We start from the raw sequence: 288358 nt of genomic DNA on the forward strand, positions 1-288358 counted from the left end.
TTTAGATCAACAGTCAGGAAGACCTCTATCCAAAGTCTTCATCAGACATTTACTAGCTCTGTGGCCCTGGACAAATCACTTAATGTCTGCCTGAGTTTCCCCATCTGTAAAATGGGGATAATAATAGCACTTACCCTCCGTGGTTGTTGTGAGGACAAAATGAGATAAAATTTGTAATACATTTTGCATTAAAGTAACATATAAATGCTAACTATCATCATCATCATCATTATCATCATTGTAATCATCACCACCAAGTCCTTCTGAATGTGGGACTATATATGAATAAAATGATAAGGATTCAAGGAATGCCCCCTCCCCAAATATCTCCCTCATTGACAGGTGGAATTTCATGTTTCATTCCTCTGAATTGAGGCATCATCCTCTATCAGTATGCAAGTACCCAAGGAGTAGTTAACAACAGTCATTAATATTTTGCTGTAAATTACCTTATCAGATCTTTTCCAACAAACTGAATGCACTGAAAGAACTATTCTCTGGAAAGAGAAAGGGGGAAACTAAGTCACATGCTTGGAGAAGGCAAGCCTGGATGCAGTGTGGTAGTAGTCACAAGACAAAAGGCCCAGGTACATGGAGAAGAGGGGTAGCATTCTAAAGGGGGAAAGAGCTACTAAAACAGGAAGAGGGAATTGCTGAAGACAGACTCTATTACAGACTGTGACCGTCCAAATACTGTAAGGAAATAATAAAACGGATCAATAGTGACTTGTACTCCTTTCCACATGATTGTGAGAAAGGTGGACTTTGTAGACCATTTGCCACCACTATTCCTTCCTGTCTTAAGTTATGGCTCTTTAATGTAGTCTTAACTTTCATTTGAAGAAGGGAGAGATATTCAAAATCCTGGAGATGTTTCGAAGCCGAGGACTGATTAAGAAGTCCTGACCTTTTATGTAGAGATGAATTGAGGATATATTCCCTGGATTGGTGTCCTGGAGGAGTTGTTATGGGGCATTAAATGTATAACCTTCTTATTTATTAAACATTCCTGAAGTAATTGTTGGCACAGCAGGTTTTGTCAACTCAAAAAGACCACCTGGGTCCAAATCTGCTCTTTAAATATCCTAGCAATAAATACTAAGAGAGGCTAGATGTGAAGGCATAGATGAAGGCAAGTGTGAGGCTGCCAAGGGAACCCTGTTCTGGGAATAAAATGAAAAATGACTTCTTAAGTCTGAACCTCTTAAAGCATGTGTATTGTGAGTGAGTTAATGTTGCTGCATCTGAATTTCCTGCTTTTCTATATTTTCGTGTGTAATGTTACTCTCTACATTTTGAATGTTGAGCCCTTGGATTTATTTAGAAAAAAGAAGGGGTGCAACAAAGGGGACTACAGATGAAAATCTGCACTAAAATATGAACTTCTGAACCATAACAATGCTTCCCCATGTTCAGATTTTCATACTAGTTTCACAACTAGTTTCACAACTAGTTTTTGTTGTTGTTGTTGTTGTTGTGAAATCTCCACTCAAGTCCTCTTCCTTATTATGACATGAAGGGAACACCTAAGTTTGCCAAGGCTATGCCTGTAAAGTACAAGTTTTGTCAGATCCTCCCAACCTAAAAAGGTATCATGGGAGTATGGGCCTGGGTGAGGAACAGCCCAGCTAAGTTTAGTGAACTCTGTGATGACATTGGCCTTGCGGCAATGAAATTTTGCCATATAGCAGATCACACAAATCATCTTCTATGTCATGGAGGTGTCATCATATGAGTTGATAGGGGTAACAAAATCACTGATAAAAACCAGATTCTTGAATTCTTGAAGCTTTGAACTATCTGCTGAAATGCTAATGAATTTTAAAGACTGCTAGACTGGGAGTTAGACCTAAGATCTGGCTCTGCTACTGAATAGCTATGTGACCTTGGGTAAGTCACTTAATCAAGGTGTATTTCTTTCTCTATACACTGAGAGGTTAGATTATCAGGGGTTCTTCACCTGTAGTCTGTGAACTTGTTTGTGACATATTTTTGATAATTGTATTTTTATATATTTTATTTGCAATACTATGTGTTTTAATTTTCTGCATTATTCTGACAAGGCTTCATTGGCTTCACCAGCCTGCCAAAGTGGACTATGACCCCAATATAAAGTTAAGAACTCTTGGTTTGATGATCTGCAAAATCTCCTGTAGCTTTAATTTTCTATAGCTCTGTTGTACACTGATTCTGTAGGGAAGTAGTTTGGCACAGTAGAAAGAGTACTGACTCCAAAATCAGAGGACCTAGGTTCAAATCCTGCCTCTGCTACTATATGACCTTAGGGAAGTTGCTTATCTTGTCTGGGCCTCAGTTTCCTTATCTGCACAACAAAGGGATTGAACTAGAAGGTCTCTGAGGTCCCTTCCAGCTATTGATCTATCATCCTTTAATGTGTTTATAGATTGGCAGTGTGGTATAGAGTGCTGTACTTAGGAGTCAGAAAAACCTGGGTTCCAATTCCTCCTCAGATATCTATTGGCTGTATGACTCTGGACCAGTAACTTAACCTCTTTCAACCTCAGTTCCCCCATTTGTAGAATGTAAAAATAATAGCACCTATCTCCTAGGGTCTTTGTGAGGATCAAATGAGCAAATGCATACAAATTGCTTTATAATTCTTTATGTGTGATGTAAATGTGATCTATGATGATTATGATTACAAAATTATTTGTCATTTTTTACCCAGGAATTGGTGATCTTGAGATTGTCCAGAATTTTATCTTTCTTTCAAAATGAACCAAAGTCCAAGGCTCCAACCATATCCATCTTACGAAGTTTTGCCATTTTAGAATTATAGAGTCATAAAGAAATGCCATAAATAAGATCTAACTATGGGAAAAATATATCTTATTTTTCATACATGCCTACCTAACAAATGATTGGAACATGTATTTTCCAGCACTGAAAGAGGAAAAAGGAGGAAGAAAAGGGAAGAAGAAAAAATGAAGGAAAGAAAGAAACAAAGGAAGGAAGGAAAGGAAGGATGGAGGAATGGAGGGAGGGGAGGAAGAAAGGAAGGAAAGAAGGCAATATGGAAAGAAAGAGGAAGGAAAGAAAGAAGAGAGAAAAAGATTTACAGTTACAGGATAATTTGTTAGAAAGTTATGAGTGAGTAAAAGCAGAGACTTTTATAGGAAGTGTATATTGAACAATGTGATATACTAGGTTATAATTGCTGGTGCCTTTCTGATCAATAATACATGTTTTCAAAAAGCCTCCTGTTTGCATTTACACAATGGACAGTAACCACTGCAAAGAATCCATTAAGGTCTATTTTAAAAAGTGCATTCGTAAAAAGTTGTCTAAAACTGCATTACAAGGCAGATTATGAAACCTCCTTGGGAAATAAAAAGCATGCCATCCATGTTTGAGTTAAGACTAAATCTCCATTTGGAGCTTGCTTCATTATTTCTACATGAATTAGTACTAGACGGTACAGCAAAAAATGCTGGATTTGGAGTCAGGAGAGACCTGGGCCCAGAACCCTTCTCTGATACTCCCTGGTTGTACAACTATGGGAAACGCATTGAACCTCTTCCAGTCTCAGTGTCCTTATGTATAAATGGGCATAATAATAACTCTTCTTTTTATCTCACAAAATTGTTGTGAGGTATGTGAAATATATTAATATAATGTATGGGAAGTGCTTCACAAATCTTCAAGTGATATGCAAATGTTATTATAATGAGTGGTTTTAAGAATCTGTTAGAAAATCCTGAGGCTAGGTACAGTGGAATCCCTACTATTCTCTCTCTATTATAAAGAAGACTAAATTTTAACAGGAAAAGGATTGCTGCATAATGACTACTATAGGTAGCAGAGACTTTATTTTTAAAATGTATTTATTTTAAACATTTATTTAAAAATTTTTTGAGTTCCAAAATTTCTCCCTCCCTTCTGCCCCTTGAGAAAGCAAGCAAAATGGTATTAAATACATATATGAAGTCATGTAAAATATATTTCCATATTAGCCATGTTACAAAAAAAGCAAGTAGGAAACATAAAATGAAAAAAGTCTGCTTCAATCTGCACTCAGAGTTCATTAGTTCTCCTCCAGAGGTGGAAAGCATTTTTTATCATGAATCCTTCAGAATTGTCTTGGATCATTGTCTTGATCAAAGTAGCTAAGTCTTTTCCAATTGATCACCCTTAAAATATTGCTGTTACTGTGTACAATGTTTTCCTGATTCTGCTTACTTCCCTCTGTACCAGTTGATATATGTCTTCCCAGGTTTTTCTGAAACCATCTTGCCCGTCATTTCTTACAGCACAATAGTATTATATTACATTCATATACGCAACTTGTTCAGCCACTCCCCAATTAATGGCCATTCCCTCAGTTTCCAATTCTTTGTTACCACAAAAAGAGCTGCTATAAATATTCTTGTGCATACAGATCCTTTTCCCTTTTCTTCCATCACTCTCATTTCTCTTCCCAGTTTTTCCTCTACTTCTCTTACTTGCTTCTCAAAATCCTTTATGAGCTCTTCCATGGCCTAGGACCAATTCATATTTTTCTTAGAGGCTTTGGATTGTAGGAGCTTTGACTTTGTTGTCTTCTTCTGGTTGTATATTTTGATCTTCTTTGTCACCAGAGAAAGATTCTATGGTCTGCCTTTTTTTTTTTTTGCGAAGTTTGCTCATGATCCCAGCCAATTACTTGAGTTATAAACTCTTTGTTAAGGTAGGGGGTCTGCTTCCAGTGTGGAGAATGTATTGTCCCAAGCTTTGGGGGTTTTGTGCAGCTGTTTTCAGAGATACTTCTACGAACCTGTAAATTTTTAGTTCTTTCAAGGTGGTATAATCAGGGGTGAGGTGTTTACTCCTTTCCTGGCCTGTGGTCTGGTCTATGAGTGACCACAAGTACTCTTTTCTGCCTTGGAGCTGTGGGGAGGATTCTCTCTGCACCATCACTACAAGCTCCACCACACCAATATTCAACCTTGCCCCAGGACCACCACCCAGAACTGTGACCCAGATTCCAAGCATGGGAAAAGCAAGAGCATCCTGCCTCAGCACCAACAAAGAAATCCCTGCAATCCTCCTCTGATCAGACACTCAATTCCCCCCTAGTCTGTGGGCCGGAAGCTCTGGAAACAGCCATGGCCCCGGGGCTGCACCAGGGCAGGACTGGGACTGGGAACAAGCTTCTCTCTCACGGTGGTCACAGACTTTACCTACTCACCTTCTAAGTTCTCTTTGGCATTCGTGGGTTGAGAAGTCTGGAAACTGCCACAGCTGCCTGTGATTCAGTCCTCTGAGGCCTGCTTCAGGTTTACTGAGGCCTGTTTTGCCTGCACACCCATGCAGAACTGCGTTCCTCTCCCAGCCCAGCCTGATAGACCTTTCCAATCAACCATCCAGGTTGTCTTGGGCTGGAAATTTGTTTCAGTCTGTCTTTTTGTGGGTTTTGCTGCTTTAGAATTTGTTTAGAGACATTTTTTATAGGTATTTGGATGGGTTTGGGGGACAGCTCAAACAAGTCACTGCTTTTACTCTGTTATCTTGGCTCCACCCCCCTTTCCCCTTTTCTTTAACCTCTTTGGGATATAGACCAAGTAGTGGCATGGTAACATAGATCAAAGATCCAGGATTTCATCTACGGATACTTCCTTTAGTGATATAGATTGCAACTACTCCATACCTTAACAGAAATAGATAGGATAATAGAATCATAGGGACTTTAGAGGTTACCTAGTCTAAACTTTTTTCCTAGGTGAAGAAACCGAGGCACAGAGAGGTCAAGCAACTTGCTCAAAGTCACACAGGAAGTAAGTGGCAGAGCTAGGACTAAAATTCAATTCCCCTCTCTTTCCATTACATCATTCTGTTTCCAGTGAATTGCTATTATCTACCTCCTCCTGTTCCTCCTCCACAAAAACAAAACAAAGCAAAACAAAAACCAAAAACACCAAATGACTTCATGACCCATGTTTTGGGGATGAGCTCTAAATTTAGCTAGTCTGGCACTCATAAGATAGACATAAAGTCCATCATCAGATCATTACTAGCTTTTTAGGACTCCCTAGTGTTTATACTCCATTGGTGGTGCCTTCTGGAGACCCGGGTTAACACCATGTCATGATGAGACATCACAGTATGACATAAATGGAAGAACATATATGTTAGTTCTTATACAAGAGATATGGAAGTTAATAACTGAAACAGAAGTTTGCAACTGGCTACTGAACAAGTGTCTCATCCAATGTTTTGTGCTGTGGGTGTTTGATAGAGGTATTTGGCATTATTCTTGAGTGAATAATCAAGTCAGCAGTACCAGTGCTACCTGGAAGGATGTGACAATCTATGTAACCTACATCTCCACTTTCAAGTCCTGTGATTCAAACACACAGGCTGCCTACATTGGCACATTCTCTCACTGTTATTGCCCTAGGGCCCCTTATGCCCACCCATATCATTCCTACCCTTCCCCTGTCTATGATCACATTCTACCCTCCAGTTCTATTATGCTCCATGAAACCTCCATTTTACTGTTAACAAATGGTCCTTTGTCTCAGTCCTTTTTTTCTCAACCTCCTCCAGTCTTGCAATCACAGAAACCTGTATCTCCCCAGAGAAGTCACTGTATTCCTCGCCACCCTCTCCAGTATGGAATGTGCCTTCACTCATTCCCCCTAACACACTGACCTGGGAGGAGGAGTTGGAAGGTTTTTTTTTTATCCTCACTGCCCCTTCCTTCCAGATCCCTCTAATGGCGTTTTTAGCCTAGCTATCTCTTCTCTTTTGAGACTCACCCTTTTATAGGTTCTTAACCTGGGGGTCTGTGAACTTAAATTTTTTTTTGATAACTGCATTTCAATATAACTGGTTTCATTTATAAGCCAATACATTTTGTTTTATGCATTTAAAAACTTTATTCTGAGAATGGATCTTTAGGCTTCACTGGACCCCTGAACAGGCAGTGATAAAAATGATAAAAATATGGTTATGGTTAAGACTGGTCATGTAAAAAATAAACTTAAGATTCTTTTATCTAAATTTATCAGAAGATGTTATTTGCTTTTCTCTACAGGTACATGTTATTCTATCTCCTTTCTTTTAAAAATGATTTTCATTCATATCTTTTATTTTTCTAAATCACCAAAATTCCTCCCAAAATTCTTCCCCCACCCTTCCCAGAGAGCCATCCTATATAAAAATAATACTTTTAGAGAAAAAAAGGAAAAAACCTAGAAAACCTGATGAGTACATTGATTAAGTCTGAAAATGCATCCAGTGTAGCATACCCATAAACGTGCTTGCTACCTCTGCAAGGAGTAGGGTAAGGGTTTTTGTCACATCTCTTCTTTGGAGCCACATTTATTCGTTGTGATTTTGCAACATTGACTTTTGACTGTTTTGTGGTAGCTCTTTTTGTTTACATTGTTGTAGTCATTGTGTTTATTGTTTTCTTGGCTCTGCTTACTTCACCCTGCATCAGACTGTGTAAATCTTTCCATGCTTTTCTGCATTCAAAGCCATAATTTCTTATGGTACTCTAATGTTCCATTACGTTCAGTATCTGGATTACAACCTTTTTTTTGCTACCCTAACCTTCATTGTTGTACTAAGTGACTATAATTAGATGTCAACATCTTCTCAAATACCTTTGCTTCCCAGTTCGATTTCCTCAACTCTCATGATCTGTTCTTTCACCCTATTCTACCACACACAAGGAAGCTCATACCCTTGATCTTATTTTCATTCACAGGTTTTCTACATGTGCAATCCATAGCTGCTAAATCTTGAATGAGTGTGACTGTGAATCCTCGGTACTTAAATTCTTTCTTTCTGGTTGCTCGCAGTATTTTTTTTTTATCTGATAACTCTGGATTTTGACTATGACATTGCTGGGAGTTTTCATTTTGAGGTTTCTTTCAGGTGATCCGTGGCTTCTTTCTAGTGTCACTTTAGTCTCTCATTCTAAAAGATCAGGACAATTTTCCTTCAGGATCTCTTAAAATATGACACCTACGCTCTTCTATTTAGTAGTGCAATGATTCTAAAATCATCTTTCCTTGATCCATTTCCTTGGTCAGTTGTTTTTGATATGAGACATTTTACACTTTCTCCTACTTTTCCAATCTTTTGACTGTTTTACTATTTCTTGTTGTCTCATATAGCCATTAACTTCTATTTGATCCATTCTAATTTTCAAGGAGTTTCTAGGGTGAGGTTTTGTACCTCCTAAATTAAAGTTTAATTCTCCTTCCAAATCTTTTCCCATATGTCTAAATTCTTTTCCAATTCTTTCCTTGAGTGCTTTCATTTCATTTACAGACAATTTTAATCCTTAAAAAAAATCCTCTTGCTCAACTTATTCTGGAATTATATTTGCACTTGTGCCCAAGCTGCATTTTCCTTTGAAGCTTTGTAGGTGTTTTGGTGTCTTCTCTTCTCTAGGTTTGTGTCTTAGGCATCTTTGTCACTATAATAGCTCTTTATGATGGTATTCTCTTTTCTTATTAATTTTCCATCCTTACTTCTTGACTTTAGACTTTGTGATAGGGACAGACAGACTCCACATACTTCTGGAGAGCATGGCTGGGATATTCTTGGTCATTTTTTTTTTATCATCCTGGATTCTGCTGCTGCTTTCTTTGGGTACTGAGTACTATGTTCTTCAGGGACATCAGGGGCAGCTCAAACTGGACACTTGAAAGTTTCAGTGGGCCCAAAGTAGTTTGAACCAGGCCAAAGTCTTATTGCTGCCTCCCTGGTCTAAGTCTTCTAGCTCCTGGCCTAGGAGCTGGTTGTATTGCTTTCTTCTATTCCACCATCCTGATTGAGTTGCTTATAATCTATAACCTTGAAATTCCTCTATTAGATCCTTCCACCTTTCTCTGTACTTAGTCCTCTTCAGCCTTTTTTTTTGTCTCTTACAACAACCTCCAGTTGTCCTTTCCTGCTTTCCCAGACCATCATCATAGCTCTTCCTTCACTTTCCTTCATTTTCCTTCCTTCAATATCTTGACCTTATAGTTAAACAGTTCAATTTTACACTGTTCTCTACATTTGAGTACCTCCTTGCTCTATCATCTTTCAACCCTTCTAAAACCCTAACCCTGATTTAGTCTCACCATTATTTTCCTCCTCCCCTCTTACTCACAAGGTGATAAACATTGATGGAGATGGAAGAAATCACACAACCTTGGCGAGGTCCACTACACAGAGATGTTATCCTGTAACAGCTGAGCCCTCACTGCCATACCCTTATTCTTGTCTTCTTTCCTGATGGACTCTCTATCCCATTCCCCAGTGTCTTCTCCAAATCTAAAGAGGTTCTCCCAAATACTCCCCTCTTCCCAACTTATCTTTTTAATCTATCTACCCCACTATCTCACTCTCCCTCTTAGAAGAGGCTCACTAATATTTTATTGGAAAAAACTGAGATCTTCCAATGCGAGCTTTTTCCTTTCCCTAATTCCATACTCAAATCACCTTGGTGTTAAATCCTATTACATCTTCCTTTGCCATACTTCAGAGAAAAAGGTGACCTTTCTCCTTGCAAACAATAATCATCTCGATTGGCACTCTTGATGTCACTCCCTCATCTTCTCCAGGAGTTAGTCCTATCATCTTCTTTCTCTGTCTAATCTTCAAATCTTTCCTTATCCAATGAATCCTTCCCTATTGCTTGCAAACACTTTCTAATTTCCCCTTTCATTTTTATGAAAGTCTTTCATTTATTTGATTCTGCCATTCTCTCAAACTATCATCTTATATACCACCTCATTTTCACAAACGCCTAAAAAAAACTTACTTAGATAAGTCACTCAACCTCTTGAGTTGCGATATTTTTACCCTAAAACTAAGATGACCAATTCTTCCACCTGTATTTCCAGGTTAATGAATGGGTAGGACAAGAGAGTGTCTTCAGCTTAAAGGAAAATGGGGGGGGAGCATGGAAAAGCATTTTCTGTTTAGTGTGAAAGGAATAAATGGAATACAGTCTCTTTAAGAAGATCAGGGAGGAGATGGTAAGAACATGGAGTTGGTTCAGAAGGATGCCTCAAGTGTAAACAGCCAAAAGAAGGGAAATGTAGAGAGAAGGATGACTATGCTGATTCATCACTTTACTTCAAGTAAAAATGGCTCTTAGGAATAGTCATTATCCAATAGATAAGTGGTCAAAGGATAGGAATAAATATTCTGAAAAGAAAGAATAGTAAATTAATAACAACCACAGCAAAGATTGTGCCAAATCACTAATGAGAGAAATTAAAATTCAAAACAACTCTGAGGTTCTACCTCACATTCCATAAAATGGCAAGAGTGATACAAGACATCAATAATGAATGTTGGGAGGAGCTAAGGAAAGATAGGCACACAAATATGCTGTCAATGGAGCTGTGAACTAGTTTAGACAATATGGAAAGCAATTTGGAATAATGCTTTAAAAAGGCAACCAAACTATGTATGCCCTTTGGCCCAGAGATCCTGTTGCTAGGCATATATACATTAAGGAAATCAAAGAAAGACAGGTGATACATGTGGCGAAATATGAATAGATACACTTTTTGTGTTAACAAAGAAGTGAAACAAAGTAGGTGTTCATTGTTTGTGGACTGGCTGAATAAATTATAGTGCATAAATATAATTGAGTATTATAACACCATAAAAGATGACACATGAAGGACTCAGAGAAGTTTGGGAAGACCAATATGAACTAATGATGAGTGAAGTAAGCGGAACCAAGAAAACAATACTGTATATATAATGATTACAACAATGTAAACTGAAGGAAAATGAGATGAAATTGAATGCTGTATGATCAAAATTTTCAAACTCGTCCCTACAGAAAAACTGAGAAAATGCACCTTTCTCCCTTCATTACAGAGCTGGAGGACTATGAATATGGAATATTGTATATACAAGAACATGTACTCTTATATATACAGTATTTTACACCCATAGACATGGTTGATATGTTGGTTAGTTTTACTGAGCTGTTCTTTCCCCTATTTAAACCTTTTTTTAAAAAAATAAAGAATGGCTCACTTTTTAAGCAAAGAGAGGTTATACTAGGAGCTGAATACTACACAAACATAAAAGGTATCAACAAAAATAAAATTTAATAAAAAATGTATCTTACATTGACTTGTAGTATTGTTATTTGTATAAGTGTTATTCTCTCTCTATGACATGCAAGTGAATTGGATTTAAGTGAGGGAGTCACCAGCCTCACTTTCTCCTTTGGAATCATCTGGGTCCGGTGGCCAGATATGGATCAAGACAATTGGAGATGGTTCAGGATGGGGGACCTTGGCCTTTTCAAGTTAAGGCCTGTAACAAGTCTCAGTTTGACTGAGGCAGCACCCATTCAGTGATTAAGGCTTAAAAAATATCCAATTCAGTTGCATGTCATGGCATCACTTCCCTGATGTCGTAGTCTTCTTCAGGAATGAAGGACAAACAGCAACCTCTATGAATAGAGAAGGAGCTGGCCACTAGGGACCAAGTTTCTAGTTGGGCAACACAGCTTTCTTTCTTTTTCTTCTTTCCATCCTTCCCTCCCTCCTTCCTTCCTTCCTTCCTTCCTCCCTTCCTTCCTCCCTCCCTCCCTCCCTCCTTCCTCCCTCCCTCCCCCTCCTCCTCCTCCTCCCTTCCTCCCTCCCTCCCTCCTTCTCTCCCTCCCCCTCCCTCCCTTCCCTCCTCCCTCCCTCCTTCCTCCCTCCCTCCCTCCCTCCTTCCTCCCTCCCTCCCTCCCTCCTCCTTCCCTCCTTCCTCCCTCCTCCCTCCCTCCTTCCTTCCTTCCTCCCTTCCTCCCTCCTCCTCCCTCCTTCCTTCCTCCCTCCCCTCCCTCCTTCCTTCCTTCCTTCCTTCCTCCCTTCCTCCCTCCCTCCTCCCTCCCTTCCTTCCTCCCTTCCTTCCTTCCTTCCTTCCTTCCTTCCTTCCTTCCTTCCTTCCTTCCTTCCTTCCTTTTCTTCTCTCTCCACACATGGTATTACCTGCTGGTGCTCCAAAGGGAATGTTCATTTTAATCTCTGAAAGCTTTTTTTTTCTCTTAAAGACCAGTCTTAAACCCAAATCACTCTAGTCCTAGACCAATCCCTACATGGTCACTGTTTGGGCCCTGATTGGCTCAGAATTAATGTAAATAATAATTGTTTCTGTTTTGGCCAGAAACTCTGAAAGTCTTCCCCTCCCATATCTATTTTTTATTTTTAAAATTTTTTATTAATTTATTTTGAGTTATCAGCAATCACTTCCATATGCTTTTGAGTTTAAAATTTTTCTCCCCCTCCCTCTCCACCTGTCTCCCCAAGACAGGCATGCAATCTGATACAGGCTATACATTCCTATTGAACATATTTTCACATTAGTAATGTTGTAAGGAAGAATTAGAACCCAATAGGGGGAACCACAAGAAAGAGAAAACAAAACCAAACCAGATCTATTTTTTTAAAGAGGCCATTCTTTACCCCATTTTTAAAGCCTTAATCACTGAATGGGCACTACCTCAGTCAAACCGAGACTTAGCTTGAAAAAGCCAAGGTCCCCCACTGCATCCTGGGCCATCTCCAGTTGTCCTAATCCATATCTGGTCATTGGACTCAGATGGGTGTGGAGGAGAAAGTGAGGCTGGTGACTTTACACAGCCCTCCCTCACTTAAATCCAATTCACTTGCATGTCATGGCATCCCCTCCCTGATATCATGGTCCGCTTCGAGAACAAAGGATAAACAGTAGCGGCAGCAGCATTTCCTCTCTAGAAACAATGAATGTTAGAGCTGGAAAAAACCTTAGAGATCTCACCTAAGACATTTATTTTACAGATGAGGATACTACGGCACATGGAGATGAAATGACAAAGTCACATAACTACTAAGGAAGAAAGAGGACTAAAACTCAAGTACCTGTTTATACTATGCTTGCTCTCCAGCTGAATTGTAAACTCCTTGAGGGCAGGGTCCATATATGTCAAAATACCTAGAATAGTACTTCAAACAAGACGTCCTTGGGAAATATTTGTTGGATGAATAAATGATAGTATTTGGAACTAAACAATTTTAGATTTTTAGAATCATAGGCTCTCAGATCTGGAAGAAATTATTCCCATCCCAACTGATACAGGAGTCTCTTCTCAACATACCTAATAAGTGGTTATATGTTCCATCCCAACTGATACAGGAGTCTCTTCTCAACATACCTAATAAGTGGTTATGTACTTAAAGGTCAAATACTTAAAATAGCTATGCTATTCTTAAAGAATCTAATTTTACAGCCTAAATATTTCTGGTGCCTTCCACTTCTACCTTGTATGATATATTTTCTGGTTCTCTTTCCATTCTGAATGCCCTGCTCTGGACATGATCCAGTTTGTCAATGTCATTCCTGAAACATGGAGCACAGATTTGAATACAATACTCCAAATAAAGTCTGTTCAGGGCAGGCTAAAATGGAACTATTATTTCCCTAGTCTTGGATACTAGTATTCTATTTAAAAAAAAAATAAAAGCCTTTGGATAGCATTATCTTTTTGGGATACCTTAGCCTGCTGTTGACTCATACTGAGTTTACAATTCACTAAAACTCTCCAGATCCTTTTTCCCAAGAACTGTTATCTAGCTCATTTCTTCCACCTCTTTTGAATTTGCAAACTTGATTTTTTGAACCCAAGCAAAAGACTTTACATTTATCTCCACTGAATTTCATTTTTATTAGATTAAACTCATCATTCTTTTTTTGTTGTTGTTGTTGTTGGGGAGGGGGACAATCAGAGTTAAATGACTTGCCTAGCTAGCGTCTGAGGTTCTGATTCAAACTCAGGTCCACCTGACTCCCGGGCCAGTGCTCTATCCACTGCGCCTCCTAGCCGCCCCTAAGCCCATCATTCTAACCTATTGAGCTCTTTTTAGATTCTAGTTTTTTCAGCTACCTTGCTTGCTATCCTCACTAGCTCTGGTGTATGCTTGTATGCTTCATACAAGTCATTGATAAAAATTTAAAAGGCACATGTATAACTAAGGGCAGATTACTGGGGCATTACTCTAGAGAAATCCCTCCAGGTTGACACTGACCATTGATGCCTACTTTTTGGCTCCAGTCATTCAGCTAGTTCTTAATCTACTTAACTGTAGCATCTAGCATGCATGTCTCCATCTTGTCCACAAGGATATCATGAAAGACCCTATTAATGATTTGTGCTAGGTGGTGCAGTGGATAGAGTACTGGGCCTGGAGTCAGAAACACTTATTTTTCTGAGTTCAAATCTAGCCTCAGATATGTATTAACTGTGTGACTCTGGGTAAGTCACTTAACCCTTTGTTACTGTTTGTCTCAGTTTCCTCATCTGTAAAATTAGCTGGAGAAGGAAATGGCAAACTACTTCGGTACCTTTACCAAGAAAACCCCAAATGTGGTCAGGAAGAGTCTGACACAACTGAACAACAATGGCTGAAAGGCAGCATGATTGAGGTGGCTAGAGAGCTGACCTATGTTAAAATCCTACTTCTGACACCTGCCTTCTCAGTATCTCCAAGTAATTCTCTACATATGACTATATACTGTCAATTACAACAGCTGTTGTTGGTCTACATTGGAAGAATTTCCTCACTGGGAGTTCTCTTCACAAATGAAATCACAGATCCAGGCTCCTCTCTCCTTTTATCTCCCAAGCTAATTGTAAAAAGCTGTCTAATGAGAAAGGAAGGTCATATGGGGAGAAGTAATCAAAGCTGCTCAGGACCAAAGCATAGTTGTAGCCTTCTTGGGCACCAAGTTCCTATCTTGTTTTGGAGAGGTAGAAGGGAGATTTCAACTAAGTAGAGAAGTCTGAGATGCTTATGAGCATTGTTTTACCCTACACAGTTTAATTTCTATAATCATGGTTTTATGGAGTAGATGAATCTGTGTGGTAGGAACTGGAAAGGAGAAAGATTCAACGGTCAACATTCAACATGTTTACTGAATGTCTAGTGTCTCGTATATGACAGACATTGTACTGGACTCTAGGGATATGAAGACTAAAAAGAAACTATCCCTGCCCTCAAGGAGCTTACATTCTATTGGATGAACAGGAATTATTGTCACCTCATTTCATTTCTCCTCACCACCCTCCAGTCCTACTCCCCGAAATATACCATATCCTGCTTAGAGGAGAACAAAGCAGAAATTGAAACAAAAAAGGGGAAGGAATAAAACAGAGTGTTCCAGAGAGGTCGGTCCATGCTCAGAATGAAATGAAAGTCATCTGAAAAATGAGATCTGTTTACTCCTCCCCCTCCCTACCCCACTCCCAAGCTCTGTAGCAGATGAGTTGAATTCCAAAGGCACTCAAAAATGCTTCTGAAGTACCTGCTGGAGCAAATGTATTAACGCACAGAATGAACTGGGGCAACCACACAGTTCAGAAGTGCAAGCAATTCCCCAAAGAGGCCTTGGTTTAAGATGAGGCAACATAAAGAGGTATTCTCTAAGAGGCTCAAAGGAAGAAAGAGAAAACTGAGAAAGGAAGGAGAGAGACAGAGACAGAGAGACAGAAACTTTCCTTGTGAAGACTACTTCCATAGGCCAATTATTCAGTCAATTAGCAAGTATTTATTTCTTCAACATATTTTTATTTATTTTGCTAAATATCTGCCAATTACACATAAAAGTAACATTCAATTTTTTAAAAATTTGAGAGCCAAATTCTCTCCTTCCCTTCCACCCCTCCCCAAACCCTTGAGAAGGCAAGCAATGTGTCGACTAACATATTTCCATATTATCTATGTTGCAAAAACCACCAAGAAAAATAAGGTTTAAAAAGTATGACTGAATCTGCATTCAGAGTTCATCAGTTCTTTGGAGGTAGATAGCATTTTTCACCATGGGTCCTTTGGACCTGACTTGGATCATTGTCTTGATAAGAGTAGTTAAGTCATTCACAGTTGATCATTGTACAATATTGCTGTTACTGTGTGACAATGATCTCTTGGTTCTGCTCATTTTACTTTGTATCAGTTCATATATGTCTTCCCAGGTTTTTCTGAAACCATCTTGCTCACCATTTCTTATAGCACAATAGTATTCTGTCACAATCACATACCACACCTTGTTCAGTCATTCCCCAATTGATGGATATCCCCTCAATTTCCAACCTTTGAACCAAAAAAAGATAAGCAAACATTTATTGACTAGTTACTGCAGTCCCTAGTCTGACCCATTCCAAGTGCTCTTGGTTATACAAATAGCCTATTTTTGCCTTCTGGGTGTTGAGAATCTAGTGGAGAAAAAAATATCTATAAAACATGGAGGGGACAGGGCAGGAAGTGTGATGCACAAATGAGTCTGTAGCTGCTGCAACATGGTGAAAAAGATCAAGTACTGGCTTTGAAGTCAGAAGATCTGAGTTTGAATCTTATTCCACTAACTACTATGTATTATACAATCATTGCAATAGAGCTGCCTAAAGGACAATCAGAGGTTGGCTAGCTCCAGAGCCTGAAGGTACAGCAGAGGCCATTTAGTCTAACTGTCTCATTTTACAGATGAGGAAAGATTTTACAGATGAGACTCAATAGGATTGTAACTTGTCCAAGGTCAGACAGGTAGTAATCATCCATCCCTATTTCACAGGCGAGGAAACTAAGGCCCACTGAGGTAAAGGAACTGCCGAAGGACACATAGGTAGTAATTATCTGCCCCTTCCCCCTATTTTACAGATGAAGAAAATGAAGGCCAGTGAGTTAATCTGACGAAAGTCCTACAGACAGTCAGCAGCAGAGCCAAGACTCAAACCTAGGTCCTTTGATTCTCAGGGCAGTGTTCTTTCCACTGAGCCACATGGCCTCCCTGGCCTTCAGGTTCCTCATTTGCGAAGTGAAGAAGTCAGACTAGATAATCTCTGAGGCCCCTTTCCAGCACTCATTCCCATGGTCCTATGAGTCTAAATGTGATCTGACAGGTGACACAGCCATCCTAAGAATTCAGGAAGAACTGGGCAGAGGGGTGGGACAGAGTCACTGTCACTGGTCCTCCCTCTCTACCCAAGCTGCTTGTGACTGAAGCACCTATGCTTCACCTCTGCCCTCTGCTGGATGGAATGCCTCCTTAGGTTCTTATAGGTACACATCTATGATGTATCTCTACCTGGTCCCTAGGGTCATCGTCCTTAATGCAAAAGGAGAGCTCAGGCCTCCCTAAGCAATGACAAGCCTGCTCGCATTTGGATACACAGAGTCCTGAGTGAAGGAGAAAAGCCAGGGAGGCCATGGCCCCGAGGTGTGTCTATCAGATACACACCAGCCAGGTATCCGTGATGGCACTAAGCTGAAGGCGTTTCCCTAGGAGGTAATGATTAAGATTGTAAGAGGCTAAGTCAAGAGGGAGGTTAGGACTTGAGGAGTTGGGGAGGGGATAGAGGGTCACAAGCTTTAAAGGATGAAAGGAGAAGGGTCTTCAGCTCCCTTCCCTCTGGCCTACATATCCTCCTCCTTTCCTCCCACAGAGAAGTGTGAGATCCTGTCCTGGCAGAGAATGAGTCTATGTCAGGAAGCTTCAGAAAGTATCATGGGGAGTGTGGGGGTGAGTAGTTTACTGGTTCCCACCAAGTCTGGCTTGACTTGTGGCTGGTTTTTGTTCATGTTCCTTGTATCTGGGCTAAGTCCTGGGCAGAGATTACTGGATAAGAATCTAAAATAGGGAGATGGGTCAATAAACTGGACTGGCTAATTCTCCTATGGGGGGGGGATGGAGAGGGGAGGGAATAATACCTCAGGCCACCAGGCCACTGGACAACATCTGGGGAAGCCAGTAGTTCCTGCTCTCAGAACTCCTTGACACCTGCAAGCCAGGTAGTTCCCTAATCTAGGTCTGCTCCTGGAGCACATGCCCTTATTGCTTCGCAAATGGTCCTGCCCAGAGGCCATATAGCTGCTCTGAGAGCTGGGCCCTGCCCTACCTTTATGAACTTTCTGGACTGAGTGCTTTGCCATCATTGGTAGAACGTACTGGGGCAGAGCCAACTTGTGTATGTGCCAAAGCCTTGGAGCATTTTCTCATCCATCCTGCTGGCTGGCTCCTCTCACAGTAGAGACTGATTTCACTTTGACTTCATATCTGCAGAGTGATTTGCAATTGCTTATTTAGTTCTGACTACATCTTCGTGAGGGAGGGGTTGGGTAAGAGCAGTCCTTACTGAAGGAGAGGGAAGGAGAAAGGGAGTCACATTGAGGATCCTGGGTCCCTCGGATTTCCTCCACCCACAGCCACAGGCTTCAATCTTCCTGACACTCTGAATAACAAAGGCCCTTTCCCTCTTTGATTTGATCCATGGGACTCAGGGAAACTGGGGTTTCCAGAACCTGCCTGGTTGGGAAGAAGCAGCAGCAACTTGGGAAAGGAGTCCTTAGTACAGGGCTAAGCCTTCTGGATCCCCAGGGTAATTTTAAGAGGCAGTTCCTAGAACCTACTTTGGGGGGGGGGAAGAGCCTCTGGGGTTGGATTGTCTTCCCAGACCACTTCTGGTTCCCTTAATTTAAAAAAAATGCCTTTTTTTAATTGCCAAACAAGAGACAGTTAAAAGCACTCATTGCCATACTCCAAAGGTCCTATTTGGGCCTAGCTCCCACCTTCTACTTTTTTGGTTATGTTCAGTACTAATGTATATGTCCTTCCTAGGGTCCTCTGGTGCCTTACAGGAGATGGACCCCAGGTATTCAAAGGATTTGTCAGGGAGGGGTAAGCTTTACCAAGCTGAGCAAGCTTTGAGTACAAGAAGAGTCAAAGCTTCAGACCATAAACCTTTAGTGTGAAGACCAGTTAAATTCAGACTACCACATCTGAATATTGGCAGCCACCAGGCAATGAAGCCCCACCCCCCCATCCCCACCCCACAGAGGCTCATGAAGACTCTCTAATAAAGACTGAAGTCAAGAAGTGTTTCCATCACAGAAATCCCGGATATTTTCAATATTTTATGTCGAAGAGCCAGAGCAGAGGTTATGGTTTGTTTTGTTTTTTTTAGAGAGGTAAAAATCAGGATAATATGGGTTTGCCATTCAACATAATCCTCCCTCATTTGTCCCTGTATCAGCCTCAAAGTCTACTTATTCTATGAGAATTCATGTCCCCTTCCCTTCACCCAGTGATTGTAGGATCCATCCCACCTTAAGATCATAGGATTTGGAACTGGATGGACCGATGACTTCATCGAGTCAACTCCATCATATCACAGGTGAGGAAATTAAGGCCCAGAGAGGTGAATAACTTGTCCAAGGTTACACAGACAGGAAAGGAGCAGAATCTCAATATAGTGCTCTTTCCACCTCACTTTGCCAGGGCACGTGCTTCTCTCACCCACTAACCTCTCCATTTAATACTTTAAGAAATCCATGTTTACCATCCCCCTGTCCCTTTCTCCTTTGACCGAGGGTCCAAGAACCTCGTCAACAGCCTTCACCCCTGGCCTCAAATCTCCATTTGCAAGAAGAGTCACCCAGTTCCAGTCTGTCCCAATCCTCCACTTGTAAGGACTGCACTGCCGCGCCCAGGTGGTGATGCGCCCGAGGGCTCTACCCTTCTCGCGTCTTTCTCTTTACAGCGGCTGGTCCACGCGTCCTAGGACCTGCCATCCCCGCCTCAGCACCTTCCCTCCGCCCCCCAAGGTAGACGCGGAGCCAAGCTGAGCTGCTCGCGCCCCCGCCCCGCCCCGGGACTGTTCCTCTGTAGACCGTCCCCCCCCCCAGTACTCACGCCCTACCCTGCCCTCCTTACCCAAACCCCCAGGCAGCCCCTTCCCCGAGCGCTTCCACAGCGAGCGAGGCAGCGCAGCCTCTGGGGTACAAGGCAGAATCCCTTCCTCTGCTTGCCATCTCCCACTCCTCTCTTTCTCTCTCTCTCTTCCCTTCTGGAAAGTTGCGCAGCTAACGCCGCGCTGAACTGAGCGAGAGGGACCTCCCCCGAGCCCGGACCAAAACCCCGCGGGAGCGAGCCCTTGGGAGAAATGTAGTGAAGGGGGCGGGCTGGGCGTGTAGCGTGGGGGAATATGAGGAGCCCTCCCCACCCGGAGAAAAAGACCTGCACACCCGGGGCAGGGGCAGAGGCAGCTCTGCTAAGAGCCTCCTAGCTGCAGGTTCACACCCTTCTCTCTCCGTTGTGTGTGTGTCCGTGTGTGTGTGTCCGTGCGTGTGTCCGCCTGCATCCCCACTCCCCCCTCCCCGCCCCTCCCTCCCTCCCTTATTCTCTCCCCGCTCCCTGCCTCCCTCCCCTATTCTCTCTCCCCTCCCTCTCGATCTCGCTCTGTCCCTCTCTCCTCCTCCTGGCCATATCGCCACAGTTCCCTGAGACCAGAAGAGAGAGCGCACCTCCTAGAAGATCCGCACTCTCCTCAGACTATGGGGCAGCCGGGTTGAGGCTTCCCAGACAGACCCTGCAGCAGCAGCAACAGTCGCAGCTGCTGCAAGAGCCCGCCAGCCACCCAGCGCGGAGACCCGCAGGCGGCCAGCGGCGCCTCTCGGAGGACGGACGCCCCGAACCTCGGTCAGCCAGCGACTTGCCCGCCTGCGCCCGCGGGACGCACGCGTGCCCCGCTCCCTCGCTAGTTCGCTCTGTCCTTGCATCTACTGGCGGGGGAAAACGATGTCTCCCCCCGGGGGGCTCGTGGGGCTTCTTCTCCTTTGTGAAGGTGAGTAGTGTTCAGTTCAGTCCAGGAAGTTTTGTCTGGTTCATGAGACCCCAGATGTGGGAAGTGGGGGTGGGAGAAGGATGGGAAAGGAAAAGATAAACAAGATGCTAATAATGCTGATATTTCGCTCCACTATTTCAGCTTCGAAACTAAGTTAGAACAGATGTGTATTCGCTTGCCGTAAATTTATGGAGTGGAGCAGATGGATATTAAAGTGTGTTTCTATTTTAAGGTTGTGAAAGATGATTTTTCTCCCCCCCCATGGTTTTAATATCAGCGGAGTAAATTGAGTTTAAGCTAATAAACGAAAAAGACTGAAAGATGAAAAGTTACTGGCTTGTAACATTGACGAGGTTTTCCACAGCTGTTGGGTTTCCAATGCAAACAGAAAATCATTGTATTTCTCTTATCTCCATATGGACATGTTTTGCTAACGTGTTTTTCTGATGTTCACGCGAATAAATCAGAATTGTAGTGTTGAGTGTTTTTTTTCCCTCCTCTTTCCTTCCCCAAGGAACTTTTCATAGACCCCTTTGGAGACATCAGAGAATGGGGAATTTTTTTAAGGGGGAGGGGAGTCCCTTTCTGAAAAAACATTGTGGTGGTTGATCAGAAAGTGGGGAGAGGCGTGTGACGTAAATGAGGTGTTTAGGCTTTCTCGTTCTCTGTCCTAGCTTGTAATGTTTCATAGATGATTAGAGTCATTCCAGCTGGAAAAGGGTTAGTTATCTATTTCCTATTTTGAAAGGTGACCGATTTTTCCTTAGAAGCAGTAATACCTTAAGCTGAGAGGACCTGCCAAACTGGGGGGGGAGGGAGCCCGCAGGCGGAAAGAAGAGGGAGGAAGAGAAAATGCAGGATGTCAGGTTTTAATGTACATAATACGGAAATCCTGTCCTACTTTACAGCTCTATCAAATGTCTCATGCTTGTTTGAAAATTGTATCCTTTTCCTTGGTTGGCATTAGAAAATACGTTGTATATTTCAGGATTACTGTATTGCCTGCATATACTTTTTGTCATAGCTGAATTTTCTGTCCTTCGCATGCTACTAGGCAGTTTTTCCATGAGTTAATTTGAAAGTATATTTTGTACTTGGCCCAGGTAAGATTAAATGTGAAGATATTTGACATATTGAAAATGTTTGTGATTTATGAATCAGATTTACTCTTTTAAATCTCTATTCTCTTGAGCTGTCAATTCTTTTTTTTTCTGGGTCAGTAAACTCATTCTTCAGATAGACATTTATTTCTGATAGCAAGTCTTAGCAAAGGAGGTGGGGGGGAGGTGCTGCTGTTCATTTTAATTTGGTTTTCTTTCATTGTTTTTACTACCAGCTGAAAAAAAAATGACTAAAAGCACTTGAAAGCAAATCTTTTTGGATGTGTTTCCCAGAAAACTGCACTGAGCCAACTTGTAGGCTTTTCGGCATAGCTTTAACTTCCCATGCCAAGGAATATCTATTCCTCTTCAGCTGAAACACCATCATTTGTTTATTCTAATCTGTTAAGATCACAACTTGCTTCTCAATATCAAGGTTTCACCTGAAGAGAAAGGATCTGTTTCCTCAGCAAGGTTAAGGAAGTTGGGAATATTAAGCTGTAGAAATTCGGAAGTGATCTTAATGACTCCTGCTTGATTCAGGAGGACCCTGGAGAATTTATGAAATGGTTCTTCCTTAAGTATTAACTTTCCTATGCTAATTCTATGTAGTACTAAACTTGAACCTCAGACTTCTGCTTGCCTGAGTTTACCAATTGTAGAATCATTGGCCTTAGGGCCTATGACCTTGAGAGGTGTTCTGATTCACCAAACCCTTCCTAAATAACCTCCTTTGGGCATCCATTATGTTATCTAATAACTCCTTCCCTAAGAAGAATTTCTTTTTGCTGTCATGACCTCGGGCACAAGTGTTGCAAGCAGAATTTTATTGCTTTCTGTTTTAGTCTTAGTGGAGATAATGGGCTCACCTTCTGTAAAGGCCCTTTAACTGCTCCCCCCGCTTTTCCTTTCCGAGACCTTTTGGTTCCCCTTCCATCCTTCTCTGCTCTAAACATCCCAGTGTTTTTATTGGTGAGGGAGTGAGATGTCTATCACCTTATTTTACAGCCCTAGTTCTAGAGAAAGATACCCCTCACCCTTAACGTTGATTCAGACTGGCTTCTTAATACTAGCAAATAGCCCTGTTGGAATGAGGACTTAGGGGAGAAAGGTTCGAAGACAGATCCCCCACATCGGGTGGAGTCCTGTTCTTAGGAAGAGAAATTGCTCTTAGAGCTGATGAGAGGTAGGATCTCTGCTTGCCAAGGAGTAAGAGGGGAAAGAAATAAGCATTGTAAGATTTTCCTCTTAGCCTTTTCCCAGTGACAGCCTGTCTTCACCCTAAAATGTATGTGTATTAGAAAAGCTCAAAAAAAAAAAAAAAAGAAAAGCTCAGCTTTCTCTGGTGAGCTTGGAAACTTTATTCATTTGTAATCTTTGCTTTTCCTCTTAGATGCTCCACCCATCCCTACCCCCACTAGGTGAACAAGAAAGAGACTGAGATTTTATCTGCTTTTCTTTTTTGTTCCCTAAATGTTTCTCAATGGACCCTTGCTACAAGAGCTGAGGAAGGCAAAACCCCTTTCCAAACCCCAGGGGACTTTTGCAGGCTAACTTGGGGCTTAGGGTCAGAGCCTAACCATAGGCAAAAGAAGCAGGGATCATGCTTGCCAGGGTTTGTCCTTTGACTGACAAAGGGAGGAAAGAGAGGCTGAGAATTTTAGCAGCGGAGTAAACAGGGATGTTTTTAAAGATCTCTTTTAACCCTGGTTGGGCAACTTTGTATTCACAGAGGTTGTATGTGTATTCTCAGCAAGGGCAGCAGCAGGAGAAATTATTCTTCTGGGAAACTGATTGTTAATGGGAGGACCCAGAGGGGCTTCCTCTCTGCCCATCTAGATGTGTCACTGATGCCTGGGGTTTGAGTTCGCCAGCAGAGGACAGACTGGGTCCTGTAGGAGAGCAAACCCTGCTGGCTTCAGGCTGCTTAGCTCTGCATCCTCATCTTTTTCTTGAGCTGCCTTCTCCCAAGAAATCAGCCAGTCTTTGACTTTGATCTGTTTTGATTTTTCAAGGACACACACACACACACACACACACACACACACACACACACACACATGGCTATAAACTATCTTTACCAAACTCCATTCTCACCCACACAGACTCCTTCATTAGATAAAATACAAACATGTTTATTTGCTTCTCTCTTTTCCCCTCCCAACTTTGCTAGCTCAAGAAAGATTCCCTCGGTTTCCTGGTCAGGCAAGGTTGTAGAGATCAAACCAGAATGAATCTTGCTTCAAAACCGAGATGGGGGCAGGGGCTGTGATGTTTTACTTGGCAGTATATATGTGAGCCTCTGCCCCCATGGGGAGTCAGGGTTTTCCAGAGAGTTGTTGTTTCTCTTGTTTACATTATGATAGGACATAGTCTAGGAGGTAAAGGCAGAGGAGGTGGAGAAAGAATATGGGCCTCCTTTTTCTACTACCACTCCCATCCCAACCTGAGAGAGGTGGATTTTTCAGCTCTTTGCACCCTACTGTATTGGGGTGGGGGAGTTACAGTAAAGCCTTCCCACCCCTCAGAGTTCCTGAGAAGCTTGAGAATTGGTTGGTTTAAGAGGCCTTAGAGACCTGAGGTTAATTAGAGTAGAGTCTCTCTGAGGAATGAGTTTCCTTAAGGGAGGAATAATAGAGCCTTCAAAACTTTGGATTTTGAGGCTAAGCCACAGAGAATGGGTCATTACCACACAGACTCTCTCTGCTCGCTTTTAAGAACCTCAGGGTCTGGACTGAAAGTCCCTAGAATGGAAAATCAGCAGCTCTCCCTTTCTGGAGCTTCGAAAAAAATAGGGTGTGAGTGAGTGGGTTGCTTCTTTCCCGTCCTTGCTAGACCCAGGATCATAGCTTTAGCAATGGAAGGGATGTTAGAGGTCATCTCATCCTACCTCTTCACTCTACAAGAGAGGAAACTGAGGCCCAGAATGGAGGAGGGACTTGCCCAAGGTCATGCAGGTAACAAGTGGCAGAATCCAAGCTTAAAAGGAAAGATGACTTTAAAGCCAACATTTTCCCCACTGTGCTGAGTTGCCTCCACCCTTGTGATGAATTCCTGCAGCCTCTTGTAAACCCAAGGAAGCTCTAGAACCCACCTACAGCCAGGAGGAAATGAGAACAAAGTGTCTTCTTGGCGCTGATGTGTTTCTGGGGCCAGGGCAGGACAGAGAAGGGAGAAGTGTGATTGGGGTCGCCTAGAAAGCCGCCAAATGGATCACAAGATTTGACTGACCCTTTGTGCTCTCTGAGGATTAAAGTTTAGGGAGATTACCACTTCCCAGGCATCTCAGGGCCAAGGGATGTAAACATCTTTGGGGCAGGATATATATTTTAACAGAAGCCCAAAGCTGGTTCTGGGTACATGTTTGCTCATTGTCCCTAGCTCTCTCTGGCTCTCTGTCTCTATCTCTCCTCTCTCTGGCTCTCTCTCAGCCTACCTCTATCCCTCCCTTTCCCCTCTCACCTTCTCCTTTCCTTTTCCATCTCTCCTTCCTCTCCCTACTCTCCTCGTCTTTTTCTTCTTTTCTTCCTCCTCCTCCCCACTCTCTTTCTCCCTTCTTCTGTCTCTCTCTGTCTCCTTCCTCTTCCCTCTGTCTTTAGCTCTCTCTTTCTCCCTTCTTCTGTCTCTCTCTGTCTCCCTCTCTCTGTCTCCCTCCTCTTCCCTCTGTCTTTAGCTCTCTCTTTCTCTGTCTCTCTCCCCACTGACCCCCCCCATCCACCAGGAGGGTATTGTTTTTCCATTTGGATCCTGACCTGGGGTATCTGGTTCCACTCGATTATAATTCCGTCTCCAAGCTGGCATGGATCATTGGATGTGTCTCCCAATATCCCAGTTAGGGACTTTCCAATATATTTTTAATCCAGGGACAAAACCTCTTGCCCAAGGCAGCAACAGGCCTGAGCTGTGTTAGCCAGTCAATCCTTTCCACGCAGTCCCCAGAGTATTCCTGGCTGTTTCTGGGTGGGTCATCCCTTGAATGTTTCTGGCTAATGGCTTTTACCTGGGCCCTCCCCAGTGAAGAAGAGCTAATTTAGACATGGGGCTCGGCTTACCTGGCCCTCTCAATTAGTGTGAGCCCTCACTGGGCACAGAACTGGTGCAGATCTATTCAGAAAAGAGATATGGAAAAGTCGTGGGTCAAGGGATGAAAGCCCAAATTCACTTTTTCAGAACATTGTACTAGGTATCCCCAAAATGTTACTGAAGTTTTAAGCTATTAAAGCTCAAATAAAGCAATTTATTTAAAGATATAAACCAGCCTTTAATTTAGAGAAATCTTAATTTTTTAAAAATCTTTCACATTTGAGGCTTTAAAAAAATCTTTTTAAAGGTAGCTAATAATCTGTAAATACAATATGCAGTTATTCCTATTTGCAGATGAGGAAATGAAGGCTGAGAGAGATTAAGTTACTTGTCCACGGTCACATAGAGTTAGTGTCAGGCAGCATTTGAACCCTGATCTTTCTGTCTTTAGATCTAGGGTTCCATCTACTTCACCTACCAGCCACGTTCTGTCCTGCCTAAGAACCCTTTCTTATAAGGCTGAAATGGTATCCTGGACTGGAATGTGAAAGCCCTTTTGAAGATACTAATAATTTACATTAATGTAGTATTCTAAGGTTCAGAAAGTGTTTTCTTTACCACCTTAGATGAAATAGGTAGCATAGGAATTATTCTCATTTTATGTTTAGGGTACAGCTGTAGCATTGCACAAATAGATGCCAAGAGTCAATGAACTTCCTTTGATCTCAGTTTGTTCATCTGCAAAATGAAGGAATTGAGGGGCAGCTAGGTGACACAGTGGATAGAGCACTGGCCCTGGAGTCAGGAGGACCCGAGTTCAAATGTGGCCTCAGACACATAACACTCACTAGCTGTGTGACTCTGGGCAAGTCACTTAACCCCAATTGCCCTCACCTCCCCCCCAAAAAAAATAAACATAAAAAATAAAATGAAGGAATTGGACTAGATGGCCTTGGAGTCCCCTTCTAATGCTAGAGCTATAACCCTGTGACCCAGTAGTTTGCTTGTGGGCTATTCCTGCAACCAAATGCAGATTGCAGTTCCCTATAACTTAGATGGACTTGGAGAGGCATCTTGGGCAAAATCATTGATTGCCCAAGGCCAGGCTGGTGACTAGTTTCTCCAATTTTAGTTCGCTTGGTCCTCAGTCAAGAGGTTTTAGAGGCCCATATTCAACACCTTTGTAGCATCTGTCCCAGTTTGTATTCTGGACACAAGGTCTTGGAGAATTCAAGGGCCACCTCATGCCACAGTGAAGCATTGGAATAGGCATGGCATAGAGAAAAGAGCATTGGTTTTGGATTCAGAAGGCCTGGGTTCAATCCTCTGTCTGATGCCACCTTACTACCTGTGTTGTTCAGTCATTTTAGTTGTGTCCAACTCTTTGTGACCCCAACTGGGGTTTTCTTGGAAGAGATACTGGAGTAGTTTGCCCTTTCTTTCTCTAGCCATCTTACAGATGAGGAATTGAGGCAAATAGGGTTAAGTGACTTGCCAGGATCACACAGCTAGTAAGTGTCCGAGGCTGGATTTGAATTCACGGAGATGTGTTTTCCTGGCTTTACTCTTATCTACTGCACCCCCTAGTAGCCTTTGGACAAAGCACCAAACCTCCTTGGGCCTCAGTTTCATTAGTTATAAAGTAAGGGGGTCAGACCAGGTGGTCTCTGAGGGCTCTTTCAACTCTAGATCTAAAGTCTTTTTGTTTTTTGTTTTTTGGGGGTTTTTTTAGGCAGTTGGAGTTAAGTGACTTGTCCAGGGTCACACAGCTAGTAAGTGTCAAGTGTTTGGTCTGAGGTTGGGTTTGAACTCAGGTCCTCCTGACTTCAGGGCTAATGCTCTATCCACTGTACCACCTAGCTGCCCCTAGATCTAAAATCTTATGACTTTCGTTGCATATTATATGCGTGTACGTTACAAATGTGTATATATGCACACAAATGTGTATATATATATGTATATATATATCAGTAGGAATATGTCAAGAATAATTATCTGTGTATGCATATGTGTATATACATATACATATGCATACATATACAAATTATTTCTTCCTGTGACCTGCTCCTAGGAAGGAGAGAGGCTTAGAGATGACACTGCTGATCTATCATCAGGCTTTCTTTTAAGTGTACCTGCAGAACCTGGTGCTTTGCTGGGAGAAGGGTTTCTCGGTCCGTAGGGCACCCTAATTTCTTCCCTGGAGAAGGCCACTGCAGCAGGGCTAGCAAGCTGCCAAGTTGCTGACACATCTTGCATTTCCGGTAATATGGTGCTATAGATGCTTTATGCAGCAGGGTGTCTTCTGTATCTTTAATGAGCCTGTTACCGGGAAGGCAAGAGTGCTAGATGGGATTTTGACTTAAGTTATAGCCACTGGTTGGTCTGCCTGTTGCTGCCTGATTCAGTTTCTTTCTGGGAATGTCTCTGCATCACATAAGAGGGCCTGGTGCTCTCTGTCAGAGCACATGTGGTAATGAGAAAGGCAGGCAGAGTTACTTGAAGGGGGGCAGGCTGGCCCAGCTTTGTGTCTGACTTCCTTTTGGGGCCATCACTTAGTTCTAAGCTTTAGAGGGGAGACACAATGGTGAGGAAAACAGTGGTGATTGTGGGGGTGTCTGGAGTTAGGGGGAGAGCCTCTGGGGAGGTTGTGATTGGTTACCTTAGCCATACCTGTCCTGGCATCTTAAAAACAGCCACATTTTTTAGAAGTGCTAGAAATATTTCTTTTGGAGCAGCCAGGTGGTACATTGGATAGAACCCTGGGCCTAGAATCAGGAAGACTCATTTTCATGAGTTCAAATCTGACCTCAGACACTAGCTGTGTGACCCTGGGCATGTCACTTAATCCCTATTTGCCTCAGTTTCCTCATCTGTAAATTAGTTGGAGAAGGAAATGGCAAACTGCTCCAGTATCTTTGCCAAAAAACAAAACAAAACAAAACAAAACAAAACCCAAATGGGGTCATGAAGAGTCAGACGCGACTGAAACCTGAAATGACTGAAAATTTATTTTACCCTCCTTCTTTCCTGGCTTTGTGCCACTCACTCCCTTACTCCCTGCACCAACATACACCTTTACATACACAACGGGGTCCTTGCCTTTGTCCGCCTTATTGCAGAGGTTATGAGTTCTTAAGAAGCAAAACAGTAAGGACATATCTAGTCTTAGGAACTTACACACAGACAGAGTAGGCACCTATGGTATAGGTGTTCCTGATTCCCTGCTCCCTAAGAGAACCTTTTTTCCCTGTAGCAAATGTTAGCAGCACCATGAAACATCTGGGGAAACTCAGGGAAAACTGGAAGGCAGGGCCACTGTCACCTTGAAAACATATATGTCTCCTCAAGATGCCAAACGTAGCAAATTGTTAAAGGATTTCCTTATTTGCTGCTGTTAGAGGTGGCAGGAAATCTGACCTGAGGCCATATCCCTTTACTGGTTCCTTGAACTCTGCTGATCCAGTGGGGTGCTGACTCATGTTTTTGATCAGACCTTGCTCCCTTCTTTGGACCCCTTTGCGTGGCACCGCCTCCGGCTCTGTGCAATTGACCTAATGCTTCTGCCCTAAGCAAAGACCTTCCAGTTCCAGCCTTTTCCTGAGCCCCATTTCAAGAATGGAGAAACATCAGCACCTCAGCCCCAGGCCCGCCTTGGCCCTTAGGTGGGGAGAATGGCTTCAGGGCAACACTATAGTGGTGTTGCTTAAGTGGTGCTGGTCAAGCTATTTCCTAAAAGGGTTCCTCTACCTATATGTAGTGCAGGAAGTCCAACCATTAGTGAGTCATTTCTTTAATTATTGCTTTAGTCTAGGCTTCTCTTAAAAAAAAACCATAGAACCTTCCCTGGAAGATATAAGATATTTAGATATGGTACTAAGTCAGATAATAGATATAAAGCACTTGCTGAACTGTAATACACCATATAAATTATTATTGTAGAACATCAGAACTGAAAGTGACATCTAAGCCAAACTCCTTTGTTTCATAGTCAAAGAAATTGAGTGAACTGACTTGAGGTATTGAATTAGGGGCAAAGTGGCTTTGTAGGTAACTTTCTGGAGACACTGGGCGCCTAGTTAGGGATATCATGAAGAAGGGAAAAGATGGAAGAAACAGGCAGAGGAGAGCAGGGGTAGCTAAGAACACAGTGCCCGTCTTGCCCTGGGTTAAGTGGGGGTAGGAGACGCCAGGACAGTGATGGGAGATGAGCAAGGTGTGTCATTGCCCACCCCGCTAGGTTGGCAGCAAGGTGCATGTCTCTCCCCATAATGTTGGCAGAATCAGTCATTACTATCCTTGCTTGGGCTCTTCTTACAAAATCATAGGCAAGCTAACAGCAGTAGCATTCCGTTGCATTTAAAAGTCTGCTTGGATTTATTATTTGGCGACCAACCTTTGCCTTAAAACAATGGGACAATAATTGAAATAATGATCGCTACCATGTGCTGTCAAGTTAAAGTTCTCTCTGCTGGGAGGTCTTTGCCCTGGGGGCTTGTTACCTGAACTCAACAGTCTGAGAGCACCCACTTGCCTCACTCCCTCAGTGTGCATTCGAGTGAAGAAGCTACTTTGGACCGTTGAAGTTTTCTTGTGCAGCATAAAAAAAAATAAAGAAAATAGATGGTTGCCTAAAAACAGCTGCTCAGCTCCTGGAAGTCCAGAACATTGTGGATCATTTGGTGTCTCAGAAACCTCCTGCCAGAAAGATGCTCAGCTCCTAAGGGATAGGGATGGGTAGGGAGACAGGGACAGGAAGATCATACTGTATAGAACAGACTCTGGAGACCAAACTTTCCCCACCCAGTTGCCTGATGACCCTTAGCCCAGAGAGGCAGGCCAAGGAGGAGCTGAAAGACAGAAATCAAGTACTTCTCACAGTCCTTGCCCCGTGGTTTTCCTCATTGGCCTGTGTTCTCAGGAGGAACAAGATTCAGACCTCTAGCTATGTTATGGATGCAGTTACTCATGGCTATGGTTTCTTTCTCCTCTCTCATCCCCATGGTGAGTGTGCACCCAGGTCATCACATTACTAACAAGCTCTCTTTTCACCATTATCTTAAAATTGAAGAAGAATTGTGTGTGTGTGTGTGTGTGTGTGTGTGTGTGTGTGTGTGTGTGTATGTATGTATGTGTCTTGGTGTCCTCTGCATTAGCCTACTGACTATTGGTTGGTTATTGGTCTTTGTACTTGAATTGACATCACTGTGTCAGGGTCATGGTGCAGTGTGTCCTTTAGTCAGTGCCAGCATAGTGTCACTGGCCCCAGGAGAGGAAGGGTTAAAATGTATTGTGTAACCTTGAGCTTGTAGTAAGAGTGGAAAGAATGCTGGACTGAGGATCAGGGGACCCAAATTTTGCTCATGGCTGTGTTGCTAACCAGCTTTGAGATCATGAACTGTGTCTCTCATCCTCCCCCACTTTGTTCACCTGTCTTGTGAGGTGGTGGGCCCTGATAATCCCTGAGATTCTTTTGCTGCTGCTGAGAGTCTGATTCATACCTGCCCTCTCTCAACCTCAGAACAGGAGTGAAGAAAGGTTAATGTGGCCGGCAAGAGTTGGCAGATGGAACCAGATGAAGGCCCTCATATTCACCTTTGTGAATTTAAAGCCAAGTATAAACTATCCTCTTTGCCTACTTGGCTTTTGAGATGAGATGACATAACTGAATAAACTAAGTTTCTACTTCTGCCAAATAAAAATTTCTTGATGGGGGTGGGGAACTTTAACATCCACTTTTCTAAGTTGTGGGAATAAATGGTAAAAGTACTTTTCTAGTATCCATATTGCAGTGAACTATTATGGTCACTTGTGACTTTGGGCAAGTCACTTAACGTCTTTGGACCTCGGTTTCCTAATCTGTCACTGGAGGTTGGTGAAGCTTGCCTGTCACCTCTCAGACTGTGGTCAGCATCCAGTGAGATGTGAAAGGGCTCCCCAAACTGTTAAAAACTATACAAACAATAGCATCAATAATTCCCATTGAGTCACTACAGTCTCTCCCAGTCTCTGTGTGAATCAGGTTAGCCCAAGTCTGTTTTCTAAGTTTTGCTGCCTCCTTTAGTCCTGCCTTTCCCCATTCTTGTTTTCTTCCTCTTCTCTTTCCTGGCATGGTACAGTGGAAAGAGCACCAGGTCTGGATGCAGAGGTCCTGGATTCAAATCCTACCTTGGATGCTTGGTGCCTTTGTGACCTTGGGCAAGTGTCCTTGGGTCTGCCTGGGTCTCATTTTTTCTCATCGGAAAAATGAGGAGGTTGTTCAGGGATGGAGAAGCTTTGGCTTCAAGGCCATGTGGCCTTCTAGGTCCTTGAGTGCATCCTTTTGACTGAGTCCAAGTTTTACAGAGCAAATCCTTTTATTGAAGGGATTTGTTCTGTGAAGTTTGGATTCAGTCACAAGGCCACACCCAAGGACCTAGAGGGCCACATGTGGCCTCAAGGCCGCAGGTTCCTACCCCTGGACCAGATGATCTCTGAGGTTCCTTTCAGCTCTACAGCTCTCAACCTTACAGCCTTCTCTTAGATGTCTTACATTCTTCTCTAAGGTCTAAATGAAGTATTTACCTTCCTGAAAGAAGATTGACATTTTAACGTGGATCAAAGGGTAAAATAATGGTGGAATTTGAAATGCTGGGCAATGCCCCTGAAGTCATACTAGGTAGTCATACTGTTCATGTGTGGACTGACCCACTTTTACCTGCTCCTGCTGGGTCCTGCTTAAATCTTTCCCTTCTTCCTGGGATGGTTCCATTGACAACCTAGGCCTGTTGTTAGCATAAGTGGTTTCGCACCATTTCCCAGGAAGGAGCTCTGATTACCGGATGGATGTACTGGAAGGCAAATGGTCAGCTGGAGAAAAGCCCAAGACTGAAGCTGATAGTGGCAGGGTGGGGTGATCAGCATACCCCCTTAGCAGAAAGGAAATGTGAAAGTTTATTGAACTCATTGTGCTAAATGGTCTTTATTCTTCAGAATTACTTTAGGAATTGAACTAAGTAAATCAGTGTTTCCTTTGTAGGAAGAAAATGGGCTACATTATACCTAATGGCTAGCTAATGGCCTATTAGCTATGTGTTTAGAAAACTAATTATAAATTATATTTAGCTGTTAAAACTTTGTCCCAGATTGGTGGCATGCCATGACTTAGAGCACAGAATTGGAAGCCAGAAGCCTAGATTTTCTGGCTCCACCAGAGACTCATGTGACTTTAGGCAGATCGCTTGCTTAATTGTCCTGGGTCTAAACTTCTGTCTGTGTAAAGTGGGAATGATAACATCTCTCCTCCTTTGTTCCTGAGAGATGCTTTAAGACTACCTTACTCCAACCCTTGAGGGAGCCAAGATTTCTTTGATGAGGCCATCCCCTTCACCACTGCAAATCTCCAAGCCGTATGTGGTTTCTATAAGTTGTTATGGCTGAAGAATGCATCCTATTGTGGCCAATCTGATGATGAGCCTCTCTGATTTAGCTGGGTTGGTCCTAAGAGTTTACTTAGCTTCACTTTCCCCCTCTGAAAATTAGTCATGGATTAAGATTATAATTAAGGTCACTCCTAGTCCTGAAATCATCCAATGCCATGATTTCAGATCATCAAGCCATTTGCCTGTAGATAACAAAACTTGGGCAACACTGGTTTGTTTGTTTTAAACACTGCCTGGAAAGGGTGGCGTGAAAGCTCCAAGTATTGACTGTCAGTCTAGCAAAGTAGACAGTGGAGTATGATGTGACCCAGTCCCACTGAACAGACTTCTGTGTCCAGAGGTGATACCTTTGTTTTAACCATCTTCTGATCAATATCTAGACTTTCTAGACTCTCATCTGTGACTGGAGCCCTGCAAGCACATATGCCTGTTACTTAGCTTTCCTGTGTATTTATAAAACACTTCCTTTTCGTTTATGACTTGTTCTGCTTTCCCTCCCCTGCCCACACACCTTTTGCTTCACTCCCAGACCCTGGGTTTTGTTTGGCTAATACTTCCCCCTATGCCAATGCTAGGATGCATTAGCATTCCTCTCCTGGTACGGTGGGAGGAAGGCAAAACTCAACTCCAAGCCACACTGTCACTGCCTAGGATGGTTTTGGGGTGGATTTCTTTGGGGGTGCTAGCTATTTGAGTTGTCAGAGTTAATATGGTGATGATGGTGATGATAATGAAAAATAGCTATCATTTATCTAGCCTTAATGTTTGCAAAACTTTACAGTTATCTCATTTGAAGCCTAAAAACAACTCCAAGAAGAAGACATTATTGTTATTGTCTTCATTTTACAAATGAAGAAAGTGAGGCAGACTATGGTTAACTGATTTGCCTAGGGTCATACAACTAGGAAGTAATTGATTTGAATTTAGGTCTTCCTGATTCCAGAACCAGTGACTATCCACTGTGCCACCAAAACTGAAGCCCAAAGTAGACGAAGAGCATCCAGCTGCCCACAGTGAGTTCAAGTCATTAGGCCAAGAACTCTCCTTTCCTAATCCCTTCTGAAAGACTTGATTCCTACATTTATTGAGCTGTTATCAATGTGATCATTGAAAGATCTTTTAAGGAGACAAAGATAGGCAGGTAGACCCGGTTTTATAAAAAGGGGGGAAGATAGTAGGTATATTATGTTTAATGTCTTCTATTCTGGAAATTCTAGAAAATATTATTAAAAGGCATGGCCTGGGAACACTTAAAAATGGAAACAGTGAAAATGAAGAGTCACCAGGGCTTCATCAAGAACAGATGTGATTAACTACACTCATTTGCTTCTTTGGCAAGGGAGAGTAAGTCAGAAAAATGTTGTAGACAAAATACACCTGGAATTTAGCAAAACATTTTGAATTTGACAAAGGCATTTATTTAATTGTTGTGATCAGAATGGAGAAAGATGGGGGAGATAGACCAGTTAAGAAAATTCATAGCTGGTTGAATGATGAGATTCCATGAGCAGTCATTAAGGGAAGTCTCAGATGGAGTTCTCCAGTCACATCATCCGTCCTGAGCTCATTCACATTTTTGCTGTCTTGGAAGAAGGCATAGACGTCATATTTATCAGATTTGTAGATGACACAAAGATGAAGATAGAGTCCAGATAAAGAAGATGGGATGGGTAAAGAACATGTTCCATGAAAGAGTCAGGATCCAAAAAAATCTCAGTAGGTTATAAAAATCTGAAATAGGATTTCATGAAGACAAATATAAAATCCTGTGCTTGGGCACAAGATGGGATAGGCAGGCCAGCACCATTCCTTGTGAACAAGATTTTGTAGAATCATTGATTTTGAGTTGGAAGGGACCTTGGGAAGATGATCTAGTTCAACCTTCTCATTTTATACGTAAGGAAACAGGCTCAGAAAAAATTCAGCAACTTGCCCAAAGATACACAACTGTCAGGGTGCAGTCAGGAATTGAATTTCCTTTCAGTATGTTTACAGAGCCTTGATGTTTCTGTGTTGGTGTACTTGGGTGTAGGGGCCCATCTGCAGTCATCTTGATCTATATCTCACCATGGACTCAGATGGCTCTGGAGAAGAAGGTGAGGCTGGTGACTTTGCACAGCTCTCCCTCAGTTAAATCCAGTTTACGCTCAAGTCAAAACATCATCCTCATGATGTTGCTGTGTGGATCAGTCCACATCAGTGTGAAATTGCCTGCATCTTAGCTCTTTCTGTATTTTGTTGCTGAGTCTTTCATTTGTGTCCAACTCTTTGTGATACCATGGACCATACGGTCTGTGGGGTTTTCTTGGCAAAGATACCAGGGTGGTTTGCCATTTCCTTCTCCAGTGGCTTAAGGCAAACAGAGGTTAAGTGACTTGCTCACGGTCACCCAGCTACTAAGTGTCTGAGAACAGATTTAAACTGAGCTTTTCCTGATTTCAGCCTCAGTGCTCTATCCATTGAGCCATCTAGCTGTCTTTCCAATTATACAGACATGCAGATTGTCTCCTCTTCTGTATCCCACCATTGGCGGGGGTGGGGGGGAAGGTTATCTAAGGTAAAAAGCATTTTATTGAACTTTTTATCAAACCTGAATGTAGAGTCTCTTTACTACCTGCATTATTAACCTGTAGCATTCGGATCAGAAATACAACTCTGAATTTACACAGGTTCATGGAGGCCAGGGAGAGGAGGACTTCTAATTAAGTAGCAATATGGCTCATGTTTTCACCCAGAGTTTCCTTTGGGAGCACCAGAATTTGGCTTGCTTTGTCCCCACCCACAACTAGATCTCTCCCTACAGTAGGAAAAGAGCCTTTAGTTTCCATGGAGGCATTCAGACTAACAAGACACTGAAAAGTTTAACACAACAAAAATGAGAAGTCATTTAAGTCCATAAATAGTTGATGTGATTCCTTTCCTGTCTGATGGGTCTGCCTTCTGTAACTACCTATGGTACTGCAGTGGATTCTCCCCTTTTGGGGGATTTTCACCTGCACATATAACACACATTATCAGTGAAGTACTACATCTGGCCTAGATTTCAACCTCTGCCTTGGTTCTGGTTGCCATAGTTCCTGGCTTTGAATCTTATTTTGGTTTGGTTCAAGAACTACTTCTCTGCTTGGTACAGACCATCTCCTGTGACTTGGCCACTGCTGCTAGCTCAGGTTCCCACAGGTCCAAGATAGCCACGGGAAATATTCACTCGAGCTGCTGTTTGTTGCCTGTCCCAGAGGAGAGCTGTGTGGTGGTGCAAGCCTCCCTCCAGCATTACAAATCTATTTCTGTGTGTAAGTTCTTTCTGTGTGTCTCTTCTTTTTTCTTTCTCCATCCCTGAAATCTCTTTACAGCCCCTTTTAAAATTGTAAACCCAAGAGTATGATAACTCAGATTAGGTTTGAGGCAGGCAAATGGTATGGTGTACTGGTAAAGAGTTGGACTTGGGCTCAAAAAACCCCAAATTCAAAGCCTGCTTCAAACTGTGTGACCCTGGGCAAGTCACTTAACTCCTCTGAGCCTTGGTTACCTCATCTGTAAAATAGAGGACTTGATAGCCTCCAAAGTTCCTATCAGCTCTCAATTATGTCCCTTCGATTTTATGAACTTCACTCTCACTGTTGTGTCAGCTCCTCAACAAGAATTCAGGAGGATTTGGTCACACCTTGTCAAAGAATTGACCTTGTCCTGGGTGTTTAGCACCTTGTGCAGGAGCCATTTGAAGACAGAGTCTCTTCCAGGGGCATACCTGACCTATCTGCTATGTTGTTTTTGTTATTTGCCCTTCATTCTCAAAGAGAACTGTCTTGACTTGATCATGAATTGGATTTAAGTGAGACAGAGTTGCAGTCATCAGCCTCACTCTCTCTCCAGAGTCATTGAAGTCCAGTGGCAAGATGATGGCCTGGGTTGTGGTGGGTGACCTTGGCCTTTCTAAACTAAAGTCTTTCCCAGGCCTTACTTGAGGCAATGCCCTTTCTATGACATACTTTATTTCTTATTCCTAGACCCTGATTTAAACTTATTCCCAATTAGAGCTGCAGAATTGTAGAATTTTAGCACTAGAAGGGACTTTTTTGCCTAGTTTACTACAAAGAAATGTGGCTGAAAATCAGGATTCTAATCTCTCTTCTGCTACAGTGGTTTGGAGTGTTTGCCAGTCTGGGGTTTAAGGGCTGCGAGATAATCTAAGTCTCAGTGTCTCTGGGCCAGGTGGGTAGTGTTCATCACCTCTGTCTAGGGGTAATAGCTTCAGACTCAGAGCTGCTTGTCTCCAACAGGGAAGATAAAGCAGGATGGAAAGCTTATAGACGCTGAATAAGAATTGGAGCTCACCTTGGCATTTTCTGTTTGCTAGTGCCATTGATTCTCTCTGCCTTCTCAGTCTGTTTGCCTCAATAGCTTGGTCTCATGGACCTGCCTGACCTTTCTTGCCTCTCAAATAACTCCTTTGCACTTGACCTTCCTACTTTTCTTGATCCTTAGTGTCCACTTGAGCCTTACAGATTTTTGTATTCCTTTGGGCCACCCCATTTATAATACCCTAAGGGTCTTTCTCCTACCTGGGCAGATGCTTGTTTCTGGTCCCATTTGATCAGCTCTGTCCAGCTTTCTCCCATGCCTTCACTTGTCGGGAGATTATGGGATCTAGGCTAAGGTTCTATTGACTTTTGTACAAAGTTTTCTGACTTTTCTAAAATCCGAGTTGGAAATGAATGAATGAGTGAAAAGACTTTTAAGCCTTTCCCCAGTGCCAAACTATATGTTAAATGCTGGAAATACAGATAGATAAATGAGATCATCCCTGCTCTTAAGGAGCTCACATTGTAATGAGGGAGATCACACATCTGGAGTGTGCTGCAGCTGGAACGATAGTAAAGCCCGATGGCCCAGAGGTGAAGTAACCCAGTTTGGCTGTAGTGTAGAACTCATCTAAGTCCAGTGGCAAGACAAGTCAAGACATCACTCTCATGACATCCTTGGTTCTCTTTGATTGGTAAAACCATATCTATTTTTTATATTAAACTGTTTGACATTGTGAAGGACTTTGGTGACAAGAACTTTGCCTTTCAGTCCTTCCGTAGCTGCGATGACATAGCACCAGTGAGTATTGTCTCCATTGGGGTTGCTCCCCTGGAAGATGGTGGCAGGTCAGACTGGAGACAAGGCCAGGCGCTTGGAGGCATTTGTTACTCCCAAGGCTGTGTCCATTGGATTCTGAGAAGAGTGCTGATTGTGGTTTGCCCAACCTCCCTTATGCACCCCCAAGAAGAAGGAACATGGGGGTGGGGCAGGAAGGAAGGGAAAGGGAGAACAAAGCCTTTTATATTCTTATTAGGCTAATGGACACTTTTCATTTCACATGCTTGTCTCCTTGGGGTAGATGGCAGATGAAGGGATATTATTGCTAAAATTTTAGTAAAATGTAAGCTTATTTTAAGTAAGGGCAGTGAGTATCTCACTTTTTCTTCTCCACCTATTTTAAATTTTTTTTTTATTAATTTAATTTGATTTATCAATACTCACTCTATCATAAGCTTTTGAGTTTCAAATTTTTCTCCCCCTCCTTCACCCCCTCCCTCCTCAAGATGGCATGCAATCTTGTATAGGCTATACATGTACATTCCTATTAAACATGTTTTCACATTAGTGATATTGTAAGGAAGAATTAGAACCAATAGGAGGAACCACCAGAAAGAGGAAACAAAACAAAACAGAAGAAAAAAATAGCAAATAGTATGCTTCTTTCTTTGGATATGGATAGCATTTTCCATCATGAGACCTTTGGAGATGTCTTAGATCCTTGCATTGCTGAGAAAGGCTAAGACTAACTAGTCATCTCACAACGTGGCTGTTACTGTGTACAGTGTTCTACTGGTTCTGCTCACTTCACTCAGCACCAGTCCGTACAAGTCTTTCTAGGTTTTTCTGAAGTCCGCCTGCTCATCATTTCTTAGAGCGCAACAGTATTCCATTACATTCATATGCCACAACTTGTTCAACCATTCCCCAACCTGATGGGCATCCCCTCAATTGCCAATTCTTTGCCACCACAAAAAGAGCTGCTATAAATATTTTTGTATATGTGGGTCCTTTTCCCATTTGTATGATCTCTTTAGGATATAGCCCTAGAAGTGCTATTGCTGGGTCAGAGGGTGTGCACATTTTTATAGCCCTTTGGGCATAGTTTCAAATTGCTCTCCAAAATGGTTGGATCATTTCACAATTCCACCAACAATGCATTAGTGTTCCAATTTTCCCCACATCTTCTCCAATATTTATCATTTTCCTGTTATGTCATGTTGGCCAATCTGATAGGTGTGATGTGATTCCTCAGAGTTGTTTTGATTTGCATTTCTCTAATCAATACCGATTTAGAGCATTTTTTCATATGACTATAGATGGCTTTAATTTCTTCATCTGAGAACTGCTGTTCATATCCTTTGACCATTTATCAATTGGGGAATGGCTTGTATTCTTATAAATTTGTCTTAATTCTCTATATATTTTAGAAATGAGGCCTTTATCAGAGACTGGTTGTAAAAATTCTTTCCCAATTTTCTACCTTCCTTCTAATCTTAGTTGCATTGGCTTTGTTTGTGCAAAAACTTTTCAATTTAATGTAATCAAAATTATCCATTTTGCTTTTCATAATGTTCTCTATCTCCTGTTTGGTCATGAATTCTTCTGTTCTCCATAGATCTGATAGGTAAACTATTCCTCAGTTTGCTTATAGTATCAGCCTTTATATCTAAGTCATGAACCCATTTTGACTTTATTTTGGTATATGGTGTGAGATTTGGGTCTATGCCTAGTTTCTGCCATACTCTTTTCCAGTTTTCCCAGCAGTTTTTTTCAAAGAGTGGTTCTTATCCCAGAAGCTGGGGTCTTTGGGTTTATCAAATAATAGATTACTATAGTCATTGACTACTGTGTCTTATATTTAACCTATTCCACTGATCCACCACTCTATTTCTTAGCCAGTACCAAGCAGTTTTGATGATTGCTGCTTTATAATACAATTTAAGATCTGGAATTGCTAGGCCCTTCCCCTGCATTTCTTTTCATTAGTTCCTTGATATTCTGGACCTTTTGTTTTCCAAATGAATCTTGTTATTATTTTTTCTAACTCTATAAAATAATTTTTTGGTAGTTTGATTAGTATGGCACTGAATAAGTAAAATTAGCTTAGGTAGAATTTTCGTTTTTATTGTATTAGCTCACCCTACCCATGAGCAACTGATGTTTTTCCAATTATTTAGACTTGAGTTTATTTGTGTGAAAAGTGTTTTGTAATTGTGTTCATAGAGTTCCTTGGTTTATTTTGGTAGGTAAACGCCTAAATATTTTGTAATGTCTACAGTAACTTCCAATGGAATTTCTCTTTCTATCTCTTGCTGTTGGACTTTGTTGGTAATATATAGAAATGCTGATGATTTATGTGGGTTTATTTTATAGCCTGCAACTTTGCTAAAGTTGTTTATTATTTCAAGTAGTTTTTTACTTGATTCTCTAGGATTCTCTAAGTATATCATCATATCATCTGCAAAGAGTGATAGCTTTGTTTCTTCTTTGCCTGTTCTAATACCTTCAATTTCTTTTTTTCTCTTATTGCTAAAGCTAAAGTTTCTAGTACAATACTGAACAACAGTGGTGCTAATGGACATCCTTGTTTTCACCCTGATCTTATTGGAAATGCTTCTATCATTGTATATGATGTTTGCTGAAGGTTTTAGGTAGATGCTGCATGTTATTTTGAGGAAGACTACATTTATTCCTATGCTCTCTAGTGTTTTTAATAGGAATGGGTGTTGTATTTTTCAAAAGCTTTTTCTGCATCTATTGAGATGATCATGTGGTTTTGTGTTTTTTGTGATATGATCAATTATGCTGATAGTTTTATAATATTGAACCAACCCTGCATTCCTGGTATAAATCCTACCTGGTCATAGTGTATTATTCTTGTGATAAGTTGCTGTAATCTATTTGCTAATATTTTGTTTAAAATTTTTGCATCTATATTCATTAGAGAAATTGGTCTATAATTTTCTTTCTCTGTTTTGACTCTTCCTGGTTTAGGTATCAGCACCATATTTGTATCATAAAAAGAATTCGGTAAGACTCTTTCTTCACCTGTTTCCCCAAATAGTCTATATAGTATTGGAATTTAATTGTTCTTTAAATGTTTGATAGAATTTGCATGTAAATCCATCTGGCCCTGGAGATTTTTTCCTAGGGAGTTCATCAATGGCTTGTTCAATTTCTTTTTTGAGATGGGGTTATTTAAGTATTTTACTTCCTCTTCTGTTAATCTGGGCAATTTATATTTTTGTAAATATGTATCCATTTCACTAAGATTGTCAAATTTTGGCATAGTTGGGCAAAATAATTCCTAATTATTGTTTTAATTTCCTCTTCCTGGTGGTATTCACCTTTTCATTCTTGATGCTAGTAATTTGGTTTTCTTCTTTCTTTTTTTAATAATTAAATTAACCAAAGGTTTATCTATTTTTTGGTTTTTTCATAAAACCAGCTCTTAGTTTTATTTATTAGTTCAATAGTTTTCTTAATTTCAATTTTATTAATTTTCCTTTGGTTTTCAATATTTCTAATTTGGTGTTTAGTTGAGGATTTTTAATTTTTTTTTCTAGTTTTTTTAGTTGTATGCCCAATTCATTATCTCCTCTTTTCTATTTTATTTATGTAAGCATTTAGAGATATAAAACTTCCCCTAAGAACTGCTTTTGCAGCATAAGTTTTGGTATGTTGTGTCATTATTGTCATTCTCTTGAATGAAATTATTGATTGTTTCTATAGTTTGTTGATTGACCCAATCATTTTTTAGGATTAGATTATTTAGTTTCCAATTATTTTTTAGTCTATCTTTCCATGGCCCTTTATTACATATAATTTTTATTGCATCATGATCTGAAAAGGATGCATTTAATATTTCTGCCTTTCTGCATTGGATTGTGAGGTTTTTATGCCCTAGTACATGGTCAATTTTTGTGTATGTGCCATGTACCACTGAGAAAAAAGTATATTCCTTTCTATCCCCATTCAGTTTTCTCCAGAGGTCTATCATACCTAACTTTTCTAATGTTCTATTCACCTCCTTAACTTCTTTCTTGTTTATTTTGTGGTTAGATTTATCTAGTGCAGAGGGGGAGGTTGAGGTCCCCCACTAGTATAGTTTTGCTGTCTATTTCTTCCTGTAACTCCCTGAACTTCTCCTTAAGAATTTGGATGCTATACCATTTGGTGCATATATGTTTAGTAATGATATTACTTCATTGTCTATGCCTTTTAGGATGTAGTTTCCTTCCTTATCTCTTTTGATTAGATCTATTTTTGCTTTTGCTTTGTCTGAGATCAGGATTGCTACCCTGCTTTTTTTACTTCAGCTGAAGCATAATATATTCTGCTCCTGCCTTTTGTCTTTACCTGTATGTGTCACTCTTTTTCAAATGTGTTTCCTGTAAACAACATATTGTAGGATTATGGTTTTTAATCCATTCTGCTATCCATTTCTGTTTTATGGGAGAGTTCATCCCATTCACATTCACAGTTATGATTACTATCTGTGTCTTTTTCTCCATCCTTTTCCCCCCATTTATGCTTTTCTTTCTCCTTTCTCCTTTCCCCCTCACTAGTGTTTTGCTTTTGACCACTGCCTCCTTCAGTCCCTCCTCCCTTCTATTAGCCCCCTCCCTTTTCTTCCCCTTTATCTTTACTACTTCTTCCCTCCCTTCTATCCCCCCTCCCTTATCTTTCTCCCTTTCCCTTCTGCTGCCTATCGGGCAAGTTAGAGTCCTATACCTGATTATGTTATTCCCTCCTTGAGCCAAATCTGATGAGAGTAAAGTTTAAACAATGCTCATCTCCCTCCCTTCTTTCTCTCTGCTGTAATAGGTTTTTGTGCCTTTTCCTGTAACATAATTTACCCTTGTCTGCCTCCCAGTATATTTCTTTAGTTAGAGCATATTAATCTACTTACTTAGATCCATTTAACCCACTTGATTAGATTTTTTTTTATCCTTACAAAGTCAACTTACACCCACCTCTCTATGTATACCCCTTTAACCTGGTATAATAGCAATACAGTTTTCAAGAGTTATAAGTGTCATCTTCCCTTATAGGGATGTAAACAGTTTGACCTTATTAATCACATGTTGTTTTTTTCTGTCCCATTTACCTTTTTATATCTCTCTTGAGTCTTGTATTTGAAGATCAAACTTTCTCTTGAGCTCTGGTCTTTTTATCAGGAAAGTTTGGAAGTTCCCTATTTCATTGAATGTCCATCTCCTCCCCTGAAAGATTATGCTCATTTTCGCTGGGTAGTTGATCTTTGGTTGTAATCCAAGCTCCTTTGCCTTATGGAACATTGTCGTTCATGCCCTACAGTCTTTTCAAATAGAAGCTGCAAGGTCCTGCGTAATCCTGACTGTGGTTCCATGATATTTAAATTGTTTCTTTCTGGCTGCTTGAGGTATTTTCTCTTTGACCTGGTAGTTTTGGAATTTGGCTACTATATTCCTTAGTGTTTTCAATTTGGGATCTCTTTCTGGAAGTGATGGTGGATTCTTTCTTTGGTTATTTTACTCTCTGGTTCTAGGACCTCAGTGCAGTTTTCCTCGATGATTTCCTGAAAGATGCTGTCCAGGCTTTTTTTTTTCATCGTGATTTTCAGATAAACCAATAAGTTTTAAATTGTCTCTCCTGGATCTATTTTCCAGGTCAGTTGTTTTACTAATGAGGTAGTTTATGTGTTCATCTATTTTTTCACTCTTTTGTTTCTGTTTGACTGATTCTTACTCTCTCATAGAGTCATTAGCTTCCATTTGGCCAATTCTAATTTTTAACAAATTGTTTTCTTCTACTTGATTTTGTACCTCCTTTTCCAATTGGCCCATTTTATTTTTCAAGGAATTCTTCTCCTCAGTGAGTTTTTGTGTCTCCTTTTCTGTTTGACCAATTCTGCTTTTTATGGAATTGTTTTCTTCAGTTAATTTTTGTCCTTCCTTTTCCAAGCTGTTGTCTCTCTCTTTCATACCTCTCATTTCTTTCCCCAGTTTTTCCTTCTGCTTCTCTTATTTGACTTTTAAAGTCCTTCTTGAGCTCTTCTAATAAGGATTTTTGGGCTTCTCTTTTGAGGTTCCAGATGTGGGTTTGTTGACAGTATTGTCCTCTTGAGAATTTCTGCCTTGATCTTCACTGTTCCCATAATAAGAATCTATAGTACGTTTCTTTTTGCTCATGGTGTTTACTTATTTCCTGGCCTTTGACAAAATTGAGCTGTCCTGCTGGGGAGCAGGGGAAACTGACCTAAGCTTCTTGTGTTGGGAGCCTAGGGCCAGGTCACTAGCTTTGTGTGCTGGGGCCTCAACTTCTGGCATTTGGAGGCTATACGGTTTTGGCAGCTTACCTGGTATTGGGCTGGAATCAGCAACACTGGAACTCTAGGGGTAGGATTGGGTAGTCTGGCCCCTGGAGGTTGCCTGTCCACCTGGGCCTTTCCTTTCCCTCCTTTCACTTTCTTTGGCTCCTTTCAGATGGATATTTCACTGCTGTGGGATGTTTCTCCACCTAGGGCTTTCCCCCTTGGAGTGCTTCCCAGAGTATTGCTGAAGCCATGGGAGACTTGGCTACAGTAGAATACTGAGGCACATGGTGATTTTCCGAGCCTGTTTCCACTGGTTCCCCTGCTTGTACTGAGGCACTCGGGGATCCTCGTTTTGGTGTTTGCCTGCTCCACCAGCTGGGGTTCAGTATTTCCTCTGGTAGGCTGAGGTGGTGCTTTCTGCAAGCTTGTGGGACTGCTGCACCCTGTCTTTCTGCTGGTTCAGCTGTTCAGGGTTTTTCCTGGGGCAACATTTTCTGGGCTTTCAGAGGCAGATAAGGGATGGTAAGAGCAACTTACTTCTTACTCTGCCATCTTGGAATGCGCCTCCAATCACAAAATTAACAGTTTTTTCCCTTCTCTCATCACATTGTATGTTCTGCATGGTTTGGGCCTCAAAGTCGAAGGGTAGAAAGCCAGCCAGCCATGAGGCCAGCCTTGTGCTTCTTTCTGCGAAGCTTGAACTTCAAGGTTCAAGAACATTGATTGCTACCAGGAAAAAGAAAATAGGATGAACTTTTCTAACTGGGTGAGATCAATTAACCAGAAATCATTTGTTTAGCATAATTATGGAGGATACAAAGAAAAAAATAATGAAATTGTTTCAGCCCTAGGAGCTAAATTCTACCAGAGAGCTATCAATGTTGATAGATTAGTAAATATAGGATGCATGTGAAACAAATACTCAGGAATTAGAAGGGGTCACTAACAGCCAGAACAGTTAAGAAAAATCAGTTAATCATGGTTGTACTTGAAATGAGCCTCCCAGGGAAGTAGGAGTTTCCAAGAGTTACAGGTAAAAAGGAAACATTACATGTATGGGGTATAGCCCATTCGGAAATGTGGAGGCAAGAGATGGAATGTAGTGTACTAAAAACAAGTGGACCAATTTGGTTGGAATACAGAGATCCTGGATGGGCTGAGGCCAGTCTTATTAAAAACTTTAATTACTAAATATTTTACATAAAGGCAAATGGCTAATGGTATTGAGCAAAGGGGTGACATGAACAGACTATGCTTTAGGAAGATTAATGTGGGAACTCTGTCAGGATGAATCATAGACTGGAGAGGCTAGAGGTGAGGGAGACTGGTTGGGAGGTTGATGTAATAAAGGAAGGTAACTACTTTCCTGGCTTGATCCTTTTCTGCCTGTGTGATGTTGGACAAATCTGTGTCTTCTTTGGACCTGTGTTTCTTTATCCATGAAATGATGATGTTGCCCTAGTAATCTATACTAGCTCAAATTTTTGATTATTCTACCATTTACCATTGGTTGGGTAGGATTTTGTAGGGGGAGGGAAAAAAAGTGTTACATTAACAATCAGAAGGAGATTTATTTTGCACCATGGCCTAATGTGATATGTGAAGGTACATTTTAGGCATATCTTTTATATGTCTTCTAGCCTACCGTAAACTTCGCAGAAAGTATGGGGGTAGAGTATGTTCTTCATTATCCTAGGACAGCCCTCCTCATGCTTCCTGCCCAGTAACCTTGTTGCCTTTAGCTTCAGCTCTGGCCCTACCCAGAAAAATTATGCAGGAGACCTTGGGTTTCTCAGGGACAGAAGATGAGTACAGAGCCTGTATTTACTCTGCAGAAGGGCACATGGGGACAATCACTGGACTTGGAGGCAGAAAACTTAGGGTTGCAGTTTTGGCCTGGACGATCAATAGTTGTGTGGGCCAGTCACTCAAACTCTTTGAGCCTCAGCTTCACCTATACTCAATCAGTCAAACAACATTTATTAAGTGCCTACTGATTTCAAGGCACTGTGCTAAATGCTGGGGATACCGAAAGGGGCAAAAGACACTCCCTGCTCTCAAAACATACAGTCTAGTAAGGGATGATAATCATAGTAGTTGTACTGTTTTCCTCATGACCCTGAGACTCAGAGAGTTGGAGTCAAAGTCTTCTGAATTTTAAAGAGATGTAGAAATCATTGTGCTCCTTGCCCTTCCCTGAAGAACTAGGGGACTGGAGACAGCGAGGGATGGCTCAGAGGAGTCCCATGAAGTTTATTTTTACACTTAGTAACATTGAAATGCCTTAAGTAACTCTGATAAGTTGCAGAGCAGAGGTTGATCCACATTCTTAGAAAGAGTTCCCTTGAAAAATAAAATCAAAGAACCAGTAAAATCAAACCAAACAATACTATGTGACCCAGGTCCAGTCACTTAGCCTTTGTGTTTCTCAGATGACTCTTTGAAACTTCCCTAGGTGGTATCAGAACAGAGTCTTCAGGAAGAATCCCACAGCAGACCTTACTAACTGTGTGATACTGAGCAAGGCAGGGCATCTATTTCCTTATCTGTAAAATGTCATGGGAATAGTAGTGCCTATTTTACAAGGCTTTAGTGAAAATCAAATGAGATAATATTTGTAAAGTGTTTTGCAAACGTTGAAGTGCTTTATGAATGTCAGCTACTATCATTATAATCAATTATTTCATAGCTAGGTTGAGTTGTTTTTTTGTGTGTGAAATAAAATTATGTTTTCCAAAACAAAAAAAAAATAATGATAATGGCATTGTTTTGCATATTTTACAAATCTCTTTAATGTTTGGCTTACTAGAAGACAGCTGGATTCTCATATCTTTTGCATTCCATCTGTTGTGGTATATTGAGGCAGCTAGGTAGTACAGTGGATAGAACATTGGATTTGACATTAGGAAGACCTACATTTGAATCCTGCCTCTTACTAGCTTTGTGATTTGGGCACATCATTTAACCTCTATTTGCCTCAGTTTCCTCATCTGTAAAATAGTGATAGTAATAGCACTTATTTCACCAGTTGTTAAAAACAAATGAGACAGTATTTATAAAACATTTTACACACCTTAATCTACATCAATGCTATTATTGTTGTAGTTGAATTATTATTGTTAAATTATAATTATCATGTAGTTATAAAATAGAGTATCTCAAACATCTAAGTGCAGTTTTAAGCTATTAAAGCTACACTAAGACTTTTGGGACATAGTATATGACAAAATCCAGTCTTACACAGCTATGGAGTTGGAAAAGCAAGGGGCATTTTGAAAGGTAATGTCTTAGTATTATTATGAAAATAGTTTTGACCTTGTGGACCTCCTGAAAGGGTTTCAGGGACCCTGAGGGGTCACCACACTTTGATAACATATATCTTTGAGAATTGCCTGGGAGAACTAAGCCTTGCATGTGTCTCACCCATCCCCCAGCTCTACCACAGCTAGTATGTATTGGAGGGGGGAGATGCAGAGCTTGATCTCACGTCTCGCTGACACTGCCTGGCCCTCTAACTACTCCACCAAACTGCTTCTCCTTGGCTATAATAAGAATATAATAACACCCCGCCTACCTAAAAGCAGGTTGCTAGATTGGCGAGCTCCTAAGGTCCCTTAAATCGTTGAGATGTAGGATGTTCTGATATCTCAATGCATTGTTTTAGGCAGCCCATATGAGGGGATTCAGCTGATCCTCACAGACAATTTTTACAACATCCCCCAAAGACCTTAGTGGTTACTTTGAATCCCATCTTTTCCCAGGTTTCAGAAACCTAAGACATGGTGTGTGTGAGAGAGAAGAAGAGGGAGGTAGGGGGCCAGGTAGAGGGGAAAGAAGTGGGAACAAAATGGAATGATTTGGTTTTAATTCTTACCATGTATTTTCTCCCCACCCCCACCCCCATCCCCAATCCTTGAAATGCTTGCCTAAGCTAGGGAGAAGGGAAAGGAGACAGGTTAGGGGAGAGAAGGAGGTAGGGTGGGATCTCTGGCTCTTAAGGGTATAAAATTAGTAGCAAAAGAAAACCAGGCCAGCCTTCTCTCTACTTCAGATACCAGTGGAAACTGAGCCCTGTTTTGAATGAATAATAGGTCCCCTGCCAGTAAAGGGGCCTCATTCTGAGCTAGAGGGAAAGCAGGTGGGGGAGAGCAGGTGGACTTGCATGAGCAAACACCTTTGTTTATTTTTAGCTCAAATGGTTCTTATTAATGTGAAATAAAACAAAAGAGCCTGGCTCCTAAATCCAGCAGGCACCACCAGAGCAGTGAGGGTGTGGTGACCATTGTCCATTGACATCATCACAGCCCCTCGGGGAGAGGCAGCATCCTGGGCGCTTAGCTCCCACATCTGTTGTCTCATGGTAAGCCTGTTACTTCCGGGACCTGGGATTCAGGGTGGGTTACTGGGAGATGGAGGAGGCCTTGGTGGTGTTGTTATGGTGGTTCCATTTTCCTTTCCCATTTCAGTGGAGGGGAGTACAAGCAGAGTCCAGATCCCAGCCTGTTGGGGAAAATGCCTTATAATAGTTGTGAAATATGATAAATGGCACTTTAAAAAAAAAGCTGGACCAGTTGTGGGGGTAAGGGACTGGGACAGAGGGAGAAACAAGTTTCCTAGTCCTGTTCAAGAGAACATGACTTGCCTCTTAAATCTCTGAGGTTTTTCATCCCTTCTCTACAAAAGGAAGTGAGAAAAGAGCTTGAAATGAATGAATGAGAGAGTTATAGCCAGTCAGTTGATCTGTTTATTTGTTTATTGGTCCTATTCCCTAGAATTTTGCTGTCGGCCAAACTTGTAAGCTAGAGAGAACATGCCAGGTATCAGTCCTGTGGGAAACAGACATTTTCAGAATGCCAGATCTGAGCTCAGAGTTTCCATGTCCCAAGGCCCTCTTACACAAGTTACATGACCCCATGACTAACCGGGCTATAAGCTCAGGCTGTGCTATAGAAATGTGTAGAAGCGGTTGTTCTAGCCCTAAATTTTCACCCATTTCCATAGCCACCCAAATCCCCTAAACCCTCTTTGTAACAGATGAGTTTATCTTTAATCTCAGTAAAAATGAAGAGGCAGGAGCCTGCAGGTGAAATCATCATCATAGGAGTCAACACAGGCCTCCTTTATAAGCTGAAAGAGTCCTTGAAGGTAGATCAAAGGCAAGAAAATTCTCCAACTGAACCTCCTCCTCACTGCTCTACTCAGTGCCACTCCAAGAAGGGAGTGTTGTTATTACTGGCCAATGTAGTAAGTATTCCAGAGAAGCCCACCTTTGAAGGACTATTGGAAGGGGAGAGGAAGATTATACAGAGTCCACTCAACCTCACGATCCAGTTCACAAGCCACACCTTGTAGGGAAACAGCTGGACCTGATGGCATCTTTGCCAAATAGAGTCTTATTCTCTCTTGATAACTCTCAATAAAGTATCTAAAAATAACTAAGCAGATACACTGTAAATGGATTATAGGTAATTGCATCGGCTTAATGTAGTCACAGTTGTATCAAGCCATGATGTCATCCTTCTTAAAGCAATTTTTGCAGGGAAGTGCCCCCAAGCCCATATCATCCTGCTTCCATCCTTAATCGAGGGTTCCTTCTAGAGCACTCAGCTCCTTAACTCTCACACAAATCCATTCTGCCTCAGCCCTTTTATCTGTAACTCTTCTTCTCTTCCCTCCCCTCAACCCCCTCCAACCATACTCCCCTTCTCTAAATGGCATTGCCATCGCAGGAGGAGAGAGAGAATGCTTTGGATTGTCTATTGAGTTAGGGCTACATGAGTACAGTTGAGAGAATGTAATTACTTAAGTCAAAGGTTCCAAATCAGCTATGGGAAAAGCTATGAGAGTATCTGATCTGTCTCTTTGCCAGTGTAACCTCTTGTTTGCTATTCATCCCTCCCCACCTTATTCAGACCACACTCCACCCTCTTCATGGTTGTCACTAACCAATTCATCTTCATTTGGATTTTCCCAGGAGCTACTTTCAGTCAGTGCAGTGAAAAGAACGTTGAATTTGAAGTCAAAGGATTTGGGTTCAAACCCCACACTTCTGGGACAAAATGGAATACTTTATTACATCCTTGGCTTAGTGACCTTTGACAAGTCTCTTAACCTTGCTGAGCATCCATGTTCTAAAAGGAGGGGTTTGGACTAGGTGACCTCTAAGGACGTTTGCAGCTGAAAATCCCTAAATCCCTATAAACTAGGAAAGCTTTGGCTGTTGGTTGGGTAACAGATTGTGTGGCTCTTGTTTGAGGCTCAGCCTAGCTAAAATTTGAGGGAGGCTTATTACGGAAATGTTGGGCACTGGGTGATGAATTGTTTCTATATTTCAGCACAGCACTTATTTTATGATTATTGTGTGCAGTACCTCATTCTGGGGGAAGCGGGGAACAAAGAGAATTACTGCCCTCCAGGTGCTTACTGTCTCATGGAGGGATAGATGTACACAAATAACTACGTTATAAGGTAGGATGAGAGAAGTGGATAGGAAGGTCAGACAGAGATGACTTAGTACCTGTTTGTGGCTAAGTCACTTAACCAAACAGTGTTTCAGTGGTTTCATTTGTAAAACAAGAGGGTTGGATTTGTGGTTCTTTGTCCCCTTGTATATCAGCATTCTGTGGCTTCCAAGGATTATAGCTGGGGCAGGGGTGGGGGGTGGGGGAGAGACTTTCTTTGAATCCAGAATCTTATTAAATAACCAAGAAAGTCATACAATTCCATTGACATCACATTAGTGAAGTCGTGGATTTCCTAAAGCATTAAGGTAAGAAGTCTGTTCATCAGAGCTAAACAATTAGGTGCGAAGTGAAATATCTTTTTTGGATGTTGGGGGGACATTGTATCTCTGAAACTTCTCCTGTGGGGTGTGGGTGAAATTAATTCTCTGGCCTTTCTTGTGAAAGGCAAAACATCTTGTTTTGATAAGAGGATAGTGATGGGAATCATTTGTAGAGTTTTTCTCTTCAGATTTCTCTATAATTTGAGGGTCTTTTGATCTCTTTCTGACATTTAGAATTATCTGATCCCTAGAATTCAGCATATTAAAGTTGCTTCAGAACTACTACTGGCATCTTTCCAGACTTGGAAAGGTTAGAACATTGTTTCTTCCATTTCTTGTGATGAATCCAGATGCCTGTCTCTTGTATCTTCCTCTCCAAAGCTACTTTCTGTGAGTATCTTGTATGTACCTAATTATTTGCATGTTGCTTCGCCTATTAGAATGTAAGTTCCTTGTGGGCAAGAACTACTTTTTTGTGTGTGGGGGGGTCTTTCTTGTGTCCTCAGAGCTTACCACAGTGCCTGGCGTATAGTAGGTGCTTCATTAAGGACTGATTCATTTTTCTCCACCACCACCACCCTCCACCCCTGCCCTGGGGAACTTGACTTCCACTCAGGACTGGCCTTCAGGACCACTAACAAGTTCTTCATGGAACTTTAAGTCAGAGAACCCTGGATCGAGCTAGTGCAGAAGAATTCATCCTCTCACTGACAGCCTACAGCAGTGATTTGAGGCAGTTCCCAAGCAGGGAACAGGACTAAATGGAATGGTGAATCCCTAGCTTTGAAGGCAACATTGAATTTGAAAATTGAAGAAGTGAATGATTCAAGTGATGGCAAAGGCCTTGGGTATAGGAGAGATAGTTATCCCATAAAACTATCTACTTTGTTCTTTTGGCCCCAAGTTTTAAAGCCTTACTTGGGCTTGAAAGCGTGGCTTGAAACAGGAGCACTTTTTTCTGTTTTGACGAGTCTCTGTGACCATGGCAAGGTGCAGAACGTGATTGCACGATGGGGAAATGAAGCAGGCCACGTCAGGGGTGGCAGCGTTGAGATAAAGAAGTAAAGCCAGAGGAGAAGACAGGAATGGCCTAGATTTTGACAGAAGAATGCAGAGTGCATGAGAATTCCAATTCATCAAAATTGCCATCTTTCAACAATATACAAGCTAGAGAGACAGGGTACATTTTGAGAGGTAGAATGCAAGCTTTCCCTTCCCTTTCAAATGGTGATGGGGTGCTACAGGGAAAGGATGGGCATTCAGTTTTCTACTGTGGACAGCAATTGAGAATGGGGATATCCTCTGTCTAAAGCCCTGTGTTGTTGTATCTGAAAAGACTGCTGGGAAAGGAGCATGATATATTCTTTAATAGAGTGTATGTGGCTTGGTCTGCAGTAGTCAGTTATCTGGTCACTCTAATGCTCTTTGAGCCTCTTGAGCTTCAAGAAAAATTCAGGGTTGTAGAGGGGGAAAAAACTCCAAATGTCCCGACTGGAATCCAGGAAATGGAAGTCCCATTATATACTACTTGCTTTGTACACATGGATTAAAGGACATTTGTTCTGCTAATGGATTTTACTTCCTCTCCTTGTGCAGAATGACTGTAGTCCATGTTAGTCTCATTAAGGCCAGTTGCCCTGAGAACTAATTCTGAAAGCAGAGATGAGGGTGGGATTGAATTTGAGATTAGTGGGGGGTGGGCAAGTGTGCAGGGTTCAGAGAGAGGAAGAGGCTGAATGCACAAGAAGCAAGGGGATGGAGACATTTTTGAAGTGGAGGAAATGAATTGCACCAAAACCAGATATTGAGCAGAAAATTCATTCTGTTCACTAAACTGAGAGCCCTCTCATGTCAGTCAATTAACAAAAAATTATTAAATACATACTGTGTGCCAGGCAGTGTGCTAGATGCTGAGGGTATAAAGACAAAGTTGGTATTAGTGCCTACCCTTGGGAAATTACAGTTCTGTTGAGGGGACAACATGTGCATATACCCGTGTATTCAAAGCAAAGACAAAAGAAGTTCAAGGTTACTTAAGGGGATTAGGAAAAATTATAGGGTAAGACAGCCTTGCAGCTGAGCTTTGAAAGCAAAACTGCTGCTGTTTGTCCTTCATTCTGGAAGAGAACCGTGACATCAGGAAGATGATGCCATGACATGCAAGTGAATTGGATTTAAGTGAAGGAGGACTGTGTGGCATCACCAGCCTCACTTTCACCTTCAGAGCCATCTCGTTCCAGTGGCCATATAAAGATCAGGACAATTGGAGATGGCCCAGGATGCAATGGGGGACCTTGGCCTTTTCAAGCTAAGGTCTCTAACAGGTCTCATAAATAGGTAAATAGAAAGAGGAAGTGCATTCCAGGCACAAGGGAAAGATACAAAGATGAGAGATGGAATGTCTGATATGAATAACGTCAAGAAGGCCAATTTGGCTGGGGCATAGCATGCATGAAAGGTAGTAATGTGCTGTAAGGTTAGACCTCACAAGCTTGACTGGAAGGGAATAGTGAAGGATTAGCCCCTTTTTCCAGATTGGGAAACTGAGGCTCCAGGTTTATTAAGTGACTTACTTATTGCCTGGGGAGATAGAAAGTACTGGTAGGAAGTAATAGAAGGCATTAAGTAGGGAAGTGGGAAGGGAGTCGGGACTCTATTGAAGACTGAAGGTTTTATCCTCTCCTTCGTTTGGAGAATGTCACCAAATGGCTTTGTGCACAATAATGGAGGCCTCCAACAGTGGGTTACTGACTTTCATTTATCATTACTTGATGTCCCTATAAGAATTCTGTTTTTAAATCATTCAGTCAGTTCCCCTGCATCTCAGACTAACTACAAGTTAATTGTCCCAGATGGAGATTTCCTGCTCTTAACTATGTGACCCTGATCTTTGATGTGCATTCCCCTTTATCCACAGAGATGGCATTCTGATTTGCTCTCATCAGAGCAGTGGTTTTCATTATTTTTACTGTAGTGGAGATATATTGCATTGAAATAGTCACACCTCTTCACCTAGTATCCTTTATAACCTGGCAACTATCAAGATGTCAGCTGATGGGGGTGGGAGTATGGGGTGGGGTGGTAAGAGAGAAGTTGTGTCCTTGTAATTGAGCTTACACCTGGAGGGGCAACAGATTCACCATGGTGGCCTTATGATTCCCCCAGCTGCTGATGCTATTTCTCCCCAAACTGCCTTGTACTTCTTTTGTATCTCTTCTGTGTGCATGTTGACTCTCCCATTAGGGGGTCAGCTCTCTGAGACCAGATGGTATTTCATTTTTGTGTTTGTATCTCCACTGCTTAGTTAAGTGCCTGGCACTTAAGGAATAGGAACAGGGACTGGACCCATGATTTTAGCTGGTAACTACCAGATGAGGAATCTAACTCTGCCATCATAGGTCAACCTCTTAGCACTTCAGATGGCAGCCTAGAGCCCAAAGAGTTTAAGTGGTAACCAGGGTCAAACGGCTAGTATTTAGCAGAGGCTAGACTTGAACTCAGGTCTTCTTGGCTTTAAGGCCAACGTTCTATCCACTGTACCACACAGAAGACACTTTAAAAATGCTTATTGATTGATTAAAAGTGATACTGCCATGGATAGAGTGATGAAGTTGGAGTCAGGAATATCTAAGTTCTAAGCCTGCCTCAGATATTTACTAGTTATGTGATCCTGGACAAGTTGTTTAACCTTTCTCGGCCTCATTTTCCTCATCTGAAAAGTGTATAACTTAAGGGGTTGTTGTGAGGATCAAATAAGATTGTAAAAGTGTTTAACGTAGTGCCTGGAACATAGCGTGAGTACTAGCCATAATTATTATTATTATTACTTCAGATTAAATCAATAAGCTAATGATCTGGAGTTTCATCAGGATAAGCTATATGTTTCTCAGGGCCAGCTGATTTAATGACAGCGTTTAGGACATTTTGGTACTTGAAATGCTGATGTTTGAAGTGATTTTCTTTAAAAAAAAACACACCAAAACCTAATATATGACTGGAACCTGTATTCAGGAAGGTAGAAGTTTTAACTGGTAAAGAAAGTAAATGTTCCTAAAAACACTTGATAACTTTTCTCTCCAGGTCCATCTTGTTTGTCTTACCTCATTCCTTTCCACCTCTTTAAAAACTATTCATCATTTATGGTTCAGCTCAAATTTAATTTTCTCCATGTGATCTTCCTAACGTTAGAATGTCATGAGTTCTGCTCCAGATGTATTCTAAGGAAGAAGGTTCAGAAGGTACTGAATTATCCAAAGAACAGTTTCTGCTGACCTTGTGAAGCATCCATCACAGCCAAAACTCAGTGACATTTTCCACAACCAAAGACTTTGGCTCAGGGAAATTCATGTAGGAAAATAGAAACACTCTGACAGATACATAGGGAAGAAATACTTAGGAGTTCCTGACCCATATGTCCATACTGTCTTTTTTACAATTAGTTTTTTTCCCCCTTTGGACAATACTCTGGGACCTTAGATAAAAAAAAAATGTCAGGCAGGAAACTATCTTGTACTTAGAGGGCTACTGTGTGGTGAAGCTGTCAGAGTATCACAGACCAGAAGGCAAATCCCAGTTGCCTCCACTCTCCCTCCTCCAAGCACATTTGTTCTGTTACATAGGGTTCTGCCCGCATAACCTGATAAAGGCCAGTTTCCAGACACCAGTGGAAAGCTTGCTTACTCCTGCTGACATTTCTTTCCTGGAGATGAAGACTAGAGACACTGGTATTCTCTTCAGGACTGCTGGCCACAGCTTCTGACTTCCTTCTCCAGATCATGGTTAATGTCTTCTCTGCTGTACTTAACATCTTGACAACTCCACATTTTGCTGAGTTCCCATCTCTAAACTTCTGTTTACTGTATGAACATGCAATTTTGTACTGAATTGTACAATCTTGTTTTTTCTTCCACTTACTTCATTTGTATGTGACTTTTCCAAATCTGTAAGTAGTAATTCAGGCTTAGGGGGCAAATGTGTGCATGTGTACCTGGCAAGTGTACGGGAGAGGAGGAGGAAAACTCAGAGGGAGATGCCAGCCACAAGAAGGTGGCATAAGATCTTAGCTTTAGACACGGTCATCCAGTCCACCTTCTTCATTTCGCATATTAGGAAACAGGCCTGGAGATATCAGGTGACTTGCCCTAGGTCCCACATCGAGCAAGTGGCTGAACTAGGATTTAAACTGAGGTTCTCCAGTTCCAAATGTAATACTTTTTCTATTGAACTTCTTTTTATGGGATAGGGTCAGCCTGAGGAAGAATTCACCTGGGGTAAGGGAAGGCCTCAGGATCCCAACTGTGAGTATAGTTTTACTGAAAGTTGGGGAGTAGCTGTTTATCCTTCAGGGAATTTAGCCCTGTGTCACACCCTGGATGACCTTCAATACCAAAGCCTTCTGAGCAGGGTGCAGTTTTCTAAGAAACAAGTTGTACACAGAACAGGCAGTGATCCAAGCGATGGATCTAGCCATTTTGGGTAGTGGCCATACCAGGTTATGAAACTCCAGAATCAGGCCAATTGCTATGGATGGTGAGCCAGGGATCCAAGGATGCTAGTACTCATAGGAGATAGAAAAATCATTCCCTCAATAGATGCCCCAAGTCCATGGACCTCTTATTTTCACCACCCCATTATTCAGACCCTTTTGTAACTTATTTACTTTGGTGATCCCTCTCTTGTTGAGGTATCTTGGGAAAATTTCTAGTATCAAAGCCCTTCTGGCAATGGCTCTCCATTTGGCCTTGTATCTTGGGAGTTGGAAAGAATAGTTGTGTGCCTTGCCTAGAGCCTTCTAGGAGATGAGGCAAACAGTGCTTTATAATAATAATGCTTTTTACACTTTGGGCAGCTCTCTTTTTTATAGGGCATAAACTTTGGAGCAAAATTTTTAGGGAACATACCTGAAATATAGATGTGAATAGCTATTGTGACTTAGGTTTATGGAGTCCTTACCTTTGCTGTGTAATTTGTATGTAAATGGAAATTTTAAAAAATGATTTGCTAGAACAGGGAAATGGGGGAAATAATAGTCTGAAAGCATTGGAATGGGACTTAAATGGAAGAATCTGAACTAACCCAGGAAATTAAGTATCATTCCATGTGAATTTCATTGAATGTAGTGAACTACAATCTGTGTAGCTCATTGCCTAAATTAGCTAATGTTTAGTTATTTTACGTGGTTTTCACAGCAGAAGAAGCCCTGCCTCCATTAGACGAATGGTGTGAGAAACAGAAGGTCAATGCCCTTGGTGATCTGGCTTCTTTTCTCTGATACCAACCAGCAGCTATATTATTTGTGGGCACTCGTTAGGAGAGGAAGTAACACCTCCCAACTTTGGCATCTAGTTTATATCCCTTGCTTACCCCTCTTCCTTCCCCTCTCCTCTCTTTCCCTTTTAAGTACCAATGTTTTCTCTCAAGTGGATTATAAGCCTCTTGAGGAAAGTGAACCAAGTCTTCTTTCTCCATTTTGTGCACATAGTAGTTGTTCAGTAAAGACTTGTTGATTGAAGTGGATAGATTTCTATGAACAGAAGTATGCTAAAGCAGTCAGTGCAGGAAAGCAGCATGGGACAGTGGAAAGAATACTGGCTCTGCAAGCAAAAGTTCAAATCCCATATCTGATACTTAATGCCTGGGTTAAGCTTAAGCAGTCACTAAACCCCCTGGGCCTCAGTTTCCACACATGTAAACTGTGCAGGTTGGACTAAATGACTGAAGTCCTTTCTGTGAGCCTACAGTGTGGTAAAAAGCACTGGATTAGAACTAACACCTGTGTGACCTTGGGCAGATAAACCCTAAAGGAATATTTGTAGAATGGAAATAGTAATAGCTGCTCTGCAGGGTAGTTGTGAAGATCTAATGCATTAACTTGTATTTATTAAGTGCCTACTATGTACAAAAGACAGGCTGGTGACTCAGTGGATAGACTGCTGGGCCTGAAGTCAAGAAGACCTGAGTTCAAATCCAGCCTCAGACATTTCCTAGCTATGTGACCCTGAGGAGTCACTTAATCTCTGTTTGCCTTAATCTACTGGAGAAGGAAATGGCAAACTACTCCAATTTCTTTGCCAAGAAAAAAACATGGACAGCTTATGGTCCATGGGGTCATGAAGAGTTAGACACAACTGGACAACTGAACAACAACAATTATGTACATATGTTGGAAATACGAAAACTGAAGGAACCAGACTTTGCTTTCAAAGAGCTTATATTCTATCAGGGAAAATAACATGTACCTGTGTAAGCAAATACAAAATAGATATAAGATGATGTAGGGGGAGGTGAGGAGGATCAGGAAGGGCCTCATGCAAAAGGTGGCTCTTGAGAAGAGTCTTGAAAGAGACTTGGGATGTACTTTGCAAACTGTGGACACTGTCTATTAAAATATGTTTTTAAGTTTATTGTAACACCTTCCTATTTTTTTTGTGGAGCAGCCTGTTATGAGAACAAGACTGAACTGATTCATTGGGTAGCAAGGCCAGCTTCTTCCTTGGGGCAGAGAGATGAAGAGCTTCCAAGTTCATTTTTGTGGGAGGGTGGGGAGGGCTATTGCAAAATATCATGCAGAGGATTATACCTGGGCCTTGCTGTGATGCTATTGTTAAGAGACCAGGTTAGGGAAAGGAATTTCGTAAATGCAGTTACAACCCACACAGTCTGGGTCCTAGAACAAATGGATGGAAATTCCTGGAAGGTAGATGTTAACTCAGTCCATAAGAAATAATTTAGAATCTCTGTCTAGAATAATAGAATCTTGGCATTGGGAAGGATTTCAGAGGATATCCAAACTCCTACTCAAATTGTGAATTCGCTTTCACCATGCCTAAAGAATAGTCATTCAGTCTTTGCTTACTGATACCAAGTCCAGCTGTCATGCTACTATCCCACACTGCCTCTCTAAAATAAACTCTCCTGGTACAAGGTGGTAGGGCAGAGAAAGTTTTAGCAGATTGCAAGTTCAGCATTGGTGTGTGTCTACACAGAGAGCTACTGTGATCAGCAGCATTGGTATACCGTCCATAATTATAGGGAATATAAAGGGAATAAGAAGGGAAATAGTTCATCTCTCTGTCTTTGTTTATCTCTCCTCACTGACTACTCTCCCCTCCCCCAACCCCTATCACCTCAACCCTGGTCAGACAACATACCCAGTTCTGGGTTCCATGTTTTCAATATACTGACGGGTTTGGAATTCATCCAGAAGCAGATGACCAAGATGGTGATGCCAGTGTCGTACAACCATGGATTTGAGGAGCTCGGAATGCTTAGACCTTGGGAGAAGGAGGCACCTTACACCTGCCTTCAGATACCTGAAGGATTGTCATTTAGACTTACTGTATTTGGCCCAGAGGTCAGAACTAGGAGTGATGGATTCAGATAAGGCAGGGGGAGCACAAACGAGCCCACGTTGACTGTGGTTTAGCTAGATGAACAAATACGCGTGGGGTGTCTTATATAGGAGCTCTCCCTCAGCCAGTGACTGTCTTCAGTGGCTTTGGAGAGCCCTTCTAATGCTTACAGTGACTGATCTTTGAATTCTCTTCTCTGCATACACACAGAGACAGTCCCAGGGTATGACTGGCCAGAAATCAACATGAGTTCAGATGAGTTCAGGACAGAAAGGGTCACCGAGTGAGTTCAGACCTGGCACTTGTGTGTCAGGGAGAACGGGTGAGCATTCCTGTCTCTACAAGATACGGTCCATGCCCAGTGTTTCCATGTGGCCATCCAGGAAAATTCAAGCTGGTAAGCCCGGAAGAAATAAGGCTATGCCTGGAAAGGACTGGTGTCAGGATCAAGGGAACTTTCCTTCATGTTTGTCCAAAAATAACCAGATTTTTTTTGAAAAGTGCAATGCTTGTGTATCCCCTCCCTTAATTTTTTTTTTCAGAAATCACTTCTGTCTGTTAAGTCACTAGTATAGCCAAAGAAGATAGCAGTGACAATGTGGTCAGAATGAGGTTGGCCCTCAAAAGCAGTGACAAGTGAAGGAAACTAGTTCTTCACTGAGTATGCTCTGAACTGAATTTCAGAGCTAAAGACTTCTAAGCCCCACTCTGCTGCCACCTTGTACCTGAGAACCTCAGGGGTTATGTCTACCATCTGCAGTTCCTTCTGCTTCTCTGCCTGTCACTCAGTTACCAAAATGCATCTTGTACACTTTGAGAGGCCTCCAAGTCACCATGACTAACTATAGAACAACTTTGATTCCTTCCTTGTATTATTTTTCTCCATGTTTTCCTACCCTGGATGCTAAATCACCTCTGGGTGGCTGTATTTCTTAACCAAATTTAGCATAGTCAGGAAGCATCAGCAGACAGAAGAATCGGGTCACAAAAATATGGGTGCTGTCTGTGTGTGTCTGGAAAGACCCAGAGCTTTATAAGTCATCCATCAAGCAGACAGGAAATGGAGTAAGTACTTGGTTTTCAGAAACTCCTGTGGCAAGAAAACTTGTTTTTGTTGGCAGAAATTCTCCCAAAGCAATTCACCATGGGCCTCTTTGGTTGCTGTTTTGTATGGGACTGGTAATTCTGATATTTTCATTTAAAAATTCTACTCAGCATCAAGCCTGTGGCCTTGTGAAGACTGATGCCATTGGTCAAGTAGCTGTTAATTAGCCATCACCTCACACAATAAGTGCAGGTAATGACGCTCTGTCAGGAGAAATTGCAGGACACTTAACCTCACTGACTTTTTTAAAGAGAATGCCAAGAGCCTACTCTTATGATCAGCCTGCTAATTTTGCTCATAGTACTGTGAATCTTTGGGAAATTGCTTAGGTCCCTTTCATTATTATGAATTAGAATGACAGGTATTGTAGTATGTTGAGAGAGAATCAACTTCAGTCAATAAATCTTGAGTTGAAGGCCAGTCTTTGACAGATTCAGGGTGCATGACCTTAGGTAAGTCTCTTAAATTCTCAGTGCCATAGGCATCAAAGGAAATAAGTAGTGATCTGCTTTGAAAGAGAAGTTTTCTGATGCAAAGTTTCCTACAAAGAGCCCTGAACTTGGGGTTGTGAGACTAGGGTTTGAACCTTGGCTCTTAATGCCTTTGTGACTATGGGCAAGTCACTTAACCTTCTCCAGGCCTCAGTTTTCACATCTGCAAAATGAGGGGCATTGGAATAGATTACCATTATGATCCCTTCTAATTCTAAATTCATGATCTTATATACCATAAAATCACAGGGTTTGTTAAAAAATTATAATATAGTGATAGCCTATGAAGTTAAAATACTTTTTCCTCTAAGAATTTCAGTTGGTTAAAAGGTGATTAAGCCAAAATTGATGTATTATAAAGATCTGTGATATAATTACTGTGGTTCCGTCCTTCAGGGATGCAGCTTACAAACTCTCGAAACTTTGGTCGATAGACTTGGTGAGATTCTGTGACTGAAAAAATTCATGGTCTGATGGGCAAGCTTCTCACAATGAGCATCTCCAAATTTAGCTAGATTGATCCTTGCACAACAGAGACACAGCCCTTTATGACATACTGCCCACATTGGTGGTCTTTCCAGCTTTTTGGGACTTGGCAGAGTTTGTACTCTGCCAGAAGCATAGATTTGGAGAGGCCAGGATCACGAATATGGCATAGTGAAGTGTTGGAGGAGGAGGAAGGCCTAAGTGAAAGAGTCTGAATTTACCCAGAGAGAAGAGTGTCTTTCCATTTGAATTCAGTTTCATGTAGTAAACTAGCATCTGGGAAATGCATTGCCTGTATTATTTAACACTTAGTTAACTTGCCTGGTCTTTTCAGAGTTCTTTTGTGAACATTTTCTAAGTTTTTGGATTTAAAATGTGCATATGTCAAGGTACAGATATTTCCAGGGTATAACGATTAAAGGATTTCCTCCACTGGGGCCTCATGGGTGAGGGAATGATGGTCAGCCAGTCAGCAAGCATTTTTTAAGAGCCTGCTATGTGTAAGGCACTGTATGAGTGCTGGGGATATAGAGGAAGGCAAAAGAGAGTCCCAGCTCTTAAGGAGCTCACAGTCTGACTGGAGAGACAAGTTGAAAACAACTGTGTATGAACAACATATATAGAGGATGATGAATTGGAGATAATTGATAGAGGGAAGGCATTAGCTTTTTTTACCTTTTAAATAGTATTACTTTTTCAATTACATGTAAAGACAATTTTTACTTTTTTTAATGAAATTTTGAGTTCCAAAATTTCTCCTTCCCCCCTTCCAAAGACAGTAAGCAGTTTTCACATAGGTTATATATGTTCAATCATGTAAAACATATTTCCATATTAGTCATGTTGGGGAAGGTGCTCGTTTTAAGAGGATTCAAGAAAGACTTCTCATAGAAGCTGAAATTCTGCCTGGGACTTGAAGGAAGCTAGGGAAGCCAAGTGGTCATTGGCCAGTTGTAAGGATGAGACATTCTCTGTTCTGCAGTATAAAAAAACCTGAGGGCAGGACCCTAGAGAGGTGGGTTCTAGTTTCTCCCTTAATTATTTCTGTTACTTGTTAAATGTGATTGTGCGCTGGTGACCATTGTTTTGTGCAGTTTTATTTTCTTATGTGTGAAAAGAAAGGGTTGACTACGTATTCTTTAAGATATTCCAGAGCCAGAATTCTTGATTTTATTCAAACTCTTTTTCAATAAGGATCATCCAAAAATCAATGATGTTGAACTTGATATAATCTATTTATTCCTTTCTCATCCCAGTGACACTTTGAACCAACAGTGCTGAGGGGAGGATGCCATCTGTCCAGTAAAGTGGGACATCTAATTCTGTTAGTTTGGACTCAAAACTTTAAAGGAAGCCGAGATAATTAACTAGCCCTTTACAAATGTGATTATATTTTATTCTCACAACAACCCTGGGAGGATAGAGGGATTTAACAAAGAAATTCAATTCAGTAATTAAATGCATATTATGTCCAAGGTCTGATGTCATGTGTGGGCAATACAAAGATGAAAGAAAAGCAGCACAAGGAGCATGCTTTGAAAGGTTAAGGCATATACACAGACAAATAAATGTAAGGGAAATTGAGATGAGAGCACCGGTGTCTGGATAGTGGTAAGGATTCACATTGAAGGTACCACCTAAGCTGAGGCATAAAGATAAAGATTCTGAGAAGCCCATGTGGAAAGTGTACACTTCAAGCTTGGGAGACAATCTAGGGGAATGGATCAAGGTGGGAGGTTGGATGTTGAAGATCTGAGTAGGCAATTTTGGCTGAAACATAGAATGTATGAAGGGATTGTGGGAGGAGGGGCTGAGGAAGGAATAGTGTTAAAATAAACTTGGCAAATTGGTTGAAGTCAGATTTAGAGGGGCTTTAAGTATGAGACTGGGTTTGTATTTTATCTTAAAAGCAATAGAGAGACACGTTTGAGCAGAGGAGTGATGTGGTGAGATCCTTGCCTTAGGAAGATTATTTTGGCAGTTATGTGGAGGATATATTTTGAAGAGGAAAGAATAAAAGTGATGAGACTGGTTTGGAGGATATTGCAGTGGTCCAGGTGAAAGATGATGAGGGACAGAACCAAGGTGTGCGTGGAGAGTAGGAAGGAGAAGACAGAGGGAAAGGGATTGAAGATGAGAACTGATTGAACTTGGGGGGAGAGGGAAGAGTCAGAATATCTCCATTATTATGAACTTGCATTATGGGGAAGATGGAGGTGTTTTCAACTCAAATATGGAAGTTTAGAAGAGTGAGTTCAGAGTGAGGAAATAATGAGTGTAGGATAATTTGAGGGGTGCTAAAGAGACCTCTACTCCAAATACTTCCTCAACTAAGACCAGAAATTCTCTAATTTGAGAGTCATTCCTTTGGGTTAAACCTTAACCTGTTGCTATAATTTTCTTTTAATGTGAATATTCATTAAAGAGGTAATACATTTAGTAGCAAATATCTTGGTGAGGAAGTGTTTATCCAGTTTTTTTTTCTTGATAGGAAAGATGCTTGCAGTGTGGGGGCCCAGTGTTCCTGATTTTGTAGATGAAAAGGAGGGAGGAATGAAAGAGGCCAAGGGAAAGCTCAAAGAAGGCAGAAGGTTCAGAAGGGGAGACCAGATTTACCATTTAACAGTTTTGTACACTATTGCCTTTATTCATTGCATGTTTGTGTTCAGATGAGTCTGAGCCCTGGGTGAGAATATTCTCCAGCTACCACATGCCCTAGAGAGATGAAGAGCCAGATGAGGCTTGGAAATTAATCATTAGGCTTTTTCTGGGTGGTCATTACCTTTCCAGCCAGGCCTTGCCCTGGGAGAGAAATTAATTGTAACTCTAATTGGCAGTTTCCTTCTCAAAAAAGCCGGAAGGAACTGCCAGAAAGCCCAGTGATTATCCAGGCCAGCAGCTGGATAAATCAGATTTAGGAGGGAAAAGTTCATCATTCTCAAACGGAGACAGCACACGCCTGGTCAGTGGACACTAGGGCAAGTTTAAGTTAAGAGTTGAATCCCCATCCAGAAGTTCCATGGTCTCCTCACGACTAAGGCATGATTTGGTTCAAGTCATTTCTCTTCCTTGCCCAAGAGTGGGGACAGAGCTTTGAACTGAGAGTCAAGAGGTCTGTGCTTTAGTACCAGCCCTACTACAAAGTGGCAGTCTGATCCTAAGCAAATCACTTCATCTCACCAGGCCAAAGTTTTGTTTTTGGTTTTTGGTGAAGTGTGTTTGCTTTTCATTTTCTTAGAGCCTCGATACCATCAAGATATGGCAGTAGGTGGAGATATTGCTGACTCTAAAATTGATAGATAGATTGGGAAAGGATAAAATAACCCCTCCTATGGTAGGAGTATTTGAGATAATGTTTGTGAAGTACTTAGCACAGTGCCTGACATATAGTAGGTGCTTAATAAATGTTTGCTTTCTTTCTTCCCTCCTATCCCTGTTGAGAAACACAGACAGTTGTAGACAGTGGGACCTGCTGGTAGCCACTTGTGAGTGGCAGCCATCTTGGAGACTGCTAATTGGAACTCTGTAGACCTCCACCTACCAGTTGGGGATCATAGAATCTCTGAGATTCCTTCTAGGTCAAAAATGCTTTGATTTCCAGGGGCATTAGAAGGTGAGGCTCAGCCAAAACAAGGCAGAACTCCACGGAAACATAATCTCATGAAATGCTCAGTTAAATTTCAACAGTATGGATTGCTGAAGGTAGACAGACATCTTGAATGTTGACCTCCTAGGTCCAGGGAGGTTGACCTCTACATGCCACTAACTAGTCCCAACGGATAAGTGAAGAAAAAATAGAAATAGGCATTTTTGAAAAGAAGAAATACAAACTATCAACAGCCATATGAAAGAGCGCTTGAAATGACTAATGTCTGTATACGGGTTGCAGGAATCTGTTGAGACTAGAGAGGGAGCAAGAGGCTGAGTGAGATTTTGTAATCTCAAGTCAGAAGGTATCTTAACTGTCATAAATTCCTACCCCTGCAAATGATCATTCAGTCTTTATTAGAAGAATTTCAATGAGGGGGGAATTCTCTTCCTCCAACAGCAGTTCATTCTTCTTTTGGACAGCAGTAATTGTTAATGAGGTTTTTTCTTTATGTGTAGCCTCTGTGTAACTTTTGCTTATTGTATTCCTTTCATTGTTCTAGGAAAAAGTGCCCCCAAAGTCTTAATTGCTCTTTCATATGAAACAGATGACAGTGATCTGTCCCATCCATGGTTTCTTTTGTTCAGGACAAATCTTATGTTATGACATGGGCTCCGTTCCGCATTGCCATGACATCCTGGTTATCCACTCTTGAATATATTCTAGCTTGTCCATGTCCTTTGAAAAATTTGTACCCAGAACTGAACACAGTAATTGAGATGTAATATAACTAGGGCAGAACCATGTAGGATGAGCAGGGCAGGATTATCACCACTGTCATGTTGATGCATTCTTTGGGCATGCAGTCTGTGAAAACTCCGGGTCTATTTTATATGAACTATTAATTAGTTATACCTCCCTCACTGTTCTTGTGAAATTGCTGTTTCTTTTATAAATCTAAGTGTAGGGCTTGACAGTTATCCCTATGAAATCCCTTCATTTTTTGCTGTGGTCTCTCATTCTGGTCTGTGGAGGTCCAACAGTTATCCAAGAAATTGACTCCTAATTTGTGCCTTCTGTAAACATAATGCTCTATGCCTTCTTTTATTCCATTGATAAAAACGTTGGAACAGCACAAAGTAAGAACCCTCTGCTCTAGATATCCAGGGCATTCCATTAGAGACTTCAAGTTAACATCTACTAATCAGCTTTGGTTATTTTCATTCAACCAGTTCTGAATTTACCTTTTTCAGATTCTTTCTGAAATTAGGTTGTACTTTGGCTTGGTATCTCTCTGAGATGGGACCCTTTCAAGAATAAAATTCTGATTTTACAAACTGTTTTGAATGAATTACTTAAGCACTTATTAGGCTCTTACTATGCACAAAGCACTGTGTGTGTTGGGGATACAGATAGAAAAGCAAAACAGTCTCTGCTCTCAAGGAACTCCCATTCTGATGGGGTAGGCATACGGAAGATTTCAGCTACAAGTCAGATGGAAAGGTCTCATCAACCTGAGTGTACGAGAGCAAAGCAGATGTAAATGACTCTTCTTTAATGCTTTTTCCAGAGATAGCATCATCTTTTGGTAGTCTATATTTTTAATAATTTTTTTATTCATGCCTTCTGTTTCTTACATTATCATAGTTATCTCAAGTATCTTTTCCTTTGTCTCCTTTCTGAGAGCCATCCCATATAACATAGTGATTTTTAGAGAGGAAGAAAATCAATACAACTGATCGTTACATTGAAAAACCCCCCAAACATGTCCAGTGTATAACACTTGTGGACCTCCCACCTTCACAAAAGGGTGGGTTGGAGATATCCTCTCATATGTCTTTTCATTTGATTCCTCCTTGATCTTTATAATTTTGTTACATTCACTTTTGATTTTTTGGTATGTAATTCTTTTCATTTATGTTGTAGTTATTGGGTATGTTATCTTCTTGGCTCTGTTTGCTTCACTCTGTATTAGTTCATACAGATCTCTCTGTACTTCTCTGTTTTCATCCTACGCGTCATTTCTTATAGCATAATAATGGTCTATTACATTTGTGTACCGCAATTTGTTTAGCTATTTCCCAGTTGATGGCCGCTTACTTTGTTTCCAATTCTTTGCTATCAGAAAAAGTGTTTCTATAAATATTTTGGTGTGTATGGGGAATTTCTTCTTGTTAATAGCTTCCTTGGCATATAAGCCTGGTAACAAAGTATGGTTTGAAGAGTATGGACATTTTTGTTATTTTATTTGCATCATTCCCACTTGCTTTCCAAATTGATCTTACCATTTTACAACTCCACCAACAATGTGTCAGTGTGCCTATCATTCTGCATCCCTTCCAACATTAACTATTGCCATTTTGAGGTCATTTTTGCTAATTTGTAGAGTGTGGGGCGAAACCTTAGGGATGTTTTCATTTATGTTTTTCTTTTTATTAAATATTTGGACACTGATAAAAATCCTATCAGTGTCTGATGTGGAACCATTAGATAGTTCCAAGGACTTTTTTTCCAAGGACAATTTTCTGGAACTTTGATAGATGTGGCTATAGTATCCACAAGAGTAGTTGCTTCTCCATTATGAAAAGCAAAATGGATAATTTGGATTACATTAAATTGAAAAGTTTTTGCACAAACAAAGCCAATGCAACTAAGATTAGAAGGAAGGTAGAAAATTAGGAAAGAATTTTTACAACAAGTCTCTCTGATAAAGGCCTCATTTCTAAAATATATAGAGAATTAAGACAAATTTATAACAACACAAGCCATTCCCCAGTTGATAAATGGTCAAAGGATATGAACAGACAGTTCTCAGATGAAGAAATTAAAGCCATCTCTAGTCATATGAAAAAATGCTCTAAATCGGTATTGATTAGAGAAATGCATATCAAAACAACTCTGAGGTGCCATCACACCTATCGGATTGGCCAACATGACAACAGGAAAACGATAAATGTTGGAGAAGATGTGGGAAAATTGGAACACTAATACATTGTTGGTGGAGTTGTGAAATGATCCCAGCCATTTTGGAGAACAATTTGGAACTATGCCCAAAGGGCTACAAAAATGTGCATACCCTTTGATCCAGCAATAGCACTTCTAGGGCTATATCCCAAAGAGATCAAACAAATGGGAAAAGGACCCACATGTACAAAAATATTCATAGCAGCTCTTTTTGTGGTGGCAAAGAATTGGAAATTGAGAGGATGCCCATCAATTGGGGAATGGCTGAGCAAGTTGTGGTATATGAATGTAATGGAATACTATTGTGCTAAAGAAATGATGAACAGGCTGACTTCAGAAAAACCTGGAAAGACTTATATGGTCTGATGCTGAGTGAAGTGAGCAGAACCAAGAGGACTTTGTACACAATAACAGCCACGTTATGCAATGACTAAGATTGTTAAACTGAACCCTTCTCAGCATTATGAGGATCTAAGACATCTCCAGAGGCCTCGGGATGGAAAATGCTGTCCACATCCAAAGAAAGAACTATGGAAGTCGAATCGCTATCACTTATTTTTACCTTCTGTTGAGTTTTGTTTCATCTTTCTGATGGTTCCTCCTATTGGTTTTAATTTTTACTTACAACTTCACTAATGTGAAAATATGTTTAATGGGTATGTAAATGTAAAGCCTATATCAGATTGTGCGCCGTCTTGGGGAGGGTGGGGGGGAGGAAGGGGGAGAAAAATTTTCAATTCAAAAGCATATGGAAGTGATTGTTGATAAATCAAAATAAATTAATAAAATTTAAAAAAAAAGAGTAGTTGCTTCTCCACAGGGATTGCTGCCCAAAATGATGGCTGCAGGCATTGGGCTGAAAGCATTGCTATTCCCAAGGTTCTTGGAAGCTTAGGGCCCTGGGCTGTCTCCACTGGGTTGCAAGGAAAGATGATGGTCACAGTGGTGATGGTGGTTGCTTTTGGTATATGTTGCCTCCTTGCTGCTTCAGTCTGGCTGGCTCTTAGGTCTTGTGAGTAGCACTTGATTGTGGGGATGGATGGCCCCTTCTCCACAGAAGCTATTCCCATGGGTGACAATTGTGAGGGCCAGGCTGAAAGCAAGATGGGTGGTCTAGGGGGATACTGCCGCTCTGAGTGAAACTCATCTGTTCTAATGAGGAAGAAAAGGGAACAATGTGAATGCCTAAGGAATTTAACGCCATTAGATGTAAAATCAAGAGATTTCTAGGTGTATTTGCCACCTCCAGATATGTGGCAAAATAACTTCTTTTTTTGGCAGCAACAAATAATACACAGAAAATGTTCAGGCATTTGTTAAGTGCCTGGTATGTGCCAAGAACTATACTACAGGAGATACAAAGACAGAAAAGGAGCAGACTTTGCCCTCAAAGAGTTCATATTCTATAAGGAGACAAAATATATAAATACACAAAAACATAAAATAAGTACAAACTTTGTGTGTGTGTGTGTGTGTGTGTGTGTAGGAACTATTGTGAGTAAAGTATGCAGATGCTTTCAATTCCATTTAATGAACCTTTATTGAGTACCTGTCATATGCCAGGTACTGTGCTTTCACTAAAGCACATTCATGGAATTGCCCCTACAGTCATCCCCTCTCTCCTTCTCATCTTCAATCTCTCTCTACCAGTTTGTTGTTTTCCTGTTGCCTATAAACATGTTCACATCTCCCCCATCTTTAAAAAAGACGTTACTAGATCATACAATGCCTGTCAGCTGTCATCTTTTTCCTTCCTCTCCCTTCTCATCTAATTGTGAATATACTCTGTACCTCTACCTCCTCTTCTTTAATTTTCTTAACCCTTCTGCAATCTGGTTTCCAAATTCACCACTGACATGAAAATTACTCTCCTAGGTTACCACTAATCACTTAATTGTCAAATCTAATGTCCTATTCTCAATCCTCATCTGTTTTAATTTATCCTGTATAATTTGACACTATGTATCACCTCCTGGATACTTTCTCCTCATTTGAGTTACTCCTTCTGTGTGTCCAACTGCTCATACTGCTTATCCAGGTCACACCCACTATCTGTGGATGTCCCTAAATATTATGTCCTGGAAATACTTTTCTCTTTTTATATACCAAATAATTAAAATTTATTTTATTTTAATTTTATCTTATATACTGTCTTCCTTCTACCCATTGAGAAGTCAAGAACTACCCACCCTTCCTCTAGAAAAAAGCAAAAAAAAAAAGCAAAAAAGAAAGAAATGGAAGAAAATCTGTACCCTGAAGTCTATCAGTTCTGTTTTTGAAGGCGGATAGCACATTTCGTCTTGAATCCTTTGGACTTGTGATTGGTCATTGTGTTCATAATCAGAGTTGCTAAGTCTTTCAAAGTTGATTATCTTTACAATGTTGTTGTTATTGAATAAATTTTTTTCCTGGTTCTGCTCACTTCACTTAGCATTAAGTTTGTAGAAGTCTTTCCAGGTTTTTCTGTAACCTTGTCTTCCATCATTTTTTACAGCAAAATACTATTCTATAACATTTATATATCATAACTTGTTGAGCCATTCCCCACTTGATAGGCATCCCCTCAGTTTATAATTCTTTGCTACCACAAAAAAGCTGCCTTAAATATTTTTGTACACATAGACCTTTTTCTTCTTTCTTTGATCTTTTTAGGGTACAGACCTAATAGAAGAATCTCTGGATCAGAGGGTGTGTACAATTTTAAGAGCTTTTAGGCATAATTCCACATTGCTTTCTAGAATGGGTAATTAGTTCACAATTCTACCAACAATGCGTTAGTATACTTCCCCCCCCCCATCATTAGCCATTTTCCTTTTCTATCATTTTGGTCAACGTGATAGATGTGAGGAGGTTGCTCAGAGTTATTTTAATTTGCATTTCTCTAATTATTAGTGATTGAGATTTTTTTATGTGACTTTTTTTTAAGGCAATTGGGGTTAAGTGACTTGCCCAGGGTCACACAGCTAGTAAGTGTCGAGTGTTTGATCTGAGACCAGATTTGAACTCAGGTCCTCCTGACTTCAGGGCCGGTGCTCTATCCATTGCGACACCTAGTTGCCCCTTTATGTGACTATAAAGAGCTTTGATTCCTACCTCTGAAAACTGCCTGTTCGTATCTTTTGACTATCAATTAGAGAATGGCTCCTATTCTTGTAAATTTGACCCAGATGCCTATATATTTTAGAAATGAGAACTTTGTCAGAGAAGCTTTCTGCAAAGATTTTTTTCTCCAGTTCCCTGATTTTCTTCTAATATTAGCTTCATTAGTTTTGTTTGTGTAAAAATTTAATTGTATATAATCAGAGTTATCCATTTTACCTTCTCTGAACCTCTCTATCTTTTCTTTGATCATAAACTCCTTCCCCATCCATAGACCTGACAGGTAATTTCTTCTGTGTTCCCCTAATTTGTTTGTGATGTCACTCTTTATGTCTAACTCACATATACATTTTGAGCTTCTCCAGTAACAGTGTGAGATACTGGTTTACACAACTAGGTTTCTGCCAGGCTACTTTCCCAGTTCTCTCAGCAGTTTTTGTCAAATAGTGAGTTCCTGCCGCAATAGCTGGGATCTTGTTTTTTTGTTGAACACTAGGTTACTGTGCTCATTTACTTCTGCATGTTGTGTACCTACCTTATCTGTTCCACTGATCGGCCTCTCTGTTTCTTTCCCAGTACCAAATTGTTTTTGACAATTACAGCTCTGTAGTATAGTTTGAGATCTGGTAGTGGTAGGCTTCTTTCCTTTCTGTTTTTTTTTTTAAATTGATTCCCTTGAAATTCTTGATTTTTTTTTGTTCCTCCAGATGAATTTTGGTATTTTTTTCTAGCTCTGTAATTTTTTGGTAATTTGATTAGTATAGCACTGAATAAATAAGTTAATTTGGGTAGTATTGCCATATTAATTATATTGGCTCAGGCCACCCCTGAGCAAAAATTATTCTTTATTTGTGCAAAGTATTTTATAATTGTGTTCATATACTTCCTGTGTGTTTCTTGGCAAGTAGACTCCCAAGTACTTTATACTACTCTGTGTATCTGTTTTACATGGAATTTCTCTTTCTGTCTCTTGCTGCTGGGTTTTATTGGCAATATACTGCAATGTTGATTATTTGTGTGGGCTTATTTTATATCCTGTATCTTTGCTGAAGTTTATTGTTTTTATTGGTTTTTTAGTTGACTCTCTAGGGTTCTCTAAGTAAACCATCATATCATCTGCAAAGAGTGATAGTTTTTCGTCACTGCCTATGTTTATTCCTGCAGTACATTTTTCTTGTTTATTGCTATAGCTGGCATTTCTAGTACAATATTGAATGGTTAATTGTGATCATGGACATTCTGCCTCACTCTTGATTTTATTGGAAAGTCCTCCAGCTTATCTTTTTTTTTTTAACAGATAATGCTTGCTCTTGGATTTTTATATAGATACTAGTTATCATTTGAAGGAAAGCTCTATTTATTCCTGTGCTATCTAGTGTTTATAACAGGAATGGGTACTTACTGCATTTTGTCAAAGGCTTTTTCTGTATCTGTTGAAATAATTACATAATTTTTGTTGTTCTTATGCTTAATATGGGCAAGCATGCTTACAGTTTTACTAATATTAAACTAGCTCTACGTTCTTGGTATAAATTCCACCTAATCATAATGTATAGTATTTTATTTTTAAAATTTACATCAAATTTCATTAGAGAAATTGGTCTGTAGGGTTTTTTTGTTTTGTTTTGTTTTTGTTTGTGGTTTTTTTTTTTTTGTATCCAGGCTGTATTTGTGTCATAGAAAGAATTTGGTAGGATTCCTTCTTTACCAGTTTTTTCAAACAGTTTATATAGTATTGGAATTAATTGTTCCTTAAATGTTTGGTAGAATTCTTTTATAAATCCATCTGGTCCTGGGCCTTTTTCCTTAGGGAGTTCATTTGTGGCTTGTTCAATTCCCATTTCTGAGTATGAGTATTTAAATATTCTAGTTCCTATGTTCTGTTAATCTGGAGAATTAATCTTTTTGTAAATATTCTGTTTCATTAGGATTGTTAGTTTTATTAGCACAGAGTTGGGCAAAGTAATTCCTAATAATTGCTTTTGTTTCATCTTCATTGGTTGTGAATTCACCTGACTTTTGGTACTGTAGATTTGGGTTTTTTTTCTTCTTAAAAAAGTCATATCAACTAATATTTTATTGGTTAAAAACAGCTCCTAGTTTTATTTATTAGTTCAATTCTTTAACTTGAAATTTTGTTACTCTTTTCTTTGATTTTCAGGATTCCTATTTTGGTGTTTGGAGTTTTAAAATTTGTTGTTTTTCTAATTTTTAGTTGTATACCCAATTTATCGAGCTACTGTTTTTCTCTATTAGTGTAAGTGTTTAGAGATATAAAAAGCAGAGGAGCTGGGTCCAAATCCTATTGCATACAATCTGTGTGACTTTGGCAAGGAGTTTAATCTTTCTGGACTTCCATTTCCTCTACAAAATGGGGAGGTGGGGTGAGGGTGAAACTATATGAGTTTTTCTAAACTCCCTTCAAATTCTAAAACTATAATCTATGACACAATGCATTATTGATACGGGCTGTTATCCAAGACAAAGAAGTGGCTTCATAAGTCAGAAGTGGACATTGTTATATTATTCACATTCTTTCTCTGTGTGTGTGTGTGTGTGTGTGTGTGTGTGTGTGTGTGTGTGTGTGCGTGTGTGTGTGTGTGTGTGTGTATAACATAGCCAGTTATCAGCAGATTGCATTGTATTGGTGCCCATCTCAGGACAGTGACCTCAGGTGAAAATGCTTAATGAAAAGTTTAAAAATGTCATTGACTTTTCTACCAGAGCTTTTTTTCCCCTTCTTTGCTCTTCCCTTCTTGTAAAATATTCCCTGAGAGAAGCAAGAGCTGGATGATGCTGCCAGAACTAAATATCTTGTGATTGTGGTCCAATGTCATCTAGAGAAAGTAGAGCTGGAATGAAAAATGCTGTCTTTTATTAATAATGGTCCTTTCTAGGATTCTTGGCCAAAAGAGAACAAATTCAAAGGAGAAACATCAACTGTCTGTGCAGTCTTCTTCCCCTCTTAAAAAATGCAGTGAGGAATCCTTGCTTCCATAAATTTCTTCTAATAATAGTATGATATGTTATAGTAAATGAGTTATGAGTTGTATAAGTTATGAGGTTATGAGTTAGTTGGAAATGGGGGCTTCAGAATCCTTAGATTTAGGAAGTTAATCTTTGTGACACCAGTCTACCTGAGGAGGGGAGGGGCCCTCGATTCGGGTAGTCTGATACCCACTTCTCTGAAGGGGCTATAGTAGTCTAAGATCCAGGTTCTGAGACTATTTTACCCACCAAATGATGGGCAGGATCTTATCACATACAAACAAAAGCTTGATGGGAAATGTTTAAAAAAAAGTAATGTAGAAACAAATCAGTTTAATAGAAATTTTAAACTGCCTTTACTAGTCCAGCAGTGAGTTAAAAAATAACTCTTAAAGCTTTCTACACATTAAAAAACATAGAAGACTTATCAACAATGTTTTTGGTTTATATAAGTGTGTTATCTTCCATCATTTTTATAAACTATAAAGAGATTCTCTTTGCCAAAGGCCAAGTCCTGTCTGTCAGTCTGCAGGTGGATTGATCCTTCTATAAAAATAGTACCCTTTCTCTCTCCATGCCTTACCATGCACATTGCATATTGTTGATAGCTAAACACATGTTAAATATAGAGAGGCTGACCTGAGTATTCTCTGTAGGATGCTAGAAACAACTGAGGGTCTCTGAAGTAACTTCATAGATTCAAGATTTTCTGAGTTCCAGGTGCCAAGTACATGTCTTGGTGTCATAGCTAAGAAAATCACCAGGTCTTGCAAATGCCTTAAATCCATGGGGAAGAGGCCTACATCCTCAAAATGATTTTTTAAAAACTCTCTAAATTCCTCTGGTCTCTTTAAGTAGGCTACCACCTAATCTGACCCACTTTGAATGTCATTACTTCCTGCCATGTTGACATCGTGAGTCTTAATGGTTAAAAAGCTGGTCAAGGAATCTGACTCCTACACATCTTTTTACCCCTACAAACCACTAAAAAAAGTCAGGAGGGGACAGAATGATATCTTGGGGGGGGCATGAAAACATAGAAACAGTAAATATAACTGGAGCTCCACTAAGTCTTGTTTGTGGGGAGAGTTCCAACTGCTGACATAAACAGCAACAAGCTGCAGTTATTACCCAGCAGCAGCTGCTATGCAGTAACATTAAAAACACATTCCACCACATTACCCCCCCCCAATACACTAGAATTTTCCTTTTGCTAGCCAAGTATTTCTATGTTTTGTTTTCCATTTGTGGTGGTGTGAAAACAGAAAGAAGCTCCAATAGTATGAAACTGTGCATTAAAAATAACTTTATTTTGAGGAGGGGGAGATACTCTGAATATATACTGAGCCAATATGAGCCAACAGTGTTTATGATGAGAGAGACAGCAAAATTTTATCTTTTACAAAATGAGGGAGGGAGAGTGAGTGGAGGAGTTGTAATGTGTGGAACACAGGGCATGGAAAGCTATAAAGCATTTAAAAATAGTTCAGTGCTGTGAAAATGGCTGGCTGGGACTGCATTCGCTTTTATTGGCTAGCAAATGGGAAGGTTAATGGCAAGCAAGAAGAGTCCAAGATAAAAGAACTAGAGTTTGTGATTTGGGGTTGGGCCAGGCATCATGGAGGAAATGGAGTCCCCCCAAGAAGGCATCAGGAGTGCCAATGGGAGAGGAAAGAAGAGGGAGATCCTCTCTGGATACTTGAATACGAGGGAGATCCTCTCTGGATACTTGAATACATCTTCCAGACCTAAGACAAATATCCAAAATTGAATGTTATTACTGGGGCAACATTACAGCTACCTCTCCTTTCCACCCCAACTGTCCTTAGTGATGGGCCTTCGCAGTTCAGACCTGGATTCTGTGGGATCTAGGGATCACTTAAGCTTCCACCAGTAGGTACTTTTGAAAAACTCAATTAAGTGACAGTAACTATGTGTTGGAGCCATCACATCAATAGTCAGTCTCTGGAGAGAGAGGAAAGAGGGAGAGGGGGAGAGAGAGAAAGAGTGGAAGAAAGAAGAAGAAAGAGAGACTTAGAGTATGTGTGAATGAGAGCGAGCGAGAGAGAGAGAGAGAGAGAGAGAGAGAGAGAGAGAGAGACAGAGAGACAGAGAGACAAAGACAGAGAAAGAGAGAGAGAGAGACAGAGACAGACAGACAGAGAGACAGAGAGACAAAGACAGAGAAAGAGAGAGAGAGAGAGAGAGGGAGAGAGAGAGGGGGAGAGAGAGAGAGAGAGAGAGAGAGAGAGAGAGAGAGAGAGAGAGAGAGAGAGGGAGAGAGAGAGGGAGAGAGAGAGAGAGAGAGAGAGAGAGAGAGAGAGAGAGAGAGAGAGAGAGAGAGAGAGAGAGAGAGAGCGCAGCATTATACCATATGGCTAGCACTGGACGATGCAGTGAGGATACAAATATAAGCCAACATGACAATGTTTTACTCTCAAGGGGCTTGCATTGTAATGGAGACTTCAACATTTAAAGGTGAAATATTCAATTATGATACATGAATACTATTTTCTTCTGTAAGAAATTATAAAATCTGGGAACCTTATATGAACCAATGAAAAAGAAAGTAAACAGAACCAGGAGAACACTTTTAACAATAACAAGACTACAGAAACCTGCAACTTTGAAAGCCTTGAGAACTGATTAATGCAGTGATCAGCCTCAGTTCCAGAAGAATGTAACTATCAGCTCAACAAAGACCTGATAGTTTAATTATGCAGAATGAGACATACATTGTTGGGCAAGGACAACGTAGAAATTTGTTTTGCTTGACTATGAGTATTTGCTACACGGATTTTGTTTGTCTTTTTTCCTTCTAAATTGGGGATTGGGGTGAGGGAGAATGAAGAAAATGGATAAATGAGTGAAAAATGGGAAATTTAGAATGAATGAAAAATGAATGCTTGTTAATTGAAGAATAAATATATGAGGGGAGGAGGGAGGTTACTCATAGATTAAAAAGTCCGGAGAGTGAGTCCAGGCATAACTAATGTGAATTATGGCAGGATTGCTGGGGTCTTTCTTTAAAATGGTGGTCCCAGCAGGAGTTACAAGTATTAGGGTTGTTCTGTGCTTCTCTCTGAACCTAAAAAGTCAAGCCCCACTCTCTTAGCTAGAGTTCAAAGAAGCAGCTCCTCCTGGTTCAACTCCAGTGTCAGGACTAAGAACAAATTGACCTGTTCTGGTTTTGGAAAACACAGCCCTCCAAATTGGTGGAGAGTACATGGCGAGATCATGAAACACTAGGCCAGCTCATGCTTGCATCTGCCCTATGCAGAATTCTGCCTCTGCAGCACATGGTGACTAGGCCCATTTTCTCTTGCATGTGTGAAGATCCACATTTCCTTCTGAATCAGCAGCATAGGTTCTAGTCCTGGGAAGATGGATTTAGATTTTCGTGTCCCTGGGAGAACAGTGTTTCTGTGTAGGTTTCTGTTTGTATATGTAGGGGTCGAGAAAATCAGGGTTCCTAAGCTAGTCAAGTTATTGGTCAGTAATGAGTATTTATGTGGTCACTGATTTAGAACAAGGAGGGGCATTGGAGGTGGTCTATTCCAGCCTCTACGTTCTATAGATGAAGAAATAGATACTCACAGAGGTTAAGAGATATGTAGAACATTGCCGAGTTTGGAAGTAGCACGTATCGCTACCACCCTGGCACAGGCCCTCATATGCTCATCTGTGAACTTCTGTAGTAGCCTGCTGCTTGGCCTTCCTGCCACAAGTTTCTCCCTACTCCACTCCATCCTCTACTGAGCCACACAGGTGATTTTCCTAAATCATAGGTCTGACCATGTCACCCTCCATTTCAATAAATCCCAGTGGCCCCTTATCACCTACTGCAATGGTATCAAATTCAGACCACATATTGATTCAGAAAACCACAAGTCAACATTATCTATGTTGTATTTTTATTTTGTTAAACATTCCTCAATTACATTTTAATCTCGGTCACCAGTTTGACACCTCTGACAGACAGCATCAAATATAAAATCTTTTGTTTGGCATTCAAAGCCCCTTATAACCTAGCTGCATACTTCCCACCTTTCCATTCTTCTTATAGCACCCCACTCCCACTCAAACACATACTCTTTGATCCAGTGACATTCATCTCCTTGCTGTTCCTTGAACAACACACTTCATCTCCTGATTCAGGTCATTTTCACTGGCCATCCCCCATGCGTGGAAATCTTTCCCTCTTAAATACCACCTCTTGGCTTTGTTAAGGATGACAGCTTCCTTCAAGTTCCAGCTAAAATCTCACTTTCTGCAAGAAGACTTTACCAATCCCTCTTCATTTTATGCTTTCCCTCTTATTGATTATTTCCTCTTTATCCTGTATGTATCATGTTTGGACATAGTTATTTTTATAGTTATTTACAAGACTGAGCTTCTGGAGAACAAGCACTGTTTTTGCCTTTCTTTGTATCCTCAGTACTTAGCTCAGTGCCTAATAAGTGCTTAATAAATGTTTATTGACTGACTTCAAATCATTCTTTCCACTGACCCATTCATTGATGACCTCAGGGCAGTATACAGACATAAATAAATACATTTCTGAGGGTCTGCCTCTTTCTAGTGGTAGCATTCAGAAAGTGTTTTAACTGTGAAAAATAAACCCATTAATATGTCTTGATGCCAGGAATACTGGAGATCAAGTCCTGCCCCTGATACATACTGGCTCTGCGACCATGGGCAAGTCATTTAACCCATCAGTATTCTAGGCAGCTCTGTTAGACTGTTGACCTGCATTAACAGGGAACTGGAAAGTTACAAATACAAATGTAATCACAGGTCTGTCCCAAGATGGCGTATTATCCTTATGAGGTTTTTTCCCTAAAATTATGATAACCCAGGATGAGACTATATGAATGGATACCATTGCTATAATGAAAGCTTTATGAGATCTTAAAAGGTTAAAATTATGTCGAGTATCTTTCAGAATAGCATATCTACATAAAAGATGGCTTAATATGCTAATTTTACATTAAATATTTTGAGATTGCTGTTAATAATGACATAAACCATGCACCTCCAACAGAGATGATGACTCATTTGACATGGAATGGATTAGAACTAAACCTTTTTTTAAACATACAGTAGGCAGCACGAGAATATTTGCTGAAACCAACAATTAATTTACATTTGGCAGGGCTGAAATGGTCCTATCTACTCCTTTCTGAGACAACAAGTAAATTAAGTTGTTGGTGTAGACTGCAAGGCCAAACGCCCTAACTCACAAAACCAGATGGTAATATACAGGTATGGAATTCACCTTGATAACGAGAATATTTCACTACATATTCCACACCCCCCAAAAGAACAAATTACCATTCCTGGTGATTTTCTTTCGGCTACTCAGGTCCCTGTTTTGCATTTTCTTAGAGACCCATTAATAAGTGAAGGCAGGAAAATCAATTGCTCTTTCTCTTGCCCTCCCTATCTCATAAGGGCCCAATAGTGAAAGCTCTGAAACCTGTTTTTAATAACCTAAACTCCTAATACTTAAAACTTTTGAAGCCAGTGAGTAACAGATTCCTTCAGTTTTTATAGGCCAAGTCCAACAGATAGGTGATAAAAATAGAATTCAGAGCTTAGATTCAAAGTTCCGGTGGTGGTGGTGGTGGTAGTGGGGAAGTAGGATTGACACGTGGAATGGAGCACCAGAGTGACAAATGATAGACATTCAATAAATTACCGACTGAATCTCTCTCTAGTATTTACTTGGCGTTAAGTAGAATTTGGGGGCCCTACCTCCCCTCTTCTCTTTTTCTTAATGAGTGATTTTATTGTAGATACTTGGGGGTAGAATGCCGTTGTATCATATGAGAAAAATAAGGGGTTCCTCTCTAAAGAATTTTCCAGATAGTCTGTTTCCCTCTTCTGTGAATGCCATTCAGAAAAATCTCACTTTTCTTCATCTTGAAAGACCTAAGCAAGATATAGTAGGAAAAGCTCTGCACCTTGAATCAGGAGAGATTCAGGTTCAGATCATACTTCTTAGCACAGGCTACCTAAACTCTCTGACCTACAATCCACTAACAGATCGATCAACAAGCATTTATTAAGGACTTACTACCTTCCAGACACTATGAGGAACACTGGGTATACAAAGAAAATTAGTAATCTCAACCTTCAAAGAGCTATATTCTGATGAGGGAAATAATATGTAAATAGAATACTGGATTAAAAGGGAAGGCACTACTGGCTGGAAAGTGGTACCAGGAAAGGCATCCTAGAAGAGGTAGTGCTTGAAATGAATCTGAAAAAAATGCCTAGGATTCTAAGAGGCAGTCACCTAACATTTATTAAGAGCCTACTATGTTCCAGGTTCTTTGTTCAGTGCTAGGGAGAAGTTAAGATGAAAAGCATACCAACAACTGCAGATATAGAGACAGGACACAGAATCTGGTATGAGGACCAGCAGGTAGACTAATATGGCTGGATCTTAAGGTATATGACGGAGAGCAAAAGATGAATAGATAGGCTAGTAAGGAAGCAGATTTTGAAGAGCTTTAAATGTCAAAGAAAGAGTTAATATTTGAACTAGAGGTAATAGATATTGGTGTTTGAAAAGTAATGAGTTGACAGGGTCAGGTCCATGCTTGAAGAAAATCTCTTTGGCAGCTGAAGAGGGGATGGATTGTAGCAGAGAAAGGGCTTTAAGGTTGGTCATCCAATTAGAAAGCTATTGCAGTAGTCAAAGTGAAAAGTCATCATATCTTACATAGAGAGGTGAAATGGATCTCAGAGGTAAATAATCCTCTAATTTTACAGAAGGGGAAACTGAGGGTGAGAAAAGTTAAGTGCCCTCCCTCCACATTGTTAAGGCTGCTTCTCTAAAATCTGCCATTGTTCATAGTCAACTGATGATCAGTATTAATAAAGAGTAAATATATGGACAGATTTATGCTGATGAAGGTGTTTGCCGCTTTCATGTAGGAGATCCTGAGACAAGTTCAAGGAGAATTCTTTCTAGACATTGAGATCCTTCTGATGCTCTTGTTTGTGGGTGGCCTCATCCTGATTGCATCAGGCCCATGAGATCTCTCATCATGAAGAGATCAGCCTAGCAGTACACGTGAACTGACAGACGGACACCTGTATGACTTTTTGAATATGCCAACGTGACAAACCTCTCATGGTTCAGAAGATTATAGAATGATGGATTTAGAACTGGAAGGGACTCTCTGGGCCATCTAATTCCACTCTGTCTTTTTTCACTTGAGGAAACTGAGGCAAGTAGAAATTAAGGGATTTTCCCAGCTTCACACAGCTAGTGAGTGTTTGAGGCCAAATGTAAACTCAGATTTTCCTGACTCCAGGTTTGACATTCTATCCGTGGTGCTAAGAGAGTCTTTCATAATTGATGGAGAAAAAAAAAGTCATTTGAAATAGACTTAGATTCTTCATTTTAAAAAAATTATAGTGTTTATTTTTAGTTTCAAATTCTTTCTCTCCCTGTCCCTCCCCCTCCTCCACCCATTGAAAAGTCAAAAAATATGATACCCATTATATAAATGAATAGGCTTAGATATTTTTCCTTTTTTAATTTAAAATTTTTATTTTTAGTTCCAAATTCTCTCCTTCCTTTCAGTTCCTCCCCCACCCATTAAGAAGGCAAGAAATACAATTCCTTTTATGTATGTGAATAGTTTTAGATTTTTCAAGAACTCTATCCCTGCAAATTGTGAGAATTGTTTATGTGATAAACTGAGAATATGACTCTAGATATCACTTCCTGTGGTTTCTTTAGATTTCAGGTTATCTTTCTTTTGGACTTCTACGCCTCATATCTAGGTTAATTTGTTTAAAGTCAGTCTCTATATTTGGCCATCACTCCCCCATATAGGTTTTTTTTTTCTCTCATTAGAATGTATGGTCCTTAAGGGCAGGGGTTCTTTTGTTTTTGTACTTTATCATCAGGGCTTACAATAGTGCTGGGCACTCAATAAGTGCCTTTTAATTGGTTTGTTCTCTGAATTCCCACTTGGTGTCCTATTTGTCCTACTCACCTTAGCATTTAACCACTCTCATAATTTTTGTAGTTTCATTTCAGTATCTGCCTTCATAGCTAGATAATAAGCTCCTTCAGGGCAACCAGATTCTATTGTATTTGCCATAAGATCATTGTTCTAGGCATATATTAATTGCTCTGTAAATATTTACTCTTGAATTTCCAGTAAATATTGATCGGTTTGCAAATATGCAGAACACTTAATATTTGCTTGGGGTAAACAACGCCAGCAACCAAAAACATGTAGCAGTTGGTTCCCATTAGGGTATAATGAAATCATATTGCTCCTGTTTAGATTGGTTCTCCTAATCCAGCAGTTCTCAAGCTTTTTGATCTCAGGCCCCTTTTGTATTCTTAGAAGTTATTGAGAGCCCTCCCCCAAGAGCTTTTGCTTATGGGGGGGTTATATCTATCAGCACTGACAGTGTTAGAAATTTAAACACGTTAGTATTATTTTAAAAATAGCTTTGATCTTGTGGATCACCTGAAAGGTGCTATCGATCAAGAAATATTTATTAAGTGCCTAATATGTGCCAGGCACTGTGCTAAGCACTGGGAATACACATAGGGAAAGTCAGTCCCTGCCCCCAACAAGCTTAAAGTCTGATGAGGGAAGACAACACACAAAAGGTAGCTGAAGAGGAGGGATGGAGGGAAGGGGAGGAAGGGAAGATACCTGACATAGAGGCATGAGGGAGAAGTCAGAGAAATCTCCAAACAGTGCAACAAAGTGAGAAACTCGATATGTGAACTGAGGTCTCTTCCTACATGGAGGTTTAGAGGTCATGGTCCTACCCTCCGATCAGAGAGATCAAGAGTAGTGATGAGGTATGCAGTTCCATGGCTGGTAAGATCTTACAGGATGGTGAAGTTCCTCACCGATGAGCTCCCTCTACTAATAAAATCACAGGTTTGGTCCCTATCCCTGCATCCAAGGCATGGTGCTAAGAGCTGGGGATATAAAGACCCATTCCTTAAGGTATGGTCTCCATACCTCAATGGAGGTAGGAGCTATAATGTTGTTGTTATTCAGTCGTTTTTCGTCATGTCTGACTTTTCATCATCCCATTTGCATTTTATTTTGGCAAAGAAACTGGAGTGGCTTGCTGTTTCCTTCTCTAGCTTAATTTACAGATAAGTAAACCGAGGCAAACAGCACTAAGTGACTTCCCAGATTCACAAAGCTAGTAAATATTTGAGGCCAGATTTGAACTACGGAAGAGTCTTCCTGACTCCAAGCCAAGTGCTTTATCCACTGCACCACCTACCCAGCCAGGAGGTGTACTGTGTGAACACAAAAGTGTACAAGATAATTGGAGAAGGGAGAGAGAATTCACTAATAATTAGGGGGACAAGATTTGGGATTTCACCTGTCTGTTCACAGAGAGTTTGAGTCTTAGCCTGATTGGTTTTTTGTTTGTTTCTTTACATTTGAGGCTTTTTTGAGAGCTTAAACTGAAAAGAGTTCTTTAAAAATTATTCTTGGGAACAAAAGAACAAAAATAAGCACAATTTCTCATTTTTCTTATCTTAATAGATACTTTTTGTATGTTAGTACTTAGAGAGGCAAGTTGAGTCCTCAGAGCTAGGTCACTACATCTTCCCTCAGAGCTGTAGGGGTAACCTGAGGGGTTAAGAGGGGCTGTCTTTCTAGTATTACAGCTTGAAAGCCCCTACTGGTGTGCTTTTTGTTATGATTATCAATTGGTATCCATTAATCAGAAAAACTAAGCTTTTAAAGCAGGGTATTTACTGAAGAGGCATAGAAGAAACAGTTGATACAAAACATTAACACTTCCCTCAATAAAAAAGAAATCCTGTAACAGTCTCTTACAAGTGCGTTCAGATTCTAGGAGAAAGTGATCTCAGTTTAGAGCATATGTGACAAAGGGGTAACTCACAGCCCCCTGAAGTCCATTTGGTAGAGCCCTTGAGACCTTCTCTTTAGGAACTGTGTAGTTTTTCTTCTGGGCTCGATGTAGAGCCTCAAATCTGTATCCAATTTGTCCTGGGCTTTTAAAGGAGACAGAGCCATCAGCCGAGCTGGGTGGAGATGCTGCCAGGGTGCTGATGGAAGATGGAAAGTCCAAAATTATACAGACTTGTGAAGTTCGAGAGATCTTCCTTCAGTCAAGAGGAGTGGGGGATAAATACCAAAACCAAGGTGGAAGCCCAAAGTTCTCCTCCTTCGTGCCTAATCAGTGCCTTCTCACGGGTTTAGTCGGAAGTTGTTTCCTCTGCAAGGCACTTCACTTCTCTTTAGTTATGAACTAGATATCCCTGGTTTTTTACAAGGCCTGCAGTGTTACCAAGCTCTTCACCCAATTGGAACAGACTTCCCGTCTTACCTAGTTGAAATATCTTTGATTGACTCAAGGAAGCATCCAGGCTTTGTTCATACCTGGAGAGCAATCTAGATATATTCTTACCTTATAAATGTATCACTTCCTTTAAGTGGAATGGAATGACTTGATTGATTTAGACTGTCAGTCAATGATGTAAGTGAACCTTTATGTTATTAAGAATGTTAAAACGTTAGGCTGAAGGACGTCAACAGAGGTGCTGTCTTATCCATTTTTTTAAACTGTATCTATAAATTCATTGGTTCAGAGGCACTACTTGTGAAGAAATTCACTCTAATAATGTATGTGCTCTGAAACTTTTCATGAGTTGCCTGGAGCATTAAGTGTCTTCAGGAAGGTCACAGAGCCATTTATGTGCCAATGATAGGTCTCAACCCAGGTCTTCTTGACTCTCAGGTGAGCTTTCTCTACCATGCTGCTTTTAATAAATTTTAGTAGTCATTGGTTAATGTTATCCAGCTGATGGACTTCAGAGTGTTGTGTGTGTGTGTGTGTGTGTGTGTGTGTGTGTGTGTGTGTGTGTGTGTGTGTGGTGTGTGTGTGTGTGGTGTGTGTCTGCCATTATAGGAAGCCTGGAAATTTAGGCAAAGATTTGTTATTCTAGGGCTAAGAAACTCTGCCTACAGCCAAAAGGACCATGTGGGAGCACAGTCAGAAAGCCTAATGCCACCCTGACCAGCCTTCCATTTCTCCATTCCACCTGAACCCATATTCTCTTTTATCATTGCAGTCTCCAATGCTTCTGTCCCTTCCTGTCCTTGTTCAGCCTATTGGAAATGCTTTGGCCTTACTTTTCTTTGTTCACTCTATTGAGCCTGTGCTCAACCAATCCAGTTATATATCATCTTCGCACTGTCTGTAATCGGTTATTCCTCATGTTGGGATTCTCCCTGTTACCCCAGACATCTGGCTTTTTAACTTATCTTCCAGAGCTACCAAATACAACTTTAGGAACAATTGGGTTCCCTATCCATTTTTGTTCTTTCACCTTCAGCTGGGCCCTCACTGCTGCACAGCAAAGCTTCATCTTTATTGATTGAATGCCTATCTCTGTTCCCTCATTTGGTGTTCCAGATGTTCACTCCTCAAGCTCCTAATACCTTCTCTTTCCCACCCATTTATAGATGTCCTTTGTCATTACTTAGGATCATTGGAGAGAGGACTTTTGAATCCATCTAATAGTACTATTTCATTTTCCATATGAGGAAGCCAAGGTTCAGAAAAGTAAAGTGACTTGCCCAAGACCACACAAGCAGTTAGTGTTGGAGCCTTTGACCCTAAATCTTTGTACCCTCTACCTCCTTACAGAGAAAACAAGAAGCTATATGCTGAGAGCTCACTTTTCAGTTATGGCATTTCATTTTTGGTATTCTCAAGATCACATAGATAAAAATGGTCAAGCCAGAATTCAAATCTAAACTCAGATCTTTTGTTGCTAAGCCCAGTGTTCTTTCCATCATGCAGGTATATGATTGTCTTTGGAGGAGAGTGTTTTTTAGGGGTGGAGGTGGTATATGTGTTTAAATCACATAACCCAATTGAAAACCAAAGGAGATACATGATTAGCATACCAGTTGCCAATGGATTTGGCTTCCTTTCACTGAGTTATTCAGATACTAGATTTAGTTTTTCAGTATTCTATTTTCAAATTGTCTCAAGAGTTCCTTTAAATTCAAATAGTTTTCATTCATCTTAACTTAAGAAAAATAAATGCATATAAAGCAACGTGGGGTGGGGGCAGATGAAGGTACGGGTGGGGTGGCAGGGTCTGCATTCTCCACGCTTGTTTTTATTTGCAGTTAATTGTCATGCTTTCAGTCATGTATGAAGATCACATGCTAGGCAGGTGCTTTACTAAATTTTCTATGATGGGGGTAATAATGGTGCTGACCCAGCCATGCTTTCTCATCTTATGTCATCCCTTATGCATCTTTGAGAGACAGTTGATTGGGATTAGGGGTGCAGCCCTGTGCTGCTGGGACTGAAGGTATTCTTAACCAGTGGGCCATGAACTTTAAAAAAAATTGATAACTGTATTCCAACATAATTCATTGCCTTTGTCATCCTATGTATTCTATTTTTATGCATTTAAAAATAGTATTCTAAAAATGGTTCCATAGACTTCACCAGATTGCCCTGCCCAAGGACGCCATGATGCTAAAAAAAAAGCTAAGAACCTCTGGACTTGAGGAAAGCTTAACAAGTCCCATGAAGATGGAACTCAGGACCCTTGTCTCATTAGCACAGACTTTTAAGCAACTGAGCTACCCATCTGTGCTTTGTATTTTTGTGTTTATATGACTAATGTGCTTTGTAGGATCGCCCTGAGGGAAATCCCATTTAGAAAAATAAATCTTCCCTTGGGTGGTCCAAAGGGTTGGAAAACAGGATTTGGCTCCTCAAAGCAGACTGGGAAGCTGTTTTTGGATAAAGAGCCCTTCTGGCCTGGGGCCAAAGGAAGGGGGTACAGCAAGAATCCACTTAGTCACTTTGGGGAAGGGATCTGGGGGTAAAATCTTGGAGTTCTTGGACTGTTGGACCCCATTTTGGAAGTGTGGCTCATTTTGCCTTATTGAGCTATAGGGGAATAGCAGTCCTTGGAATCGCACCCATTTAGCACATGTGCCAGGAAACAGAGTGGTGTGTATGTAGGGGATGGGGAGAAAAATGTGCCGCTGTTTGGCTTTTAAAGATCCACTTGGTAAAAGGAACCTTTGACAAGTGTGATGATCTCTCCTTTTGTTGTTCACAGAGGACTGTGGTACCTCCTGTTCCTCAGATTTGTTGGAGATGGTGTTGAATTTACCAGGATGGCTCCTTGGGATTAGGAAGCACTTCTATCCACTTAACCTTCTCTTCCTCACACCCTCTGGAACAGTACTTATTCTCATGACCCCCATCAGGGACTCATTTAGTTAAGAGTCCCAGGGCAGGGAAACAGGTCAGGTTTAATTAATCAGAACTGGTAACAGTTGATCAGGATTGAAATGTGTTGGGAAATATGGTTGGTTCAGCTTTAGTGAAAGCTGACTATAAAAGCAGACCATTTCAGGTGGACCCAGGAGATGGATCAGTAGGGTTTGCTACTATAAGGACATAAGGTCATAGGGCTTCAAATTGGAAGGTACTTTAGAGATCATCTGGTCCAGGGAGTCTGTAGACTGGTTTTTACTATGGGATCCATAAACTGATTTACGAAATATATATTTTTATAACTGTATTTCAATATCATTATTTTCCTTTGTAAGCCTATATATTTTGTTTTATACACTTAAATTGTTGTTCTTAGGAGAGGTCCATGATGTTCACCAGATTGCCAAAGAGGTTCATGACATAAAAGGGTTAAGAATTCCCAGTCTTGCCCAGATCTTTTATTTTACAAAGGAGGAAAAATGAGACTGTGGTATCTGCAAGTTCTAGATTTTGCCATCTTCATTCAGGATCTGTGCCCTGAGTTTATAGTAAAGCTGAGCATTAGAAATTATCCTTTCACATGTCGTAAACATAACCTTCGGACCCCTTGATCTGTGGTGCCCTGTTTCCCCAGCATCCTTCCCATTGAGGAGCTGGGAGTTCCAGTCAGCTTCATTATTAGCCTAACTTTTCAAAGGCTGAGGCTTCGAGGGATATCCACTTCCCGGCTTAAAACATTGAACAGTGGTCTGACAGCTCCCTGGAGTGTTGAAAAGGGGAATAGCAGCTCTTAATATTAAAGCACTTTGCTGTGAGAGGTGCTCGCTCGTGTCATTATCGTTTGCCTGGCATATTTTCAACCATCAACAAAGAAAGTTTTCATTGATTGCTTCATATTGTAAGGAAGTGATGATCCTGCTGTCTTGGCTTTTTATGAAGCCTATGAATCAGGGGGAATGAAAGAGAGGATGGAGGGAGGGATTGGACAGGAATGGGTGCATTAGAGTCCTAGGTAATTTATCCAGGGCATGTATGAGCTGGGACATTGGAAGTATTCACACATTAAGAAATATATCACAGGATTCTGTGGCAGGACACCTTAGCTCCCTGGTCTTGACAAGGGCATTCTGTAAACTGAAGGACAATATCCTGCCCCCCCACCCCCACCCCAGCTTTATATATCAGAGGGTCAGGATAATGGGTATAATTCCCAGGTGAAAGTGTCAGAAGCTAATAACGATACCTTGTTTATGTAGATATGCATAGTGATTTATTTCATTTGTTCCTCAGAGTGGCAGAAGTAGCAGCTGATAGTAGCTAACATTAATATAGGTCATTAAGGTTTGTAAAGTGCTTTCTACATTGGTTATTTCCTTTATATTCACAACAACCCTGGGAGATAGGTGATATTATTATCCCCATTTTACAGTCAAGGAAACTGAGGCAAATAGAGGTTAAGTGACTTGCCCAAGGTCGTGCAGTTTTAAACTCAGTCTCCCTGATTCCATGTCCAGCACTCTATCCATGGTACCACCAAAATGCCTTCTAATAGCCCTTGGCAAGATAGTACTACTCTAGAAACCATTTCTGTCTGGGAAGACAAACTCTAGACACATTGCCAGGGTAACTGATCCCTCCAGGAGCCAAAAACTTTCAAGGGAGGAAGTAAGGAGGGGACCTAGGACTCCAAGACGAAGGAGACATAGCTGACCGAGTTACTTACCATGTCCATCTGTCACTGACGCTGAACTGCTCTAGCCAGTTTCAAGGACCAACCCTCCTCTCATGCTTCAGTCCCTTGTGGTTTTCACTGTCCCATCTTGGACCAGATTCACAGGTATCTTTTCCTTCAGTCAGTTCTTCTATAATGTTCCCTTTTCTTCTCAGTCTGTTGCACCAGAGCCTAAATGCTCAATGGTTGGTGAGCTGCTGAACAGATAACTTTGCTACCATAATCAAAATCTCTTCATGCGTGAGGTTCCACTTCTTGAAAGTTTTATGGATTAGAATCATTAGAATAGTAGTCATAGAATAAGCCTCCTAGCATAATGCATAACCAGCTTGGAGTCAGGAAAACCCAGGTTTGAAACCTGCTTCTGAAATACACTAGTTGTGTAGTTATACTGTGCAAGTCACAACTTTTCAGTATCCCAGGCAGCTCTCAGACTCTAAGGTATAGATGAGTTGCTGAATTATTTGTGGAAGAAGTTTCAATACCAGGAGTTTTCTGTACCCATGAAATTACATGGTAATTTAGGACTAAAAAAAGGAAAGAACTGGAAGGGACTTTTAGACAGAGCTTTGCTAGCAAATTTTTAATAATAGGCTCTGTCAAAAAATGTATGCCCTATACACGTTTAAGTTTAATTTCTATTATTATCATTTTCTCCCTTACTCCATTAAGGCCAGACAATTAACAAAAATAAATCAAGTCCTGATTTGTAGCATTTGCCAGTTAACTCTTAGGAGCTCACCCCAGGTAGCTCCAGCCCACTCCTAAGTTTTTGGAGAGTAACGAGTTCTGACATTTCATTTTTAGTATTCTCAAGATCACATAGATAAAAATGGTCAAGCCAGAATTCAAATCTAAACTTAGATCTTTTGTTGCTAAGCCCAGTATTCTTTTTGTCATGCCCGTATATGATTGTCTTTGGAGGAGAGTGTTTTTTAGGGGTGGGGGTGGTGTATGTGTTTAAATCACATAACCCAATTGAAAACCAAAGGAGATACATGATTAGCGTACCAGTTGCCAATGGATTTGGCTTCTTTTCACTGAGTTATTCAGAGATACTAGATTTAGTTTTCCAGTATGTTGGATATTTTCAGATTACCTCAAGAGTTCGTCTAAATCCAAATAGTTTTCATTCATCTTAACTTAAGAAAAATAAATGCATATGAAGCAGTCTAGGGTGGGGGCAGATGAAGATGCAGGTGGGGTGGCAGGGGCTTCAGTCAAATACTTGTAAGATGCTATAACTCCACAAAAAGTTTGACTCTTTTGGTTTAACCACATCCTTCTGCATTCAGAATGAGGGAGGGCAGGGAAGAAAGTGTTGGAGCAAACTTTCTTCAAGAGCACTTCGTCAGCTTCATCTGTATCTGAGTTAATCTTCCAGGTAAATCATACCGGATATAATGCTGGGTATGGTAATCAGGAAGATCTGTATCCACATTCTGCCTCTGATGATGGTTTGATGACATTGAGCAAGACTTGTAACCTAGCCAAACCTCAGTTTCCTAGTGTGTAAGAGGAGGTGGTTATTACTGGTTTCTGTAGTACTTTATGTACTTATGTTGAAGTCAAATGAGATAACTTCTCGTAATTACAAAGTGTTCTTCAAATCACTCTTTAAATGCTAGCTTTTATAAATATTCCTTAAATGTGTGTTTCTTTTACCCATGTTCCAAAGTTCATGAGGTTCTTTTGTTGAAATTGTTGGAAGATTAGGCCCACCGAGTCTCATTGACCCAGGTCGTTCCTGAAAAGGGAAGTGTAACTTGATTAATATAGAGAATTAAAATATGCAAGGATTACTCTAGGGAATGTTTTAGATCAAAGACAAATACACAAATCAATATTAATCAGAAATTAACCTAATCAAATAACAACCTTGCATGAGAATTTAACTTCAATAACTTGGTTCAGTCAGGCAAGAACACATGTTAAAGGGAGATAGATGGCGGTTCATGACTGCAGAAAGACATATCGAAAAGTAGAGACTGAAGTAGAGGCTGAAAATTGACTGGAAAGTCCCTCTCTGGGAAGATGTGACATTTATAGTGTTTTATTTAGAAAGCACTTTACCTGCATGATCTCATGATCTCACTTGATTCTCACAACAACTCTCCAAGTATAGACACTGTCGAGTTCAGGACACTGAGGCTCAGAGAGGTTTAGCACCTGGTCCAACGTTACAAAGCAAGTGAGTGTCTGAGTGGGATTAGAACTTGGGTCTCTCCTATATCAAATATATATCCAACTCCCGTCACATATAGTATCAAATATCCTTTGTGTTTGGCATTGAAAATTCTTCATGACTGGGTCTGTTACTAGTTTTCCAGTTATCCTCTTATACATCACTCCCCTCCGTGGGTCCTCTGGTCACCTGTACTGGATTGCTTGCTGTTTATCGCACAGAATGCTCCATCTCCCTTCTATGTTTTTCGATCTAGCCGATCCCCATCCCCAGAATGTGCATGCTCCTCACCCATGCCTCTTGGAAACCCTGAATTCGTTCAAGCGTCATTTCAGATACTTCCATGTGCAGGAAGCCTTTCCCAGGCACCCACCCCCCTGACTCCCAGATCCCGGCTGCTAGCACCTTCCTCTCTAAGGTTACTCTGTGTCTGTTCTGTATCTATCTTTTATTTATGCGTTATCTTCTTTATTAGACTAATCTTCTTGAGCACAGGGAATGGTTTTTGCTTTTTATTATTTTGTATCCCTAGTACTTAGCACAGTGCCTAATACTGTGCTGAATAAATACTTTCTAGCTGATTCAAGTCCAGCACTTCCAAGTCCAGTACTTTTCCCATTGTCCCATACTGTTTTTCATGTTCCAGAGTGATAAAGATAGCTTTCCCAGGCCCATAGAGTTGTTCTTGGGCAAATTGGACCTCTGAGTTAGGTGAGGAGAGAGATGTTTTTCCAAGCCTATAAAACCACAGAGTAAGCCTCTAAAGAAGAGGCCCACTGAAGGGAAAGAACATTCAGGAAGGGACAGCAGGGCCCGTCTCAGCTCCTCAGAGAACCATCTTTCAGCAGCTGCTGGGGAGAACAAGTTCCCTCCCTCTAAGCCCATATTAAGTTCTACCCCGTTCTTCAGTTTATGTGTACCTTCTTCCAGTTGGCAGTGTACATACAGGTCAGTGTATTCTTATTTTTACATCATAATTGCTTTCTAAATTAGCAGTTTCTGTACTTTATAATAATTGCAAGCATTTCTGTATCCTCACCAGGTGAAAAGTCCCTTATTCACAATTCTCTTGTAAGTTTTATAAACGGCAGTTTCTCTATTTAGCCTTTCTGTGTCTATAAGAAGAGGTACCACTTGTTCTTCCAAGACTAAACTTTGACATGATGGGGGTAAGAAGGGCACATTTAATGTGGTGGGCCAGTGCTTACCCTCCTCTGGTAGGACACGTTAAGCTCCAATTGCCTCGATTCTTTTGATGGTATCTGATTTGTAGTTTCCATAACCTTTACTTAGCTGTGTCTAAGGATGGGCTTATTCCCTAGAATTTAGTAACTGCAGGTGTGATTCTTCCCTCGGGGAATGTAAATGAATTCATAATTCATGCTATAAAATGTATGCATGCTTCTCCACATTTAGACATAGCGGTAACTAATATGTGAGGCCATCCTTTCCTTGTTGGAATCTGTATGTCAATTCTCCTGCTGCTGACCAGGCGGTTCAGAACGGCTGCTGTCCTGCATACCTACACATACTTGTAGCTTTCCTCTCTAAAACCAGCAGGGAAGGTGTCAACATGTTTCCTCAATTATACTGCATAGATTCATATCTGTCTGGGTCCAAATGGCCCCACAGTACCTGGGATCCTAGATACGACCCTCCACGTCCTCCACGTTAGTCAACTGTGCGAAATATCTAGCTCTTAGCAAGAAATATCCCAATCTTATAACGTCATGCACCTCGAGAAATAACAGCCCTCAAGGATCCCAGAGCACAGATTTGAAAGCAGAGATAATAGATATCACCTTTCTCTTCTCCATTCACCACCTTGGAATCCCTTGGCGTTTCATAGAAAGTGTTGTTTTCAATCAGTAACTGTTCTGATTGTTTTTTATATTGGTATGGATGTATTTCCTTCAATGCTGATACAAAATATGTCTCTGGGTAACCATTAGCAAAAATGTGCTAGCAAGTCGCTTAACAGTCAGATACTCATTCCCTTGTGGCTTAGATTAGGAGGATTTAGCGAGGCCAGGTAGCAAAGGGCTTGGACTCAACCCAAGTTCACGAGGAATGCACTTTTATATTTATTGATATCTTTTATTTTTTACCTCTCCTTTCCCCCCAAATAATAACCCTCTCACCTTCTTCAGTCAGAGAGCTATGCCTTATAATGGAGGATGAAAAAGGCACTTAAATTAAAAAACAAAAAACCAAATCAACTTATCAGTCTGTGCTGACAATATATACAATGTGACATAACCCATAGTCCCCCACTCTGCAAAGAACAGAAGGAAGTACACTTGCTCCTCTCTTCCTCAGGGCCAAGATTAATCCCTATAATTACACAACATTCAGTTTCAAGTTTTTTATCCTTTTCATTTGCATTGCTGTAGTCATGTACATTGTTTTCCTGGTTCCACTTCACTTTGCATCAATTCTTATACATTCACTACATTCTTTCTGTTCGTTGGTTCTGATCATACAGTAATATGCTACATTCATATACCACAGTTTGTTGAATCATTCCCCAGTCAAGTCATTTATTAATGCCATTATTATCACATTTTACAGATATGGGGACTAGGCTCAGAGAGTCAAAGCCAAGACCATAGAGTCAGTTAATGATAGAGTCAGGGCTATAATAAGCCTGATGTTCTGACTACTCCTAAGTCAAGTGCTATTTCATCTATGTTCTAGTGTCTCTAGCTTGGACATTCCCTTAGCATTCCATAAAAGGAAGTATTTCCAGTTAGTGAATATGCATTAGTATGTATATACTTCTTTCTGTACCATTGTAAAATGTCTCATGGTGACCATTAATCAGCAAAGATGCCAGCAAGAGGAACAGCAGTTAGAGATGTTTCTGTTATCCTTGGCATGGCTAGATTAAGAGAATTATTCACCAAGGCCAGGTAGTAAAGGTATTCAGTGGCTACAGAATCAGAAGTATACTTTGGGGTCTGTGTCTACAGCACCCCTGGCTAGCTCTTAGCATACCAATGAAGAGGAGGCCTAGAACACAACCTTAGTCAATTCAGGGTCTGTACCATTATTGGCTGACCCAAAGTGAGAGCATCTATTCATTCAGTTTGCAGATGACACAAAGCCAGGAGGGATAGATTGCATCCTGGGTACAAGAGTCACCGTTCAGAAGGATCAGGCTAGACATCAGTGTGTCTGAAAAAGGACTGGGGATTTTAGTGGACTGCAGCCTCACTTTATGAGCTGTTTTGATATGAAAGCCAAGGAAATTAATGCAGTTTTAGGATGCATTAAGAGAGGAATTGCAATTCAGGAAAAACGAGGTGATGGCCCCACTGTCAGACCACATCACAAGTATTATGTTCCATTTTAGGCACCATTAGGATACTGATCAGCCAGAGGACATCTAGGAGATGGTACCCAGACTAGTGAAGGGCCTCTAGATCATGCCACATGAGGGTTAATTGAAAGACCTGGGGATGCTTAGCCTAGAGAAGAGAAAGACTAAGAGGAGACATAAAAGCTAAGTATTTCAAATGCTAACACATAGGAAGAGGGAGTACTCTTGTTCTGCTTCACCACAGAGGGCAGAACCAGGGACAGTGGTCAGAAGTTACAAAGAAGCCTGTTTAGGTTTGACTGAGGGACAGCTAGGTGGCACTGTGGTTAGGGCACCCAACCTGGAGTCAGGAAGACCTGAGTTCAAATTCTGCCTCAGATACTAGCTGGATGACCCTGGGCAAGTCACTTAACTCTATTTGCCTTAGTTTCCTTGTCTGCAAAATGAGCTGGAGAAGGAAATGACATACCACTCCAGTATCTACCAACAAAACCCCAAATGGGGTCACTAAGAGTCGGACATGACTGAATAACAACAAAGCTTGACTGAAGGGCAGACTTGCTAATGATTAGAGCTGTAAGAAAGGCCCTGCAGATTCTGGGAAGTCTTGCAGAGCTGAGGGGACAGAAGTTCTCTAGAGGGTGTGGCAGAGTCTAGGGTAGCAGGAGGCCCTCTCTTGGCTGCTGTGATGACCGGGGTCCAGAACGAGAATGGCTCGGGTTTATATGCCACTTCTGAAGTGTACAGAGCTTTCCTTACAACAATCTTGGGACGTAAGTGGTACAAGATTATCTCTACCTCCATTTAACAACTGAGGAGACTGATACTCAGGTTAAGATAACATGATCTAGAGCTGGAGGAAACCTCAGAGATTAGCATGTCCAGTTCCTTCATAATTTTTTTTAGAAGAAGAAACTGAGTTCTAGACAGTTTTAATTTAATTTGAGTTAGAACCAGGGTTCAAATCCAGGTTTTCTGACTACAAGTGACTTGGTGACCTCCACTCTACTGCCTGTCTGAGGCTTACCACCTTAACCCTTTTAGCCAGCCCCTTTCCTATGCTGTATGGAGTCTCTTACTGCTAATGTCAGATTATATCTTCTCACTCTTGTTTGAATGAACTGAATCATTTAAACTCACAACTCATGCTTTATGATTGTGGGGTAGTAGAAAGAACACTGGCAACGGTGTCAGAGGACCTGGATTCACACACTACCTCTGACCCTACCTGTGTAACCTTGGGCAAATTAATCTCTTGTATCTCACTTTCCTAGTCTGTAAAATGTATGGTTGAACTACATGACCTCTGATGTCCTTTCTAGCTCAGAATCTGTCAGTCAGGAAGCATTTATTAAGCACCTACTAGGGGCCGGGCCGTGTACTTAATGGTAGAAGGGACTGTTTTTATTTTATGGTAGAAACAAGTTGAGTTCATATTATATGAGATATGATTGAAGGAATTGGGGATGTGTGTAGCCTGAGCTGTCTTTGCATATTTGAAGAGCTGTCAGGGAGATTAGATTTGTTTTTCTTGGTCCCGGGGACAGACCTAGAAGCAGCAGAATGTATAAATAGGCAGATTTAGACTTGGTTTAAGGAAGAACATCCAGATAGTTAGTTACTTAAAGTGGAGTGGCTGCTTTAGAAGAGAGTGGGTTTCCCTTTATGAAAGGCCTTTAAGGAAAGCCTGGATGACCAGTTGGCCACATTTTAGAGGGAATTCTCATTCACGTAATGGTTGAGTCTCTATATGGTCTCAGGGGTCACTTCTAATTGTGAGATCCTGTGATTCTGTGCAGTTCAGTATGGTTAGCCTGCTATGGACGATAAAGGAGGAGTATGATTTTTAAATTCCAAGTAAGGCATTTAAACATTGCTTAGAGTATGCAGACATTTTGTCTCAGCTTTGCATGTAGTACGAGTTCAGTCAGAGAGAGAGAGAGAGAGAGAGAGAGAGAGAGAGAGACAGAGTGTGTGTGTGTGTGTGTGTGTGTGTGTGTGTGTTAACTAACCCCGGATGGAATCATTTAATATGTAATAAGTGAAAACTGATTCCCTAAGGGTTGTCCCTAGAGATTGCAGGAGTACTGAATTTTGGCAGTGAAAGAAACACATCGAGAAGCAGTTGAAGAAATCCTACCCAGGGAAGAGAGGCCCGATGGCTGGGCCATTTCAGAGTGATACCACCAGGAACTAGTCAGAATACAAAGTTTAAGGGAAGGAGTGTGGGACTTCTTTGCTTGGACTTTTGTAGCCCAGTTGGAGCTGTTGACAGTTCCCCTAGGTTTTAAATGGAATTCAGTAAATATTTATTAAACCATTGGGCCCTGGGGGTTCAAAGACACTCAGTAAGCATTCTTTACCTGTAAGAAATTTACACTGTTCTCTTTTAGGATGGAGCTGTTTGGCTCCCAAAGCGGCTGGAGTTCAGATGGCAAATCATGAGCTCATAAATCTGGACTTGGAAGGGTCTTGGAGGGTCCTGCCCTCCCTTTTCTACAAGATGCCATTTCTGCTTTTAATTTGGGGGGAATTTCTGAATGAGTACAGACTTTAAAATATTATACTTTACTAAGAGCAAAAGCTTAGGCTTTTATGTTTCAGCTTTGATTTCAGTTCAAACCCCTTATTTTATAGATGAGGAAGCTGTAGCTTCATTAGGTGACTTGCTCAAGGTCTCAAAGCAAGTCGGGATTCAAACTCCCATGACTCCCAAGTTCAGAATTTCCAGGGTTTTTTCCCCCCTCTACATAAAGTTATGAAGGTAAGATGCTGATAAAAACTAAAGTGCAGGTCTGATTATCCTATTTCCCTATTTGCACCCCCCCCAATCCCACCCTATTCAGTAAACTCCAGTGACTCCTTATTACTTCCAGGATCAAATATGCATTTCTCCATATTGGCATTTAAAGCCCTCCACAACCTTCTTCTCTTTCCTCTGTCTGTCCTCTGTGCCTAGGGTGTTCTCCTTCTCCTCTGCTGCCTGGCTTCCCTCCCCCCTTTCTTTTTTATTTTAATTTTTCTTATTTTATTCTGAACTTAATAAAACAGGAATTTCCATAACATAGTAGAATAAAAAAAGATGATTACACATTAAACTGCAAATCTGTCATGTACAATTTACTATTCCTTTTAAATATATAATAAAGTTATCATGTAACTTTCTTTTTTTTTCTTTCCTTATGTAGGATGCCTCTCCCAAGCTACCCTCTGCCCCCAGTGCTTCCCTCTAAGATAACCTTTCATTGATACCATGTATCTCATATTGTGGTTTTTTGTATATTGCTTCCCCATCAGAATTTAAGCTTCTTGAAGGTAGAGACATGCCTGGCACATAGTAAGTGTTTAATAATAGTTGTTGATTGAGTAACTGATACTGATTGGGGAAGAGGGGAGAGGAATTCTCTTAGTGAACAAAGTGGTGATAATGGCCTCAGTGTATCCTACTCTGAACTCTTACCTGTTGCCTTATCAGCTTGCTCCCCTGAATGGATGTTTGTTAAGCCATTCATGTCACTTCAGGTTTACTGCATTAAGGTGTTTGCTTCCTGACTCTTCTTGTGCAGTTGTTACCATTTCAGTTGTATCTGACCACAGCCAGCCATAGACTTTACCTTCTATAGACTGGGTGAATGTTGGCTTTGTATGGAGGAAGCCACATGGATGATAGGTTTGGGAGAAGGAAACCTAGATTTGGGGAATCCTGAGCTGGGCCTGCTTCCATCTATCTGAGTCATCATAGCAAGTCAACTTCTTCTCCGACCACTTCCCCAGACTGTGGGCAAAAGGGACCCATTGAAAACTAAGGAACAATTGTCAGGATCCCCTTCCAGGAGGAATGTGGCCAGTGTGCCCCAGCTCTCCCCATCCCAGTAAGTCACAGTAGTGCACAGGGGTGTGTGTGTGTGTGCGTGTATGTATGTGTGTATACATATAGTTATATATACAGTTACAGTAAACATACATATATAGTTATATCTACAATTACAGTATATATGTATATATATATATATAAACACATAGTTATATATACAGTTACACACACAGAATACCAAACCTGTATCAGCAATCCTATCCACAAGTAATAATGATGGTAGTAATAATAATAAATAACATTTATATAGTATCTCAAGTTTGTGAAACAATTTACATGTATCATATCATTTGATTCTCACAACATCCCAGTGAGGTAGATGCCACCAACACGGAGAAGTTGTGATCTGCCCAGTAAGCTTTTAAGGCAGGATTCAAACTGTTCTGCAGGACAGCAAGGCCAGCTTTCTGTCCCTTATGACCATTTACATGCCAATTAAAGAATGGAAATAATTGAAGCACAGAGGCAAACAAAGTTAGTCTTATAGAGATAGTCATCATCTCCCATAGACTTTAAGCCAAATGTTTGTTTATGCAAGCATCCACATACTTAGTCACAGCCAAGACAAATACACGTGTATGTATCCTAACATTGCAATCATATGCATTTGAGTAGTGGCACACATGTACCCTTTGGTCTGAATTCTTCCCACTGGATGGATGGATGGATCATTTCTTGAGGCTTCTTTCTCTTTATCATGGCTAGACAGACACATGCATCTTATTAACACCCCCACCCCTTTCCCTCTAACCCCCACACACCAGTCTGTCTCTGGTGCTTCATAAATGAAAATGCCTGTTAATATCTGGCTCCCAGAGGCAGCTGGGGGAGTATGGCTCTCTCCTGGGCCTGGCCTTCAGTTGGATTAGAACTGTTTTCTCATCTTTTTAGAGACCTTTGTCTTGAGGGCAACCTAAGAGACAGAGAAAGGCACAGACGCAGACTCCCCTCACACAGACACAGACTGCCCTCATACTCTGCTGTCTCCGTGGTGATGAGCAGGGCCTGGCTTTCTCTTCCCATTGACTCCCTGGGTAGGAGCAATGAGGAGCCAGCCCTGTGCTCCATCCAGCCTGCCCAGCAGGGAAAGGGCAGCTCTTGGCCTGTTTTTCATTCCCTATCAAAGAAGAGAGCATTAGGAAAGTGACTGTTAAAGAGATTCTTCTGGGTCATCATAAAAATGTCATCTGCCTCACTCTCTTGTTTATAAGGTAAGCTGAGCCCACGGCTCATATTGTTTTAAGTGAGTTTCTTTTTCATGGGCCCCACCCTCCTTTTCCACAAGATACCTCTTCTGCTTTTAATTTTGGGGAGATGCTGAGTGAGTATAGACTTTAAATTTTTATTTTATTTTGTTTGCTAGGAGCATGAGCTTTTATCTTTTGGTTTCCAAGAAACCATGTATCATCTGTAGCAAAAGAAGTGATAAAGCCTGATAGAGTCTAATGGAGTCACACACAGGGAAAACTTCCCTGCCCTGGTCAGTGATAGGCATTTCTATATTGGGTTTGCCTAACAGAGGACAGGCTAAGGAGGGGGAGGGCTGGCAGTGTTTACTCTGCACAGCAAATTGGTTGAAGGAGCCAATCTAAGAAACTTAGCCTTCAACTTCCAGTTTGATTAAACAAACATTAAAGTACTTATTGTATGTACAGAGGAGGATCTGACACTCATCTGTGACCCTGGGCAAGTCACTTTACCTCTGTGAACCTCAGCTTTCTCATCTAGAAAATAGCTATAATAATAGCTTTTACCTCACAAGGGTTCTTTCAAGGGTCAAATGAGATAAAGGATGTAACGCCCTTTGCAAACCTTATATAAATGCCAGTGATGGTGGTGTTGATGATGATGATGATGGTGATGCAGATGCTAGGCCTGAGAGAGATACAACATTTAGATGTAACACACCCTGACCTCATGAAGCTTAGAAAATGAGAGGAGACACAGAACTGTGGTTACTTTCCTTTTCCTCAATGCCCCTTGGGATTTTCTTCCAGCCAGTTGTGTGTGTGTGTGTGTGTGTATTTTTCCTGTATTGTGTTATAAACCAAATAAAAGTGAAATATTTTGGAGCAAATTGCTGATTACAAATACTTTTGAGGAACATAGGAAGAGGTAGCTGGGAGTGAATAAAACTTCCGAAGGACTTAAAAAAAAGAAGGGTATTATTTAATTACAAAATAATGATTGCCTTTATTGCATGAACAAAAAATGAAAATCAGTACTTAAACTTGCAAATATGCTGATGGATTTAAATCTAAAGATTAATGTTAAATGAAACTTCATGGTTTATGCATGGGGATATGATTTAATGCAGTCATTAATTTCAGTGTTTATTGTCTGAATTGCAGCTAATGGCTGTATAGATGTTACTTCTGGGGCAAGATAATGTTAGAAATAATGGCTCAATGCTTCAGATTTCTGAACCATAGTTGTATTATCTACTGCCTGAGGTCAGGTTCTAACGGTCTTGTTTTGATGTTCTGATTAGTGGTTAGTTGGAAGATACTATTATTTTGTCCTCTTTGGAGTGCAGAGTTAAAGGGATTGCCTTCATTCCTCTGACACCAAGAAAATCTGAAGAAAAGGCATTAACACAATGTTACTTCTTACTAAGGTATCATGACTGTACAGAGCTAGTATTTTCTGTGGTTCTGAATAAGGAAGGGAGAATGCTCTGGCCAGTACGCTTTGGTGTCCTCATCTCTCCTCACAATGGGTAAAACTATGAGACGCTAGAGATTTGCAGCCACTGAGAATGGAGCCTGGCTCCCCTTACCTGCAGTCACCTGGGATGCTGGAGCAGAGGAAGATTTTTCAGAGATCTGTGAGTCTAGAACATGAAGTGGACCACATTCAGACTTTGTCTACATGCAGTGATGGAGTATGGGGCATAATTTCATTACTCCCAAGTTCCTTTTCTCTGCCTCAAGAACACTTGAGGAGCTAATGATAGAACACACCTCTGTCCACTGAAGTAGAGGACTCTGGGTGTGGAATGTGAGAATAGGCTGCAAATATTGTCTCTCTATCTACTAATTAGGCTTTGATGTTTGGGGGCCTACTTATTTATTCATTCTTTTTTATGGGCAGGCTTCAGATTAAGTAACTTGTTCCTGGTTTCACAGCTTATAAATGTAAAAGATGAGGTTCAAACTCAGATATTTCTGATTCCAAATCCAGTACTAGGCTATCCCCTGTCTCCAAGATATTTTCCAGCTCTGAAATTCCATATTCTTTGGGTAAAATTTTGGTAAGAATCACACACCCACAAATCTGACCCTTCTCATTTTGTAAATGGCAGATATGGGAGACAAGAATAATGCACCTTTAAAATATAAACTCATTTGGCATTTTCAGCAAATAATTGTAGGATTTATACTCTGTGAGACCAGCAAAATTAACTTAAATTTGATATTTACATCTTGTCCTCGCAATTTTGTTCAGACTCTTTCTGAATTGATGTAGCAGTGTTTTGTTCCTTCCATATTTATAAATGAAACACTTTTTTTTAGTGTTTCTAAACTTCAAAAAAATCTGCTTTGTCAGTAATCAAGTGGTTGGAACACAGTTTTGAATTTTTTTTTTTTTTGCTTTTTGGTGAGGCATTCGGGGTTAAGTGACTTGCCCAGGGTCACCCAGCTAATAAGTGTCAAGTGTCTGAGGCCGGATTTGAACTCAGGCCCTTCTTCCTGACTCTTGACTTTTATATTATGCCTGTTTTTGACTAAAGGCTTCATTGAAGAAGCATTCTACAAACTCAGTCAGTTTGATTCTGTAATCTGTAAGTAATGTGGCACCTGATTGATACTTTGTGGTGCTTGATATTTTTGAGGAACAATAATTCAAGTGGATTTTGTTCTTGAACAGTGTCCCAAGAGATTCAATGATGACATTTGTTGGCTTGAAGTCTGGCTTTTTAAAGATATACTGAAGATCCCTTCCTAACTAGTTGAACAATGCACAAATTTATATGAGTATGAGAACATAAGGCTCTGATGATAGAAAAGTGAAAGCTGTTGAATAGACATTAAACTAAATTAATCTAATATGATCAGAAGAAGGGAAGTTTTGGTGTCATCATTTCTCTCTTCATAGTGTTGTACTTTAATCAGTTAAAATGTGTTTTTAAAATCTGTACCCCAAAACTTAATGCTTCAATAAAAGATTGCTTAATTCATTAAAAAACAAAATAAAATAAAACCTCATTTGCGAAGCATCAGAGAAGGGTTATCGTTTCCATAGATAACATGGAAGGGAAAAGAAGTCTGTTGAAAGTTTGACAAGAGATCCAGCCAAGTCATATCCTCCTGAAAGCACTGGGTGAAATCAGAAGAAAAACAGCAAGTAGATAAAACATTGGAGAGATTTATAGTGTTTCTTAAGTTTAAAAATGTTAATGATGCCTTTTGTTCAAATGCCATTAATTCCAGGTGTTTGCCTTTCCCCTTCCCCTACTCAGAAAGTCATCCCTTGTAACAAAATGTAAGTAATGAACAGACAAGAAAAAACAACGGAGTTCAGCAGATGACTAACACATCAACCGAGTCTAACTTCATCCATATACTGTATTCTGCATCCATAGTCACCCACCTCCTGCAGTGTTTTCGTAGCAGTCTTCTTTATCATCTCTCCCAGTGGGTATCCTACATTTGGACTTCCCTGATGATATGAAGAAGTGGTAAAGGCACTGAGGGAAATGTAGTCATGAAGAACATCTGAATGCAGACCAAGTACACATAGAAGAAATCTGTGCTGGGGGGAAGGACATTTGAAAACACTCAGACATCAATGATTTAGGCTTTTTGAATGAGAGAAAGCCACCACCAGATTGGGGGGGGGGAGAATCACAAACAGGACCATTACACCCTCTACCCCAGCTACAATTGAGAAGATATTAGCAACTACCAACCTATGCTTTCTAATCATCATAAAATCATTTATGAGAATAGTATACACATTAATCAAGGACATTGTTAATGAAAATATGAGATGAGAAAAGGTAGACCTTTGAAAATGATTTTCTACCACAGACCACATCTTCTCAGTGACTTAAACAGACTGGAAGGTGGAGAGAATACAAGAACCCCCATGTTTATTTTTCCTTATTCTTCCTTCTCTGCCAGCTCCTAATGGAGTCATTTCATATTCATATGGTATCATTTCTGTATATATTCTTATGTGTGCATATTGTTTCCTCCCTTGGCATATAAGAGGATGGCAGGAAATGCTTTAATTGTGTTTTCATGTCATCCTCGGTATACCTGTTGCATAGTAACTGCTTAACAAATACTTGTAAATTGATTGATAATTATATAAAAAAAGAATTTACACCTTAGGACAAAATGCCACTTCAGTCTCTTCCCATGAGGTATAACCCCATGCATATGTTAAAATGATTCAAAATTGCTCAGTGTAATGCAAAGACCAAGATAACTTTCCTTAAATGATTCTCTGTCACTTAATAGACATTAACCAAGGGTGTTTGTTGCTATCATACAGAATTTCCTATGTTGCTTTTGTTTAGTTGTTCTTAGTCCTGTCTTTTTGTGACCCCACTGGGGGTTTTCCTTGCAGAGATGCTAGAGTGATTTGCCATTTCCTTCTCCAAATCATTTTATAGATGAAGGAACTGAGACAAAAGAGTTAAGTGACTTTCTTAGGGTCATACAGCTAGTAAATGTCTGAGACTGGATTTGAACTTAGGTCTTCTTGACTCTAGTCCTAGAACTCTATCCACCGAGCCATCTAGAATATCTTATGCAAGGTATGAATGAAAAAAGGATTTTCCATTTTGCTCTTCCAGTTGCTCTTGTTTGCAGCTGATATTTATGATGATGTCACAGGAAAAAAATCATGTGAGTGGAGAAGACCCATTATCCAGATTATGGAATGCAGTAGGAAAGGTGGTCTGTTGAATTAGTCCACTAGTTCATATATCTGGACACTAAGACATGGGGTAGACACTGACCGTGGTCCAGAAATGAAATAGGAGAAAAAGACTGTTCTAGGTGATGCATTTGGGAAACTGCATGATGCTTCTAATGATTGCAGGCCACTTCCTGAAGCAAAAACTCGTCTTTTAATACCAGTCTCCTTTCAGTGATGCTTCATGGTTATCAATCTTGGAATACCAATTTCTGAAATAAACCAAACCCTAAGGCAATTGAGAGATACAGGATGATGATGATGACAATAATAAAAAGACTTCAATATAAATATGATAATGACCTCTCTTCAGGAATTAGTATCTCTTGGCATGCTATTGATGGAGGCAAGTGCATCATGTATTAAGAGGAAGATTATAGATGGTCAGCTGAAGTGCCCCAGTGGTGATAAAAGAAGGCATTTGGTGCTTCAGGTGGTCTTCGTTGGAAGTTAATGGGAAGATAAAGATAGCAGCTATACAGGATGAGAAAACATGAGTGAATTATGATCTCTACTGTCTAATCATCTCATTTTATGGATGAAGAAACTGAGGCACAGAGGAGATGTAATGACTTGTTTAAGGTCACACAGATAGTGAGTAGTAGTAAAGCCTAGATTAGAACTCAAAAGTAACTCCCAAGTAAGTGTTCTTTTTAACCACCATTTCTTGGGTGTTTCCATCTTCTGCTATTTATTCAGCAAGAAAGGATCTCTGGCTAGGAGATGTAGCGAAACATTAAACCAGTCTAGTTGAAACAAAGAAACAGACTGGAAAGCATTTTAATTTTATTGAAGTTTGTTTCTGCTCACTATCATCCTCCTAGCCATATATATGTTTTTTGGCAGGATTGCATTTCATGGACCACATGCATTCTGTTTATCATTGTCTTTGAAAGGCATTATAGGTACAATGTGGCATTTGCACATTTCTACACATGATCTTAAGCGTGAAGTGCTGTTTATTGACCAACTCCATGAAATTCACATATCAACCCATAAAACATGGGAAAATCTGCAAAACAGCTTTTAGGATATGAAAAGAAGGTATCTTCTTTGGAGAGCAGTGGAAAGGGTACTGTAGTATGAGGACCTGGTTTTGAACTCTGGCTCTGCTTTATACTTGCATGAGCTTGACTCATTACTTCATTTCTCAGGACCTCAGTTTCCCCACAGATAAAATGAAGTTGAACTAAGTGATCTCTAAGGTTTCTTTTGGCTCAAAATCTTTCTTCCCCTTATGCCCCCTTTCCTTCAAACTCTTCCTATGTCCTCCAATTCCATTCAAAATACTAACTGCAGAATTCTCAGATTCTGCAGCATGCACATCTAGACCCTCCCTGAAAAATATTTGATTGGAATTGCTTACCCTCTCAGGGAGGGGAGGAAGGGAAGGTGAGGGAGGGAAGGAGAAAATTTGGAACTCGAAATTTTTTTAAAAAAGAATGTTAAAAATTGCCTCTACATTTAATTGGGGGAAAATATTATAAAAAAGAGGGAAAAATGTTTGCTTGGGTAGGTAACTTTTCTAGAGCTCATGAAAAAATAATCTGCCTCCCCATACTACTGCTTGTCCCTGCTGTGATTTCATGGGTGATAAGGAACTCAAGAGAACCAACATGGCATAGTTGATAGAAAGCTGTCTTCAGAGTCAGGAGGGCTTGGATTCAAATTTTACCTCTGCCTTGTATTGCCTGTGTAACCCTGGACAAGTCACACTTTGAGTACCCCCAGGATACTTTCAAAGACTTGAATATGCCATGGGAAATCTGCAAAATAGATTTTAGAATATGAAAAGAAGATGTTTGTGGGTGTAGGAAAAAAGGATTGTGGATTTCCAATGGCATATTTATGTTTTATGGGACTATGTGCGAATTTCATGGAGTTGGTCAATAACCAGTACTTCCTGTTCAGAATCATGTATTAAAATGTGCAAAGGTGGTGTTGTATCTGAAATGCCTTTCAAAGACTATGGTAGACAAAATGCAGGTGGTCCATGAAACTCAGTCATGCCAAAAACTGCGTATGGCTAGTATGATGATAGTGAGCAGAAGCCAACTTCAATAAAATTGAAGTGTTTTCCATTTCCAAAGAAGTACAGATCTACATTAGTAGAGGAAATTACTCAATGAGACCTCCCTACATTTTTTAAATCACAGATTCATTTAAAAAAGAAAAAGAAAAGAATGTGTGTGTGTGTGTGTGTGTGTGTGTGTGTGTGTGTATGAAAATTCCCTCCAACGATGCAGGTTGACAACACTTGGAGAATTGCTGAAGGCACTGAGAGGTTAATTGACTGCTATGCGCTCCTACTGCTAGAGGGTATTGGAGACCACAGTGGAAAACTGGGTCTTCCTGACTCCAAGGCTGACCCTCTAACCAAACTACCACACTACCCATCATGGAAATAGTGATTAAATGAATTCCTTCAGCTTGATTGGGATAGCATTCATAGATCTGTTGTTTGTTTTTGTTTGTTTGTTTTCAAAGAGGACCAGTGCCATCACAGTGATGTCTTGACCCAACATGTGAATTGTATTTAAGTGAGGCAGAGTTGCATAAAGTTGTCAGTCTCTCTGTTCCAGAGTCATTGAAGTCCCACGGCAAGACAAAAGTCAGGATGACTTACAGTACAGTGGATGACATTGGTGTCTTCGATGTCTGACCAAGCTCAAAGCACTCCACAGCATCTACTTCAGCTGCCTTCATGGCCATTGAAACAAATTGGCCTTATCTTCCTATTCCACTGGGAGATACCTTCATATGCTTGGAGTAGATTCCCCCCCCCAACTCACCAGTGGGTTTGTGGGCCATTGGTTACCCTCAATTCATAAGTTCATAAATATATTCCAATGAAGAAATACTCTAGAAAATTGGGCCTGCCTTAAGCACTTTCACCTGATGATTATATATAGCATGGAATTACCTTTAGAAGAAAAGCATTTATTTTGAACTCCATTTCTGGATGACAAGCACCTTAATTCTGTGGCAGAATCCTCATTTTGCTTAGGTTCTTAGCACTTATTCAGGCCCCAAGCAAGGAAGATCGAAGGTAGCAGAGAAGGGGTGAAGAGTAGTTTCAGGAGTCAAGTTTAAGAAGTTTATAGAATTATTGGGGGAAAGTCATAAATACAGAAAATAGAAGACCCTGCCTTCAAGGAGTTTACAATTTAATTGAAGAGTGAACTATACTTGTGTAAAAGCATAAATAGTAATGTATGATCTCAGTAAAAGGAATAGTACAGACACTGTCATTAAAGTTCAGTAGCGGATAAGGCCAATATATAGAACTTGTATGCTAAATTCCCAAAATCTTTAGTCATCTGTGTCTCACCACTACAACATCTTAATTAGCCCCACCCACATTTTATAGCATTGCTCTCTTAAATTTGCCTTCCACGCTTGCTTTGTCCAGTTCATGGTATTTTTGGCAGAAGACCCCTAACTCTTCTCCTTAGTATGAATAACTTTAGCCTGGGTGGAAGGGTGGCATCAAGGGCCATCTTGTTAGGACACTACTACATACATCACAGTTACCCTCTATAGAAAGAGTTGATGGATTAAGGAAACTAGTAGAATAAGTAGAGCTAATAAGCAAATACCAGAAGACCCAAATGGAGTCTTCCAGGAGAGCTATGAATTCTAGTAAGCCAGTGTTTTTTTTTTTCAAAGAACTCTAGATTCTTAGGGTTGGAAAGGACATTACACATGATGTAGTCCTACCTCCTATCAATGCAGGAATTCTCATTGAGGTAACCTTGATAAGTGGTCATCCAGTTTTTTCCCCCACATTAAATTTATTTTTAATAGTATTTTCCCCAAAATACGTGTCAAGACAATTGTTAGTATTCATTTTTGCAAGATTTTGAGTTCCTCATTTTTCTCCCTTCCTCCCTCCCTCCCCTCCGTTCTGAAAATAGTAGCAATTTGATATAGGTTATACATGTGCTATCATGTAAAACATTTCCTTATTAGTCACAGTTGTAAAAGAAAAAACAGATCAGAAGGAAAAAAATGAAAAAGAATAAAGTAAGTGAAAAAATATGCTTCGAGCTGCATTCAGAGTCCATCAGTTCTTTATCTGGATGTGGACAGCATTTTCCTTCATGAGTCTTTTATACTTGTCTTAGATCATTGTGTTGATGAGAAGAGTTGAGTCATTCATAGTTGAGCATCACACAATGTTGCTGATACTACATGGTTCTGCTCATTTCACTTTGTATCTGTTTATTTAAGTCTTTCCAGGTTTTTCTGAAATCTGCCTGTTCATCATTTCTTATTGCACAATAGTATTCCATTACATTCATATACCTCAGCTTGTTCAGCCATTCCCCAATTGATGGACATCCCCTCAATTTCCAGTATTTTACCACCACTAAAAGGGCTGCTATAAATATTTTTGCACATATAGGTCCTTTTTCCCTTTTTTAATGATCTCTTTGCAATATGGATCTCGTAGTGGTGTTGCTGGATTAAAGGGTATGCACAGTTTTATAGCCCTTTGGGCATAGTTCCAAATTGCTTTCCAGAATGGTTAGATCAGTTCACACCTCCACCAACAGTGCATTAGTTTTCCAATTTTCCCACATCCTCTTCAACATTGATCTTTTTCCTTTTTTGTCATATTAGCCAATCTGATAGGTGTGATGTGATATCTCAGAGTTATTTTAATTTGCATTTCTCTAATCAAAAGTGATTTAGAACACGTCTTCATATGTCTATAGATAACTTCAATTTCTTCATCTGAAAACTGCCTGTTCATATCCATGACCATTTATCAATTGGGGAATGGCTTGGTTTCTTCTCAATTTGACTCAGTTCTCTATATATTTGAGAAATGAGGCTTTTATCAGAGACACTTACCTTAAAAATTGCTTCCCAGCTTTCTGCTTTCCCTCTAATCTTGGTTGCAGTGGTTTTGTTTGCACAAAAGCTTTTTATTTTAATATAATCAAAATCATCTATTTTATATTTTGTAGTGCTGTCATCTTTTATTTGATCATAAATTCTTCCCTTCCCCATAGATCTGACAGGTAAACTAGTCCTTGCTTTTCTAATTTGCTTATGGTGTCACCCTTTATGTCTAAATCATGTGTTCATTTTGACCTTATCTTGCTTGGTACATAGTGTGAGATGTTGGTCTGTATCTAGTTTGTGTCCTACTATTTTCCGATTTTCCCAGCTGTTTTTGTCAGATAGTGAATTCTTATTCCAAAGGCTGGGGTTTTGGGGTTTATCAAACACCAGGTTATTATGGTAATTGACTGCTGTGTCTTGTATACCTAACCTATTCCACTGATCCACCACTCTATGGCTTAACCAGTACCAGATAGTTTTGATGATTATTGCTTTATAATATAGTTTAAGATCTGGTGTTACTAGGCTGCCTCCTTTTGTATTTTTTCCATTAGTTCCTTAATATCCTTGACCTTTTGTTCTTCTAGACGAATTTTGTTGGGTTTTTTTAGCTCTATAAAATAATTTTTGTTAGTTTGATTGGTATGGCACTGAATAAGTAGATTAGCTTAGACAGAATTGTCATTTTTATCATATTGGCTTGTCCTGCCCATGAGCAATTGATATTTTTCCGGTTGTTTAGATCTGCCTTTATTTGTGTGAAAAATGTTTTGTAATTGTGTTCATATAGTTCCTGGATTTGTCTTGGCAGGTAGACTCCCACGTATTTCATGTTGTTTATAGTTATTTTAAATGGAATTTCTCTTTCTGTCTCTGGCTGTCGGGGCTCTGCCATCTGGTGCTGTGCTGAGAGGGTAAGATGCGGGTGGTTCATGCTGATGGAGGCCATAGGAATCTGGCATGTTACCTGGTGCTGAGCCAGGGTTCTAGTGGTGGTGTCTAGCATATGCTGTGGCCTGTGGGGCATGTCTGTGTTTCCATGGGGCCATACTGAAGCACACATGGGGTCATTGGCAGCTGGGCAGCTGCCCAGAGCTATACTGAAGCACGTGGTGGTTTTCGGAGTTGGAGTCTGCCCATTCCTCAGACGCTGCTGAGGCATGTGGTGGGGGTAAGTCCTAGTGTTGGCGTTTGCCTGCTACACTGCGCTGGAGCTCAGGATCTACCACTTGTTTGCTGAGGTGAGGCTTGCCGCTGGCTTGCTAGAATGTTTTCTGTCCTGGACTGCACTCCTCTTTTACTCAAGTGAGACAGACCTTCCTGCCAGTCTTCCAGGTGTCTTGGGCTCAAAGATTGTTTCGCCCTGTCTTTCTACTGGTTCTGCTTTTTCAGGATTTGTTTTGAGATGCTATTTTATGGTTGTTAGGAGGTGAATATGGAAGAGTTATGGCAGTTTACTACTCATTTGCCATCTTGGCTCCCAGAAGTCCAAGCAGTCATCCAGTTTTTGTTTGAATACTTTCAGTAATTGGAAAGATAACTACCTTCTGATATGCCAAGTGTCATTTGTCATTGGCTAACTGTGAATTATCGGGTTATAATGCATTACAGTGTTTCCCCTATTGTCTCAGATCCCTTTTTGGCATTTGTAAGAATACAGATTTTAAGTGCATAAATAAATAAATTGAATATAAACTTGCCATCATACTGAATCTACATCATCAGAGAAATGGATGACTGAAAAGGGTGTTGGTCTCATGCCGAGAAGAAGGAATAGCTGGTAGACAGCCCAGAGTTCCAGATGATGGGCAGGCATGGATGGGTTTCACCGTTGGATGTAATACCTACATCAGTGTGATCCCAGATTCATTGTTGTATTAGAGTGCTGAGCCCCAAACTGTCTCCCTACAGTTTAGACAAAATGTGAGTTTGCCCTTTTACTAAACACAAAAGCCTGTTCTGCCTTTCACCTGTTGTTGTTGTTCAGTAATTTCAGTCATGTCTGACTCTTTCTGGCCCCACTTGGGATTTTCTTGGCAAAGATACCAGAGCGGTTTGCCATTTCCTTCCCCAGCTCGTGTTATAGATGAGGAGACTGAGGCAGAGTGCAGTTACTTGCCCAGGGCCACACAGCTAGTCAGTATCTGAGACTGGCTTTGAGTCAGATCTTCCTGACTCCAGGCTGAGCGCTCTATCCACTGAGCCACCACCTAGCTGCACCGCCCTTCAAACATTAGAACACAGGAGCATAACTTCCTTCAATCTTCTCTTTTTCTTGTTGTAAAATATCTCCTGGTCATTAAACCATTTTTCCTGTGATGTGTCTGAACTTCTCACCACACTGTTTGCTCTTCTCTAGGTGCTTGTCTTTTTGTCAATATCAGCCGTACTTGTCACAAACTTCCAGGACTGGACTGAGAAGTCCAGAATAGAGTGGAATTGCCCCCCCCCATCACATACCTCTTAGCCTCCACTGCCTTCTGGTAATTCAGTCTGATATTTCACTGGCTTTTTAAGCAGCTGCATCCCTTTGTTGGTTCATGTGGAGTGTGTGGTTGATGAACCTCTTCCATTTTTTCATGTTGGTTCTCCTGATAAACCATGTCACCTTTGTTTTGCAGACTTTGGTTTTTGAATCAGCATGCTTTGCATTTACCCTTATCTGATTTTGTGTCTTCAGCCCATCTTCCTGCCTAATGATAATTTTGAATCCTGATTCTTCTCTTTAGAGGCAGTGAGGTGGTAGAGTGGTTAGAGTGCTGTACTCAGAATCAGGAAGTCCTGAATTCAAATTCTGCCGTAGCTGTCTGTCACTCTTAGCAAGTCATTAACTTTACACTTAGTCTGCTTCCTTGTCTATACAGTGGGAATAATAATAATAGCATTTGCTTCACAAGGTTGTCATAAGGATCAAGTGAGATGATATATGGAAAGCACCATAGAGATGTTAGCTGTTATTATTACCGTTTCCAATATGCACTGAGATTTTTGTCATTCGACAAGTATTGCTATGTATGTGTTCATCTAAGTCACTGCTAAAAAAGTATTGAACAGTTCAAGGTCTGTTTAATGGGTTGATAAAATGATGGGATGGTGTGGGGGGAGGCCTAACCTTCTGTTGCTGGCTTCTATCTGGAATGGCTGTTCTCATCAAAGCTGATAATTGCTCTGGCAGTAAATGATTGTTTGTCCTGAGTTTCTCCATTGTACGGAAAGACTCATGTCAAAAAGATTCATGTTCACTCTAACCTTTAATTGCCAATTGGCAATAATAAGTGCCCAATCAAAGAACTGGCCGCCCCAAACCCGCAGTTAATTGATTGCTGAAATCTGATCCTACACCACAGATGGTGCCTTATTAATAGCAAATCTCGGTTTTTCTTCCTGCTCATATTATCAAGAGCTTCTGCCTAACCAGTGTCCTGCCTTTAGAGTTGAAGCCTTTGAGTATGATTATATTAATAACATGAGGTCCCATTTCCCCTGAGTAGTAAACAGATAATGGTCTTCTATGGATTCCGTACCATATGAGGGAAAGGTTAGCTGTTTAGGACTGGTAACCTTATCTTCAGAAATGACTTGAAGCGGCTTAAAGACAGTTGCGCTGGGCAGATTGTGTAGCATTGTGTATGTTTTGTGAACTTGATTCACCAAGTTTCTTATTTCATTCATTTCCTGATTAAACATGTTTATTTCTTTAAATTGCTTAAATCCCAACCTTCCTGAAGGAGAATTCAGCTGCCATTGTGAAAAGTATCCAAATTTACTGTTCTAGCCCCCCCCAAAAAAAAAAAACTTGGCCCACAAGAAGAGAAATGAGTCTTAGGGATATTTTCTGGGAGTAATTCTGAAGGGGATGTGTTCAATTAAAACAAGGCAGTCAGTAAAATACTGTCAAGCACTCATCTATGAACTATGTAATCTGAGTATGTTGTAGCAGTGTGGAAAAACCTTAGCTTTTGGTTTTTTCCCTAACCTTTGTTTTTGTTTTTCTGTTGGCCTTGTCCTTCTCTATTAAGTTGTTTCTTTTCTAACCTTGTCCCCTTCTCCTACCTCATTTACCTCTTATTCCTGCCCATGCCTTTTCCCCAGCCTTTGTCAAGTGACTTAATTTTTCTGAGTTTGTTACCTTCTTTCTAAAATAAGAATTTAGGACTAGTTGGGCTCTCTTAGTTCCCTTGTAGTTAAAACAAACAAACAAATAAAACCTGTAGTCTGTGGACCCTCTAGGTCTAGAAGCTTCTGGTCTAGAAATTTCCGGTTACTCAGCTCATAGGTACTTTTCTCCCTGTGACCTCTAGGACCAGAAAACAATTATACCCACCTGAGTGGCATCTCTTCCTTTCATAAAAATACGTGGGCAGCTGTAATCCAGGAGTGACCTTGATCCCAGCTCTGCCTTTATCCCAGAGCCAGCTGTCTGAGCCACACCAGCAATCTAAAGATGAGTTCGATGTAAACGTGTGCCAAGGTCTAGGAACAGTCTTATCATGCTAGACCAGCAGATAGGTTCCCTCTTCTTTCAGGGGCCAGAGCAGCATAGTTCCTGAGGCTCTCAGGCAGTATCCCTGGTTAGAGCCCTTCTCAGTCCCTTTTCAGTCTCAGTGGGAGGGAGTTAATGGGCTGCCCTGCTTTGGAGGTGTTCCCAGTCCCATTGTGAAGGGTTCATTGGGCTGTGCCCTGTTAACTTTCCCGTGGTGACACTGACTCCTGCTCCCTTGGGAGCTTGATCCAGTCAAGTCACATGGCTTTCTCTTTTGGACCCTTCCTCTTAAAGAGACCAAGTGAAAGGCACTAAATTATCTAATGGTTCTGTATTTAATTCTACCAACAAACCTTGACAGTGAGAAGAGACCACAGAATTTATCTAGTTCAATCCTTACCTGATCAAGAATTCTCCCTACAACAAGTCTAACAAAGAGAACTTATTACCTCTTGAAGCAGCCTATTCCACTTCTGGGGAGCTCTGATCATTACAGAGTTTTTCCTTAGGATCATAGCTGGAAAGGGATCTTAAAGATCATCTTATCTAACCCCTTCATTTTACAGATGAGGAAACTGAGGCCCAGGGAGGTTAAGGGAATTGCACAAGGTCATACAGGTACTAAGTAAGGGAGGTGGAATTTCAACCTGGGAGTTTGCTGACTCCAAAGACAATACTCCTTCCACTCTCCCAAGTTTCCATGTATCAAGCCAAAATCTTCTCTGAAACTTTTCACCCTTGCTCCTGATCCTCTACTCTGGTCTGAACAAAACAAGTCAAATCCTTCCTCTAAAAGTTGTCGCTCTTCTTCTTCTTCTTCTTCAGTCATTTCAGTTATGTTTGACTCTTTGTGATCCTATTTGGGGTTTTCTTGGCAAAGATACTGGAGTAGTTTGCCATTTCCTTTTCCAGCTCACTTACAGATAGGGAAACTGAGGCAAACAAGGCTAAGTGACTTGCTCAGGGTCAGACAACTAGTAAGTGTCTGAGGCTGGATTTGAACTCATGTCTTCCTACTTTTCTGAAGCATTGTTTTGAGATCCTTCACCCTGGTTTTCCTAATGTGAACACGCTCCTGTTTGTCCATCTCTTTCCTTAAATATGTTCCTCACAACTGAGCCGATTGTATTGTGGGTTCTATGGCTCAGTCAAGTAAAGGGACTAGGCTTTGTGAGTCAGAATCTGACTGCTTTAAAATTTTCACTCAAAGAAATTTCCCTTTTGGCTTTGCCTTTCCACTGTCTCCCCCCCTATTCCTCCTCATGGAATCCTGTTTGCCTCAAAACACAGCTTAAGTACCACCTTTTACCTGAAGGCTCTCCTGATCCAACCTCACCCTTGAATTTATTTGTGCCTCCTTTACTTTGCCTTGCCCCACACCTCCCCCATTACCTTCTATTTATTTTCTGTGTATTCAAGTGTGTAAAGTTGTCTCTCTAAATAGAATCTAATGTTCTTGAGTACCTAGACTTTTTTTTTTCATCTTTGTATCTCCGTCACCTAGCTGGGCACATAGCAAGTGTTTAATAAATGCTCATTGAATGATGCTACCTCTTTTCCATAGACAAACTAAGCCATCTCCTCTTCCCTACGGCAGAGATTCTTAACTTTTTGAGGGTCATGTATCCCTTTAATAATCTGGTTGCTGATCTTCTTAAAATAACAGTTTTAAATGCATCAAATAAAATACATAGAAAGGACATCAATTATAGTGAGATAATTATCAACATATATTTAAATATTAAAATAAAAAATAAATTAAATTTTAAATTAAAAAAGAAAGTTCACAGTCCTCAAGTTAAGAATCCCTGGCCTAGAGGGATTCTGATGTGCTAAACCCAGCACTGAATCTGCATGGATTCTGGGAGACCAAATTGTTTGGTTCTGAGATGTGTGTTCGCCACACTGGAGAGACTTGTCTGCTGGGTCAAAATAGTAAGGCAGAGGTGCAATGGCCTCTTCGAGGTCTATACCAGGGATAGTGGATGTCTTTCCCAGAGGAAGTCCCACAAATTTTTAAGAATGCTTCTCAGGAGGCTCCCTGTGTTGGGGTGCAGTGGGGCTGTTTTGCTCTGTATTATGAAGAATCAGTAGATTTCAAACAAGAGAGTACTTTTTTCCCCATTTCATTTATTTATTAATTTATTTTGGTTTATCGACAATCACTTCCATTAGCTTTTGTTTTAAATTTTTCTCCCCCTCCCCTCCCTCCCTTTCTCCCCAAGGTGGTGCACAATCTAGTATAGGTTATATATATATATATATATATATATATTCTTATTAAACATTTTCACATTAGTGATGTTGTAAGAATTAGAACTAAGAGGAGGAACCACCAGAAAGAGGAAACAGAGCACAACAGAAGAAAAAATATAGCAAATAGTATTCTTTGATCTGCATTCAAACTCTGTAGTTGTTTGAATGTGGATAGCATTTTCCATTATGAGGCTTTTGGAGATGTCTTAGATCCTTGTATTTCTGAGAGGGGTTAAGTTTATCAAAGTCAGTTAGCACTCAGTGTGGCTGTTACTGTGTACAGCGTTCTCCTGGTTCTGCTCACTTCACTCAGCATCAAACCATACAAGTCTTTCCAGGTTTATCTGAAGTCTGCCTGTTGTTCATTTCTTATAGCACGATAGTACTTTTATATATTCAGAGAGTACTTTTTCCAGTTAAATAAACAGTTACAGCTTTTGAAAGCTGGAGGAGAGGGGCACAAATACTGATTTGGGGATAAAATATGAAAGGGCAAGAAAAATTATGATCTATTAAAGACCGATATTATGTAAAACAAAAGATTAATGCTTAATAGGCAGCCTAATAACAAGGCTGGTTTTAAATGGAGCAGATGATATCATCTGAAGTAATTATTTCCAACTCAGCACGGACCAGGAGCTTCAAAGGACAGAAGTGAAAATTAAATTAAAACTAATTCAGAGGAGACTATAGGAAAGGCTTGGGGGGGCGGGGAGGAGTAGAGAGGAAGGGTGTGTGGATTAATGAATGTTCTGAGTAATCCAGGAGGGCTGATGGTTTCAAGGGAGACACTGAGGGCATTTCAGATAATGAGCCAATGAGAAAGAAATTTCAGGACATTGGCTGGATATGTCAAGAGAGGAATCTAGGAAGCAACTAATAGGTAAGGTAGTGTTGGCGATGGAAGTCCCTGAGCTTTTCACAATGCCAGTCTTATCAAAACTAGTTCCCAGATTGCTACCCCATCCCCTCCATACTAGAAAAGAGTTGTAGGGATTTCCTAAGTCTGAATAGTACTTAGGAAGAGAGATCTTTAGGCAGCTATGCTTTAGGCACCTTAGCTTGGTCTGGGAGTCTAGAGACCTGAATACCAGTTCAGGATCTACCACTAGTGTGCCTTGTGACTATGGAGAAGTTATTTTTGCTTCTCTGAACCTTAGTTTCCTCATTTGTAAATTGAGGGGGTTGGATTAGGTGATTTCTAAGACCATCTCCCAGCACTAATATTCTTTGACTTAATTTGAGAGTGCGAAAGTTTTTCCTCTCCCCCCCCCCCCGCCCGAGGCAGTCAGGGTTAAGGGACTTGCTCAGGGTCACACAACTAGTGTCAAGTATCTGAGGCCAAATTTGAACTCAGGTTCTCCTGAATCCAGAGCCGGTGCTTTATTCATTGAGCCACCCAGCTGCCCAAGGTTTCTCTTCTAATGGCTCTTGTTTGACATCATGTCCTATACACCGTCCCTACGCAAGCAATGCGTGTTTTCCTCATTTGTAATATTAACTCATAGGACCCCTGGTGAGAAAGAAAATACCTTAGTGGCCAGCTCGTCTGAAGAATACCTGAAGAAGAATTCCTTCTGTGGCATACTCTAAAAGTTCTACCAGGAGGGGAAATCTGCTCCCTCTGCAAACAGCGTATTCCGTGTTTGGGCAGCTCTAATTATTTTCTTGATCCTTCCTGACCACCAGTACCCTCCTTCCCAAATTACCTGGTATTTAACTGTTTTCTATTTATGTTGTTCATATTCTGCTAGTCAATCAGCTGGCTTTTGTTAAGTTCCCACTATGTGCCAGGCACTGTGCTGGGGATACCAAAAAACAAAAGAAAACAAAACAAAATAAACAAACAAACAAAAACAAATACACAGTTCTTGCTGTATAGTGCTGTAAATAACTATGGACATATTCTATATATACATTGTAAAATAGAAGGGTAGCTCAGAGGGAAGGCACTGGCAGTGGGAGGGTAGGGTTTGTCTCCCCCCAAAGAGTGTAAACTCCTTGTGAGTAGAAGAGTGTTTTGTTCATTTTATTTGTAGTCCCAGCACCTAGTACAGTACCTGGCACATAGTAGGTGCTTAATAAATGCTTGTTGGTTAAGTCCAAATCTGCCTTTTAGCCATTTCCGTCCATCTCTCTGCTTTCTAGGACCAAACAGAACAAGTCCAATTCTTGACACCTTGACAGTCCTTCAGATAGCCCTTATGTGCCCCCTACCCCCTGCCGATGTATTCTTTAGGCTCAATATTCCCAGTTTCTTGAGCTGACATGAACTTGAGAGTGCTTTTAAAATTCTCCAGTGATATGTGGGCAGCTAGGAAGTGCAGTGGATAGAGTGCCAGGCCTGGAGTTAGGAGGACTTGAGTTCAGATATGACCTCAGATACTTACTAGCTGTAAGACCCTGGCCAAGTCACTTAACCCTATTTGCCTCAGTTCCTGTATCTGAAAAATGAGCTGGAGAAGGAAATGGCAAACCACTCCACTATCTTCGCCAAGAAAACCCTCAGTGGGGTCACAAAGAGTTGGACATGACTAAACAACAAAAAGCTGTATGAGTTACTATTATTATTATTATCACTGCTGTTCTCTTATTTTTCAATGCATCCATAAAGTAACAAGATTTACTTCCTAACCAACATGTCCATAACCAACTTTTATACTTTGATGGATCTGTGATCTCATTAATCTGAGTAGAGCTGCCAGTGGTTTACATCACAATCCATCTCTCCTCCTTATCCTTTGCTACTCTTGCCCATGTATTATGGCAAATCCTCTCTAGAGGATCCACCCAACAGTTTTTTGGGGGTGTCTCCCTTCATATCTTTTGACATTGTGTAGATGTCAATAAAGCGTAAAGGCAAAAAGATGCTTTTCACTCACTCTATCCTGCTTTCTTTTCTGGTCATACGTGACTCTGATGACATCTTTTATGAATATTTCTGAGTATTTCCTTGCTGGTAATAGCAGATGTTATAAATCTAATGAATGTTGTCTCTTCGTGGTGGAAAATTGGAAAATGACCGGTTTCCTTTCCTGACTCTGCACTTGGTCACCGTGCCTTGAGTGCTGCAGTCTGACCCTGTAACTTCCCTCAGCAGGAAGGGTGCTAAAATATCCATCCATCCTTGGGGCTTTCTGCTTGGAGAGTATTCCTTTGCCAGGCCAGCCCCCCTCTCCCATTGGTGAGATCTTCCTGGGACCTCCTGGCTTTTGTGGAAGTGGTCAAGTTGTCCAACTTGCATTCCCTTCCTGTTTCTAGTTCTGACTTTCTGAACTTTAATACCATAGTCCCACATGGGTACACCACTCCGCCTTCAGACTTCTTTTTTGTGTGTTGTCTTCCCTCATTGGAATATGAGCTCCTTGAGGGCAGGGACTTTTCTTTTGTTTGTATTTGTATCCTTGGTGTTTGGCACAGTGTCCTGACACATAGTAAGCGCTTAATAAATGTTTTGCCTTGCCTTATGCCAACCAAATTCAATTGGTTCAAACACCTCTGGAGTTCCTATTATAGAACTGCCTAGAAAGCCAGTTTATGAATTGTGCAGAAACAGGAATCTCTTACTCTTATCAATCAAAACCCATTTGTAAATAAAAATTATATCTCCCAGTTTCACTGCCCACATTTTTCAGTACACATCACTCTTAATCATCTTTTACTGGTTCCAAAAATAAAATCCAGACATGTAAGATGAAGCTGTCACACCATTGAAGAGCAATACCCACAGACATTGCTGGAGGCTGTAGAGCTAGTTCTCAAATAGGAGCTCCCATAAGGTTTGGGGAGGTAGTAGCATGGTTGGAACAAGCATATAGCTTCCCAAAGTGACTGTTTTATGCTTAGCTATCATATTTTGTGTAATATAGTTTATTTAAATGACTTTTCCAACACTTAGCACAGTGCCTGGTATATAGTAGGCACTTTATAAATGTTTATTGATTGATTATTTTGAAGACAATTCTAATCTAAATGTTCAAGTTCTGATATTTGTTATGAAGTCATAGCTTATGCATTATTTCTCTGAAAAGAAAGTCTTATTTCATTAATAAATCTGTTGAAAAAGAGGATGATACATTTCTTTGTTAGAAACTTTGTAACCTGATATGTGTATATGTATGTGTGTATATATGCATATATGCATATACATACATATATATGTATGTGTGTGTATATATACATGTATATATACATATGTATATATACATATGTATATATACATGTATATATATATATATACATATGTATATATACATATGTATATATACATGTATATATATATATATATATACACACATACACACATATCTGAGCATACAATCTGTTGTTGTTTTTTGTTCATTTGTTTTTAGTCGTGTCCAACTCTTCATGACCCCATTTCGGGTTTTCTTGGCAAAGATACTGGAGTGGTTTTGCCATTTCTTTCTCTAGTTCAATTTACAGATGAGGAAACTGAGCCAGTCAGGATTGTGACCTGCCCAGGGTCACAAAGCTATTAAGTGTCTGAGGCCAGATTTGAATTCATGAAGATGGCAACTCCTGATTCCAAACTCAGTACTCTATCCACTGTGTCACCTAGCTGCAATCTAGGCAGTCAGATAAATAAGAGGATAATGTAGTAAAAATCATTGAGTAGATGAAGCACTTATGAAGCACTTAACTACGTGCTAGGCAGTGTGCCAGGCTCTGGGGATATAAATATAAACAAGATAATCCCTGCTTTCAAGGAACTTACATTCTAATAGGGGTAGCTACATAAAGGACAGCTGGACAGGGAAGAGGAGGCGTCTGGTACACAGTCAGTAACGTAGTATGGAGCTGTGGAGACGACCTGGAAGTGCCCTAGAGAACTGGACGAGATAAGGCAAAAGCTCAGCTCTCATAGCCTTGCTTTCCATGGGGCAGTCTGAGATTCCAATGAGGGAGACAAGGAGGATGGTTGCAGTGCAGGTAACATGGTATAGAGATTGGAAGTAATACAGAGATCTGGTTCTAGGGAAAATAGAATGAAAATTCACCTAGCCAAAGTGAAAAGATCAGTATACATACATATATACACACATGAATGCATGCATGCACATGCATATACACATCGATAAATTTTATATACTATATATAATATATAAAATATGTGTGTATGTTTACACATACTTATGTATGTGAGTCTTGTGGCAAAGGGAAAGGAAAGGAGATGGAGATTGGGTACAGGGGTGAGGAAGGAAGCCTGTGGACCCGAGGCCTTCTAGGTGCTTGGATGCAGCCTTTTAACCATGTCCAAGTTTTACAAACAAATCCTTTTAGTAAGGGGATTTGTTCAGTGAAGTTTGGATTCAGTTAAAGGGTCACACTTGAGAACTTGAAGGCCACATGTGGCCTTGAGGCAGCAGGTTCCCCACCCCTGGTTAAGATTAAAGAGAACAGCTTGGCCTGAACTCAGACAAGGAATTGGGAAGGAGTCAGGCAGAGAGAGTGCAGTGAGAAAGATCAGCCAGTAGGCAAGCCTGAGTGAGTTCTTGAAGAAGCCAGTGAGGAAGAGATTTTATTCTAAACCTGAGGCAGCCTTCCTAGGGAAGTAGTCAGCTCCCCAATGGAAGCCATTAAAAAAGTATGACTTCACCAAATTTTATTTCCTTGTTTGCAAAAACACAACACTTTGCTGTGCACATAATGTGACCGGATCGTCTCTGTTTTTAACTCTTGGTACAGTCAGAATTTAACATAACCACAGCTTCTTTTGAGTTCTTGTGGCTTGAACAGATTTTTTGAATGAAGTTCATGTGTCATAATGTTTTTCAAACCTTAAAGTGCTTCAGAAATACTGTTATTATTATGATCATTATTATTGTTATTTTCATCATCATAATCATTGACAATAGAGAGCCATGGAAGGTCTTAGGGAAGACCAGTGGTGGCATGACTAGATCTTGGACTCTTTACCTCTCATAGATAGGGATAGAGACTTTAGGAGGGAACTGTGCTAAAGCTGTTCTCTGTTAGAGAAAAAAAGTTTAAAATGGCAATGCCTCATTGAATTAGCATTTTGAGTGTGAAGGAGCCCTTGGACACTTACCAGCTGGGTGACTCTGGGCAAGTCACTTAACCTCATGTGCCTCAGTTTCCCCATCTGTAAAATGAGCTGGAGAAGGAATGATTAACCTCTTTAGTATCTCTGCCATATATATATATATATGCATATACATATATGTACATATGTATAATTATATATATTATATATGTATACATACATATATATGTATGTGTGTAGATATGTGTGTGTATATATGTATACACACACACACACACACACACATCAGTTGGTGTTATTACCAATATGGGATCCTAGTTTGGAGCTAGAAGGTCTGTCTGGGTGAGCTGCTTGTCAGGGTTGTCATAAGACCCAAATGAAATAACATGTAAAGTGTTCCATGAAGTTGGTGGTTGTTATTTCAGTATCTCTCTTCTTTTTCCTTCCCAGCTGCATTGGGCCTTTATTTTTCCCGGGACACTTACTCAGAAAAAATCTATATCGACGAACCTGTTGGAACGCCCCTGCTCTACGTTCATGCCTTACAGGATGCCCAAGGGGAGGTGCCCCACTTCCGCCTGGGCCAGCACCTCTATAGCAGCTACCGATCACAGCCACACAAGAATGACTGGTTCCAGATCAATGAAGACACAGGCCTTCTCTACCTCAACCAGAGTCTGGACCAAAGGGCCTTCGAGAAACTGAGCGCCCGAAGTAAGTGAGAGAGGCAGCTCAGTGCAATTGAGCAGACCTTGATGCAGTATCTGCTGGATGTTCTAGGTGCTGGGACTATCAAAATGAAACAGTGCCTGTCCACAGGGAACTTATAGTCTAGCAGTGGAGATAAGATGTCCACAGATAACTGTAACACAAATCAGAATACCATAAATGCCTAAGAAAGCTAGAAACAGAGGGCTATGAGAGATTTGAGGAGAGGGCAATGACTTTGAGCTCTGGGGATCACAGAAGGCTTGATGGGCCTAGAAGGAAGGGGAAGATTACTATAAGGTGAGATGTGCAGAATCCGTCTCAGGTGTGAGTGACAGTGTGAGCAAAGGCATGGAGGTGGGAAAGGGCAGGACAAGATCAGGGGGTGGTGGTTTCTGTTTTTTATTTTTTTCTGTTTTGTTTTACTGAAACATAAATTGTGAGCTAAGGCTGGAAAGGTTGGTTGGAGGGCAGTTTTCAAGGGCTGCTACTGTCTTCACTCCCAAAAAGAATCTGGATATTTTCAGGCAAGTACAAATCATTGGGTGCCTTAAGAAGCACTGTAGTGCAGCAGGTAAGAGCACTGGCTTTGGGGTCAGAAAGTCTGGGTTCACATCTCAGCTCTGCTCTTCACTGTGGACCATCATTAAACTCTCAGGGCCTCAGTCCTTAGTTCTCAAATGAAGGAGTTAGACCACAGAGTCTCTGAGGTCTCCTGCTAGTGCCCTCCCTTTACACTACTTTATATTTAGATAGATGGATAGATTAAAGTATGTATATCTGTCATCTATCTAGTTAGTCTGTGTGTCTTCCCCTGCTGTCTCCCCTGTTAGAACGTAAGCTCTTTGTGAGTACACATGCTACACTTATCGTATTTGTATCCTTAGCATTTAGTATAAGCTCTTAGCACACAGTAGGCATTTCATAAATGCTTATTGATTAATCAGTAGGGCAGAAGAACTGGAAATCAAACTATAAAAATTGAAATCCATTGGATTACCCAGTGAATTTGAACTGGTTTATAGAACAGTAGTTGATTGGGAAACAAAACTCATTCATCATCAGTCAGTCAATAAGTATTTATGAAAGGCCTACTGTATATCAGGCACTGCACTGTGTGCTGGAGGTACAAAGACAAAAGTGAATCAGTCTCTGCTTTGGACGAGCTTACATTCTAATAGAAAAAAAGAACAGAAACAATTGGGGTGGATGGATGGATGGATGGATGGATGGATGGATGGAAAGATGATAGATGGCTGGAGATAGATGGATAGATAGATAGATAGATAGATAGAGGCAGATGGATGGACAGACAGGTAGATAGAAATAGTGATGGATGTACAGAGAATGTATATATAGAGAGGTAAGTAGATAGGTGAGACAGAGATATAGCTAGATATACGCATATATTAGTTGCAGGATATGGGCTTCATAAATAGATACACCATGTATACGTACATGTATGCAAGTTACCCACAAATCACATAGGCCCCCTCTGTGAGCTCCACATTGTGCTAGGTATTGGGGAAGGTTAAAGAAAAGTCTGCGATTAGTGATGCCCTCTGGAGCCTGCCTCACAGTGGAGGAGACCAGGGATTACACATAGTATATTTGGTGGAACTTGATTAAGGGCCATGACTGGCCATAAGCTTTGTAGAAATTCAGAGACTGGCTGGAAGGTTCAGGGTGGAGGCAGGTCTTGAATTGTCCTTGAAGAATGGATAAGAATTGGATATGAAGTTCCTTGGGCTATGCAGAAGAAAGTTTTTGTTCCCCTGGAACAACAATTTTAGGCAGCCCTGTGGATATTGCCCTTTAAACAGATATGAATCCATGCATTTCATTTGCCAATGGATAAAGAGTCAGAGGAGAGACAAGGCCTCCAAGCCCACTCCCTTGGCTACTCATGAAATGCCAAGCTCCCCTGTCTCTAGGTGTGAATCTGCCCAGGTGTAATGATAGCAAGTGCTGAATGCCACTTATGCCGCACCAGTGGGACTCCTAAATAGGGAAGCAGATTAAAGGAGGAGAGACAAGTTTGGACTTTGCTCTTTTCATCCTCATATCATCTGGATCCTCACAGTTAGTATTTGCACAGCTGAGAAAACTGTGGCACCTCCTATCTCCGCAGGGTTGAGGAAACTGAATTTACTGTGTGTGGCCGTGGATTTCCTGCCATTTTGTATTTTAGGTTTTTTTTTTTTCATTTTTGAAAGTCCTTTAGCTTCTGGCACAATCAGGGAACATGCAAACTATTCCTAAGAGAGATTTAAAAATGTAATTGAGCTCTGTCAGAAGCTGGCTAGATTGCCAAAGGTTGGCCTTCAGTTGAAGTAAGCTTTTCAGTTTTGTCAGATGATGAAAGAGAGAATGTTCTGAAAACTATGATGAAAGTGCCCTCAATTTATAGTAATACCTTAATTTGTAGGACATTCTTTTAAAGGGGCTTTCAGGGTCATTATGCCCTCACTATAATAGCCCCAAGAGGTAGGGAGAGCAGGGCTTATTATCTCCATTTTCTGGGTGAGCAAAGATGCCCAGGAAGGCTAAAAAAGTTCCCAAGGCCAAACAGTAAGTTCTGGTAGAGGACCAGGGCTAGACCCCAGAGCCCCTACCCATTAGGCCAGTGCTTTTGCCCTTAGACCTTGCTGCCTTTCCTTCCCTCACCCTCTGGAAGATGCGTCTTTGCTATTGTTCACTTGTTTCAATCATGTCCAACTCTTTATGACTCCATTTGGGGTTTTCTTGGCAAAGTTACTGGAGTGGTTTTGCCGCTTCCTTCTTTAGCTCATTTTACAGATGAGGCAACTGAGGCAAACAGGATTAAGTGACTTGCCCAGGGTCACACAACTAGTAAGTGTCTGAGGCAAGATTTGAACTCAGGAAGAGGAGTCTTCCTGTTTTTTCCACTACAAACTAAGTCCATTTGCTGTTACTGCTTCTTTATTTTGAAACTTTGTCTTACTGACTTTATAAGGTATACCTGGGTCTCATCTCTTCTCTCTGCAGGTGGAGGATTTCCCTTGCTCACCATCTACCTTCAGGTTTTCCTCTCACCCAGACCATTCCGGGAAAGTGATTGTCACTGGCCAAGCTGTGCCAAAGTGATGCTGTCCATCATCAACACCACCATGCCAGCCTGCAGCTCCCTGAAGCCCAGGGAGTTCTGCTTCCTGGAGACGGGCCTCTCATTCCGCATCAGGGAGAATAAACCACCGGGCACTTTCCACCAGTTCCGTCTCCTTCCTGTGCAGCGTCTGTGCCCAAATATCAGCATTTCCTACCAGCTGCTTAGAGGTAAGGATGGTATCTCCTGGATGCCTTCTCCTCACCCTCTTCTTAAGAGGATAGAGACTTTTCAGAGAATGCTTAACCACATTTAGCTTGCAGGGAGCGCTGACCTTCGAAGTGGGAGACCCAGATCCATATTCTGGCTATGATACTTTCTAATGAGTGACACTGGACAGGTCAGCTCACCTTTCTGAGCTTCAGTTGTGATCATGAAAATGGGGATAGTACCTGCGCTACTTACTTCCCATCGATATCGTGAGGATAATTCTTGTAAACCTTCAAGTGCTGTAGGCATAGGTATATTACAGGGCTATTGGGGTCAGAGGATTTAGAGCTGGAAAGAGCTTGGAGATCATCTTCTCTGATCCCTTCATTTGACATGTGATGAAACTAGAGCCAGAGAGATGCAGACCCTGCTTCACACAAGTAGGAAATGGCAGGATGGGGATTCAACCCCAAATCCTAGGACTTGAAATCCAGTTTTCTTTATACTCTACTGTCTTGTCCTGTTGATGGTGGTTGCTAATGGTACCTAATCTAGAAAGCATTTACTATATGCAAGGTAATAATGATAATAATAATAATAGCAACATTAGTAATAAAAATAATAGTAGCCGGCATTTGTATAGCATGTTAAGGTTTGTAAAGTGCTTTATAAATGTGTTTTTTTATTTCATCTTTATAACAACCCTGGGAGGTAGATGCTATTATTATTATTCCCATTTTAGAGCTAGTGAACCTGAGGCTGAGAAAAGTTAAGTGACTTGTCCAGAGTCACCTGCCTAATAAGTGTCTGAGGGCAGATTTGAACTTGGATCTTTCTGATTCAAGGTCCAGAGCTCCATCCATTGTGCCAGCTGTGGATACAAAGACAAAACAGAAATTCTCTTCCTACTCTCAAGGAGCATATATTCTACAAGAGTGGTATTCTACTTATTATATTTACATAAGAACATCAGACCCTCTTCTCCTTGTCTCACCAATGGTCCAGCTAACTCAGGACGTATATCATCTCTTATTGTCTACCCTGCTGTCAGCCTCATGGTTAAGAACATCATCCCAGTGTTCTTAGCTTTGCTTAATCACCCCTCTGTAAATCTGTGATCCATAAGTTTATCTGAAGCCTAGATGGCCAGAGTGCTGGACAGTCAGAAAGACCTGCGTTTGAATCCTTCTTAAGTCATTAACTAGCTATGTGACTGGACAAGTCACTGAATTTCTCACATCAGTTTCCTCATCTCTAAAATGGGAATGATAAGATCATCTGCATCACTGAAATGATGAAAGGATCAAATAAGCTAACATGCGAAGTGTCTGGCAAACCTTAAAGCACTATATAAATACGTTGTTGTTGTTTGGTCATTTTTAAGTCGTGTCCAAATCTTCATGACCCTTTTTTTTTGTTTTGTTTTATTGGCAAAGATACTGTAGTGGTTTGTCATTTCCTTCTCCCTCTCGTTTTACAGATGAGGAGACTGAGGCAAACAGGGTCTGGGGCTGGATTTGAACTCAAGTTTTCCTAACTCCAGGCTTGGTGCTATCCACTGCACCACCTGGCTTCTCTAATATAAATAAATAGCATATAAATGTCAGCTATCATTAATAATATTTTTAGTAAGAATAATAATAAGCCAGTTTATATACTCAGGCTGTATAGCCCCTCAGAATAATACATTTCATAAGTTCCTTGAGTTCAACACTCAGTACCTACCCTGTGCAAGTTGTGCTGAGAATATAGAGAATTTTTTAAATAATATAGTACTTCATGGATATTATACTCTAGTAAGATCTATTACACAGAAGAGAAATTCCTTGGTATGAAAGTCCTTGGCCGTGGCAAAGGATTCTGTACCAGAAACAGAAAAGGTTTTTTTCTCCCATGAAAATGACAGAAACAAAAATCCATTACCATGTGCTTTGACACTGTACCCCAAGGACCACTCGACTGTCCCCCAAAGATGAACCCCCATTTATGCTTTCTTCCCCCGTTAAGATGTATGTAAGCTCCTTGAGAGCAGGGACTGTGTTTTCTCTTTGTATTCTCAGCATTTGGTTTTGTAGTTTGTCCAGTTATATCAGGAAGGTAATGTCTTGACTTGCAGCTGAACTGGAGTTAAGTGAGACAGAGCTGTGGAAAGTCACCAGCCTCACTGTCTCCTACAGAGATATCTGGGTCCAGCAGCAAGACATAGGTTAGGATGACTAGAGATGGCCCGAGATGCCATGGGAGACCTTGGCCTTTTTAAGTGAACGCCTTTCCCAGGTCTCAGTTTGTCTGAGGCACCATCCATTCAGTGACTTAAGGCTAGGTAAAAAAAAATGAGGCAAAGAATGGCCTCTTTTACCTTGTTAAAAAATCAGTCTGAGAAGGGAAGACTCACAGGGTTTCTGGCCAAAATAGAGACAATTGCTATTTTCACTCACTCTGAGCCAGCAAAACCCAAACAGTGACCATCTGAGGCTTGGGTTGGGGACTGTTATTGGCCAATAAGTGATAGCCAGAGTGGTTTGAGCTTAAGGCATAGTCAAGTAGCTCCACATGGATCAGAATGGCTTTATCAATGCCTGGTTTCCAGAGCTCTGTTTCAATAAATTTGTATTCCTTGGTCTTTCCCAGGTCTCAGTTTGTCTGAGCTAGCACCCATTTAGTGATTTAAGATTGGGTAAAGTCAATCAGTCAGTAAACATTTAGTAAGCACCTGTTATGTGCCAGGCGCTGTACTAAGGACTGGTGCTTTGTACATTCCTTCATTCGTTGGCTCAATAAGGTAGGTCCAAACAATGAAAGTACACATTGGAATATGGTTAAATGCATAGGAGGAATCAGAGAAACACGAGAGATTCAAGGAGAAGAACCCCTTCTATTTAGGGGAGTCAGAAAAGCTTCATGGCACAGGTAGCACCCCGACTAAGCTTGGAAAGAAAACGATTTGAAAAGACTGAGGGGTGGAGTGAGGCTGTTCCTTGCATAGAAAATAGCACATGAAGATGAATAGAGGCTAGAGAGAATGGGATGAGATCTGCCAGTTAAATAATTCAATTTAGCTGGAGCAGAGTGAAAGGGAGGAATAAAACAAAGGTGGGAAAAAGTCCATTAAGGCCAGAGTGTCAGAGGGCTGAATTCTAGGCTGAGGAGTTGGGACAAGATGATAAAGTCTTCCCTGGACAGGCAGTTTGGGAATAAAGAAGTAATGGGATCATACCTGTACATTTTATACATATATACATACATACATACGTACGTGTATATAATACACGCACAAACCCATATATATAATATATAAACACATAATATATACGCATGTGTGTTATATATGTGTTATACATGCACACATGTATGTATGTATACTCGTATTTAATGCATGTTATATGTCCATCTGATGTATGTATACATTATGTATCTATTGCTTTTCAAAATAAGGTGAAAGATTAATTGAAAAAGGGCAAGATGAGTCAGGCGACCAGTTAGTAGGCTGCTACAGTATCCATGAGGAGCACTTAGGTAGTGCATAGATAGAGCACTGGACTTGGAATCAGGACAGTGACCCTTCTTGAGTTCAAATATGGCCTCAGACACTTACTAGCAGTGAGACCCTGGGCAAGTCACTTAACCCTGTTTGCCTCCGTTTCCTCATCTGTAAAATGAGCTGGAGAAGGAGATAGCAAACCACTCCAGTATCTTTGGCAAGAAAACCTCAAATGGAGTCCCAAAGAGTTGGACATGACTGAAATGGCTGAACAGACAGTATTGGTGAAAAGGACGAGAGTTTGAACAGTGGTCGTGACCATGGAGTGAAATTGCAGGAGATAGACGTGAAAGACGAAGCTGTGACAGACTCAGTAGAACTTGACAAAAGCCAAGAAGTTATCTGGAAAGAAGAAGAAAGAGGCAAAGATGATATTTCTATCTTATTAGATAATCGGAAAAGGAATCAGGAGCATGGGTGGGATTTAAGAGGAAAGTGATGAGTTTTTATTGGGGTTTTAGAGTTAGAGTGTCTCCATAGAGGCAGCTTGGTACATAGTATATAGTGTCACACTTGGAGTCCGGAAGACTTGGGTTCACATTTGATCTCCCCATATTGACTGTACAGATATGGATAAGTCACTGAGCCTCAGTTTTGTCATCTATTAAAAGGGGAGAATATAATCTCATAGGCTACTTGTGTAAAATGCTTTGCAAGGCTTACAACTCTATTTGTCAGTTATTTGTATTAGTTTTAGCATTGTTGAAACTATGAATAAGGTCATCTGCATGCTAGATGACTTTATCTTCATTTGATTTTTAGTCTTTCTTCATGTGTTTCGTCTTTCTTCATCTTGGATATTTTAGTTATCCTTTCCTAGACTTTATTTCCTGTAGTACCTCCTTTGTGAGGATTGGCAGCCAGAATTAGAGTGTCCTTCATGCAGGTGGTATTGTTATACAAAATTCCTGCTCCTTCCAGTGAGAGTACAGGAATGAGCCATGTTAGCTAGCTAGCTAGTGTCTTCAGTCCCCAACGTTACTCTCTCATTCTCCCCTCCCCCTGCCAGCCCAATCAGATGCATGACAAGGGAGTGTCTGCATCTGGTGGTCTGGGTGGGGCGCCATCCTCCTCCCTTGCAAAATTTTGTTCTAACATTGTTATTCCTGTCTTTGTTTTGGTAATTAGATGAAGACCTTCCCTTCCATTCTGATAAGGACACCATGGAGGTCAGCATGAGGCACTCTCTGGACCGGGAACAAAAGGAAAAGTATGAGTTGGTTGCCAAGTGCACAGTTCGGGAAGGTTTGCGAGAAGATAATGTGATGGTACCCTTTCCTGTGACTGTATATGATGAGGACGATTCACCTCCTAATTTCCCCACCGGCATCAACACAGCCAATGCAGTTGTGGAATACAAACGGAAAGAGGTATGAGGGGTTTGTCAGGGATTTTGGAAAGGGTGTCAGAGAGCATTCTTAGAGCTTAGACCAAGGAAGAAAGTGAGATAGTTGGGGCAGAGAGTGCTGGATTTGAAGTCAGGAAGACCTGAATTCTATTCCTGTCTGCCTCAGTCAATTACTAAGCGATATGAATCTGGGTAAATAACTTAAGCTTTCTGTGCCTCAGTTTCCTCATCTGTAAAATGAGAGGTGGATTTAGTGGCCTCTAAAATTCCTTCCACTTCCAAACCTATGAACTGATGATTTATGGTAATGACAGTCTTTTCTAAGTCATACTCCAGTGGGTTTTCCAGAAAGACCTTGCTTGATTCTCTTTCTACTATGCCTACCATGCCATTTGGTTGAATTCTAAACCAGAGAAGGACAAAACAGGCATGGATAAATGGACGAAGGTACATGGGACCTCTGTGTGTGTGCACCTGTGCACAAACGTGCTTCCCTCTGGCCACATTCCAAACTTAAAGCAAAATTATATAAGGGCTTTACTCTCTGTTGGTTGGAGTTTGCTGTGCCTTTTCTTGCCTTCATCATAGCATGGTTGCTTCAGAACTGACTCTGTAGATACAATTCAGAGTGATTTTGTGTTTGGCCCCTGTCATGGCACAGAATTCTCTGTTTTCCCTAGTTCTTCCTTGTTTGAAGCTTACTCCAAGCTATACTTTGGAGCTGAGTCTCTACTTGATATTAAGAAGAGAAATAAGAGGAAAAGGGATGGGGTAGCACTTTTCTAAAACTAAGGGCTGCCTACTCAGAGGACAGCTAGGTGGTACTCGGGGAAAACTCCTTTTAATGAGTTCAATTCTGGCCTTGGACATTTATTCTCTGGGTGAGTCACTTAGCCCTATTTGCCTCAGTTTCCTCATCTATAAAATGATCTGGAGGAGGAAATGGCAAACCACCCCAGTATCTTTGCCAAGAAAAACCCAAATAGGGTCATGACTGAAATGACTAAACAGACTTCCTGAGAAGCAAAAAGATCTAATAGACCATGAACTTTTAATAGTTTTAAATAAATTTGTGTAGTAGGACAGGGATCTATCAGACCAGCTCTTGTCTTCCTTGACAAGATACCACCCCTCCCCTATATCTGAAGTAGTTCTGTCATTGGTGGCTGAGGTCAAGAACATGACCCACAAGATAAGGGCAAAAATTTGAAATCAGCAAAATTGGTTTTATACCATTTGTGGTCACTAGGTGGCATAATGGATAGAACACTGGACTTGGAGTCTGAAAGAGCAATTTAGGTCTTGCCTCCAGCACTTTAACTACCTGAGTGACCATTGGCAAGTCACGTGACTTCTCTGTGTCTCTCTTGCCCCTCTGTAAAATGACCAGGTTGGACTCGTCTGAGTTCTCTTCGTGCTTGAAATCTATGATTTTATAATTATGGGATACTTGTCCACCTCCCTAGGCATGTTGTCTCTCTCCCCATACAGCTATCCTGTGTCCCATTTTAAAGTTCGTAACTAGTTGCTGAGTTATTAACTGGTTGTTTAGTTGTCACCTAATTAAGGTATGACTCTTCCTTTGCAGAGATTTGTATTTTGTAAGGAGAATTTTTAAGAATTGGAAAGTCTGTAGCAGGTAATAAATGGGGACCGGCCATTCCAAAGTTTTACAGGTTGCCAACTTTTTCAGTCTTTTTCTAGGGAACTCTGGATACTTAAGTCCCCAAATTCTTTTCCCTCTGGCTGAGAAGCCAACTGCAACAATGATATGTTTTCAAATGATTCCAGAAGCCGTAGCCCAGGGGTGGGGAACCTGTGACTTAGAGGACCACATGTGGCCTTGAGGCCACAGATTCCCCACTCCTGCTATAGCCGGTTTCCTAGGAGTCCTTTGAGGAGAAGCCATGTTCCCTATTGGCAAGGTGGTGTGGTTCAGCCCCAGGGTTCCCCACTTAATACTTGTGCAGACTTCCACAAGTTCCTTAAACTCTCTAGGCCTCAGTTCCCTCACTGGAAAAATAAAGGTGTTGGACTAAATGGTTTCTGAAATCCCTCCTATGTCTAGATCCCTTGATCCTGCAATGACCTTTATTTCTAGCAGTGGCCAGCAGGAGGCACTGGTTTTTTTTTTTGGTGGAGGTGGGGGGTGGGGAGGCTCCCTGCCTAAAATTCAGATTATGGAACCTGGGAACCGTGAGGGTAGATTATGATGTGCCCGCTGTTTTTGTGTTGTTGTTTTTTCAACAAGTAACCTAAAGAGCCCAGAAGTTGGCTAATATTATTGCCTTTTTGCAATGCAAATCAAGTATTTATTAAGTTCCCACCATGTATGTGGCCTAGCATAGTAATTGCTACGTATTCACTCTTCTAAGTGCCAGGGATACAAGTGCTCTCCTTACTTACAGGGAAGTTACCTTCTAGTGGGAGAGACAGCACATACACGTAAAAATACTTAGAGCATAAACATGAAGTGATACAAATATAATGCAAGGTAGTGGAGGGAGGGCACTTAGCAGTTGGGGGATCAGGAAAGGCTTCTTGCACAAGATAGTGCCTGAGCTGAATTTAAGAGGTAGAGGCAGGGAGGTAGTGAATTCTAGACATGAGGAACTGCAAGAATAAAAGCCTGGAGACCAGAGAGAGAGTGGGGGGGGGGAGAGAGAGAGTGGAGGGGGGGGAGAGTGGAGGGGGAGGAGAGAGAGAGAGAGAGAGAGAGAGAGAGAGAGAGAGAGAGAGAGAGAGAGAGAGAGAGAGAGAAGTGTGTATGTGTGTATGTTTGTGTGTGTGTAAGAAAAGAGACACAGATGTTCAATGAGACTAAAAGATGGGTTGGAGCCAGGTTGTGTGGAGCCTTAAAAGCTAAAACAAGAGTTTATATTATTTAAAATGTAGTAGGGAACCACTCCCTTCTGATAAATTTTCCCACATCCCCTATTTCTGCTCCCTAGGAATTCTCATAGAATTATACAAGGAGCTACAAGCCCAACTGTTTCATTATTCTTTTAAGTAATTGGCCATTAGAGCTGTTGCTTCTGGGGAGCTGACTCTGAATTTTGGAAAATTGCTGCCCTCTATGGGGGAAAATGAATTCTAGCACCCATGATTAGAGTTCTCTAAGCCATATGTGAAAAGGATTCATATATTTTAAGATCTAGAAAGGATCTTTGAGGTGTTCTATAGGAAGGCACTCCTTTTAGTGAGAAGGAAACTTGAGACCCTGAGGGGTAAAGCAACTGGGTCCCCAAGGTCATGTAGCTAATTAGTGACAGAACTGGTAGGTAAGTCCAAATGTGAAGTGAGAGAGCAAAGAAGAGCCCATGAAAAGAAGCAGGGAGAGGAGATAACCATTTCTTCATGATCCTAGCTTTATGCCAGGGCCATTCCTAGTGGTGGGTGGGAGACCCTGGTTTTGACTGTATGAAAGTAGGTCAGAGAGTCCCCCTGTCTCTCCCAATCCCTGCCCCTCTCCTCCCTACCCACTCTTGTCTTGTGCTTCCTCATAGGGTACAGTATTGGCAGTGCTACAGGTCTTTGATGCAGATGTGGTACCATCTTCTGGGGACATCCCAAGAAAGTACATACACACCATGCTAACCAGTGACCCTCGGGTCATTAAGTTCTTCCGGGTGGAGCACTTACCAAATGAGACCTCTTACAACTCTAATGGAAGCCGTGTGCGGGCAATGATGCACGACTACAGTAAGGGGGCTTAGGGGGGTGAAGATAGGAAAAAGAGGGAGGTGGGAGCATTTGGGACCTCATCACTGTCTGCACCTTTCCAGGCTAGGCCACTTACTTGGCTGACCAATTGATGCCTTAGAACAGATAAATGAAAAGAAAATGAACTCTAGCAGATTCTAACAGATGAGCTCATTTAAAGAGGTTTAAAAATATATATATGTTCAGTGCCCTACACTGCTTTGGTGCATAGACTGAATTTAGAAGATGGGACTATAAGTCATGAGCTTGTTTTTTTAAAAAATACCAGAACTAAAAATGAGTTTGATCAAGTTTAAAGTAGCCCCCTGGAGGAGTCGGGGGGGGTGGTGGTGGTGGAGGCTAGGGCAAGTCACTCATTCCAATGATGCTGCCATTCTTTTTTTTTTTAATTGACTTCAGAGATTATAAAACATTGTTTGGAGTATTTTCTTCAGTGGTGGCAAATCACCATGTTCTGAAGGTGGTTTTGATTTTTGGGAGAAAAAAAGTCAATTAACATCAACATTAATGAAGGTGGTTGGGCTGATGCTATTAGAAGAGCAACTGAGATCTTGAGGGTCCTGAACACCATGGCAGAGAAAGGACATTTGAAGGAATCTGGGATGTTGGAAAACAGAAGATTTGAAGGGAATGTAGGGACATGAGAATTTTCTTCAAGTATCCAAAAGAGTGTCATGTAGAACAGGGATCAGATTTGTCTTAACATTCTCTGGAGGGAAGGAGAAGGAGGTGGAAGCTGTAGAGAGGGTGACTTTGGCTTGCAGAATGAGATCTGGGAGCAAGGGAGGGCTGGAGTCAGCCCCTACTGCTTTGTTAGAGCCAGTTGCTAAATTGTCAGTGTGAGCATTTACGCCTCGAAAATCGGCAGATTCTACAAATCAGGGCTTCATTTATTGTTTGGTTGATCATCTATTCTTAAGAAAGTGATGGAGAAAATGGTAATAATACTGATCACGCCTAAAAGGGTGTGTCTTGGGCACAATAGTCTTTTCTTTTCCTTTTTTAAAGAGCTGGTTTTGTTTTTGTTTTTAAACATTTACCAGCATACCACAGCCAGTGAGGCTATCTATTCTAACTTTATTTTGAACAACGGTGCCCTCCACAACACACCTTACAGGATGTCATCCAGCCTTTGCATAAAGATCCCAGGTAAGAGGGAAACCCATTACCTCCTGAAGCAGCCCATTCCTGTTGGGAGTTCTAATGATCAAGAAGTTTCTTCTTACATTAGGCCAAAGTCTGGCTCTTTGCACCTTCTACCCATCACTACTCTGTGGAGTCAAGAAGAAAATAATTTCTTTTTCCATATGATAGCCTTCAAATACTTGAAAATAGCTGTCATGTCCCTCTATAGTCTTCTGTTCTCTAAGCTAAACATTCCTGGTTCCTACAACAGTGTCCTAAGGCATGATCTCAAGGCTTTTCACAATCCTGATTGCTCTTCTCCCAGAATCTTTGTAGCAATGTAGTATAGCAGAATGAGTGTTGGGCTTCGATTCAAGAGAGATATGTGTTTTAACCTCACCTCTGACATTTACTAACTGTTGGACTGTGGATAAATAACTCAACCTCTCGGCACCTCAGTTTCTTCATCAGTATAATGAGGATGGGGCATCTCTAATAACCTCTGAGGTGTTGTGAGGATAAGATAAGATAATGAATGCAAGGCAGTTCAAAAATCTTAATGAACTATATAAATATTAGCCTTATTTATCATCAATATTCTCTTTAAAGTGAGATAACTCATTTGTGGATTGACAATAAGAATGTTGATGGAGTCCCTTTATTTTTACAGAACTGGTACTCAACCAAAGTGTCCCTATCACAGAGAACCATTCTTTCCAGTTGGGAGTCCTGGTGAATGACACTGACTTCCAGGGTCCTGGAGGGGTACTACAGCTCTATTTTAATGTGACCATCCTGCCTGTCAGCATACAGTTCCCAAACATCTCCTACTCCTTCTCAGTAAATCGAAACGCTCACCGATATGCACAGGTGAGTGATGCATGAGCTATTTCTCATGGGGAAAGAAGGAACCTGGACCACCTGGGCAGAGGGAAATAGGAAGATAGCCCAGGTGAGCTTCTCCATCTGCCATAAGATAAATGGAGTCCTTGGTAATTGACGCATTCTGGAAGAATTCACTGTGTCTCATTTGGAGGATTTCTGGCATGCTTGTTACCATGAGGGATACAGTAGAGGAGGTAATCCCTTCTCTCAAGAAATTTGCAGTCTTGATGGGAAAGAGAAGGCTGTATGCATGAACCAATTAGAGGGTAATCTAAGATGGCTCATAAGCCTACAAACGTCTGGCCCAGGAGTTGAAATACTCTGGGACCTCGGAAAAGGAAAGATCAATATAAATTGGCATAATGAGGAATATTGATTGTGTTCTAACCAGAGTAACCTCTCCCACCTTTTCTAGAAGAAGACGATGGTCTCTTGCTGAAAGGTTCTTGCACTTTCAGGAGACCAATATGGGGTAGCAGGAAAAGCCCTGAGCGAAACCTGGTTTGGAATCCTGGCTCTGATAGAGCTTGGGTTTGAACATTTGTTAGCTGTGAACCTGGCCCACCAGGCCTTTTCGTTTCTTGATGATTTATAGTTTTATCTCTTAAAGTGGAATATGTAATAATGAATATTTGCACAATATGACTTGTGGTGTAGTTCTGAGCAAAACACATCGTAAGTTCTAATGCACCATGTGAATGTGAGATAGTGTTTGTTTTAATATGCTCATGAACACTATTGTTCCCTACTTCTGCTTCCTAATCCTCACCTATATTCCTCTGACCCAGTCTATTTCCTATTTCCCCCTTTGTTCTAGTTTGATCCTACTTGAGCCCATTTATAATGTCTCTTGGTAATGCCCAGGAAGGGTTGACATTAGCTAAGGGCACATTGCTATTGACTTTGTTAGGGAATTGCAGGTAATGTTTGCCTACTGGCACCAGAAAGTAATTGAAACAAGTGTTTATTACAGAGGGGGTGGAGTGAAGGGGGAGATTCCAGTGGTGAACCAGAGTGTTGGAATCAGGTTTGAGGGCTGGCTCTGGTACTTGGTTAGTTCTGGGACCTCAGACAAGTCATTTAACCTCTAAGCTTCTGTTTCCTCATCTATAAAAATCAGGGTGCTCTTTACAGCTCCTCATAAGGTTGTGATGAAGGCATTTGCCTGTGCTACAGTGGAAAGAACGCGAGCTGAGAAGTTAGAGAACCACAGCTCATGCCACCAAACTACCTGTGTGATCTTGGGCAAGTCATTTTATTTCTCTGGGCTTCAGTTTCCCTCCTTGTGAAGAGGTTGAACAAGGTGACTTGTGAAAATCCTTTCAGCTCTAGATCAGTGATCCAGTGATCCTTATATGGAAAGCTGTATAGCAGCTAGGTGGGGCAGTGTACAGAACGCAGGCTTGGAATCAGAAAGACTTGACTTGTCTTCATGAGTTGAAATCTGGCCTCAGACACTTATTAGCTCGGTGGCCTTGGGCAGGTCACTTAACCTTGTTTGTCTCAATTTTCTCATCTGTAAAATGAGCTGGAGAAGGAAATGGTGAACCACTCTAGTATCTTTGCCAAGAAAACCCTCCGTGGGGTCACAAAGAATCAGGCCTGACTGAACAATAACAATAACATAGCGATGTCACCTATCAGTATGTCAGTTGGTTATGTCTCCTACTTGCTACATGACTTCTGCATCTTATTTTTCCAGTCATTCTGTTGGCATTCATTAGGTGCTTAAGGGACGGGAAGGGAATAAGCATTTACATAGCAGCTACCACGTGCCAGGCACTGTGCTAAGCACTTTTACAAATGAGATCATTCTCATTTGATCCTCATAACACCCTTGCAATGATGTGCTGTTATTGACCCTTTTTTACAGTTGGGGAAACTGAGGCAAACAGAATTTAAGGGACTTGCTCAGAGTCTAAGTGTTTGAAGCTGGATTGGAATTGTGTTCTTCCCTGACCCCAGGTACAGTGCTGTATCCACTACACCACCAGCGGCCTCTGATGTGCTAGACATCATGCCAGGTGCTGAAGACACAAAAACAAAAATTAGTAATTCTTGTACCTAAGGAGTTTTCAGTCTGTCAGAGTACTACACATGTACATACACTCACGTATAATTATATGCATATGTAATTACATGTTATATACAAAATAAGTACAAATAGCTAGCATTTAAAATGCAAAGTGCATTACAAATATTATTTCATTTGTCCTCACAACAGTTCTAGGAGGTACGTGTTATTATCCTCATTTTTTGATGAGGTAGACAGAGGTCATTTGACTTATCCAGGGTCACACAGCTGGTTAAGTATGTTGAGGCTGGAGTTTCCAGCACTCTGTCCACTAAACTGCCATTACAACAAGGCAGTTTAAGGAAGGGAGGGTCACTAGAAGTCGGAATCAGGAAGGCTTTATGTTGAAGATAGTCCTTGGGCTGGATTTTGAAGGGAATAAAGCTTTCTCTGAGGCAGAACTGGAGAGGAGGAGTTTTCCAGGCATAGGGTGTGGGCAGCAGAAAGATAAAGAGAGGAGAGGTAGAGTACAGTGTGAAGTAGATCAAAAAAGCCAGAGTGGCTAGTTAGCTGAGGGCAGAAAGGGGGCTAATGTCTGTATAATGAGGCTGGAACCACGAGTTGGATGGTGAAGGGCTTTGAAAACCAAACAAAGCGAGTTTGTATTTAGTCTTAGAGACAATAGGGAGCCACTGGAGTTCATTGCATTGGGGGATGACATAGTCAGACCTGACCTTAAGAAAAAATAGCTTTGATGACTATGGGGAAGATGGATTATTAGCATGGGGAGAGACTTGAGGCAGGGAGGCCAATTAGGAGGCCACTCTAGTAGCCTCAGCCAAGAGTTGGTGGGGTTAGTGTGTGTGTGTGTGTGTGTGTGTGTGTGTGTGTGTATGACAGCGTCTGACACAAGAGATGTTGTGAAGGTAAAAAAGATTGGGCAACTGACTGGATATGTGTGCTGAGGGAGAGTGAGGAGTCTTGTGTCTCCCGATCATCTCCTTTGCCACCACGTCTCCAGTGCCATTCTTCACTGCTAATCATTATGCTGTGGCCTAATCACACCTACCAAGAGTCTCACCATTGCCCTTTGGCATTGCCCTTTGGGTGATCCACCACCTTAATTCTGGGGACATTGTGGTGTTTCATGATTTTCTCCATATAACGTCGCCAGAAGAATATGGATCCTTTTTTAATGGCCCTTTCTCTGCTGGGGTTGAAGTGGAAAGAGGCTTCTGATCTGTACCACTGAGAGCTATTTCACCTCTACTTCTAGTCAACCCATCCTTGTCCTGCCATTTTTCTGGCAGGTGTGAAAAATAAACTCATTAGGCCCCTGGCTATGTTATCAGCCCAGGGTAGGGATGAGTATCAGTGTACTTAAGCTCATAGCATCATAGAATCAAACCCTTTCTCTAGGCAGAAATCCCTGCTGCCCCAGAGGTGTCAAACTTGTGGGCCAGCCAGAACCAGATTAAAACGTAATAGGTAAATGTTTAACAGAATAAATTAAAATACACTACAGTATAGATTGTGTTAATTTGTAGCTTTCTAAGACAATAATGGGAGAAGCGTGGAGTCACTACAAACGGTACAATTCCCCATGTGCAATCTGGTCTTCTCTCCTTAGTCTATTCAAAATGGCCTTAGTCTTCCATCCAAAGTATTCATACATACATGTTTATATATGTATGCATATAGATAGATGTAGATAGCTAGAGCTATATAGATGTTTATCTGTATAGATATATACACATACATATGTGTGTATAAATAAATATATATTCTCTGTTGTGCATATGTATGCATATCTATATGTGTGTGTATATATATGTATATATATATACACACACACACACATATACATTTGATTTGGAGAATTGTTCAATGATTTTAGTGACTCCAAGTTTCTCCCTGAAAGAAAGACCCATTTAAAAAATATAAATATTCTTCTGGAGATACTATGCCTGTCTTTCTGTCTGTGTGTTTGCCTGTCCCTCTATCTCTCTGTCTATCTGTCTAGAGAGATGGGACCAGCTCTGTGGGCTGTCCCTCCACCTTCACATCAGTTCTTCATTGACATGTTTGTTCCTATGTGGGTAGTTAGGCTGAACTCTTGAGCAGTGTTGGACCTCATTTAACAGGCCCTTACAGCATTCAAAGGCTTGATGCAACCAGTATGATGTTACTCCCAAATAAGAACACTCAGAGGGCCTTATCATCTATATATATATAATTTCTCTTTGATTTGTACTCTACTGCTGCATGCAACCAGGTTCCAATTAGTGACTCCCTTAAAGTGATTGCATTATTCAAATTTGTATTAATCATTTTATTGGGCTAGAACCAGTTACCATATAGTACATAATTATAGCTTCGAATAGTGTGTATTCAACTACATGGAGCCACTTCAGGCTTCATGATTCACACTAATTGGAGTTTATCAGTATTCTCCTTGATGGTGGCAAATAACTTTGGTGTGCGTATGTCTCCCTGATTTATGTTGATATTAATTATCAGAGGGTTGCTGCATGCTCCATTGATCTCTGCAATTTCAGGAGACCTAGCGGAAGGCCTCCGCACTATGTTGGATGGATCCCCCATGCCCGTGAGGTCAGAGATGAGTCACTCAGCATGGGTGGGCATAAATGGGCTGCAGTCTTCCCCAGTGGAAAGAGCCCTTATATGGAGGAGATCGCAGATCCAATGACGTATCACAGTATGGTTAATGTGCCTGGAAGACCTCAGGAGAATTTTCAGGCTCCTAGGTCCCATCCTTCAAAGGGATCTTACTGGCCCCTTTCTGCCTCTTCTTCAGAGATATACAGCTATGCCTGTTCTAATGGCACATGGACTTCAAGATTGCTGGGGTTGAAGTGGAAGAGGCTTCTGATCTGTACCACTGAGAGCTGTTTCACCTCTACTTCTAGTCAACCCCATCCTTGTCCTGCCATTTTTCTGGCAGGTGTAAAAAATAAACTCATTAGACCCCTGACTATGTTATCAGCCCAGCCAGTAGCATGGTAGGGATGAGTATCAGTGTGCTTAAACTCATAGCATCATAGAAAAATCAAACCCTTTCTCCAGGCAGAAATCCCCGCTGCCCCAGAAGTGTCAAACTTGTGGGCCAGCCAGAACCAGATTAAAGTGTAATAGGCAAATGTTTAACAAAATAAGTGAAAATACACCACAGTATAGATAGTATTAACATGTAGCTTTCTAAGACAATATGCAACACCGGGGCCCATTACTATTACAATTTGACTCCACTGCTCTACTAAAATCTTGCTGCAATTTTCCTCTGTTCCATAGTAGATGCTTTTTGAATACTTTTGACCAGACTGCTGTTTCTTGCCCGTAGTAATAAATAGCAGGAATAGGATTCAAGCCCAGGTCCTCTACCATCTCTTTAGCTACATCTATTCTGTGAAGTCTTTTTTCTGATAGCTTATATTTTTAAGCTCATTTTGAGCTAGAAGGGATGTTGTGGGTCATCTGGTCAAGCCCCTTCATTTTAAGTGTTTTGTCCCAAGATCACAGCTGGGATTTGAACCCAGGTCCCCTGACCCTCAAACCTATCCTTCTTTCTACTATACCATACAACTTTCACCACCTTCATTTCCAAGTACATCCCTCTCCTTCCCCCATCCAGAGAACCATCCCTGTAGCAAAGAATAAAAGGGAAGTTGGTAGGGAGGAATGAAGAATGACGGAGACAGACAGAGAGAGGAAGTTAGAGACAGAATGGAAAAATCCATACAGTTCATCAAAACTAACCATCAACCAAGTATAACAGTATAGTCAGTATTCTACCTCTATAAAAAGTAGAGAATTTTATTCATTAATTCCATCTTTGGGGTCAAGCTTGATTATATTATACAACTCTGATTTTTATTCTTTCAAACATTTAGATTGTTGTCAGTGTGAATATTGTTTTCCTGATTCTGCTTATTTGCAAAGTCTTTTTTTTTTTGCTTATGTTGCTTTTTTGCATTTAATAAGAGCTAAAATGTTTCACCAAATCTTACCTAAGAGGTCTGGGTCTTAAGATCTGGGTCTTTAGTATATCTCTGGATAATTTTAACAGATTATCAAGATGTAACCACTACAGTCTGTAGACTCTCTTTAGATTATTGAGTGAATGAATAAATGGACATGTACTGTATGCAAAACACTTTGTTAAGCAGTAGTGATACAAAGAGAAAAAAATGAGATAACTCCTGCTTTCCAGGAGCTTGTGTTCTGATGAGAGACAACACATTTCTAAGTCAGATGGAAAGGGTCCGGGGTCCTTATCAGGCATTAAGTTACTGCTTCCTTTTCTTTCCAACAATGAGAGAATCCAAATGTTGAGGGAACAGAGAACAAAGATGGTAACAGAGCAAGACTTTATCCTCTCTTTTTTAGTTACCTATCTCTTCTTTCCCTAAGAGAAAATATGAATGTTATCCTCCTGAAGACTGTTGCATTTTCAGCCCCCAGAGCACATGGAAGACACATTCCATTAGAACAGAGGGAGGATCTGAGGGTCCCACAACGCAGCTCTTTGACAGTAACGCTAGCTCAGCCTTTCTCCTTCAGATCTCCTGTCGCAGAGATCATGTTTATGGCCTGCCCACTCCTAGGCCCATCTCAGCTCTCATCCCTGGAAGATCATTGAGCAGTTTAGTCACCAGTTGTAAACAAAAGAGAATGTGAGAGTTCTAATTAGCCAGCAGGACATTCCATCAGCTGAGTCACCACCCACCTGCACCTGGGACGATGCTTCCAGTCTAGGGAGATGCCGTTGAGATAAGTTGGTATTGATCCTGAGAGGGGCTGCTCTCTTATAAATCATGTGTGAGATGCCATTTGAAGCACACCCATGGGATCGCCATCAGCCTAGAAATGTGCATCCCTCTAGCTGGCTTTTGAAATTCTGCAAGAGTTGAAAGGGTATCTGATCACAGAGTCACAAGACTTGGTTTTTTAGTTTTTCATTGCAAATAAACATTTCAAAATTTAAAAAACAGACAAGAAATAGAATTCTGTAAGAAACTGCACACTGCTGTGTATAGCTTTGGGTTTGTTTGTTTGTTTGTTTGTTTTTAAAAGAATATATGATGCTTAATGAGGTAGTAACAGAATTGACCTGTGTAAATATCCTCTCGCTAGCTCGCTCTGCTTGCCTTGCCAAGGTGGGGCTGAGGTGGATCCATTTATTTATTTCATTAGCATCTGTTAAGTGCCTACTCTGTGAGGCAGGAGTCGACTCCAGTTGTCATAATCTAAATCCTGCCGCTGGACCCAGATGGCTCTGGAGGAGAAAGTGAGGCTGGTGACCTGGCACAGCCCTCCCTCACTTAAATTCAATTCACTTGCAAGTCGTGGCATCATCTTCCTGATGTCACGGTGGTCTTTAAGAACAGAGGACAAACAACAATTCCCTCTTTTACATCTTGTTTTCTAGTGTGTGTGTGTGTGTGTGTGTGTGTGTGTGTGTGTGTGTGTGTGTGTGTGTGTGTTTAATGTGGTTCAGTGAGTAGAGCACTGGACCTAGGGTCAGGAAGCCCTGAAATCAAATCTGGCCTCAGACACTTATAAACCACATGATCCTGGTCAAGTTACTTAGCCTTTGTTTGCCTCCGTTTCCTCAACTATAAAATGGGAATAATAATAGCGCCTACCTCCCAGGATTGTGAGAATAAAATGAGATTGTATTTGCAAAATGCTACATGAATGCTAGTTTTTGTTTTCATTATTATTATTATTATCATTGTTGTATATGTCTTCCCTCTTTTCCCATCACTCACACCCACATCCTGCCCCCCCATCCCATTGTACTATAAGGTTTTCATGGCTATCATTGTATCCTTCAAGGATAGAGCATAGAATCTTGCTTGCAGTAAACATGAAATGCTTATTTGTTAAATTTGATTGATAAAAATAAAAAGCTCTGACCCTCTAAGAATGCATTGGTTATGTTATTATAACATAGCAAATTACAAATTTGAGAAATTCAGAGCAGCATGGGAAGAATTATGCGAACTGACGTAGAGACCAGGAACAGAACCCAGGAAAATAATGAATACAGTGACTATAGTAATTCAAATAAAGACAACACCAAAGAGCAGCCAAACTCTGATTAACTATAATATCCAAGCTCGGCTTCAGAGAACAGACATTAAAGCATCCCTAGAGGGATGGGAAGCCTGTAGATGAAGAATGTTGAATTTCATATGTAGTTACTTTTGTTTAATTACGGGGTTTTTTTTTCTTTCTGTGTTACAAGGTATGGGGAAGGAGGAATATATTGGGAAATAACTAATATAAAACAAAAATACATCAATTAAAAATCTAAATAAACAAGATAGGTTAGAAGGCTGTCAATATAAAACCAAAATACACCAATTAAAAAACTAAATAAGATAGATTAGAAGGCTCTCTGAGACCATTTATGGTTCTAAATATGATTTTTAGATGGGTCAAGTTATCTCCTGTGTGTACTTTAACCTGTTGAATATTGAGTTTTTACTATTCTTATGAATTATAAGCAGTTATAATTATAGACAGTTAAGCACACTTTTCTTAGTGCTCTATGTTATCTAGACTTGTAATGTTCTTAAATTATTCCTTGAGCCTAGATTGGAAAAGTTTGCATTGAAAACTGCAAGGAGTTCCACGGAGTGAATATTACCTACAAACTACAATCTCTCAGTGTTAACTGCAGTGCTCTAAGCATCATCACCTCCCCAGAAAGCACCACAGGGAATCTGTTTGTGAATGATACCTCCATGCTTCAAAGGCCAGAATGCACAGGAATGAAATACGATGTGTTTGCAACAGACAAACAGAGTAGGAAACAGTCCAAAACAACGCTTACTATCTCTGTAGAAGGAAATTGTAAGTACATTCCTGGGACTTTTGCTTTCAACTTTCTTTTAAGTACTTGTCTTCCATCCGTACCATTCACATGACACTTATTCCCCACTGCATTATGTTGTAATTATTTATATTCTTGTAACTTCCCCAACTGCATTGTAGTTTGCTTAATGAAATTATAAATTCCATCTTCAGCATCACACTTTATAGCAATCTTCATGATTTTGTGAATTTTGACCCAATGTTTTCTCAACTTTTAGACTTATTTTTTATCTTCCACAATGCTTTACATAAGGTACCAAAATATATAGGCTACTAAAAACATTTGTCAACTTAATCAATTAATAAGCATTCATTAAGCTCTTATAACGTGCCAGTGTATACTGTGCTAAATGCTGAGGTTATGAAGATAAAAAACAATATAGTTCTTGTCCTTAAGGAGCATATATCCTGGTGGGAGGCATGATATGTAAATATAAAGGTGTGTATTAAACATGTTAAAATCAAATACAGGTCACCTTGTAGGGACAGACATTAGTAACAGGAGAAGGAATCAGAAAAGGATGTTTTGTAGAAGTTGGCACTTGAGTTAAGTCTTGAAGAAAGCCAGGGATTCCAGGGCATGGAGGGTGTAGCAGAAGAGCATTCCAAGCTTGAGAGCAGGAGGGGGAAGATAAAGCATTGCGTCTGAGTGACTAACAGCAGGTAGGAGAGTATGGATAGACAATAGGAAGTGTGGAAGTGAATAATGTACAAGTAGAGTGGAAAGTTGAGAAGGGGCCAGGTAGTGAAGGGCTTTAAATGCCAGACATAGGAGTTTGTATTTGATCACAAAGATAACAGGGAACCACTGGAATAGGGTCAACACGTAAATTTGTGCTTTAGGAAAATTCTGTAAAGGCTGGAATGAGTAGAAAGAGACATGAGTCCAAGAGATCTATTAGAAGACTAAGGCAGTGGTTGATGAGCTATTATGATAAATGTGTGAGTAAAGAGAAGGGTACATATGCAATAAATATTTTGAAGATACCAACAAGAAGTTTTTGCAGCCTGCTGGGTATGTCAGGTGAGGGTGAGGAAGTTCCAAAGTTCAAGGGAGGGAAGCTCAGAAGAAGGTTGGAGAGAGGAAGATAATGAGTTCTGTTTTCCATGTTGAATTTGAGATGCTTACAGGCCATCCAGTACAAAATGCTTAAAAAGCAATTGGCCATGTAGGACTGGAGCTCAGGAGAGAGATGAGGTCTGGATATGTAGATTTGGGAGTCATCTGTATAGAGATAAGAGTTGAATCTTTGCTGTCCTAAGTGAGAGGATGTGGAGGGAAAGAAGAGGGCTCAGGACAAAAACATCCACATTTAGTGGTCATGATGTAGATGATGATCGAGCAAAGGTGACCGAGGAGGAGCAAGCAGCATCATGGGAACCCAGAGAGGAGAAAATGTCCAACTGAAGAGAGTGGTCAACAATGCCAGATGCTGCAGGGAGGTTGGGAAGGATGAGGACTGAGAGAAAGGCTGTTATATTTGGCAATTAGAAGATCATTGGTAACATTGGAGAGAGCGATATCAGTTGAATGATGATGTTGAAGCCAAATTAAGAGAGTAAGAGAATAAGTGGAAGTGTCGAGGGCATATGACTTGCTTAAACAGTTTGGCAGAGAGAAGAGGGTTGTTAGTGGAGATCACTAGTAGGAATGGAAGGATCTAGTATGAGTATTTTAAAAATTAATTAATTTATTTTTAGTTTTCGATATTCACTTCCATAAGCTTTTGAGTTTTAAATTTTCTTCCCTTCCATACTCTCTTCCCTCCCCAAGATGGCATGAAATCTGAAATAGGTTCTACATATATTCCAATTAAACATATTTCCCCATTAGTCATATTGTAAAGAAGAATTAAAACCAATAGGAGGAACCACAAGAAAGAGGTAACAAAATAAAACAGAAGGAAAAAAAAAAAAGAAAAATAGTATGCTTCCGTCTTTTGATCTGCGTTCAGATTCCATAGTTCTTTCTCTGGATGTGGTTAGCGTTTTCTATCATGAGACTTTTAGAGAAGTTTTAGTTCGTTGCATTGCTGAGAAGAGCTTAAGTCTGTCAAAGTTGGTCATTGCACACGGTGGCTGTTACTGTGTACAATGTTCTCCTGGTTCTCAGTATGAGTATTTTTGAGGAATGGAGGAAATGGGCATGTTTGTAGGTATCAGGGAAGGAGGCAATTGATATGGAGACAGTGAAGACTAGAGATGGGAAGGATGGGTCACTGTGCTGGAGAAGATGGGAAGGGGGGCTAGGATCAAGTAGAGAGGTTGGCCTTGTTGGGTAGAAGGGTCATCTCATCAGAGACTAGAATAAAGGAGGGAATAATGAGTCAAGAAAGTATGAGGGGGGAGGAGAAGAGAAGAGGGAGATCTTATCTACTGGCCTTACATAAGGTACGGTCCTCAGTCGAGAAGGTGACGGGAGGGGTGGTGAGGGAGGTTTCACAGAAGAGAAGGTGTGAAACATACACTTTGAGTTGGATGGAGAATCGTGTGGGAAGGACTCTAAATTCATAAATCCTTTGATTGTAGAAAGGTTCATCCATTGCAGTCTGGCTTCCAAGCTCATCACTTAACCAGTGCTGCTCTCTCCCAATTTACCAATCCTTCGACTGACTTTTAGCAATGAGGATGCAATACATGCTGAATAACAGAAATGTGTGGTGGGCCTAGTCAAATCAGTTGTGTGGCATCCTCTAGGTCCATTCAGTGGTAAAGGAGTAGGGATGATGGAGGCTGAAGATGGGAACAATCCAGGGTTAGCATGTGGCAAGGCTCCAGAGGGAACAGGACAAGGTATTTGAGAATAGATGAGAGTGTCACGTGGAACTCTTGCATTGAATGAATGGAACCTTTTTGATTTATTATTGGAAACACTTGGCACAATGTCTGATCTATAGGAGGCGCTATTTAAATGCTTTCTCCTTCTCCCTTCCCTCCTAATATGCAACATTACACAGTATTCCATCTCATCTCTGTGATTTTTCACAATATGGCCCCCATTCCTGGAATTCACTCCTCTCACACCTGTGCCCCTTTTAGAAGCTTTAATGTGCTTCAAAGCTCAGCTCAGACATTCCCTCCTTAATGAGGCCCTCATAATTTTCCCAGCTGCTAGTGCCTCACTCTGCAAAAACATCTTATGTTTATTTTGCGTGTATTTGAAATACACTTATATGTGTACATGTGGTCTCACCTGATAGATTGTAAGATGCTTGAACGCAGAGATTGTTTCATGTTTCTTTTTGTATCCTTACCACCTGGCCAGACGCCTGGCTTGTTGTAGGTGTTTAATAAATGTTCATTGATGACTTCAGTGGACCTTTTCTGAACATTCTCAACTGAATTATCTTCATTAGAATCTAGGTGTACTGGGTTTCAATGTCTCTTTGCCTTAGCTTGATTAGTACCATCTCCTGGAAGCTTGGTAGACATGGCCCTTGGCCTGGAAGACATTGAAGATCAAAGTGTAGATTGCTAACTGAAGTCCCATAATCAGTACCAAGCTTTATGTTTTTGCTGTTCTCCCAGTTTCCCCTGAGGAGGAGGGCTGTCCAATTTCATGTGCTGTGAACAAGAGACGTTTAGAGTGTGAAGAGTGTGGTGGCTTGGGCACTCTGATGGGCACATGCCAGTGGAGACAAGGAGATGGCAAAGGTAAGCTATCATTATTATTTTTATTGTTTAGTCAATCCAGTCAGTAAACCAATTAATGTTTACAGGGTGCCTGGTATGGGCTAAGTATTGGATTAGATGCTGTGAGAAAGAGAACAGAAATGGACAGATAAGCCATTGTTTTTTCTTCATTGCTCTGATTATGGAAGGAACTAGAAGGATTCAGTGTCTTCTTCTTGTTCAAGGAAGTCTAGGACTGAAGTTGGGACATAGGTGGAATTTTATAAATAAGAAGAGATTAGGATGACATTTTTTTTTTCATTTCAGGAAGACTCCTGATTGGAGTCTTGGCCTAGGAAAGGAATATGAGAGGGCAAGAGTTTTGTTTTATTTTCCCTTTCTCTTTGATTCTTTGGAAGGAACTGAGCTGGCAGGTGAAATGTGGGAGACTGAGCTAGGGGATGAGAAAATGTGGGCCCTTTTAGTAGCAAAATGGAAGTTATTGGAATCTCCCTGCTAGAATTAAGAATTAGCATGTAGGGATAGCAAGAACCCTAGACTGCCCATCAAGCAACATGATTTCTCACCCTGGTCTTTCTATTCTTTAGCTCTATGACCTTGAGCAAGTCTCTGCCCTTCTCTGTACCTTGCTTCTTTATCTCCAAAAGGAGGTGATGGGGCTATTTGAGATTCGAGGATTCTGAATAATTCTATGAAATAGAAGATGTCCATTTGTTCTTTTTCTAGGAATTTCCAAGAACTATTCGACCTGCACGCCAAGCCTCAAGACTTGTCCTGATGGCAGCTGTGATGCCGTGGAAAGTCGAGATCTTCATATCTGCCCTCAAGATTGCATACGTATGAAACCCTTGCAGAACATTGTCCCCCCGGAATATAGCCCTGGTGACCTTTCATGGTCCCATGGACCCTTGCTTAGTGGTTCATCTCCATCTGCCCTACCATTCTATCCTATTCAGCAAATATGTATATGAGGGATATGCAGATAGAAAAAAAAAGTCCTTTTCCCAAAGAGCTTCTAGTCTAATTGCAAGGGGAGGGAAGTGGAGAGGGAGGTATGTGTATACAAATATCCATAATGCATATGTTCTTTTCTTAACAGTTCACATGCTAACCTGCCTTTCATTTTCTAATTTTTTTCCTCATCTTTAATATTTTTAAATTTTTTTATTAATTTATTTTAATTTATCAACAATCACTTCCATATGCTTTTGAGTTTAAAATTTTTCTCCCTGTTTCTCCCCCCCACCCTCCCCAAGACAGAGCACAATCTGATATAAGCTACACATATACATTCCTATTAAACATACTTTCACATTAGTGATGTTTTAAGTAAAAATTAGAACCAAATAGGAGGAACCATCAGAAAGAGGAAACAAAACTCAACAGAAGAGAAAAAAAAGTAGCAATTCAACTTCCATAGTTCTTTCTTTGGATGTGGATAGCATTTTCCATCATGAGGCCTTTGGAGATGCCTAAGATCCTTGTATTGCTAGGAAGGGTTAAGTTTATCAGTATTAGTCATCTCATAATGTGGCTGTTATTGTGTACAATGTTCTCTCGGTTCTGCTCACTTCACTCAGCATCAGACCATACAAGTCTTTCCAGGTTTTTCTGAAGTCAGGCTGTTCATCATTTCTTATAGCACAGTAGTATTCCATTACATTCATATACCACAGCTTGCTCAGCCATTCCCCAGTTGATGGGCATCCTCTCAATTTCCAGTTCTTTGCCACCACAAAAAGAGCTGCTATGAATATTTTTGTACATGTGGGTCCTTTTTCCATTTGTATGATCTCTTCGGGATATAGCCCTAGAAGTGCTATTGCTGGGTCAAAGGATATGCACAGTTTTATAGCCCTTTGGGCATAGTTCCAAATTGCTCTCCAAAATGATTGGATCATTTCACAACTCCACCAACAATGCATTATTGTTCCAATTTTCCCACATTTTCTCCAACATTTCTCATTTTCATGTTTGCCAATCTGATACTTACCTACCTTTCAGGGGCCCCTTATTTATTCTCATGTAACTTGTGTGGTTTGCTTCTCTCTGCCCCACCCCCAGAAGATTGAGTCTCCTGGAGTCAACATTAGTCTAAGAACCCAGAGACTAGGATTATGTCCCTTGCTTTTAGCTTCAGCTGCATGACCTTGAGTCACTTACTCCTTCTGTGCCTCAGTTTTACTATTCTGCAAAGTGGAGATAGTCATTCCCGTTGTAACGAAAACTAAAAGTGAATACCTTTGGAGTTCTCTGGAGCCCAGCTTCTGAATAAATATAGGAGTAGCAAATTTGCACGTGGTGAACTGTCCCTAATTTTGTTGAATAAAACCTCTCCCTGTGTGTCTTAAATGGAAGAGCAGAGCTACACACCCATGACTGTGCATTCCTTGTATCTGTGTCTGATTAGGGGGAGACGTTATTGGTGGTCACGAGAAAGGGGAGTGGAGGGGAATCAAGGCTGGATATGGAGTCTGCAACTGCTTCCCAGAAGAAAAGAAGTGTTTCTGTGAGCCCGATGATGACAAAGGTTGGCATTATTAAAGGTTGGAGGTCTTCCTTAGTTCTGGACAAACCACATGGATTGAGACATTGCCTTCATTAGGAGTAGTACCCAGCTCTCAAATGTAACGAATATCATGGAAAAAAAGCTTCAGTCTCATTAGGTGCCCCAGTCTACAGGCAGCTGACAAAGCCTTCAGGCTAACCACCAGATTGAAATGTGTATTAATGATTTCCGTATCAGCTGTTCAGCATGTATTTGTATATATGAAAGCCATACTGATGCCTAGCTTTCTCATTTCCTTAACTGAGCACTTTCTGCCTCCCCCTGGGCCTGTGATTCCTTCTAGGGGAGATAGAGAAGTTTGACAGCCTCTTATTGGACAGCTTCTAATCTACTTGTGACCCATCAAATATTTTTTAGACGCATGTTCACCAAGATACCAGGGAGGGGGTCCAGTCCTCTGTCTGTGACAGAAAATGTTTGTTCACTGAATGACATGACATCAGGGCTTGGGACATAGTAGTCAATAAATGCTTATTGACTTCTTCATCACAATAACAATGGAAACGTATGGCCGTAGAAAGTACTGAGAAAAAGTTTCATTCCAGCATGATTTTAGTTGAGCGTTCACTGTAAGATTCAGAAATTCATGTTCATAAAGCGCTTAAAGATTTTCAAAGTAATGCCCTCACAACCCTGTGAGGTAGGTTTGTGTGTGATCATATTCATATTTTAGGTCCTGAGAAGCTTAGGCTTGAAGAGCTTCCCTTCAGCCTGTTTGTTTATAGTTGTTTAGCTTTTAAATGTCTGCTGGCTGGAATTTGAACCCAGGTCTCCTGACTGCCAAGTTCAGCACTTGTTCCACTACATCATGCTTCACATTATCTAGCCAGTGTTACAGCTTAAAGTTCAGATAGTAAATGCCATCAGAGGACAGAGGCGAGAAAAATCAGGGGCAGCTGACGTCCTTACAAGAAGGTCCTGTGAGAGACTTGGGCCTTGCAGGATGAGGGAGACTTGGGTGGGTGAGAAATACCTAAAAGAGAATAGGGCAATAAGACCTGAACAGAGAGTGCTCAGAAGAATTGTCCGAACAGAGGAGGCTGCTGCTGTGTTCCTAAGAAATCAGCAGCTGAGAGTTTCATTTTTCTGTCTTCCGGAGGCGCTCTCTAGAGGCAGACAGTCATGAGGTAGAAATGGGCCTAACAGGAGAGAGACCAAATAAGCAGGAATCACCCAAGCCAAAAGTTATTTGTTAATCATTATTATTATTGGCTAAATAGGACTTATGTGAAGGTTTAGTTTAAAACCATGCTGGAACAGAAAAATTTTTCCTGGTACCATGTGGGTTCCCACACTTGGGTCCCATGGTTATTGCAGTGAACTCAAAATACTGTGAATAAAACACTGCACCCTTATTCTCTAACAGATGGAAGCCAGGCCCCCCGGGTCTCTTGGTTTGTACATCAGGCCAGACTTAGACTTGTGTTGTTAGAGTGATGTTCCAAGCCCTTGGGGCCACTGGACATTATAGTCAAAGCTTCCATAATGGCACCCAAATGACATTGTTTTCCTTCATGGGAAGATAACAATAATAGAATGGAAGAAGGAAGGGAAAATTCCACTCTGCAATGTCCATTTTTTTCTGGCTGCTACATATTACTGACTGAGCAGCTCCGGAATGTTCTCCTTCACCCTTCTTGACTTCCCCCCCACCATCCAACCTTTTTTTTTCTTTAAGTTTTTCCCTATCCTTGTGGAAAATGCTGCATGACCCAAGTTCGTGTGTGTGACTCACACACCCTTCTCATGCACTATGTATAAACACACATACACACACACTCACACTCATGCAGAGAGAAATTCACTGTGGTCATGTGAAAAATGAATACAAGCCATGTTTGAAGAAAGGAGAGAGGAGAAAATGAGCCAGGATTGAAGTTTTAGAGCTAGAAGGGAGCTTAGAGATCTGGTAGTCTAAATCCTTCATTTTGCATGTGAGAAAATGGAAATTCTCAGTGCTTGGGTGCTGTGTCCAGAGTCACACAACTAGTTAGTGGTAGAACTTTCCTGTGCTGATTCCAGTACAGCACACAGATTCTTTCCTTGATTTATCTCAGACTCTAATCTACTTGTTTGATGTTGGGCAGGATATTTAACATCCAAAAGTCTTGGTTTCCCCATCTGAAACACTGGGGAGAGTCATAATAGCATGAACCTTGCAAGATTGTTGTGCACATCAGATGAGATAATGCTTGTAAAGTACTTTGCAAACCTAAAGGTGCTACATACCTTTCTGTGTCTTTTTTTTTTTTGACAGACCTGTGATTTTCATCAGTGTAATATGTTCTTATTGAGCAGACTCCCTCTCCTAGTTCAGATAGGCAATTCTCCTAGAACTTATACAGAATTGCTATAAATATTTTAGGAAATATAGGGTTTTTTTCTTTTTTCCCTAATCATCTTGGGATGACTTATACTCTTGTAGATTTGATAAAGTTCTTTATATATTTGAGATATGAGACCTTTATCTGAGGAAGCATCTGTACAATTTTCCCCCAATTTTTTGCTTTCCTTCTGTTCTTGGCTACATTCGTTTTATTTGTACAGAAACTTTTGAATTTAATGTAATTGAAATTATCCATTTTATACCTCACACAACTCTCTAGCTCTTGTTTTTTCATAAATTGTTTGCCTTTCCATAAGTCTTGTAGGTAACATGTTCCATGTTCTTCAAATTATATAGGGAGCAAATCAAAACAATTGAGTCATATGAAAAAAGTTCTAAATCATTATTGATTAGAGAAATGCAAATTAAAACAACCTTGAGATAGCATTTTACACATATCAGATTGTTCCAGGCACTCAGAGGCCACAGGGTCACACAGCCAATGTGAGTCAAAAGTGGGTCTTTAATACCGGTCATCTTAACTCAGAAGCCAGATTCTGTAGCCTTCCTGCCATGCTTCTTCTAATAGGTCTATATTATATATGCCAACAATTAGAATAAAAGTCAGAGCAGTGGAGCATTAAACTTCTTTGCCCTTCTTTGCCAACAGAACCGCTTTGTGATGAAGTCTGCAGGATGGTCATTGCTGTTGCCATCCTGTTCTCTTTCATCTTCTCTGTGCTGCTCTCTTCCTACTTCATCCGCCGCTACCATAAGAACTCCCACAAGCCACCCATTGCCTCTGCAGAGATGACCTTCAGGAGACCTGCTCAGGCCTACCCCATCAGCTATTCTTCCTCCAATGTTCGCCGGCCATCCCTGGACTCCATGGAGAACCAGGTCTCAGTGGATGCCTTCAAAATCCCTGTAAGATTTCATGCGGGGATAGAGTGGACAACTGTGTCCAATCTGTGGGTTCTGGGGCTTTTGTAGGTTTTCTGTGCTTGTGGTTTGGTTGATACTAGGGAGGTCAAGGTTGTGGGACTTAAGTAGAGGGAAAGAAAACCCTAAGCTCCTCAGTTGAGTACAGATCAACTCTCAGGTTGTCCTTTTTCTGATCTTGTGTGTTTGTCCTGGGAGTTTTCAGAATGAAGTCTTTTGGGATCTTCACAGATTATAGATTTAGAACTCAAAGGGACCTTAGAATAATTTAGTCCTTTTCTGACATTTTACAGATGAGGGAACTGAAGCCTAGAGAGTATGATTAACTCCTTCTAAGATATATTAGGCAGTAAGTAGCTAGCTGAGCCAGGATTTGAACCCACATCCTTTGACTCCTCCTCTGCCACATTGCCTCTAATGGCACCTGAACACTAGCTCTGGAAGGGACTTTACACATTATTTATTGCGTCCCCTTCTTTTTGCAGATGAGGAAGTGGAGTATTTTGCCTCAAGTGGCAGAGCCAAAGTTAGAACCCAGATCTTCTGACTCATGGTCTGGTTTTCTTCCCACTGCACCTCACCACAACCAAGAAATTAAGACTGGCTCTATGTGCATCATTTTCCTGCCTATTGGAATAAGGCTCAGAGAATGAGTTGGATACTGAACTGAAAATCCCAGTGCTGTGGCATTGTAGGTTCAGCTGCTCTTCCAAAAACAGTCTTCTGGTCCCACACCCCATGGTACAGTGCTAAACAAGACCTGTTCCAGGGAAACAGCAAATTTTGGCTTTAACAGAACAGTCTGCCAGGAAGTCTGCAGCTCAGTCACCACTGCCATCCCCACCCCTGCCTCAGTGTTATTTCTATTACCAGAATAGTACAGACAGTACTCATCTTCCCATCTTTCTTTGGTTAATTTCTTTGGGAAATTTTGAAAAAAAGACAACAAGTTTACCACAAAGATACAAATACTAAATCAGTCCCTGATGCTTGTGAAACTAGTAGGCAAAGACACACTTAAAATACGGGGTTTTATCCAGACTCTGGAACACTGCTAAGAATGAGGCCAGCAGAGGACGGTGGGTTTCAGCGACAACAGTCCCATTATGGAAGAAACTCAAACTTGTAGAAATACCACTGTGAGCTTTAAATGAAAAGTACATAAGGTTGGGAGTCAGGAAATTTAGAGGTGGAAGGGAGGGACCTTAGAGACAGACCCTTTTTACTCCAACCCCTTATATTTGACAGATGAAGAAACTGAAGCCAGGCAAGTCCAAATGACTTGCCCAAGTCTTTAATGCCCATTCTACTACTAATTAGCTGTGTGATATTAACACAGCTGACACTCTCTCTTTGCCAGCCTCCTGATCTGTACACTGAAGATAATAATGCCAGCCTTATCTACCCCACAGATTGATTGTGAAGCTCTAATGAGAGAATACTTGTCAATTATAAATGACATGTATTAATGATTTAAAGTCAGCAGAGTGGTCTATCAACATTATCTTATTTGAACTTCATAGCATCCCTGTGAAGCAGGTACTGTATGGATTGTTATACCTATTTTACGGGTGAAGAAACTGAGACAAGAGAGGTGAATTGGCTTGCCCATATTAACATAGTTTAGTTGATATCTGAAGCAGGATTTGAACCCAGGCATTCCTGATGCCGAGTCTGACACTATTGTATGTGACATTATGCTGCCCCTTCATGTAGGAGTGCTTTGAAAAAGTAAACATGTTATATGAATGCAAGGGATTATTATTTTTATATCTGCTCTGAGCTGCTTAGACCTTCCTCCTCCCAGCTGTCTTTTTGGCCTAAATCACAGCCCTGTGGAGTGGAGAGTGTGCCCATTTTATGTCATAAAACATTGAGGTATGAAGGTAAGCTTGCATCAGCAGAGGCATCAGTGGATCTGAGGCCATGCGCCCACTTCTGGTGCTCATTCCACAGTGCCAGACCCAGAAGCTTCAGAAACCAGTTAAAATGTTGTTTTATTGTGAGGTGTAACTCTGTGTGCTGTGTCCTGTGTGGCAAGGACATTGCATTTGTTATGCAGCCCTGGATGTCTGCTAGGATCCAGATTCGCTGGCCTTCCCTTTTGCCCACTTTCAGCCCTCCCAATTCCTTTGCCTTAGTTGCTACCCCCATTTTAGGTTCCAGGCTGGTTTGAGTCTGTCCAATAAAAATTTGAGTCCCAGGAGAAATTTGGTATAAGTGCAGTGCCTTGATCTGCAAGCTAACTGCCTGAGTCAGATACCACATTGGACAAGTTGTGTAAATGGGTAGTGGTTGTTTTCGAATTTAAAGTTTAGCCCAAGAATGTGTCAGTTCCAAAAGGCATTAAAATGTGTGGTAAGGATTTTTTTCAACACCAGAAAAATTGAGAATCTTAAAAAGCTGTGACAGGGAACTATATTAGGAATAAATTTGGGATCCATTTTAGGACTTACTGGAAATTCTTTGTGTGTTCCTCACCCACCAGGCTAATCATTTCTCTGTCCTTGGAAGCCTTGTCATTGTTCCTATTGACGTGGAGGTGCTGTTTACAGGCTGTCTCCCAAGCTTGATGTGTTTCCTGTTAAATTCCAAAGGGGTGGTCAGTCTTTGGAGACTCCTTGCCAACTGGAACACTGTCTCTTTGTGGGCAGGGGCTGGAATAGTTGGTGGGTGGTGTGTCTCTATGGCATTATAATCTTTATTTACTTGGAATTCTTGGGTGTTTCGTAGATCTTTCACCATCCAGTGGTAGCAGTGATTTGGCCTTTTTCATAACAGAGGACTGATTGTCTATGATGAAACCTTCTAATTTATTGTTGGTGTTTTTTTAAAGAAAAAAAATTGAGACAGTTTGCAGCAGGGTTGCATGAGAAAGGAAAATGCATAAATAGTGTTTGGGTAAGCGAAAATTGTCCCCAGCAGCAGCAGCGAAGGTATATTCTTGTTCCTTGGAGTAAAAGTAAAAGTTGGATATTTAGTTAAACTTTGCAAGCCTTTACAGAATGCCTACTATGTGGCTGAACTCAACAACGATAATCTCTTGGACAGAATTAGAAGATCTGAGAAGAGAATAAAAATTTTCAGTAGAGTGAAAGCGTGGTGTGCTCTTGACAAGTGTTGGACCTGGGGTAATGAAAGCCGTATTTAATCTGGTTTTCGAAGCTTGCCGGTTGTATGACTGACCGTATGAGTTTCCTCATCTGCACAAAAGAAAAAGTAATAACACTTACCTCATGGGGACATAAATAATAAATAAAAATAATGTTTGTAAATGATATTAAATGTCAACTAATTATCAGTGCCTAGCATGTGCACGCATATCTATATGTATATACACATTACATATTTTGTTATATACAATTTTTATATTCTACATTTTATAAATATATCATATATAATCCAGAGATGTATATGTATATGTACATGTATATATGTATGATGTAGATATATATGTGCATGTATGTGTATATAGATATAGATATACATATAGATATACATATACATATACATGGCAGGGTTTTTTGGTTTTGGTTAGGCTGACAAGGAGAGATGTCCAAACTAGTGATAACACATACCATGTCAGTATGAGAAAGTCCTGGTATGGAAATGCCCTCCATTAATGCAGATCACTACTTCTGTAACTCCAAGTTTAGAGTTACCTGAGACACTGAGGACTTAAGTCAGAATGACCTGCCCCCGCTTCTAGAGCTAGTGTGTATCAAAGGTAGTTCTTAAACCTTAGGTCTTACCTGTCTCCAAGGCTAGCCTTCTTTCTATCTACTTTCCTCTCACTTGGCACATAGCAGACGTTTAATACATGCTCACTGAATGGAATTGTCAGAACCTTGCAAAAGTGAGGAAATGGTAAGAGAACATTTAAGTACCATCAATGAGTTTAAGTCACTAGGCCTTGATGAATTTCATCCATGAGTCCTGAAAGAGGTGGCAGATATGATTACTGAGCTGCTTTAGTGATCTTTGAAAGATGGTAGACACTCATAGATGTTCCATAGGACTGCAAATGATAGATGTTGTCCAGATTTTCAAGAAAGGGAAGAGAATGGTATCTTCATACTATAATGCAGAGAGTTTGACTTGAATTCAGTTGACCAGTTCCAGAACATATTACTTAAGAGGTGGTTTGTGAACATTTAGAAAGGGAAGTGGTAACCAATGAGTGCCAATATGACTTCATCACAAATAGGTTCTGCCAGAGTAACTTCATTTCCTTTTTTATTTTTTTTAAACTTGAGTTATGAGATTGATAGAGGCAGATAGAAGTTGAGTGACTTGCTCAGAGCTTTCACAGCTAGGAATTGTCTGAAGAGGAATATTGATGCGTTGTACATTCTGTCCAATAACCATGCAATGATAACACCCCCTTCAACTTGCCTGTTGGCTGAGTATCACTTAAAAGAGTGGAGAGTTGGTTGTTAATGATGCCCAAGGGCATTTTTATAGTTATTCAAACCTTCTGGCACAGAAATTATTTCTTTGCCTCATCTCTACAGGAGAAGTTAGAAAAATCTATGGGCAAAGGAACAAGAGTGATAGTACAGCTTGGGGTCTGTGAAGATGAAGAGACCTTTTATAACCTGTGAATGCATTCATCATGTAGCAGGCCTGATGCTGCCCCAAGGGAGCTTCCTGGAGGAAGGTGTTTGTTTTGCTTCACTTTTTGTAGCTGAAATTCCCTTATAATGATTTGGTATATGTACCCCTCACATTGTATCTCAACCTTTTAACCAAATTCCACTTGACACTAATGATTCTAGTTTGAATCATGCCTATTAGGTAGGTGATTTACAAAATTACTGAAAGATTCCCTCTCTGCATATATTAACCCTCTGGAAAGTGACAGGCATAGATATTTTTAAAAAAAAAAAATTTGTTGGCAGTTATTTCATAAGTTTCTTTTTATTTTCTGTCATCACCTTATCCTTCTTCTCTCCTCTTGCTTTTCCTTTTCTCCCAATTCAGGAGGATCCAAAGTGGGAATTTCCTCGGAAGAATTTGGTTCTTGGAAAAACCCTAGGAGAAGGAGAGTTTGGAAAGGTTGTCAAGGCAACAGCTTTCCGACTCAAAGGGAAAACCGGCTACACCACTGTGGCAGTGAAAATGCTAAAAGGTACTTCCCTGTCCACACACTTTTTGAAGATTTTGATTACCCTGACTATAAACAGACTGGTAGGATTTGGAAGTGTGGATGGTTTGGAGGCAGGCCCTGATGCTCTGTGCCAGATCCCCAGCAGCAGTTCCCGAAGGCCATTTATTTATATTCTAATATTTCCTGACGAGAGGGAATTCAGATGTAAGCCATAGTTTCCACTGGCCTGGGCTTAGGTCATGCAAGGAAACACCAAGATGCTTCCAGAGGGCCAGAGGTTTTATTTTTGTACTGTTGTAGGGGGAATATACTTGGTTAAAGCCACTCATTTATAAAGGCAGCGCTGCTTGGAGCAGATGGTGATAGACTCTTATTACAGAACCACTAGGAGACTTCCGCCACACTGAGAAATTCCATTGATCAGTAATGTTATTAAGTAAAGTGACATTGGCTGTGGTGAGAACCAGAATTCTCATTCCAAGGGAAATGTTAAAAAGGATACTCATCATACTCCTCTCTCTACAGTTTTCATTTGCTGAAGGACTCCTTGTTTCAGATAATGCAGTTGATCAAGGTAGAGGGAAGTTTAGAAAGCAACACACCTGAAGGTTGCATCTGGTTGTTACAGAGAAGCAAATAAGCTCCGTTATTAAAATTAGAGCAGTTTAAAGAGTACTTGGTGAGCAACTTCCCATGCATCCTTAACCTTAGAGTAGCATGGTAAGGGGAATTTATCTCCAACATAAACATAACCCTTACATGACATTTTAACTGAAATGCTCATTGTCTTTATGAGTTTGCTAAATACCTTTAGACATTTACAAGAGATTGAGTGATTTCATCATCAATAAAGCAGGACTGAGTCAGTCCAAGTGGATGGCTACAAAATAACAGCCCTTTATTCCAGGTGATTTAACATTTGATTCTTATTGCAATTAGCTAGGGCAGAATTAATGCCAGCTGGGGAGAGATGGGATGGTGTATGGAGAGCTAGATTTTAAGTGTACTGCTCTAATAAATTAGTGTGGCACTTACAGTAATTGCCCAGCTGTTAATGAATTTTTGTGGCACGCAGAGAAATCACCATCATAAATGCACCATAAAAACTTGTCTTAAATAAGGTCATGTTCAAAGGAGTTATGGCAAGTGCCAGGACAGGATTTGTTTATAGTTTATTGGGGTTTTTGACTTTTTCAATCACTACCTGACTGCAATAGAGTACTAGCCAAAAAATGGATTTGGGAGTGGGAGAGGAAAAAATCCCAACTCATTCTCACAGCATAATTTGTGCTGTGGTAGATATGGTCACAGGAATGCTTATAAGGAAAGAGTGCTAGTGAAACATATAACACCAGCATTTTTAGGCATTAAAATTACTTGCCATTGCTATTGCTATTTACCTTTCAAACAACTAATTGTCGCATGGCAAATGAGCTCATACCTCACTTTCATGGAGAGCCAAGACATAAAACTCCCTTTTCCATAAAACCCTTAAGCAGCAAGAACCTTGGAGAAGTCTCTTTCTCTGCTTTTGAATCTCTAGGCCTCTAAATCTCTGTCAAACATACAGTATGGGTGAGGGACAAACAGCAGTCAACATAGAAAATGATGGTAGAATTTTCCATGTTAGTAGGTTGGGATGACGGCAATGCAAAGCTCAAAGATGGGTGTCAAAAGCCTGTTGATTTTTCATATTTAAATGTTTTCCTGTCAGCCAGTACAGGATGCAGTGGGGAATGAAGAGCTTCCTTTGGCAATTTTTTTTTTGATGAAAAAAAAAATACTATTAACATAACGTGTTGGTATCATTTTGCTCCCTCCACCCACTCTCCCTGTTATTTATGTTTTTATCTTGAGATTAAGGCAATTCCCAATATCAAGGTGATAGCCACCAAATACGGACTCCTCAGTAGGCTACCAAGCCCATCGTGGGCTTGTGAACTAGAGTGAGGCTGGGCTGGATGGGGAAGGACCAGAGGAAACTGATTTTTAACCTGCTCTGTTTACAATGCTTTTCAGAAAATGCCTCTCCGAGTGAGCTCAAAGACTTGCTGTCAGAGTTTAACCTGTTAAAACAGGTCAACCACCCTCATGTCATTAAACTCTATGGAGCCTGCAGTCAGGATGGTAAGCATTCCCATGCAGCATGGTAGTAAAACAAATAAAGAAATTATACTCTTGTATAGAAACCGGAGATTTGAAAGGACTTGGAAAGGGAGCTTTAAGCATCTTCTTTTCCTTGTAAACCGTCTCCCTCCTTCATTTCTGCTCTGCCCTTCCAGTCCTTTACTTTTTCCTCTCATTTCCCCCTTTCACCTGCTTTCCAGCTCTTTCATTATCTTTCTTCCTTTTCTTTTCTTTCTTCCTGTCAGGACAGAGAGATATATCACTAAAACTCACTTGGTTCATGGAGACCTAAATTACTTTTCACAGATACTTGACATGGGCTTGCCTTTCACCAACCAGATGAAACAAAGGGGTTATTTCACAATTCCTCAATGGCTTATGCTGCCTTATATTGGCAGGTGTTGATCACTCAGCATTTGGGGTGACTTTCCCTTTACCATGTATGTAACGGGTATTTTTGTGCAGGATCTGGGAGCCTTCATTTTGCACCCAAAAAAAAGCTAGCTCTGCCAGCTGCATTTTCATGGGCAAACTGCTATTTAGTCCCTCTTGGCTGCATTTTGGGTTTCCTGCTGGTACCCTATGATCTGTAGGCTGTATGATGTCAGTACACATTTATAATTCTATTTCCTGCAGAAACCAAAATGCAAGGTGCATAGCAGTTGGTGTCATTTAGCTAATGTTTTATATTTTATATAGCTGTAGGAAGATCCATTTATGAATTTCCTTAGACTGCTTCCTGCGGGAGCTTCTCCTCATGTAGTATAACATGGTAATATGGAATCACACTTAGAAGAGCAACAAAAAGACCCGTATCCTAGAACCAGTCAACAAGCATTTATTAAGTACTTTCTGTATACCAGAGCTGTATTCAGCGCTAGGAATACATAGATAAACATGAAATAGTCCATGTCTTCAAGATGCTTATATTCTTTTGGGGAAAACAAGTTATACATACACAAAGATAGACATAATATATACAAAGCAAATAAAGGGTAAATTGGGGAAACACAAGGTGGCACTTTAGCTAAGTGTTGAAGGAAATAATGTTTTCCTTATGTCAGAGGGTCCTTTGTCAGGATGTCAGAGAGCCCTCACTCACTATTTGCTGATGGTCACAGCATACTATGGTTGTGTTCATCAAGAGTCAAAGAAATTACAAGTAAAATGTGCATTTCCCTCTAGGAAGAAGAGACATTTCATTCAGTCATGGATCTCCCAGACTGTGAGATTTTCAACATTAAACCATAGAAATACAGAACATACAACAGGCAAGGCCCTTAGAGGTCATCTTGTCCAACCCCCTCAGCTTACAGCTAAGGAAAGAGGCCCAGAGATTGTCCCAATACTCCCTGGGACATCTGCCTGAAATTCTATACTAGGCTGCCACTTGAGGTCATCTTCATTCACCTAGTAAGGAGGGATTAAATAATTATGGCATCTGCTCCAAGGGCTGGTGCCTGGTAGAGTTCATAGCTGATACTTACCTCTCTCCACCCTGAGGAGTCACACTCCCTGAAGCAGTCTTTCTCCACATTGCAGGGGTGAGGGCATGCAAACCCCACCCCCCTGCTGTGATCTGGAAAATCTGCATAAAATTTTTGGCCCTCCCTTCATACAGGAGAAGTCTGAATTATTATGGTATTAAAAGCTAAATTATGTTACTATTATACAATACTATACATATATTTTATAGATTGCTGAGTTTCTAAGGTTTTTCAGTGTCGTCTGCTGGCCTTTGTATATCATTTGTGGATTCTGCAAAACTCCTCCCAAATTCCCATTTAATTTCGTCTGCCAACTCGTGCTATATTGAAACTGCATTGGGGAAAGTCACAATGTGGAAGGGGTAACTGTAGTTATTCTTGTGTGTCACGTGGCTCCTGATGCAAATGCTGCCATCAGCAGCTTCTGTTCTGGTGGACGCTGCTCCCAGTACTGCTGGGGCTCCAGCTCTTCCAACCTTTGGGCATTTACACAGACGTGAACTTCGTGATCAGGTCTGCCTCTGGATACTCAGTTGCCCAAGATTAGGGCAGAATGAACATAAGAAATGGAGGTAGCCATGTGTTTGTAGACTTTATGGGCAGGACCAGGAGGCAGACAGGTAGCTGGGAGAACAGAGACGTGTCCCTCTTCTTTTCCTAGGAGTCTTTCTACTATCCCTCAGCATGTCTCGCTCTTTCTCTGCTGGGAGGCACCTTGCTGTAATAAAGAGTTGGCCCCAGAGCCTATGAGGAAAATGTGGGTCCAAGTCCCACTATCTGGTACTATCTGAGTGGCCCTGAGCAAATCGCTTGACTTTTCAGTATTCTAGACAGCTCTCTAAAGCTATAAGGTGTGGAGAAGGTGCCAATTTGGTAGAAGGAGATTCCTCACTGGGAATGAAATCATAGGGCCAGTACCTATCCCATATATATGTAATATATACATCTGTACATACATATATATATAGATGTAGAGATGTGTATATATGTATGTGTATACACACACACACACACACACACACATACCAATATGACTGCAACTTGCTTCCACTATCCCAGTTTCTCCCTTCTGGGGACAGACAACGAAACAAACCAAGCCCAGTATCTCTTCTCCAAGATAGCCCTTTAAATGCTTGTAGGCAGCGTGTCATGTCCTCTCTGAGTTTTCTTTTCTCCAGCCTAAACACTCGCAGTTCCTTCAAGATATCTTCAGGTAGCATGGCTCAAAAGGCAAGGGCCTGTGAGAAATAACCTGGATTCGGAGTTGCTTTTGGAATTGGGCCTAGGTAAAGTGATGAAGTAGATGTGAAGTTTGCCTCTGGTGCTCTCCCCTTCCCCTTTCTATGTCCTTTGCTGTTCCCATGCAGTACCCTGGTACTGTTCTTTATTCTTTTCTATCTGGGAGAAAAGTGATTTGACATGCTAATTAATATTGAGGTCTTAAGGACTTAATGTATATGAGAACACTATACTTAACTCATCCTCTCTCTCTCTCTCTCTCTCTCTCTCTCTCTCTCTCTCTCTCACACACACACACACACACACACACACACACAACACACACACACATACACACAACACACACAAGACTTTCTAATGGTGAAATTCCATACCCAACTAAGTCTTTCAAGCCTTTCATCCCATATATTGCCTAGCACAGTACCTTATATTTGTTGATTTGATTTGAGACATCGGAGGATGAACATTTCTGGCACATTCAAATCACATTATAGGAGTAACTCTCTAGTCTGTCAACACATAGAGCCATCCTTGCCCTTGAGTGTGTATATAGCTCAGCTTCTTTCACACTTCACCCACCTCCATAACTAACCTGTGTCCTTTCCCCCATTAGGACCTCTCTACCTGATTGTGGAGTATGCCAAGTATGGTTCTTTGCGGAGTTTCCTCCGGGAAAGTCGGAAGGTGGGACCCAGCTACATGGGTGGTAATGGCAATCGGAATTCTACCTACTTGGACAATCCAGATGAGAGGGCACTGACCATGGGAGATCTTATTTCCTTCGCCTGGCAGATTTCCCGAGGAATGCATTATCTTGCAGAAATGAAGGTACCATGCTTACAGACTAGCCTTGCTGGGTCTACAAAGAGAGCCATCCTTAAATGTCATGGGGTGGTGCTTACCCCTCTTGTAAATCAGCCTTGCTCAGCTCATCACATGTCATCTCCTGGATCATTTGGTATTGGGGAGTTTTTGTTGTTGTCATCTTTTTTCTTCTAGCTGGTCCACCGTGATTTAGCAGCTAGAAATGTCTTGGTGGCTGAAGGACGCAAAATGAAGATTTCTGATTTTGGCCTTTCCCGAGATGTTTATGAAGAGGACTCTTATGTCAAAAGGAGCAAGGTAATTTAGTCAGGGATTTGTGAAGCTATTTAAGCAATGGTAATACTTGCCATTGGAAAAATACGTGCAGTGATGGCCAGAAAGTTACTCCCAATGTAAAAGGGATAAGAAGGTAGGCCTGAGAGTTGTTTTGAGGCCTAAATATAAGGATCAAGTGTTGTAACACCATTAAGCTACTTGTCCCCACTTCAGAAATAGGAGTTTTCTTGAAATGCTTAACCCTTCTTACTGAATGAAGATGGTGCTTAATGGGCTTTCATTCATTGGAGATAACCTTGCCCAGGAAGGTCCAGTTGGTTCTAAGACCCAATCTCTTGACCAAGGAGACATTCTAAATGTGGGATAATTTGATTTATTTTGTGTAATGAAGAAAAGGAGAAAGACTCTAAGACAATTTTGTTTATCTCCCTTTACTCTTTGAAACTGAAGGGAGAAGAGTTGTACTTTGCCCTTTAGATATAATCTTTTATTCTTTGCTGATCACAAAGAAAATACTTTGAAGTACATTCATGTTTCCTCTAAATGTATTTTTAGTTATTATTTACTTTTTTAAAAATCACTATTTCTTTTGAAGGTCATCTAGTGCTGTTTGTTTTTAAAGTAATTTTCCTCTTCTCTTCAGTTCTTCATCTTGCTTTTTTAGAGGAAAAGGTCATTCTTTCTGTGTAATTATAGATGTTAGTGAACAAGAAGCTGAAATAAAATAAACAAGAGGTGATGACTCATACTTGGTAGAAAGTGTTGTGAAAGTAGTTTAAAGGAGCAGGAGACTTTCCCCAAAGCAGGCAGCCTGAGGATTGAAGTCCAGTCTGTTCAGATGCAGGTGAAAATGATGTGCAAGAAGTGCCATGACTAAGGAGGCAGCTTCACCCCTCACAAAATAATCTCTCTTTAGTTCCAAATGACTTCTGGATTTCTGAAGTTTGAATTCTCAAAATGCTATGTTCTTTTGTCATCCTGGGAAATCCTACTGATTTATCAACTTTTTCAATGTAACCAAATGCATTTATCTTTCTAATTTTATTTACACCCTCTGCCTCAGGTCTCAGCTTTTAATTTCCCTGCAAAGGAAATGGTTTCAATAGCTTTGGGGGGAGGGGTAGCACAGGAAGGAGAGGGGGCAAAGTACAGTAAATATGCAAGGCATGATGAGTGTAACCTATTTATGCTACATGTAATAAGTGTCAATATAGTATAAGCATTAAAATGCTAATGTTTCTTCATTATGCTAGTGATGAGAACCAGAAAACAGAGCTATGTGAAATATGCTTTATACTCCATGGTGCCAAGAACTGAATGTTTTGTTGCTGACTTAGTGAAGGCAGTATTTCCCTTCCTTTGAGCTCTGGTTGTGTTTCTTTATCAACCTATTGCTGCCAACTAAATATAAAGCAATATGAGGAAATTCTGCCTGTAGACCAACTCATCATGGGTGGGTCCCTCACCCCCTGCTTCCTTTACAAAAGGAGAAGAGTATATTTGTTACTGTAAAAGCCTTGTATTAAAAGGAAAAAAAAACTAGATTGACTTGTGACATGGGCAGTGGGTATCACTAACAAAATAATCCCAAAGTCAAAATTTAACGTGACTACATAGTTAAGAAAAGCATCAGGGTGGAATGGATAGAATGCTAGATTTGGAGTGTGAAGATCTGTCTTCAAATCTCCTGACACTTATCCTCTCTTAACCTCGGTTTGCTCAAATGCAAAATGTGGATAATAATGCCAATCTACCTGCTTTACTGGGTTGCTAATGAGGTCCAAGTGATGGGACCATGTAGGCTGGTGAATAGGGAGATTAAAGAGATAAAATTACATTGTTTATTCTGTGCTCACTGTGCTGAGCTTGGGGAATTCAAGTGCAAGGGAACAATACAATCCTTGCCCTCAAGGAGCTTATATTCTAACAAGGGAAGACCATATATAAAGGGAAAGAAGAAGATGGCACCAGTAAAGTGCTTAACAAACTTTGTAATGCCATATAAATGTCAGTTATTATTGAAATCCTCAAAATGATTTTTGAGCAGAAAATATTACAGTGAATGCTTCTAGTAAAAAAAATCCATTATATTGTCATTTTATATGTTAAAACTTTGTGAATACTTTGGTTTATAGATATTTTTCTATGCTGTAAGTGGTAGATTGCTAAGTCTTGACCAATATCTACAGATTTCTAAAATCCTGGTAGGGAGTGCATTGGCTGGTCAGCTGGCCTTTTGTATACAGTATAGAATCAGAGAATCATAGAGCTGGAAGGGTCTGTAGAGATCACAGTCTGACCTCATTTTCTAATGGGAGAAAATGAGACTCAGAGAGGCTAAGGGATAGCTCAGTTGAGTTGAGTCATTTTTCAGTTGTGTCTGACTTCTTCTGACTCCATTTGGAGTTTTCTTGGCAAAGATAGTAGAGTAGTTTGTCATTTCCTTTTCCAGCTCATTTTACAGATAAGGAAACTGAGGCCAACGGGCTTAAATGACTTGGCCAGGGTCACACAATCTAGTATCTGAGGCCAGATTTGAACTGATCCACTGCACCACCTAGTAACCCAGATAATTCATTATCACATCGTTAATAAGTGGTAGAGCCAGGAGAGGACCCCAGGACTGTTGATTGCCAGTGTCTTTTTCCCCATTTCCTCCTTGCTCTAATACTGCGCTCTATTAAGTGAGCTCCCTCTGGCATAGGCAGTGATATGCGGTGGTGATCATCTGATACTTTGATGCTGCTGGGCAGTTGACCATCTGAATTACTTCACGGGATCACAGATTTAGTCAGAAGGCTTCTTAGACAACTCTCATTGTATGACTTGGAGGGAGGTATGCTGCTCACCATGATCATCTGTATTGTCTTTTCACAAGTGGTAATAAGCCCGAGCCCATTTCTGGGAGTGGCATGTGGTGGTCCAGAAGCAAATTAGTGGTAGAGTTCTGAACAGCCTAAGGCAGTCTAAGCCCTCTTCTTTTCCATAGATAGGGCCCGGTGCCGCCCCTCACTCGCCACGTTCTTTGTCCTACTTTGCAGTTTCTTTTGGGCAAAGATTGGTTCCCTTAAGTGACTTGATCAAGGCCACACAGGTTACTAAGGACAGAACTGGAATCTGAACCCAGGTATTCTGACTAAGCTTCCAGAGGCTCTCCTGAGCTGGTCAGATTAGGTTGGATATTTAGTTACCTCTCAGTCAGTCAGTCAACAAGCATTTATTTAGAGCTTACTTTGTGTCAGGCTCCTTATTTGTTTGTTTGTCTGTTTTGACCTGTCTCATGCACTTAGATACCTGGTATTTCACTCAGAAAGGTACATTATGGGCATTTGAGATTGCGCAGTAGGTGATTCCACTCACCATACTATGCATGATATTTCCACCCAGGACTTTATCAGTTGATTTTGAGCCATATTAATGTCTTTGTTCTTTTTTTTTCTCTCATAGGGCCGGATTCCTGTAAAGTGGATGGCGATTGAGTCTCTTTTTGATCATATCTACACGACCCAAAGTGATGTGTAAGTGTGTACTTGTATGGACTTCTTGGTGAATCTAGCATATTCATTTAATACACCCATGTGTGCATTGACTACAGCTTTCCTGTCACGGGTGGTTGGGTCTGTAATGAAATAGATAATACAGCTGTAGGAGCACAGCTCATCATGTTTTATTTCCGTTTTTGGTCGTGCATCTGAGTTGATAGACAAATTCATGGTAGCTGAAGTTCTGATGACGTTTGATGGCGTACCTAAGAAGTGAGGTAGGGGTCTCTCTCTGGTCAGTCTCCTCTATTTCTAATACTAAGATCACCTTCGTGGGTGTGCTGGAATCCAGTGACAAATGTATAGCTACCTTTATTCTTTGACATGAAACCTTTACAACTAGGCTGGTGGTCAAATTGCAAGAAGCAAAAGGTTGCATCTCAGGCTCACATTAGTCTGTGGTTAAGGGAAGAGTGTGGACTTGAGGTCCATGAACATTGTAACTTTCGTGGAGCCCAAATTCTTAAGGGTTTGTAGCAGAATGGGCCATGAAAAAGGATGAATTTTCCAACAAATGAATACACTTTAAAAAAAGAACTGAAATGAAGATTTGTCGTTACGAAATTAACTGTCTTTGATGGCGTAAGCTATTCAAAGTTGGACAGGATGAATGCTCACAGGATATGATCCTTAATTCTAGAGCTAGAAGGAACATCACAGGCTATCTAGACTACGCTACTCATTCTACAGATGAGGAAGCTGAGGACCAGAAAGATTAAGTGAGTTGCCCAAAGTCCTGGGGTCCAGCAAGTCACAGTTTGTAATCAACAGAGTCAGGATTTGAATTCACATCCTCTGACTCCAGAGACATTTCTTTTCCCTCTGTACTGTACTGCCTCCTAATAACTGGGACAGCCAATTTTTTAAGGCTGAATTTCCTTAGGGTAGGGCATCTTCCTTGTGATTTAGTAGGATGTCCAAAATATGCTGTAAATCATATTTGAAACTTACTTTAATACACACTTTTTTTTAGTAAAGTGGTTTGTGGTAAAGTAATTTTTTTACCTAAGCAAATGAAATACCTGTAACTTTATTCCATTTTCCTCTGTAATCAGCTCCTTTCCCCTAGGTTTGTTGATCTGAAGAAGTTTCTCTTTTTTTATACTTGAGTGTGATTTTTGCTAGGAGTCCTCCAGTAGCATGGGTTTCTCATTTTTCACTCCCATTTCCATCAAACAGCAGCAGAATCAAATAGATCAAGTAACAGTCAAGTAAGCTCTCATAGGGCCAGCTCTTATGTTCCTCACTGGTCTATTTTTGCCAACACACACGGAGTTGCTCGGACACAGATTCGTCATCCAGATTCTAGCTTGAACAGTCATTAATCACAAATCACAGGCGTGTTTGGGAGCAGGCTTATTTTGAATGTTCTATGGATGACACATCTTAAATTGTTGTATGATTGTTATTTATTATAATTATTGGGGGAAGGAAAGGGGAGAACAGTGAAAGCTAGAGCAGGGACAAGCCTGTGCCCTGCTGTTCAAAAAGATGGCATTCACAAAATCAGAGCTGAGGCGGAAGAGATCTTAGCAGTGTAAACTATAGCTGAGAGAAATGTCTGTTGTTGTTCATCTTTCATTTTCGAAAGAGGACTGATGACATCACCGGTGATGTCTTGACTTGCTTATGAATTGGATTTAAGTGAGGCAGAGCTGCACAGAGTCATCAGCCTCGTTCTCTCTTCCTGAGTCATTGAAATCCAGTGGCAAGACAAAAGTCAAGACAACTAGTGATGGCCCAGGATGCAGTGGGTGACCTTGGCTGCTTTGATGGCTGCTGGACCTGCTCCAGCTGCTTCCATGGCTTTTGGAACAGATTGTTCTTATCTGCCCATTCTGTGAGAGAAAGTCTGCACGTGCTTGGGGTGCACACCCCCTAATTCACCAACAGGTTTGAGTTCTGTTGATTACTCTTTTACCCTCAACCTGGTTTAGCCTGTCTGCTGAGATGGTTTTGCCAGGGTCTGGCCGCTACTTGTGCTACAGCTTCTTGGAGCCAGAATTAGGTGGGGGCACCCACGATGGATGAGGGAATCAGGTAGGCACCAAAGATGGATGAGCAGCTCTGAAAACAGCTCACACCAGAGGCCCTGATCCTCCCTGAACACCCCATACACCTTGATATGTGACCATCTAGCTTCTGTTTGAAGAGAGCTGGGTATCAAGATTGTGCAGTGACTGTGGCAACAGACTTGGAGACAGGGAGGTGGGAGTTCAAATTCTGCCTCAGATACTATCTCTGTAATCCTGGGCCAGTCACTTAATCTTTCACCTTCTCAGTTTCCTCATATATAAAGTAGTATTAATAAAAGGCCCTGCAGGGTTGTTGTGAGAGTGAGATAATATATGTAAAGCTCTTTGCAAACCTTCAAGCTGTGAAAGTGCTAGTTATTATAATAATTATTAGTAGTAGTAAAAATAGACCTCCAATGAAGAGGAGTCCAGCTCACTTTTGGACAACTTTTTTTTTTGTGAGGCAATTGGGGTTAAGTGGCTTGCCCAGGATCACACAGATAGTAAGTGTCAAGTGTCTGAGGCCAGATTTGAACTCAGGTCCTCCTGATTCCAAGGCCAGAGCTCTAGCCACTGCGCCATCTAGCTGCCCCTGGACACCTCTTATTGTTAGGAAGTTTTTTCTGAGTCAAGCCTAAAGTAGCCTCTCTGCAGTATCCACCCGCTGCTCGTTGTTCTATGCTCAGAGGCCAAATGGAATAAAACCCCATGGCAGCCTGTCACATATTTGAAGACAGCTCTCAGTTTTCCCTATAAGTCTTCTCTCCTCTAGGCTAAATCTCCTCAGTTCTTTCAGGTGAGCTTCATATGATGTAGACTTACAGCATTTATTTCATCATTCTTGTTGCCAGCCTCTGGATGCCCTTGGGCTTCTCCTCGATCTTCTTATACTGTGGTTCTCCAACTGAACATCGCACAACAGAAGTGTGTTCACCTTCTGGTAGTGCAAAAAGACCTTTGCCTCCTTATTCTAGGAAGTCATGCCTTTCTTACGATAGCCAAGATGGCATTCATTTTTCTGGCTGTTGTGTCACAAAGATCACTCATTGAGCTTGAAGTCTCCTAAACCCCTCCAGATCTTTTCTAACTTGATGGTTCACAATGCTTTTCTGTGTAGGGGAGGATAATTTCTTGAAGCCAAGCATGACATTATATAATTCTCCTTATTGAACTTCATTTTAAATTGAACTGATTGCTCAAGCCTATCAGAATAGTTTCAGATCCTCTCACCCAGTGGTTCAGTCTTCCTGGCCAGTTTTGTGTCATCTAAAGGCCTCTAAAGATCTGTGTCATGAAGGTTACTTAGTAGTTCTGGTCAAGTCATGGTGTATGCCTCCAATCAGATTCTTTCTTTCTGTGTTCCGAGTCTTCTCTGTCTTGTTCTCCTGAGAATTGTACACAGCATCATGCCTCCTGTACTCTCACCTTCCCTCCTCTCTCCACTCTTCCTCACTCACCTCCTCTGAACAGTTGGGTGCATGTTTTCCTCTTCATCAGGAAGGGGTTATTCTTGAACTTAAGCAAGGGAGGGCAGGAAGAAACCTGCCCTGTTTGTAATAGCAAGCCAGACTTTTCAATCTGCTGGAGACCACTCTTTTATTAGAACTATTTTACTGCCTGGGGCCAAGTAAGAGACAGGTACCTTCTTCTCCACCTCCTCCTCCCCATACCTGCAAAGGTAACTTGGTGTCTTTTGTTAATTCCAATGCTGCAAAGGATGCCTGAACAGGCTGGCCATTTGATATACCTTTTGACTATTCAGCTTTCTGACCTTAATGACCCTTAATTTTAGGTAGGCTAGATTTTCTTGCCATATAGCTGATTAGAATATTTTTGTAGTGGACACAGAAGTCAAGTAGCTAGCTGAGGCGTTGGGAAAAGGGAAGTCTTTGTCACTAAAGTGTTAGCATTCATGATTCCAAGTGGCTGACAAACATGAAAGGCGGGGAGGGGGGGTGATAGGATTTGTGAATGAGGTGTTTCCTGGACCCCAAAGTCCTAGAAACTGATTGGGCAGTTTCCTTTTGATTTGATGTGAATGATTAATACATTTCTTGATAGAGGTTTTTTTCCTTTCACCCAAGGAAAACTTTCTCTGCATGACAGCACCATAAAGTAGTGTCTATTTCCCTTACCTTCTAAACTCTGGAAAGGAAATTTCATCAATAATTTTGTACTATGGAAAAAGCATTTGGACTTGGAATATGAGGAGACCTGGGCTCAAATCCTGGCTCTTACACTTGTAATCTGTGTGACCTTAGAAAAGTCATTTAATGTCTTCGGGCCTCAAGTTTTCTCATCAAGTTAGCCTACCTGACCTCTAAGGTCTCTGAATCTATGGTCCTACAAACTATTTAGGAACATGTCTTATAGGTGAATGGGAAACCCAGTTCTCTTAGTGTAAAGATCAAAGAAGCTCATTCACAGAGATTGTTTGATGTTGCTAGGGTCAAACAGCTAGTTAGTAGCAGGCAAAAACAGAACTGGTGGGCTCTGGACTCTAAAGAAGCAGACCTTCCTGTTTTTCTAAACAGAATGTTAAAACCAAAGTATCTAGACACTTTGGACTGAACCTGACTTATGGCTAAATCCTAGTTAATTACTTAGTCAGTAAAAAAAAAAGTGATATATGGGTGCTAACATGTCATTCGATCCAATTTTTTTTATAGCTAGGGCAGAAATTCTCAAGGAATAGTGGTCATACCTTCATGATTGATAGGACATGGACAGGGTACAGACCTGTTCTTCTTGCAGATGAGGTCATCTTAAGGGCTGGATGTGACATGCCAGTATTTTGCTTGAGAGCTAGAAGGGGGTATGCATCCGCACTCTACAAGAAGTACAAGATTATTTACAGTATTTCCTCACTATTTGAACCACTTTAAGGACTTGCTTTTTTTCCTCAGGTGGTCATTTGGCGTGCTTCTCTGGGAGATTGTGACCCTAGGAGGAAACCCCTATCCTGGTATTCCTCCTGAACGTCTCTTCAACCTTCTAAAAACAGGCTATCGAATGGAGAGGCCTGAAAACTGCAGTGAAGAAATGTAAGTATAATTTGATTTTATTCATTTATTTAAATTCTGGAATTTTCTAGGAGGAAGTAAACTATTACATGAAACAATTAGCAGATATTATTATGCTTATCTGATTAATTACCTTGGTCTTATACCTTGGTCATTGAGTAAGTCCTCTTTTGCACACACATATTACAGACTGTAGTTTTCTGTGACAAGGTCATAATACCCAATGGTATCATTTGAATTTTCAAGTACTAGACAAACATTTTAGCCTAGCACCCAAGGATGGCTACTAGCAAAAAATCATAAAAGAAATTCAGGAACAATTGAAAGGATTTTTAAGGACATGCAAATGGGTACACATTTTATCCTCAAAGTTGGAGCCTTTTACTTACCTGGTGTTTACATATCATCTTTATTGTATATTATTTGAACAATTCACTACAGGTCTCATTTGCATTGAAATGAAAGCTCATTCAGCAAATTATTAAGGAGAGATTCCAAAATGTTCTAGCAAAGTCCAGAAATGATATTAAGACTTCAAAAGAGCATGCTAGCACTAAACTGGCATTTTGTGCTTATAAAGAGCGTATAAATACCAGCCCAAAACTACGCATGGCCAATAGAAGAGTCTGCTGCTGAGCATGTGTACCTCAGTGCCCAAGATATTGAACCCTAGTGGTAAAATAGTCAATCAGTTTATAATGATATGGATAGGCTAAGTCATTGAGTGAGTAGAAAGCTGGCCTTTAAGTCAGAAAGAATATAATTTGATGAGCAAATAAATAGAGGGAGTTTCCTCTTTGAAAAATTACCTATACTGATATAACATCATTTAAAGCTAGAATTGAGTCATTGAGTTCAACTTTTTCATTTTACAGATGAGGAAACTGAGGTCCAGTGAGATTAAGGGACAAAGCCAGTGTCCCACAGGTAGTAAATAGGTGCCTAAGGTGGGATTTTTCCTGATTTTGCAGTCCAGCACTCTATCCACTACACTGTGTTGCCTGGACCAAAATAAAGGATATACTTGAAAAAGAATGAATGAAAAAGTTAAAATATTTGAAAATTTTTACCTCTGGATATGGGGGCTTAAGAAATCAGTCCAAAGCCATCCTGCTCCCACTGGTTCACTCTTATCTCTTGCAGGTACAATCTGATGTTGCACTGCTGGAAGCAGGAACCAGATAAGAGGCCAATATTTGGGGAAATCAGCAAAGACCTAGAGAAGATGATGGTGAAGAGTAGGGTGAGTCTACTTAGATTTTTGGCTCTCTGATTCTATTTTGAAAGTTAAGGATTTCTAGTTCTGAATGATCTGTTGCCATGTAAAATACCCCCTAGCCTAGAATTTCAAATTCAGTTGTGAGAAATTTGCTGCTTTAATTACCAAATGGCTCCTTATGCCTTGGTCATTGAAGTCTTGTTTTGCACACAATAATGCAGACTGCATTTTCTCTGGTCAAAGTCATGATACCCAGTGGGATCATTTGAATATTGAAGTGCTAGCCAGACATTTTAACCTAACACCCAAGGATGGCTATTAGCAAACAATTGTAAAAGAAAACCCCTGAAAACCTAACTGAATCAGTCTTGGTGTGATAGAAGAAGCTAGAGCAAGCTTTAGGCACTTTGTCACTTCTTGCCTTAAGTAAATATGAAGTGTCTAAAATATATTAATCTCAGCCAGGTATGGTGACACATTTTTGTGATCCCTGCTACTAGGGAGACTAAGGCAGGTGGGTCACTTGAATTCCAGAGTCCAGAGTTGCAGTAGGGCTACAACCAATCAGGTGTCCATGCTAAGTCTGGCATCTGTATGGTGAGCCTCCCTGGAGGAGAGTGCCACAGAATTGCATGAGGTAGGGGAGAATTGGCCTAGATGAGAAGAACAGAGCAAGCTAAAGCTTCTGAGCCAATCACCATCAAGATCAGGTCTGTGAGTAGCTGCTGTACCTCCATGCTGGACAATATAAACCCAGTCTGAGAAAACAGAAAATTCCTGACTAGCCTAACTTTTAGTAATGAGGGTCCCTGAAATTAGCTAAGCTGGTCCTTCGTTGGCAGACACACAGACCACCTTGAAGCCAGTATTTGAACCCTGTTCAGGATTTCTAGGGCCTGTTATTTGAACTTGCATTCCACTGGCCTTGGAGAGCTCCATCTATATTGAGGTAGCACAGTACTCAATCAGTAAGCATTTATCAGGTGCCTGCTATGTACTGGGCATTGTGCTAAGCACTGGAAATATAAAGAAGAGGGAAAGAAAACTAGTTCTTTCTTTCAAGAATCTCCCATTCTAGTGGGGGGGAAAGTTGGACACTGGTTTAGAGAATTTTTTATTATGAAAAGTTTTAAAACACCAATGGGACATTGCAATAACAGTAGTTTCTTTAAAGGAGAGCTAAGAAAGTATCAAACATATCTGGCAAATCTTTGCATATCTATTATATACTTTCATATGCTTATTTGGAAACACTTGTTCATATATATATATATATATATATATGTATATACATATATATGTGTGTATATGTGTATACACACACACACACACATATATATATAATACTGTTATATACTTAATGGGAAACACTTGGCAAAACATGAGTGATTTAAATGAAGGATTCTAAGGAATTTTCCATTCTTATGTTGGGTGACCCAAGAATTTGTAAAGGAGGTCATGCAGACAATATCCTAGGTGGGTTCAGCATTTATTGTTCTACTCCATGCCTTTGGGAAAGGCTACACATTGTTCCCTTTGTTATGACCTGGCTTTTCTTTCACACCTCCATTTTGCTAGGACTACTTGGATCTTGCAGCTTCCACCCCATCTGACTCCTTACTTTATGACGATGGCCTTTCAGAAGAGGAGACACCCCTCGTGGACTGTAATAATGCTCCCCTCCCTCGAACCCTCCCTTCCACATGGATTGAAAACAAACTCTATGGTAGAATTTCACATGCATTTACTAGATTCTAGCAACACACATACACACACGCACACAATCCTGATTTTATTTTTTCCTTCTGCACTGTCCTTACACTCTGTATCCCTTTAAAGAGTGTTTCTGGTTCGAATGAAATCAAAGTTTGCTTGGAAAGCTTTTTTTGTTTGTAAATGTTAAACTTTGCATTAGGTTTATATTTCAGGCATTTTACAACTCTGTTTAAAAAGAAAAGGGATGTGAAAATAAGTAAAACTACCAAATAGGTATGATAAAAGGAGAAAAATAGATCAGGAAAGTATTCTCAGGGGAGGTTTTAAATGTGGTTAATAAATAAAATATACATTTTGGGGGGATGGGGTGGGGAAATGGGATCCATTTTATCAGATTAATGCACCTGTAATTTAACTGCTTGGGCAAATCAACTGGATTTTGGGAAGCATTTGCTTTGAAAAAAAATGAAAAAGATGTAGCTCAATTTGGGAATGGGGCCCAATATATTTGAACAGTCTTGTCTCATACAATATGAATGCTTCAGTCTCTGCTCTCATATATATAAGTGAGAGGTTTAATAGGCAGAGATCTATGCTTAACTTGAGATGGGACCTTAACTTAACTTGGCCTGTCTAGACAGCAGGAGAAAGTGAGTGCTGCTCTCAGAGCCTTCAGAAAGATAAAGCAGTGATGGCAACTCTGGAAAGTAAAGGCAGTCCACTGTTTTCATATCCTTTGTGTTCCTACATAGCCTCATGATGCTATCATAAAAAGCTGTAGCAGGTATTTTGAAAGAAGAATATTCTAGCATATTGTGGTGGTGAGATGGACAGTAAATACGGTTCTTGCCAAAACTCCTACTTTTTGCCTCCTGATTAGGTTCTCTAAAGATTATTTTCTTGTCTTGTAATTTTGTAATTTAAAACAAAAACTTGAAGTGGAATTTTTTTTAACTGAGGATTCTCCATTTTTCAGCATAGTGAATCTATGATTTGTAAATAACTTTGGATTTAGTGTAGAATCTAGATGTGGTATCTGGCAGGCATGCATGCTTCTCTCGGATATTCAAGGTCCTTTATGCCCCGTGGAATAAGCAGAAGTATCTGGTAGTTCCATGATGACTGCTAAGTAGGCTTATTTTAGCTTAAAGCACTTTCCATACCAAAAACAAAACAAAAACAAAAAAAAAACCTTTTTGTTACAATGACCTGTTTGAGACAGCATCATGCTGTTTTTCCTTTTTGTTGCTATTAAAATATAAGTTTTGATACTGGGAAGCTTATAAAAGCCCAAGCCAGTTGTTCCTTCAGAGTTAATTTTAACAAGAGAACTTTCAATTTTTTGCCCATTAATGTAATTTGTGTTTCAAAAACCTGGAAACCTAGAATAATTCATTTATTTGGTGCAGAAATCAGAAGTTTGGTTTTTGACAACAAAGGGAGTTTTGCCAAGGGCCTTACTGTCTGCACATGAAGTTTTGGTTCTTCAGTGCAGAAAAAATTATCTGTTTTCATTTTTAGGCATGTCATACCCGAACTGGCCTGAGGAGAGTCCTGTCCCACTCACAAGATTCGATGGCACTAACTCTGTGTTTTCAAGATATGCAAATGATAGTGTATATGCTAACTGGATGGTTTCACCCTCAGCGGCAAAATTAATGGACAAGTTTAATAGTTAAAATTTCTTTGTGAAAGGTAATGGACTCACAAGGGGGAAGAAACATACAAAGAATGGAAAGTCCGCTGGCTTGTTCTTTGTGCAATTTAAACTGGTTAAGCCACCGTTAATTTTAGAACAGCAAACTCGTTTTTGGTAGTTTGTTTTAACTGCTTTCTTAAATGGCTTTACTTAAGATAACTGATGGTTCCCCCCTCTTGGGAAACATATCAAACTGGATGAGAATTCTAGTTCCAGTATTTTATTAACTTGTTTTTTACTCCTCCCTCCCCTACTCAGCAGAAAGGTCCAGTTTGGTATCTGATCACTACCTAATGAACACTTCATGCTTACAATTTTTCAGGTCATTAATTCACAGACAGGGGTGTTAGTATAACAATTGTTTTGCCTGAACCACTAAAAAAATTTTTTTGGTTGCCTCGAAACAAGGCAACACGAGAAAAGCATGAAGCACAAAAAAGTTCATAAAAATAGTTCCAAATTAATTGGACCTGTTTGAAAATCAGAAGGTTAGCAAAAGCTTGATGTTATGATGAAACCCTGTCATGGGTTGAAGAGAGAGCAGGAAATCTCAGTACAGAATTATCTCAACATTTGAGATCCTGAAAATTTATTTTACAAAGGTGTTATCTTTTCTTAGCAAAAAAAAAATTGTTTTTACCAGATTTAAAACTATTCTAACTTTTAGCACAATGGAGAGAAGTTTGATACCAGATACACTATATATAAAGACTGATGTAAGTGATGAGTGTTCACAAAACCACAACGTATTTACCATTACATCCATCTTACTATTACATTCTTCCATAATCATAATTCCTTCTATGAGAATAGTGTAGAAAACACAGAGTATTTTCAACTGGATATGTTCCAGAGATATCTCTCAGTGATTCTAGATGGCAGAAGGGACCTTCTCAGCTTCCAATCCCATCGTACGCTTTCAGTACACGTCACTATTAACATAGCTTGGAGTAAATTGTTCATCTTGCAAGTTACGAGTAGCTTAGACTCACATTCAGTTTAGTTTGTCCAACAGTTCTATTATCGGCTTCTTTCTAGAGGAGGCATTCTAGCTAGTTATGTTAGGAATAGCATTAACAATGAAGAGTTGCTACAACTTGGAATGGGAGATGATACAACTTCAATAGAGTTCAGAGAATGTTTTGGCTCTTATAGAGCTTCCATGAAAAGGTACACGAATAGACTATTTTTTCTTCTATTTTGTAATTTAAAGCTGCTGTAGCAAGAGTTTTTGTTCTCTTAAAGTATTTGAACTCACAAGCAACTTGTTATATAATTCAGTGTTCCTGAATAGTCATATTTATTCAAAACATGGCTCATGTGTTGTAGTTTATGACTTGTAAGTCTCTGTGGGTATTATTTTGTTGTAAGCACCATATGTTACCAGTATGCTCATATCTATCATTTCATAAAGGAGAGTCGGGTTGCCAAAACACTGCCTGGTCTTTAGATTTCAAGCACTGTGATAGGTTTTAAAATAGTTTTCATAAGAATACTGTATTTTATAAAAAAAATTTCAAAAGAGCAGTACTATTTTGGCCTTTTGGTTTGACTGAGAGAACTAGTGTTGTGTACATCGATGAAATATTCATATATATATATATATATATATATATATATATACACGCATACATAAAAATATATACATACATACATATATATATATATATATATATATATATATATATATATATATATATATATATATATATTCTCACATTCTTAAGGTACACAGGAGAGGAACAAAAATCTGACTCAAGATGTTACAGACAGAGCCTTGAGTTTATGACATTTTGGAGATATAATGTGATAGTTCTCTCTCAAATAGCTATGTGGCTAAATGTTTGCTTTTTCTATGTTTTATGATAGCTTTATCAAATAGAAAAATTAACAGTAGACTCTCTAAATAGTAAAAGTGCTTCCACAATAAAGATGAATTACTGTAATAAGTTGATCGGCCCCTATCAGAGGAAGAGAGAGGAAGATTTTCAGAATGTATTGGTTGATGGATGTTGAATCTCTGGCTTCATGAGTTGCCTGATGTCTGTTCCTGAGCTGGGAAAATTTTAGGATTTGCCAGTCATATTGGTCATGATTTGTATATACATATGCACAGGAGATTTTATCAGGTACTGAGTAACAATCTCAGTTATTTAAAAAAGATACTTAAACTCTCATTACTGAAGGCAGTTATACTATGCTGATTTTGTTTTTTTTTTTGCAATCAAGGTGAAAGATTAATCAATTTCAATCATTTAAATAAAAATCATGTACTATAAAAATTGCAAACTTCCTTTTTTTCACATTCCTAGTTTGAAACATCATGTTTTACGTTATGAAACCTTAGGAGTGCAAAGTTTACACAACTGTAATAGAATTCAGAATAGAAATTAATGGCAAACATTTTAGTTATAAAAATCACTTGAAGACATATCATAGCTGGCATCTTCACACACAATTTAGCCAGCCAAAGAAAAGCATTTTAGAAGAATTTTGTTATATGTTAAAAAAAAACCACATGTTTGTGTATAGTTGTTTATTAAAAAACCTACATTTAGTTGGCCACTTTTTAGCCCCTCCTTCCCTCATTGGAGGAATAAACACAGCAGTTGTAATCTGCTTCGTATTTACTCATTTGGGGAGCAAACAGAAGTGGTGGGTTTTTTTGATTTGTTTTCTGGTAAGGGTGGGGAGGGTTTGAGATGATATTAGAGAGACATATACAATATATAAGATATATAAACACAAATGGTCTCAAGGGCTAGTTGAGATTTCAGCCTTAAGTTTCAGTAAAACTTGACTATTAAATGCTGACATTTCATATCTTCACACCTGGTAATCATAAATTGGGGATGATTCTTCATCATGAGCCCTTCATTAAATTTGCAGCAATAAATGACGGTGAGAAGAATCAGTTGAAAACATGAGATGTTCTGTACTATCAATTAGCTTGTATTTGTGTATAGAATATTTTTGTTTATATCTCATCTCCAGAGTCCACTTAAAAAATAAGGCAACTTAAGTAGGGTTATCAGTGTGTCTCTGATGTAGCTGCTCTTGATATCAGTGCCCTAGAACTGTTACCTGGTTTCTCTTCCACTCAGGACCCCAGAGGCAGACATAAGGATCTTGTATATCATTGGTTTATTTGTTCCCTTTGACTTTTGAAAATCCCCAAACTCATATATTACAGAGTTCCCCAGGCAAAATGAACTTGAAAAGGCCCTTAAAAATTAACAGAAACTTGTGAATGTAAATATGAATTTTAGAAGAGATTACACCAGGAGATTAATAGGTCCTGCATTCTCCAAAATTAAGAAGACTCCCCTCCAAAGCTCAGAAGCCAGCAGGTGATCCAGACCTATTTGCATGAATTGCCTAAAGGCAGCAGAGTTTGGGCAAGTATATTATCTCAAAAAATATTAGAAGGAAAAGCACAAATTTCCCCATTCTAAGTAAACTTAACTCATTTCAGACAAGCAAAAATTTTATTGCTTCATATCCTTTGCTTTGAGCTATAATATATAGAAAAAACAACTTTGGGGACTGTGAAAACTAGTCTAGGAAACTTCCTACTTGTAGCACAACTTCAAATCACTATTAACCCAAGGGGGGAAAAATTAACTGTTGCTACACATCCAACAAGCATGAATGCATACAATTACATGATATATCAATGAGCCTATATGTACATATATCTTTACTACCCATAGTCCTTAGAGGGAAAATAAATGCCATTCCACACTAAAATATATTGACCTTGAAACTGGTACCACTTCCACTTATCCTTCACTTAATAATTCTCTACTGGAACAAATATGCTTCAATGACATAAAAAATACCCTCGAAATGTTTGTTTCAGCTTCCTTTTTCTGAAAATTGACTAGAGTTATTTCCTTTGACCCATGTAGGTCTGCCCCACTTCTCTAGAGTATAAATGCAAATTATCATAGCTAATGGCATATTAAGAAGAAACCAAAGTTAGATTTGTTAACAGAAAATTGGCATTTTTTTTGTAGCTGAGTTCTGAATTTTTTCCCTAAAATATTTGATTATTCAGTAGAAAGAGCAGCTAACTTTGGCTCTGCTGCATTAATAAGCTTTATTTGTTGGTGTTAATATAGCAAATTCTGGAACTGCTCAAGAGAAATTCAGTGGTTAACATCAGGCATTATAATTTTTTTCAATATTGTCAAACAGCAGGAGCTTTAGAGAAGGTTCGTTGGTGCATTAAGTATAGGAAGCTAGCTTTAAAAACTGTATAAGCTACATTTGACAAGACACAGGGAAAGTCTCACTTAAAAGAAGGCAAGTTACCACCTCACAATACTGTGACAACAACACAAGAGATGTCAAGGTACAATTTTAGGAGATGATCTCTAAAACTAGGCTGCAGATCTGCTTATTTTCAGATAGATGGAGCGCTCAAAGTTTAGTAAGACACTTAAGCAGGTGAGCTATGGAAGGAGGATTTTATAATTTCTCAGGTGATGAGAAGTTGGGGGGGGCTCAAACACAGGATACATTAAAATGGCATATGTCAACTTTTGAATAGAAATATTGAAGTTTGTTTTAGGTGTCTGTTTTTCCTTTATTATATCTATAAGTAATAACATAAAAGCAAACCAAAATATTAGGCTGTACTTTGATAGCATTGGGCCATATTTAAACAACACCTGGGCTTTCCTGGTTCTGTTTACTTTGTTGTGTGAGATATTGAACAATGGAGAGTATTTTTGTGTTATAAAATAATCCTCAAATTTGTTATCAAGTTTTAAAATTCTGTAAATCTGACGTTTTTTGGGAAGACCATAACTACTATCCTCAGTTGTTTTTTTAAATTTCACTTCACATAAGGTACATATCCACATATCCAAAATCTAATATTTATCCTGAAGGGCTACTACCACATTAAGTAGGGCTAGTAAATCTTCACTAGTAGGATGACTACTATGTCTCTGTCTTTCCTATGGCTTTGTACAGCTACCTTTGCATTTGGTGAATGAATAAATGTCTAGCCTCCCTTTCATTCTCTACTTGTTCAGGCTGGATTTTCATTCCTGTTCGCTGTCTTTACTCTACATCCTCCTTTGTAGTGGAAGGAACTCCTTGTTCTCCAAAGTCTTGGAATCCTAGAGAAATGAGGCTGGTTTTTTTGCATTCATAAAGGGAAGAATGCTGACTGGCAGATCTCTGGTAGCAGCTACCCAGTGCCAAGCCAAGATTTGACTCCTCTGGGGGCCAAGATCTTAAGTCCCACAATGAACAAATTAAATACATTGTATTATATGTCTATAAAGCTCCTTGAATGTGTAAATCCCTTTAGGATTGCCAAGCTCTGGAGTTTGAGGCCATTTCAAGGGTTTGGCAGCTTTTATTAGTACCCAGAAAGGGAAAGAACTATTGAGAACAATTAATAAAAAGGAGAAGGAAAAAAATGAGTTGGGCTAATTGCAGAGATTCAGGTTTATAAAATAATTCTCTGAACTGTGAGAAGCGAAAGAAACGTGACTTTTTCAGGGAGTTATCATAACAATTACCAACATTCTTTACCAAGAGTCAACAGGCAGAAAATTTGAAATGAACCTTGTGTTTCTCAACTGTAAAATGAAATTCAATAAAGCATAAAGGAACCATGTTACACAAATGTCTCTGTCCTCAATTTTCCTATGTTCAAAGGAAAACAATCTTTTCAGAATAAACATAGGATATCAAACTTTAACCTTCCCTCAAAAGATGTCTTTCTTCACTTCTCAAACCCATGCTGCCATAATCAGTGTATGCTATTGTCAAAAACAAAAGTTCTAGAAGGACCATGTAAACCCAGTTTGCATTAAACTCTACCCTCCAGAAGACAGTGATGAGTATGGGCCAGAAGAAAGGATGATTGTTTCTTGACCCCTTATTTAATAAATGGAGAGCTTGGGGCAGCTAGGTGGTACAGTGGATAGAGCACTGGCCCTGGAATCAGAAGGACTTGAGTTCAAATTCAGCCTTAGACACTAACTGTATGATCCTAGACAAGTCACTTAACCCTGATTGCCTCCAAATAAAAAACAAATGGAGGGCTTAATTCTAAAGAGGGCTGGGAAAGAGCACTAGACCCCATGGAAAATGAAAGACCAGAGATGGGTTCTAGTCCTGGTTCTGTTGTGTGATCTTGTGAAAGATACAACCTTGAGGGAATGGGACCAGATGATCTCTGAAGGTTACACCAAGCCCAGGGTTCTTAACCTCATTGTATATGACATGGACCCCTTTGGAAGTCTAGTGAAGGCAATAGACCTCTTCTCAAAATAATGTTAAGTGCATAAAATACATGGGGGTTAACAAAGGAAAGTGATTATACTGAAATATACTTAATTTTCTTTTAAATTCACAGATCATAGGTTAAGAATCCCTATTCTAAATTCTGAAGAGGAATCTATAAAAATTAAAATTTAGTACTCCAAACAAAATTCTACAAAAGTCGTAGACTTGATCTGGAACACTAGGTACCCCAAAAGAAGAGAGCGCTGGTTTTGTAGAGTGTCAGGAAACTAAGGAACTTGCCTTCTGTGCATATTTGATTTTGCACTCTGGCCTGAAAGCCTACATGTTTGAAATCAACAACCTTCCTTCCTAACTTGAGAAAGCCTGTTTCTTCAGAGCAAAGCTAATCTATGATCCAGCTACATTTTCTTAATTGAGACAAGAAGTCTAAATGAGAATTCTGCCATGTATTTCATATGTGTTTTAGATACAAAGATGGGTTTAAAAAAGTATTTGCTGTTAATGATTTTTTGTTCTGATGATGGGTTATAGTATTTTCATAGATAAGTAAATATGACAACATAAAGGGGGAAAGTGCTAACATCTAGGATTGGAAATAGGTGCTGAGCTGTGGCTTGAGAAAAGCTAAGGATTCTAAAATGCAGAGGTGAGGAGGGAGTGTATTTTATTATTAAAAAAATGAGAATTTCTTATATTCCGAAGTAAAAAATTATATCCCTGTAGTTTTTTTTAAAGGTCATCAAATCATTTCCTGAGTTTCACCTAAAAAGGAGCTAACTTCATAATGTGAAACAAATTCAGTTTTTTGATTATGATGAAAAATAGCTCACATGTACACCTCTTTAAGGATTACCCAGTATTTTCCTCACAGCATGTAATGACATGGTCCAAGTACTGTTCCCCTTAATTTGCAAACAAGGAAACCCTTCCAGAGAGGTTTAATGACTTCTCTAAGATCATACATGCAACAAATATTGCATCCAGTGCCCAAACCCAGCTCTTTTATCAGCATTCGAGTGCTCTTACTACTCTATACTCTCATTCTAAATAAACTAAAGATTTGTTATTGCCATTTCGTTTTCATTGCAGGGCTTGTTAAAAAAATAATTTGGAAAGGCATAACAGGAAGGTACTATAAAACTTTAAGGGGTTATTACTGTAAACAAAATCATTCCAATAAAACAAGTACCATTTCCTAGGACCTAAGGTTGGAGTATCTTCATTCTACCATAAAGATGTAGCCACATAGGTCTTGTTTCACCATTGAACATGGTTTTTATCTGGTATAAATTTGTACCTCAGAGAAAGAAAGGAAGGAAGGAGGAGAAATCAACTGTGGTAGGCAGTGGGGAGGAATCATCCTTTGGGGGGATTACAGGTAGTCTCTCATGCAACTTCAATATTATTGTTGGTTTACAGTGGTGGTGTAAGCTTCATTTTATCTTAAGAGGAGTAATCTGTCCAATAAAGTCCATTTAACTTCCTTTTTTCATTTGTATTATGTCACTGGTTTGATTCAAGGCATTAACTTCCTGAACCAGAAACTAGGTAATCCTCTGTTCTGTGTTATGGAAATGAAAGCAGTAAGAAAGACTTTTGCCCGAAGAGATTTTTTTTTCCTTCAGTTTAAATCCTCATATAATTCCTTTAATTTAGAGATTGCTTTATTTTTTGGACTAGTAAATAGAATGTGGAATCAAGATTGACTTTTAGCAATCAAACAAGGGAAGAGTTCTAGAATTGAAAGCTATCTATTCACTGCTTATGTAGATTCTGGTCGGCCATCTTTATTTAGCTGTGGGTGAATGCTTCAAGAATCCAGTATTTCGTTGATGTGGTTATCCAACACAGATTAAAATTAGTTGTTATTTGAGAGTTTCTTTAATCAAAAACTGTACACTAAATTGATAGAAAATACTTTTAAAATGGGATAAAGAATTCAGGTAAAGGTAGGGTTCTTTGAGGGGCACCAAAGTGGGACAGGGGACAGAGCACTGGGCCTGGAGTCAGGAATACATGAGTTCAAACCCTGACTCAGACTCCAGCCATATGACCCTGGGCAAGTCACTTAGGCTCAACTTGCCCCAGATCCTCATCTGTAAAATGGGGACACACTGGAGAAGGAAATGCAAACCACTCCAGTATCTTTGCCAAGAAAACCTAATGGACTAAGGTCATGAAGAATCGGACATGACTGAACAACTGAGCAACAACAGAGTTCTCTTGTATTTGCATCTTGGTCAGAGTAATTTAACAAGTCAGCTTATACTTTTAAAAAGTGGCTAATCCTCTAATGTTTTTAACCACAAGTTTTCAACAATTCCATTATAAAGAGGTTTTCTGAACATTCTAATAAAAGGAAACTGTTGTAAATGTTCAGTAATAGTCCTACATATGTACATTTCAAGTCATTTTTCTAATATTCTTCCTTTGTGATATATTTAAATTAGTACTGTATAGTACAGTGAAATAAAACTAGGCACTATATTTCTTGCCCATCATCAGGATTACTTTAAACCATCATAAGGTTTATAAATCATGAAAAAATGGGTGAAAACAAAAACAACTTAATAAAAATATGGGGATCATTAAAAAAATTAATCCTAAGATTAAATCTGGGATGGTTAAGAAACCTTGATTAGCAAATACTCTGTCTAATGTTGACTCCTTTGTTAAAACTACTTTTAACCACCAAAATACCAAATATAACTTTGTAAATTAATTCTGAAGATTGTTTAGCCAAAATGCAATAGATTTGCCATGAGAGAAAAATATAGTAGAAACAAAAATCAACAAATTACATGACTATTAAATGTCTTGGGTCTTTTAAATATACATATGTGTGTATGTGTACATATATATGTATAAGCACACACACACGGGTTGTACATAGTTCTTCTGTGTTTGGTTCTTAATAGTATGCTAGAAAAATAAATGTTTGCCTTGACTTTACTTTCTGGATATTGAAAAAAAATCAAATTATGTCATACAAAAGAAACAGTATTATCAACTGTGTAAAAAGTTTCCTGTATGTTGTACATTTTTGCAGTTTTGCATAAAGATTTTTCTGCTCCTGATGTAGCCAATGCAATATCAAATATGCAATAAATATACTAACACATTAAAATTACAGACTATTCAGAAAAAGGACTCGTTATTTTTCAGATATACTATTTAATACCAAAGCTTATTTTATCAGATGTTTTGAAAATAAATTCTACCCTTGTATTTAGACATTTTTCTAAACCTGAATATAGATATATTCAGTTGTTGAGGATAGAGGAAGGTATGCATGTTCTTGAGTCTTGTTTCAAGCATCTGACAGCCATACCTCCCACCCAATTTTTCTTTTCCCCTGGGGAAGGTTTGAAATATATCAAACTATGGTAGATATCATAACTTGTTCCTTTTGCTTTGCTAGTCAAGGGTAGGAGGAGAAAGTCTTCATTCTAATACCTTGACAAATGGAACTATGTCTTATTAGTTTACACATGCACTCCTATATTTGATTCTCCATCACAGCTTCAGGAAATCATCAGAGCTTGCTGAAACAGGTCAGAGGCTGGCCTTTGTGTCTTTGCCTACTTACTTATCTCTAGTTGTCTCTAATGATTGCTGAACTCAGCTCTGCCACCTGAGGAAAATTACATTAATTCCTTAAGCTCAAGTTTTCTCATTCACAAAATCAGGGGCTTGGCTTAAATTACCACTTAAAGTTCTTTCCAATTCTAGCATTCTATGATCGTGAGTTTAGCCATGGGCAGTTCTAATCAGCTAAAATCTAGCCCAAGTCTTAACTATATGCTTGTACACATGAATGAGTGAATGAAAGATTCCATATGGACTTAGGCATACAGAATGTTTCCCAAATGAATTATAGGCTCTTCAAGTTTCCTAGCTGTAGTTGGTTTCACTTTCCTGTACAAAGGTCCCATAGGCATTTCATGCCCAAAGAAGGAATACAGAAAACAATTGCAAATTTAGACTTCAAAAATGGTTTCAAAGTTTTATGATGACTTTTACCCAGGCAAGTCAGTTCTCTATTTTGCCAGGTAGAAAAAGTTACGTCTCTTTATATAACTAGTTATAAACATGAATACTCACCAAATAGTTGCTATAGTTATCCTTTCCTCTTTTTAATAAATGGTATTGTCTCTAACTCTCAGTAGTTACAAGTGTTTTTTTAATTTCTAAAGAATCTAAAATTATCACAAAATGAATGCTCAGTGGTAATGATATAATTTTACCACATTAACTTCCACAAAATATGAGAGGGGAAGAAGAAAGAGGAAGAAATTACAAGTTTCATATATGAAATCCAAATGTAACTCTTAGTACTATTCTCATTCTTGGAGAAAGAGAAAGGAGAGAGTTTTATACACATATGAATATATGTTTAAGCACACATATGCATATGTATATATTTATACATACATAAACGTACATGAACACAGACGTAGCATAGTAGTAGAAATTAGGGTTTGTTGGAAAATGTCAAAACGCTCTCCCTTCTATTCCTCTGAGAACACACACAGGTATATATCTATGTATCTATGTGTATATGTATGTATGTATTCTAGTAGAATTGAGAATCCAGCATTCACTCCAGTGTATATTTCATGATCTTCTTATATGTACCAACTAATAGGTATGCTTTACTTTAAGCACTAGATGTGTTCCTGAAAAAAATGAGTGTAAAACAAATTTCTGTAAGTTATATCATATCTTAAATTGGTTTCAGAGATTTTTTTCTTCATTTTTTATTGAACTTCAGCTGGCAGCTTTCTGTGTTCACCAATTGGCCACAAACTGCAATGAAATCATTAAATGCAAGGAAAGAGCTACTGTTTAAAGGCATCCTCTGATAAGTCCTTTTGTAAAGAGAGTTACAAATATGATTGTGAAAAATTCCTCCATGATAAAAATAACCCTTCTAATGTGGGTGAAGATTAGCTTATTAATATGTTTATGGTATTTTTATATTCCTTTTTACAAGTATAATTATGAACAGAAGTCTGGGTCTTATAGTCAGGATCCCCAGAATATCAATCAACCAGCATTTTGCCCCCCACCATCATTGTATCATTGTTACATTTTGGATTCTCATGAAGGAGTAGGACCCATTCAGTCTCTGGCATGGCCACACCCCTTTTCTTGCCTTCCCTATGTGTAACTTCATTTATCCACCTTAATTCAAGGTTATAATTTAACAGTTTAATTAGATTGATGAATGAATGTAGAGAAAATCAGAAAAATTAATTGCATGTTGTTTAGCTGACACAATCTATTTGCTCCCCAGATCCACCCCCTCCCAAAGCAGAACCCCCTTTTAGGCTGGAGTCAGCATGGTTTTGTGATTTTCTATAGCTCCATCCAGCAGCACATGAATAGGCATGAAGGAGGTCCATGATGGGAGTAAACTATGAGGTTTGACAAGGCAGGATCCATGATGGAGCAGAGGACAAGGGACTCAAGTGTAGAGGATGGTATAGAGTTGAACTGATTTCCCAAAGGGTCTAGATAGAGAAAGGAGTAGAGTATATGCCTAGTGATGACTTGGGAAAGAATTTGTCTGGAGGGACTGAAGGTCATGTTTACCATGAAAAACAGGATTAGGGATAGAGAATGATGATAAGGATGATAAAAGATTATAATCAGATAAAATAATTTGGGTATTTGCGAATATTGAAGTGAAACACTTGTAGGTGATGACAAGATGGAAGATATTAACATCTTTGTAGCTGAGGTAAACTAGAAGAATGTTTTTGTTCAGTCATGTTTGACTCTCTATAGCAGTATTTGGGGTTTTCTTGGGAAAGATATTGGAGTGGTTTGCCATTTCCTTCTCCAGCTCATTTTACAGATGAGGAATTGAGGCAAACAGGGTTAAGTGACTTGCCTAGGATCACACAGCTAGTAAGTGTCTGAGGCCGGCTTTGAATTCAGATCCTCCTGACTCTGGGGCTGGTGTTTCATCCATTGTGCCACCTAGCTGCTCCAAAGTAAAAGAATATGCCATTGGAAATGAACAGATTGAGGAATTAGGAAGTTATGGTATTAGAAGGCTAGCATCACTGTATATGTTAAAGGCAGAAATTGGGGTCGAGTCAAGATTGTGCACTGAACTCATTGAGGAAGGAAGGAGAATGTTGTCAAGATCTTGATTGTTTACCAGATCTTGATTTTGTTTGCTGCAATCTTGACTGGGTGATAAGTTTGAATAGAATATGCCTTACAGGAGGAGAAATTACAGAATGGTTTCATTCTTTGTAATTGTACCCCAAGTGCCTTCCATAGTGCTTAAAACCTTCTTGACTGGTGGATGGTGGTTGGGAAGAATTTGGAAGTGGCAACAGGAGGCAAGTATTCTGAATCCTCCACCAGAACCAGTGAATTACAGCCTGAGCAAAAATGCACCCCTGGCTAGAAAGTGTGGCCAGAATGCAGTATGATCAGAAGAGAGCCAGGGCTCAGTGAAAGCCAAAAGATGGAGAGACTGAGGAAACAAAAAAGTTTTAAGATGAAAGCAAGTTTGTTAATCATGGAGGAAGCATTCTAGAGAGTAGTGGAAGGGCAGTTAGATCTGGAGACATGAGGAAGGAGTAGGATTGAAAGTGATTGGAATAACAGAGTGGGGAGTAGGGGATGGGCAGTTTTGGATTTATACAATGACAGTCAGGGGTTTAGAATCACAGAAATGAGGAAAGTCTGAGAGGGAGGGAGTATATTAACTATTGAGGTATTATCAGTGGAGAACAAAGGTCTCTGTTGCGGAACACAAGTGATAAGACTATTCAAGGACCTCTCTTGGGATCCTGCACATTCAAAACCAGAACTGAGTTAGTAGAAGTGGGTAAGTAGGGGGAGGGGGAAGACAGTAGTAGTTTTGAACAGGAAGAAAAATATTCTGTGCTTATATTTGACAGAGTGGTTTTTAACTTGGCAGGTTAAAGGGGAAAACGTCAGAGGCCAGTAGTGTCCATGTGGTAAAATTAGTCCTAGATGCCAACTTAGGACAGTGTGTGAAGGAACCAAGCTTTACTGGAGGGTACAATTAGCCTTAAAAACCAACTAGTGAGGATGCCAGATTGAATTGAAGTGTAGAATAAGAACTGGCCATGATGCCCCTTTCATTTGTGCCAGCCCAGCCAATCTGTGGCTACACTGTATTTATCTTTGGATAAGATCTCCTGGTTTTTAACTCATCTAGGCTATTGTTTTCACAACATGGTAGCTTTCTATAACCTGTGTAGAAATGACCCTGCAGAAAGAAGGGTTATAATTGTTCTGTTCCAAAGGAAAAGTGACATTTCTTAATGTAATTTAACAATGCAAAACATACTTATTTAGCTGGTCAGTTTTTCCAAGAAAGATATTTATCTTTCTATTTATAACATGCATTCACAAGATTGTAAAGTTTAGAGTGGGGAGGGTACCTTAAAGATGATCTAGTCCAAGACTCCTGATTTTATAAATAAGTAAACTGAGGCCCAAAAAGCCTCCCCCCATTTAAAAGATTTAAAATGAAATGTGGGGAAGTAATAAGGAGTTGCCACATAAATAGTTAACTCAGTAACTGCTATACTACTTGATTTGCATATTTTCTTCTTTCCCAGATACAAATTTTAAGCAAATAGCATGTCATCTGGCTAAGTTGTTACACGTTGAATATGTATATATTAACACATAGACATAGCTTATGTGTGTGTTTTGATCATGGGAAAAGTTAAAAAGAAAATTATTAAATAGTGAGTTTCATGACTGAGTTAAGACCATTGTTAGTCTAAAAGCAAAGAAAAGTAACCTTGGTGCTCTGATTTCATGTCATGTTACTCAAGTAAAAAGGCATTTGGCATGTTACATTTTGTGGTAAGGGAGGAGGGGAGTGAAAGGAAAAATTGGGTAATATTAAAAGCAAAGAAAATCCAGGCTACTGCAGAGGCTAATTGGTTAAAAAAAAAAGTAAGAAACTTAAAAGCAGAAGGGAAATGAAAAATATTTTCATAAGGCTGGAATTCTATGTAGTATATTTAGAAGTCAGATTTTTAAAATCCTTAAATATTAAAGCAGTCTGCTTAGATTTGGTTCAATGGAGAGATCTTATCCCATTTGACTTCTACTAGATGAAAATTAATCTTACTGTTCTTATTAAATTATAATTAACCAATGATCTAAGAAGCAAAAAAAGGCAGTTAACCTAACAGTTTCACTTGGATAAATGAGAGGGGTATTAAAGCAAAGTTTGGATCTGTCCTTCATTTTTGTATACTGATTACTTGACCTGAGGGCAGGTCACAGTTTACTGATCTATGATCCTTGTTGGCAAGCACAGGCTAGAAGAGAATTTTATTAATAGGAATTGTAGGAAGAATTAGATGTATCAACAGCAGTTCAGTGTGGCCAACCCCATGACTTTGTTTCTACTAGAGCTCAGTGGATTTGCTAATGGATATTTTATATGACTGATGTGTTTTTTTATATAAACTGCAACTTAAATTTCCATGCGTGTATATACACATATGTATATATTTATTTATATACATATATTAGTAAATATTGTGCTCCTCCTAAAGAAACTAACTGCTCTAAACCTTTAGCTAGTGTTTTCCCCAACCCCTTCTTCCCGCTCTTTCCTATTTACCATTCTTGCCAAGAGACCAGGTTTCAATGTGCCCATGCATTCTGTTGATAGATTAGCTCTTTCAGACAATGCTGTACCTCCATGAGGTCACCTTGCCCCTGAGTTTGTTCCTCAGCTTTACAGATTCAGAAAATATATTCTATCAGTTCATCAGGGGGTGATCAAACTTCAGACAATTCAGTCACGTCAAGTGAAGTGTGAGAGACTATTACACCAGAATGCCCATTTATTCATGCAGTACACACACACACACACACACACACACACACACACACACACACACACCCCTAGCCAGGACCTCACTAAGCGGCTCTCCATCTTGACTGATAAGCCCCACTAAGGAGACCAAATCTTAGATTAGAAGGTTACTTGGAGAACACAGAATTAGGGCAAAGGGAATTGACTTACCAAGTAATATTTCTAACAAGCTAAGGGAATCTGATGAATTACAACAAAGACCAAACATAACAGTTATTAAGGCCCTACTATATACAAGTTATACAATCCCTGCCCTTAAGGAAAAGAAACAGTTTTTATCCTCAAGGAGCTTATAGGAGGCTAGGAACTATGTAGTTTTAATACTCAATATTACTGACGTACATTAGAGAGTAACAACAAAAAAGTAATATGTGAGGTCTTAGGAGGAATTAACTGCAGGGTTCAGTAAAATCTCCTTGGAAAAGGTGAGGTTTGACTTGAGTTTTAAAGTAGGAGTAGGATTTTCACAGTAATTTCATAGGGAAGATGGCATTATAATTACAGGGAACAGTGTGAATAACAGAATGGAATACAGTCAATGTTCTAGGGGAAGAGAGTAGGCCAGTTTGGAGGGTACATGGAGGGTAGTATCTAAACCTGAAAAGGCAAGGTAGTACATTGAATTCTAAGCAGAGCAATTTGATGGGCACTAAATATGCATTCCTATTCTCCTGTACATAGCCTCTATGAGAGATATAATCTTTCTGCTTGGACTGGTCATTGCACAGTCTCTCTTCTTATTCTTAATTTCCATTTGTTTTGCATTTGTAATTGAAGATAATTTTTCATTGATTAGAGTTTGGCTATTTCCTAATGACATGTAGAGAAACCTCCATAAACTTGTTAGTAAACATTCTACAAATCACTGCAAAAAGGGTTTCTTCTTAGGTTTCCTGCAAAGAGTGAATAATGAATGATGCGTGGATTCTAATTGGCTTTTCTCACAAGAATGGTGTTACTTCTTGACCTTGCACCTTGTTCATGGGCTTCATCTTACTTTGGGGCTCATAATCCCTTGTCCAGTGAATATAGGGCCCCAAGAAAATTTTTATTCACCCCATTAAAAATCCTACAATTGATAGAAACTTAAAAAAACCAGGAAATAATGTAAGATGAGTACTGTCCACTCAAAACTTTTAGAACCATTAAGGAATTTTCAGGGCTGATTATTTATACTTCCTGCTTTCTGAGGGACTCAGACCCTTTTAAAATGATGAAAAGGCTTTAGAAATTCACTTACTTTCAGGACTAGGTAGCAAGGAACGTTTTGCTCTTGGCAGGATCTCTCATACCAGATGATCATAGATTTAGAGCTGGAAGAATCCTTGATGGTATCAAGTCTAACACCTTCATTTTGGAAGCCCCCAAAAGTCAAGTGATTATCCCAGGACAACACAATTACTGTCTAAAGTGAGATTTGAACCTAGGTCTTCCTAAAAACAAGTCCTGTGCTGTATACATTAAAACCAGTCTAATTTTCAGAGGCTAAAGGAGCAGCTAGGTGGTACAGTAGATAGACCACTGGCCTGGAGTTGGGAAGATCTGAGTTCAGATCCTACCTCTGACACTTACTAGCTGTGTGACCCTGGGCAACTGACTTACCCCTGTTCGTCCCAGTTTCCCATCTGTAAAATGGGAAGACTTGAGAGGCTCTGTGGGAACAGTAACTCGAGACCCAAAAATGATTATGTCATGGTCCAGCCCAGAATGTATATGACTTTAGGCCAGCGTGTTAAGCCCTCCTTCTTAGGAGGGGGGACTTCCATGTGCACACATCATTTTCCTCATTCCAAATACAAACTTCTGCTTGTGTCCTGACTCTGCTGTCTCTAGCCTGCTCTGTCTGGCTTCAGCCACCCACAGGTTAGAGGCCGGTTTTGGTCCAGTTGACAGGAACTTGGGCTAGGCCTCAAGGATTAGTAGGATTTAGATCAAGTCTTTTGGGAAAACAACTCCTCAAATCTTGCCTAGTAAAATTACAGGGCCAGCTACATGTCTAATGGTCAGGACAGGCAGACTACGTAGAAAGGAGCCCCAAAGGGCAACTGATTAGATAGATGGAAAACATGTATATGTATACACACACACACACACACTAGAGAGAAACAGATATAGAAATATATATATATATATACATGTATATATATATACACACACATATGTACAGGTAGATAGAAAAATAGACAGGTAGATAGATGATATAGCATAAAGGGGGGTGTGTGTGTATGTGTGCTTATACCACCATGAGGAGATAAATATAGCAAACAAATGTCCACCTTTTTCCTTCTCACCACCTGTCTCATCCTTGGTTAAGTTGGGAGTGGTGAATGGGCTGCCAAGTACTGGCACATAAGGTGCAAGCCTCTTTTCTTTCTCTCTCCCTTCCTCTTTCCCTCCCTCTCTCCCTCCACCTTTGCCCCCTTCTCCTTTCCTGTACTGCCCCTGCTTTCTCTTAATTTTTCTTTCTCACTCCCTTTATCCCTCTATCCTTCTTTCTTTCTCCCCACCCTTTCCCTTCATCTATCTCTTTCTTCCTCTTTCGGTTTCACTTACTTTTCTTTTTTTTTTTTTGATGAGGCAATTGAGGTTAAGTGACTTGCCCAGGGTCACACAGCTAGCGTTAACTATCTGAGGCTGAATTTGAACTCAGGTCCTCCTGACTCAAGACTCTAAGATGGGATCTCTATCCGCTGTGCCACCTAGCTGCCCTCCCTCTCCCCCTGTTTCACTTACTTTCCCACTCCTTCCTTCTCTCTTTCCTCTTCTTCTTTCCCTCTTTTCAGTCACTTTCTTTCATCTCTCCCCCTTTCTTGTCTGACTCCCCTTTTTCTATCCTTTTTTCCTCTCTCTCTGTCTTTTTTCTCCCTTGCTCTCCCCTCTTCCTCCTTCTTTTGCTTTACCTCTCTTTTCATCTTTGTCTTTTTTGTCTTTCTTACTTCCCCCTCCCTCTCTCTTCTTCCCTCCCTCTCCCCCTTCCTCCTCATTTCTCCTTACTCTCTCTTCATCTGTCTTTCTTCTTTCTTACTTTCTGACTCCCTTCCCCTTCCCTCTTCCTCCCTCCCTCTCCCCCTTCTTCCTTCTTTCTCCTTACTCTCTCCTTCATCTGTCTTTCTCTCTTCTTTCTTACTTTCTCACTTCCTTCCTCCTCCCTCTCTCTTCTTCCCTCCTCTCCCCCTTTCCTCCTCCTTTCTCCTTACTCTCTCTTCCTCTGTCTTTCTTCTTTCTTACTTTCTCACTCCCACTCCCTCCCCCTCCCCCTTCTCCTCCCCGCTCCCTCCCTCCCCACTTTCTCGGCCCCCACTTCTCTCCTCCCCACCCTCTCCCCCACCCTTCTCGCCCCGCCCCTTCCCTCCCAGGGCGGTTGACAGTAGGGGGCGGGAGATGAGTGTGGGCGCGGCGGGGCTCCTCGCCTCGTTCTCGAGCCGGGCTCGGGGGCTGGCTGCCGGGCTCCCCGCGGCGCCGGCGTAGGCGTGGGGGAGGGGGCAGCGCGCGCAGGACGCAGGGCCCAGGCGGTGGCGGCGCGGGAGGGTGCGCGGCGGCCTCATTTCCTCGCGCACACAGGAAGTGGCCGTTATTCCGGGAGGCGAGGCGGACAGGGCTAGGGGTGGTGCGAGGAGCGGGGTGGGGGGGGAGGAGGCGGAGGAAGTGGTTCCTCCGGCCCCGCGGCGGGGGCTCTGCAGCAGCCGCAGCCGCCGGCTCCGAGGCGGCCCCGCGCCCGCCCGCAGGCTCCGCCGCCCGGCCTCGGGGCATGTCCTCGCCCTCCTCGCGCTCCGCAGGCTGGGGTGAGTACCACGCTCCGCTCCCGCGGGCTGACAGCCGGCTCGCGGCTCTGCACACACGGACTAACTGCGGACTGGCCCCGGCAGCGCGGAGCCCAGGCTGGGGGTGTGCGTGCCCGGGCTCCGCCTCTGCCCTCTCTTCTCTTCCAGACTAACTTTATTGTATTATACTTTTGCATTGGAAAAGCATTCATTTTCTCCTTCCCTCCTCCGAAATGATTTATGCTGCGGAGTCATTTGGAAAGGGCTTGGGCTCCTCGGAGGAGGGCTGGGCTGGAGAGCAGCGGGGTTGCCAGCAGAGGAGCGGTTTTTGCTTGAGTGTTACCAAGTGTTTCTTTCCTATCGCTAGGCTTTCCTCCCCACACTCTCCCTTTGCCACACTTTTGCAGGTTACTTGGTGATAAACTGTTACTGCTACGAAAAACATTTTGCTTTTCATTGAATACAATGTTGTATTCTTTTCTAAACGACCCAAACCCAGAAACTATACCTGAACAGTTAGTTAAAAATAGCTTATTTCAGAGTTTGGAGGGTTCCTCCCTCAGTTTTTTTTTTAAGCGTTGAAGACATTTGTTTTAGTTAGCCGGGGGAGAGAAGAGAAAACTTCTGTGTGTGTAGGTCCAGAATTAAGTCCTACTCCGAAGTCTTAGCCCTTCTTGGCGTGGAGGACACCCAGGTTCTCCAAAGCAAGGCTGGTAAGTCCCAAGCCTCCTTCTGATTGGTGTAGAGGGGACCCTGGTTTCTTGGGAGACCGATAGTGGCTGATTGGTCCTTCTAAAGCTGGTTCGCTGTCCTGAGTGTAGCTCCTGGTTGATGGAATGTTTGTCTTTGGATGATCATCCTAGCAACGTCCTGGTTGATGAAATGTCTGCCTTTGGAAGATCATCTTAGCAATGTCGTTTACCGGTTCATCACTAGGTTTACTGCAGGATGGCCTCAGCAAGTATTGAAGCTCTTTCAGTAAATCTTTGAGAGGCTATGAATTGATGGAGGCAGTAGCATAGTAGATTGAGCCAGAGCTCCACTTAACATCTCTCTGCCAGAGTTTCCTTTTTCTTTAAAATGGGGATAATCCATTGTTTTGCCAAATCTTGTGTTTTCTTGTTCCACCTCATCACTTAATTCTTTCCCTTCCTCTCTAGGTTGTTGTGATAAACAAAGAGCTTTAAAAACCTTAAATTGTTAGTGTAAACGTTATTATTGTTGTTGTTGTTGTGTTACCTGTTCTAGAAAATCACAAATCCTTCTTGTGAAGTAAGCTGTTTAAATTTAGGTGACGATAGAGCATCTCATATTTGTGGTAAGATTAGGGATGTGGTAGGAATTGGAAGCCTGCTGTGGGTTTTTGTTTGTTTTTTTTGCTTAGTAATATCTTAAGCATCTGTATTTTAAAGTTTGATCTTATATTGATTATTACAGTCTAAATTTAAAAGAGTTGTGCAATGTGCATTTTAACTTTCTGAGAACTGTTACAGTGGCTGTGTCTTACTTCTTGTGTGCCAAGATGAATTTCATTTTCAGTCATGTTTTCTTTGTAGCACATTATTAAAACAATAGCTCAGAACGTGAAGAGGAAAGTTTATTTTTCTATATAAAGTAAAATGTGAAAGTGTTTATGATAATCTGTTAATCTCAGTCATTTATTTTGTACTTTATTTTAGTTCTGCTTAATTAAAATAGTGGACTGTGACTTGAAGGTCTTTGTGAGGGCTGCTTTCCACTATTTGTGGCTTAGGGAATGTTAACAATGATGAATAAATAAGTATGGTATCATTTCCTAATCCAGGCCTAGCTCAAAGTTGTGTAAAACTGCGATATCCAAACCTTGGATTTTATACCTCTATTAGTTAAAAAAAGAACTGAATTTGCATATATTGAGTATATGTGTGTGTGTGTGTGTGTGTGTGTGTGCGTGCGCGCGCATGCACACATGTAATATTTTCACGGTTGAGTAATTTTTCAGTCATGTCTGGCTCTTTATAAACCTGTTTGAGATTTTCTTGGTAGAGATACTGGAGTGGTTTGCCATTTCCTTCTCCAGCTCATTGTACAGATAAGGAAACTGAGGCAAACAGGTTTAAGTGACTTGTCCAGGTTCACGTAGCTAGTGTCTGAGGCTGGATTTGAACTCAGGAAGATGAGTCTTTCCAACTTCAGGCCCAGCACTCTGTCCACTGTGCTCCCTAGCTGTTCCATATGTATACATACACACACACACACACACACACACACACACACACAACACACACATATATATATACACATACACACACACACACACACACACACATATATAACATACAGCTATTAGGGCATTATTGCAATAATCCAGGTGTGAGGTGATGAGGGCTTGAACTGATGTGATGGCTATGTGTAGGGAGGAAGAGATGTGGAAGTAGAAACGACAAGATTTGGCAACTGAATGGATATTTGGGGTGAGAGAGAGTGAGGAGTTGAAGATAATTCTGATATTACAAACCTGGATGAAAGAAAGGATGGTGGTGTCCTTGACAGAAATGGGAAAGTTTGGAAGAGGATTGGAATTGTGGGGAAAGAGAACTACTGAAGTCTGAGATGTAGATCACAACCTGGCCATGCCTTTTCATCCTATGAAACTCTGGCTAACACACCTTAAACATAAAGGGGGAAAGATAGGGCTCTTGTCAGTCAGTGCCCAGAACTCAGAGCTTGTCCTCTAAGAAGCAGTGAATTCATCACAGCTGCTATATAGTGATCTGGAGGAAGGAGAATGAGGATGGGTGGGTGATGGTTTTCCAGTGATCCTTGTGGAGCTGGTGTTGTGGGTGCCTGGGCAGTGATTAGGTTATAGCTGTCCTGAGGGGCAGAATCCCTGCTTAGAAGAGGGAGAGGAGGTTGGAAAGAGTTTACACAGTGAAGGGCAGGAGCAGAATTTTAAGTGTTCAGGGACAAGAGCAAGTGTACTTGGGTTTGAGTTAAACACCTATGTTGACTATGATAGGGAGGATGGAATGTATAACCCATCTTGGTACCCTCCTTCATTCAGGCCACAATTCCCTTGGGGCCTGGTCCCCACTTTAGAGACAATTGGTCTCTAAAGGGAAAGGGAGCAAGCATTTATTAAATGTCCACTATGTTCCAGGCACTATCTTAAGCACTTTACAAATATAGTTTCATTTGATCTTCACAGCAATCTTGGAAGGAAGATGCTATTATTATTCCTATTTTGCAGTTGAGGAAACTGAGGCAGACAGAACTTAAGTGACTTATTGCGGGTTTCATAGCTAGTATGTTTCAAATGTCAGATTTGAACTTAGCTCTTCCTGACTCCAGGCACAGCCTTTGCCCACTAAATTGGGATATGTCTTGTCTTTTTTTCTTCCTTCCTTTCTTCCTTCCTTTCTTCCTTTCTTTCTTTCTTTCTTTCTTTCTTTCTTTCTTTCTTTCTTTCTTTCTTTCTTTCTTTCTTTCTTTCTTTCTTTCTTTCTTTCTTTCTTCCTTCCTTCCTTCCTTCCTTCCTTCCTTCCTTTCTTTCTTTCTTTCTCTTTCTTTTTCTTTCTTTCTTTCTTTCTTCTTTCTTCTTCTTTCTTTCTTTCTTTTTTCTTTCTTCTTTTCTTTCTTTCTTTCTTTCTTTTCTTTCTTTCTTTTTTTTTTTTTTTTTCTTTCTTTCTTTCTTCCTTCCTTTCTTGTTCCTTCCTTCTTTCTTCTTTTTCTTCTTCCCTTTCTTTCCTTCCTTCATTTTTTTTTTGGGGGTAGAGATTGAGATTGGTAATGGAGACAATATTTGTGATTAAACTGAACCAAGAAAAAGAGGGGAAAGTTTTAATGTGTGGTAGTAATTGTTAAGGATTGTAATATTAGGAATGGGTGGAGTAACCTAACTGGTATTCATCAAGATTGGATAGGTTAAACTTCCCAAATTATTTCAGCCAACTGGATTTCAGCATACAAGCAGTTGCTTAATATTTTGTCAAAAATGAATTGACTAGGGACAGCTAGGTGGTGCAGTGGATAGAGTGCCAGCCCTGGAGTCAGGAGGACCTGAGTTCACATGTGACCTCAAGACACATGATACTCACTAGTTGTGTGACCCTGGGTAAGTTACTTAACCCCAGTTGCCTTGCAAAAAAAAAAATTAGTTGACTGGTGATCTTGGTCTAGTGCAGGAGTGGGAAACCTGTGGCCTTCTAGGTCCTGGAGTGCAGCTTTTTGACTGAGTCCGAGTTTTACAGAACATATCCTTTTACTAGAGGGATTTGATCTGTAAAGTTTGGATTCAGTCAAAGGACCACACTTCAGGACCTAACAGGCCACATGTGTCCTCAAGGCCACAGGTTCCCCACCCCTGGTCTAGTGCCTTGTTAACCCTGCATTAATTATAAAAGTATCACTATGGCTGGCTGGCAGATATTAGTAGAAATTAAGCAATGACTTTCTGTGATGATGCAGTGAGAGACTGCAGAGGAGCCAGGATCTTCATTCCCCTCTCAAAAATAACAAACATAGAAGAGACAAACAGCAGCCAAAAATAAACATAAGAATATTAAAGATTCATGTTTTTAACTCATTTCAGTTGTGTCTGGTTCTTCGTGCCCCCACTTGAGCTTTTCTTGGCAAAGATACTGAAGTAGTTTGCCATTTCTTTCTCCAGCTTATTTTATGATGAGGAAACTGAGGCAAATGGGGTTAAGTGACTTGCTCAGGGTCACATAGCTAGTGTCTGAGGTTGGATTTGAACTTAGGTCTTTCTGACTCCAGGCCTGGCTGTTCTGCCCATTGGGCAACCTAGCTGCCTGTTAAAACCTACTGAAAAAGAAAATAAGGCAAAGAAAAGGTCAGATACAATAAAACATAAATCCTATGGAACATGTGAAACCTAGGCCAAAGCACATGCAAAGAAAAATGGTGTAAGGTATCTTGAGATGTCCTGAAGTAGGTGAATGACACATTAAAAAATTAAGGTTAATTAACACTGATGGAAATATCCTAAGAGGAAATAAAAGATGAACTTAAAATTATTAGGAAAAATTAAATATCCAGGATTGAAAGATATTAAGAAATATTAGAAAGAAATAATAGGGAAAATGACAAATATGAAGATTATAATATTAGACCTGAAAATATAAAAAAATCAATAGGAGAGTTATTGAGCAAGTGAAAAAACAAGATTAGAAAATAACACATAGAGAGTTTAAAACCACCTGCAACCAAAAGATAGATCTGGAGGAGAGACCAATATATAGCAAATATAGTATTAGTATTATTTCAGAATATTTAGAAGGATCTGGGTGCTCTGTTAGGATAAATTATTCAAGAAGGCTTACCAAAACTTTTTTTTAAAAAAGCAAACAGTTTACAAGTAGGAAAAAAAAAAAACAAAAAAAACCCAAAAAACTTACAGACTTGCTAACATTTTTATTTTGGGTTTAAAAATATATTATATAAATTCTTTTTTTATTATTATGAGATCTGTAAAAGATTTCAGGAATTTACAGATTAGGAAACTCAGCATCAGAGAAGTTAAGTGACTTGTTCATGGTCACAAGTGTAAGATTCTGGATTTGAATGTATGTCTTCCTCATTCCAAGTTCAGCACTCTTTCCATTATATCAGGCCTGCACAACTTGCAGCCTGCAGGTGCTTATGGAGGGCTGCTTGTAGCACACCAAAGAATTTCTGGTGGGCCTGTGAAAAATGCAGAGGAAAACATCCTTTATACGTAGAGGAAATCCTTTGGCATGCTGCAAGGTGCCTGAGGGCCGCCGTAAGTAAGCTGCCCTAAGACAACAGGTTGTGCAGGCGTGTATTATAGCATACAAGTATTATAACTGTACAACTATTGTAAATTCAAGGTATTCAACAACAGTTAAGCAGGCATTTAGTAAGCTCCTGTTAGATAAGATAAGTTTAGATAAGATACAGGTGCTGGCCTCATTGCTCCTATGGTGTGGTAGAGGGATGACCCACTTCCATAGATGTGAACATTTCTTACACTAGTTCAGGTCGTAACCTGGTCATGCCTTTTTGCCCAGGTTATTACATACATCCTTCATTTGCAACTTATAGTATCTCTTGAATATCAATGCAGCATTCAGAGTGTTCTGTTATCCTTCACTCTAGCAAAAAGACCAAGCTATATCCTTTTTTAAAAAAATCATGTGTCCTTTGTCTTTTATTCAACTTTTAATTCACTAAGTCATTGTTGGAAATCTGTTGTGATAGTTACAGCCTCTGTTTTTCCCATTCTCTTTGAGTTATCTAAAATTTTCGTTCTAAGATTCTGGCATTCTATGATTCTCAGTCACATAGCATCGCTGGAACAATATTGCTTTTTTTAACGTGTGGGCTTTTGTGGCAGGGGATAGGTTGGGGTCTTAGACAATGCTATACAATTTCCTAAGTGTAGTGCACTTCATCATCTTCCTATTCAGTTGAGAACCCAGCTCGTCATGCATCTTCAGTGGTTGTCCAGGATGTGTTTGCTGGTTGGATTAACTCAATGAGCGACCATGTTATAATCCAAACAATAGCTCATTTTCCTCTGTGTGATTTTTCCTGTGTGTCTTCCTAGTCCAGTCTCTTTTTTTAGTGGTCATTGATCTAATTGAGACCTAACTGACCTAATATATACTTCAAATTGCTAATAAAAAGAGAAGTAAAAATCAAAACAACTGAGTTTTCACTTCACAATCAGCAAATTGGCAAATGTGACACATAATGAGAATAGTCTGCATTGGAAAGACTGATAGAGTTTGATAGACACACAAACACACTGGTGGAGCTGTAAATTGGCCCAGCCATTTTGGAAAGCAATCTGGATTAATAATAAGAAAATGAGTAAACTGACGTATGACTCAGAGATTCTTACATCTAGGTATATGTGCAGAGGAAGTAAAAGAGAAAAAAATGGTCCCATGAGGTACTCATTATTCATAGCAGCCCTTTATGTTCCAGTAACAGAGAATCAGGAAAAAAGTAAAGATCCTTCATTGGGAATGGCTAACCAAATTGTAGTACAGCAATATAATGGACTATTGCTCTACAGTAAGAATGAGAGAGATGCAGCATTCCTAGATGGAAAGTAAGAACCAAGAAAACATGTGGACTGACTACACTATAAAATATTGTACACAATAGGGAAACTAAGCAGCGGTGGAAATGAAAAGAACCAAAAACAGTATGCAGATACATGATGACTTCAGCAGTACATGTGGGACAAACCCAAACACAAAAAACCAAAACCCTGTAGTTATGATGGCCAAACTTGGCCCTGAAGAAGAGTTTTAAAAGAATGCACATCCTCCTTGTAGAACTGGGGGACTGTTTGTGTAGAACATTGTATAATACTGTGAGAGTTGATGAGTTTTGCTAAGCTACTTTTTTTTCTTTTTGCATTTTTTGCACTTTTTGGGTGGAAAATATATCGGGATGTATTTGGAAGTGAAGGTGATAGAAAAACCAAATGTAAAAAAAGAGAAAGAAAATATGTTTTAAAAACTTTTTTAAGAGGACACAAGCAAAAGTCTTACAATATTCAAGGACAGTGGTTCCCAGCGTGTTTTGTCCTTGAACCTTGTTCAACAACAACAAAAAAGTGTGTGAACTCCCCAGAGTAATTGAATATTGTACTCATGATATTTTTTTTAGGTTCGTTCATTAAGTGCTTACAATAACTACAGTGATCGCCTTTGTTAAATACTGCTCCAAATTAAAATTTGTATTCCATAATTATAGTTACTAAATATAAAACTTACCCAGTTGATGAAAATGAATATGCAATTATGATTTTAAATGTTTACTTTTCTATTGTCTAATTACAAGTGCTGCGTTAAATGTTGAATATGTGTAAAATTCAGTTGCATTTATTGCTTCATTTTTAATATTTATATAAAAACTAATCTTCATAAGGAAAGAATTTCTTCTGATATGACTGTCTTCCCTTTTACCATTGAAAATCAGCTACCTTCTCACAGATACTCTACTGACCTGTATTGTAAAATGTTTATTTGAAAATTTGCTAGTTGAAAGAATAGTAACATAAACAGAGGTTAAGTTTAAATCAGAAAACAGACTTAATTTTGCAATGAGAAGCAACATGTTTTTTTTTTCCTTGCAGAACATTTGTGGTGGTCCACAATGGTTTCAAGATGGCCTGTAATGAGCATGCCCAGAAATTCTGATTTTCAAACAGCATGATATTTGCTTTGAAAGACTACACATATTCTTAACATCTTGATCACTTGATTACACAGATGATGAGGTATGATTACAGGGTAACAGAGGAGAATGAGGGAGCTACTCCAGTGTAGATTACATACTGCAAATGACGATATGTGAATGTGTCTGACAATCCATTGGGAATCAGTTGGCACTCAAATGTTGAACCCTGGTGGCAGTTTGGAAACAATTTGATGACAGGATGAGAAACTGCAAGAACGTGTTTAGTCAGAAGTGGTCAAGATTTGATATAATTGCTTCATAGACACTAAAATTGTGCATCAGATCAGCATAAGTTTGAATCAGTGCAGGAAGAAACTTATGATACTTTCAAACACATACTTGCTTGTTGTCACAGAGGAGAAGTGTATTTGTTTATCTAACTTAATTGATTCTCATGCTAAGCTTTCTACAGGCTCATTTTCCCTTCCACAGATGTGTGTGGGATGTGTGTGTGTGTGTGTGTGTGTGTTTTAGTGAGGTAATATTTCTTCTGTTATTCTCTGAAATATTTCGTAAATGACCTTGTATTCTAGGCCTATATTGCCCTTGGAAGGATGGAAATTCAATTAAAAAAAGATTTTTTAAAAGCATTTGATAAAACTAGACATGAACAAATTATTTGCTTCTTAATCACCCCAGATAAAAGAAATAGAAGAAGTATATTAATCTCAAAGGCAGGCTAAGTAGAAACAATTTAAAGATTATCGGTCTCCTAGAAGAATGTGACAAGTAAAAAAAAACCTGATCACCATAATGCAAAAAATAGTACAAGAAAATTGTTGAGAACTTTTGAACACAAAACAAAGTGTAAATAGGAAAAATCCACAGATAACCTTTAGAAACAAACCCTGTGCCGCAAACTCCAAGCTACATAGTGGTTAAATTTAACTATTCCAATGACAACAAATTCTATAAACAACCAGAAGAAAGACCTTCAAATAGAAAGGAAAAGAAAATCTAAATGACAGTACTATTTTGCAACCACAGGAAACCACAGGAGAGAATGGAATAATATGTTCTAATGAATAAAGGAAATTAAGATGTAGCCCAACTTACAAACTTGAGCCTAACTGTTAACTAAAAAAGATGGAAATTCAAAAAAAAAAATAAGGCACTTGATAAAACTAGACCTGAACAACAACAACAACAAAAAAATAGAGACAAATTGTGAAGATAATGAAGGAAAGAAATTTTTTTGAAAAAGGCACAGAAAGTAAAATTTAAAAACTAACAAAATGAGTGAGAGGGGGATTCTACCTAACTACTTAATTGGGACAAAAAAGAGAGAAAGAATTAACTAGATAAAAGCAAGAAAGAAAAAGGAACTAAGGAGCAAAACTTCAAAAACAGGGAAAGTTAGTTTTGTAATCTTGTATTGAGGTACAAGAAGACACTTGCAATAGCATGGTAGTGACAGGAGATTTCAATACCACTCTCTCAGATGTATCTGATAGATAAAAGAGAACTTATAGAACTGAACAAATCCTACAGAACAAGAGCTAAAAGACTTCTGGTGGCTTTTAAGTGAGACTACTGAAGAATACACATATTTCTCAGCATAATATTGAATGTTTACAAACATTTATTAGGGCACAGAGAAATTGCAAACAAAATAAGCATAAAAGAGGAGATATTAAATAGAAAAGAAATAGATAAATTGGAAATTAAAAACCTGTAGAAATAAACTAAAAGCTGAGTTCTTTGAAAAGACTTCTCAAGTGGTTAAACCTTTGAGCAATATGATTAAAGAGATTATGACAAAAAAAACAAATGAATGGGGGCAGCTAGGTGGCGTAGTGGATGGAGCACCGGCCCTGGATTCAGGAGGACCTGAGTTCAAATCTAGCCTCAGACACATAACACTTACTAGCTGTGTGACCCTGGGCAAGTCACTTAACCCCATTGCCTAGCAATACAAACAAACAAACAAAAAACCCAAATGAATGAAATAACAAATGAGCAAGGTAAAGTTACAACAAAACCAAAACAAATATAAAGAATAATCAGATGCTAATATGCAGTTATATGCCAATAAAACTGAAAACACAAAAGAAATGGAGGAATATCTTCAAAAATATAAAATACAGAATAACAGAAGGCCAAATAGAGATTTTATTTCATTCTCAGAAAAGAAAATAGAGCTACCCCCCAAAAAAAATCTTGTCTTAATAGATTTATATTCTATCAGACCTTTAAACACAGTTAATACCCATGCTACACAAATATCCTTAAAAATTGAGACAGCCCTATGCCAGAATGATTTTATGAGACAAATATAGTCCTACTAATACAAGGAAAAGATAAAACACAGGAGAATTATTGATCAATATCATTAATGAACATTTATCCAAATGTTTTCAATAAAACAGCATCAAACAAACTATAGTGATTTGTCCAAGAAATCATTTTGACTAAGCTGGGTTAAAAAATACTCTGTAAAAAAATGAAGAATAACTTAAATAGATAGAGGAATATTCAGTGCTTATACTAATATAATAAAAATTATGATATTACTAAAGTTAACTTATGGTTTTTAATACTATTCCAAACAAATTATCAAAAGGATATTTTATAGAACTTGATAAAATAAGAACAGATTTCACTTGGAGAAATGAAAGATCTAGAATATCAAGGGAAGTAATAAAAAGAGGTAGGGACAAAGGGGAGTAGCACTTCCAGATCTCAGACTTTATTATGAGGGAATAGTCATCAAAATCATCTGTTACTGGTTAAAAAAAATAGAGAGCTAGACCTATGGAATAACACTAGACAAAGAGAATCAGTAAAATACTGGGGAAACTGGAAAGTTGTCTGGCAGAAATTAAGGTTAGATCTAATACTTTATGCCATGTGCCATGATATGTTGTAGATGGTATGTGGCTTTAGTATTTAAAAAAATCATGTTATAAAATAATTAGAAGAGAAGCATATCATATACACAGCTATGAGGAGATGTGGTCTTTTTTTTTTTTTAAGGCAATTGGGTTTAAGTGACTTGCCCAGGGTCACATAGCTAATAAATGTCAGATGTTTGGTCTGAAGCTGGATTTGAATTCAGGTCCTCCTGACTTCAGGGCCTGTGCTCTATGCTCTGCACCACCTTGCTGCCCCTAGGAGATGTATCCTTAACCCAACAAGGGGTAGAGGCAATTATAAAAGATAATATAGATATCTCCAATACCTATGCATGAAAATAAAAAGCTTCTAAACAAATAAAATTAATGCACCTTGGTTGGAAAGTTGAATGGGTAAAAACCTTTGTATAAAATTTCTCTGATAAGGATTCGGGTGTATCTAAGACATACATATAATTAACAAAATTGTCATCATCATATTGTTAGAGATTTGGAACATTATTTCATATAGTTGTTAAGAGTTTGCACTTGGTTGATTAGAATTATGCAAATGAAATAACTAAAATATTCATATCCTTTGACCCAGAGATTCTGTTACTAGGCACATACCCTAAAGAGATCATTGATAAGAAAGTCTCCATATACACCCAAATATTTTTACCAGCACTTTTTGTGATAGCAAAGTATTGACATCTACTTTGTTTTCAATCAGTTGGGAAGTAGCTAAACAAATTGTGGTGCATGAATGAAATGGAGTATTAATTATGTTGTAAGAAATCATGAGATGAGTATGGAGAAGCCAGGAAAATTACACATGAATTGTTGCAGAGTAAAGTAAGTAGAGCTAAGAAAATCCTCTACATAATGACAAAGGAAAGAATAACCACCAAAAAATATCAGAAGTTAATGTTACAAAATTATTTTTTGCCTTTTATTTTCTTTTAGGTGAGCAGTTGGGGTTAAGTGACTTGCCCAGGGTCACACAGCTAGTAAGTGTCAATTGTCTGAGGCCAGATTTGAACTCAGGTCCTCCTGACTCCAAGGCCGGAGCTCTATCCAGTGTGCCAGCTAGCTGCCCCTGTTTTTTTTTTAAATTTTTTTTGTTACAAAATTATAAAAACCAAACATGACTCAAAAAGATATGAGAAGACATCTACCCTCATCCCTTGGAAGAGGTGGGAGGACACACAGATATTGTACATTGTACATGTTTTCAGACTTTTTCCTTTTATTGATCAGTTATGCTGATTTTTTTCCTCTTCATTTACATTCTTCCTTTTTGTCTGTTAAAAGTATTACTTGTAACAAGAAATGGCTCTCGGAGAGAAGGAAGAAGAGAGATATGGTGGGAAATTGTGGTGACGTAAAGAAAACAAAAGACATTAATGGAGAGCTATTTTACAAAACAAAGAAAAGGGAATAGGGTTAATGTAGTATGCTTATCCATTTCCCATTTTTCTGCATCTTTGAATTTGAATTGGAGCTCTTTTAACTAACTACATGTAGTGTTGTCTTTTCTTCTTTCTTCTTTTTTCTAATTTGGTATTGATTGTTACTGTACACAGAAAACTTAATTCTGAATTGACTGTCATATCTGTAAGCAGTCATTTCTTATCTCTTATTCTAGAAAGTCATTTTTGTTTTCAAAATGTTTTGGAGTCCTTGGCATGTTCAGCATTCTCCTTGAAAGAAGTATTCATGATACATAGGCATAAAGTTTTTGAGTGCTTCCAGGATAAGCCTTTGAACCTTTCATTTCTTAATCCCTAAGCATTTTTTTTCCAGCATACTTTCTATTTTCTCCTTTGTTAGCACCCTTTTGTATGTCTTTCCCCTTTAGATTTGAAGTTCCTTGAAGGCGAGGATTGTCTTTCTTACTTGTTTCCCCAGTGATTGGCACATAGTAGGTACTTAATAAATGTTTATTGAATTAAATTGAATTGTCTACATTCAGACTGACACTGCCAAACAGCAAGGCTTATGTTGATTTAGTTGTAGGATTTTATCATATTTTTCCAAGAATTTCTCAGCATCATCCTTTGTAGAAGATATTGATACGTAAGCACTTGCCACTTGGAATGACTCTTACGCCTAGATTGTACTCTTCATTCATGGTTCAGTTTAAATGCCATGTCCTTTATGAAACGGTCACTGACCATTCATGTTCATTCACAGTGATCTCTTTTTTTGTCCCTGTAGCATGTATTGTGTGTGCCATGTGTTTGGTACTTACTGCCTTAATTTTAATTTTTTCTCATGTATTGAGTGCCTTGTTCACAAAGGATTTAGTGTTTATTCATCATTATGATGGAAGTGGTGCTTGCCTAGCCTGTGTTTCCTACTCTCTGACTTGGTAATTAGTTATAGTTCAGTTTCACGCTGCTCCTTTAAGGGTTTGAGGTGGTAGGGTCAACAACTTGAGGGTATCAGTTACAAAGAAGTGAGGACAGGTTTGAGGAATTATGAAGATCTTAAAATTGATAAAATGGAATTCTCTAGACTATAGTATCACATTCTGAGCTGGAAAGGGCTTTTGGGGTCTACCATTCCCCCCTCCCTGAATTTTACAAATGAAGAAACAGACTTTACTTTTCTATGGTCTCACAGGTAGTATGTGATACAGCCAGAATTTGAATCCAGGTCCTTTGACTCCAAGATTGACGTTCCTTCCATAGTACCAAACTACTACCTCTTTTCAAATGGAAGGAGAGGAGGGGGTAGAGGTCTGTATATCAAGTAGTATTCAAGTTCCTCTCCATTACTGGTGTTTGAAATTTAGCTATTTGAAAGCGCTACCGTATGTGATTAGAGTAGATAATTTGTACTGGACTGACAACCATCAGTAGCACCATTTACTATGTAAAAAAATGCTTAAAATAAAAATTAAATTAGAGATTTTCTTAATGTTGTCAGAAGATAAAATTTTTGTGAACAAGTCACAAAACAAATACTTAGACATGCACTTCAGATTTAACCATCTTTTAACCAATACTAGTTACCCTGTCTGAAACATGGCTAACAATTTTTGGAGTACATCTGGAAGTAGTTTATGAAAAGAATGAAGGAAAATTTATAATACTAGGGACCTTTAGTAAAACCATAGATTTTTTTTTTAATTTTAAAATGTTATTTCTCCCTGTTTTAATTATGTTTGAGTTGAAATATTGTTTAGGTAGAACAGGATAAACCTCCTGTAGTCAAATTTCTCATATTTGCATAATTATTTCTTAAAATATCTAGAATTAATATGAAGTACCATTACTGGGTTATTCCAGCATTTTTACTTGGCATTAAAGTTTTTCCAGCTACTACTTTTTCATTTTTCTGTTTTATAGTCCCTTTTCATTTTTGTCTTTTTCTAAGGATTTTAGTATGTGACAAAGTAAAGTTTAAGTTTAAAAAAAAGGAGAAAATGAAAATTTTCTCCTGTTTATTTATACTCAATGAGTCAACAAGTTTTTGTTGAGCAACATAGAGTAGATGTTTAAAGGAATATACATTTACACAAAAGAAAAGTTAAATTGAGTTGATTATTTTTATATGTAGAATTACACCTATTGAATTAAATACCACTTTTATTAGATTATATTAGCATAATACAACCTTAGAAGAACCTGTAATTGTTGTTTAAAAAATAGTTCTTTGGGGGAAAAAAGTGCTTTTAGTAAGGTTGAGAAAAACTTTTAATTTTCAAATTTCTCTCCACCTTTTGAAGCCAGTTTTTAAAAGATAATTTTATTTCCTATCCTTTTAAGCATTTTAATGAATATTTTTGCAAAAGTTTTTAATATTATTTTCATACTCTTGCATTTGTGGCTATTTTTACTAATTCACTAAAAAGAAATACATTAATGAGCTTAAGATTGATTTTTGAGTAATTCATTAAGAATTTTCTGTATTTAAATTTTGGGGTGATAATGGAAAAGGATTTTAAAGGATTTTAAGTTCACATATATTTAATCATATTTTATATATATATATATATATATATATATATATATATATATATATATATATATTCTGTATGGATACCTTCTCTTATACCAACTTGTCTAAAGATAATAAGACTAGTGAAAATTCTTTAGTTCTTTTCTGCCTATTGTATTAGTTGCTTGAATAATACACAGGATTATATATCATAACTAAGATAAAGTTGTTAAGTCTTTACATGTTAAGGCTGAGCAAAAAAGAATTAAATTATAAAAGGATTAGTCTTACTGAATTTTCTACCTTTGGTGTTCTAGTCCTCTTTCAGTATTCTTGGGTAAAAGGATGGGACACCAGACCTTCCAGAGTATTTTAAACTTTGAATTCTTTCTTATTGGTATTCGTTACTGATTTAGAAAGGGTCGTGTGAGTTTTAATTGTCTTTGGCACTGAATATCCAGCTAAATTTGATTTCCTTTCTTTTATTTAAATTCTTATTTAAATTATTTAAATATTCCTTTTTAAAAAATCCACTTGCCTTTGTTTGAGTAAAGCTTCAAAGAGGAAAAACAAATCTGTTGCTCAAGAATTTTAACACTTTTTTTTTTGTAGTTAGAACATTGTTTAGAATCATCTCTGAACCATGCCTTTGAGTCTACATTAAAAAGCATGATAAGAATTGAATCTATAGGTCAGGAAAGAAAACAGTCTCATTGAGGTATTGTTTATGTTCCTAGAAGTAGCTGAGATTTTAGTTGTCAAAACAGACAGCTTTCTGGGACACAGCCAAACTGTTTTTTCTGCCTCAGGAACTGGATAAAGTAAATGCTTGAATTGAAATCTGTTTTATAGAAACTACATGACTGTCTGATTGAAATGCATAGTCTCTGAGATTACATCAATGTGGAAGTGGTTGTTCTGGCTATAAACAGAGTTTTAGTGAAGAAAACTTACTGGAAAAATATTTGAGTGGAATTTATGAAACAGCACGACAGGAATTTCACGTCTTATGCCTTTCTTATACTAATCAGAGTTGGACAGTGCTCCAATCTATACCTGAACATGATCCCATGTACAACATGCCTGAAAAGTGACCATTCATCCTTTGCTTGAAGCACTTTGATGTGCAGAAACCCACTACTTCCCAAGGTGGCCATTTCTATTTCTGTATAGCTCCCGTTGCTAAGAAGTTTTCTCATTCATCCAGCTACTACCATCTGCTACTCTAATTTCTACCTATTTCTTGTTTTTCTGTCTTCTGGAGCCACACAGGACAAGTCTCAGATACTTGAAGGCCGTTATCATGTTCATCCTAAGTCTTCTCTTTTCTAGGCCAAACATCTCTATCTCCATTACCATCATCTGATCTTCCTATGGCATGATTTTAAGGTCCTTCACCATCCTTTTTATCTTTCTTTGGATGCTTTCCAGCTTACCAGTGTCATTCAAAAATATGTTTCCTTAAATTTGATGTTTATATAGCATCATTTCTTGAACTGAAAAATGTGAATTTTTTCAGTTATGGGTTGTCATGACTGGGGAGAGTATCACTGACAGAAATAGGGAAACCACAAAGAACAGAGTTTGGGGCAAAGAAGTTAGATTTGGAGCTTTTGAGGTCACCCTGTACATAGACAAAATGTACTTATATAACAGCACTAACAAATGATTAATTATTTGTTATTAATGATTAAGAATTTGTCATGTAGGATCCTAGTGATGAACCTCCTTGCACTTAGCAAGATTAGTTCTTGAAGAGATTTAGTTTTTCAACTAGACCTTACTTGAATCCTTTATAGTTTGGTAATGTAGTGTAGTAGATAGAGTTCCAGGCCTGGAATCAGGAAGACCTGAGTTCAGATTTGGCCTTGGACACTTACTGTCACCCTGGGTAAGTCACTTAACCTCGTTTGCCTTGGTTTCCTCATCTGTAGAAGGAAATGGCAAACCACTAGTATCTTTGCCAAGAAAACCCCAAATAGGGTCATGAAGAGTCAGACATGACTGAAAATGACTAACTAACAACAGCAAGAACCATTTCTTGTCACTGGCATAGCTTTAAAGAACCCAGGGTCACCTCCATGCCACAGTGAGGCAACAGAGTAGAACCTGTGTGGTGAAATTATTTAGTTCTACTCAAAAGTCAGATTAGATATAAGCAAAAAGTTGGGTCTGAGGCGAAGACTAAAAGATTCCCAAATGTAAATGAGAGTTAACGTTATCAGGTTGCTTCATTAGATAATAAATGGTTAAGGCTGGTAAAGTCTTTAGTATTTGCTGTTTAAAAATCTCAAAGGTTTAATTTCATCTTAATGAGTTTTCCTCAAAGACACACAGTGCAGTATATTCCTAATTTATCAGTCATGTAAGTGACATTATAGTAGATGAGGGCTGGAATGTTTAGAATTTCACTGTGGAAGTTCTCTTCTAATTAGATATTTTCATTTACCTCTTGCCATCATGGAAGATGTAGAAACAGTAGAAGACTGAGTTACAAGTTGAGCTAGCAGTTTCTCATACCCTTCATCTGCTTTACCCTCCACCCTCTACTTCTTATAGTCACTGTTCAGTAAGGTAGTAGTCAGCAAGTCTGTCTTTCTTTCTTTCTTTCTTTCTTTCTTTCTTTCTTCTTTCTTTCTTTCTTTCTTTCTTTCTTTCTCTCTCTCTCTCTCTCTCTCTCTCTCTCTCTCTCTCTCTCTCTCTCTCTCTCTTCTTTCTTTCTTTCTTCTTTCTTTCTTTCAGTGACTTACCCAGAGTCACACAGCTAGTTAGTGTCAAGTGTCTGAGGCTAGATTTGAACTCAGGTCCTTCTTACTCCAGGGCCAGTGCTCTATCCACTGCACAACTTAGCCTTTTCCTAAATTCACCTTTCTTCATCCTTAGAAAAAGAGGGGGTAGTTTTCTGATTTAGAAAATGCACCAATAAAAGAATTAGGGATCATTTCCATTTAGAAATAGGGATACCTTTATTTGAAATAGGTTTTATATGGAGTTAATGGGAATTAATAGAGAAACTTTTATGTCCTAAGTACTTGATTGAAAAATTTTCAGTTTTGCTCTTTAGACAATTTTAATCTAAACCATTCCAGACTTGAAGGAAAATTGGTGCCGTGTAACACAGTGGAAAAAATTATGTGATCTTATAACCGAATGATGTAGTAATCACGTTGAGGTCTTTGGATGTTAAAATTTCCTTAATGTGATTTCCAGATGTCTGTATCCTTCGTAGTTCTAATGTACAATTTACTTTTTTCCCATTTAACTTTAAGGTTTCTTCAGTTTGCTGGTTTGAACTATAGAAACTGATGGAGCTTGAATATAAAATACTGATTTGGTTTTGCTGAAGAAAGACACTACACTGCTCAGTAAGAAACTATGATAAATATTTAGATGACGTCTTAAGTGAGATAATAAGGAAACTAGCTTTTAAAAGAGGAACTCTAAAAACTGTTATAGTTGGGGAATCAGATATCTTAGGTTATTGAGTATTCTAAGTTATTAAGAGAGTTATATGAACTATACATAGGTTACTAATTTTCAAAGAACAAGAATATACTAAAAGGCACTTAGTAAAAGTCTGCTGATATAATTTAATATTTAATTAATTAAAATACATCTTGGGATCTTCGAGTACATTATGTTAGATAGAAATGAGGGCCACTAAACATATATAAAGATCTCTGTGGGTTGCATATTGACTTAGAAAACCACATATTAACATTATGTTCTGTTGTGCTTTTGTTTATTTTGTTAAATATTCTCCAATTACATTTTAATTTGGTTTTGGCTTATACTCAGGACTGTTGCAGGCCAAATATTTGCCCCTCTCTATTCTAGTATCTTGGAGTTATCATTATGAATTCCAGTTATAATCATGATGTGGAGAATTGGAAATGTTAATTATTAGAATTTGTTAAATGCCAAATGAAAGTTTACTATTTTTGTAAAGTACATTTGATTGCCTAATTTCCTCTTTACTTGGATAAACATTTGCTCCTACTGCTGATTGTTATGTTTAATGGTTTCAAAATACTGTATTTTGAAATTAAATTTTTTATTCTAATTTTTGTTACAGGCTAATCATTACCCATATAATGGATTTTATCTGACTTGCTAAATCACATTGCATTATCTCTCTGGACTTTGTGGTAACAGTACAGGAAATGTTCCTTTATTCTTACCGTATCTACAAACAATAATTACTAATGCATAAAGATAATTTTTTGAGCTGCAGCAGAATTAATGTTTGCATCCTTTATAAGAATCCTGGTTTTATTCATCTGAAAGATTTTAATGATGATGTTTCTCTAAAGTATGAACAAGAAAAGAACTTGTAGCATTGAGAAACTGTCTATTGATAAGAATGCCCAGAAGAGGTTTAATGCTTCAAGCCAGGACCCGTTGGCTTCTCTTGGGTCTTGCCCTGCTGTGTATTTTGATATTATTTATGTACCTTCTTGAGTGTGCTCCACAGACCGATGGCAATGCCTCTCTTCCTGGCATCATTGGAGAGAATTATGGTAAAGAGTATTACCAGGCTCTCCTCCAAGAACAAGAAGAACATTATCAAACTAGGGCATCTAGCCTGAAACGTCAGATTGCCCAACTCAAGCAAGAATTACAGGAGATGAGTGAGAAAATGAGATCATTGCAAGAAAAAAAGAACACTAGAGCAAATGGTATGAGTTTTCAAGGCACCAAAGAACAAATACCTAGTGATCTTTTGGAGTTTCTTCATTCTCAGATTGACAAAGCTGAGGTAGGCATAGGAGCTAAACTACCTAGTGAATATGGTGTCATCCCCTTTGAAAGTTTTACCTTAATGAAAGTCTTCCAATTGGAGATGGGTCTCACTCGACACCCAGAGGAAAAGCCTGTTAGAAAAGACAAGAGAGATGAGTTGGTGGAAGTTATTGAGGCTGGCCTGGAAGTTATTAATAATCCTGATGAAGAAGATGATCAAGAAGATGAAGATGGACCAGTTGGAGAAAAACAACTATTTAATGAAAACGATTTTGTAGAAGGTATTGTAAAATTTTATTTAGTTTGTAATCAGTTTGGTTTTTTATCTGTAATGTTCAAGTAATAATGTTTTATGTTGCTAATATAAAGCATTAAGATACTAATAGCAGTGACATAGTTCTTTTGCATCAACAATGATAAACTTAGATGTTTCAAGTCATAAAAGTATATTAAGTAAGTAGAAGCTGATTTTTTGTCAGTATGGGAAAAGATATGTTGCGAATTCAGGAACCTTACTGAAAAATGAATATTACTTTGCATGGTTTGAAAATATATGTGGACTCTAATATAAGGTAACAAGAATCAAGAATGTCAGCATCTAAGCTTAGTTCTGAATTACAGCATGGTCTTGGGAAAACTTTTAATCATTATCTGTTTTACAGTGTATACAATGGAAATGTTCATATATCCTTACATGGATTATTTAATATTTGCAAAAAATTTTCATATTTAATGACATAAATTATGTAACTTGCTTTTTTCCCCAATGGCCAAATACAGAATAACATTTTTAAGTATCAAGTAATCTTTACACTGTATTTTTTATAATAAAATTATTAGCTCTCAATTCAATATTTAAATTTTTTTTTAATGTTACAATGCAGTAATACAATACTTAAAGTTAGAGGCAGCAAGAGTGAAGCCAAAAAGAACACTGTACTGAGAATAAGACCTGGACTTGTTTCCCAACAGTGTCACTCCTTTTGTGGTCCTGGAATCCTTACCAAAGGCCAGAGAAGGCTATTAGTGCAATTCAAATAATTGAGTATGGTGCATAAAATTAAGTCAGATTTGTTCTGTTTGAGAAAGGAAGGGACAGACTCTCATCTGAAATAAAGTGATAGCTTGGATTCTGGCTTTGTTGAAACACTTTTTTCAGTGAGGTAGGGGGCAAATGACAAGGGGTTAGGCTTGCTGGTCCTTGGAGATTATCCCAGCTTCTAGACTGAAATCATCAAACTTTCAATACCCAAATAAGTGGTGTAACTAACTAAACAAAATTCTGTTTTTTTCTAGTGTTTCTGACCCCTCTCCCTTTGTTTTTATGGAAGGTCATTAAAAGCAGGAGCTGTATCTACCTTATTTTCCTTTGCATATTCCCTGCTGCCTATCTTAGCACATTACAGTACAAACCAAATGTAAATAATTGTATTTAAAGAGAAAAGATAATCTTTTTGAAAATTTTCAAAATATTCCCCTAAGAAAAATTATTAAAGAAAAATGGTTCAAAAAATGGCTTTACCTGTTTTTCTTCCCTTATTTGAGTTCAAATGGATAAGCCATTTCTGGTGACTGTTTGAGAAATTTAATAAAGGCCTACTGTTTGAATTCCATAGCTCATTCCAAGATTTCATCATGAAAGGAAATCTTGAAAATTTTACCTGGTTCTTCAGAATAATTTCAGGGAGAAACATTACTATTAAAAAAGTAGGGGCAGGGCAGCTAGGTGGCATAGTGGATAAATTTCCAGCCTTGGAGACAGGAGGATCTGAGTTCAAACTCAACCTCAGACACTTGACACTTACTAGGTGTGACCCTGGGCTAGTCACTTAACCCCATTACCTAGCCAAAAAAAAAAAATAGGGGCAGTGCTCTCAATTTTATATGGAGGACATGCTATGTGTCTTGGCAACAAAGTATCCAGCTTCTAAAACTTTTATTACCTAGTGACTGTGTTTTGATTTTTCTTAGGTATAGATTTCTTCAGGGTGAATGGATATGGCTTTTTGAGTGAATGCTTAATTAACTAGCTTTGAAGATTGTTTCCAGAAAATCTGCCAGCCCTCATTATTCTAATCAGTTTCAGCAACACTTAGCCATGTTCCAGGGATCCTATCCCTTCGGCTGATGAATAACAGTATAAAGTAACAGTACTCGGTTTCAGGCATGTTACATTTTTAATGAAAATTCTTAATATTATACTCTTCCCATTCCACCTCCTCAGCCTCTCACATTTTCACTTTTTCTAACAAGGCAGCTGTATAGTATTCATTATTGACCTTGAGTATTGACCGATTTGGAAGTTGTTTTAACTCTTATTGGTTTGATACTTTTTGGTGATGGAAACTGTTAGATGGGAAGTTTTTATGTGTGTGTGTGTGTGTGTGTGTGTGAGAGAGAGAGAGAGAGAGAGAGAGAGAGAGAGAGAGAGAGAAGGGTGCTTTTGGTATATTGGAAGCAATCTGTTACCCCTTAGATGGAGTAATTAGGAATCTTCCTTTTTTTCTCTAGAATACTATAATTATACAAAATTAATCCAGTGTTCAAAAAACCAATCTGACTATACAAGTAGACTTTGTCTTTTCTTCCTAATTAAAATTAAGACGTTTTCTTCCTCTCTCTGGCATACTTAGGAAATTGTAAACACGACTGCTGTACTATTATAATGTAGTATTATACATTTTCACAAACAGGTGCTGAGGAAATGGAAGGTTTTGTGGTATTAAAAAAAATCCAGATATTGTATACCAAGAATAACAAAAGGAGTGTGTATCTTTATCTTTCATTGCAGTTAGCATATACAAGCTTGAAGAAACATGGGTTTTTTGTTATCTTCATAAGTCATCCTCTAGTGTTAGAAAGATTTAAAAAGTGAACATTTGCTTTTCTGGTATGCAGTTAATTTCTTTTCAAGCACTAGTATGCTTAAATTGTAACTGTTTAGTTAGATTATATGGATTAGCTCACATAATTATTAGAGTAACTAGGTACCAGAAATTCAGTGCTGATGGTATTACTTCTTAAAAATACTATTTTTAAAAAATCAATAGCATTCTCCACAAAGAAAGGATCTTGGTGTTAATAGTTTACAGTTCTACAGCAAGAATGTATAAATTTGAATTTTGTGTATGTTCATGTATTTTAGGCCTTATACATGTATTTAATTTGATTTAGATTTATCTTTAGTGCAAATAATTTCAATCGATTTCAGGTATTTGTACTTCTTCCTATGAAAGAGACTATTTAAGAATTGTATTTCATATGTGTGGACTATAAATATTAATGAGGCAAAGATTGCTGTAGCAAGTGTTTTGAACTGTTTTTTTGAAACTCATTATATAGGTATGTATACATATATCAATGAAATGCATCATACAGCATTTAAAGGCAAGCTAACTCAAAATAGTTTTTGGTAATAAAAATGAATTATTATCGGTTTAAGGAAGCTCAGAATTTGAATTTGACTAATAATTATATGATGATACCAAGGACTTAAGCATGTAAAGCATCGTTATTCAGAGGACTAATTCACATTTACCTATTCCTGTCAACTATTAAAAACTCAATTTCTAATCTGCTTTTGGTGGTGATTAGAGAAGGGGAGAGCAGTTGGAGTTTTTGGGAGGAGAGATTTGCTGTGGCACCCAAAGGTCTCTGGTATTGATACTTAAATGGATCCATAATGCCCTCGGTGTGAACAACTACCACACTGGTACAAATTGAAACCCATCTCTGACTTCTCATACTGTGTCATTTTTATCCAGATCCTTTCATGGAGAATCTATTCAATATGCTAGAGGCTTTCTTCTTGGTCTTGTGATATTTCATGGCTACCAGTATAACACTTGAACTGTCCATCCACGTGGATGGACAATAAGTCACCTCTGTCTCTAGTAATATACATCTTCAGAGCTGGCTTTTGTACCATTTCTTGAACATAGCATTGTCATGAGTAATTTGCTGCAGCCTATTTTCACCCTGTCTCTCTTTGTATTGCTGCTTGGGTTACCTGTAATTCTGATTTTCCTGAGATTGTGTTGTTCCATTGTGTTGTCCCAGGTATCATTGAGAGATGTTGAAATTAAAAAGATGCATTTCAGTGTCAGGGAACAGCTTGATATACTGAAAGTGTAACTAACTCATTTGCCTCTTCCTATTCAAATGTGGACTGTCCATCTGCTGTGTCAGTTTAAGATATACATGCTAATGGACTAACTCAGTGACTTCCCCATCTAGTTGAATCTCTCTCCCATCCTATGCTTGCACATTTGATTTTATAAATAAATAGCCTTTTATGAATGAAAATGTATGGCTTTACATATGTCTCTAGCAAAGTTATCTTACTTAATTCAATGCATTATGCCAGCCAGATCTTCCTTTTGGATGTAATGTCATCTCACTTAGTAGCTATAACTTAATTTATACAAAATGGAACTCATGTACTACTCGTAAATCTACCCCGCTTTCATACTTTTTTTTAATACCATACCACTATTTTCTCATTTACCCTCAGGGTCAATCAAAACTCTTCCTTCTCTTTCACACTGATTTTGTCCTCTTCCCTCTGCCCTTCTCCAAAGGCCAATCAATTAGCAGAGTTCATAGATTCTACTTTCACAATATGTTTCATTTATATCCCCTTCTCTCCACTCACACAGAACTCTCCCTTTCCTACCCTCCTTCAGGCCCACATCACTTTTTTATTGGACTAGTATAATCATTTCCTATGTTTTTGCTGCTGCTTCTTCTTCTTCTTCTTCTTCTTCTTCTTCTTCTTCTTCTTCTTCTTCTTCTTCTTCTTCCTCTTCCTCTTCTTCTTCTTCTCTCTTCAAACTATCTTCCACACAGCTGTTAAAATAATTCTCCTTAGGCACAGATGTGACAATATCATGACCTTGATCAAAAAACAATCATTGCCTTACTAGCTGTGTGACCCTGGGCAAGTCACTTAACCCCAATTGCCTAAAACAAACAAACAAACAAAAAACAATCAGTGACTATAGGATAAGATACAAGCTCTTTAGACTGGCATTCTAATGGCTTTTTCTCAGTCCCTACCCTCCTAATCCTAACCCTAACTCTTTGACACTGTTGATCAACATTCTCCTTTTCTCTAGATTTTCATGGCATTGTTCTCTCCTGGTTCTTCTTGTGTGTGTCTGTTCACTCTTTCTCACTCTCCTTTATTGGATCTTGACTTAGGTTATGCCTTCTAACCATGGATATTCTCCAGGACTCTGTCCTAGTCCCTCTTCTCTTTTCCCACCACTGTTTTGCTTGTTGATCTTATCAGCTCCTATCAATTTAATTATCATCTCTACACTCATGATTCATAAATCTTTTCTAGCCCTAACCAATTTGTTGATCTCCAGTCTGTCATCCCTAACTGCTTATTGGACATTTAGAACTGAATATCCTGTAGATAGCTTAAACTGAACTCATTATTTCCCACCCAACCCCAAACCCTCCCCTCTTCCTAACTTCCTTATTACTATTGAGGGTACTACCATCCTGCCAGTTACCTAGCCTCTCAACCAAGTTGTCTTCCTGGACTCCTTACTCTGTCCTGCCCCCTATAGCCAATCTGTTACCAGATCTATTGATTTTAACTTCATACCATTTCTCAGATATGCCCCCTTCTCTTGTCTGACACTGCCACCCCCCAACCCTCTGTACAGGACCTCATAAGTTTGTATTATAGTATTATAGTAGCCATCTGGTTTGTTTGCCCGTCTCTCAAGTCTTTCCCAACTCCAGTCTATCCTCCACTCAGCTGTCAAATTAATCTTCCTAAAGTAAAAATCTGACTATGTCACCCCTTTATTCAGTAAACTTTAGTGGCTCTCTATCCCTTCCAGGATCAAATATAAAATCCTCTAGTATTCAGACCCTTCCATCAACTGCCTCCTGTAAGACTTCTTATACCTTATTGTCCCCCTCCCCCAAAGAACTCTGTATGATCCAATAAAATTGGCATCCTTGCTGTTCTCGTGCAAGCCACTCCATCTCCTGACTCTGGGCATGTTCATTGACTGGCCCCTGTGCCTTGAATGCTCTCTTCCTCTCCATCTCCTGACCTTCCTTCAGGTTCGAGATAAAAGCTCACCTTCTACAGGAAGCCTTTCCTGATTCCCCTTCATGCCTTCCCTCCAAGGGTATTTTCAATTTATCCAGTAAATGTCTTATTTATACTTAGCTGTATGCATATTCTCTCCTCCATTGGACTGTGAGCCCCTTGAGAACAGGGATTGTCTTTTACCTTTCTTTGTATCCTTAGTGCTTATTGTAGTGATTGGTACATATTTTAAGTGCTTAATAAGTATTTAGTCACTGATTAGTATGTAAGGTCCTCCATAATATGGCTCATGCCTTCTTTTCCAGCATTATTTCACATCATTCCTTTTTATGAACTCTACATTCTAGCCAGACTAGACCCTTAACTATTTTCCAAACTTAACCCTTCATCTACTGCCTCCGTACATTTGTACAAGATATCCCCTATGAATAGAACACAGGCTGTCCTCTTTCCTGCCTCTTATAATCCTTGTTTTCCTTCAAGACTAAGCTCAGGTTCCACATTGTCCACAAAGTCATCTCTTTCCCTCAGACAATTAGGACTCTCTCCCACCTTAATTTTTCTTTTACTACATCTATTTGTGTACATGTTGCATCCTCATAGGATGTTAATTCCTTGAGGGCAGGAGCTGGTTTTTTCTTTTTGTTTTTGTTTTTTGTTTGTTTATGTATCTCCAGTGCCCAGCAGAAAGGCTTACTCATAGTAGGTCCTTAGTACATTTTTTTTTGAAAATCGCATCCTTCATGTACTTTCATTTTTCTATATGAGTTGTTAGTCTGATGGCTTTTGAGAGACAATGAATCTCTTTGAGAGGATCCTGTAGTTTTCAGTGCAGTGAGTATAATGTCATCCACAAATAGGCGCATTTGTAAAACCTGATCACCCATGGTGAATCGAGGTTCCATTTGTATTTAGGGAAGGGCATCCTCTGCTATAGAGGTGAACACTTTTGGCAAACGTGTCTTCCTATTTTATGTCTCACTTGTTATTGAGAATAGGACCATTAAACAGTTATATCTGTATTTGCAATTCAAGGAATCTTGTATGATCTTAACATTTTAATAAGAATAGCCAACATTTATGTAGTGCTTCAAGTTCCACAGAACATTTTACATGTGATAGTAGCTGGCATTTATGTACTGCTTTAAAGTTTGCAAAAGTGCTTTGCATACATTATCTCATTTGAATCCCACTACAATGCTGTGAGCTATAGGTACTACAGGTATTATTATCCCCATTTTACAGATGAGGAAACTGAGGCTCAGAGAGGTTAAATGACTTGCCCATGATCATCCAGATAGTAGTTGTCGGCGGGATTTGAACCCAGGTCTTCTCCTCACATCAGTCCTGTGAGGTAAGTACTACAGGTGATATTATGCCCATTTTACAGATGAGGAAACTGAAGCTCAGAGATAAGTGACCTGCCTGTGCTCACACATCTAATAAGTGTCACAAACAATATTCAAACCTGGGTCTGTAACTGACTCCAAGCCTAGCACCTCTCCCCATTTCCCCCCTGCCTCCCCCAGTCCCAAGCCACCATCTTCTCACATGTGAATAGGAAAAACCTTGTTGGAGTAGATCCTTTAGGACTGAATTTTGCTCTGCTTTGCCACATCCTTTTTTGTGTTCCACAAACAGTAAATGTAGCGTAGTAGGGGTTTGTATTTGCTACATCATGGTCAATTGTATATGTGGAAGATGTGGTTTGCCTTTTTCTTTCCTGCCCATGGTTTACTCAGTGAGACATTCGTGTATGCAGACTGTTTTGAAAGACTTTTTGCAGATGGAAAAAATTAGACATATGTATTGGTAGGCACTGATATTTTCTCATTTGCCATTTATGAGTATTAATTCCATGTGTGATCTTTCCCATTTTTAAATTTCCCGTTCTTTGAGACATAGTGAAAATTTTAAAATTGTGGACAGTTTCTTTTCTTTCTATATTTGGTCAGGTCCCACCAGACTTCATTGTCTCAAGTACCATTTCTACCACATAATAAATTGACCATAAGAAACAGAGACAATTAGTTAAAAATATTTATTAAATGCCCACATGTGCCAGAAATTGAGTCTCATGGTACAAAAGTGAAATGGTGCCTGCCTTCAAGGAGCTCGCATTCTTCTGGATGGACACAACATACTTATAGACAACTGAATATTGGATATATGTAAGGGGGAAAAAAAACCACCCAAGGTGATTTCAAGGTGGAAATAGGAATCAGTGACCAGGAGACTGAGGAAGAGCCTCTTGAAGGAGATGCTTGATCTGAGCCTGGAAGGGAGCTAAAGACTGTGCAAAGTGGAGGTAAAGGAAGGGGTGTGTCCTAGGCACGGGACCAGTGTGTACAGAGTCACAAAGAGGAGATAAACTGTTGTGTACAGGGAATAGCATAAGGGGAAATAGCACATGATAAGCCTGGATAGAGGCTCTGACCAGTGACAAAGAGGAGTATGTAGTTTATGTACTTAAAGCGATGGGGAACTGCTAGAACTTTTTGAGTTGGATGTTGCTACTAGGCCTGTGTGTGAGGACTATCTTTTTGGCAATTGTGTGGAGGATGGATTAGAAAGGACAGACCACGACAGTAGAAGGATAGAGACCCAGGAAAGACAGGTCTGAGATGTATGGTGGAGGGTGTGGGGAAGGAGGCTTTATTCTAGACAGCCTGTAAGTCAGAATCCCAGGGATTCTGGCATACTATTTTGAGTAACCATGGGAATCTTGATTTAATTATTATTTCTAAAAAAGAGGTGGAAAATGAGAAGAGATATGAAGGCCCTGGAAAAGAAAAATAACAAGGAACACACTATGTAGGCCCTGGTGTCCTGGTGGGTTGCTTTGCTGTGAGGAATGTTGGTTGAAGTGAGGTTTGACTTACTTGTCAGTCAATAGCCAAGGCAGATCTAACTTAGGATGAGTCCCAAAACATAAGTAGATTAACATCCTCAGGCATGGGGAACAGGGTCTCTAGAAATCCAGAGTTGCTATTCCTAATAGAGGAGGTAGGTGGCAGAGGGAAGAAACCTTGATGTCTGATGGAATGGTTAGATGGGATGAAGCTCATTCTGGAGATTAGGTAGGGCAGTGAAAGGTAATAAATCTTTGGATTTGGGAGTTAGGAAGATCTGGGTTCAAGTGCTATTAAGTAACACTAGCTTTTTCACCCTGGACAACTCATTTAACTCTGTCTAAATTGATTCCCTAAGACTTGCCCTACTAAGTCATAGATGACTTGTAATCTTTATTGGTGGAGGAAGTTCCCACCCTGATGAAAACATAGATCTTTCTAGGATCCTGTAACACACAGAGTACTGAAATGCAAGAATACTTCAGAGATATTGCAGGGTCATTTCTAGACCACTGCAGTAAAGTGAGTCACATGAATATTTTGGTTTGCTAGTGCATATAAGTTATGTTTACATTATGCTGTAATCTACTAAGTGAGCAATAATATTAACTCTAAAAAACATTGTATATACCTTAATTAAAAAGTACTTTATTGCTAAAAATGCTAACCATCATCTGAGCCTTCAGTGAATTGTAATCTTTTTGCTGATAGAGGGTCTTACCTCAGTGTTTATGTCTGCTGACTTATCAGGGTAGTGGTTGCTGAAGATTGGGGTAGCTGTGGCAGTTTCTTAAAATATGACAATGAAGTTTACTGCCTCAGTTGACTCTTCATCTTTTACTTGAATGCTTAGAGGCTATCGTAGGATTATTAATTGGCCTAATTTCAATATTGTTGTATCTCAGAAAATAGGGAGGCCTCTGGAGAAAGAGAGAGATGGGGGAATGGAGGGTTGATAGAGCAGTCAGAGCACACATCATTTATCAGTTAAATTTGCTGTCTTATATGGGTGTAGTTTATAGTACCCCCCCAAAAAAACCCAATTACAATAGTAATATCAAAGATCGCTGATTGGGGGCAGCTAGGTGGCGCAGTGGATAGAGCATCGGCCTTGGATTCAGGAGGACCTGAGTTCAAATCCAGCTTCAGACACATAGCACTTACTAGCTGTGTGACCTTGGGCAAGTCACTTAACCCCATTGCCTAACCAAAAAAAAAAGATTTAAAAAAAAAAGATCACTGATCACAGATCACCATAGTAGATGTAAAAATAATGAAGGAGTTTGAAATATTGCAAGAATTACCAAAATGTGACAGACACACCATGTGAGTATATGCTGTTGGAAAAATGGTGCCAATAGACTTGCTCAATGTAGGACTGCCACAAATCTGTAGTTCGTAAAACAAAACAAAATGCAATGTCTGTGAAGCACAATAAAGTGAAGCACAATAAAATGAGGTATACCTGTATTGCAGTTCAAATGTGGAGGTTTGGCTGTCATTGAGTACAAAAAGAGATAGCAATAAAAAGCCTTACATATCTGTTTCATTTCACATCTACTTGTCGAATACTTTCCAGCTTCATATGGAGTAAAAAAGTTTTGGAGGGTTTCAAGGTCTCATGCTAAGTTTTCTGTTCCATTCCATTGGTTTTTGTTCTTTTGTGATGCATCAATGCTTATAGTCTTTTTTTTTTTGATCTTCCTTCAGAAGTTTTACAAATCACCCTTTACTCTAAATCAGGATTGCCCTTGACTGCCATGTTGTTAAGATTTGTTGAGAAGATCAAATGCTTGTTGGATAAGGTGACTTCTGGGTACCTTTGACCTCACTGTGGCATTTGCTTTTAGATCAGTGATAGTTACCTAGGAAATGGTAATAATAAGACTTAATGTTTTTACTTTTTTCTTTTTTTCAGCATCAACAGCTTATTTATATAGGGTATGTTGGACCTGTTGTAACTGAACATGTGTCATCTTTTTATCTTTAACATTTCTTAAATTTGGTATTTTGTGTTTAATGTGAGCTTTACTCTAATCTTTCAATAATTTGACTGCATAGAGATTGCTGATTCTGAAATTGCTGCTACATCAGCAGCCAGTCTTTTGTTGTTTATTAAAATATAGTCAGTTTCTTTGTAGTAATATTTGCTTGCTATGTTCAACTCTTTTTGAAGCTCTTTTTGAAGAAGGTATTTGTAATATCCAGGCCTGATATTTCTGAGTGAATAGTCAGCAATCTTTTGGACTCTTTCGTTTTTTTAATCTCTGACCACATTTTTCAGTGTTTTTCACTGGCCTCTTGGTGCTCTTCTTTCGTGGAAACCACCTAGTATTGAAATATATATTGACAAAGGATCTTTCCAAGTTATTTGTAGAATTTTACTATGTGTTCATCTACTGCTAAAGATTTTGGTGCTCAAGCTACAACTATTTTCATGGTGATGCTCTTGCTTGTGCTTTGAGCACTGTAAAAGCAAGATGACCAAGTATCCCATGAAATGTTTCTTATTGCCTTTGGATACATGATGGAACTAATTTCTTAACTACTTAATTAAATTATCTGAGAAAAATTTGTGAGCCATCCTGATTTCTGGTTTTATTTGTAATGAAAATTATTCTGTGTTGTGTATGTGTGTGTATATGTGTGTGTGTGTGTGTATACATATACACACGTATATATGGGTGTGTATATCTATATATATATGTACATACACACACACACACACACACACACACACACAATCCCTCTAGAGGTATATCTACTCATATGGGAACCTTTTATTTAGAATACCAGCAGCCAGAGTAATGTTTATAGATGGAATAAAACTGTGATTTTTGACAGCCACTACCCTTTTTGTTTCATCACTCTGAATGAGGAAGCTGAAGGCGACTCTAATGTTAGGGGGAGGGACATTTTGTGTCTTTATCTCTTTCTTCTTTGGTCATAGCAAAAAAAAAGAATCATTAATACCCAATCTTCTGTATTTTTTAATTTAAAAAACTGATATATTTTATTTTAATACAACAGATACTTCTCAAGAAATGGCCAGACAAATCCTTTAAAAAGTGCCAAGAAAAGAGACTGTTGATGGTTAACAGAAAGGGAGGGATGTGTCCTTAAACTTTGATAACAAGTTGTTAACATTATATTTGACTAGAATCTTGTCCCAGCCATCTGCTAATAATCATTTCTGTACTTAAGTAGTCTGAGCCTTGGCAGCGGACACTGTCTATAGCCAGCATCATACATTCATGAACCCTTTCCAGCTTGGTAGAGCCTGCCAGAGCCCATGCTCTGCTGGCAGAGTTCTTGCCACATTGAGTGAGGCTTTGGTGAAGGAAGGAGGGAGGGAGTAAAGATAGGAAGGAAAGAACGAAGAAAGGAAACAGGCATTTATGATGTGCTTATTTATGTGCCAAGCACTAATCCAAGCCCTGGGGATACAAATACAAGGAAAGAAAGAGTTCTTGCCCTTAAGGAGCTTACGCTTTAATGGAGAAAGACAGTATACAAAAGGGAGTTGAAAAAAGCGGGGATGAAGGTACCCATTTGTAAGGATTTGATTACATACTGATTTGCCCTTATGAGTGTTATGTAATATATGTAGGAATACTTCTGGGTCAGGATTTATTGAGCTTAACATGAATGCTTCCTGGCTTGAATGAATGCTATAAGGATTAATGAGATAAACTGCTTTACCTGTTTTGAAACAGGATTTGTCATATTGTCAACATTAAAGTAGTCTTGTCTCTAATTTACATAATGTATAAGAAGAATTCTTATTCATTTGACTCATGAGTTTAAATTCTTTATTATTTTTTGGACTTTATGTTTGCTAGCAATAGATTGGTTTTAATCTTCATTAACACAAATACTATCTAAATACTGGTCATTGGTAATTAATTTGGAATGCATTTTATATATCATATAATAGTTTTTATTCAATGTATTTTCTTTTATAGAAAATATATATTGAGACAGATTATAATCTTGTTAATTACTGACTTTAGTAAATTTTAATGTATTTTCAGATTTAGAGAAAAAAAGTTCTTCAGATCTATTTATTGTTTGAAAATTCAAATTAAATGCTACCATTAAATCTTTAAATTTGACATGGTTATGCTTTTCTCTATCTTTTATTTCTTAGGTTATTATCGTACTGAGAGAGATAAAGGGACACAGTATGAACTCTTTTTTAAGAAGGCAGACCTTATGGAATACAGACATGTCACTTTGTTCCGACCCTTTGGACCTCTTATGAAAGTAAAGAGTGAAACAATTGACATTACCAAATCAGTTATTAATATCATTGTACCTCTTGCTGGAAGGACTGAGGCATTTGCACAGTTTATGCAGAACTTCAGGTAACTGTGTTAAGATTTTAAGGAATCCATATAACTGTCTTACAAGAAATCTTCATATTCTACCTTTTTTTTCCTACTTTGTCAGAGTGACTTGAATTCACAGTTACATCTATTTATGGTATTTGAGTAATAGTATAACTGGTGCTGTAATAATTCTTGCATACATTAAAATCTCTTACCTCGAAAACCAAGTTTGTTTTAGTCCCATCATTTGAAGCCCAGTTCATTTTCTTGATGAAAATGTGATTTTTTTTCTACTCTGATTTTATTTTAGGGATGTATGTATTCTTCAGGACAAGAGAATTCACCTTACAGTGGTATATTTTGGTGAAGAAGGACTATCTAAAGTCAAGATCATCTTAGAATCAGTTTCTCGGTAAGCAAGTCAGTAAATAAAGATGCTCATATATGAAAGTTTGCTTATTTTTGAATTGCCATCTGTGTTTTCTTTTTTCCTGCAGTCTAAGCAATAGTGCCTGTTGAAATCATATTTTTTTCCTATGATTTTCTTATGTGTCTTTTTCTTTTTACTTACCTGGGTTTTCAGTTCCCTTGTATCTATTTTTGTTGTATCTGTCCAAATCTGAAGATAAGAGAAATTCTCTTTGATAGAGAAACTAGAAGTGCTTTGAAACTCTCCACCCTCCTCTGCCTCTCATCACAGTATACTCTTCTAGTTCTCTTTTCTTTCTGATGGCCTATTCTGTCCTCTTTGGTGGTTCTTCCTCCCATCTCCTAAATGTGATGGTGCACAATGTCAGCCAAATACTTCTTTTCTCTTAGCGATCTCATCTCATCTCTGTGAACTCTCCATTTGTTCATTGCCATGTCAGATTTCTTTCCTGCCTCTGGTCTTCTTATTTCCAAATAGCTACTCAGCATTTTCACCTGCATTTCCCATTGGCACTTGAAAGTCAACCTGTTTAAAACTGAACTTGTCTTCCTTCTCCACAGCTCTACAGAAGCTTCTTTAACCAGCTTTTCTCCTTCATCTAATTCTCTTATTTCTTCCAGGAGTGAACATTAGTCTTCTTTGACTTCTTTTTCAGCACTTCACTTTCCATCTCCACTGCCACTGCTCTGATTCAGGCCCTTCTTTCACCATGCTTGGACAGTTGCCTTAGCTTCCTAACTTCTCTCTCCCTTCCTCCACATTCCTGCCAGATCAGTCATCCTGAAACACCACTTGACCATTCGATCATATGATTGCAGTGCTCAGAACTTCAGTGGTTTTCAGTTGCCCACAGGGTTGCTTATATTCATGGCTAGCCAGGTTGACCTTAATCTGCCTTTCTAGTTCATATTTTTCACTCTTCTCCTAGCAGTTCCTAAATTTTGTGTATCACAGACCCTTTTGGCAGTCTGGTGAAACCTAGGGGACCACTTCTCAGAATATTGTTGGTTGCGTACATTATAAATAAAGGAAATGAAAAATTATGGTTGGAGATCAGTGAAAATAAAGATGTAATTTTTTCCCCCATTCAGGTTCATGGATCTGCTTCACAGTCTGTGTATCCCAGATCATGAACCTTTGCCCTATAAGAACTTGTTGCACTAACCAGACTGGTCTACTCAGTGCTTTAGAATACACTTTGAAAGCATCTTTGTCCCTTTCCCGAATGTCCCTTTTGGGAAAGTATTCACTTTCTGACTATTAAAATCAAATCGAACCCTTTCAGTACCACTTAAATTTCCCCTCTTTGAGCTTCAAACTCTTACTATGTCACTCTTCTTCCAAATTATCTCTTCTTTCTCTGAACTCTTATAACATAGTCACCCTTTACCACTTATTTGCCATTATTTTTATTACTTAACTTTTTTTTATGTTTGCAAACCTTATTTCCCCAATTTTATATTAAGCCATTTTTATATTAAGTTCAGGAACTTCTTTGTATATCTTACAATGCCTATCATGTAATTGGTGTTCAATGAGTATTGATGTAAATGAAATTAGTAATATCCCTTCAGACCTCTGGGATATGATTTGTCAAAGATGCAGGTGACTTGAACTCATTTGGGGGAAACTAGGTACTCTTTTACTATCTACTTGTTTTTCATTACCACATCACTGTTGTTTTAAATACATACGTACACACACACGTATATACATATTTCAAATGTATATTTTTTTAGAATTACATCAGTTTTTTGTGTCTGTTTTTCTCTTAGTGAAGCTAATTTTCACAATTATACATTGATTTCATTGAGTGAAGAATTTAATCGAGGCCGAGGACTAGATGTGGGTGCCAGAGCCTGGGACAAGGGAGAGGTCTTGATGTTTTTCTGTGATGTTGATATATATTTCTCAGCAGAGTTTCTTAACAGTTGCCGATTAAATGCTGAACCAGGTATGTAAAATCTTAGTAAATTTAATTTGAAATTTCAGAGTATCTACATGTTTTGTTTTTATATGGAGAAATTTATTGCTGTATTTTCACTTATATATGCAGTTTACAATCAAATTATAGATCCTTGAACTACTGAAGTGAAATATGTAGGACAACTAGAAAAACAGAAATGTGAGGTAATTGAAAATCTACAGCATATCCCCAAAGCTAAAACCTGAAGCCAAGCCATCCAACAAACAGGAAAAAAATCTTTGTTATAAGGATAATTGGCTAATTGGTTGGCTGGTTTTTGCCCTTTGTTCTTGAAGAGGACCAAAATGACATCACTATGTTGAGGTCAAGGAAGGTGCTGTGCTCTGTGAGCAAAGCAAAATTGCAGTAGCTCAAAAGAAATGTGAGATGTGAAATTTAGAGCCATGTCCACTTCAAATGTTCATATGTTCCAAGCTCATATTGGTTTGATCAGCCACAAGGAATGTATGTAGAGAACAAGAGGATACATAGTAGTTGTATGGTCTCATGGTTCTCTTAATTAGAATATAGTGATCTAATACTTAAATATCTACTATGTGTCAGGCACTGTGCCTGAGGTAGAGGTACAAAGAAGAGCAAAAAACAGTCTCTGTCCTTAAGGAACTCACAATCTAATGAGAGAGACCACATGAAACAACTGTGTGTCAATAAGATGTACATTGGAGGGAGTCTCAGAGGAAGGGCACTAAAATAATAATTGTAATAGCAAGAGTTAATATAGTATCTGTATGTGCCAGACACTGTTCTAAGTGCTTTATAAATATGGCCTCATTTGATGGTCAAAATAACGCTGAGAGACAGGAGTTGTTATCATCACCATGTTACAGCTGAGAAACCCGAGACAGCCAAAGGTTAGGCGCCATGCCTAGGGTCACACTGCTGGGAGGTGTCAGACCAGATTTTAGCTCAGCTCTTCCTGACTCCAGACCCAGCTCTCTGTGTACTGTGTCACCTGCCTTCCTGGCACAAGTACCACATTCGGGGTTTGCCAAACTCCAGACCCAGCCCTCTGTGCACCGTGTCACCTGCCTTCCTGGCACAAGGACCACATTTGGGGTTTGCCAAACTCCAGACCCAGGTGATCAGCATGCGTTCATTTAGCATCTATTATGTGCCAGGTGCTGTGTTAGGTGTCACAGATACAAAGCTAGAAATCAAACTGACCCTGTCCTTTGGGCACTTTCATTCTGTCAGCAGAAGCAACACGTATCCTATTGCATAAATATCCAGTATATCTGCAACACGTACAGAGTTATTTGGGGAGGCTAGGAATTCCCAGAGGCAGCATGGAGGGAGTACATTTCAGGCATGAGGGACTGACAGTTTATGTGAAGACACAGAGACGGGAGCTGGAGTGTTGTGTGCCAGGAATAATACTAGGTTAACTGAGCCATAGCGTATTTGAAGAAGAATAATGTATAAGCCTGGGAAGATAGGATCAGAGGGTAACAGATTTAGGCTATTGAGTCTTTTTCTTCTCTGTTCTGTAGAGATGAAAACTGAAGCTGTGGTTCATTGACTCACCCAGATTCGTACAGCCAGTATGTGTTTAAGGCAGAATTGGAATCCATGTCATCCTGACTCCAGGTCCAGCCTTGTATCCATTAGACCCATAGGCTATAACCAGAGAGGGAAGGGCTTGAAGTGAGATGTTGTGAAGTCTGTATTTAATTTTTGTGGTGTTAGGGATCCCTGGAGCTTTTTGAGTGTGGAGTTATATGGTCAAACTTGAGATTTAGGAATATCCCTTTGAAGGGTAGATCCTAGTGAAAAGAGACTTGAGGAAGGAGAACAATTAGATGGCTGTTTCAATATTCTGAGTGAAAGGTGGTAAAGGCCTGAAGTAAGATGGTGGTCATGTGAATGTAGAGAATAGGATGAATGTGAATATTGGGCAACTGGTTGGATCTGGGGGATGTGGGAGATTACTTTGGGGCTATAAAACTTAGGTGACTAAAGATACTGGTGTCCTCAACAGAAACAGGTTAGGAAGAGGAAAGCATTTTCATGGAAAGGTAAGTTCTGTTTCAGGCATAGTAAATTGGAGATGTCTACTGAGCATCCATTGTGAAACATTTGAGAGGCAGTCATTAACATAGGATTGGAGCGAGAGAAAGAAACTGAACTGGATATACAGTTGTCTGCATAGAGATAATAACAAGCTGTGACAGCTACCGAGATAGCTGAGAGAGAAGGTAAGAGACAGAGGAGAGAAAAAGAAGGCTGAGGAGAGTCATGGGTTACAGCACAGTAAGGGACTGGGGCATAGATAATGATTTTCTTAAAAAAAGATGTTTTGGTCTCAGAAGTCGTAGGAATTTTGAGTGGAATAGTAAAGTAGCCAGTGGACAATGTTGTTGTTGTTGTTGTTGTTGTTTTTTGTTAAAGAAATCTTTTTCAATTCATGTGAATTTGATTACAGTTCTTTGGAACAAAATGTGGAAGGTAATGGGGGAGATATGTATGTAGGATCACATTTTGCCACTTACTAGTCTTAAGATTTTCCATGAATATTATCATTTCTGGGCTTCTGTTTTTTCATCTGCCAAGCAGATGTCTACCTCACAGGTTGTTGTGAAGTTCAAATGATAGAATATATTAGAAGCTGCTTTGATGACTATGAAGCACTATGCAAGTGTAAGATAATTTACATTTTTTATATTGAGTTTTCTTACCAAGATATATATCTATACAATTTAAATGCCTTTTGTGCTATCATCTCAAGTCCTGAAAAAGCCATTTAATGTCCAAAGAATACATGACATACTGTGAAATTCCTGTAGAGATGAACATTTCAGATGCCCTTCTTTCCCACCTTCTGGTTTCTATTAGGGCTATATTAGTCTAATGATAGTTCTTACTTTGTGATACTGTTATTTGTCCTGCAAACAGTAGTCCAGCTTGCAAAGTTTTTTTTTTAATTTACTGCCTTTACTAACGTAGATGCCTTTTTAGTCATTTGTTTTTAAAGAATGCATTAACAGCACTCATTTTGTCTGACAATTTTAGAAAACTAGCCTGAGTGTCTGGGGTATCCCTCAGCCTGCCATTGCCTTGGATGTTTTGCCAGGCTATTTCTGAAGGCTGTGATGTTCTGATAGAATTAATCGGTGTGATGCTGGAAAGAATATTCATTAAGATTTTTTCCTTCTGAAACTTCTTTGATTCTTATAATATAGTTTCTTTTTTATTCACAGGAAAGAAAGTTTTTTATCCAGTGGTGTTCAGTCTTTATAATCCTGCTATTGTTTATGCCAATCAAGATGTGCCACCACCAGTTGATCAGCAATTAGTAAGTGTTGTTCAGTTATGTTATAGTAGGTTTAAAAATATTTTCTTGTTTTCTAGAATTATTGGTAATCTCTTTGTTTTTAAATCTGATCAGAAAAAGTTGACATTAATCTGAAACAAATCCTATATAAATGCAGTTTTTCATATTATTAAATGTCTTGAAATTTATTTTGCCAGTCTAAAATATGTTTTTTGCCAAATCAAGTAAGTTTTGAATAATGAACAAAAAATCAAATTTTAAGTAAAATCTATTCAGCATTTATGGAGTCTGAGTCTGAGATATTTGTGGTTATATCAAAGTATTGCTTAAATGCTAGAAGTGATATATTTAGTTTTTAAAATATAAATTTCTTTGGTTGGACTTTGGCTTTAGATATTACTACTCTGAATTTAAGATATTGAGTTCTAGTCTCAGCTTTTCTATTAATTTCTTTAAAGTGGCAAGAATTTGTAAATCACAGACAATGTGAATTGTTAACAAAAGTTTCAAAATATGTTTAAATGCTCATAATTTTGTACAGATTATGTAAATGTCTAACTTTTGTTCAAGATAGAGAATAGTTACATTTGGAATGTTGTATTTGATTTGCTTTTCACTTATTTTTATGTAGTCAGAACTCAGCTAGCTATTTTATTGATTAAAATGAAAAATGACTCAGATTTATTATTAAAGGTCCACAAAAAAGACTCTGGATTCTGGCGAGATTTTGGTTTTGGAATGACTTGTCAATATCGAACAGATTTTCTGACTATTGGTAAGTTATATTCAGTTAATCCATAACATCTTCCTAAATTTTTAAGGATAGAGTTTCTGTGACCACTGATGTCTGATCCCTTACTGTATTTACTTTGATGTCAAATCTACTTGTTTTTGACAGTGTTTTTTTTTTAATTCAAATAGAAATTTCTGTTTTCAAAGAGGATACTGAGGTTGAGAGGGAAAGTGTGGGGAAGACATATAAGGGTTATTGTATGGAAGGGTCAAAAGATAAAAAATTCTCTACCACTTAGTGAAAGGACATTAGCTTATAAAATATCACAAGGATTTAATTTATGTGGAGGTTAGTTTCTTTAAATCTTTAAAACTTTTTAATCTGTTAAAGTACCTCAATTAGTTTCAGATAATTCTATAACAATGAGTTCTTAAACACTATTAATGTTTTCATTGAACTCATATTGTTGTTATTCAAAGAACTCAAGAGCATTACTATGTAGGTAACACAAATTTAGTGGCAAAATTGTTTGCATTTTAGGTAAATTCTCTTGCTTATTGCTTTAGAGGCATGAACGATAAGGTTTTACAGTTCTTGTGTCTAGTGGTTTTCATTAAAGATAGTGAATTAGGAAGGTGGTATAATGGAAGGAGATCTAGGTTTAGTTAAGATTCTGTTAGCTCTGTATCGGGCAATTCATTTAAGCATTTTGAAGCTAAATTACCCTATGAGTTAGGCTAGATGATTTCTAAGGTCCCTTTTTTTGATAGGCAGTGGTCAAAATAAGTCTCCAGCTATCATCATCAAAATTTTTTCATAAACATTGATACAGAAAAATAACTAAACCTTAATAATGTTGACCATAATTTTGTTAAGTTAACAGAAAAATGGTTTACTAATAATATCAATTTTGATTTTGCAGGTGGATTTGATTTGGAAGTAAAAGGATGGGGTGGAGAGGATGTTCATCTGTATAGAAAATACTTACGTGGTAATCTTATTGTTATTCGGACCCCAGTTCCTGGTCTTTTTCACCTGTGGCATGAAAAGCACTGTGCTGATGAGCTGACCCCAGAGCAATATCGCATGTGCATACAGTCAAAAGCCATGAATGAGGCTTCTCACTCCCACCTTGGAATGCTTGTCTTCAGGGAGGAAATAGAAACTCATCTCCATAAACAAGCATATAGGACAAATAGTGAACCTGTTGGATAAATTACACCGTCATTTTAATGCATTATAATATGAACAACAACCAGCACTATTCACTTGCCTTAATTAGTTTACAAATGCAGTGCCTCTCTCAAAGAACATTTTATCTGTGAGATATTTCTGTGTTTGACACAATTCAATTATCTGAAATGAGAAGAAAAAGCAAGTGTTTAATTGAAATCCTCGATTTTGTGAGAATACAGCAGCAAAGAACAACTGCCCAGTTTGTTCAATGAGAATCCAATATTTTCCACCCAGAGTTGTTACACTGTCTATCTCAGCTGTGGTACTGTGCTTTTCAGACATCACTTGATTATGTCTTTGTATTTGATCAGTTTAATTCATCCTGCTGATGGTATTAGTAGCATATTTATATTTAGGAGACAGCGTGTTGTTTTCTGCTAAATGGTAATGAGGGGCCATGCTTTTTGTGTCTGGATGAGATCTATGGTCATTGAGTACTTAATTGGTCTTCCTAAGAGAATGAGAAGCCAAAGTAATTAGCAGAGGAAAACTGGCTCACCCGTGGTCATTCTGCCAAGTACAACAGTAGCAGAGATTGGAACTTAATACCTTTGTATCAGTTTATTGCTTTGCCCACAAATCTCTATGAGAAAATGTATGGCAATGGGAAACTTACTGAAAAACTTGATTTTAGGTAAAAGTATGTGGCTGGATTAGATATGTAACATTAATGTGCCATTACATTCTTAATCATCACATTACAAGGTTAGTAATCATATAGGAAAAAAAAGTGGCTGCACTATTTTTATATTAAGGAGAATAAAGTATATCAAGAATTTTTGAGTAGTAGCATTAAGGAATGTTAGTTGAAAGGGACTTTAGAGATCATGTAGTTCAGTAGCCTTGTTATACAACTGAGGAAACAAGTAATTTGCTTGAGAACACACAACTAGACAGTGGAAGACAGGACCAGGAACTAGTCTTTCTGCACTCTCAGTCCAGTGCTTTTACCCCCACACTTGCTGCCTCCGCAGAAGAATCTTTCATTATGTTGGTAAATAATTCTGTATGAAGTGACAGTTGGTGTATACACGAACAGCATTTGCTTATGTAAGCTAAGCAAACAGTCCTATGGGTGAATTTCAGAATCTATAAGAACTGTAAATTTAAATGAATAGGCTTTTTAAAAAAATCTTTCTATCGCTATACATAACAGGGGAAACAACCATTTAATTACGCCCATTTTCTGATGTATGTTGAAAGGTACTGTTTATGGGGAAACTTGCTTGTGTCTTTGGGTTGATAGGTTAGAACTTCACAGGAAATGACTCAGTTTACATGCAATAAGACTTCATTAATTTGGAATAATAGAAAATGAATAATGTAACATGTTGAAGTATCTCAAATATTTTAAAAGACTCACTTTATTAAAGTATAAATTATAAATGAAGATATACATGAGTATTACTAATGAGGTATAATGTAGTGATTTTAAAATCACATTTAAAGTAAACCTTATAATGTATCACAAATATTTGCTATGACATAAACTTATAGGAATTGTTTTATTTGAAAGTTGGAAATATATCAAAGTAATGCTTAACTTTAAAAATATTTTGTTTGTTTGAAAAAGGTACTGATTTTAGATTGGATTCCCCTTATTTTCACTAAGACTGTGAAAATTCAAAGGAAGAAATATTTTGAACCTTTTATTAAGTAAGAATCACACTATTTTTGAATTGTTACGGATTCTAAATTGGTGGGGTCTGTTAGGTTTTACTTTAGTTTTGATCATTGTTTAATTTACCTCTACTTGAATGAGGTTGGACTTAGGCATTTAAGATATGGAGTAAGATATACTGTTGAAAGTTATTCTGGACTTCCATTGTACATAAATTGCCTGTTATTTATTGTGAAGACAATGTATTATGGTATTTAAGATGAAAGAATGTAATCATTTGCAAAGGTAAGCTGCAACTGTTTCTTTTTGTATGCCAGAATTAGGTACCTTTTCTGCATTTGAATAGCTTTTTATTTAAAGTATGAAAATTATGAAATGGAAACGTTACTATGTTTTCATCATCGTGCGGTACCAGTAAAGTATTTTTATTACCAACAGTGGTCTGAAAATGTCATCTTCTTTTGATTTCAACGTAAGCTACACTATCTGCTTTCCCCCTTGCAAATCAACTACTGAGAAATACAAGAAGATGGAAGCTCTGTACTGTTTTAAGTAGATAGTCAATCAAGCCGCTACTCAGGAGATTTTGATCACACAGTGTATTTAGAAGATGATCTGTTTAGATCTAGAAAGGACCTTAGAGGGCCTGATTTGTCCATTTACTCATTTAGTTATTGGCAGAAGTGAGTGGTTACTAATTTTTCCCCCATATGTGTTGTTTGAACATGTCAAATGTAAACATATTTTGTTATATAAAAATTTCATTGTACTGATGATTTTAAAGATTGTTATATTTCTGTTCAAGATTTGACTTATACTCGCCTTCATTCTCCCTTACTTTGCTTAAAGAACCTCTAATCTTTAGTCACATGCTGTTAGATGAAGGTTGCCACAACAGTATGCCTAAGTTCTTTTATAAAATATTTCCTTGGGTAGAGATAACCTTACTGGTAAGGATTAAATATGGAAATATTGGGTTTGGTAAGATTGTACTGGCCCATTTGAGATGTTCTACAAAATAGAGGCCTCAGTGGGAAGGTTCATCTTAAATAGGAAAGTATATCTAGTGAAAGTAAATGTCAGAAACCTGCTGGTTTAATTGCTTTGTCATTAAAGTGGCTCTTCATTGAAATTTTTAAAAGGCTAGCATTTTCTTTGGGACTTCTAATTTTTCAAAATGTTTTGTGGTGGGGTTAGCCAGAGGGGGAAAAAAAAACAATTTCAGAGTTACTTGGAGGAGATAGCATGCCTACAGGAGTATAAATTTGAGCTTTATGTAAGTATTAGCATATCTAATTTATAGAAAATTAGTTTCTTTTTCAGTTGGTTTGTTTTGCTAATTTTCATAATAGGTTTGCTCCTGTACCTACATGTCATCTATTGGGTTATAGAGTCTTTGAAGTTTGGGACTATGTTTGACATCAACTAGTGTATAGTAGGTCCCTGGCAAATGTTTATTAAATAAATAATTGCTTCTTATTTGGCAGTGGCTACTAAAAAGTTCTGAATTTCTCTGACTCAGTCTATTACTAGTTTTTTTTACAATTTTTGAAAGACATCATTAAATAGTGGAGAACCTTGCTATTAAAAATATTTCTAATTTTTTTAATAATAATCACTTCCAAATTTGTTTTGTATCTTGTAAGTTTTGCATAAATGAGATGGCATTCCTATAATGTTAATTATAGTTTAGACCACTAATTTATGTTAATTCTAAGAGTTATGCAGAACTTAACCTGTGTTTATAAGTTTTGAGAAATAGCAGTTCATCCATTGATCAAACAGTTATTGGATGAATGTTTGCTACAGGAAAGATGCTTTTGCTGTAGGCACAGAATTGCTGCAAAAATGGGATAGAACTCTTAGTTCTTTTAACATAGGGATTATTAGTTTGCTTACTAAATTTGCTTACTATATTTCTGGCTTCCTTTTTCTTTCCTTTCTTTGTGTAATTCAGTAGACTTGTAGATGTTACTTGGACTTCAGTTGTGATGAAATTGTCAGGGTTCCACACAGAGTATGAGGGTTTTTACTTTATATCCATAGATACATGGCGATTAGAAAACATCATCAGTTTTCATCAGAGTGTTGTGTAATGTTCTGTTTTATTTAAGGAACATTCTCTGAATTGAATTGAATGTAGCAGAATTAAAGAAAAACTAAATTGCATTAAAATGAATAATCTTTCAAGGCATGACAATGATTCTTGACGTACTTTGTAATAAATAATGCAACAATTTTGAAATTATTACTCCCTTCAGTAGCTCATTTAGTATAACTGAATCTAGCGATTCTTCCTAAATTTCCCCAGCCTATGCTGAGGCAATCATGTGTCTGTTTTGGATTAATTTGGAAATATTCTAATTTTGTCCACCGAATCTGGTCTGATAAACTGGTTTTAGTGACTGAGAATGGGAGAGTGAGGGTAACAGCATGCTGCCTAGTGCTGCTTAGTCTGGGTTAGGACACCATCTGGAGGACGTGAGAGGCATGACAAGCAAGGGAGGGATTTTGGAAGGGGGTTTGTTTTTCTTATCAGGCAAAAGGGAAACAGCAGAATGACAAAACAATAAATGGCTTCATATGGTCTAGTCAGGAAGGAGTCTTAATTCCTTTATGTTCCAGTTTAGCAAAACTGTTTTCTTGGCACCTTAGTTGGGCAGATTAATCTTAAAATTCACAAGTTAGTACAATTCAGAGCTTTACTTTCTGGTCCTAAGGAGAGTTGGCTGAGGATTGAGATCTGTCTTTGCTGAGCTTCTGAATCCCCAGGAAGACCTATTACTCATTTACTTTAGCTGGTTGGTGGGTCTTCTAGTCATGTGAATAGCAGTTTGAATTCTGAATGTCTCAGAACATAAATCAGTGGTCTAAAGAGACCCGTGTTTTCCTATAAGATAGGCTCTTCTGAACGTTTATGCTACTGTTTCATAAGACTCGGTTTTGCCAGTGCATACAGGCTCTTGTTGCCACTCAGGCTACAGTGTAGCATCCTTGTTATATATATTCAGTATCTTAATCGAGGTCATGGAATGACAATTTTTAGTTGTACGTCTGAATTTCAAAGCAACATTTATTTTGTAGAAAGTGGTAAGAACAGGTAAGGTTTTCTAATTTGTTTAACAGAATTTGAATGTTGTATTTTATTTTATTTTTTCAGGCAGTTGGGGTTAAGTGACTTGCCCAGGGTCACATAGCTAGTAAGTGTCAAGTGTTTGGTCTGAGGCCGAGTTTGAACTCAAGTTCTCCTGACTTCAGGCCAGGTGTTCTATCCACTGCGCCACCTAGCTGTGCCTTGAATATTGTAAATAAACTATCACATTTTCCTTACCAGAGTTAGTATGCCATGTACCTTGCTAAGTGCTGGGAAAATATCCCTAATTAGCAAATGTTTGCCGGAGGTTAATAGTTAAGTCTATTCTTTTTTTTTTTCCTTGTGTTTTTTCTCTATAAAATTTTTGTTATATTTTGTTTTTATATCACTATAATTTCTTAATGTATCACTCCCCTTCACCTAAAGAGCTATTCGTTTTAGTAATGAATAGGAGAGAAAAAAACAGTTCAACAAAACTAGCCATCACATCAGCCAGGTTTATATACATTTATATGTACATATACATATATAACATTTCATATTTGTATATGGTGGTGCAGTGAGTAGAGTACTGGGTCTGCAGTCTGGAGGACTCGTCTTCCTGAGTTCAAATCTGGCCTCAGACACTTACTAGCCATGTGACCCTGGGCAAGTCACTTAACCCTGTTTGTCTCAGTTCCTCATCTATAAAATGAGCTGGAGAAGGAAATGGCGAACCACTCTAGCATCTTTGCCAAGAAAACCCCAAATGGGGTCATAAAGAGCTGAACACAACTGAACAACAACATCTGTCCCCCTCCTCTGCAAAGAATGGAAGGAGTAACATTCTTATGACTCTTCTCTAGGGCCAAGTTTGAGCATTATAATTATGCCGTATGCAGCTAAGATTTTCCCCAGTTGACTGCTTCTTTTCTTATTCTAGTTGGAAGAATTGTTTATGTGAAAGCTTTCCAATTTAGTATAATTGAAATTATTTTATATTTTGTGATCACTTCTATGCTTTGGTTAAGAATTCTTCCCCTAGGGGCAGGTAGGTGGCGCAGTGGATAGAGCACCAGCCCTGGAGTCAGGAGGACCTGAGTTCAAATTCGCCCTCAGACACACAACACTTACTAGCAGTGTGACTCTGGGCAAGTCACTTAACCGTAATTGTCTCGCCAAAAAAAAGAACAAAACATTCTTTCCCTGTAACAAAGTATAAAGAAACTTTTATTGGGGCCTCGACTAAACAAATTGTACATGAATATCAAGGAATATTAGCGTGCTATGACAAATGATGAGCGTGATGAATACAGAGATGCATGGAAAGATTTATATGAACTAATGCACAGTGAATAAGCAGAGCCAGGAAAAGAATATACGTAACTACAACAACGTAAATGGGAAGAACAACAAAAATAAAGCAATAGGAGCTGAATGCTATTGAACTATAATGACCAAGCATGACCCCAGGGAGCAGATAGGAGAAGACACCTTATCTTTTATAGAAGCAGGAGTTCATAGGTATAGGACACCAAATATAATGCTAGACTTTCTGGATGGGTTGTTAGCTTTGCAGATTTTTTTTTTCTTCCATTATACTTCTTTATACATGATGGCTCTCTGGGAGGGGGAGGAGAGAGTGAGAAATATAAGTGACTGAAAAAATATCATATATATACATATACACACCAAAAAAGTATTTTAAAAAATATTCCCCACCTAGTGAGTGACAGATACTGGGTCTGGTTCTCTCTTTTTAACTTTAATAATTAGATCATGTGTTCATTTTAAGTTTATTGTGGTGTTTGCCTTAAACCTATTTTCTATCAAATTGCTCTCTAGTTTCCTGAGCAGTTTTTGTGGGGGAAAAAAAAGTTCTTCCTCAAATAATTAATGTCTTTGAGTTTATTGTATTCTGTATTGTTGGTCTTAGTTGTTCTGGTTCTTATCTAGTTTGTTCTGCTAGGACTCCCTTTCATATTTTTAAATCCATATGAAATAGTTGTTATTACTTCTTTACATCATAATTTGGGTTCTGGAAAAGCTATTGTCCTTCATTCCTACTTTTTTTCATTATTTCCCTTCATGTTCCACCGGATGAATTTTCCAATTATTTTGTCCAGCTCTTTAAGGTATCCCCTTGGTAGTTTGGTATAGCATTAAATCTGTAAGTTAATTTAGCTAGTATTGTCACTTTTATTATCTGGGCACTCAGCTTTTCAATTTCCATCCTGGGACTCTGCTGTTGTAATTAGTGAGAGTCCATTATATATTGAGGTAGCCCTAAACCTGGCCATGTTTCACCATCTCCTTATAATTCACCCTGCTACACGTAAGTGTATAGAAAGGGTAAATCTCTCTTCAACCCCTTGCTCTTAAAAAAAAAATCAAATACTACTCTTGCTTTTGAAAAGGACAGGTTAGCTGCCCTCTTGTTGGCCCTGTTGTTACAATACCCATATCTCCCCAATCTCACCATCTCCCCATTTTATTCCCAAACCTAAACACTCCTTTCTAAAGATCTTTGACCTGTTTGTGCTGTTTTCCCCATTAGAGTATGTACCCTTTTAGATAAAAGGGATTTTTTATTGGTATTTGTTTCTCTGGTGTTTAGCGCAATATTTGCCATGTGGGTTAATAATTATTTTTCTCTTGTTCATCATTTCATTCATTCATTCAGATTTTGAGTGTACCTTGGTAGATGGACTCCCAGATATTCAATGCATTTTGGTTATTTTGAATGGCCTGTGTATCCTGCTACATTGCCAATGCTATTTATTGTTTCTTTGATGATTCTCTAGGACTTTCCAAGTAAATTATCATGTCATAATCAAATAGGGATAGTTTTGTCTCCTCTTTGCCTAACTTTATGCCTTCAATTTCTTTCTCTTAATGTTATTGCCAGCATCATCCTACTGAGAAGTGAAATGAATAAGTAATTGATTTGAAAAATAGCAGAAATTAGGCTTTCTCCCATTTTGAGAAGCTATGCTATTGCCAAATAATTTTTTATTAATGGGATCTTCTAATTGGTATTAAAGGCCTTAATAAGGAATGAAACCTACAGTATCTTGAAAAAAATGTATTGATGTATTTTGTTTTTATATTACATTTACAATTACTCCTTTTGGGAGAAACCTCTTGGGTTTTGTTTTGCTTAGTTTTTATTAGTATTTTTAATGCCCAATTGCACATTTGTGGGAAAGACCTAGCTTTACAGATATTTATTTGATGAAAGATCTAGGGGAACTTCATTAATAATAACTAACAGCTAAATTTTATATAAACCTTTAAATTTATCATAGTGCTTTACATTTATTATCCCATTTGATATATATAACAACCCTTAAGGTTGGTTTATTATTATTCCCATTTTACATTTGAGGAAAAAAGGCTGAAAAAAATTCAGTGCCCTGTCTAGAACAATGCAATGTCTAAGATAGTGTGTAGTGTTTAGGATGACACAACTAGTGTCAGACACAACATTCAGACTTGGGTTTTTCCAACTCAAATCCAAGTGATGTATCTGCTATACATCCAGACTTCCTGAGTCAGTTAATCACAAGCTTCATATGCATCAATATTATGATGACTGCTGAAAATTTGAGGCAGCTAGTTGGTGCCATGCTGCATAGAGTACCAGGCCTGGAGTCAGGAAGACTCATCTTCCCTAGTTTTAATCTGGCTTTAGACATTTACTAGCCATGTGACCTTGGGCAAGTCACTTAACCCTGTTTGTCTCAGTTTCCTCATCTGTAAAATGAGCTGGAGAAGGAAATGGCAAACCACTTCAGCATCTTTGCCATGAAAACCCCAAATGGGGTCATGAAGATTCAGGCACAACTGAAACAACTGAACAGCAACCAAAAATCTAAACCAATTTGGCCTGAATTAATACATGTTTAGTGTTCAGATCACAAGAGATCATATGTGATTTTTCTCCCTTGGTTAAACATTTGTTCAGTTCTGGATCAAGCTGGAATATATTTTAAGAGGACAGGAAACTAACATGAAGCTTGGTGAGAAAGGAATTGGTGATCTTTTTCCCGCCTATCACATAATTTAACTACTAATCTTTCTGCAAGGCAAAACTCATTACACTCTTATGAAACTTAGACCACATTGTTTTTCCTTCCTCTCAATCCCACTTAAATTCTTTTTTTTGAATTTTAAAATTTTATTTTTCCCCAAATACATATAAAAACAAATTTTAACTTTCGTTTTTTAAAATCTTGAGTCCCAAATTCTCTCCTACTCTCCTTTCCCTCCCCTATCATTGAGAAGACAGGCAATTTGATGCATATTGTGATTTTACTTTATTTTTTCTTGGGATTTTTTGGTCTGTTTTTTTTCACGCAACTAATATGGAAGTGCGTCAAATCTACATTCAGATTCCATCAGTTCTTTCTCTGGAGGTGGACAATATTTTACATCCTGTGTTCTTTAGAATTGTCTTGGATCATTTTATTGCTGAGAATCGCCAAGTCACCATAGTTGATCACCATACTGTTACTGTTACGTTGCTGTTATTGTGTACAATGTTCTCCTAGTTCTGCTCACTCTACTTTGCATCAATCCAGGTAAGTCCAGGTTTTTCTGAAAGCATCCTGCTCATCGTTTCTTACAGCACACTTCTATTCTATCACAATCACATACTGCAGCTTGTTCAGCCATTTCCCAGTTGATGGGCATCCTCTCAATTTCCAATTCTTTGCTACCACAAAAAGAGCTGCTATAAATGTTTTTGTAATATAAGACCTTTTCCTTTTTTAATCTCTTTTTAATATAGACCTAGTAGGGGTATTGCTGGGTCAAAAGATAAGCAAGCACAGCTTTATAACCCTTTGGCCATAGTTCCAAATTGCTCTTCAGAATGGTTGGATTAGTACATAATTCCACCAACAGTGCAAATAGTGTTTTTCCCACATCCCTTCCAAAATTTGTCATTTTCCTTTTCTCTTATATTAGCCAATCCGATAGGTGTGGTGTGATACCTCAGAGATATTTTAATTTGCATTTCTCTAATTAATGGTGATTTAGAACATTTTTTCATACAATTGTAGGCAGTTTTGATTTTGAGAAGTCTCTTGTAACAAAGTAAAACAAGTAAAATGAATAATTCAGTGAACCTAATCTGAAAATATATACAATATTCTTTATCTGTATCACCTCCATCCTGTTATTTTTTTTTAAATTAAGAGAAATCTATTTTTTTCTCTCCTCATCTCACTGGAAAAAAAAGAACAAATTCATTTTAACATGTATAGCAAAACAAATTATACTGAGAGAATGTGAATATATATATATATATGTTTCTCATTCTGCTCTCTAAATCCATCACTTGTATAACATTTTTCATTACTGGCCCACTGGAATCATGAATGGTCATTTTGTCAATCAGTTCTTAACAGTTTTCCAAGTTTTTTTTTTTTATAGTGCTGTTGTTATTGTATAACTTGTTCTTCTGGTTCTGCTTATTTCATTTTTTATCAGTTTATGAAAGTCTTTAAAATTGGTCATCTTCATAATATTGAAGCTATAGTATGAATTGTTCTATGGGTTCTGTTTACTTCACTCTGCATCAGTTCCTGTAAGTCCACATGTTTTTGAAATCATACATTTCCTTCCTATACCATAACTTATTCAACCACTCCTCAATTTATGGGTAGCTTCTTACTTTCAAGTTTTTTATTACTACAAAAAAGAGCTACCATAAATATTTTTGTAAATATACATCCTTTTCCTCTTTCTTTGATCTCTTCTGGGTGTAAGCATAGCAGTGATATTGCTGGGTCAAAGAGCATGCATTGTGTAATAACTTTTTGTGTATAATGCCAAATTGCTTTCCAAAATGGTTTTATCCATCCCAAGACTGTCAGCAGTGCATCAGTGTGCCTGTTTTACCATAGCCCTTCCATCATTTTTTGTTTGTTTATTTTTGTCACCTTTACCACTCTGAGGAGTGCAACATGAGGTCTCAGATTTGTTTAATTCACATTTTTCTAGGAGTGATTTGGAGCATTTTTTTTCGTATGGCTATAGATAACTTGGGTTTCTTCCCTTGAGAATAACCTGTTAGTATCTTTAAGCTGTTTATCATTTTGGGAATAGCTTTTATTCCCATAAATTTGAATCAATTCTTTCTTTATCTTAGAAATGAGGCCTTTATCAGAGAAACTTACTACAAAGATTTTTCCCCAATTGTTTTACTTTTACTTTTAGCTTTATTGGATTTGTTTGTGTAAAAACTTTTAAAATTGTATGTAATCAAAATTATTTTGTTTTGTGATTGTTTATTCTTTGATCATGAACTTTTCTTCTATCTATAGATCTGATAGGTAATTTCCCCTCATATTTCCCCTCTAATTTGTTTATGATATGACCTTTCATATCTAGGTCATTAACTCATTTGGAGTTCATCTTTGTGTGAGATGTGAGGTGTTGGTATAAATCTTATTTCTTGTGTACTGTGATTCAATACTTCTAGCAGTTTTTCATAAAATAGTGGTTATCCCAGTAGCTGGGGTCTTTGTATTTATGGAATCCATTTTCATCTTTATGTTGTGTACCTAATCTGTTCAACTCAACAATTTTTTTTAACCAGTATCAAACCAGTACCATATTGTTTTGATAGATACTGCTTTGTAATCTGATTTCAGATTGCACTTCCCTCAAGCATTTATTTTCATCATTTCTCTTGAGGTTCTTGATCTTTTTGCTCCCGGTGAATTTTGTTATTTTATTTTCTAGTTCTATACAGTAATCTTTTGGTAATATGGTTAATATGGCATTTAATAAGTAAATTAATTTAGGTAACGTTGTCATTTTTATTATTGCTTGTTCTACCCATGAGCAATTAATACTTTCCCTAAAATTTAGGCTGGTCTTTATTTCTATAAATTATCGTTTGTAGTTGCATTTACAGGGCTGGTAGGTGGTGTAGTATATAGAATATAGTGGCTGGACTCATTAAGACTCATCAGGCACTTAACAGCTGTATGACCCTGGGCAAGTCACTTAACCCTGTTTGCTTCAGTTTCTTCATTTGTAAAATGAGCTGAAAAAGAAATGGCAAAGTAGTCTCATATCTTTGCCAAAAACAAAACAAAATAGAACAAAACAAACCAACCCCCAAACTCCAAATAGGGTCACAAAGGGCCAGATATGACTGAAAACGGCTGAAAAAAAGTTGCATTTATGAAGTTCTTATGTGTATCTTGAAAGGTAGACTCAAGTATTTTTTACACTTGGTAGTAATTTTATATAGATTTTTCTATATATCTCTTCCTGCTTGGTTTTATTCATCTTATATAAAAAGGCTAATGATTTTGTGGTTTTCTTTTCTATCCTGCAAGGTGGTTGAAGTTATTAATTATTTCAATTAATTTTAGTGGATTCTTTAGACTTCTTTAATATCATCTGGAAAAAGTGATAATATTATTTCTTCTTTACCTATGGTTATTTTCTCAATTTCTTTTGCTTGGCTTAGTGCTGCAACCAGCATTTCTAGTACTATGTCAATAGGAGTAGTAACAATGGACATTTACCCCTGAATTTATTGAAAAGGATTTTAGATTATCTCTATCACAATAAAATGATAGGTGTTAGTTTTAGATCTATGCTATTTATCCTTTTAAGGAAAGGTCCCTTTACTACTATGTTTTCTAGTGGTTTTTTTTTAACAGAAATGTGTGTATTTTTGTCAAGCCTTTTCTGTATCTATTAATATGATTATATGATTTTTGTCAGTTTTGTGATAAATATAATTAATTATAGTTCTAATATTAAATCAAATCTGGTTGATTTAATAAATGGTAAAAATTGAGGCCTACAATATTGGGATTGTCAAGTAAGGGAATTTGCTCAATAACCCTTTGTATCACTATAGTGATGACAATTGATATTTCTGAAGTCCTTTACAGTTTACAAAATATATTACATTAAATTATCTCATTGGAGCCTCACAACCACCCTATAAGACAGATACTGTTTTGTTCCTCTTTTGCAGATAGGGAAACTGAGGCATCGATAGATTGTCTGCCGACACACAAGTAGTAAGTATCAGAGATGCTTATGTGTTCAGTGCAGCCTTTGAAGCTGAGATGTCATGACGTATGATCAGTTCTCTGCTGCTTGTGCTAATTTTGGCCTGACAGTTAACACCAAGAAAACAGAGGTTCTCCCCTAGCCAGCACCACACCATCCATACATGGAACTCTCAGTTACAGCAAATGGAGAAATTTTGAAAGCTATGGATAAGTTCACTTACCTTGGTAGTATTATCTTCCAGGGAGGTACACGTAGATGATGAGGTTGAGGCATACATTGACAGAGCTAGCTCAGTGTTTAGGAGGCTCCAAAGGAAAAATATGGGACAGAAGAGTTATTAGACTACCTACCAAACTGAAGATCTACAGAGCCGTTTTGCAGACCTCATTGTTGAATGCCTGTGAAACCAGGACAGCATGCCTGCACCATGCCAGGAAACTGAATCATTTCCATTTCAGTTGTCTTAGGAAGATTCTGAAGATCACCTGGCAAGATAAGGTACTGAACAGTGAGGTCCTTTGTCGAGCTGAACTGCCAAGCATTCACACTCTACTGCAGAGAACACACCTCTAAGGGGCTGGCCACATTCAATGCCAAAAGTATGTTTACTTAAAAGACTTTTATTAAAAACTCACACAAGGCAAGCATTCATATGGAGATCAGAAAAAAGCAATACAAGGATGCTGTCAAGGTCTCTGAAGAATTTTGGAATCAATTGTGAGACGGGGAAGACAATGGCACAGGACCACCTAGCATGGCATGCCCACATCAAAGTATGTGCTGTGCTCTATGAGAAAATTAGAATTGCAGTAGCTCAAAAGAAAAGTGAGATGCACAAATTTAGGGACGTCTCCACTCCAAATGTTTGTATGAACTATTTGTGCCCAACCTATGGTAGAGTCTTCTGAGCTTATATTGATCTTATTAGCCACAGTCAGACACACTATACCTTGACCCCAACATAATGATGTCATTTTGGTCTTCTTTGAGAACAAAGGATAATAACCAATCAACCAAGCATCACAGGTGGAATTTGAACCTGGGTCTTCCTAACTCCAAGTTTATCACTCTGTCATATGCTATGCTCCTTCTTTATGTGGTAAAGTCAATGATATAGTAAACTTTCATTACTTTTATGATGAATACAAATTATATAGATTTTTTTTGAGGTTATAGGGTGTCATTGTTTTTAAAACCTTAATCAGTTTTTAATAAAATAGAGAGTAAGAGCTAATGATTATAAAGCAGACTTTTCTAATACTTTTTGGTAACTGTTGGTAACTGTTTTTCACTCATTTAACAAATAGGAATGCCTTTGTCCATTTCATCAAACTGTTTTTATTAGTAATAATAAGGTTAGTAAGAGTCTACTAATTTAAATTACTTTCTTTGAGAAAAAGATGCCTGCTTTCTGAAACATCAATACAAAGGCCATCTCTGAGCCCCACTCGCTTACTTGATCTTTTTTTCCTAAGTGCTTGGAGAAATGTGAGTTACTTTACTGGAACTTTTTAGTTGCTTATTACTTAAAGAGGTGCCAGGATTCAACTCTAGTACATCTTTCCAGGGTAGTTTTCTCTGTGTTGTTGTAAAAGTCACCACAGGGTGTTGTATGTGGTTTTTCATATCATACCAAGCATCTAAAACATTTTTGAATCTTTTCCCTCTTGATTCAATATCATTGGGCCCCTAAGCTTTAGTTACTTTCTAATGGTTTTCCCCTTCTATTTCATCAAGCTATCATGTAGGCTGATACACACACACACACACACACACACACACACACACACACGTTATATATGTATATATATATATATATATATATATATAGTATGTGTGTATGTATATATCTTTGTGAGAGGAACATGGTGGTGTAGCAGTACCAGCAGCAGCAGTAATAGCAATGATAAGCATTTGTATAGTACTTTTTTTTTTAGTTCAGTAAGTTTATTTTTGAAAATGTACACAAATGTTGAACCATTTCATGCATCTTCAGCAGCTGGAGCATCTCCACCCTTGGTGTTCCTGGTATAGATCACTTGTGCTCTGTGTTTGGAAACTAGCTTAATCAGACCTTTACTAAGCAGTTCTGGGCTAGAGAACCCCAGATCTTCAGTCTCTTGGAGACTATTGCAGGGGTGATAAGTTTATAGTTGGGGACCTCCTTGGAGAGTTTGTCATACATTGCTTTGTCAAACAGAGCCAGGTTGTTGAGCTTGTCTCGAACTTTTCCCTTGGACCACTTCTTCTTAGCCTTGCCCCCAGACTTGTTCATGGGATCTTTGTCCTTCTTGGCTGACTTGCCGGCATCTTTCTTCTTCTTATCATCCTTGGGCGGCATGGTGAGGCTTCAGGAACTCCCGTTGCTGCCACCTCCAAGCTAAGATGTTGGACAGAAAAGGACTTTTTTTTTTTTTTGCAAGGCAGTGGGGTGAAGTGACTTGCCCAGGGTCACACAGCTAGTAAGTATCAAGTGTCTGGGGCCATATTTGAACTAAGGTCTTCCTGAATCCAGGGCCAGTGCTCTATCCACTGCACCATCTACCTGCCCCATTTGTATAGTACTTTAAAGATTGCAAAACATTTATCTCATTTGATTCTCACAACTCTGAGAGAGAGGTGCTATTATTACATCCATTTTGCAGATTAGGGAACTGAGGCTGAGAAATCAAGTAATTTGCCTAGGGTCACATGGTAGTAAATTTCTGGGGACAGAACTGAAACCCAAAGTCATCTTGACTCCAACTCAAGCATTCTAGGCACCATGCCAACTCGATGCCTACGTTGAAAGTCAGGAGCTCTGAAGGCTATTTCTGACTTTATCATTGATTTGGTGTGACCTTGGGAAAAGTATTTCAGTTCTTTTGGACCTTTTTTTTTTTCATTTTTTTGAATGAGTAGTACAAATGATCTTTAAAGTCTCTTTCAACTCTTTTGATTCTTTATTGCTAAGATCTGTCAGAGGAATGGGAGTCAGAATCTTTAAGGAAATGGTGGATTCTGTATTACTCCAATTTATTTATACATGTTGAACAAGTATAAGGTAAGTGCCTTAGAGAAAACAAAAAGGTTTTAAAAACCATTCACTAGTGTGGAATTGCTTCAACTGGAAGATATCTGCCCACCAAGTGATATAATTACAGCATCTCAAAGGTGGAAGGGACCTCAGCATCCATTTAGCCCAGCTTGTACCCTAAAAAGAATTCCTTCTGCCATAGACCTGACAAATTGACATCCAGTCTTTGCTTGGTAACTTCCAATGAATAGGAACTCCCCGCCTCATTCCATTTTGGAATGGCTGTGCTATCTGGGAAGATTTTCTTTACTTCACATCTAAATTAGTCCATTGGCTCTTTCCATTTCTCCTAACTAGGGCCAAGCAGAATGAGCCTAATCCTTTTTCTTTATGATAGCCCTTGAACTGCTCTTTTTGAAGTACTTATCATTGTCTTGTCTTCAGGGTAAATTATTTCAATCCTACATTCACTTCCCATGTGACTTGATATTCAGGGTCTTCACTCTTCCGTTGTGTTCTTCCAGACCCTCTTCAGATTTTATTCTATACCTAATATATGTTTCTCTAGATGTGTTCTAAGTGGGGAAGAGTATAGTGGGACTGTATCCTCCCCAGCTGTGTACATTATTCCTTTCTTTATTTAGTCTACAGTTTAATTGATTTGCTTTGCTGCCTATGTCATCATAGCAACACACTGTTGTGCTTATAGTCCACTAATAGCCCTAGATCTTGTTCAGAGCTATCTAGCCCCCTGCCCTCCAGTATTGTACTTTATTGTGAACTTGATTTTTTTTTAAAAGTCCTTGTAATACAACTTATCCCTACTGAATTTCACCTCATTGAATTTGGCCCATTGGGATCTTGGAAGTCTGCTTGTGTATATGTTCTCATACTCATAGTCAATCCAGATTTGTTCATTAACGAGCTATCATTGTAACAACAGCCTCACAACGTAGTGTCTAGTTAGGTGTCTTGTCTAATAAATAGCAATAATAATAAATCAACATGTATTTAATAATCAGGTATTGTTATTGTTTATTATTGGTTTTTTGCAGAATTTCTTTATTTCCTCTGCAATGGCTATTAGTGCACAAGCTGCATTAATTTTCATGGGCCTTTTTTCTCCCAAATATCATGAACATTATAATATGAGATGATCAAATTCCAAGGAAATGCTTCTTTTTACTTCTGGACACATGATAAAACCAGATCTACTGACTTCTTTATTTGCCTGTAAAAGTTTTTGTTTTCTGATGTCATCAGTAGTGAGGATAGCAGTATAGATATTCCTCCAATACTATGCCCACTCACTGGTCATTGAAGAAGGATGTCAGATTTTGAATACAACCATTAGTGGTTACAAATTGTCTAAAAATGTATGATTCTTAGCACCCTTTGACTTCCTTCTTGCCACTTTGCCACCATTACTGCAGTAATGGGAGGGATCCACTTGGTAGTACTGAGTGCCATTTAGTGTTTATTTTGTTTTGTTTTATTTCATGGATTACTATGGCCAAAGTAATTCATCAGTAAATGTCCAATCAACTGATGATGAGCTTTTCTGCACTTAGCTAGGTCCTTGGGAAATAGACGTGGTTTGTAGCAAGGAACATATATGAAGCTCTTATAAAATGGCAGTATTTGTAGGAGTTTGCGTTCTGTGGGGATAGCTTTTGAGAAGCTACCTCAGTGATGACTAGTCACCTCACTGCCATTCTAGAGCATTGGAAAAGGACTTTGGGGAGGCTTGAAATTTTAGTGTCTCTTTAATCACTTGTCAAATCCATTTTATTTTTATTGCTTGGGTTAATTAATCTTTAAATCTTAATTGAACATAATGAGGCTAGGTCTGTACTTGGAGAAACAGAAGAAATACATCCTTGCAGAGTTTATGATCTAATTAAGGAGGTAAGATTAAAACATGGCTGGTGCTTTGCCTTGAATGGATGGATAATATTTATAAGGGAAAAAAGTGATGTGGAGCAGTCTCTGCATAGAAATAGTATGAGCAAAAGTGTGGAGGCTAAAATGAGCGCTCCATGTGTTGGAGTGAGGTGAAAGAAAGTAGTCATGGCAGGCAGTTCTTTCAGGGGATGTTAACTCTAGGCTGGCTTTCCCAAAATGCAGTTGAAACAATGACGTTTTCCAATGACATGTCGTCTGCATCACCCACTCATTCCTCACTTCTTGCAACCTGACTTCTACCATACTGCTCTGATGAGAATATCTTCTCCAATGTTGCCAACAACTTTTTTTCTTCTAAATTATACACACACACACACACACACATACACACACACACACACACACACACACACACACATGTATATGTAGGTATAGCACCTTATTTAAATATAGCAACTTAAGATTACAAAGCACTTTATATACATTATCTCCTTTACTCAAAACAATTCAATGAAATAGATAATGCAAGAATTATTTTTTAAAATAAATTTTATTGGTATCTTTTGTTTTTATTTCACTTAGATTTTTAGTGTATTTCTCTTTTTTTTCCCTCCCCAAAAGCCATCCTTTGTAGAATAAATTCTCAAAAAGAAGTGAAAAGTTCAGCAAAACTAACCAGTATATTAGAAAATGACTGACATGGTGTTGTACACTGATGGCCTCAGACCTCTCAGCATCAGAGCAGTGGGAGACAACTTATCATATCTTTTTTACCAAACCATTCTCAGCCACTATAATTATGAAACTTTCATTATTGACTTTTGTTGTTCTTTACATTCACATTGTCATTGTATGTAGTGTTTTCATGATTCACTTTGCATTAGTTCATGTAAGTTTCACATGCTTCAATATATTCATCTTCTTTTGTGTCTTATGGATAAGCACAGCCATAAATTCATTTTTCACAGGCTGTTAAACCCTTTCCTAGTCAAGGGGCATCTGCTTTGTTTCCAGTTCTTTATTATCACAAAAATGCAATTATAAATATTTTGGTATACATAGGACCTTATCTCCTTGGTGCATATGCTGAGCAGTAGAGGAATCTCTTGCGTTAAAGGGTATGAGCACGTGAGTTATTTTCTTAGCCTAATTCCAAACTGACTTCCAGAATAGTTGAACTAATTGATAGCTTCACCAGCAATACATGCGTATTCCTGTCTTTCCACAATGCCTCCAACATTGTTTTCATCTTTTGTCACTTTTGTGAACTTTCTAGGTCTCATGTGAGGTAAAACCTCGGAGTTGTCTCCATTTGCATTTCTCTTATTAGCCATTTGGAGAAATCTTTCATATGTTTGTTAATTGTTTGCACTTCTTTTGAGAATGTTTATATCCTTTGACCACTTACCTATTAGAGAATAGCTTTGGGTCTTTTGTATTTCTGGTAGGTATCTCTATATCTTGGATATTACTCTGTTACCATAGATTTTGTACAAATACTTTTTTTTTCATTGACTGCTTCCCTTCTTATCCTAATTGCATTGACTTCATTCATGTTAAAAGCTTTTCAATTTTATATGATCAACATTATCTGTTTTATCTTTTTATTCATATCTATTCACTAATTGTTAAAGAATTCACTCCTTATATCTGTGAATGGGATATGATCTGCTTCTTTTCTAAGTTTCTTATGGTATGATAATCAATATTTAGGTCACACTTCCATTTTGAATTTATTGTGGCAGATGGTATGACAGCCTTTTTGAAAGAATTCAATACCTGGGTTACAGTCTTCCTCTCCTCTACCTCAACTCCTGCCATCATACTTGGGGAAGTTAATAGCTTGATGTCCTCTTAGACATCCTAGTTTCATTCTGAAGTGCATTCCCTGAACTGTTCACTCTTTGTTCACTGGCTATCTCCATTCATAATTCAGATCTGTCTGCTTCTTCACCTTGTGCTTCAGTCTGCTTGAAAGAAAAGTCCACCAGATGAGGGAGGCAGAAGCATCCGTAGGAAGGCATGCCACATATCCCTTCCCTGGCCTTACCTTGCTTAAAGTGTCTCCCCCTTCTCCAGTGTGGAGCCCATGAAGGGCTTCCTCTTCACAATCCAGTTATAGCTGAGAGACAGCTCCCTAGACTGCTGCTGGTCCCTGGGCTAGTTTTTGGAATGTCTGGACGTATACTGCCACTTTCTTCTGTTTGCACCTAATGAAGAGAAACCCTCCTACTTTCCCAGAGAAGCTGCCCCCTGCTGCTTGCTTCTTCACCTATGTCTGTTGGCAATGACTACACTTCCTGACCCTTTTCCTGGGTAGCCTTTCTTCAAACCTTGTGGAAAACATAGGCCTATGCAGCAGTAGTGGGATAAAGGGTGGTCTACCCATGACTATTTCCTTGGTAATGATCCCATTCCCCCTTCCTGTTCAACTCTTGTTGAGCACAGACCAGCAGAGGACCTTGAGGCATAAAGAAAAAGGTCTCTGAATCTTAGGAGGGAGGAAATAGTGCCCTTAGATGCTGGTACTTGGGAAAAGTCCTGGATTCTCCATCCTAGTTGTAGCCTTGTGTCCTTACATGACCTCTCTCTCTCTCTCTCTCTCTCTCTCTCTCTCTCTCTCTCTCTCTCTCTCTCTCTCTCTCTCTCTCTCTCTCTCTCTCTCTCTCTCTCTCTCTCTCTCTGTCTCTCTCTCTCTCTCTCTCTCTCTCTCTCTCTCTCTCTTTCTCTCTCTCTCTGTCGTTTGCTTTTTGGTGAGGCAATCAGGGTTAAGTGACTTGCCCAAGGTCAAGTAGCTAGTAAGTGTTAAGTGTCAACCCTTCTCTTTCTGATCTGCAGTTATACTGACTATATAACAATGTTTGTTGACTCCTTGATAGAACCAGCCACACTTATTCTCTAGTGCCTCCCTCTATTGATTATCTCTAATTGATCCTGTATGTAGCTTGTTTAGCACAGCTGCTTACTTGTTGTCTCCCCCATTATACTGTGAGGTCCTTGAAAGCAGGAGATGTGGGCTTCATTGTATCCTTAGCACTGCACACAATGCCTGGCACAAGGTAGGTGTTCAATAAGTGCTTATTGACTGACGTATTCCAATTCCAAAATGGCGTCTCCTCATCCCATCTTCTTCCTAGTTCTCCCTTTTAACATGAATATCGTGTCATTCTTGAGCAAACAAAAAGTCCATTAGGAAGAAATATAGAACAGAAGAAAGCATTGCCTTTCCCCATGTTGTTTTGTGAACTTAGTAAATAAAATTCCAATAGAGGCAAGGCATGTCTTGTTTTATAGAACTGATGATGTCCAACAAAATTGGTTGTAAAGTAAGTTACTATTAAATGAATTCTAGTTTCTCATTGACTTTCATCAATAAATCAAAAACATATTCAACCCTCAAAAATTCCCAATAAATGGATTTTAAAGTTTTGGGGAAAGAGGGCATGGTGGGTTGCATGAAGATGATGGTGATAATGGTAATGAGAAGGAGGAAAAGGACTGCTCTAACACCTTGAGCTCTCTAGTAATTTAAAGGAGTTGGTGATAGATAAATAAGCTTAAAATTAATCTGTATGAGGTTAATTAAGGATTAACTATATTTTAATTATTATAATATTCAACAGGCTAAGGAAATTGAGTTTCAGTTTCCTCAGCTGGAAAATGGGGATAATTCTTGTCCTTCCTGCCTTACAGAATTGTGAGGTTCCCAATTATAAGCTGTTAGATCTTACAATTGAGATAAGACTTTTGAGACTCCCTCCAAATAATATAAGCTATTTATTTTAAAATAATAGATCTTAGCTTCAAACTCACATGGGATGGATGGTTTCTGTTCACTATGCCATGGTCATCAGCTACATTACAACCCTTGGTAGATGGGTCACAAATATTTGATTTTGGTTTCCAGTGGGACATTGAGAATGGTGGGATCAGACACATATCTGGGGCACTACTGGAACATCTCCAAGAGCATGTTCCATCACTACATGGATAGCATATCTAAATCAATTACAGTGCAGCACAGTGGTGAGCACATAGGTATTTTTAGGGTGACTTTGTGATGCTGAATGTATTCACAATCTTTTTGGTCATGTTTGGTCATGATTCATGAAGACTTGTAAATCATCTGTTGGCTCCAGACCAGATTTCAAAGTGCAAGACTATAAAATTTAAGAATCAATTCACTGATTTCCCAAATAACTTTACCAAAGGGAAATTGCTAAGGCATCTGTAATGTTTCAGGCACAGACAACATCATAAGCCAGATCTGTTTCACTGTGTCTTATATTAGCAGTCCTGTGAATGCTATGAGTGTACTGTCCATACAGTTGAAGGGTTTTTTTGTTTATTTGTTTGATTTGGGGACTAAATGAATATGACAAACAACCTTTTACTGAGAATAAGTACTCTGATATGCCGAAGTACACGTATGTGACATCAGGAGCTTGGTGTAATGAAAAGATCACTAGGTTTGGGTCTTGAGTGTCAGCGTTGCTATTACTTGGGCAAATCCCATCACTTCTCTGGGCCTCACTTTTATCAATTATAAAATGAGAGGGCTGAATTAATACTAGATGATCTCTCTGCTTCTTTCTAGCTCTGATGTTCTATGATTGTATCATGTTTGAGACCCTGGGACTTAGTAGTATTATGAGATGCTTGGGGTTTGGTGTAGAAGGGGTAGATGACAGTTTTGTTGATCCATGCAAAATAGTGGTTAGTTAATTTTTCAAAGACAGAAGTGAGAGCTTGCTTAGAAGATGAAATGTAATCATATTCATTGTGAATTTATGGATACTCCACCTCCATTTGCCATTTATCAGCAGTGCCTGGCTTATTGATTCATTTGAGAACAAAGGAATACTTTCATGGCTCTGATTTATAGCTTTAGAATTCCACTTCCCTTAACCAGTCAAAGTGGATGCTAATAAATCCCTGTTTTGTAAGGACTGGTATATACAGACCCCAGCAGCTGTTTAGTCTTCCTCATTGACAAAATTGATGCAGGATGGCCACATCCAATTGCTTGTATTCTTGAACAATGGGGAGCTTGCTGTATTTTGCTGCAACTTGGGTAGTTTAGGGGTTAGGACAAGAAGGAAGAAGGGCTGAGAAGATAGAGAATATACTTTTTGTGAAGCTAGCCCAGAAGCTTGTGGAGATAACCAGTTTTTGTTTTTGTTTTCTTAGCCTATTTTTTAAAGTAGGTTTGAAAAGACCAACGTTTGTTTTAGGTTACCAAGTGTAGGGTGAATTAGTGATTTCTGTTGGTTGCTATCCATTGCTCTTGGTCCAGAAGCTTGTGTCTGTCCGAAGCAGATGAACTTGTCACTCACAAGCTCAGATTCAGTCAAAACCAAACCTAAAATGAGAAGCTTTTGGGGAGGTGCAATATTGTAAAGGAGTGAGACTCTTTGCTTTATCTAGCTATATGACCTTGGGTAATTCACCTCTGAGTTTTAGTTTCAACATCTGCCAAATGGAGATAAAAAAGCCTCACATGGCTGTTCTGAGGATTGACTGATAGGATGGATGTGGACATACTTTGAAAAGCATAAAGACCGTATATGCAAATTTAAGGTACCATTAATATTTTAGTTTCTCCTGGTTCAAAGGCTAAGACCCATAATGGAGCAGGGAGTACATGAGGCATCCATTTGTTTTATTTCTTCTTTCGAGGCTGCAGTGATGATTCTAGGTTGTCTTCTTTAAAGGGTATTGAATAAACAGTCCCCCAGATAATTCACTCATTCATTGAAAGGATACTATAGATATATAAGGAGAGGCCAAGGTCAGCACGGTTGAAACAACTTGTTTTTTTTTTTTTTATTGATGCAAGCACACCCAGTCACACACAGAATATCCTGCTTTTATGGTACAGCTTTATACTCTGTAATTCATCTTAGAATAGCAAAACACCTTATGTAAGTAAGGAATGAATGGATCGAACTGTGAAAAGAAAGTAACAAATGGAGACACCAAGTCTATTTCAAGTATACACTAGAACTGATCGACCAGGGAAGTGCACATTTATGTGAAAGCTTTTTAATACTTGTACAGAAAGTGGTCTAAAAATGCATTTCAAATATATATATATTTTTTTCTTAAATTTTAAGCATCCCTTTCTTTATCTCAAATACATAAACAAAGCTGATATACAATTCCTTTTATAGTGTTTGACAATATGTACGATCTAGAATGTCTCTGAAAAGTGCAAAACACTGTAATAATACAGTATAAATATTCTTACTCTACCACAGGGCTGAGAATTCTGTTCTTTAGCACAGGAATATAGCAGCAGATCACAAAAACAGTCACCTTCCCTCTCCCCTCTCCAGGCTAGTCTTGCTTGCTAAGCTAGCCCCTCCTACCGCCTCCTTCCATCTGAGCATCTGATTTCAAGGCATCTATTCAACATTTGTTCCTCTTTCGGTGCTATGGGAACGGGAAACAAACAAAATACATCTACCTAGGTTTTCCAGTTTTATTTTCTGGGAAAAATGAATGCCTAGAAACAAAATCTATGAGGAAAGATTTACTTGAAACATGGGTTTATAGGAGATCATCCGGCTATATAATGGAGTGAAGTTGATACTTCCTCACGATTGATGAGAGTCAAGGTATACTCCTTTGAAGTGGATATGGGGGAAATAATTTACTGCTCTAATTGGGGATATAGAAAACATTTTCTAATAATGGGCAGTTTTTCATACAAATGGCTACATTTGTCAGTGGTTTTGCTAATATTCAATTTTTCCAGTGTCCTAATTAAGCATCTATCTGAGAACAGTTGGAAAGAGGGAGTAATCATCTAGTATCATTGGCTGACAGAAGAGCCTAACTTTTACTTTGTACTAGGGTTCAAATGATGGCCTGAAATGCCATAGTGTTCTGGTACTATTTTCTCTCTTGCTACAACCCTAAAAACTGACATCTGTTTCACATCTACCTCCCTTGCCTTATTTTAGATTTATTCTTCCCCCCCCCCTTCTCTGAAAGGCTCCTAGGAACAATTTGCCGGACATACCATTAGGCAAAATTCTGTATCTAAATGTGTAGTTTGTAGATTACATACAAGGTTGTTTCCCCCCTCCCAATAAATCCCTGATAAAGGAAAATGAAAATGTAAACTACTGACAGCCCAAACTCAAATAATCATCTCCAGAAGCATTCAGACATAAAACTCCTCATAGCTTTGGCAGTTATCCCTTTCTTCTAACAAGGTCAGAAAAAAAATGGAATGCTGCCCTTTTGCTATTATAGGTAGGTATGCTGTAGTCCATGTGCCATAATATCTCCCCATATATTTACAAAGATGTAGCTGCTTTCTGGGTCTCCATCCCTCCTGGTTTGAATTTGCTTACTTCCAGCTTGAAAGGAATAGGTACACTAGACAATTTCAGTACCTTATAAGGCACTAGTCCCCGACTTTAGAGAGACACTGCTGTAGAGACTGTCTGATAGGGCACTGAACCTGTGCAGTGTTCAGGTTGTATTTGGTTGGGTTTTTAAATTTTATTTTTCTTAAGATGGAAGTAATCAAACATGGAAAATAAAAATCTACATTTTATTAGATTAAGACATTACCATGGATACTCTCTCCCATGATAATCCCCCCTGTCCCCCAACAGGGCCCTGCCCTGATATTTAAAATAAACAAAAACCTTCATTTTTTAGGTGCCTTAAGGTTGATGCACGAAATATTTACCCTTTTTTTCTCACAAAAGGTATATACAAAACAGACCCCAACCAGTGAGGTCTTGCTCATCTCAACCCCTTGTATCATTCAGGATAAAAACTTGGTCATTCATGTGCTTTTTTCTCCACTTCTATATGCTGCACCCTGAAATTTCAGGCTCTGTTAAGGAGAGTTGTCCTAAATTTGGAGAAAAAGAAAAAATATATATTAGGCAGGTGGTAAGAGTACCCATTTTCCATTATTTGTAAATGAAATGTGAGATATAAATAACAGGGCACAGAAATGGTATCATGCCCTTGCATAATGTTGGTTGGAATATACCAGAAATAAGGACATGTCCAAGGAAAGTGGTAGATCCATAACAGATTACATATTAAAGGGAAGGTTGGGATATTTAGGTTCTATCTTCAATCTCTAATACAGTCAGGGAGGACAATACTGACCTCCTCTAAACCATTCCTAGGTGCATTGGTCAGAATCCTTAGGTAGGTAGACCACAGGGCTGACCATAGGGTGTTTATAGTCTTCATAGAATCTCAGAGGTACAAATTACCTAAGAGGTCCTCTGGTCCAACTCATATTTGAATGAGAATCCCCTTGACATCAGGCTTAACGTGTGTCCTTAGCCTTTGCTTGAATACCTCCAATGATGTGGAATGGCTCAGATTAGTAGAAAATTTTGCATATGAATGGCTACACCTGTCAATGGTTTTAGAAGATTCTATTTTTGCTAACTTTTTTCTATTTTCTGTGAAGCCTAAATTTGCCTCTTTGACATTTCTTCCATCCATTGCTCCTACTTCTGCCATCTAGGACCAAGAAGCACAAATGTATCCCCTCTTCCAAGTGATAGCCCTTCAGAGACACACAGAGGTGTTTTTCCTGACTCCCTGCTAGAATCTTTTCTCAAGGCTAAACATCTTTAGTTCTTTCAACCAAACCTCATATGGCCCTTTGCTATCCTGATTGTCCTCTGTTGAACACTAAAGCTTCTCAGTGACCTTTCTAAAATGAGACACCCAGCACTGGACACAATACTCTGGGTGAACAAGATCCTCTCTTAATGCAGTCTAAGAGTGCTGTAATGTTTTCAGTTGCTGTCTCATACTTTGGAATCATTTTCTTAAGTAAATTTTGTGTACCTGAGTGTCTTCCAGCTGTCTTTTTCCATATGGTTTTCTGGACCTTCACTTTCAAAGGATGCTACAAAGAGAGCTGAAAAAAGGAATACTTGTTAGAACTGGGTGCTCAGGAATTTTTCACCAAGCTCATACTTCTTCTCTCTCCAGCATCAATTCAAACAAGGCCATGAAGCCCTCCTCCCACCATCCCCTGTGGCAGGGGGAGAGAGTGAAAGGTATAAGAAGAAGTCAGGACCAAGAGTTTAAGTTAAATTGCTTTAAAACTAGGTTGGGAAAATGGGAATTATTTCACAGGTGGGAGTTATTTCAATAGGCTACATCACACATAGGACAATATTCTGTGAAGAGCCATTCCACCCCAGGCTATCTGCATGGCACTGACATGTAACTGCCCTTCCTATAAAGATGGAAGCCAATATAGATGAAAAGATTTTACCTTCTTCACTGTAAATAGGTGCTGTGAGTAAGTAACTCTGGATCTTCTTATCTTTGTCAAAAGGACATTCCACTTGCTTCCATGTCATAAAGTCATGAATTTGTCTAGAAATCTCCCAAAATTTCTGCAAAAGGCAAGTCAGTCAATCAATAAATATTTATTAAGCGCCAAAAAAACCTGAATGATGAAGTGTGGAGCAAAGTAATCTCAAATAGGAGTCAGAAGACCCAGCTTCTGTTTAGAGCCCTACTACTAATTTGCTGTGTGGTCTATTTAAAGTTATTTAACATCTGAGCCTTTCTTTATTAATTAGATAGGGATGGTAGCCTCTATATCACAAGAAGGTTCTACTGTTAGGATCAGGTGAAATAACGAATATGAAAGTATGAACTTCTGTACATTTGATTGCTTTTTTCATTTGTGGTTGTGTGTATCTCTTTTCATACTATTTTGTGCCTAAATAGGTCTGCTTGATAGGTGTGGGGAGCTCAGGCTGGTTCTTGGGAAACATTGCTGTGGTTATGTCAAAAAAACTGAGCACTGGGACATAGAGTTATCTGCCAACGGCTGACAGCTTCCTTCTCTTTGTTGGGGAGACCTTAGCCAGGTAATAGCAATTTTCTGATTCTGATTCTGGGGCCTTAGGGGCAATCTAGAGCTCTAACCCCTGCACTGTCCTGTGGTATCAAGGAAACAGACTATTGATTTTAAGTTTCATCCTGGATTGTGTCTTTGGGAAAATCCTAACCACTGCTTCTTCATCTATTAAACTCCTCTCTCTCTCTCTCTCTCTCTCTCTCTCTCTCTCTCTCTCTCTCTCTCTCTCTCTCTCTCTCTGTGTGTGTGTGTGTGTGTAGTGTGTGTGTGATGGTGGTAGACTAGACTCCCTTCCGTTCACTAATTTTAAGAAGCATCTCATTTCTCTCTGGCTCTCTCAATAGTAGATTGGCATTCAAAATCCTCTTCCATACTCTGACTCCAACCTAAACTCCCCTTACCCAGTCTCTGTACACATTCCCATCTCTCTATCTGTTTCCTTCACTGAGAATTCCCTCCCTCACTTCTCCACATATCCAAACCTTTCCCATCCTTCAGGACCCAACTTGAGTCTAACCTACTCCATAAAATCTTCCCTGACTACTCAAGTCCATATTGTTTTTCCTATTGTGACCTCAGCCGGATTTCTATTGTTCATTTAGATCCTTAGGACGGACATCTTCAGGCCAGGTCTCTTACCTACACTTTCTGTTTCACTTTTTATCTGTGTCAAATTCTTTTAGGACAGGGACTGAGCCTTATACTTCTCTGGCTCCTTTAAAGTATGGTGCACATTATTATTATTTTTTGGAGGCATTTGGGGTTAAGTGACTTGTCCAGGGTCAACCTGCTAGTATGTGTCTGAGACTGGATTTGAATTGAGGTTCTCCTGACTCCAGGGTCAGTAATCCACTGTGCCACCTACCTACCCCCACAATGTGTCGTCGATATTGTTATCTAGTCATTTGACTCATGTCCAACTCTCCATGACCCCATTTGGGGTCTTCTTAGCAAAGATATTGGAATGGTTTGCCACTTCTTTCTCTAGCTTATTTTGCAGATGAGGAAATTGAAGCAAACAGGGTCAAGTGACTTGCTTAGGGTCACCCAGCTAGTCAGTGTCTGAGGAAAGATTTGAGCTCAGGGAGATGAGTCTTCCTGACTTCATGCGCAGTGCTCTATCCACTGCTCCAGCTAGAATAGGAATGACTTCTTTCTGGCACTATCCTACCTACCTTATTTCCCTCTACTTTTTATTCCTGTCTCCTTCTAGCCCAGTGCACCAACTAATTGTAACAGAGCCATGGCATCATGGATTGGGGACTGCATTAAAAAACTGGCTTCAAATCCCACATGTGACATGTTTTTGCTGTGTGACTCTGGACAGTCACTTAACTTCTCTGAGCCCAATTTTCCTCATTTGCAAAATGGGAATAATAATAGCATCTCCTTAATAGGCTGCTTATAAGGATCAAATGAGATAATGTTTGGAAAACATTTTGCATACCTTTAATTGCTATATAAATGTGAGCTGTCATCATTGCCATCATCATTATTTTGCTTAGAAGACTTAGAAGCTAGCCAGTGCAGTGGGGTCTGGAATGATCTAGGCTCAAATCTTGCCTTAGATCCTTACTAGCTGTGTGACCCTATGCAAGTTATTTAACCTCAGCCTCAATTTGAGGGAGTTAGACTTGTTGGTTTCTAAGGTCCCTTCCAGCCCTAAATCTATCATCGTCTGATCCTAAAAGGACCCTAGAGTTGATCCATTCTAACTCTCTCACTCATCAAATGAGCACTGACCTGATGAGATGAGACTTCTAAGAGGTGTAGATAATGAGTAGCAGTGAATTCATGTCCAGGTCTTCCGACTTTAAATGTAGTTGTGTTTCTACTATGTCACATGGGCATTCCTTCATTTCTTTCTTTCCTACCTTTGGTCACAGAATCTACCCACTCACCCTTCCCTCCCCAACCCCAAATTCCTTCCATGCTTCCCTTTGTCAAATATTACTACTTTAGCACTCAGCTTATCTTACACATCTCTAAGACTTGTCCAGCCCACAATGATCTCTCCTTTCTTGAAATGTTCAGATTACACTCAGGGCCAGATCAATGCCACCCATCCTAGGACTTGATTGTTTGCTAATTGCTTACAGTGTTCATTTATTATCTGTCTAGCCCTCTGAAGGCTGCTTTCAGTCTCAATGAGGGTATAGTAGAACTCATCCATATGTTGATTAAGGGGTGTCCTAAATCTTCCACCTCCATTCATCACCCTTTCCCCCATTACATACAGCATGAATATTTCTTACTGAAAACTGCCTGGGCTCACCTTGAAATTTATTTGGCCATTTGGCAGACGGTTAGTGTGTATTTTGTGCAGGAAGTAGATGTCCTTGATGAAGAGGTTGAAAACTGGGATGACTATCTTCTCCCTGCTACTGTTGGCAGTCTGAGACCTCTGGGCAGCCCCTTGCAGGGCAGTTCGATAGTTACAGAAGTTGCTGGATGGATCCATGTGGTGCTGCAAGTGAGAAGGATGAGACATGAGTCAAATATGCTTCTCTCAAGACTTTCAAGTGCCATCCCTCAACGTTTTTCTTCCTCTCTGTCTCTTCATGGCTGAACACTTTATTCCCCTTTCAGTAACCAGTCAAGACAGACTTACGCAAAGATACTCTAGTCTCTTTTCTGTGGAAAACAAAACAAAACAAAACAAAAAAGACCTAACCTTGGCCTAATCTCCAATCCTGCCACTAGAGGGTAGGCTTTCATTGCGAATCATTGTGTCTGGCTCCCTAATAAAGGAAGTAAGAAAAGTCACCCTAAGAGAAAATGAGAGAGAGAGAGAGAGAGAGAGAGAGAGAGAGAGAGAGAGAGAGAGAGGAGAGAGAGAGAGAGAGAGAGAGAGAGAGAGAGAGAGAGAGAGAGAGAGAGAGAGAGAGAAGAAACTGCTAAGTGTGCAAAGGATGGGGATTTCCTGGTATGAAGTCAAAGTAGTTGCTAGGGAGACACAGATACAAAGCTGGTCTGGTCAATGATGAAACAGATAAAAATCTTCAGAAATACACTCCCTGCTTTATCATTTCTCTTATTTAGTTTCTACCCCTGGTCCCTAGGGACAATAAAACACTCTCTCATGAGCTCTTATCTCAGCCCATCATCAACACTTGCTCTCAAATTCTTCTCTTACAGTAGGTTGTCTATACTGATGTCATCTTAAAGTGCTACCCTCCAATGCTATTTGCACATTAAGAATGATCACAAGGAATGAAGTGGTAATGGTGGAATTTCCAGCATCATCCATTTAGAGGAAGAGGACTGGATGTAGAGAGTGGGGGAAGCAGATGAGGGAATTTTAAGATGGCTATGTATTTTTCCTTTTGTCCTAAAAACACAGAAAATGCCTATGGATGCTTCTTCTAGGCTAGGTTACTAAAACATCAGTGTCAGCATGTATGGAGAGACCCTTTGAGGCCTCAGGGTAGAGAGACCATGGTAGCTTGCTTTCTTGATGTCTGGCTCAGGCCTCATCATATTGTAGCACACTATGGCTGCATTTTTTCTTTTACAAAGTTAGTATTAACTCTTCCTTAGGCACCATGCCAAGTAACCCAGCACATACCTCCAGAACATCAAATTTAGCGGTCTTGACTTTGGACCACGTTTTCTTTAGTCGTGCCACTGGACTCAGATTCATACCGGCTGTAAGAGGGAGAAAATCACCATGGAATCAGCTCAAGGGACAGTTTTCCAACTGCCACTATAATCTGTGAAGGGAGTGTTGTTTCAGTTTGGAAGGTTGAGGTGGGAGAGAGAGAATGATAAAGAAAAAAAAATGCCACAGAACTGGAAGAAATGAAGAGGCTTCCAGCTTAGTTCAATGATCATTTAATGCAACCTGGCCTCCCAAAAAGCCCTAGTCTTAGAACTGAAATGAAAGGATGAGAGGTTTTAAGTGTTGCCAGAAGGTGGCAGGGTAAGGTGGGGAGGGCCGTGTACTCACAGATAATGGCCATCATGGAGTTAAAATTCCCAATGTTGAAACATTCCCTTGCCACATCAATGAAGAATTCCACCATTCTTGTCCTTTGCTTCTTCTTTACCACCTGAAGGAAAGAAACAGTTTCCAGTTAAGTCTTTCAAGAGGCCAATACATTCAAACTACAGCCGTTACAACTTCTGCTCTGTGACACTTGGAGATAATATTGTAATTAATCTCTATTTCCTCTCCCTGAGGTGCCTCTGTGGAGACTGATTAAAGGCGGTCTGAAGGATATGAAGTTCACTTGTCTTTCTCATATATCTTTACAGTATAGTTATTGTATTGGTCCAAATATAGGCCACACTTTCCCCAAAATGTGCTTTTATAGAAAACCTGAGTGTGGTCTATAAAGGGGTATTATTTTTGAGCATATGACATTTTTTCACATTCAAAGATCTCATTTTAAGACCAGGATTGGTCCATAGACCTTTAAGAAAAATGTAACCATACCTCGATACTGTGATATATCTAACATGTATTCACAGTCCCAGAGGTGAGTAAGCATAGGAAGATTCACTGAGGTTTCTCCAAAGTTGGGAAAGGATCATCTTAACATGAATAGCTCAGCCTCAAAAATCATGGTCCAAACAGTATTCTCGAAGGAGCAATCTCAAGATTAGAGAGGAAGCAGGGAGGGTCAGTTTGAATTTATTTTTCTAGGGGTGGGGTGTTCCCTAGGCAGCCCACCCTATCCAGCTGTAAAGTGATCCATCCAGCAGCAGGAAAGTATCAGCAACTCCCCCCCATGCCAAAAGGTTAACATCAAGGAGGGGTTCTTGGCATCCGGGACCTAGAAGTTACTCCGTCACAGCTGCATCTGTCCACCTTCATCTTTTTGGCACCAAACCAGCTTAGGGGCTGTGCAGGATAAACACACTAGCCCTTGTGTGCTGATTCAGGTCCATTTCATCCTGTTTGTTTCTAGTGATGTGAATTCTGACTGACACTCACTCTTAAGCATCCACTGTGTGACCACAATTGGACTAAGGCCATTGGAGAGATGAGAAGTGTAAAACTACAATCCCTTCCTTTAACAAATTCATAGTCAAGCTGGAGAAAGAAAATTCACAGACCACACAAAGCAGTGCCAGATTGCATGTCATAAAGTGTCCCAAATGGGGACAGAATCAGGTCCCTAACTTCTCAAAAAAGGGAGAAGCAAAAGGAGATAATAACAATAACAACTAGCCTTACATAGTGCTTACCACGTGCCAGCTGCTTTTCTACTATTATCTCATTTGACCCTCACAACAACCCTATCATTATCCCCATTTTACAGTTGAGGAAACTGAGGCAAATAGAGGTTAAGTGTCTGATTTTCTGTGATTAAATCTAGGGTTTTCTTAGTAGAGATACTGGAGTGGTTTGCCATTTCCTTCTCCAGCCCATTTTAAAGATGAGGAAACTTGAGGCGAAAAGGGTTAAGTGACTTGCTTGGGGTCACGCAGCTAGTAAGTAGCTAAGGCCAGATTTGAATTCAGGTCTACCTGATTCTAGGCCCAATTTATTATGCCACATAGCTGCACTATAGTAGACTGAAAAGGCAGACATTAGGGTGGGCTGCTTTGTTAAGGAAGACTTTGGGGAATTGAAATTGGAATTGAAAGTGGAAATTGAAAACTTGAGTTGTATCTTCAGATGAATAGTAAGTACTTTGACAAGTAGGGAGAACATTTCCATCCTTGTGTATATAGAAGGTTTATGTTTATTTATTTTTTCTTAATCGGATGGTGGGATAGGAGATAATCTGCTTATTTATAGGACAGGATGATATATGTCACTGCATATGAAAAAAACCGCTCTCGTTCAAAGCACAGATCTGACATGCAGGACCACTTACCCTGCAAATCTCTGTGGCCACCAGCATGCTCAGGCAGTTGAACCAATTATCATAGGCCTCTAGGGTATAGGTCTTGGTTACGTCCCCACGGCACTGAAAGATAAGAGATCAGAAATCAGTCCTGACCTTTGGGGATCTGAAGGACAAATTCTGTGTAACTCAGTGCAAAGTTCCTGCTTAGGTCTACAAAAAGCAGGAAGATGGTCCTCAAATTATTCAACTTGTTTAAAAAAAAAAGACCCACCTTGTGATTATCTAGAGAGTCCATGTGGCTGACTATCTGCATCAGATCCTCAGGGTAAATGTTGCTGACCCTTTCCTGGAATGGAAATGGGGAGGAAGGATATTAGAAAAGATGATGTAGCTACTTAAAAAAACAAGGAAAAAAAGCTAATAAAATCTAAACATGCATAACTAGATGCATGATGTCCAGATGATGGGAGATAAAATTCTAATGTACTCTACACTGCTATGATCACACCCTGGGGATATTATGTTCAGGCTTGGTCTCCACATTTAAAATGGTCCCTGAACTTAATGACTGGTGTATTCAAAGGTACCAGGCTGGGAAAAAATCTGTAAGTTAAGAGAAATGATTGAGGGACTTTCAAGAGGGAAGACTTAAGGATGTGTGTTGTCTTCAAATACTTTTAATGTGGAAGAATGATTAGTATTAATTTGAGGTTGTCAGAAGGAAAAACTAGGAACAAACTATAGAAATTGCAGGAAGGAAGATTTCTCAGTAGAAGGAATAACTTTCTAACAATTAGAGCTGTCCAACCATGCAATGGACTCTCTTCTTAGAGAGCTCCCCATCATTAGAAATATGTAAATAGATGGATGAGCATCCATTAGGGTTGCTGTGGAAAGGATTCATGCATCAGGAGATGAGACTGACCTATATGAACCCTAAGGTCCTTCTGAGTCTACTGTACTAGGGTGTTCAGAAAAATTCACAATTTCAGGGGCCCACTCATTCCTTATTCTGTGGTCTGATACTCTTGGGGTAGCCAGTTCTGAAACTGTCCAACTCCTAGTGATGCCCTTGACCCTTAAGAACCTTGCATTTAATTTCTTCTTGGTGCCATATGATTTATGTGGGTCCAGAGTCCTAAGTTTTCTTTCTCTCTTGTTAGGGCTAATTCTTCCGAGGTCAAACTTGATTGTTTCCCAAAGTAAATCTCAGCATAAAGCCCAGAAGCCCCAGAAATGCCTCTGTCCACTTTTTATTGAAACCCTTTAGCATTGCATGGAGCTATCTGGGGCAGGCTATGTGAGTCATCATCTTCACTTTACTTTTTCTACAGACTGGTTATACTTCTGATCCAGTTCTGTTGATTTTAATTATCCTTTCAGGCATTCATAGCACTGAATCTTGTATATATGTTCTATGTTACAGACTTATAAATGCAGACATAGATATGGATGATAGAGATAGACTAGATAAGTATAGAAATAGATCGTATGGAAGTAGACATAGACGACATAGACATGGATATGAATGAATTGAATGCTAGACTTCATTCTCATGACTTTTTTACACAAGTTTTTTGGGAGCTAGAGGGCATACTGAGAACTATAACCTTGAAGTGTTATAAGCTGGGAAGAGGGCTGGGGAGGAGGTGAAGACAAAATACTAACCAGCTCTATGTGGGTAAGCTGCTGGGCTAGAATGAGTGGGTCACAACACACACTTAGGATATCCTTCTGGGACGCCTGGGGCTTTGACTTCAGAATAGTCCCTTTGTCTGTGACAGGCTGACGGAACTTCTCCCTTATCTCCTGGAACTGGTTCCTGGTGGTAAGGGACAGGATGAGGTTCTGGGTCATCTGAGTGATGGTTGCCTTCACTGTCCCATTCTCCTAAGAGAAAAAGGGAGAGAACAGATTCATTAAGCCATTCGAACTCCTTGGTCTACTTAGATGCTGGATATAGTAGATAGCACACTAGGTGTGACAACATCGCCTTCTATCTGAAGAATATTAGCAATCAAACCCTTTGCTATTACATGTTTATCAGTAGAAGAAGAAAGAGTTGTCCCAGCTCTCTCTATTCTTTCCCCTTTTCTCCTCCTCCCCAATATTGCCACCTTCACCAAGACTCTCTCAACACCTTAGGTTTGGATTTCTAGAACAGCCTTTAAATGGGTCACTCTTCCTTAAGACTTTCCCTGATGAATTCCTTCTGGATGAGACTGCCTAAGACTTTCTTGAACTGAACCTATAGTACTTCTCTTTGTTGACCACACCAGATCCAAAACTTTTAACCTAGAGCTACTCTACTTTACCAACCATCTCTCCCACTATTTCTCAACATATAGCATTTAGTATGGGCTTTTCGTTATCTCCTTACACATTTCATACACATTCCAGATTCTAAGTCTTTATGTTTTCCTCTTCACCCCAGGTAGAATGCCCTCTTCCCTACATATCCAAAGTCATCTCAACCTTCCAGGCCCACTTCTCTGACAAACTTTCCCTGATAATTATTTTATTAGCATTCTTTGATATTGCTAATTGCTCCCTTCCAGAACCATGCAATTGAGCAACTTAATTACATGTATATCATTCTGTTTCATGGATCTATTATTTGTCTTCAGTGAGATTGTAAGTTCCTTGAAGGCAGATGCCCGCATCCTTTATCTATTAGTGTTAAATGCAGCACTGGATATGTTGGTACTCAGTAAAAAAGTATCAGTCAAAAAAAACTATACTGTTGTCATTATACTTTCCTCTGCCAACACTACTACTAATAATAGCTAGCTTTATATATCACTTTAAAGTTTAAAAAAACTTTCGCTATCCCACCTAATCATCACAACAGCCCTGTGAGTATTATTATCCCCCCTTTACAGATGAGAAAATGAAGCCTACAAAAAGGTAAATGACTTGCCCATGGTCATATAGCTTAGTAAGAGTCAAACTTTTTTACATGCTCTCCTCATTACATGAGGCTGACAATTATTCTATGTGCTAATGACTACAAGCTGGGGGATAAGAGAGAAGGGGACCTTGGGGAATAGGAATAGGAAAGACCTCCATCAGTGAAATTCCCTTCCTGCTTGGAGGCACTTCACAACAGCTGGTACTCTGCCTGGAGTGAGTCATAGGGCTTCTCTCTTATCTGTGTGCATGCGTTTTGGACAAATTCCTGAAGCTGACCCTCTCCAGGGACTGAGACTGTCAGGAGTCAGGACCATGCTCAGTGAAGCTCAGCAGCTAGGCACCACCTGTCCTGTCAGAAGGCCAGTCCCAATATCTTTCCTGGCAGAGGAGGGAGCCGATCAGTAGTGAGAGATGGAAATGGTGGTGGGAAAAAACAAAACAAAACAAAACAAAACAATTGAGCCTTCTGGAAACAGAGGGCCCTCCTATGGCTTTTATACTAACTTTGAAAATGGAATGTGATATGCTATCTATGCCCAGAGTCTGAGAATGAGGTAGTCACCAAGCCATAATAGGAATTGAGTTCATTCTCTCTTAAGTGAACAACCATCATTTGAGACCATGTCCTTCTTCAGCTGTTTAGCAGTTATTTGCTTTTGATTCTAATATCCCTGGGCCAGAGGTGTGATTATCCTGACAACTTTTTGGGAGGACCTCAGGTCTACCTAAGCGTGATGACTGAACCATGAATTCTCTCCCTCCAGTAAAATAAGCTTTCACATTACGTAGCAGTAGTTTCCCTAGGCAAATCAAGGAAAGATAATGCAGTCAGAGCTGTTTCGTGGGGAGGCAGAAGTCAGATTATAATGGAGAAGTAGCTAGTTGTAAACTTCTATGGCAGTTACCATTTTTTTTTTAAGGAAGTTATATTGAATGTGTTAGCACACGAGAAACCCGGAGTTGTGGTCTGAGAGACCAAATGAAAAAAGTGTGCATGGGATGGGGCAAACGGTTTCTGAAGATACTTTTTTTCTCTGCTTTCTGTTCCCTTGAGGCTAACCTCAAAAATGAGGGGAAACTTTGGAAATGAATAAAAATTCCCAATGAATTGGACTCGCAGCTAATTCCAGGTGTTTGGGTCAAGCCCAGTAATTTATGAATTAGCAAGTGATCAAATATTTGTCATTAATGAGAGAAGGTGTGTTGTAACAGTGGACGGAATCCTGGACTTGGAGTCATTGGTTTTGGTCTTGGGCAATGTTTCCTCCTTTTCAAAATGAGCATGAGTAATACCTGCAGTATCTAACCTCTCCCCCTCCCCCCCAACAGGGTTGTTGTAGGGGTTAAGTGAGCTAGGCATGCAAAACGATTCAGTGTTTACAAAGTGCTAAATAAATGCCACCTCTTACCAAGATGGTCTTGCTCCTCCATTTCTTGAATTATTACTCCTGTGGCTGGCGGTGATTTCTTTTTTATAGCTTTGTTCTTTATGTGGCTTTGTTTCCTGCCTCCCAGGAGGCTTTCCTTCATAGTGATTAAGGCGATTCCTTTGCTGGAGTGGTAGGGCCAGCTTTAAACTGATTCTTTTACCTAGTGTTGAAGGACTTGGCTAAGAGTTTGTGTGTGTTAGAGAAATGGACCCTTGGTCCCTACTCAGCAACTGATCTCTCAAAGACATGCCCCAGTGTGCCTGAGAGCCTCGCTGAGTGAGCTGTCAAGAGCATCTGGCCAAATAACTCACCTGCGTCTCATCCTCCTGGGGGCTGGGCTGCCTAATTTGCCCTGAATCTCTGCTTATTTAGGCCCAGCACTTCCAACATCCCAGAGTTTATCTGCTGTGGCTTTAATGTAATGCCTTCACTTAGATGCCTTTTGACTTTCTAACTCTTGACTGTTTCTACAAAGTCTTTCTTCCTGAGGCTAAAGAATGACAAAATTGAGCTGTTAAGAATCCCAACTCACTTCCTCATAACAACCCTGTGAGGTGGGGAGTGCAATGATCATTATTCCCATTTTAGAGATAAGGAAACTGAGACTCTGAAATGTTTAATGACTGTCCCAGTGGTGAACCAGCAAGTATGCCAGGTTAGACTTGAGCACTGTCTGCTAATTTACAGGTACTGTTGAAAGAGTCTCATTAGGAAATAAAATTGAAAGGGATAAATGGCTATCTTATCACTCATGTCAATTTGAGTCACTGAGGACCAACCACTGTTACGTGAGCAGTGAACTTGAAGAGGATGTACTTTGTTGTGATAATGGGGCCGGAAAGAGCCATGGACCCTATTTCTGCTGTTCCTGTCTCCAGACCCCATGCCCCACTGGTCCGTTAGGTGAGTCACACCTCACATGTCTTTCTGTATGTCCCCTTGAAGTGGCAGACTCTTCCCCAGATAGACTCCCTTCACTTCACCATTCCCAGTGCGGCTTCCCTTGCTGCTCTGATGGCTCCTGGCAGCTTTCAACCTGATTACTGACCTAAACCAGATTTTAGTTCCCTCTTCCCCTTGAACTGAGGTTTCCCTAAGATCTTCAGCTTTTAATTCCTGAAATCAAAATAGTGTGGTGGAAAAGGCCTGAGCCTTGAGAGTCAACAGCCTTAAGTTCTAATCCTTTCGCTGCTACTAACTCCCTGTGTGATCTAGGGGACATCACTTTAACATGCCTGAAACTTGATTTACTCATTTGCAAAATAGTCATCATAATGATGGTTCTACCCTATTTTAAAGCAGGTGGTAACACTGTGGAATGCTGTGAAAAAGTTTATTATAAATATGAATGATTTTTTCTATCTACCTATACTTATAATAATAATAATAACTAGCATTTGTATAGCACAATAAGGTCTGCAAAACCCTGCATATTTTATCTCATTTGATCTTCACAACAACCCTGTGAAGCAGGTGCTATTATTATTATTACCATTTTACATATAGAGAAACTGAAGTCAACTAGTCCAATGACTTACTCAGGGTCATATGGCCAATAAGTGTCTGAAACAGTATTCAAACTCAGGTCTTTCTGGGGCAGCTAGGTGGTGCAGTGGATAGAGCACCGGCCCTGGATTCAGGAGGACCTAAGTTCAAATCCGGCCTCAGACACATAACACTTACTAGCCGTGTGACCCTGGGCAAGTCACTTAACCCCATTGCCTAACCAAAAACAAAACAAAACAACACAAACTCAGGTCTTTCTAACTCCAAGCCCAGTGCTATTCACTGAGACTACCCAGCTGTTCTTCTGGCTTGTTGACATTCTTTCCCTATCCCTTCTAAAGCTTTATAAAGTGTATCATATACAGTATTAAAGATGCTTCTAAAGCAGAAAAACCAGTGCATTGGGAATCAAAGAACCTAGGTTCCAATCTTAGGCTAGTTATAACTGTCACCTATGTATGATTTAGGATAAGTCACTTTAACTCCCTGTGTCTCAGTGTCTCATCTGTAAAATGAGGGCCTTGAACTAAATATTCTCCTTTCCAATTCTAAATGCTATGATCCTGTGACCTCTTACTACTTTCAAGATATGGACTTTGGATTGTTTTCTGAAAGGTAGGGGATTAGTTGAACTGAGCTTTCCCTAATCTCCAGCCTGGTCTCAGTCATTGACTCAATTTTGGAAAATTACCCAGAAGACACAGTTTGTGACCATGGAAACAAAGGCTTTCTCTGTGTGACCCTGTTCAAAGCCACAGCCAGAAGACCCTTATACCCCACCCTCCCCCCATAACCTAGCAAATCCTCAGGGAAGTTCAGGTGCTTTGTTTTCCAAGTGACCTGAGAAGCACTGAGAAGCTGGGTGGGAGATTCCCTTACCTCATCACACTGTGTGATTCTGTGAGTGATCTCTTTTAGCTCCTTCATGACCTTCTCATCCTGGAAATCATAGGGGAATGCCTCAGTCCATTCCTTCAGGAGCTGGATAATCTTGGCAGTGAAAGACTTTAGCTTGGCCTGAGAGAGAGAAAGAAAAATATAGGGATAGAGACAGAGAAAGGCAGAAAGAGTGACAGAGAAAGAGAAAAAGAGAAAGGGAGGCAGAGGCAGAGAAAGAAAGGAAGGAAGGAAGAAAGAAAGAGAAAAAGAAAGAAAGAAAGAAAGAGAAAGAAAGGAAGGAAGAAAGAAAGAAAGAAAGAAAGAAAGAAAGAAAGAAAGAAAGAAAGAAAGAAAGAAAGAAAGAAAGAGAAAGAAAGGAAGGAAGGAAGAAAGAAGGAAAGAAAAGGAAGGAAGGAAGGAAGGAAGAAAGAGAAAGAAAAGAGTGTTATGATGATCCAGTGACCTTAGAGCTGGCAAGCCAGTGTTAGGGAGGGGCTTGCTTGGAAGTCCTGGCTGGGCTGGGCTCAAGAGGTACTGTGAGCAATGACAAATACTAGTGGAAAAAATAAAAATCCACAGGAACCAGTTGCTTAAATCAATGGTATCTCAGCAGTGTGTTAAGCCACATGTACACACTGCAGAAGTGGTTGAGCTTCATTGTTACTAGGCAAAAAAAGCCATGGAAGATCTACTCAGAAGGAATGTGTGCAAAGCTTTATTTTGTATGTGCTCCAGACTATTTCTTTGTGCTTAAGAAAAACTACAACCCAGGAGGACATCTTTGTACATACTCCTCCTACACATCTAAACAAGATGCCTTTGAAGCAAACTGCCAGGTCTTGTCCAGGCGAAGTATCTCAGTGCCAGGAATGAAAGCTGGGGGGAAAGTGCCAATTTAACCCAATGATTCCAGTCTGGCTAGAGTTCTACGAACCCATCTTTTAGATGCAGTGGTAAGCTGGTAAATGTCTAAGTAATGACTGGCTCTCAAAAAAAAAAGAATATGTTCCTGACACACTTTTAAGCTTAATCTACAATATTATTAATATTTTCTCCATGATTTTTTAAGTCTATACAATCAAAATAATAAAACCAAGGCTTGATTTGTAGTGTTTGCTAATTTCCAAACTATAACATGCTCACACCAAAAATTTAACAATCGGCTTTCACAAGCTAGTCCAAGCTGGCTCCAGCACACCCCTTTTTAGGTGGCTCTGGTTTTATGGGCTTAGGCTACTGTTCTTTTTGTTGCTGCAAAGGGAAAACAAGACAAACTCTAGGGTAAGGGTTCTTAACTGTTTTTGTGCCATGGATCCCTTTGGTGAAGACTGAGGACCCTTTCTTAGAATGTTTTAAAAATGCATGAACTAAAACACACAAGATTACAAAGAAAACCAACTCTATTGAAATACATTTATTAGAACACTTTAAAAACAAGTTGATGGACCCAATATTAAATCAATAAGCCAATTTTCATGTGCCTACTGTGTACCAGGCACTATGCTAAGAACTGGAGATATAGAGAAAGGGAAAAACAGTCCCTGTTCTCAAGAAGCTCCCATCTAGGAGAACTGATTCCTTCAGGCAAATCTGGACATATGATCACACTAAATCTCAGTTTAGTCATTTGTAAAATGAAGAAATTGGACTAGATGACCTTTTAGTTGCATTAAAGCTCTAAACCTATTACCCTATGATCAGTATTCCTAAGGAAAGGGAAAGAGCTCTGAGGAGAAAAAGAGGGGATCTAACTTTATGAATCTAGCACCCAAATCCATCCTGGTTAGGAAAAGAAGTCAGGTCCCCTGAATCTAGGTCAGCTTTGCTATCTACAGAGAACTGGGAACTAATGATTAGAAGCCTGTGATAGTGATTTAGTCTTCCTTGCTGAGGGGAGGATAAGGAAAGGATGATTCAGTGTTATGTGTCTAGATATGAGGGTGTGTTAAATCCTCCTGACCTTTGCCTAACAAGCTAGCTGTGGTGGCCAAGGATTTTAGTTCCATGCTTTAGCTTTCTATTTGAAAGAGGAGATACATGGTCTGCAGTGAGGTTTTGATGGTGGGTAATTTTCAGCTGGCTGGAAAGGGTGTTAAGGGCAGACCTGTTAGGAAATCAAGTGACTGGCAACTGTGTCTTTGTGTGTATCTAGACTAGATTAGAATTATCCTTCCTGACCTTAACAACATTGGACAGAAAAAGCTGATGTTAGTAACGGACCACAAACATTCCATGACAGGCCTGAGAGCATGGTGAGGGCAACTCTGGGGTTGGTGAACCAGAAGAAGAGCTTTAGAAAGTTTTGGCTTTCGGGCTGGAAGTTTAAACGTGTTCTGCTATTACAGAGAATGTGGTGACTAGAAAGATGTCAAAGCAACTATTTTCCAGCCAGATTTCCCCTGAGATTAGGGACTTTCTGTCAGGAACTCCTTAGCATTGCCCTCTGCACATGGAAATTGGAAAACTCATGACGTGTCATAACAGCAATAGCTCACACTTGTATAGTGTCTTAAGTCTTGCAAAGGACTTTAGATGTATTATATCATCTTGGTTCACATTGTGGATTTATCTATCATTTTTAAATCAATTTATATTTTCAGCGTCTTTTTTTTCAGATCTGATTTTCAGATTTTCAGATCTTATTGGCTTGGAATTTTGCCAGTCTGAAGGAATTTGTTTGGCCCATCCTGACCTTAGATACCTTGGACAGAGGCAGATGTCAGTGACCCAAAATAATAAAATGGAACCAAAGACATTTCTGGTAGTAGTGAGTTAAAATGATCCCCCTTTCAAGGTTTGGCTTGAGACTTGAAATGCAGATGTAGGCTGCTATTATATATAATTTGGTGTCTTAGGAGATACAGAAGGGGAAGATGGGAAATCTGTGTCTAGTGGCCAGTTCTCAGCAAACTACTGCATTTGTTATTCTCTGCAAGTCATTTATGAAAATGCATTGGATAGAAGCATGAGCCAGTGGGAGGATGAACTTGAGGGAGGGAAGAGGAATTTCACTAATGACCAAAACTTTGTTAGGCAGCATCCCACCACATTGGCATCAAAGTTCTTCAGTCATCTCTCATTCACATTGGCCATCCTACAGTCTCACCCACCCAATCTCATGGCCTTCCCTAGCCTTCTACCCCAAGTTCTTTGGCAGGCTGTTATAACTGTCCTCTTATCAGAGAGGGGAGTGTTGTTCTTTTCTGTCTTTCCTGAATCATATTGCCTTCCAGGGCATTTGTGGTCCATGTGCCTCCATCATTCAGTCCAAAATCTTTGAACAGAGCTCTGAACTGGTCTCTCCTCTCCCCCCCATCTCTAGGGAAGCTAAGGTCTCAGAAGTGTGTTTTTTCTCGCTAAAGTTGTAGACTCAGTGTGCCATCCATTTGTCACTCAGAGGACCTTAGTTATCTTGACTACAAAATGGGGCTAGCAGCAGTGGTCTTGGTTGTGAATAGATGGACATAAGGGATGTCTAAGATAATAATAGATTTAGGGAACATGTAGTATTTTCTGGAAAATAGATTATTGAGTAGTTCTTCTTCCATCACCATGGGGACCAAAAAAGGTTGGGAAGAAAAGAGGAAGGAGTTGATTATATCTCTGCAGCAGGAAAATGTGTTGACTTCCTCTGAGGGGTATATGTTGCCTCAGGCTCCAATGTGGAACCTATGCCTCAGCTGATAGGTCGATGGAATAAATTACTAGTAAGATAGGGGTAAGGTATACTAAATAAATTATTAGTAAGATAAGGGAAGGCCCATGGATGGCTGGACTGGTATGGTAACTTAGTGCCTTATGGAGAGAGAGACAGAGAGATAGAGACAAAGATATAGACACAGAGAGAAAGAGAGATAGAGAGACAGAGACAGACAGATCCACACAGAGACCTAAAGAGATGGGAAAGTCCTGACCCTGAGGATTTTTTCTTCCACACAATTAGAGGGATCCAAATGGGCTTAGTTTCTGGAATCCAAATTGAACTAGATGAGAACAGAAGGGGAATTAGGGATTTAGGGTTAAAGCTTGGGGTTCTGAACTGACAGCCTCTATAGCCTAAGGCTCTTGTTCACTGAAAAGAAGCTATTGTCTACCCCATATTCTGAAGCTCTTTGAGGCATCAAGATCCCACATTTACTCTGTATACACAGATAGAAATTTCCATTTCCTAACAGTGACCTCTCACTGTTCAATTTTAGAAAACATTTATTTCCAAGTTGCTCATCCTGAGTACCTCAAACTCAATATTTGGCTTTCTGACAATTACAAGTAGAAGTTCATTTCAGTCACTGTATAGAAACCAAGTGATGGTAAACAACTCTATGTGTTAAGTGTATTGAAAATTACAGTATGAACCAAGAAATAGGACTATTCCCTTTAGGTTTGCCATAGTCGGCTATAACCTGTAATCAGTATGTGGAACAAGACCAGTGCCTTTCTAGGCTTTGGAAAGGAAAATATGTGGTTACAATGAGGCAAACACAGAGTTTCTCTTCTACTGTGTGTCACTTCATCCCATGGTGCTTTAGTAGGGTCACTGGAGTTGCTGGTATTAAAGTTCTGAGGTGCTTTTTCTGCCCCATGATTGATAATCAGTTTGCCTTTAAGTATCCATGTCAGAGGTCAGGATAGGAATGTGTTCATTCAGAATCCACTACACAGCTATTTGGTCCCTTTGCCAGCAAGACTTTTGTGATTTTTTCCTCCTTCAAAAGACACATCTTGGGTTTTAAGCAAAGAAGGACTAATTGTGGCAGAGTGACTGAAATGTAACTTGTAAAACAATATGCACTCTTCGTCTCTACTCTTTCTTTTTGTCTCTCAGCTCCATGGTTTCTGGGGGAGAAAGTTTATTACCCCCAAAGTATATGGACATATTGCCATTAAAGGTATGGAGGGTAGTTCACTTAAAAAAAAACTCTGTGAAAAACTTGTTTGTCAAGCTGCCCGACTTGCTTGGCTAGTCCCTGTATGGTGGCACTCAGACCAAAGAAATGGTAAGGGCTCTGTCTACTCTGCCTTGGCCAGGGTTAGCCTCCTAACCTAGACCCTTTGTGATCAGGCCGTCAGCCGGGCAGGCCCTTAGAACTCTATTTTTGGAATAATTTCTTTCTAAGAGTCATAAACCCTACTCTACCTGAAGGGCAGATGTTTCTCCCTGGCTTATGTGTTTGATTGGAGAAGCCAGAATTATTGGGCCATGGAAGGCTTAAACTTTGAAGGCAACTAGAAACAAGCCACCATAGATTTCTAAAGGCTTTAAGTTCTGACATCCTAGTGTTAAAACAAAACCGAAAACCAAAAACCTCAAGTTGTCTGAAACCTCCAGGGTATGTGAGTAGAGAGACCAGTTCCTTGCTACCTCTGGGGTAGGAATGTAGCTTAAACCTTCTGGAGGTCCATAAAGCTAATACCGGCCTCCCCTGGCCAATGCTGAAAGTCCTTGATCCTAGGGCAGAGTGAGAGCCAGCCATGCTATACAATGGAAAGGAGAATGGCTTAGGAGTCAAGAGTTCTGAGTCATAATCCCAATTCTGCCACTATCATTGATCCTGGGCAACACAGGTTTGACCATGTCATTCTCCTCCTCAGAAAACTCCAGTGGCTCCCTATTGCCCTTTATATTTTAAATGCAAACACCTATCTGGAGCATTTAAAGCCCTTTGCAACCTGATCCCACCCTACCTTTCCAGATTTATCACACGCTATTTTCCTTTGTGCGCACTTTAGTCCAGCCAAACTTGTTTTGGAAAGGACTCTCATGCATGACACTCCCTCTCACATCTCTGTGCTGGTGTACTGACTCTCCCCTATTCCTGGAATGCACATCCTCTTTAATTCTGCTTTTTAGAAGCCCTTCCATCAAGCGACACCCTCTGCACAAAACCTTCTCTAACTGCCTCCCACCACTGCAGGGACTCCTGCATCCGATCTCACCTGCCCCCAAATGATCTTGTTTCTATCTTATATACACCTATATATGTAGATGTCTTCCTCACTCCTTGAGGTCAGGGATTATTTTATTTCCGTATCTCCAGGGCTTAGCACATAGTAGGCACTTAATTAATGTTTGTTCATTCATTGATTTTTTAAATTTTTCAGGGCTTCAGTTTTCTCAACAGCATAATGAAGGGGCTTTACTGGATGACTTCAAAAGTTTCCTCTGACTGGAACGTTCTCGAACTTTGACAGTCTATGACTGCCTCACTTTGCTTTGTCCAATGTAATGTTAAGTGAACTTAATCAAAGACTACTCTGATCAAACTAAGCTGGACAGATGAATTAGAGCAATGTCTCTCAAAGCTTTACCTTTTCTGTCTCAGCCTCCAGCTGCTGCTTCTGCTTGGTACAGATCTGGCCCACCTTGGCCAGAAGGTCATATGGAGGGATGAAGATTCGGGAGCTCAGGAGGAAGGTGAAGATATAAGTCCTCTGTCAAGAGAGAAAGAGAGAAAGAAAAAAACCCAATATTTTAGTACTTGGTAGAAGTAATTTCCCCAATGGTGATGAATAAAACCCAATTCCTACTTCCTTATGAGCCTTTTCTGAATCTAGTCCAATGGTTTCCAAAGGTTCTGTGAGATCTTGAAAGATGTGCCACAAATTTTATGGAATATACACTTGCAACCTCAGGCCCAAGCTGCTTGATTCTCATAGCAATCCAAAGTTTCTCATGGCAAAGAACAATATGGTACTTTAAGCAAACAAAAGTTTGAGATACACTGATCTTTTCCAGCTCCCTCATCTGAAAGTTAAAGACACTGAGGACCCAAGATGTAAAATGATTTGGACAAGGGCGTATAGCTGGTTAGTGGCAGACCTAGTAGAGAATCGTATATTCCAGTTCCTGATCTAGAGTCCTTTCTAAGTCAAGTGCACTCTACCTAACACTGTTAATCAGTTTTACCACCACAATACTAGGTGAAATGATGTTACAGGGGGCAAAAGAAGTAATTTTATAAACTTTACAAATGAGTCATCTGCTGACCAGCATTATATGAGCTGTATAACTTTATGGCAGGATTTGGTTATAACGTATTTATGATTTTGCAAAATGACATTGCTCAGAGAAATCTTATGTAGAAAATGGCTGCATACCACATTGTCTGATGTGAGAGGTAGTCTGCCAGCTCTTCCTAGCAATGAATTTAGGTCCTTCTCTATGGCTATGTCAGTATTTCACAGTAACATACATTTTCAAAAGCACTTATTTGACAACAGGGGGCATCCATTCAAGCACTTTCAAAACAGGGCCACCTTAGTTGCACAAATGTTGTTTTTGGAGAGTCTGTTAAGTCCAGAAAAAACATTTGTCTGCAGGAAATTTAATGGTGGAAAGGTTAAAGAGAGTGTGTTGTTCAGTTTGTGAAAAAGATGTGTCCCAAATGGAGCACTTCAAATATTTTTTTACAATCATGAAGTGAATATGTTTTATTTTAATGGGAACAAAGTAAGCAGAGGCATAAAACTTAACACTTGGGTTGTCTGGATGGGCTCAAATAGCATATCTGTCCAAAGAACCGTGTCATTTGGAAAACACTTGCCAGTAGAAATGGAGCCAGTTACTCTAATTTATAATTTATAGTGAGACCTTCTGTTGCTTCCCCTTAGGTCCAAAATAGCTAGTTTAAAAGCAAGCAAGAAAATTTGCATGAAACAAGTTAGATCTAAGATGCATTTCATATTGGGCTTTGTTGTGAGCCACCTACCCATTACAGCAAGAAAACCACATCATGACTGGAGCAAACCTCCCACTCACTGCATCTGATCCCTGCTGATGGGTGTTACCTAGCAACCCTTGTTACTTGCCGGGGTAGGGTACAAGTACCCACCAAAACACCAACCAAACTCTGTGGGATAAGTGGCAAAATGAGTCATCATAAGCATCATAGAACTAGGTTTGTGATTTTAAAAAATGAACTTGGGAACTTTTTAATTTATTCATCTGTGTTTCCATCTTGTGCACTGTTCACAAGAATTTCTCCTGTTGCTAAAGAACCCTTTGATTTAACAGCTTAGGTAATTCCCCCTTTATACTAACAGGTGTTGAAAATGCGACGTCCCCATTTTGCTTCTTAGTGGTATTTCAATATGAATAGGATCATTAAGCCTTTGGTCATAGAGGGATTTTTTGTTTGTTTTTATTTTAAGGATAAACCTGAAAGAAGTGACAGATGAAACCACAGGAAGGGCTCCAGCCTATGAGACAGTTTTCCTCCAGACCAAGACTCTGTTATTTAGCAGAAGAAAGGCTGGAGAAAGAGAACGCTGCCACAACCTGCCTAGCAGATTGCTAGGAACCAGAGCAAGAATTAAACACAGGGAAGGGGAGAGGCTGGGGGGATCAGGGGGAGACATTCAGGAACCACTTCGGTGAAGTTGTTGTAAATATTCTCAATGATTGAAACTGGCTGAGTGAAGTTGCAGTTGAGAGGTACTGATCATAGTGAAAAGAGTCTTGGCCTTGGAGGCAGGGGAGATCAGGGTTCAAATCCTGTCTCCCACACCTAGTACCTATGTGATCATGAGTAAATCACTTAATCCCTCTGAACCTCAGTTTCCTTATCTGTAAAATGAGGGTAGAAATGCCTATAACAGCTGTCTCTCCAGGTTGTAGTGAGGATTGGATCACATAAGAAAAATACTTTGTAAATCTTAAATTCCTATAGATGTATCAGCTATTACGTATGATTACTATCGTTGCAGAGTGGCTCCATAATATCTAGAAACTTTTTATGGTCTTGGATATTTCCAATCAACCAAGAATGTAGCTGTTATTGGAGGGATGGAGGTTTATAGAAGTGATTCCTTTAGCCACTGATGCACGGGGTATGTCTGTACAATTTGTAAATGGGGATACCTCCCCCACACCAAATACATTGTTCTCTTAAAGAGAATTGAGGCATTGTCTGAGCTGCTCATGCTAAACCTGAGGAATCCCACCAGTTTGCTGTCAGAAAGGAGCCTTTGGTGGTCACAAGGAAAAAGTGTATTTTCCATATTCTTTGGCTGAAAAGTGAATCCAAGTGGATGATATCAGAAGGCAGTGATTTCTGGTACTTGTTACCTTTGCCC

General features: G+C 39.5%; 3 protein-coding genes, 1 long non-coding RNA gene and 1 pseudogene across 11 annotated transcripts in view; 2 read left to right on the forward strand and 3 right to left on the reverse strand.

Moving 5' to 3' along the window:
* Nucleotides 1-20181: 20181 nt before the first annotated feature.
* RET (ret proto-oncogene) lies at nt 20182-181146 on the forward strand. The gene is given in 21 exon segments (XM_021006153.2): nt 20182-20614; nt 122801-123064; nt 126068-126355; nt 131005-131246; nt 134731-134926; nt 136743-136942; nt 145595-145853; nt 149403-149528; nt 150234-150344; nt 151918-152037; nt 155073-155329; nt 160328-160475; nt 162474-162581; nt 165921-166135; nt 166307-166429; nt 169856-169926; nt 174872-175009; nt 176132-176231; nt 177786-177933; nt 179445-179558; nt 179561-181146. Coding segments are annotated over 21 exon segments (3309 nt in total). The 5' UTR covers nt 20182-20568; the 3' UTR covers nt 179596-181146.
* On the reverse strand, nt 174670-197200 carry LOC110221484 (uncharacterized). Its single transcript, XR_002328123.2, has 3 exons — nt 196035-197200; nt 176059-176204; nt 174670-174795 (listed from the first exon to the last, which is right to left on the reverse strand). It is a non-coding gene; the product is annotated as an uncharacterized LOC110221484 (long non-coding RNA).
* Nucleotides 197201-198377: 1177 nt separating this feature from the next.
* On the forward strand, nt 198378-241271 carry CSGALNACT2 (chondroitin sulfate N-acetylgalactosaminyltransferase 2). Of its 4 annotated transcripts, none has more exons than XM_021006130.2 (10): nt 198378-198576; nt 206669-206812; nt 216824-216919; nt 217630-218578; nt 231376-231592; nt 231867-231968; nt 233762-233940; nt 237171-237265; nt 237938-238019; nt 238900-241271. In XM_021006130.2, the coding sequence occupies exons 4-10, from the start codon at nt 217918-217920 to the stop codon at nt 239190-239192; spliced, it is 1629 nt and encodes a 542-aa protein (XP_020861789.1). In that variant the 5' UTR covers nt 198378-198576; nt 206669-206812; nt 216824-216919; nt 217630-217917; the 3' UTR covers nt 239193-241271. The 4 variants fall into 4 exon arrangements, with proteins under 4 accessions (XP_020861789.1, XP_020861791.1, XP_020861792.1 ...); XM_021006131.2 differs by lacking the exon at nt 198378-198576 and adding an exon at nt 198611-199268; XM_021006132.2 differs by lacking the exon at nt 206669-206812.
* Nucleotides 241272-253884: 12613 nt separating this feature from the next.
* Nucleotides 253885-254303, reverse strand: LOC110221498 (small ribosomal subunit protein eS25 pseudogene; annotated as a pseudogene).
* An 8378-nt stretch (nt 254304-262681) lies between these two features.
* Nucleotides 262682-288358, reverse strand: part of RASGEF1A (RasGEF domain family member 1A) — a 324421-nt gene continuing 298744 nt past the window's right edge. For all 5 annotated transcript variants that reach the window (XM_021006139.2, XM_078150878.1, XM_021006141.2 and 2 more), the window contains 11 exons: nt 285593-285715; nt 279284-279421; nt 274224-274445; nt 272827-272901; nt 272583-272675; nt 270704-270806; nt 270323-270402; nt 269030-269221; nt 266158-266281; nt 265722-265794; nt 262682-264756 (listed from right to left, as the gene is read on the reverse strand). In XM_021006139.2, coding sequence (XP_020861798.1) covers nt 264732-264756; nt 265722-265794; nt 266158-266281; nt 269030-269221; nt 270323-270402; nt 270704-270806; nt 272583-272675; nt 272827-272901; nt 274224-274445; nt 279284-279421; nt 285593-285715 — 1248 coding nt within the window. In that variant the 3' untranslated portion in view covers nt 262682-264731. The remainder of the gene's footprint in view (nt 264757-265721; nt 265795-266157; nt 266282-269029; nt 269222-270322; nt 270403-270703; nt 270807-272582; nt 272676-272826; nt 272902-274223; nt 274446-279283; nt 279422-285592; nt 285716-288358) is intronic.

Source organism: Phascolarctos cinereus, unplaced genomic scaffold, assembly GCF_003287225.1.
Source record: "Phascolarctos cinereus isolate Bilbo 61053 unplaced genomic scaffold, phaCin_HiC Scaffold_3;HRSCAF=262, whole genome shotgun sequence".
In the NCBI taxonomy this organism is placed as follows: Eukaryota; Metazoa; Chordata; class Mammalia; order Diprotodontia; family Phascolarctidae; genus Phascolarctos; species Phascolarctos cinereus.

Excerpts from the sequence above, each read along its gene's own strand:
- CSGALNACT2 (XM_021006130.2), top strand. The coding sequence starts at position 217,918 with ATGCCCAGAAGAGGTTTAATGCTTCAAGCCAGGACCCGTTGGCTTCTC. Across the intron at positions 218,579-231,375 it reads TGAAAACGATTTTGTAGAAG|GTTATTATCGTACTGAGAGA; the intron begins GTATTGTAAAAT and ends TTTATTTCTTAG. Across the intron at positions 238,020-238,899 it reads AACAGATTTTCTGACTATTG|GTGGATTTGATTTGGAAGTA; the intron begins GTAAGTTATATT and ends TTGATTTTGCAG.